At 42.8% G+C, this 278,791-nt stretch overlaps 4 protein-coding genes and 2 pseudogenes across 13 annotated transcripts; 5 read left to right on the forward strand and 1 right to left on the reverse strand.

Annotated features, from left to right (window-relative positions):
• Positions 1-28,563: 28,563 nt before the first annotated feature.
• Positions 28,564-33,244, forward strand: Itpripl1 (ITPRIP like 1). 2 transcript variants are annotated; one of them, XM_021153885.2, is made up of 2 exons: positions 28,564-28,836; positions 29,836-33,244. In XM_021153885.2, exon 2 carries the CDS (start codon positions 29,850-29,852, stop codon positions 31,491-31,493), a length of 1,644 nt encoding a protein of 547 aa, XP_021009544.1. In that variant the 5' UTR covers positions 28,564-28,836; positions 29,836-29,849; the 3' UTR covers positions 31,494-33,244. The 2 variants fall into 2 exon arrangements, with proteins under 2 accessions (XP_021009544.1, XP_021009549.2); XM_021153890.3 differs by lacking the exon at positions 28,564-28,836 and adding an exon at positions 29,050-29,526.
• A 4,449-nt stretch (positions 33,245-37,693) lies between these two features.
• Positions 37,694-70,386, forward strand: Ncaph (non-SMC condensin I complex subunit H). Of its 2 annotated transcripts, none has more exons than XM_021151630.2 (18): positions 37,694-37,756; positions 43,817-44,054; positions 44,328-44,418; positions 45,299-45,391; positions 45,745-45,880; positions 46,478-46,602; positions 47,708-47,897; positions 49,273-49,364; positions 50,073-50,275; positions 55,638-55,786; positions 56,244-56,350; positions 57,253-57,375; positions 60,224-60,334; positions 65,562-65,735; positions 66,774-66,890; positions 68,040-68,131; positions 68,318-68,393; positions 69,973-70,386. In XM_021151630.2, the coding sequence occupies exons 1-18, from the start codon at positions 37,738-37,740 to the stop codon at positions 70,030-70,032; spliced, it is 2,196 nt and encodes a 731-aa protein (XP_021007289.1). In that variant the 5' UTR covers positions 37,694-37,737; the 3' UTR covers positions 70,033-70,386. The 2 variants fall into 2 exon arrangements, with proteins under 2 accessions (XP_021007289.1, XP_021007281.1); XM_021151622.3 differs by lacking the exon at positions 37,694-37,756 and adding an exon at positions 38,020-38,214.
• Positions 70,387-76,815: 6,429 nt separating this feature from the next.
• Ap4e1 (adaptor related protein complex 4 subunit epsilon 1) lies at positions 76,816-162,213 on the reverse strand. Of its 6 annotated transcripts, XM_021156538.2 has the most exons (28): positions 162,033-162,213; positions 159,119-159,190; positions 156,327-156,450; positions 151,195-151,268; positions 142,894-143,015; positions 138,076-138,235; positions 136,579-136,745; positions 133,842-133,915; positions 128,031-128,153; positions 127,818-127,927; positions 125,267-125,406; positions 124,585-124,697; positions 124,382-124,500; positions 121,987-122,289; positions 119,364-119,478; positions 115,499-115,622; positions 110,329-110,587; positions 108,648-109,160; positions 108,051-108,241; positions 106,509-106,666; positions 104,842-104,983; positions 92,923-92,956; positions 90,713-90,825; positions 88,012-88,131; positions 87,193-87,290; positions 82,185-82,292; positions 78,663-78,834; positions 76,816-77,159 (listed from the first exon to the last, which is right to left on the reverse strand). In XM_021156538.2, the coding sequence occupies exons 1-28, from the start codon at positions 162,177-162,179 to the stop codon at positions 76,901-76,903; spliced, it is 4,254 nt and encodes a 1,417-aa protein (XP_021012197.2). In that variant the 5' UTR covers positions 162,180-162,213; the 3' UTR covers positions 76,816-76,900. The 6 variants fall into 6 exon arrangements, with proteins under 6 accessions (XP_021012197.2, XP_029325113.1, XP_085690545.1 ...); XM_029469253.2 differs by lacking the exons at positions 104,842-104,983; positions 106,509-106,666; positions 108,051-108,241; ... (16 more) ...; positions 159,119-159,190; positions 162,033-162,213 and adding exons at positions 96,977-97,123; positions 100,675-100,733 and having other exon boundaries at positions 90,713-90,831; positions 92,923-93,050; XM_085834419.1 differs by lacking the exons at positions 104,842-104,983; positions 106,509-106,666; positions 108,051-108,241; ... (16 more) ...; positions 159,119-159,190; positions 162,033-162,213 and adding exons at positions 96,977-97,123; positions 100,680-100,696 and having other exon boundaries at positions 90,713-90,831; positions 92,923-93,050.
• On the forward strand, positions 80,566-80,943 carry LOC110289382 (large ribosomal subunit protein uL29 pseudogene; annotated as a pseudogene).
• Positions 110,673-112,045, forward strand: LOC110289371 (mitochondrial pyruvate carrier 2 pseudogene; annotated as a pseudogene).
• A 66,571-nt stretch (positions 162,214-228,784) lies between the features above and the next one.
• Positions 228,785-268,805, forward strand: Sppl2a (signal peptide peptidase like 2A). Of its 3 annotated transcripts, XR_003835920.2 has the most exons (17): positions 228,785-229,102; positions 234,404-234,523; positions 235,288-235,470; positions 235,900-235,989; positions 236,393-236,526; positions 238,762-238,913; positions 242,006-242,102; positions 242,688-242,789; positions 244,599-244,680; positions 245,193-245,267; positions 248,898-248,954; positions 249,133-249,186; positions 249,690-249,792; positions 253,776-253,850; positions 257,000-257,160; positions 267,753-267,895; positions 267,934-268,805. XR_003835920.2 is itself a non-coding variant. In XM_021156587.3 (16 exons), the coding sequence occupies exons 1-16, from the start codon at positions 229,037-229,039 to the stop codon at positions 267,825-267,827; spliced, it is 1,626 nt and encodes a 541-aa protein (XP_021012246.1). In that variant the 5' UTR covers positions 228,785-229,036; the 3' UTR covers positions 267,828-268,805. The 3 variants fall into 3 exon arrangements, 2 of the variants coding, with proteins under 2 accessions (XP_021012246.1, XP_021012247.1); XM_021156587.3 differs by having other exon boundaries at positions 267,753-268,805; XM_021156588.3 differs by lacking the exon at positions 249,133-249,186 and having other exon boundaries at positions 228,789-229,102; positions 267,753-268,805.
• Positions 268,806-278,791: the final 9,986 nt, after the last annotated feature.

Here is a 278,791-nt window from a genome sequence, read left to right on the forward strand (position 1 = left end):
AGGCAGGGCTGTTTTATCTTTACTGTAAACATTGCCTGGTTCCTGTCAGTCCTTTGAAGGCATTCCTCTGCTTTATATCAGATACTTCAGTGTACTGCTGTGACACCCTACTCCTTTGTTTTCTGTATTATATAAGACTGGTGTTCGCTTTATGAAAATACATTCAGATACAACACTCCGTTGTGTTCATATTTGTTTGTCATTCATTTCTCGACAACTCTTCGCTCACCTGTAACTGGGAACCCCAAAATTTCCCATGGATTGAGAGACTGACTGGGGCTGGTCCATGGCAGATGGAAATTGTTTAAATTTGGTTTTGTCATAGAGTATCTTCTTTTCTCCATTTATGGTGATTCGGAGCTTTGGCTGCTATCAAGTCTAGGATGACATCGGTGGTCTCTTAGAGTCTGCAAGATAGGACTTTCTGGCTTTTAGAGTATGTGGTGAGAAGTCTGTTGCAGTTTTAAGAGATCCACTTTCATACATTACTTTGTCCTTTTCCCTTTCAGCATTCAATATTTTTCTTTGTTTTATGTATTTAGTGTTTTGAGTATTATGTTGTGGGAGGTCATTCTTTCCTGGTCCAAACTATTTGTTGTTCTGTAAGCTTTTTTTTATACATTTATACATTTATATGTATCTCTTTCTTTAGGTGAGGGAAATTTTCTTCTATAATTTTGTTGAAAATATTTTCTTCTTCTATTCATACCATTCTCAGGTTTGGTCTTTTCATGGTGTCCCAGACACCCTTTTTTTTTGGGGGGGGGGTTGGTTGTTTTTGTTTTGTTTTGTTTTTTGGGGTTTTTTTTTTGTGAGCCACCATGTGGTTGCTGGGATTTGAACTCTGGACCTTCGGAAGAACAGTCGGGTGCTCTTACCCACTGAGCCATCTCACCAGCCCTAATCTGCATAGTAATTCTTAGGACAATAGTCACACCCAAACACAGATATACCCAATGGCTTAGGAAATAGGTGGGTTGTAGTATGAAAAGGATAGTAGAAGGGAATTTCCCTTCTACTAACTGTAGGTTTTTTTCACTAGGCCCAGAGAAATAGCATAATCAGGTATTTACTAAAGGACCCCTGGTGGTGGATTTAACAATAAACTAGCATTGTATCAGAGCATTCACCTGGCTCCTGTGTTTAGCGGATCTTAATTAAGGGTTGTTCCTATTCTCAGTTGAAAACATGGCCTGGCTCCCTCCATCTTTTTACATATGCATCTTCGTTGTTTTGTGTCAATGTAACTTGGTGGATATATTCACCTGGCTTTCTTGTTTTTTCTTCTGTATTAAAAGCCTGATGTTTGCTTGGAAAAAATTACATTCAGATTCAGCACTCCCTTGTGTCTGCATCTGTTTGTCAATTCTCGCAGACTCTTTGCCCATCTGTACAAAACCCTGATTCCACACGGATTGAGAGAGGCCAACTGGGCCGGGTCCGTGGCATTGTCAGGTAAAAGTGAGAGAAAGACCAAGCATTTGGAATCACAAAGCCTCACCCTCAGTATCACACCTCTTCAAACAGGGCAACACCTCACTTAACGTGGCCAAATCTCCTAATAGTGCTACTCCTTGTGAAGCTATCAGGATCATTTTCAGGATCATTTTGATTTGCATTTTCTTGATGACATTTCTTTAAGTGCCTTCATCTTCCATTCGCGATTTCTCTGTTGAGAATTCACTGTTTAGCTCTGTGCCCCATTTTATAATCTGGTTATATGATTTTTTTTTTTGGAGTCTAATTTCTTGAGTTCTTTTTTTTTTTTAATATTTTTATTACATATTTTCCTCAATTACATTTCCAATGCTATCCCAAAAGTCCCCCATAGCACCCCCCACTTCCCTACCCACCCATTCCCATTCTTTTGGCCCTGGCATTCCCCTATATTGGGGCATATAAAGTTTGCAAGTCCAATGGGCCTCTCTTTCCATTGATGGCCGACTAGGTCATCTTTCGATACATATGCAGCTAGAGACAAGAGCTCCGGGGTTCTGGTTAGTACATCATGTTGTTCCAACAATAGGGTTGCAGATCCCTTTAGCTCCTTGGGTACTTTCTCTAGCTTCTCCATTGGGAGCCCTGTGATACATCCAATAGCTGACTGTGAACATCCACTCCTGTGTTTGCTAGGCCCCGGCATCGTCTCACAAGAGACAGCTATATCTGGGTCCTTTCAGCAAAATCTTGCTAGTGTATGCAATGGTGTCAGCGTTTAGAAGCTGATTATGGGATGGATCCCTGGATACGGCAGTCTCTAAATGGTCCATCCTTTCATCACAGCTACGAACTTTGTCTCTGTAACTCCTTCCCTGGGTGTTTTGTTCCCAATTCTAAGAAGGGGCACAGTGTCCACACTTTGGTCTTCATTCTTCTTGAGTTTCATGCGTTTAGCAAATTGTATCTTATATCTTGGGTATCCTAGGTTTTGGGCTAATATCCACTTATCAGTGAATACATATTGTGTGAGTTCTTTTGTGATTGTGTTACTTCACTCAAGATGATGCCCTCCAGGTCCATCCATTTGGCTAGGAATTTCATAAATTCATTCTTTTTAATAGCTGAGTAGTACTCCATTGTGTAAATGTACCATAATTTCTGTATCCATTCCTCTGTTGAGGGACATCTGGGTTCTTTCCAGCTTCTGGCTATTATAAATAGGGCTGCTATGAACATAGTGGAGCATGTGTCCTTTTTACCGGTTGGGACATCTTCTGGATATATGCCCAGGAGAGGTATTGCTGGATCCTCCGGTAGTACTATGTCCAATTTTCTGAGGAACCTCCAGACTGATTTCCAGAGTGGTTGTACAAGCTTGCAATCCCACCAACAATGGAGGAGTGTTCCTCTTTCTCCACATCCTCGCCAGCATCTGCTGTCACCTGAATTTTTGATCTTAGCCATTCTGACTGGTGTGAGGTGGAATCTCAGGGTTGTTTTGATTTGCATTTCCCTGATGATTAAGGATGTTGAACATTTTTTCAGGTGCTTCTCTGCCATTTGGTATTCCTCAGGTGAGAATTCTTTGTTCAGTTCTGAGCCCCATTTTTTAATGGGGTTATTTGACTTTCTGGAGTCCACCTTCTTGAGTTCTTTATATATATTGGATATTAGTCCCTTATCTGATTCTTTATATATTTTGCATAATAGCCCTCTATTGGATGTAGGATTAGTGAAGATCTTTTTCCAACCTGTAGGTTGCCATTTTGCTATACCTTACAGAAGCTTTCCACTTTCATTCAGTCCCACTTGTCAATTGTTGAACTTAGAACCTGAAACACTGGATTCTGTTCAAGAAAATTCTCCCTGTGCTAATGTGTTCAAAGCTATTTCCATATATCTCTTCTATTAGATTCAGTGTGTGTGGTTTTATTTTAAGGTCCTTGATCCACTGGGACTTGAGCTTTGTACAAGATGATAAATTCACATTCTTCTACATGTAGACCACCAGCTAGACCAGCACTATTTGTTGAAGATGTTTTCCTTTTCCATTGTATGGTTTTGGCTTTCTTGTCAAAGATCAAGTGTCCATAGGTGTGTGTGTTTATTTTTTGGTCTTCAATTCTATTCCATTGATCAACCTTTCTGTCTGTATACTAATACCATGCAGTTTTTATCACTTTTGCTCTGTAGTACAGCTTGAGGTCAGGAAATGTGCTTCCCAGAAGATTTTTTATTGTTGAGAACTCTTTTGGCTATCTTGGGTTTTGCTTTTCCATATGAAGTTGAGAATTGCTCTTTCCAGGTCTGTGAATAATTGTGTTTAAAATTTGAGGGGAATTGTACTGAATCTATAGATTGCTTTTGGTAAGATGGCTATTTTTACTATGTTAATCCTACCAATCTGAGGTCTTCTTTGATTACTTGATTGAAGTTACACCAAGATATTTTATTTTATTTCTGGATAGTATAAAGGGTGTTGTTTCACTAATTTCTTTCTCAGATCGTGTGTCATTTGAGTAGAGGAAGGCTATTTATTTGTTTGTGTTAATTTTATAACCCATCACTTTGCAGAAGTTCTTTATGAGCTATTGGAGTTTCTGGTGGAATTTTTGTAGTCACTCATGTATACTATCATATCATCTGTAAATAGTGATATTTTGATTTTTTCCAACCTGTATCCCCTTGATCTCCTTTTGCTGTCTAATTGTTCTAGCTAGAACTTCAAGTACTATATTGAGTATATATATATATATATATATATATATATATATATATATATAGAGAGAGAGAGAGAGAGAGAGAGGAGAGAGAGAGAGAGAGAGAGAGAGAGAGAGAGAGAGAGAGAGAGAGAGAGAGAGAAAATGGGTAGTCATGTCTTGTCCCTAATTTAGTGAGATTGCTTTAAGTTTCCTTCAATTTAAATTGATGTTGGCTGATGGTTTGCTATATATTGTTTTTATTATGTTTAGGTATGTGGCATGATTTCCTGATGCAAGATTCAGGATAAATTCTGCAATTTGATCTTTGAATATTCTGTAATTGTGAATTTGAAGTTCCATGTCACTGAAGCCTATAGGAACACTCCAAGGGTCCACATGTCAATGGGAACCCTTTTCACTCTGTATGCTATTGAACACCTAGGGCAAAGCACATTCTAGGTACACTATGGCACTGTCTTAGTTAGGGTTTTACTGCTGTGAACAGACACCATGACCAAGGCAAGTCTTATAAAAAAAAAAAAAACCATTTAATTGGGGATGGCTTACAGATTCAGAGGTTCGGTCCATTAACATCAAGGTGGGAACATGGCAGCATCCAGGCAGGCATGGTGCAGGAGGAGCTGAGAGTACTACGTCTTCATCCAAAGGCGGCTAGTGGAAGACTGACTTCCAAGCAACTAGAGTGAGGATCTTATGTCCACACCCACAGTGACACACCTACTCCAACCAGGTCACACCTATTCCATCAAGGCTACACCTCCAAATGGTGCCACTCCCTGGTCCAAGAATATACAAACCATCACAGGCACTGTCAGCACACATGCTACTGAAGGTCTGTTTTTCTGCAGGATGGGATGCTGAGGTTTTTGTGTGTATGCTCTCACCCAGGAATCCTCACTCAAAAAGGCACTTGGTGCATCCTAGGAGGATGAGCTTGTGTCTAGGTTCTGAGTGTTTTCAGTGATATCTTAGATTGGCTGCTATTTAAAGTTTGTGAAGATGTGCTTGATGGCAAAAAGTCCTTGGAATTTGTGATGCTATCAGTCTCTCTGCAAGTTGTGCTCTACAGGAATATGGCCACCCTAGTTGTAAGTTTTATATCTGAAGCTCCTTTTGAAGAGGAAAGGATAGGAATATTAGTGATACTGGTACCCCACCCTTTTAGAGACAGAAAAAAGTTGGGAGGTTGTGCAGGAGTGATTGTACCTGCCCTCTCCTGTGGTCAAATTTTCACTGCCAGGTAGACTTATTCATGATTAAGTATGTTGCCATTACATTATAGATTTGTTGCTTTAAAGAATTTTGATATCCTGTTTTTCTTAATCCGTTAAAAATATTTCTGATTAGGGGTGTGGGTTTCTCTTCAAGATTTCCTCTGACAAAATTTTTGATGTGTCTTATACATGGCGCTGCCACAGGTGTGTCATGATTTCCTTGACTACGGGCATCCCATTGGCATCCACTGTCAGTAACTGATTAAGGAAATCTTTAAGTTCTAGGAAGATGTGATCTGGGATGCAAGTTTCACCATGAAATCTGCTGCTTGATATTTTTCAGGGAAGACAGGGTGGAAGGACCTTGTGCCTCCTAGAACCTTTTCCTCCCATGTCCAGGCAGCTCAGGTAGAGTGGGCAACAGGAAGGTGAGAAGGGAAAGGGAACTGGTTTTACTCCTTAGAAGCAAAGAAAGGCAGGGTGGTTCTGAGTGTTCCATTGTACCAGTGGTCAAATTTGCACTAGCAGGTCGGACTTCTTTTTCAGATTAAATAGGTTTTAATTACATGGTGGTAGACTTTTTGCTTTAAAATGACTTTGATAGCCTATATTTCCTACCCTATTAAAATAATTCTAATAATACATTTGGGTAGGTTGCCCCTGGATTTCTTCTGAAGAAACCTTTGATGAGTCTACATCAGGGGGCTTCCACGGGCATGGCATGACACGATAATTGTTAATATCTTTGTTGCACTTGGTGTTACTATTTGATTAAGTAGATCCAGAAAGTACAGCTTGAAAAGGTTTTCTCTCCCATGTGTCACCAGAAAGATGTTTTGTTTTGTTTTGTTTTTCCAGACAGGGTTTCCCTGTGTAGCCCTGGCTGTCCTGGAACTCACTTTGTAGACCAGGTTGACCTCAGAAATCCACCTGCCTCTGCCTCTGCCTCTGCCTCCTGAGTGCTGAGATTAAAGGTGTGTGCCACCACGCCTAGCTCAGAAAGATGTTTTACCCTAAAAGGACCTAGCACAGCTATCATAGAGGCAAGAGAGTAGCTCAAGAAGTTAGTGGATTGTTTGTTTGTTTGTTTAATGATGACATTCTGCCATGGGAAAGAAAAAGAAAGCATTTACACGTAAGCCTTACGCATGGTTCATTGCTGTCTTAGCGTCCTTGTTTGAAACATCTCTATAAGAAAGGACTGCTACATGGTGGAAGGGAGGGGATAGGCTCCCACATTTTGTCCTCTGACCGCCACGAAAGTTCTGTGGCACACGGGTGTCTGCATACATGTACACAATACAGATACAAATGTAACAAAATTGTCTAAAATGAACATTGTGCCTGTTTAGACTGCTCCCAGTTGTGCTGGGTGGAGTTAATTCTTCCGTCTCAGGCAGTCAGAGCTTTCAAGGCTTCAGGGTAAGAGGCGCCTTCCTTTTCCCTCCCACAGCCTGCTAGTCTGTCCTTCTATCCTCTTCTAGGATCCCGATAGTGCAGGAATGTCCTCTCCTTCTAGAATTTTGTTGTGCTTGGAGGTAAAGAAAGAAGGGAAGTCACACCAGAGAAGCACTGCCTGGGGGGGGGGGGGGTGAGACTAATTAAAGGTTTCATCTTTACTTTTCTCTTGATACCTCTAAAGCCTTTTTTGGTTAATTTCCTTTTTGTTTGTTTTTTTTTTTTTTGTTGTTTTGTTTTGTTTTGTTTTGTTTTTTGTCCAGACAGGGTTTCTCTGTGTAGCCCTGGCTGTCCTGGAACTCACTTTGTAGACCAGGCTGGCCTTGAACTCAGAAACCCGCCTGCCTCTGCCTCCCAAGTGCTGGGATTAAAGGCGTGGGCCACCACGCCCAGCTAATTTCCTATTTTTAACATCTTTAATTTTTATAGCTTCCAAATTTTTTATTTTTTAAAATAATTAACATTGTTATTTTGTTTATGAGTTTTCTTCCTGTGTGTATAAATGTGCACTTGTTGGGGGAAGGAGGTGCCTGGTGCCAGCAAGGGTCAGAAGAGGACTTTGGATCTCCTGGAACTGTCATTAAAGAAAACTGTGAGCCGCCCTGTGGGTTTTGGGGACCCAATCCAGGTGAAGAGTAAGAAGCGCTCTTAATCACTGAATCACCTCTCCAACCTCAATCTTTACTTTTTGTAAATTAGAAATTGCATCATTTCTATTCTTAAACATTTTAAAATTCAAGTCAAACTAGGCTTCTATACTCTTTAGATCTATTCTGAGTACTTCTAGTTTATATCATGCAAAAAATAACCAGGTTATTCCACCAGGCCTGCCAGTATGCAGTCAAACAGTCCTCTGAGGGGGGAGTGAGGATGATTATAGGGAAGATGGAAAGAAGACTCAGAGACAAGAGTTAGAATTGGAAGGGCCACAGGTCAGTTCCATGCCAGCCTCCAGTTTACTTTTCTTAGCCTTTTGATACTTTATAGTGACATGGGAAACAAAGTCACAAGTTAGCAGAGACATGGCTGACACACATAGGATATCTGTTCCCATCTGGAGACCTTTCTGTACCTTCCTCAGAGATTGATAGAACATTCAGCCCCTTGCCTTGAGCCTCAAGTGTATGCCTTCTAATTGTTTCATGTGTCAGCAGGACAGTAAATCTGTCAGCAGACCCTGAGCTGCCTTGACTCTGCCTGGTTAAAGCAGACAAAATGGCTCCCAACAAGGTATGAGTTTGGAAAAATAGCTTGATGGTCAAAATCACTTGCTGCTCTTGCAGAGGCCCCAGGTTTGCTCCCTAGCATGCATTATAAGGAGGCTCACAACTGTTTTGAAACTCTAGTTCAAGGGGATCCAATGTCCTTGTCTAGACTCCACAGGCACCTGCACACATATGGGTCATATGCATGCACCTGGGCATACACACACACACACAAAATAGAATAAATAAACCATTTTTTTTTTTTAAAGATCTGTAAAAGTAGCTTTCATTTTCTTAGAAGCACCTGTTGTCTTGGAGGCTCACTGCCTCCATCTGCTAGCCCAGACCTAATCCTGGAACCCAAGCCTCTGAGACTTCTGCTGCCTAAGCTCACCCTTTCTAATTCTTCCCGAACTCTGGCTGGCTCTGGCCCAGCTGTTCTGGCTCAACCTCCTCTCCTACCTGATTAATTCAATTTGGCTTCTCTTTCAGCCTCTGACTTTTTGCTCTGGTTGGCCTCAAACTAACTCTAGCAATCTGTTCTGCTCTTCTGGCTCCTTCTCATTCTCTGGCTCATTTTTTTCACTTGTGTCTAGCTTGTTCTCGCTGCAATCTATCCTGGTACAAACAACTGTCCCAGTAAGACCACCTCCTCCCTCTCTTTCTCTGAACTGCTCTCTCTCAAGAAGCTTCTCTTTGTTCTTGTGAAAGTTGGGCATATTCTACTCTGTCAAATCTTTCTCTGATTCGTCACTTTGTCTGCCACTCAATTAGACATCACTTTCAAGCATGGGTCCTTCCTTCTACAAACTAACTTTACCTTCATGGTTGGGATTAAAGTGTACTAAGACTGAGCCACACCACAGCTTAAAACAGCTTTTTTTTTTTCAGTAAATAACACAATGTCAGGGTTCACAGTATGATTAAATATACTGCAATACAAATCAGACACATCAAATGCTTTCCACAGGGGAAGCTGTAAAACCAAGTTACCTCTAGTTACATTTCCCCCAAAACTTGTGAGTTTATTAACCATAATCATCAAGCAACTTGAATGTACCAAAAGAGAGGATTTCTCCAGACATTCTCTCCTCCATTTTCCCCAGGAACAAACTTCCCTATGCTAATAATGGGATCAGATGTCTGGGCTGCTCATGGATGCTCCTCGGTTCTCATCTGGGGGTTGCTTCCTCCTATTGTGTCCCTGCTTGGTCCTACAGTTACACCTGGGAAGGCTGAGTGACCATTGTGTCTTCTTGGCTGAGTTAGTAAGGTCCCTTCCAACCAAGACATAGTGCACATTTTTTTGGGTTTCCCATGAGAATATTACACTTTCTGTCACACCTCCGTCCTATTAGGGCAGAGGAAACAATGTGTCTTTCAGGTCTTTATGATCATTTCCTCATAGAATTTCTGAACTAAAAGTGATTAAGGTTGCAGTAATCAGGAGAGGTCACAAAAAATTCAAAATTAGATACTGGAGGAGTGGCAGGAAAAAGAAACTGAATGGTGGTAAAGAATTTAGGTTATTTATTTAGAACCAAACCAAATTATCTGAAAACATCCATATAAAATAAGATATTGTCTGAAAACAAACTAGGATTGTCAAACAACCAGCTCAGAAGAATCAGTAGACTTCTATTTTTTATTTTTATTTATTTTTTTTAAATTTTAAAGATTTATTTATTTATTATATGTAAGTACATTGTAGCTGTCTTCAGACACTCCAGAAGAGAGCATCAGATCTTATTACAGATGGTTGTGAGCCACCATGTGGTTGCTGGGAATTGAACTCAGGACCTTCAGAAGAGCAGTCAGTGTTCTTAACCGCTGAGCCATCTCTCCAGCCCATCAGTAGACTTCTAAATGAAGAGAGGTCCCAAGCCCCAGAAAGAACTCACCAACTTCCAAGCAGTAGGGTACCATGAATGGATGGTCACAGAGCATCCCATTGATGGTACCTGATGCTAATCTGGGTGACTTCTCTGATGACAGTGCATCTCCCCTTGGGGCCTAATGTTCATTTGGATGCCCAAACTGTCACAATGCTCTTATCTCAGGGGGATTGATAGATGTTTTTGGTTTGGTTTTGTCTTTTTGTTGTTGTTGTTTTTTCATGACAGGGTTTCTCCATGTAGCCTTGGGTGTCCTAGAACTCTCTGTCGTCCATGTTGGTTTCAAACTCAGAGATCCACCTGCCTTTGCCTCTTGAGTGCTGGGATTAAAGGTGTTCACCACTGTGCCTGGTTGAGATATTTCTTCTTTTTTTTTTTAAATTGATTCTATTTTATATGTGTATGTACATGTGGTGAGAGGCCAAACCTACTCCATCTTGGGACAGGCCTCCATCTTAAAAGATGAGAGAGAGAGAGAGAGAGAGAGAGAGAGAGAGAGAGAGAGAGAGAGAGAGAGAGAGAGAGAGAGAGAAAGAAGGAGAAGGAGAAGAAGAAGAGGAGGAGGAGGAGGAAGAGAGAACTTGGCATGCAGCTAATCCCAAGCTGCACCCAAATACCAGGAAGGACCCCATTGGCTTGTCTTTGGCCGGAGTTACTCCCTAGCTATTCCTAGCAACAGTTAATCAAAGATTAGTCTGATTGTTTCAGATGTACTTTCAGACTGACTGACTGTGATTGTATACAGTCTTGCTTCAGAGCACACACCTATTGGCTTGCAATAGACATTCAGTTAGATGCTTGCCAGGCTGCACCCCTTTCCCCCATTTACTTCCATTTCCTATAAAACCTTGTCCTGATGAGAGTTCAAGGCTGCTTCACCAAACCGTCCTGTGAGCCCATGGAAAAAGCTCAAACTTGAATTTGTAATAAAGACTATATTGGGAACTTCTCCTTGGTGGTCTTTTGGGGTTCATCAAGAATGTTTTTTGGCACAACAGTGTTGCCTGGGAAGGACACCCAAGCACCTAGTGGGAAGACATAAAAGGGTATCAGAATCCCTGGAAGTTGAGTTACAGATGGTTGTAAGCAGCCATGTGAGTGCTGGGACCCCAACCTGGGTCCTTTGTAAGAGCAGTCAGTGCTCTTAACTGCTGAGCAACCTCTCCATCCCCTGAATAAGAGTGATTTTAGTGGGTGAAATATGAGTGAACATGACCTGGGAATATACACTCCAGTTGTCACCAAAGCCATGTCTACTCTCTATCTGGCTATGTGAGATTTTTATTAGCTACAGAGCAAAGAAATTTCGCGATCCACTAAGGTATTTACCAAATACCTTGATGGGAAACCACAGACAGATGGGCTATTGTTAGCTGGGAAAACTGCTACATGTTTCACATGCTGTCTGATGAGTCTTAGCTTTTTCCATTGGCAGAAACTCATGGTCTGCTAAGAATACATCTTAACTGTTTTGATAGTCAAAAGGGTGGTAGGTCAGATACAGGGGTGAGAAATGAATATCATTCAAGGGGTCTAAAAATAGCCTGAAGTGATTAGGCTCTGACTCTCCAATATTTAATTCTCCAATATTTAATCAGTAAACTCAATGCAGTCATTTATCCTTTTAGCATCTTCAGTGCAGGTGTGGTTTATTTTGGGGGGTGGGGCTTCTACTCATTCCTATCATCTAAATTGATTGCAGACATTTATGCTAATGAGATTTTATTTATTTCTTCTTTGAGGAGTGCCTTCATAAGCATAAGTCCTGCCGAAACCGAGACCAATCCTCAAGCACCTGGTTTTCACTGGAAAATTACTTGTATAATTACATTTAATTTTTCCAGGCAGGGTTTCTCTGTGTAGCCCTGGCTGTCCTGGAACTCACTCTGTAGACCAGGCTGGCCTCAAACTCAGAAATCTACCTGCCTCTGCCTCCTGAATGCTGGATTAAAGGCATGCGCCACTACGCCCGGCTCTATAGTGGGTTTTGAGTATGTTATTACTTTGTAGACTAAATGTTCCTAGTTGAAGGTCAGATGGAATCCCCACAACTGCCAAGCAAAGCTTAGAATGAAGACCGTTCTTTTTACCGTAGTGATGTCTGAAGCATCCTGTTGGAGCTGGAGCGTGAAAACATATCTGCTGCAAAGTGACATCAGAGGGAAGAGGCCGTGCTTGTTTACTTTCCACAGTGTGACCAGTGCATTCAGCAGCTTCATATTATTAGTCAAAGTTAGTTTTGAAAACGGCTTCACCATGGAACCCGTGGCCTATAGGAGAGGGTAGAATAGAAGGAGGGACATCTGGGAGGCAGAAAGAATTCTGAAGCCGGGCATGGTGGCGCACGCCTTTAATCCCAGAACTCGGGAGGCAGAGGCAGGCGGATTTCTGAGTTCGAGGCCAGCCTGGTCTACAAAGTGAGCTCCAGGACAGCCAGAGCTATAAAGAGAAACCCTGTCTCGAAAAAAAAAAAAAAAAAAAAAAAAAAAAAAAGAATTCTGAGATAGAGGCAGGGACAGGAGAGTCTCTTGGGAAGATGTGACAAGGTGGATGCATGGTACCTGAGCACAGGTAACCAGTCATGTGGCAGAATGTAGATTAAAATAAATGAGTTGTTATAGTTAATGATTCTAGTTAGAGAAGAGCCTAGCTATATGGCCAAGGTATTTGTAAACTTATTTTGAGTTTTAAGTCTTATTTCTGGGAGCATGAGATGGGAGGAAGAACCAGGCTCAACTTCTGCAAATGGCTCCTAACTTACGGCAACTAGAACCCAAGCTTACAGCCTGAAAAGGCCTTTGGGAAAAGGTGGGAAAAGTCAGGCCTTGGTCTAGTTAAAAAAAAGAATGAAAGCAGACCATAGCCCAAGGGCACAATAGCTGTGACAACTCCCAAGCAAAGCACAGTTAAAAGCCTGCTAGAGAGAGTTCAGCTTAAAGTCATAACCTGAAGCAACACAGAAGCACCTTGGGTTGAAAAGGCTTGGCCAGGACCGGCTTAAGGCAGAGGAGCCCTGAGCTCTCTGAACAGTGAGGCCTGGGCTAGCAATAGCACAAGGTACAAAATAAAAAGGCCCAGGTGTCTGCACTGGTAAGGAGTTAAATTTAAGACTGGTAAATTAAAGTCCTTAGGGAGAAGTTTTGAGATAAAAAAAAAATGTTTTCTATATTTGGGGCGGAGGGAAGCACAAAGACACACTGCACCTGGATTCCATTATGATCCTGCTCCACTTCTCAGCATACAGACGGCTGTCTTTTCAATGATTACAGTTCTGTATGTCCTCTTTGGGAGAGATCAGAATAACACAAACTTGGAGAAAGAAGAGACTAAGAAATTAGATACTAGATTAGAGACCATAAAGCAGAGAAAAAGAAGAAAAAGTTATGGGTTCCTTCTAAAATGATAAAAATTGCCGGGCAGTGGTGGCGCACGCCTGTAATCCCAGCACTTGAGAGGCAGAGGCAGGTGGATTTCTGGGTTCAAGGCCAGCCTGGTCTACAGAGTGAGTTCCAGGACAGCCAGGGCTAAACAGAGAAACCCTGTCTCAAAAAACCAAAACCAAAAAAAAAAAAAAAAGAAAAGAAAACAAAACAAAACAAAAAACAAACTTAAAATGATAAAAATCAGACATGACAGAGGGAGACCTCCTGAAGATCTTGACTGCAGAAAGAAATAAGAAAATGAAAAAAGGGCTGGAGAGAGGGCTCAGCGGTTAAGAACGCTGACTGCTCTTCCGAAGGTCCTGAGTTCAAATCCTAGCAAACACATGGTGGCTCACAGCCATTCATAAAGAAATCTGATGCCCTCTTCTTGTGTGTCTGAAGACAGCTACAGTGTACTTAGATATAATAATAAATAAATCTTTTTGAAAAATGAAAAAAAAACCACAAATGAGCTAGTAATGTATAATGCTAAACCCTCTATTGAAATGACTCTGAAACTGACTGGGATGGGCATATGGTCAATAAAATTTACTGGCTACAGAATTCTCATGACTTATTATTACATTATCATCCTTTCAGATGGCATGAATGGGGACTTACATCACAGTTTGATTACATAATCAAGCTAACTTAAAAAGAAAGACAGATAGATGTCTTTCATCTGCACAGACAGAGATCAGACAGTCTTCTTTGGCGAAACAGTACACCTTGCACATTCCATACATTGTTGGTACAGAACTATGTATTGCTTGTAAGAAATAATGTTTTCAAAAAACGACAACCAAGGAAGCAGCAGTAACAAGATCCACCCTCAAGGATGCTGGGACACCTGATCCTGCCTCAGACTGCTTCAATGTCATTCCTCAGAATTGCTTTCAGAACAGCTTCAGAAAGCTGCTGACCCCAATCCAGCCTTGCAGGCTGATCCAGTCAGGACTTCACTTAAGCCTGAATTTTCTCTTCATACAGAAACTAGAAAACAAGTGATGCAGCTAACTTTTTTTTGACTTAACAGTTTTCCCAATTTCCTTTGCCCCACCCCCAAAGAATTCTTCACCCAAATTCAACAGGAAGCAATTATAAGATGACCATCGTCCTTAAGTTGGAGTGGATGGCTTTGATCATTTATGAATTATAGATATGTTGTCGTTTTAGGGCATGATTACAAATAATTATGGTCTTGAACAGGGAGGAAATGAAATGAGCTTAAACTCAGGGATTTCTGTCTTTTCTTTTCTCTATTCTTCTCTTTCCTAGATAAAGGGATGGAGTTGAGAAGAAAATGGAGGGAATATAGAATTATCATGTAGAAATAATAGAATAAAAGGGTAGGTTATTGAATCTACTCTTCAACTTAGAGCAACTGCTATTCTCAAATAAGGTTATTTTTGTTTACACTGATATGATATGATATGATATGATGTGATGTGATATGATATATTGATATAGATTTACGATTTAAGATTTTCATTGATATAAATCTTTGTGTATAGATACAAACTTTTTTCTTTTTCTTTTTTTTCTGAGACAGGGTTTCTCTGTATAGTCCTGACTGTCCTGGAACTCACTTTGTAGACCAGGCTGGCCTCGAACTCAGAAATTCACCTGCCTCTGCCTCTCAAGTGCTGGGATTAAAAGCATGTGCCACCACCACCTAACCTTAAAACAAAATTTTAAGGTTACTTTTGTTACAACATACTATATATTATGTTCTTAGACATTGTGCCTATACAACTTTTTCAAATATACAAGGTTTAGTTCCTTCAGTTCTATCACAAACGGTTTAAGATAATTAATGCAAGTTAATAATCAATCAAACTCATGGTCTTATCAGATACTAGTCTAGATTATCACAGAAATACATATCCTCAGTTGAACAGATAATAACTAAAAACAAGCAAAGTTTGCTTGCTCAGATATGCTATAAATAAATGGTCTTCAAAAAACTCAGACTCACAGGATATGGCATTTAAACATGTTTTTATTAATTTAGGTGTCTTTTGACCATGCGACATGTCTGCTCCTGACAGTACTTCATTCTACTTCAGAGAAGATGATGAGCATCAATAACCTCCATATGGAGTTGCTTCAATCATGGCAAACTAGCCACTGGGCAAAGAAAATGCCCATGCTTCAATTACAGACAAATCTGTCCAGAAAGGACAAACAGACACAGGGAAGTCAACCGCCAAGCTCTGCCAAGACAGAGTAAGCAAGTCCTTCATAATTCCTGCTTCACAAAGTCTGTCAGATATACTGGGCCAGAAAGTTGAAGATGGTCCAACATTATAGAGACAATTCTGGGTAGCTGTTTGGGCAGCCAACTGTCTGTCATTTCTATAATTTTTAGAAGCTGTGTCCCTGTATTTCCTGCATACTCAGTTAATAGTTATTCTTCTCAGGTCTCTGATGGGAGTGAAGGCTAGATAACCAAAGTCTTACTATAAGCTTATGTTGTTTAGGATTTAGGAGGATGTTATAGGTCTAGGAAGATGTATTTAGGTTGATAATACAAGTTAGGATAGAAATTGATTTAGATACAAAATTTGAACTCACCAGAATAGGGTAGGTAATAGAATCCTTTCTTCAGACTTGCCAAATACAAGCAGACTGGACTTTTGCTTGCAACTCTTACTTTATAGTTCCATAACTGCTATAATTGTATTCAATTCATATTTAAAAGAAAAGAGCCTTCTATTGGACTAAAATGGGAAATTATAGAAAGAATATCCTGTGCATTACATGGATGCATCACCTGTCAGTTTAAAAACCTATAGTCTATAGGAAAGGGTAGAATAGAAGGTGGGACATATCTGGGAAGCAGAAAAAAAATTGGGGGGGGGGGAGTTGGAGAGATGGCTCAGTGGTTAAGAGCACTGACTGCTCTTCCGAAGGTCCTGAGTTCAAATCCCAGCAACCACATGGTGGCTCACAACCATCCGTAATGAGATCTGATGCTCTCTTCTGGGGTGTCTGAAGACAGCTACAGTGTATTTACATATAATAAATAAATAAATCTTAAAAAAAAATGTGTGCCACCACATCTGACTTTTAAAAAAAAATTGGGACAGTGCCAGGCATGGGAGAATCGTCTGGGAAGATATGATGAGATGAGCACAGGAAACCAGGAACATAGCAGAATGTAGGTTAAAATGGGTTATTTTAGTTATGATTCTAGTCAGAGAAGAGCCTAATTATATGGCCAAGGTATTTATTTGTAAATATATTTTGAGTCTGAGTCTTATTTCTGGAAGCATGGGGATGGGAGGAAAATCCAGTGTAAACTTCTATATGGCATCCCAGCCTTTGAGAGGGAGAGGCGGGAGGATCACCTCAAGTTTAAGGCTAGCTTGCTGTACACCAAGAACTCAGAGACAGTCAAGGATACACAGTTTCAAACAAAAATGAAAAAGTATCAAATCTGCAACAAAAGTATTGTCCAAAAGTGTTTGCTTACTGAAAATGTTTAATTTCTTAATTGTAAATTAAAACAAGAGCTATAAAAACACACCATGACTATCATGACACTGGGTGAGTCGCACTGGTGATGCTTGCTTAGCATGTATAAGGTCCTGGATTCAGTCTCCATAATCACATACACAGGCACACAGGCCAAAACTACTTAGCCACTAAAATGTTGTGAGCCAGAGCCAGCCAGCCAGTCAGTGTGGGAGCCATGCCTGGGGAACTAAGGATGGTTATAATAGAGGCAGAAAGACGATGCAAGAGACAGATATGGGTGGGCTGCTGGTCAATACTATGCCAGTAAACAAGTGTATTTTCTCAGTGCCTTTTAAAGGCAAGCAACACAAAGCATGACCAATTCCAGGAAGATAAACAATGACCACAAATACTTACATGGCAAATTTATGGTACACAATATCTATGTTTGACTAAGGCCATTTCCTTCAGGCTAAGACAGTCTCTCAAGGATATATGCATAAGCGGAGGAACTTGGCAGGGTATAACGCATATCTTAATTAAAAGCAAAGACAGATGTCGGCAGACTCATTCATGGCTGATCACAAGCAAGAAGTCAGCCAAAGTTAGCTCTGGAAGTGCTCCCCACCGTTGTATGATGGCAAGTAAGTATATTCAGCTTCCTTATTTAAGATTTGATTGTTTTTCTTTTTATGTATATGAATGTTTTGCCTGGATGGATGGATGTGCACACGTCTCTGGTGCATATATAAGAGTATCTTTTATTCTCCTTTGTAGTCATCATCTCTGAGGCTTTTGCCTTTGTCAGCTCACCTAGGCATAGTCCTGGAAGCTTCTAGCCTTCATACATTGTATCTAGACCTTGAATGTTTTCAACCTCTGAGACTTACTGCTGAATAAGCTCAACCTTTCCTACCTCTTTCTGATCTCTGGCTGGCTGATTCAACTGAGCTGTTTTGGCTCAAACTCCTCTCCAAACTGATTCAATCTGGCTTCTCTGGGCTTCTTCTGAATTGCCCTACTTGGCCTGGCAATCTGTTCTAATCTTCTGGCTCCTTCTCATTCTCTGGCTCATTCTGTCTTTACCTGTGTCTAGCTTGTTCTCTCTGCAACCTGTCTCTCTATCACTGTCCTGGTAAAAATACCTCCTTCCTCTTTCTCTCCCTCCTTTTTTTTTTTTTTTTCCTGTGATGCTCTCTTAAGTAGCCTCTTTTTCCTGTCTGTTCTCATGAAAGTTGGGTATATCCTATCTCTGACTCATTCTGTCAAATCTTTCTCTGATTTGTCACTTTGTCTGCCCCTCATTTACACATCACTTTCAAACATGGCTGCTTCCTTCTACAAACTAACATTATGAACGTCGTTTGAGAGTAAAAGTATGCACTAAGGGCATGTCTGTATTCTAGCCAGATTAAAGGTGTGTGGTAAGGTTGAACCACACCACAACTACAAACAGGGTTTTTCAGTAAATAATATGGTCTCAAGGTTCATAGTGAAATCAAATATCCTGCAATACTCATGGAGTCAGAAGAGATGTCAGACCCCTGCAAATGGAGGCACAAATGATTGTGAACCACAGCATGTGTGCTGGGAATCAAACCCTAGACCTTACCAAGAGCAACAGGTGCCCTTAACTGGTGAGCTATCACCCCAGCCCCCATCAGCTTCCTTTTCTAATGAAATATACAAGACTGATGGTTCTCAACGCCGTAAGAGTTTATGGAGTTCATCACTGACACATGAAGGACTCATACGCTTTCCATATCTGTTGCTAAATATGGCCAATAGCCAAGGTTTTAAACACTGTGTGTTTTCCCCACTTTCTGAACTTTCCTACCTAAACTTTTTTCTTCCTCACATATATTTTTAGTTACAATGTGTTTTTAGCTCATTTCACGGTGTGTCTTTTTTTAAAAATATTTTTATTAGGTATTTTCCTCATTTACATTTCCAATGCTATCCCAAAAGTCCCCCATACCCTCCCCCCGCCAACTTCCCTACCCACCCACTCCCACTTTTTGGCCCTAGCGTTCCCCTGTACTGGGGCATATAAAGTTTGCACAACCAATGGGCCTCTCTTTCCAGTGATGGCCAACTAGGCCACCTTTTGATACATATGCACCTAGAGACAAGAGCTGCGGGGTACTGGTTAGTTCATAAAGTGATTCCACCTATAGGGTTGCAGATCCCTTTAGCTCCTTGGGTACTTTCTCTAGCTCCTCCATTGGTGGCCCTGTGATCCATCCAATAGCTGACTGTGAGCATCCACTTCTGTGTTTGCTAGACCCTGACATAGTCTCACAAGAGACAGCTATATCAGGATCCTTTCAGCAAAATCTTGCTAGTGTATGCAATGGTGTCAGCGTTTGGAGGCGGATTATGGGATGGATCCCTGGATATGGCAGTCTCCAGATGGTCCATCCTTTTGTCTCAGCTCCAAACTGTCTCTGTAACTCCTTCCATGGGTGTTTTGTTCCCAATTCTAAGAAGGGGCAAAGTGTCCACACTTTGGTCTTCATTCTTCTTGAGTTTCATGTGTTTTGCAAATTGTAACTTATATCTTGGGTATTCTAAGTTTCTGGGCTAATATCCACTTATCAGTGAGTATATATCATGTGAGTTCTTTTGTGATTGGGTTACCTCACTCAGGATAATGCCCTCCAGGTCCAACCATTTGCCTAGGAATTTCATAAATTCATTCTTTTTAATAGCTGAGTAGTACTCCATTGTGTAAATGTACCACATTTTTTGTATCCACTCCTCTGTTGAGGGGCATCTGGGTTCTTTCCAGCTTCTGGCTATTATAAATAAGGCTGCTATAAACATAGTGGAGCATGTTTCTTTCTTACTAGTTGGAACATCTTCTGGATATATGCCCAGGAGAGGTATGGTGGGATCCAATGTCCAATTTTCTGAGGAACCACCAGACTGATTTCCAGAGTGGTTGTACAAGCTTGCAATCTCACCAGCAATGGAGGAGTGTTCCTCTTTCTCCACATCCTCGCCAGTATCTGCTGTCACCTGAATTTTTGATCTTAGCCATTCTGACTGGTTTGAGGTGGAATCTCAGGGTTGTTTTGATTTGCATTTCCTTGAAGATTAAGGATGCTGAACATTTTTTCAGGTGTTTCTCAGCCATTTGGTATTCCTCAGGTGAGAATTCTTTGTTTACCTCTGAGCCCCATTTTTAATGGGGTTATTTGATTTTCTGGAGTCTACCTTCTTGAGTTCTTTATATATATATATTGGATATTAGTCCTCTATCTGATTTAGGATAGGTAAAGATCCTTTCCCAATCTGTTGGTGGCCTTTTTGTCTTATTGACAGTGTCTTTTGCTTTACAGAAGCTTTGCAGTTTCATGAGGTCCCATTTGTCAATTCTCGATCTTACAGCACAAGCCATTGCTGTTCTATTCAGGAATTTTTTCCCTGTACCCATATCTTCGAGGCTTTTCCCCACTTTCTCCTCTATAAGTTTCAATGTCTCTGGTTTTATGTGGAGCTCCTTAATCCACTTAGATTTGACCTTAGTACAAGGAGATAGGAATGGATCAATTCACATTCTTCTACATGATAACCACCAGTTGTGCCAGCACCATTTGTTGAAAATGCTGTCTTTTTTCCACTGGATGGTTTTATCTCCCTTGTCGAAGATCAAGTGACCATAGGTGTGTGGGTTCATTTCTGGGTCTTCAATTCTATTCCATTGGTCTACTTTTCTGTCACTATACCAGTACCACAATTATCACAATTGCTCTGTAGTAAAGCTTCACGTCAGGCATGATGATTCCACCAGAGGTTCTTTTATCCTTGAGAAGAGTTTTTGCTATCCTAGGTCTTTTATTATTCCAGATGAATTTGCAGATTGTTCTTTCTAATTCGTTGAAGAATTGAGATGGACTTTTGATGGGGATTGCATTGAATCTGTAGATTGCTTTTGGCAAGATAGCCATTTTTACAATGTTGATCCTGCCAATCCACGAGCATGGGAGATCTTTCCATCTTCTGAGATCTTTTTTAATTTCTTTCTTCAGAGACTTGAAGTTCTTATCATACAGATATTTCACTTCCTTAGTTAGAGTCATGTCAAGGTATTTTATATTATTTGTGACTATTGAGAAGAGTGTTGTTTCCCTAATTTCTTTCTCAGTCTGTTTATTCTTTGTGTAGAGAAAGGCCATTGATTTGTTTGAGTTAATTTTATATCCAGCTACTTCACCGAAGCTGTTTATCAGGTTTAGGAGTTCTCTGGTGGAATTTTTAGGGTCACTTATATATACTATCACATCATCTGCAAAAAGTGATATTTTGACTTCTTCTTTTCCAATTTGTATCCCCTTGATCTCCTTTTGTTGTCAAATTGCTCTGGCTAGGACTTCAAGTACAATGTTGAATAGGTAGGGAGAAAGTGGGCAGCCTTGTCTAGTCCCTGATTTTAGTGGGATGACTTCCAGCTTCTCACCATTTACTTTGATGTTGGCTACTGGTTTGCTGTAGATTGCTTTTATCATGTTTAGGTATGGGCCTTGAATTCCTGATCTTTCCAAGACTTTTATCATGAATGGGTGTTGGATTTTGTCAAATGCTTTCTCTGCATCTAACGAGATGATCATGTGGTTTTTGGATTTGAGTTTGTTTATATAATGGATTACGTTGATGGATTTCTGTATATTAAACCATCCCTGCATCCCTGGAATAAAACCTACTTGGTCAGGATGGATGATTGTTTTAATGGGTCCTTGGATTCGGTTAGCGAGAATTTTATTGAGTATTTTTGCATCGATATTCATAAGGGAATTTGGTCCGAAGTTCTCTATCTTTGTTGGATCTTTCTGTGGTTTAGGTATCAGAGTAATTGTGGCTTCATAGAATGAGTTGGGTAGAGTACCTTCTACTTCTACTTTGTGGAATAGTTTGTGCAGAACTGGAATTAGATCTTCTTTGACGGTCTGATAGAACTCTGCACTAAACCCATCTGGTCCTGGGCTTTTTTTGGTTGGGAGACTATTAATGACTGCTTCTATTTCTTTAGGGGATATGGGACTGTTTAGATCATTAACTTGATCCTGGTTTAACTTTGGTACCTTGTATCTGTCTAGAAACTTGTCCATTTCGTCCAGGTTTTTCAGTTTTATTGAGTATAGCCTTTTGTAGAAGGATCTGATGGTGTTTTGGATTTCTTCAGGATCTGTTGTTATGTCTCCCTTTTCAATTCTGATTTTGTTAATTAGGATGCTGTCCCTGTGCCCTCTAGTGAGTCTGGCTAAGGATTTATCTATCTTGTTGATTTTCTCTAAGAACCAGCTCCTTGTTTGGGTGATTCTTTGAATAATTCTTCTTGTTTTCACTTGGTTGATTTCGACCCTGAGTTTGATTATTTCCTGCCGTCTACTCCTCTTGGGTGAATTTGCTTCCTTTTTTTCTAGAGCTTTTAGGTGTGTTGTCAAGCTGCTAGTGTGTGCTCTCTCTAGTTTCTTTTTGGAGGCACTCAGAGCTATGAGTTTCCCTGTTAGAAATGCTTTCATAGTGTCCCATAAATTTGGGTATGTTGTGGCTTCATTTTAATTAAACTCTAAAAAGTCTTTAATCTCTTTCTTTATTCCTTCCTTGACCAAGGTATCATTGGGAAGAGTGTTATTCATTTTCCACGTGAATGTTGGCTTTCCATTATTTATGTTGTTATTGAAGATCAGCCTTAGTCCATGGTGGTGTGATAGGATGCATGGGACGATTTCAATATTTTTGTATCTGTTGAGGCCTGTTTTGTGACCAATTATATTGTCAATTTTGGAGAAGGTACCATGAGGTGCTGAGAAGAAGGTATATCCTTTTGTTTTAGGATAAAATGTTCTATAGATATCTGTTAAGTCCATTTGTTTCATCACTTCTGCTAGTTTCACTGTGTCTCTGTTTAGTTTCTGTTTCCATGATCTGTCCATTGAAGAAAGTGGTGTGTTGAAGTCTCCCACTATTATTGTGTGAGGTGAAATGTGTGCTTTGAGCTTTACTAAAGTTTCTTTAATGAATGTGGCTGCCCTTGCATTTGGAGCATAGATATTCAGAATTGAGAGTTCCTCTTGGAGGATTTTACCTTTGATGAGTATGAAGTGTCCCTCCTTGTCTTTTTTGATAACTTTGAGTTGGAAGTCGATTTTATTCGATATTAGAATGGCTACTCCAGCTTGTTTCTTCAGAACATTTGCTTGGAAAATTGTTTTCCAGCCTTTCACTCTGAGGTAGTGTCTGTCTTTTTCCCTGAGATTGGTTTCCTGTAAGCAGCAGAATGTTGGGTCCTGTTTGTGTAGCCAGTCTGTTAGTCTATGTCTTTTTATTGGGGAATTGAGTCCATTGATATTAAGAGATATTAAGGAAAAGTAATTGTTGCTTCCTATTATTTTTGTTTTTAAAGTTGGCATTCTGTTCTTGTGGCTGTCTTCTTTTTGGTTTGTTGAGGGATTACTTTCTTGCTTTTTCTAGGGCATGGTTTCTGTCCTTGTATTGGTTTTTTCCTGTTATTATCCTTTGAAGGGCTGGATTCGTGGAGAGATAATGTGTGAATTTGGTTTTGTCGTGGAATACTTTGGTTTCTCCATCTATGTTAATTGAGAGTTTGGCTGGGTATACTAGCCTGGGCTGGCATTTGTGTTCTCTTAGGGTCTGTATAACATCTGTCCAGGATCTTCTGGCTTTCATAATCTCTGGTGAAAAATCTGGTGTAATTCTGATAGGCCTGCCTTTATATGTTACTTGACCTTTTTCCCTTACTGCTTTTAATATTCTATCTTTATTTAGTGCATTTGTTGTTCTGATTATTATGTGTCTGGAGGAATTTCTTTTCTGGTCCAGTCTATTTGGAGTTCTGCAGGCCTCTTGTATGTTTATGGGCATCTCTTTCTTTAGGTTTGGGAAGTTTTCTTCTATAATTTTGTTGAAGATATTTGCTGGCCCTTTAAGTTGAAAATCTTCATTCTCATCTACTCCTATTATCTGTAGGTTTGGTCTTCTCATTGTGTCCTGGATTTCCTGGATGTTTTGAGTTAGGATCTTTTTGCATTTTGTATTTTCTTTGTTGTGCCGATGTTCTCTATGGAATCTTCTGCATCTGAGATTCTCTCTTCCATCTCTTGTATTCTGTTGCTGATGCTCACATCTATGGTTCCAGATTTCTTTCCTAGGTTTTCTATCTCCAGTATTGCCTCACTTTGGGTTTTCTTTATTGTGTCTACTTCCCTTTTTAGGTCTTGGATGGTTTTATTCAATTCCATCACCTGTTTGGTCGTGTTTTCCTGCAATTCTTTAAGGGATTTTTGTGCTTCCTCTTTAAGGTCTTCTACCTGTTTAGCAGTGTTCTCCTGTATTTCTTTAAGTGAGTTATTAAAGTCCTTCTTGATTTCCTCTACCATCATCATGAGATATGCTTTTAAATCAGGGACTATCTTTTCAGGTGTGTTGGGGTGCCCAGGACTGGGTGGGGTGGGAGTACTGCGTTCTGATGATGGTGAGTGGTCTTGGTTTCTGTTAGTAAGATTCTTACGTTTGCCTTTCGCCATCTGGTAATCTCTGGAGTTAGTTGTTGTAGTTGTCTCTGGTTAGATCTTGTTCCTCAGGTGTTTATGTTAGCCTCTATCAGCAGACAGGGAGACTAGTTCTCTCCTGAGTTTCAGTGTTCAGAGTATTCTCTGCAGGCAAGCTCTCCTCTTGCAGGGAAGGTACCCAGATATCTGGTGTTCGAACCTGCCTCATGGCAGAAGTTGTGATCCACTCACAGAGGTCTTAAGATCCTGTGGAGGGTCCTGTGTATACCTTGTGGGTGTCTGCAGACTCCACGCCCAAGGTACCCCCGTGCTGGGGTGGACCAGAAGGGACTTGTGTCCCTGATCAGGCCGGGTTTTCTGCTTCCCTAGTTAATACAATCTCAGGGCCCACGTGATTGAATTGGAGCAGCAGCTGTGTTCCACACACCAGAGGTCTTAAGATCCCATGGAGGGTCTTGTGGGTAGTTTGTGGGTGTCAGCAGACTCTGCACCCAAGCTACCCCGGTGCTGGCGGGGACCGGAAGGGCTCACAGTGTGTCTTCTTGAGTTTGGGTGGGCTTTAAAAAAAAAAAAAAACTCTTTGAAATTTTTTTCTCTAATTCTGCTAGACTATATGTAACATCTAATTTCTCATTAATTATAAAGTCTGAATGGGTTTCATGGATGAAAAGCAACAACCGAAGAATACCAATAATCTTTTGATTGAGAACTGAGTAAAATGAAATAAATTGTCTTTAAAGCAATCATTTCTTGATATTTTTCTCAATGTTGAATCTCTAAGCAACTCACCAAAGGGCAAAAGATTTTAAACAGAATCAAGGCTGTTATGTTGGTCACTACTTCCTGTCTTTTCCCCCTTTTTGGTGCACCAGCATTCCTGGCCAGTTTGCATCTTTCATTTAGTGTGGTGTGCTTGTCTATTTTTGTTTGTGTAGGGGGGTTACTGCAAGAGTGCAGAGGTCAGAGGACAATCTAGAGTGTTAGCGCCTTAGTCTTTACCCTCCACCTTGCTTTGAGACAAGATCTCTGTTATTTGTGTGCTGTGTTCACCAGGCCAGCTTGCCCCTGAGCACCCAGATATTTTTCTGTCTCTATTTCCCACCTCCCTGAACAAGCAATGGGGCTATATACCCCCTCCTAGATGTCCGTCCTTTTAGGAAGGTCCTGGGATTTAAGCTTAGGTTATCATGCTGCACAACTAGCACTTTACCAACTCTCTCTCTCTCTCTCTCTCTCTCTCTCTCTCTCTCTCTCTCTCTCTCTCTGTGTGTGTGTGTGTGTGTATGTGTGTGTGTATGTGTGTGTGTGTGTGTGTGTATGTGTGTTTTGAGAAGCAGTCTTTGCAAACTCACCACCAGCAAAGTAAGGGTCCACATGAGACAAAAAGGAAATCTAGTCCAACACAACTCAGTTGCTGGTGTTAGTTCAAAATTTCTAGAGTCTGACACAAGGTGGTTTATTTCAGGCATATTTAAGTACAGTACAATTTGAAAGACAAGTTTCAGCCGGGCGTGGTGGCCCATGCCTTTAATCCCAGCACTCGGGAGGCAGAGGCAGGCGGGTTTCTGAGTTCGAGGCCAGCCTGGTCTACAAAGTGAGTTCCAGGACAGCCAGGGCTATACAGAGAAACCCTGTCTCAAAAAACCAAAAAAGAAAAACAAGTTTCTGGTATAACACACAATCCAGTGTTCATAAGGAGGCATAATTACATTGAAACTCTTCTCAAAGTACATGTCACTTCTTCCATGCAGATGGGTCCTAAAGATAGGCTGCATGTGTTATCTTAGGGACCTAAGGGGAGGATCAGGTGTGGTCTCAGTCATACAGATAGCACAGAGGTCATCGAGACTGTTAGTCACCTCCATTCCCAGCCTTCTGGGCAGAGATCAGTTGTACATTCATGGAGGAGACAGCCCCATACAGTGTTTAACATTGCTAGTTTCCCTAATGCTGTCTGTGAGCACAAGGACCTCTGTGCTCCTAACACCTGTCCAACCTTTGCAGGGTCTCATGTAGCCCGGACTGGCCTGGACCTTATCCCCTGCCTTAGATCTCCCAACATTCTGGGATTATAGTCCTGTGCTATGATGTCTGCTTTACAATGTTAGTTTTTAGGGGCCACAGCTGAATTTACTTCACAGAAAATCTACCATATTTTTTTGCTTAACATGGGTAAATAAATACCCACAATGTTAGAGTTCACTTGTTAAAATGAGTCACCTGGAGGGTTTCCTATTTATCCCACTATTAAGTTAACAAAATACAGGTTGGAGCGGGCTGGAGGAACAGCTCAGCTGCTAAAAGTGCCTGTTGCTCTAACAGTGGGCCTGAGTTTAGAGCCCAGCACCAGTTTCAGGGGATCTGGTGCCTCTTCTGATCTTCATGGGCACTAGGCACCATATGTAGTACACGTACATACATACAGGCAAACACTCATACACATAAAAAGTAAAAATAGAAATACAACTTGGAGCTGGGCAGTGGTGGTACACACCTATAATCCCAGCACTTGTGAGGCAGAGGTTGTGGATCTCTGTGTTCCAGACCAACCAGGGCTTCAGTGTAGTGAGACCCTGTCTCCAAAACAAAACAAGTTTGGGGAAAAAAGTGGTGGTGGTGGTGGGGAAACAAAAGATGTTCACTGATAATGAGATAATGAGATAAATGAGATAATGAGATATTTGTTAATTCAAGTGTGATCTTTAAGTGAGATAGCTTGGTGGAATTTCTTTCTTTTTTTTTTTTTTTTTTTAAGATTGATTCACTTTGAAAAGTTGTTTTTCTGTGTTTTGCCCACATGAATTCTGTACCTAAGTCCATAGAATAAAAGGAGAGTGTCAGGTTGTCGGATTCTCTGGAACTGGAATTACAGATAGTTGTGAACCACTTAGTAGGTGCTGGGAACCAAATGAGTGTCCTCTAGAAGGGTAAGTTCCCTTAACAGCTGAGCCATCTCTCCAGCCCCCTTGTTAGTTTTTATTTATTTATTTAATGTGTATTGGTGTGTTTGCCTGCATATGTATGTTCACGGTATGCACGAGTCACAGACTGTTGTGAACCACCATGTAAGTGGCTGGGAATCAAACCTGGGTCCCCTCAGAAGAGTAGTCAGTGCTCTCAACCATTAGGCCATCTCTCCAGCCCCTTGTTGGGGTTTCTTAACATGCAGTAAGCCTTGTCGAGCCTTCACACTTTATGAAGTTCTCTTTGCTATGGAGGTAGGATCAGCAGAACTGCCTGAAGACTTAGGAATGTTTGTTTTTTGTTTTTGTTTTAGAGGACCAGGTTTCTCTGTGTAGCTCTGGCTGTCCTGGTACTCTCTCTTTAGGCCATGTTGGTTTTGAACTCAGAGAGGTGCCTGCCTCTACAGCCTGAGTGATTAACATTAAACATATGTGCTACCACTGCCTGGCTAGGTTTAGGGTTCTTACCTCTATGTGACTAGTAAGTGACAAACAATGCTCCAAGGCAGGTCTTTGAGTGACAGATGTCCTTTCCTAAGAGTCACTTTGATTAGGGAAAGATACCTGATTTGGGGAAGTGATTCTATAGTGGGGTATGCATATACCTGTGCATGTGTGTGTGTGGTATTGCATGTGTATGCTCGGACCTGCCTCCTGTGCACCTGGGTGCAAAATCATCGTCTTTAGAGATCTCTACTTTGAGACAAGGTCTCAATAAAACCTTATACCAGTCACTTAAGCTCAGTGAATCTGTCTAGCTCCATTTTTTAAACTTTGGATTAGAGGTGGATGTCTGGGGACCCAAACTCACATCATCGTGCTTGGGCAACAGGCTCTGTACCCAAATGAGTCATCTTCCCATCGAGTGAGGCTTACTAGAGGTGCCTAAAAACATCTCATTTCCGTTTTCACCTTGCATAGAGCCAGAGGGAAGTGAGAATGGCGTTTCCCAGTCCTTAATCTTTTTCATCTTCCCACCCAAATTCTCAGTAAGCATACATTGCCCTGATAAAAGGAACTTGGTGGGAGTGGCAGCAGGCACTTCAGCCTTGTGCCACGGAATGAAGCAGAACAGCTGTGAGCGCGTGGCCACAGATGCTCTGCTGTCCCTTCAAACCCTAGGGGGACCAGAGACGACTAGAAACAAAAAGGTGTGAGGCCTTAGGGAAGGAGGGCCCCATAGGGAGGGAGGGCCCCAGCTCTGGAAGAGTCTCTGCCTTGGGCCCCGCCTCTTGGCTTTGAGCAAGGGGTGGGGTTTGTCGGGGCGGAACCCTTGAGGCGGGAACCGCTGTGGATTGCTGGGGTCCGCCAGGACCAGCACCGCGTGGTAGTCGCTGCAGTCCGCTGCCCGCAGACTTTGGACCGTCGGAGACATGGTCTGTACCCAGAAAGAGCTCGTCAGGTGGACTCTCTCAGTTTGTGTGGAGTATGAACTGGGAGCATCGCGTATGCCCGGAAGAAGGCGAGAGCGGCCAGGTCGGGCTGTCTCTTTAAGAACGCTCTCCTGCTAACTGAGACCGTGAGTAACTGAGCCCCTAGTTCCAGGAGAAACCCTTAAATTTGGGTATTTTATTGGGTCAAGAGAGATGGGTGAGTTTGGGGTAAGTTACTAAGGGTAGAGGGGGCCTTCACTTTGAAGCAGGGCCAGTGGCTCGGGTATTTTGAACATGGAGGGGGCAGTTGGGCTTAATTCCAAAGCGAGGAGAGCCCCTCACCTGAACTCGATGGCCATGGTGCACTGCCTTTCATGACTCAAGAAGCCCCATAGCTGGTGAATTACTGGGGTGAAGGCCGGAAGCTTCAAGTTTCAGTGGTTGGGCAATAGAGCCAGGGAATCTCTGCTGCTGTCTGTCAGTTGGGTCTTGGCCCCTGAATTCTGCAGGCACTTTCCTGGACTGAGAAGTGCAGCTGGACTGATGGCCATATGCTAGCCTGACTCAGAACCTCATCACTGTAATACTAAGGAGTTGGCAGCACAGTGCCAAGTCTGGCACCTGTAGTGCAGAGTGGTGAGGTTAAGTGGTCTAATGACACAAGGTAGGGTTGTGAAGTCACAGAGGAAGTGGGATGCTGCAGCTAGGGACTGAAGCTGACTACCCAAGGATGGGGAAGACATTGCCCAAACAAGATTCTGTGTTTTCTGCCTGTGGAAGGGAGCCTCTGGGACTGGCAGGGCATATCTGGGGCCCGAGGTGGACCGATGAGTCGGGTGAGGCCACCCCACTGTAAGGGTCCCCCTTCCCATCTTATACTGGAATAAAAACAGTCTCATGTCCCCTAAACACCACCCACGGTATGTGGAAGGAAAGAGGTTGACTCAGGGTACATCCTATGGTCTCCACTTCCTTTCCCCAAGGTGGACGGTTCTTGCTAACTCCGACCCTAGCTCTATGCACTTTCTGTTCCTCTTGAGTAGTTGGCATCCAGGATTTGAGGTACCAGGGCTCTGGGGACTATGTGCTGGAGAACAGATGTGCCCCGGAAATCACCACTGATCCCCACCCTCCTACTCCTCCAGATGCAGAGGCCTCCATGGCTGTGATAAGCCTCATGTTCTTGGCAGTGATGTATGTTGTTCACCACCCCCTGATGGTCAGTGACCGAATGGACCTGGACACGCTAGCTAGGAGTCGGCAGCTGGAGAAGAGAATGAGCGAGGAGATGCGGCAGTTAGAGATGGAGTTTGAAGAGAGGAGCCGAGCCGCTGAGCAGAAGCAGAAAGTGGAGAACTTCTGGAGAGGGGACACGTCCAGTGACCAGTTAGTGCTGGGGAAGAAAGACATGGGATGGCCCTTCCAGGCCGGTGGCCAAGATGGGGGGCCTCTGGGCTGGATACTGGGAAACCTGTGGAATGCAGGCCTCTTTTGCCTTTTTCTCATCTTTGAGCTCCTACGACAGAGCATGCAGCATGAGCCAGCCTTTGAGTCCAGCAGCGAGGAGGAAGAGGAAGAGATCCGTGTCGTCCCCATCTCCTCTTACACCCGGCTCTCTGATTTTCCCTCCCAGGAAGCCCTGGAATCCTTTTACAAACATTATATCCAAAATGCCATCCGTGACCTGCCCTGCACCTGTGAGTTTGTGGAGAGCTTTGTGGATGATCTCATTGAGGCCTGCCGGGTGCTCAGCCGCCGGGAGGCTCACCCACAGTTGGAGGACTGCCTGGGCTTTGGGGCTGCCTTTGAGAAGTGGGGGACCCTCCACGAGACCCAGAAGTTTGATGTCCTGGTGCCCATTGTCCCTCCCCAGGGCACTATGTTTATCTTGGAGATGAGAGATCCGGCTCTGGGCCGTCGTTGTGGCTGTGTGAAGGTGGACTCTGAGTGCATGTGCAAGCATGAGAAGCTCTTGGGGGATGTGTTGTGCCTGGTGCACCACAGGGACCACTCAGCCATGTTGAGCAAGTGTACTAGCTCCATCAAGGCAGCTCTCTGCACCAGCTCGCACCTGGACGTGTGTAAGACTGTGCAGTGGTTCCGAAACATGGTGAGCAATGCCTGGGCACTAGTGGCCCACAAATACGACTTTAAGCTCACTTTCCCACCGTCCACCACCTCCTGTAAGCTCAGGTTGGATTACCGCTCGGGCCGCTCTCTGTCCATCAGTTTGGTTCTAGGGGTGCAACGGGAAGATACCTTGGTCTACCTGGTGAGTCGGGCCCCTGAGCAAGAACAGCTCACCAGTGTGGATTGGCCTGAGTCCTTTGCAGCTTGTGAACACTTGTTTCTGAAGCTGGTGGGGCGCTTTGCCCCTGAGAACACCTGCCACCTCAAGTGCCTGCAGATCGTTTTGAGTCTTCAGGACCATCAGATCTTACCCCCGGGAGCATCTCGCCCCATTCTCACCTCCTACCACTTCAAGACAGCCCTCATGCACTTGTTGCTCCGACTGCCTCTGACAGACTGGCAGCACAGCATGCTCTCTCAGCGCCTCCAGGACCTCCTCTGGTTCTTAGGCCGAGGCCTCCAGCAAAGGTCTCTCCATCATTTCCTCATTGGTAACACCTACCTGCCCCTGACCATACCCATTCCTAAGGCATTTCGGAATGCTGAGCCTGTCAATCTTTTCCAGCACCTGGTACTAAACCCAGTGGCACACTCGCAGGCAGTGGAGGAATTCCACAATCTTTTGGCCCAGGTGAAAACTCTACCTTGCTCCCCAGTGGCTGGAGGACTTTAATGGAAAGACCATTAAAATATATATAGGTATTGCTGATTCCTCAGGCTGCAAATGTGACTGACCTTCACCTTGCCCATGGGAAGAAGGCTGCAGCCAGTGGAGCCTGATCTGGGAGGGCTGGGGGTGGCTGAGGGCTTATCTCCTGACTTAATTTTAGTCATGACCTAAAGAAAGTAAAAGTTCGTGAAAACAAATGTTATGGGAGGGGATTGCCGCTGTGGCACTGAGATCCTGTTGAGCTGCGTTTTGTATCAACACTGGAAGCCAAGGCTCCAGCGATCCCTCTGTGCTAGCTCAGTTCTTTCTGTGACTGGCTCCGTGTTCCCTGTGAAACAGCTTGTGTTGCACTGTTAGCGTAATTCCCACCCAAACTGATGCCTCCCACCTTTCTCCCTTAAAGCGACAGCCACAGTTTATACTTCAAGATGTAAGTTTTCATGACTGGTTTGAAAGCACAACCAAGATGTTTCTTTTCTTTTTTGTTTTTTGTGGTTTTGTTTTGTTTTTTCTGAGACAGGATTTCTCTGTGTAGCCCTGTCTGTCCTGGAACTCACTCCATAGACCAGGCTGGCTTTGAACTTATAGAGATCCACTTGCCCCTGCCTCCTAAGTGCTGGGAGTGTGTGCTGCCACTGCCAGACAAAGATGTATTTGTAGTTCATGTGTATGAGTGTTTTGTCTGCATTCTAATCTATGCATCATACTCATGTAATACCTGCAGAAGCCAGAAGAGGGCATTAGTTCCCCTGGACCTGGAGTTAATGATGGTTGTGAGCTGCTGTGTGGGTGCTAGGAATTTAGCTTGGATCCTCTGGAAGAGCAGCCAGTGCTCTTTAACCACTGAGCCAACTTTCCAGCCCCATTCTTTGCTTTTTCTTCATTAGCATACAAATTTATAGCTGTTTTTGTGTGTCTGAGTACTCAAATATTTGTTAGTTTCGATTCATTATGAGTTAGTGGTGACTCATCCTATTTTGAGAGAATGTGTTTCCTATACTTAGTGAAACCAGCGACACCTGACACCCTCCTTGTTCCTGGAAACGCTATTAGAAAGCTCTTCCTGGTGATGATTTTCTGGGGGCTCTAGGATGGACAATCTGTTTCCTAGAGAGTGGCCTGTTTGTTAAATGGAAAGGCTGAGCTGCCGCTGTGCGTTCCTCTGGTGATGGCTTTCCATTCTCTTTTCAAAGATGACACGGAGGTTTCTTGAACTTTGTGGTTTTGAAATGAGGAGTCCCCACAATCCAGGCCAGTTGCCAGGCCTGGGCAGGAAGGCCTGTGAAGTAGATCAGTTCCAAGAGCCCTGATTGTAGTCTGTGACTGTCACGTTTTCCTCTTGTTCCAAAACCTGCATCTTGAGTATTAAAAAAAATAGTTATGGGTGTGGTTGTTTTTGAAGTATCAAAGCTGTTCTGTACCCAACACTGCCAGGAAATCTGCTGGGAAGGAGACCCTGGCCCTTCGTTTGACTTGCCCTCTGCAGTTGGTGAGGAAGGAGGTATCAGATGCTAGCTAGCCTTTGGGGTTTCTGTGGAGGGATCCATACCATAGCCAAAAATAAAAGAATTCTAGAAACGTATGTCAATCTTTGAAATTCTTGCTACACAGAGGTACAGTATTCTCCATGTTATCTGCTTTCCAGGTAAGAGGATGCGGTGATGCCTCTATGCTGGTGGGATTTCTGTTTTTAAGATGTCTGTAGACTTTTTAGAAAACTATCTGCTTCTGTATTAACTCCAATAAAAATGAATGGCAGCTATTCTCTGTATGAACTGGAATCTGTTCACTAACAACACTGGTACATACCTTTCCCAAGAAGTTCTTGTGACTCTGGTGTTTCTCAATGCACCTTGAACCAGTCTGCCCTGTGGTTTCCAGTGGCATGGCCACTGGCCAGGGGGGGAAAAATAACTCATAAAGTTAAGGAGCGTCTAAGTTATTAATTTCCACGGTGCCTAAACCCAGATTTCAGCTAAATTAAAAGCTCTTAGTAACTACAAACAGCACGCTGTAGGATTCTGCTAGGGCAGGAAGACGGTGCTGTGATTGCTACGTCTGCAGGGTTGTTTCTCATCTGACAGACAAGAAAGAAAACGTGAAATTATGAGTTAGGGGGAAGGCTACAAAGGGAATAGTCAGCAAAGCTTGGGTGGGGCAGAAGGTACAGGGTGTGTATGTGTCTTTGTGTGTGTGTGTGTAGGGGGGTGAGTAATGGAAAGAACAGACCTGTAGTGTACTGGGGATATTCTTAACAATCAAATGGAGAACTTCTCCAGATAGGAGGCTAACCTTGATTCTGATACAGAACCTGGCAAGCCCTCAGGATGCAGCAGCACTTCCAGTAATGTGAATAGAGTTCTCTGAGTGGCGCAGGCACTGCAGTTCTCAGTAGGAATTCCCTCCATCCTTATATGATAGCCCACCACATCGCACAGGCTCTGTATTGTGCATGTGAGAGACTGAGATGCAGAGAGGGTGTGCACGTTCCTGTGGTCGCACACCTAGTGAGTGGCACCTGGAATAACGTACCGCCTAGCAACTTTCCACTGTGGGCTTTGGAATGAAACAAGATTAACCGGTACAATAGCTCTGAAAAGCAAACGTATTATATTAGTTTTAAGATCAGGGTGGTATGTTATTGTGTGAAAGTTCTAAAATTAATTACTAGTTCATAGCCCAGGATTTAGGAGATGAGGGATTTCTATTTCATACAAGGGGGTAAGGGGGGGGGGAGAGAAGAATGTAAAGCATTTTCCTTTTTTTTTTTCTTTTTTGTTTCTTTCTCTTTTTCTTTTTAGTTTTTGGATACATGGTTTCTCTGTGTAGCTCTGGCTGTACTAGACCAGGCTGGGTTTGAACCCAAAGATCCACCTGCCTCTGCCTCTGCCTCTGCCTCAGGAATGCTGGGATTATCTATCTATATATTTAAATGATTTATTTATTTTTATTTTATGTGCATTGGCATATTGACTCCTCACACCGGTGAGGAGTGCTTGGACTAAAGGCATGCACCACCATAGATAGGGCCAGGATATTGAAAAGTCATTTTAACAGCAATCCCTTTTGGTCTCAGTAACTTGATGACTTAAATTAGAAACTGTTATGGCAAAAGCCAGCAAATCTGTAGCGAAAGGTTGCTTGTTTGGCCAAATGGTAACTGTTGTTCCTCACCCAAACTAAGGCTGTTTCTTTTGGATTTTCAGGAAGTAGAAGCTGGTGTGCTGTCGGGGTCTGGCAGCCTACAAGTGGGGGAGGGGCCGAGTACTTCACTTCTGTACAAAGAGAGGAACTGAGCTTCATGTGCCTCTGATGCTACTGATAAATCACTTAATCTTTTGGCACCCTTCATAGCCTTAACTCTGAAACAAAGGAGGCATTCAGAGTAGGACGTGAAAGACCTGCCTGAGCATGCTTGGCCGGTTGACACTGGGTATGGAGCTGGCACAGAGCCAAGCAGTCAGTTTAGGAGGCTCATTATTGCTCCTGCATAGCATAGCCTCCAGCTTCAGCCAGTGGGTCACTTAGCATCTTTCCTTTGTCAGAGGTTCCAACCCAGTTCTTCAGGGCCTCTAATTCAGAGCCACCCACTACCCCTCCAGTGCTTGTTGCTCTTAGTTTAAACATCTAAGTCTCCAATAAGGAGCCTTCCATGTTTCCAGGAATGCTTTCCTGGGAAACTGGTAAGAGCCAAAACCTGACTGGAGCTAACTGGAGGAAGATAAAGATGAGAGAGACTTCCCCCGCAGGGTTTCTCTGTGTAGCTCTGACTGTCCTGGAACTCACTCTGTAGACCAAGCTGACCTTGAACTCAGAAATCCGCCTCCCTCTGCCTGGAGAGACTTCTAAGTGGAAGAGAGCATGCATACAGAAAACTGTGCTAGGAGCAGGCAGGATGAAGACAAGTATGAAAAAAGGCCCGGTGGGTGAAGGAGGGAGGTGCCAAGCTCAAAGCAAGGCTGAAGAACCTGTGTGTGTGTGTGTGTGTGTGTGTGTGTGTGTGTGTGAGCGAGAGAGAGAGAGAGAGAGAGAGAGAGAGAGAGAGAGAGAGAGAGAGAGAGAGAGAGAGAGAGAGAACGCACAGGGGTGGGGATGGAATGGGGGGCTGTAAATCATTGTAGGTCCCTTTGGAAGTTCCCAGAACAATGGAATCTTTGAAGGGGTTTTAGATGTCTGGGAGGATGCTGTGGTAAGCAGACAAATGGGAGTGAGGTCAGATTTACACTTGGCAAATGCCACTCTGGGCTTACTGGGAAGGAGATCATCGCTGAGCAAGGTGATGTGGATGAAAAGGTGAGGAACCTGCAGAGATTTTTTTCAGAGGCAAAAAGCTCAGTACCAGATGAGGTGGGGAGTGTCCAGTCCTGGGTGCTGATGTGAAGGTCCTGGGTGGCTGACAGTAGCATTTAGGAAGGTGAGGGGCCTTGTGATCTTTTCTCCCCATAATCCTATTGTTGTGGGGTGTCTGCCAGAGAGGACTGCTTGGAAGTGGGTTTAAGCCAATAGAAAGTCTTTGTTAGCTGGCTGATGCCTATACTGAGTGTTCAAGATTCCAGTGTAGCCCTGAGCCTTTCTCATTGTGATTTTTTTTTCTTTTTTTCTTCTTTTTTTTTTTTTTTGTTTTTCGAGACAGGGTTTCTCTGTATCACCTGGCTGTCCTGGAACTCACTCTGTAGACCAGGCTGGCCTCGAACTCAGAAATCCGCCTGCCTCTGCCTCCCAAGTGCTGGGATTAAAGGCATGCACCACCACGCCCAGCTTCATTGTGAACTTTTAAGAACAAAAACCATGTTCTGGGTTGACATACTTCAGTTAACATGAACAGTTAGCCAGAAGTGGGACTACAGAAGGTAAAAAACAAAGTTAGGACGTTTAGAGACTTTCCCAGAACTGTGGACTTTGATGGAGTAGGTATTTGGCAGGTGCTCCTATCTACATGATAAAGTTTAACAGTCCAAACTGTCATAGAGTCAGTTGTGCTAAGGTCTGGGGCCTTATTCTAAATACTCTGCCTCATTCTAAAGTGGTGCAAAAACTAGCTTTAAAGAGTAGCTTTTGGGGTTAGAGAGGTAGTTTAGAGTATTCGTTGCTCTTGCAGAGGACCTGAGTTTCATTCTCAGCACCCACATGGTGGCTCACAAACATCTGTCATTCCAATCCCAGGGGATCTGACATCCTTTTCTGATCTTCTCAGGTACCAGCCATGCATGTATGGTGAATGTACATACATACACACAGGGAAAACACTCATACACATGAAATGAAAAAAATTTTTTTTAAAGTAGTTTTCAACAAAAGGCAGAGTTTTGGTCGCCATAATGAGGGGTACTGCTGATAGGCAGGCAAATAATGTCAAGGATGCTAAACAGCTACACCCCAACCTCTTTTTAAAAAAAGGATGGTAGGTAGATGATTTCCAAAAAGCTCTTTACAAGAATCTGGACAAAAATTTAGTTTTAAAATGTGTGTGCATGCATGTGTATAGATATATGAACACAATGCTCTGGTGCAGATACACATGCCTGCACAATGTTCTGGTATGTCCATGTATAGGTAAGTGCATACACAATACTCTGGTATGTGTGTGTATAGACATGTACACACACACATAAACTCTTTGGAAATGTACACACATATATAAAAACTATACTGGGGGTGTAAACATAAGTAAACACAATGTTCTAGGGTGTGTGTACACATGCATACACAATGCTCCTGAAAGAGTATACACATGTAAACGCAATGCTCTGGGGCCTGTGTACACATGAGCACACACAATGTCCTTGGTGATGTATACATACACAATACTCTGGATGGAGTCTATACGTGCATACACAATGCTCTGCATTCCTTCTTGCCTGCCTGGAACTTCCAATAAGGGCAGCGTTTTCTACCCACAAAGAACATGTCTTTTAAGGCAAAGAACCTCGATTCCTCAGGAACCTGCCTCCCCATTACAATCCAGATTCTAGGAAAGCACAGCCTTCGCCTGCCCAGATCCACACATCCTACTCCGCGCCCAGCGCTCGGCGCCAGAATGTTTCCAAACGTCTTCAGCTGGGTCACCGCTGCACCTAGTTCACTCGCGTAGACTCCAAACTGCCCACCAAGTTTCCGGGGCCACTCTGATCAGCCGCCTACGCGGCCTGCGCAGGCGCACCAAAGGCCACGCCCAGTGACGTCACGCGGCAGTTACCGCGCTTGGCGCTCGCGATTTAAAACTTACTCGGGAGACGTGGAGAGCAAGATGAGAATTCCGCGCTCAGGTGAGCTCGAGTGGGTCCAGGCGCGGCTGGCAGGATCAGGACCGAAGGGTGCTCGCGTGGGCAGGTCCAGAAGGGACGAATGTGTTCGGCGGGGTTCGGCCGGGGGCTCCGTCGGGGGAGGGGAAGAGAGTGCAAGGGAAAGCGGGGCGCTGGGCCAATCAGGACGCAGCTGCCAGTGGCGGCTGGGCTCTAATGCTCCCCGCGCCCTGGTTCTAACGGAGGATAAAGTGGGTTGTTTTGTTTTGTTTTGTTTTGTTTTTTTCTGGACCGGACGTTGTGTGGGGAGCTGTGGAAACAAAGTGTCGACCACTCTGTGTTGAGCATTCGTGCCTGTGTTTTGGAACTGATTCTAAAGTCTTGAGGGTTTCCTTTGGGACAGACCTTCGGTCAGACGCCGAGATTCGCAACCGAAGAAGCCTGGGCACTTGAGATGGAGACTGGAGGATTAGAAGTTCAAGGTTGTCCTCAACTATAGCGACTTCGAGGCTAGCCTGGATTACAGGAGACCCACTCTGAAAGGGGGCGGGGGGTGGGGAACGAAACAGATAAATACCATTTCCTCTTGGAGCTTGTGTCAAGTTGAGGTAGTATAGCAAATATTTGACAGATAAAACCTAGTGCTATAACTCCTGTCCATTATGGACTCGAGATTTTTAAGCAAACATTGAGAAGAACTTTATGGGCTGAGCATCCTGTACAAGAGAAGAGCTAGGAAGGAACCTGGACTAGTCTAGGAATTAACCTTTGGGTGGCAGCCCCCATGGGGAGGTGTCAAATGACCTTTACGCGAGGTTCGCCTAAGATCGTCAGAAAACACAGATATTTACATTACGGTTCATAACCACTAAATTTACAGTTATGAAGTAGCAATGGAAAATAATTTTATGGTTGGGGGTCACCACAACATGAGGAGCTGTGTCAGAGGGTCACAGCATTGGGAAGGTTGAGAAGTTCTGAGCTAGACCGTCATAACTTAAGCTTAGTGAGACTGACCACAGGCAGGACCTGGTAGACCTAAGTCAGAGTTTTGGAATAATAGTTTCAGTTTGGATTTGTTGCCTGTGACTTCTGGAGAGGCGCTCAGGTGAAGGGGTTTGTATCTACTGGGCGAGTTTGACCGAGGTCCATAGGCTGGGAGGTAGATTTGTTTTTCTCCATCATGCAGATCATATAGCCATGGGTACCGGTGAGAACACTAGACAGACCTTGTGGAGAATACATTCAGGACCTGCAACAGTTGTCCGGGTGAGGGGAGGGCACCACAGGAGTTAGAGCAGCTCAGGAAGAAAACGATGAGTCCCGAAGTGGGCACTTGAGGCTGAGAACCGAAGCAGAGCAGAGGGCGTGGGAGGAAGAAGGAAGGCAGAAGGACGTGCTCTTGACTTCAGTAACAATCTGTTGAACTAGACACGCGTCTGCGGGGGGAGGAGTTAGCCCCTCCGTGCTTCCAGTTTCTCAATTGCTTTTCTTACCCACATTTACAGAGTCACAGATGTCTTGATTTATGCCCATAAAACGTCTCTCATCTCCTCTTTTGACCTTTTTGTTTTGTCTTGGTGTGTCAACTATACTCCTCGACCTGTAGGAAGCATTGTAAAGTTGGACTGCCTTTCCTCCTGCTGCCTGTGGACACGCATTTGTTGTTTATTGTGTCTCTTTGTTTACTTTTGTGGTGAAGCCTTGTGCCATGGTGTGCGTGTGCCAGGCAAGAATTCTACATTGCTCTATACTCCCTGCCTCCTTTTATTTCTCCGTGTCCCTATAAAATGTCATCGTGTATATCGTAATCGCATTGTGCCACCTGTTCCTAAACAGCAAGTTCTGTGCCCGGTTCACTCCCCCCCCCCATCCCTCCTCCCATTTCTCTCCCTCTCTCCTTTTCTCCTTTTTTCCCTCCCTCCCTCCCTCTTCCTTCTTCTCAGCACATGCCCACCTACCAGCCAAGGATGAGTGCTAGGTAAGGACTCCTCACTAGCTGTACCCACAGCCAAGTGATGGTCTTCCATTCAGGGCGCTGGTGAAGCAGAGACAGCATAGAGACAGAGAGCTTGTTTGCTTGCCTAAAGTTTTCTTAGCTAATTCATTATAAAGCTGGGTTTAAAACAGGGCTCTCTGTTTCTTAAATCAGGGTAGGGTTGAGTTGAGCTGGGTTCCTTTTACTCCTTCCAGGAATCTTGTGTCTTACTCTAAAACAGTAGGTCAGCAGTGCCACAGTCACACGTTGAAGATGTCATTGATGGGAGCGGCATCAGCTGTTACCTGTGTGTTCACTATCTCCCCCCACCCCCACCCCCGTGTGTCCAGCTCATTTCCTCTTATTTACAATGAGGTCGGCTTTTGTTTCTGCGGCTTCTCACCATGCAGTGCCACCTTGTGTTCCTTTCCCTCCTTATTTATGTTACTTTCCTGGTCAGCCAATATGATCAGGTGTCTCCCTGTGTCCTCTCGGCAGTGCCGAGAACCTGGTTAATTTAAACACTGCCATTCTGCACACTTGACAGTGGCCAGAGAGACATCCTCAGGGCTGCTGAGTGGCTGGTTCTGGGCCCTTCAGAGCTTCGTCAGCTATGCCATTCTCTCCACTTCATTCATTCCTGATCCTAGATTCCTTAGCTTTCCAGTGCCTTCTCCCTCACTGGCCCCCTAGCTGCTGAGTTCACCTGTGTTCTAGTCATAAAGAGAGTAAAAGCCTCAGAGAGCGTGCAACCTAGTTGGTAGAGCCTCGTTGGCTTTTCCTGATTACGTGTGCTTCTGCAGCCCATTTCCTGTTTGTGTAGGTTTTTGTTTGTTTGTTTGTTTGTTTTTGGTTTTTTGAGACAGGGTTTCTCTGTCTGTCCTGGAACTCACTTTGTAGACCAGGCAGGCTTTGGACTCAGAAATCCACCTGCCTCTGCCTCCCGAGTGCTGGAATTAAAGGCGTGCGCCACCACTGCCCAGCGTGTTGAGTAGTTTTGTAGGTGTCTCGGGATCCCTCTCAGCTGTCACCTCTTCTCCATTCACTTATTTCATGAATAAATGACTACCTGCTGGTGACTCCCAAACTTACCTAGCCGGAAACTGCCCCCTAAGATCTACCATTATGCGTCCAGCTGTGTAGTGCAGTTGGATGGCTAGGAAATGCATGTGGGGTAAAGCTATAGCCTTGCCTCCTCCTGCCCTGCAGCGTTGCTGCTTCTGTAGCTTCCTCAGGTCCGGGCAACTCAGTCAGCTGTTGATGATAACTCGAAGCTAGCCTTAAGCCTTCACAATCCACATTTAAACCATCAGGAAGTCATGCTGACGTCATGGAGACCTATCCAGTATCCATACACATCTAATCATCAGTATTGCCGCCTGTCTGGTCATCTTACTGTTAAGATGGTAATGATGGTTGCTTAACTGTTAAATCCCTACTAATTGGCTCTTACCCGGTCCTCTGTCCTCTAGAAGTTCAGGTTAGCTCATTTTGTTCTTCCTCTCACTGTTACCCAGTGATGTCCTTTCTCACTGCATTTGAGATGCACAGGTAGGGCTGGGGATGAAGCTTGGTTGGTAGAATGCTTGCCTATCGTTGAGTGAACCCCAGGTTAGATCCCAGCACCATGGAAACCAGGCATGGTGACATATGCCTGTCGTGCCAGAATGTAAGAGGTAGAGGCAAGAAGACTAGAGGTTGAAGGCCATCTTCTCAGCTGTTGTGACTTTGAGGCCAGCCTAAGCTACGTGAGACCCTGTCTAAATATTTTCAGGGGTGTGGGGTGAGATGTAAAGTCTGTACAGTGGGCTCCTGCTAGTCTGTCTTACATTGCTCTGACTAGTGTTTTTCCTCCTCGGCCCTGGAGAGCCCAAGGCGTCCATGGACTACTGTATTCAGCCACAGTAACCCTGACACATGCCAGCATGGTCCCACCTTTGGCCTGTGCCCCTGCCTTCCATTTGGGTTTTCCAGACCGTCTTCACGGCTTTGATAATTTCAGGTGTAACCTTTTTGGAAAAGCCTGCCCTGACCACTGTATTTAAAGCCATCTCACTCACAGCTCCTGTCTTCCTTATTCCTTTCCTGCCTCACCCCCTCCCCAAAGCACGCATACCCATCTCGCACACCATCTGATTCCCAACTTGTAATTGAAGTACCAAGAAAGGAAAAACTCCGTGCTCTGACCTGAGTCCAACAGTTGCTCATGTTTTACCACCTTTACTGTGAATGCAAGTTACACTCTTCAGCTCGCTCCACACCGAAGCTGTTTCTCACACATCTTCAAAAAGCAGTGACTTTCCACATCAAAATGTCACTGTGACACCTAAGATAATCAAAATCGATTTCCTAGACTAAGGTCTAGACTTTATTCTAGATTTCCAAAGTCACCCCCAAGTGTTGCTCTTCGCCAGCTTTTTGAGCAGGGATTGGCTGAAGCCTTCTATGTGCTGCTTTTGGTTTATGTTGGCAGTCGCTCTCTTTTCATCCAGAAGAGCTCCCCTGGCTCTGTTGATAATTAGCTTGTTACTGTTTACTTGTTTTGAGACCATATCACCATGTAGCCCCCACCTGCCTGGAGCTTGTACACAGACCAGTGTCCCACTCAGCCCAGCCTTCTCTTCTGTGTTCCCTGGCCCTTGTCTGTGTCTCAGCACTGCTTGTCTGAATCGGTGCCCCTCAAGACAGCTGAGCTTGCTTTTCTCTCCTTAGGCACAAGCAGAGGAGGCTGTGGTGTGATGAGATGCGCCACTAGACTTGGAGTTAGAAGCCTAGGATTTCGGTCTGAGGCTTGGTGGCCCTTGCTAGGTTGTTTTAGGCATGCGTTAATCAGGAAAGTCTTGCTTCCGCCACAGTTCTTATCTTTCATGATACTAAGTTTCCGTTCATTTCCTTTTTGAGACCTGGCTCATTACTTAGCCCAGGTTGGGCTTGAACTCTTTGCAGTTGTTCTCCTGCCTCAGGCTCCTAGATGCTGGGATTACAGGTGTGAACTAGTTTGCACATACAGTGTCTCTCCCCATTCTCAATTTAGGTAAATGCTTAATTTGTCTCCTTTGACTCGTTCCCCGTTCTTATATTTCTTACAGGGTGGTAAGATCTAAAGTGTTAGTAACATTTAGATAAAATATTCCTGGTAAAACCATTTCCAAGGTGATTCTAAGAATTTCCTGTAGTTGGGGCTGGGGCTGGAGAGATGGCCCAATGGTTAAGAGCACTGGCTGCTTTTCCAGAAGACCTAGGTTTAATTATCAGCACCAGCGCATGTGCACACACACACAAACACACACACACACACACACACACACAGCAGCTCACAACTGCCTGTAACTCCAGTTCCAGGGTATCTGGCACCTTCACACAGTCAGATATGCAGGCAAAACACCAGCACACATAAAATAAAAATAAATTATAAAAATTTGGTGTTGAGTTGAGTCACATCAGAGGTGAGGAAACTTTAGTTTCTCATTTTTGTCTGCTTGGTTAATGTAGTCATTGTTGAAGGGTTTTATGTTTGCATGTCATCCGTGGGCAGTTCTTAGGAAGGATGTGTATGTATCTCTGTCTGTCTGTCTGTCTGTCTGTGTTCTACATATTTCCAATGTTTTTTCTCTATCTTACTGCCAAGAGATGGAGGAGCCAGGATCAGACCCCAGCCTCGTCATCACTTCACACCAGTGTCTCCCTGGCCTGGGATTATGAGTGACAGATGTTTGTTCTGCCGGTTTGTGAGCTATCAAAGGCAGCAGCAAATTTTCCTCATCCATCTCTCTGTCCTTGGAAGTGCTGGGGACGGACTAGCCTTGAGCATGCTAGGCAAATGCTCTACCAATCAACTCCACCCCCAGTCCTGCCTTGCCATTCATATACCCTGTGGTTTGCTTGAATATACAGTAGCTGTGAAGTGGATATATGTTCTGTCATCTTTTCTTTGCCCCTCAACTTTGCCCCACTCTACCAAGAAACCCAAATTGTAATGTCTAGCATCATGCATTGTTGGACTTAAATGAGAATGTGCCGGGACACCATGACAGACCGGGTCCCCTTCCATACAGGAAATCACTCTGTGGAAGCCTTCTTGAGCACATACTTTGTTCTGTCACCAGAAACAATGAACAGCTCTTTTCTGAAGGCCCGAGGACAACAGGATGTTCTTTCCTCACCTTTGGAACGGGTGCCTCCAGCATCCCGGCCCGGGAAGGCTCCTCTTGGCACGCCTAAAACCCCAGTCCTCGAAGACTTTCCTCAGAATGACGATGAAAAGGAGCGGATGCAGCGGAGGCGCTCCAGGGTCCTTGACCTGCAGTTCAGTACAGATTCAGTTCATCTGGCCTCCCCTAACAGGTGAGTGCAGCTCTGCATTGATCCTGTCGGGGTGGCGTGGACTGTAAGGGTCCTCCCTCGTGCCTCCAGAGGACTTCAGTGACATTTGTTTCTTATTTTAATATGTTTATTCTCTGTGTGTAAGTCAGAACAGAAGTTACTCCCCCACCTCCTTTGGTTTCAGGGATCAATCTCAGGTCGTCAGGTTGGGCAGCAAGCACCTTTACCTCCTGGGTTTGTGTTTTGAAGTAATTGTATTGTAGATCCTTGCTAGAATTTTTGTTTTTCATTTAGGAATATTGATGTTTCAGCTACCATATCTAAGTTTACAAACACACAGATTACAGAACATTACTCTACCTGTATCAAGCTTTCTACTGAAAATGTGAGTATTTGTTGGTTTGGGGTTTTTTGTCGTTGTTGGCTTGGTTTTTTGTTTGTTTGCTTTTTGTTTTTTCTTGTTTGCTTTTTTGTTTTTGTTTTTGTTTTTTGTTTTGTGACAGGGTTTCTCTGTGTAGCCCTGGCTGTTCTGGAACTCACTTTGTAGACCAGATTGACCCCAAACTCGTAGAGATCCACCTGCCTCTGCCTCCCAATCTCTGGGATCAAAGGTGTACGACACCATGCCTAGCTTCGTTTATATTTATTTAGGCAGGATCTTGCTTTGTAGCTCAGGCTGGCCTTGAACTTGCAATCCTCCTGCCTCCATGCCGAATTATGATTCTGGGCTTTCTTGATTTAGGTAGGAGACGTAGTGGTTTGCTCATTCTCTAGTGTAGCTCTACTGTTTCTGGCAGAGCTTTGATGCTGCTTATGGGTGCTTACTCCTCTCAGTACCTCTCACACAAAAACATGGCTTACAGGCAAATGGTGTGAATGTGGAAGCTAATAATGAGTTCTGGAGTCACCTGCATTAGAACTCTCTCTTTCCCATGTATAAACTGAGTGACTGTGATAAATCTCTGACCCCGCCCCCCGCTGTAAAGGGGAGTGAGGGTGGAGGCTACTTCCTGCCTCACAGGTCCCAACTCGACTGAGTCCTCTGTGCGGAGTTCTCAGAGCAAAGCGTTAGAGCTCTTGGGAGGAGTGGTCCATCCCAGTTAGGCTGTGCTGCTAGTGGCTATGGGAACTGAGGTTAGTGTGGGTATATGTGTGTAAACTGTGGTGGGATTATTTACATGCTAGGTATTTGTATGTAAACTTTATTTACATGCACTTATAAGGCAAGCCTATAAGTAATAAAGTTTTTATTCTCTTTCCCCTAGAAAATCACTACTAAGAATGCTTTCGGCTTGCATTTGATTGATTTCATGTCAGAGATTCTGAAGCAGAAAGACGCAGAACCGACCAACTTTAAAGTAAGGAGAACGCACACACTTCCCGTATAGCTTACCCAGTGCTTATCATCAGTGCTTACTGTAACACACTTGGACTCTGCACACAAGAGCCCCGGTGAGAGAGTTCCATTCTCACACTTGAATTCTGCACACACAAGAGCCCCCTGGTGAGACAGTACCAGGCTCCTTTATATCCTTTCCTCAGAGGGTGAAATGCAGAGAAAGAGATGTTTTTTTATTTCCCATCAATCACTGAATACCTTTCTGTCTCTCTCTTTTTTTTAAGTATTTAATACATCTAGCTGGATTTTACTTGTTCAAAGTGCTGTCCTGTGCATCTTCACAAATGTAATGTAGCTGTGCTTTTGACCTAGGTGGCTGCTGGCACCTTGGATGCCAGCACCAAGATCTATGCTGTCCGTGTGGATGCCGTCCATGCTGATGTATACAGAGTCCTTGGGGGGCTGGGCAAAGACACACCACCTCAAGAAGAGGAGAGCCACGGTGGAGGTACACAGGCTGGGGGCTGGACTTAAAGGGCTGCTTCTAGTATGAACTGGACAATATTTGAGTGCTGTATCAGGATGAAAACAAAAATTTGGAAAGCCTTTTTTTTTTTTTGAAGGCATGGCTATTTCCAGAATGTGGTTTTCCATGAGGAAATATAGGAAAATCTAGTTTATTTGCTTCCGTAGAGAATTCACAATGGATGGTTAATTATTTTATATATCTACTTGTCTCTTGGGATGGGTGGTCTACTGGAAATTGAACCGAGCCTCATCCACTGACAGTCCTTACACTTGTATTCTGTGCTAGGGTTTCTCAGGGTGGTTTTGCTGGTTGTTAAAGGCCTTCTATTCTCCTTAGAGGAGCTTGCTTATGGCCACACTAGTTCCTAAGACTGTATAAAAGCTCTTAGGGTTACTTAGGTAAGTCTGCGTGAACACTCACTAGGGAGCTTCTATGTGGGTTTATTAGAAGTGAAGTGTATTGTCTAGTAAGTTACACCGTCACAGCAGATTAGATCAGCCTGCTGACGTGAGGGGATTTCCTGTTTAAATTATGACTGCCGTAGAGGGTTTTTAAGAACTGGTGTTACTCCTTCAGATGGAAGTACCCTTGAAACAGAAAGGACTAAAAAACCTGCAAAGCCAAAGAAGAAGCAGTCCTGCAAAACCATTGAACAGAATCTCAGCAATATCAATGTCTCTGAAGCCGATGGGAAGTGTGCGGTAAGAAAGTGTGCACCTCGCTCGCGTGGTCTCTGGCAAATTCAGCAGGACGGTCGGTAGGGCCGGTGTTTATGGCTTGGCTGGGCTTTGAAAGAAAGCTGGATGGATTTGGAGCATTAACTGCAGACTCAGGACCTGTAGGTCTGGGCGACACACAGGAGCACAAGACTGAGAGAGGAACTGGCAGTGACAACACTGGTTCTGGGGGGGCCGGGTGCATGAGTGGCCCTGGGGAGGAAGGGTGAATGGATGCTCATGGTGGTTGCTGCCTGCATGGGGACAGCTGAGAAGGTGGAGGTGTCCCTTTCTGGGACTCAGGATGCTGAGATGGGGTTGTGAAGACAGCAAGGTCCCACCCTCCAAGGGAAGCCAAGGAGCCACATCTATGTTATCAGATCCAAGTGTGCTTCTCCTTGGAAGCCACATCCTGAAGCACCTGTTCCTGGGAGATCCCAGGTGATGTCCTTTTTTCCACCTCATATTCATTTGTCTTGACCTGTCCCCATGTGTGAGATGGGATGTACCTTTGGGTTGGTATCACATGACTGTGCCCCTCTTCTCCCTGACCCAGCCTCTGAGCTCCTCACAACCCTTGCCGCCCTTGCTCTGCCACTAGCCCTTCTGACTCTGCCTGTCCTTCACCTCGCCATCCTGGTTGGGTTCTCCCAAATCTTAAAACTTGTGATCAGAGGAACAGTAGTGAGTGAGTGAGCCAGATGTGGTTTCGCACACCTGTAACCCAGCGCTCAGGAGGCTGGGCAGGGGCTTCTGAGTGAGATGCCAGCCTGGGAGTAAGACCCCACCTTCAATAGAAGGCCCCCAGAGCTAATAGGAAGGATAGAGCCTATGACTGCTAAGCAAGCAACGGAATTTGGTGTGATGTCATTTACTGTGCTGGGACTGTTAGATGTAGCCATTTAGGAACTGCCTGCAGCAGGGTGTCTGTCTGTCCATGTGTGTTATAGGTAGAGAGATTGACAGTACACTTCACACTTATCCATCTGAGCATGTGCAGACATTCAGTCTTACAGACAGCTGTGGGTGAGCTTGTGTCTCCTGCTGCTACCCCCGTCATTCTTTGGTTCCCTGTTTTCCTCGAGTGCAGGTGGATCCTATGTTTCAGAAGACAGCAGCCTCCTTTGATGAATGCAGCACGACTGGGGTATTTCTCTCCACGCTGCACTGCCAGGACTACAAAAGTGAGCTGCTCTTTCCTTCTGACGTGCAGACCCTCTCCTCAGGAGAGCCCCTCGAGCTGCCGGATCTGGGTTTCGTAGACATGACAGATTTAGAAGGTGAGTAAAGTCAGCCTTTGTCAGGGCATCTTAGTCACAGAGATGCTTCTCATAGTCCTAGGGGCAATGTTTAAGTTGCTTCTGAACACTGAACGTTACACAGGTGGCTCTTCTGGAAAACCACCTTGGGTGCTCTTTGGCAGTGCCTAGCAGTCCATGCTCCTCTTCCTCCTTCTGTGGTAAGGAGTCTCAGCAGTGAGCCATCACTGTGTCCATGTGCTGTGGACCTTCTGCAGTAAGAGTCTCAGCAGTGAGCCATCACTGTGTCTGTGGGCCATGGGCCTGGTTACAGCACCCAACTCTGCCACTCACAGGCTCACCTGGAGGGTCAGTGACTGAGCTGGGATGCAGGAAAGAGACACTGTTTGGCCAGAGACAGCTTGTTCTTACTTGCTCCCAGTTCACAGGTCTTTTCAGGACCCGTGCGGGTGTTATGACTTTATTCCTGTGGCAGTTCAGGACTGACCTATTCTGTTAGTAGTTAGTAGTTTCCTGATTCTTGGCAGGATTTCAACATCTTCCCCTAGCCCCCAGTTCTCCCTCTTTCCTACTGACCCAGAAATGTTGTAGGGGACATTATGAAGGACATGTGCTGCAGTGTAGTAACTGCAGTGGGCATGCTTGTGGTCCCTTCTGTGTGCTGAACACTATTGATCTTCCCCCTCTGGGCTGACCTTGCAGATACTTTGTTACAAATTCTTGTCATTGTTATTAAAAGAGGTCCTGCTGTTTACCTAAGCTGTCCTAGTACCTCTCTCCTCCTTCCCCCTTCTTCCCTGAGTGCTGGAATTACAGGCTCACACTGGAACTTTCACTTACATTCTTTCTAGTCTTTTGTTTGTTTTGTTTAATGGTATAGCCATTTATTTTTACATATATGACTACACTGAAGCTGTCTTCAGACACACCAGAAGGGGGCATCAAATCCCATTGCAGATGGTTATGAGCCACCATGTGATTGCTGGGATTTGAACTCAGGACCTTTGGAAGAGCAGTCAGTGCTCTTAGCTTCAGAGCCATCTCTCCAGACCCCTTTCTATTCTTTCTATTCTTGCAGAAGTTATGACCTCAGCTAGGGCTCTGATCCTCTGAGATTTGTCATCTGTAACTACTTTAGATTCAGACTGAAAAGGAGTACCATTTTGTCATTTCTGAAGGGCTTAGTATACTTTTAAAGAAAGGCTTTATGCATTTTTGAGCTACACTTCAGAAAGAAATGTCTGTGCTTCTGGTTTCTCCTTTGCATTCAGCCCGACTCCACTGTGGGTGCACTTGTGTCTGTGTCAGGAGGTTGTGAAGTAGTGATGTGACTGCCTCTCCCTCTGTGTCATCCTTGGCCCCCCTGTAATCTATGCCGTGATCTTGATGTCCCCAGCTTCCTTGCAGCAGTGTGTGGAAGACCGCCCGCTCTGCCCATCCCTGGCTGGGTTCCAGTTTACTAAATGGGACAGCGAAACACATAATGAGGTGCGGTCAACTTTGGGGTTTATAGGGCTCGGGGTGTTCCCGGTGGCTGGTGGTTTCAGTTAGCTAGCCCAAGATCAGCTCTGCCCAGTGGGAGCTGAGACATGGACTGTGTTTATTCAGGAGCACAGAGAATATTTCCTGTGGCTCTTGTGTAGAAACTCTCAGCCTGGCTGGGAGGGTGGGACTGTGAACCCCAGCTGGACCATCACACAGTTGTGGGTTCTGGGGTCAGCTCCCTGTCTCTTCATTTGCTTCCCAGGGGTCAGATTTGCTCTGGAGTCCACATATCACAGTAGCCTCTGGCCTCCAGCCACTGTCAGGCTACAGGCATTTCCTTCTTTGGGGGTTAAGTCACTTGGCACACTGTTTCCTGAGAAACTGTCATGTTTAAAGCCTTCCTTTGTGTATTTTTAGCAGGGCCCCCTTTAGCCTACTTACTACAACTTCCAACATAAATTGTCTCCATGGAAAACTGTTCTCCAAACATGCAGCTGACAAATGCAGATTCCTGTTTGGTGTTTTACAAAATGTACCCAACACAATGCAGCCTCAACCTGCACTGCACAATGTACACTTCCTCCTGACAGCTCTGCTTCGGGGTGGGGGTGGGGGGAAGGCAGGGCCAAGAAAAAGAGAGGCTGAAAATGAGGGGGGCTACTTTCCAGGGATGAACGGGGACAGCTGGAGAGCTGTGTCTTCTCCTTGTAGTCTGTGTCGGCCCTGGTGGACAAGTTTAAGAAGAATGATCAAGTATTTGACATCAATGCTGAGGCTGAAGACGATGAAGAGGATGTCCCTGATGGGCCCCTGGTGGAAGATTTTGTTGACAACGATGAGCCAGACCTTTCTGCAGCTGGGGACCATGAAGAGTTCCGGAGCTGGAAGGAGCTGTGTCAGGTCCAGAGCAACCAGTAAGGCTCCCGGGGTCCCCAGAAGGTTTCTAAATAGGCCTCTAGCTCCAGCTAGCCGGGCTGGTATGCCATGTTGAATACACGGCTGAGCTACAGCCTGGCTCACAGGGTCACACCAGGCTTTGCGTCTTGGTGATCCACTTCATTATAGAACTGATGTTGGTCAGGCAGCGCTCACTCCCACTCTGAGAGTAAAGGACTGAAGTGTTCTGCTGGCTGACAGTTGCCTCTGAGCTGGCTGGCAGGAATTGCTAGCATTAGGACAATTAGACTGAAGGGGAGGGTCTCTGCAATGTCAGAAAGATGTGACAGAAGTGAAGGTTGGAAGGAACAGCCTTAAAATGAAGTATAATATAGATTTTGTTAGTTATGTAGAGTTGAGCAAGGGGTATCTGTTCCCCAGAATGTGTTGAAGGATATTTTGGGTGACTGGAGAGTTCTGTAAGCCTACAGGGCCTCTGTATGGTATCAGGCCAGGCTGTGGGGAAGGGAGGCAGGCTCCTCACGCCTTTGCCTGTAAGTGCTTGTCTTAGTCAGGGTTTCTATTCCTGCACAAACATCATGACCAAGAAGCAAGTTGGGGAGTGTCTTAGTTAGGGTTTTACTGCTGTGAACAGACACCAGGACCAAGGCAAGTCTTATAAAAAGCAACATTTAATTGGGGCTGGCTTACAGGTTCAGAGGTTCAGTCCATTATCATCAAGGTGGGAGCATGGCAGTATCCAGGCAGGCATGGTGCAGGAGGAGCTGAGAGTTCTATGTCTTCATCCAAATGCTGCTAGTGGAAGACTGACTTCCAGGCAACTGGGGTGAGGATCTTATACCCACACCCACAGTGACACACCCATTCCAACCAGGTCACACCTATTCCAACAAGGCCACACCTTCAGATGGTGCCACTCCCTGGTCCAGTGATATACAAACCATCACATTCCACTCCCTGGTCCCCATAGACTTGTTCAAAAACATGAGTCTATGGGGGCCATACTTAAACATAGCATAATGCAAAATGCATTTAGTCCAACTTTCAAAGTCCTCATCGTCTATAACAGTTGCAACAATGTTAAAAGTCCAAAGTTCAAGGTCTCTTCTGAGATTCATTCAACTTAATTAACTGTAATCCCCAAAGCAAAGCAGGAAACCAGCTGGGCAAACTCCAAACTCTGCATCTCCATGGCTGATGTCAAAGTGGTCTTCAGATCTCCACTCCTTTTTCATCTTTGTTGACTGCAACAAACTGCTTTCTCCTGGGCTGGTTCTACTCCCTGTTAGCAGCTTTCCTCAGCATGTATCCCATGGCTCTGGCATCTTTAACATCTGTGAGTCTCCAAGGCAATTTCAATGTTACAGCTTCTTGTTTCAGTGTCTGGGATTCCACTTGATCTTTTGGACTCCTCCTAAGGGCTGGCCTCACTTTTCCAGCTCTGCCCTCTGTAGCACTCTAAGCTCAGGTTGATCCACTCCACTACGGCTGCTGTTCTTGGTGATCATCCCATGGTACTGATATCTCCAATACACTGGGGTGTTCCACTCCAACTAGGCTTCACCAATAGCCTCTCATAGGCTCTCTTCAGGGTGCCAAGCCTCAAATCCTTTGCATGACCCCTTCAATCCTGGGCCATCAACTACAGCTGAGGCTTCACCTTCTCCAATGGCCTTCCCTGGCCTCTCACAGTGCTAAGCCTCAGCTTCTCTCCATGATCCCTTCATTCCTTCACAAGCAGTACCACCTGAGTGACTCTTACACATTACCAAGTCCAGCCACAGCATGAGGTACAACCTTGGGTATCTCTGGAACACAGCTTCTTTGTGCTCCCAGAAAACAATTTCCAGAAGATTTCACCTCAGTGATGCTGGTCTCTTCTTAATCACTGCTAATTCCTTAGATCCAGCTAACCACCATCAATTTTCCCAGTAGTTCCTTCCATTCTTAACTCTAGAGCCATAGCCACGTGGCTGAAGCTGCCGAGTTCTGCTGCTTACAGGAACTAGAACGTGATCCCCTTGTACTATTACATTATCATTAGCTTTATGTTTTCTAAATCCTTCACTGCCTAAGCTTGGCTATCCTGGTTCTTGCTCTGTAGATTGACCTTGAATGCAGAGATCAGTATTCGATTAAAGGTGTATACCACCATGCCTGGATCTAATTAAGCTGGGTAGAATCTTGCCCCAAATCTTGTCCCTTAATCTGTTATCTCCTAGAACACAAGATTTTGCTCCATTTCACTTCCTGGTACTCCTTTAATATTCGAACAATTTATTTTATATTTTGCCTTTCTAAGCTTGCTATGCTTGTTCAAACTTCTCTTTGTGAGACTTAACCAGAGAACAAAGTCTCTGCTGGGCTTTTTTGAAACTTCTTTTGTCAATGCAATTAATCCAAGTCTCTTCACCTTAGCCTCAGGCAAACTTTTCAGACAAGGGCAAAAAGTAGCCACACTCTTCACCAAAATACCACAAAACCAGTCTTTATGCCACATTCTGAAATTCTTCTCCTTTGAAATCTCTTGGGCCAGGTCAACGCAGTTCAAATTACTCCCAGCAACTAAGTCTTCCATATTCCTACTAGGATGACCCATTAAGCCCCATTTAAAGCATTCCACTGCTTTCCAAATACAAAGTCCCCAAATCCACATTCTTTCGAATAAAAACATGGTCAGGCCTATCACAGCAATACCCCACTCCCAATACCAATTTGTGTCTTAGTTAGGGTTTTACTGCTGTGAACAGACACCAGGACCAAGGCAAGTCTTATAAAAAGCAACATTTAATTGGGGCTGGCTTACAGGTTCAGAGGTTCAGTCCATTATCATCAAGGTGGGAGCATGGCAGTATCCAGGCAGGCATGGTGCAGGAGGAGCTGAGAGTTCTATGTCTTCATCCAAATGCTGCTAGTGGAAGACTGACTTCCAGGCAACTGGGGTGAGGATCTTATACCCACACCCACAGTGACACACCCATTCCAACCAGGTCACACCTATTCCAACAAGGCCACACCTTCAGATGGTGCCACTCCCTGGTCCAGTGATATACAAACCATCACAGGGAGGAAAGGGTTTATTCGGCTTACACTTCCATGCTGCTGTTCATCACCAAGGAAGTCAGGACTGGAACTCAAGCAGGTAAGGGAGCAGGAACTGATGCAGAGGCCATGGAGGGGTGTTACTTACTGGCTTGCTTCCCCTGGCTTGCTCAGCCTGCTCTCTTATAGATCTAAGACCACCAGCCCAGAGATGGTCCCACCCACAAGGGGCCTTCCCCCCTTGATCACTAATTGAGAAAATGCCTTACAGTTGTATCTCATGGAGGCATTTCCTCAACTGAAACTCCTTTCTCTGTGATAACTCCAGCTGTGTCAAGTTGACACAAAACTAGCCAGTACAATTGACCCCTTGTCAACTTGACACATCACTAGTAAGCCTCAACGTTTACATTCTTATTCATCCCCAAGATCTAAATAACTTTAAAAGCCCACAGTCTTTACATATTCTTAAAATTTCAATCTCTTTAAAATATCCATCTCTTTTAAAATCCAAAGTCTTTTTACAATGAAAAGTCTCTTAAATGTGGGCTCCACTGAAATAGTTTCTTCCTTCAAGAGGGAAAATACCAGGGCACAGTCACAATCAAAAGCAAAAATCAATCTCCAACCATCCAATGTCTTCTGGGCTCCTCTAAGGGCTTGGGTCACTTCTCCAGCCATGCCCTTTGTAGCACACACGTCGTCCTCTAGGCTCCAGATGCCTGTACTCCACTGCTGCTGCTCTTGGTGATCATCTCATGGTACTGACGTCTCCAAAACACTGCATGACCCCTTCAGTCCTGGGCCGTCAATTGCAACTGAGGCTGCACCTTCACCAATGGCCTTCTGTGGCCTCTCACAGTGCCAAGCCTCAGCTGTTCTGCATGACCCCTTCATGCCTTCAAAACCAGTACCACCTGGGTGACCCTTACAGTGCTTAACCACTAAGAGCTGACCACAGAGTGCAGGTGGGGACCCATGAGGGGAGGCTCTGACGCAGTCTAGTTCCATCTGTAGTTCTGTGGGACTACACACGTTAGTCTGTGACATGCTCTAGGTCCTTGACAGCACTGATCCAGTGAGCCGGAAATGTGGGGCTTTTGTTAATTTAATTTTAAAAATTATGTTTGAAATATGTAGTTACTTGGGCTTTTGATTTGTTTGGTTATGTTTTTGTTTATATTTGTTATTTTTGAGATTTTATAGAGAAAACCAGTCTGCTTTTTATGGCTTTTTTTTTTCTTGCCCTGTAGAGTGTGCCATAAGGATTCATTCTCAGCTCAATACCAGTACAGAGCCACTCTCAAAGACCTCATTCATCACCTTTATCCTCACAGGCCGGCAGAGGAGAGGGTTCCCTCACACACCAAAGCTGCCGAGCTGAACAGGCTCCGTGTATCACAGAGAGCAAATGAAGCTGGATGACATAGCAGATTGTTTTTTTTTAAAGGGGGGAGGGGGTCCAAAAGTGTTTGGAGCTACATATGTAAAGTGGAACATCTTTTTCACTTTTAGGAAGAACTAAGGCAGTGTCTAAGGGTCATAATCAGTGAGCAAATGGAAACTAAGATTGTCTGGGATTCAGACAGTTGCATCCTTTGCTTGTTTTTTTTAGAGTAAATATCATTGTGTAGCCTAGGCTAACTTCAAACTCAAGATCCTCCTGCCTCATCCTCCTCCCTATGTACACCACCACACCCAGCCCAGCACTGCCATTTCCCTAGTATGTGTAGTGAGTTTCAGGTTCTCCAGAGCTATGTAGAGACCTGCCTAAAAACACAAACAGCCCTTGACTTTTCTACCTGTTTTCTTGTCCCTCAGATGGGCTACCACTGGAACTACTCAACAAGTAGAAACTTGGTGGTTTCTTTGGTTTGTTTGCTTGTTTGTTTCTCTAGATAGGGTCTTACTGTGTAGCCCTGGCTGTTCTGGAATTCACTCTATAGACCAATCTGACCTCAAACTCACAGAGATCTGCCTCTGTCTGCCTCCCAAGTGCTGGGATTAAAGGCATGTGGCACCACCACCCAGCTAACTTGCTGGTTTCTTAATGAAGTATTTGCTTGGACTGGTTGCTCACAACAATCTGTAATTCCAGTTCCAGGGAATCCATGCCCTCTTCTGGCCTGGAGAGTACCAGGCACGTAATTCATGTAGGCAAAACATCCATACATATAAAAAAAAAATGAAAATGAAATGAAAAATGAAAAAAGAAAGAAGTGCTCTTTTGTGGTAGAAGAGGTGGCTAGCATTTCCGGCCTCATCAGTTTCTTACATGTAACTATATGGTTTATATTCCATGCCGTGTACATGAACATGATTTCATATATGTTACAGGGAAGAAGTTATTTCCCTCGGAGACAGAGACATCCAAGTCATGTGCTCCTTTTTATCCATGAAACCTGGGGAATATTCCTATTTCAGTCCCCGGACCATGAAGATGTGGGCTGGCCCAGATCACTGGCGCTTCAGGCCTCGACCCAAACGTAAGTCCTGTGGGTGGGACTTGAAGACAGGGCATTGCAGCGGCACATGCTGCCTGTGGTCTGCAGTAAGCAGAGACAAGAGATGCTTCTGATCTCTGTCCTTTGCATCTCCTGAGGAGGAGCTGAAGCCAGAGAGCTGAGCCAGCCTCTGGCTGCGGTCAGTGTCAACCTCGAGGGAGTCAGCAGGAGGGGCAAGAGGGAGATTTAGTTGGGAAAACAGGGCTCATGGCCTTACCCTGCTTCCACGGACTAGCACGACTTAAACTGTAGGAGCCTCCCTTAAATTGGAGGGGCTGGAAGAAGCCTTCTACAGACATTAAGTTAGGTGGGCATGAGGTGTAGTGATGTGTAGCTGCCATAAATTGCACCTTAAGCTTGACAAGGCCATTGGTAGATGTGAGATGAGAATAATGTTGACACAGAGACAAACGGTGCTATAAACTGTTTATTTCTGCAGAAGATGCTACCTCCTGCACAGAGCACAAAAAGAAGAGTGCAAAGAAAGACTTTGAAATTAATTTTGATGATGATATTGATTTTGATGCATATTTTCAGAAAACAAAGGTTTGTGCTGGATCTCTGTGCCCTTTTTAGATGACTGCCCTCCTCTTGCCCTTTCAGACAGGCTTTTCAGAAGTCTCTTAACAAGCTGGGTGGTGGCGGCGCACACCTTTAATTACAGCACTCAGGAGTCAGAGGCAGGCAGATCTCTGAGTTCAAGGCCAGCCTGGTCTACAGAGTGAGTTTCAGGACAGCCAGGGCCACACAGAGAAACCTTGTCTCAAAAAACCACCACCACAACAACAAAATCATTGTACAGTCTGGTGTAGTGGTGTATGCCTTTAATCTCTGCACTCAAAGGCAGAGGCTGTGGCTCTCTGAGTTCCAGACTAGCCCAGGTTTCATAGAGAGACCCACTAACAAAAGAAGCAAGCAGAAAGTTATTGTATATTTCATTTATTATTTATATTATATTTATTATTATATTTATTGAAATATTGTATATTTCAGTTTTTGTTTTTTAGAAATAGGGTCTTGTGTAGCAGGCTATCCTCACCTCAGACTTGCTATATAGATGCGGCTGGCCTTAAATTTCTGTTCCTGACCATAGTCCCCAATGTGCCACCGTGCCTGGCTATAACTTTAATTGATAAGCAAATAGTTTGTTCTCTCCCTCAGTCCCTGAGGGGCCATTGAGAAACAAACTCAGTGGCAGGGTCAAGGAAGTTTAGGGTTTTAGATAGGGTAACACCATGTAGCCCAGTCTCCTGCCCTCCACAGGGCTGGCCTTGAACTCATGCCAATGTGCCTGCCTCAGCCCTCTGAGTACTTTGGTTAAGTGCATCTGCTCTCGTGCCTAGTACAATCACTTCATCACTTCATCAGACAGACCCGAGAGTTGCAAGTAGTAGAGCAATGTCCAAACCCATTTATCAGTTATTAAGAATTTTTCTTTAAACAAATAGGCTGCTACCATTCTGACCAAGTCCACTTTGGAGAACCAGAATTGGAAAGCCACCACTCTTCCCACAGATTTCCACTATGAAACTGATAATCTGGTCCAGCTTCACCTCAAACCAGGAAAAAGGGTAAGATGGTGCCTCCCTTCCGTTAAGCTATTGTGGCTGCCAGGCCTGTCGATGGCCTGTGTGGATCAGGTGGCTTGTCCTGTTGCTGATGTGCAGTACCTCAGAGGAAAGGAGGGAGGCCAGGAGGGATCACAGAGAGCAGGTGGTGAGGTAGAGCTGAGGACAGAGACTGCAGAGCCCTCACTCAGAGATCTCTGCCTGCTTACAGCCCATCGCAGGGGGCTCGGAGTGTTCCTCCTGGTTATAGCCCATCACCTGGGTTACACCCCATCGCAGAGAGTGCTCCGCCCGGGTTACAGCCAGCTCTGTAGTTCTGCTCTTGCACTGGTTTGTAGTCTCCTCCTTATCTTGTCTGTTCTTTTACATGAGCTTGTGTTCTTTTCCTCTAGGGCTTGAGCATGTTCTAACTTTTGTTTTCTTTTGTAGCTCAGGCTGGCCTTGAACTCGCTACATATTCCCAACTTGCCTCAGTCTCTGGCTCCTCATGCTTCCGCATTTTTTAAAATTTTTTAAAGATTTATTTTTATTTTTATGAGTACACTGTAGCTGTCTTCAGACACACCAGAAGAGGACATCAGATCCCATTACAGATGGCTGTGAGCCACCATGTGGTTGCTGGGAATTGAACTCAGGACCTTTGGAAGAGCAGTCAGTGCTCTTAACCGCTGAGCCATCTCTCCAACCCCGTGCTTCAGCACTTTGAAGGACCAGGATTCCAGTTGTGCACCACTATGTTTAATCACTGTGCAGTTTTAATGATATGCAAATATTTTCCTGAGTTCACCAAGATGCTACACTCTACTTAAACAGACTGGCATGTTTTCTTTCTGATCAATGTTGTTCACTTAGCAGAAATGCTTTGGTAAACACAGGAATCGGCAGCTGCACAGCACTGAGTTGCAGCTGTGACGCCAGCAGGGACAGTCTGGTGCAGGATGGCAGAGCAAGGCTGAGCTACAGCCTCACAGCAGAGCCTCATGGATGGCTCTCCTCCCTGTGGCTGTGATTGTAGACCTTTCCGTAGGCTAGCCAAGATGGTAATTTGCATATTGAGAGGAAAAAGTGATGGAGAAAAGCTGTCCTATTGTAGAGCCTGGCTTTTACTCTTTGATTTCCCCAACCCCTGTCAGTAAGTAGCTGATTTTCTGCAAATTGCTTTTGTTTCTTGTTCCTGACCCCCACCCCCACTCTCTCCCAGAAGCTTATCCTGTAGCTCAAGCTAGCCTGAAACTGTGTAGTCCAGGTTTCTGTCTCCACCTCACAAATGCTAGGACGAGCCCCCATACCTAGCTTGTCAGTATTTCTTTGAAAGAAAGAACTTGAGGTCTTTATTATACTCAGAATCACATGAGAGGCAGGCAGGCAGGCAGCAGGAGTTGGAGGTCCTTTGTTCTTCCACGGAGCTACACTAGACTCTAGAAGTTTGGCAAGGGGCAAGCTCGCACATGCACAGAGAAGGGCTTCCCAATGGAGAAGAGCTCCATGTGTCATGAGAAACAGTGGAAGGACGTTGGGCGTCTCTCTTTCCTTTTTTTCTTTTTGGTTTTTCTAGTCAGTGTTTCTCTGCATAGTAGCCCTGGCTGTCCTAGGATTAGCTTTGTAGACCAGGCTGGCAACTCACAGAGATCTGCCTGCCTCTGCCTCACAAGGTCTTTGATTAAGAGCATGTGCCAGCATTGCTCGGCTAGTGGACCATTCCTTAACTCACTCAATGTTTGATATTATCTTTGAATTTGTATTATAAAAATATTGTTTTAAACAGTTGATTTTAGATTGTATTAGAATCATCAAGATAGTGTTGCAAGTTAAATCCATGTCCAGCTACATTCTCCTTAACTCAAAGACGTATTCCAAGAATAGCCAACAGGGTAAGAGCCGCAGATGCTTGTGGGCTGTGGCCCCAGCCCTCCCATAGGGAGGCACGGTTCTGTGGGCTGTGGAAGGCGGAATGAGAACTCAGGGATAAGTAGGGGAAAGAGCTTCTTTCTTTGCTGTGTGCTTGCCCCAGTAAGGGGCAGCTGCCTTTATTATTTTGTTTGTGTGTGCACGCGTGTGCTCATGCATGTGTATGTGCTGGGACAGATGTAGATTTTGGGTGTCTTCCTTGTATATCCTGTGTGGGAGCATGCACATTGGTATTGTAGTGTGTGTGTAGAGGTCAGGGGATAACTTGGAGGAGTCCGTTTTCTTCTTCTACCATATTGAACCATGGGATTGATCTTATTAAGTTGTCAGGCTTAGTGGCAAGCAGCTGCACCCACTGAGCATCCTCCCAGCTCCTCCTGAGACAGTGTCTCACGTCACCCTGTAGTCACCAGTTAGCTAAACTGGCTGGTCAGCACAGTTCTAGGGACCCATCTCTTGGCTTTCCTGAACATCTGCTTTTTTACATGGGTGTTGGAGAGCCAGACATAGGCCTCATGCTTGCAAGGCCAGCACTGTACTGAGTCCTCTCCCCAGACCCCAGTGGGCTACCTTTAAGATAAGGAGTTCTTAGCAGGGTTGTTCAAGTACAAGTTGAGTTTCTTTTAGAAAGCTGTAGATGGGTGGCCAGCCTTTGGTTTTAAGTAAAACTGCAGAAGATGCAGTTTGCAAAGCAGAAAAGGAAGTGTTTTGGTTTGGGGGTTGAGTAGTGGCTCGGAGTCCTGTATCTTGTGTTGTTCTGTGCCGTAGAGACTTGGTTAGACTATGTAGCTTTTTAGCCATCCCCACACACACACTCACACACTCCAGGGTCACGTCATTCTAAAATGAGACTGAAATAGGAAACGAGATTGATATCCCCAGCTTTGCCCAGTAGCTGCTCTTTTTAGAGATTTCTTTTTGCACACCCCCTCCTCTATTCTAGTCACTTAAGATGGACCAGGACCAGAAGGCTAAGACTGAGCACTATGAGGAAATTGAAGACTATGATTACAACAACCCTAACGACACCTCCAACTATTGTCCTGGACTGCAGGTAAGGGGAGAAGAGTTCTTGCCTCTTCCAAATGGTGGGTGGTCTCTTCCCTGGTTTCTGATGCCCTCTGTCTCAGTGCATAGCAGTGAACAGTGCTGAGGAATGAGCTGGTATGGCCACTTTCCTCATACTCCAGGGGCAGGAAGCAGTGGGCAGGATCTGTGGGGTGGTTTGCATATGCTTGGCTCAGGGAGTGTCAAGTAGGTGTGCCCTTGTTGGAGTGGGTGTGTCACTGTGGGTGTGAGCTTTAAGACCCTTCTCCCAACTGCCTGGAAGCCAGTCTTCTAGTAGTCTTCAGATGAAGATTTAGGACTCTCAGCTCCTCCTGCATCATTGTCTGGACGCTGCCATGCTCCCACCTTGATGATAATGGACTGAACCTCTGAACCTGTAAGCCAACCCCCATTAAATGTTGTCCTTTGTAAGAGTTGCCTTGGTCATGGTGTCTGTCACAGCAGTAAAACCCTAACTAAGACACTCTGCTAATAAATAGACAAGTGGATAGGCTCTGGCCTGTACAACACAGCACTAATCTTGGCTATTGTGGAATTTCAAAGGAATAGAACTACACTTCCTATTCATAGGAGCTAATATTGTGGCTATGAGTTGAAACAAGGCATATGGAAGTGGTGTGGTCTAGTAGGGCCGAGAACTCTCTGGAGGTGCCTACTTATCAGGAGGACTTGTCCAAGCCTTTCCTCATTCTCAGACCTTGCTGGGCATTGGTAAGTTGTTTCTCATTGTGAGTCTCCTAAAGAAACCGCAAATAGAAGCTATGGAGAGGAGGACAGAGCCGCCTCTGACCCTTCATGCACGGAGGACAGAATTGGACAGTCATTTATTCTGTTTCTTTCCCTACTGTAGGGAGAGATTGTTTTGTTTTAATGAGGATCTAGTCTGACCTCTTGGCCGATGCTTCTGCAACTTTAGCGCCTGTAACGACCAGCCCGGGAACCTGTTCAGAGCTCTGCCTTACTGCCTGTCTCACAGTTCTGATCTGTTCACTCTGGGCTTGGTTCTGAGAATGGCTTTCTGTGAGTGGAGACTGTAGACCAGCATGAATGAAGCAGGGGTTTGCTCCCCAGCACCTTATAAACCAGGTGTCTTAGAGTTCTGTTGCTGTGAAGACTGTGGCAACCCTTATAAGGAAAATGTTTAATTAGGGCTGGCGCGCAGAGGCTTAGTCCATTATTAGCATCGTGGAAACATGGTGACATTCAGGCAGATGTGGTGCTAAGAAAGGTAACTGAGAGGTCCATATCTAGATGGTGAAAGACCCACAACGTGAGGACTCCCCTACGTTCTGACTCAGGAGAGGCGATACCCCAAATCACTCACTAGAAACAATCTTGATGCAAACCACAAGAGGACTTTTATTCCAGGCGCGCTCTGGGACCCACAGCCGAACACCATGCAGGACCGTGGGCCCTGAGTAGCTGAGACAGGGGGTATTTAAAGGAAGAAACCACAACTCAAGGGGGTGGGGAGGGCATTGTTGGAAAATACTAAAAATACCAGTTAAGAGTCATGAGGGAGTGGGAGTCAAGACAGTTTCTATGAGTCTCTAACAATAGCACATTTGCATAGTGGGTTCCAGGAGCGGTCCAGGTGGGTCAGGATGACTTTCTTTGAATGAACACTCCCCGAACCCAGGAAGCAAACCCAGAAAGTGGGTAGGTGGAGGAATGTCACTATCTGTTTTATGATTGGCATGCCTTGGAGCATTGAGTCACAAAGGTCACATTCTCAAGCCTGGGCCTAAAGGCCTAGAATTTTTTCTTTTTTATGTTTCACTTTTTCATTCCCCACTTCTACTTGCTAATCTTAGAACTAGACACTATCTTCTCCCTGATGCACTTGATCCTTTAGGGCATGGTACTGTTGTCTCAAAACTAAAAGCTGCACTGTACTAAGTCTTGCTCTAATAAAGGCGACTAGCCTATCTAACACACATGGACCTATAATTAAAAGTAGAAGCAAAATCAGAAGGGGTCCCATAAGGGTAGAAAGTAGGGTGGTCAAGAGTACAAGATCAGGGCCTTTTCACCGTGTCTCAAGGTTTTCTGCACAGTGGCATCTACTGTAGACTGAATCTCTAACTTGGAAGCGATGTGGGGCTTGCAGGTCTCCTCTTGAATAGGCCTTCTGGAGCTGCTTCTTCGCTCGCTGTCTCACTCACTGGAGCACCTTGAGCCTGGAGAACAAAGGCTGGGAAAGCAGCATGTCAGCACTATGTACAGAGGCTATTTTTACCAGTGGAGGGGGCCCCTCGTAGAGTGATTCATAGGGGGGTCAGTCTAAATTGTCCAGGGGTGTTTCTAACCCTGAAGAGTACAAAGGGTAGGAGAGCTATCCGATCATTAGCACCAGTCTCTGCTGTCAATTTGGTAAGGGTCTCTTTAATGGTTCTATTCACCCTCTCTACCTGTCCTGAACTTCGGGGCCTGTATGCACAATGTAACTTCTAATCAATCCCCAATATCTTGGCCAGTCCCTGACTTACCTAGGCAACAAAGGCAGGTTTGTTATCGGACCTGATTACCTTGGGTATCCCAAACCTTGGGAAGATTTCTTCTAAGATCTTCTTGGCCATCACATTGGCCGTCTTAGTCCTGGTAGGAAAAGCTTCTACCCAGCTTGAAAAGGTGTCTATAAACACTAATAAGTACTTGTTGCCATATCTAGCTAGCTTAATTTCTGTAAAGTCTACCTTCCAATAGGCCCCCGGCCAGTTGCCCCTGAGCCTCTTCCCAGGAGTATACATGGAGTGTCCTGCATTAGTCATAGCACAGGCCTTGCGGCTTTTGACTATTTCTCCTGCCAAGTCAGAGAGTCCTGTAACATAGTAGTCGGAGGACCTAACCACACCTTTTAATTTCTTGGCTCCCAAGTGGGTCAAGTAAAGTAAGTTGGTAACATACTTGTGTCCTCCTTCCCGTGGGAGGACTCTGTTGCAGCCTGCCCGCAGTCCACAACACGAACGGTTCAACTGAGAATGGCAGTTCGAACTGAAAAGAGAGGAATCTAGACGGGGCGGAAGAAACAATGGAGCCAAGACAACAAACATTCTGATCAAGGCTCAATTTTACTATTTTCAGACACTCAGTTATAAAGGAAGGGGGAGGGAACCCAATATCCCGCCAAGTAACTCAGGGTCCAGTAGCAGGACGAACACGTGTGTGCCTCCAGGCAGCAAAGGCAGGTTCCAGCAGTAGGCGTGGCAGGACGAATGAGCCGGTAGCTCCACCCTTGAGCAAGCAGGTTCCAGGCTGGGGGAAGGGAGGCCACAGGACTCGTTTTCCTTTTTCTGTTTCTACTACCCTATACAGGGTTTCCTTTGCCAGTCCTAATTTGTCCATAACTTGATAGTCCTCAGGGGTGTATCTAAAGCTGGTCTCTGACATCATAATAATCTTTAGGCTCCTTGACTGCCAGGATCATTGCTCCTTGGGCCACCTGTTTGGCGGTTAGATCTGCCATCTGATTCCCTTTAGCCACAGCATCTTAGGTCTTTCTCTGCAGGTGTCAACAGCCCTCTTTGTCTGTATATTGCTCCGTGCAGTGGCAGAAGCATATCTGCTGTCAGTGTAAATGTTGATAGACTTCCCCTTTGCCATTCGTAGAGCTTGTATCAAAGCCACAAGTTCGGCTTTCTGGGCCGAAGTCCCTTCAGGGAGGCTGCTGGCCCAGATCACTTGCTTTCTGTCCACCACTGCTGCCCCCGCCTTCCGCTTACCTTCAACCACGAAGCTACTGCCATCCGTGTACCAGCTCAGACTCCCAGGCCAAGGCTGATCCTTCAGATCATTTCAAGTACCAGTTTCTTCTGCCAGAATGTCAGCGCAGTGATGAGTAGGTGAAGCGTCATCAGTCTCGGGCAGTAGGGTATCGGTATTGAAGACAGCAGGGGGAGCGAAGGTCACTCATTCAGTCAACAAAGGGCTCTGATAATGTGTCATAGGAGGTCATTCATTGGTCAGGGGGCTGTTGGTTGCTTTCAAGAGTGTGGGGTGCCACTACAGTTATTTGCTGTCCCAGAGTGAGCTTATCAGCATCCTTGACAAGTAATGCTACTGCAGCAATAGCTTTTAAGCAAGAAGGCCACCCCCTGGCAACAGGGTCTAACTTCTTGGATAGGTAAGCCACTGGCCTTTTCCAAGGTCCCAAAGTCTGGGTAAAGACTCCTCTGGCAACCCCTGCTCTCTCATCCACATAAAGAGTGAAGGCTTGGTTAGGTCAGGCAAGGCCAAGGCTGGCTGTCAGTAGGGCCTTTTTAATTTCTTTAAAGGCTTTCTGGTGATCTGGGGTCCACATATACACCTCCCCTTCCTTGGCTCGGGGGTACAACGGGGCAGCTAAGGTCGCAAACCCAGGTATCCAGAGCCTGCAGAAGCCAGCAGTGCCCAAGAATTCTCTTACTTGCCTTGGTGTAGTTGGGGTGGGGATCTGAGTTACAGTCTTTTTTTCTGGCTTCCTTTAGGCACCGCTTCCTGTCTCGAAGGTTGTATTTCAAATAAATAACTTCAGTCTGACACAGCTGAGCCTTTTTAGCTGAGGCTCGGTCCCCCAACTCACCTAATTCTGTTAAGCACATTGGTCTTCTAACAGTCCCTTTGAGTCTATGTGTGGGGCATTTTTATTCTAACCATCACACTGGGTGTGGTGGGACACACCTTCCAGTCTTGAGGTGGAGGAAGGTGAATGGAAAATCATCCTTAGCTACAAGGCAAGTTTAAGGTCACCTTGGCATTCATGAGACTCTGTATCCATCTAAAATATAAAAGGGCGTTGCTCCTGCTACCAAATTAGATAGCACCTGGGATTTCCTGTACTGTTTTTAGGTGGTAAGGATGGAACCTAGAACTCATATGAAATGTGTGTGTACTCTGTACTTAGCTACATGCCCAGCCCCTGTTCTGTGCTCTCGTTGGGCAAGGAATGCAGGCTGTGCTCCAGCGTTTTGGGAATGTTTTCTCTAAGATGAAATATTTATCTAGTTACTAAGCAAAGGGGACACTGGTCTCTGTGGTCATTCATTGCACTCTTTAAACTCATGCTTCCAAGGTCTCAGGCTGATAAGAGACCCCTCTCTCTGTAGTAGGGCTTATGTGAAGCAGGAAGAAGTGAGCGAGCAGGCCACGTTGGTGGGACTCTGCTTGCTTTGTGTACATGGAGTCTCTCCCATTGATAGCATCCACCAAACTTGAAGGGTTGTTTCCTTGCCCAGGCTGCTGACAGTGACTATGAAGAGGCAGACGATTTATTTGCGGATCCAGTTGGGACCCTTGACCTTGAGTCTGATCCAAAGACAACACAAGAGAATGGTCACGGTTCTCCTGAAAACCAAGGAGTAGATATCACAACTTACCAAGAGTTGAACTTGGTGGCTGAGCCTCAAAAGGTAAGGAAGAGACAGCAAGGAATTGTGTGGATTCCTGGCTGTTAAACTCCTCTCAGATGTGAGTCCCATCAGCCTGCGCTCCACTTGTTTTCCGGTTCCATCTTACCCTGTTATCTGAGTTTTGACACAGGGTTGTGCTGTCTAAACTGCTTACCAGTTACTGGCATTGACTACTTAGGTTATATGGTAGTGATATTTTTCCAAAGACCTTATTTTATCTTATTAACTTTTATTTACTGCTGTAGTGTTGAGAGTCAAACCCAAGCCATAAGTAGGAGTGGATTGGCCACACCAATAAAACACATGTAGGAAGGCTGCAGTGAGAGCCTTGCTGTGGGGCTCTGAATACCTTGGCCATTTTCAGTTCCTGTCATATGTTCAATACCTGATGCCTTATCCCAAGAGCCAGGCTGGGTGCTATCTGTTTCATATACTCATCTCTTACACTGCAATTCTCGGTCTTAATCTAAATTTCTTCTGATTAAAAGGAGTTAGGGTTGGTAGAGTGTTTACCTAGCACATACAAAGCCCTAGATTCAGTCCCATGCACTGGCTCATTCAGTTCTGGCTCATGAAAATTGGGCGTGGTGGGTCATACTTGTAATGCCAGCACTTGCTTGGAGGCAAGAGGTTGACAAGTTTAGGATCTAACAGTAAGCCCAGGCCAGACTCGGCTACACGAGACTCTTAAAAAGCAAAACAGCAAAATCCGAAAGGTGAAAACAGAAAGAAGTAAGATCTTTTTGCAGGGAACTCTGTATATGAGGTGGCTTTCTTTTTTTCTTTTGTTTTCGAGACAGGGTTTCACTTTGTAGCTCTGGCTGTCCTGGAACTCACTCTATAGACCAGACTGGTGTCTAACTCACAGAGATTCAGTTGCCTCTGTCTCAGAGGGCTGGCATCAAAGGTGTGTGCCATTATGCCTGGCTGGGATTCCTCCTTGATTTCCAACTTTTTCATTTGAGACTTCTATTTTACAGGAAATTGATAGTGAATGTTTTTCTTCTGCCTGATTTTGCTTTGTTACACCTATTCCAGGTGAATAAAATAGAAATTCATTACGCCAAGACTGCCAAAAAGATGGACATGAAGAAGCTGAAGCAGAGTATGTGGAGTCTGCTGACGAAGTTTTCTAGAAAGGAGGCTGACACAGAGGTAACATCACTCATGCTCCTTAGGTCCCCAGTGTGTAGGAAGGGAGAGCTGATGTCTACAGCTCACGATCCCTCAGTGTGGTCCACGGCCCAAAGCAGAGAGATGCAGTCACAGTTTAAAACAGATATCACCATAGCTTGGAAGAAGAGACTGTCCCAGCAGAGGAGCGGGCAGGTCACACAGCAAGCTCTATCTCACCTTACTGGTGATGAAAACGTGCAGATGCGAGCTTTCCCGTGCTGCCCTAGCAGCTGCGTGCTTTACAATCCTGACGGGCATTCGGAGTACTTACCCAGTAGCAACCGGACTTAAAATAGGACTTTTTGCAAAGTATTGTGACTACCTTACAAGTGTCAGAAAGTATGTATGCTTTGAAGTGGTGTTCTGACTTAGGAGGTCCATTCTCAGCAGGAACACTGGAGACATAATCACGCTGCCAGACCCCTTCTCCTGAGAGTGAAGCAGACTAAGTGTGCAGACCTAGAACCCTGATTCAGACCCATTGAGCTCTACAAACTCCATTCTTGCTTACACATTCTGCTGGCTGTGCAATGAAATGCATGATTATTGAGGACCCTAAGCCGTGTGGTCTTGGGTTTGTCAGAGACAGCCTCAGTCACAGTGTTAGTGTGTGTACAACAAACAGCAGAGGCTCTCACCTCAGAGAAAAGCCAATCCATTGACTCAGCTTTAGAGGTTTCAGTCTGCAGTGCGTTGGCACCATTGCTTTGGTCTTGTAGTAGTACTTTACAGAAGCACAAAGTAGGGTCTGATCATTCGTGTCATGGTTAGACTGTGAAGGAACAAGGAGGGCATATGGTCCACTATCCACAGTCACACCTTGGTGAATTCCAGTGACTCAGCCAGGCATGCTGGCTCATAACAGAAGCAGATGGACAGACCTCTGTAAGTTCAAGGCCAGCCTAGTTCACATAGTGAGTTTCAGGACTGCTAGGACTACATAGAAACCCTAGAACAAAACAAAAATTCTATCACCTCTTAAGAGTGCCAGTGTGGGGATCAAACCAAGCCCCATCCTGAAGGTCTCCAGAGAGTTAACCTTGCTTCCTCCAGTGCACTTTTCTTTATGGGATTGACAGTTTTGTAAGTTTCTGTTGTTTCAACCCATAAATATGCTTTTTTCCTTAGGAAAACCACACTGAAAATGGACAGGAAGGGGCCCCCGAGGAAGTGGCTGATGAGAAGAAACTCAGTGGGCTCACAAAAGACCTGCAGACGAGGTGTGTGCTGATCAACAGAGGGCTAGGGTGCGCTGTCCCCTCTGAGCCCTGGGCAACTTTCTTGGTGGGACTTTTAGCATGAAGGGCCGGCCCATTGTCCACCTCTTACGTTCTATAAAGACTTAAAGGAGCTGCATTGTCCTCTGGGTTGCATGACCTACTCAGTGCTTGCCCCTTTCTTCCCAGGCTGCCCCCGCTCATGGCTCAGAACCTCTCCATACCCCTGGCTTTTGCCTGTCTTCTGCACTTAGCAAATGAAAAGGTAGGTCATCCAAGTAAGTATGGGGGCGTTCGAATCCACCTCTGCCAGCTCACTAGAGCTTTTACAGCAGATCTTCCGAGCGTTGCCACATTAGTGGGTAAGAGCACACACTCCTCTTCAGTCCCCAGCATCCATATCGAGCAACACACAACTCTTCTAGCTGCAGCTCAAGGAGATCCGACACCCTTGGCCTTTAACACAAACACACACTGAGAGACATGGACACACACATGAATAAAATAAAAAGTTGTTTTTCTAGATAGGGTTTCTCTGTGTAGCCCTGGCTATCTTGGAACTTGCTCTGTAGACCAGACTGGCCTCAAATGCAGAGATCTGCTGCCTCTGCCTACTGAGTGCTGGGATTGAGGTGTGTACCACCACCATCACCTAGCTCAGTAAAAATAAAAATCTTTTTATAAAAAAAAAAAAAAAAAAAACAAGCCCATGGGGGCTAGAGAGACAGGCACACAGCACCTGTCTGTGCTTATGGTAGTCGAAGCGTCTCTGTGTGGTTCCTGACAGAAGCTGAAGTACCTGTCATGCCAGCAACCCAAAGAAAGGCTAAGAAAAGCTGACTAACTGACTGGGGTGTACTGTTACCACCCTGACAAGAGTGTGCACAGCGGCCATTGAGACTCAATTGACGCAGGAGCATGGCTCACTGAGGCCCCTGCTCTGCAGCTCTGCCCCATTCCCTAGTGATGGCGAAGGTTTTAGCAGCCTGGCTCCCTCCTGCTGCAGTCAAGTCTACCCCGTAGAGGTTTGGATATCTGAAGAATGCAAGATGGCCACAGCCCATGTGCTGTCAGGCTGACACAGGATTGGACATTTCCTAAGAGTTCTATGATGATTTAGAGCTCAGCACCTCCATGGAAGACATTCCCCGAACACTCATCCCAGACGTTCCTTTAGTCACTCCCATGTGGACCCTAGTCATCCTCTGCTGTGTGGTGGGGCTTAGGGACGGATGGGCCCTGCTGCTCCTCCCTCTGCCTCCGTATGGAGCAGCATACAATTGATCAGCATACAACTGAACTGGAACCACCCCCACCCCACGCTAGAGAGCAAACTTAGGCCTTACATGTTAGGCAAGGGTTCTACCACTGAACTCTCCCCCATCTCAACAGCTTCTAGAACCTGAGCTACAACATACCAAGAAGACAAGTTAGGGGAGGGTGTGGGGCGGGTGTGAGTGCCAGCAGGTCCCACCACTGCACCTTTGAGGGAAAAAGACAGTCTTCTCTCGGTAGTCAGCTAGCCCTAAGGGAAAAGCTGCCTGAAGTTAAGATGAGAGAGGTGTAGCAGCCGGGAATGGGGTAATGGCCTGGGGGCCTATGTTGGTCTTCTGTGGGAGTCCTGTCAGCTGCAGCAGAGACGGAGAAGGATCTCTGCTTTTCCCTGCACTTTGGCAAGGCCTGAGAAGCAACTTTGTGAAACTGTATTTGCCACGAGATGATTCTCCTTGTGATGATGAAACAGCTCGTTCTCCGTGGTCACCTTGTCTCCTCAACTAAAATGTGTCTCAGGATTCTGTTCTCAAGTCTATCAAAGCCTGTGTTTCTTTCTTCTCTTCCCTCAGAATCTGAAGCTAGAAGGCACAGAGGATCTTTCTGATGTTCTGGTGATGCAAGGGGACTGAGTCCACTTTGAGACGTCTGCAGCAGGATGCCCATGACTTCCTGGTGGCCGTGGAGAGGTTCTGGGTCTGTAGTGTGGCTATAGCCAACCACCACAGTGCTGGTTCTCGGGATGCCACCACGCTAGGAAGCTCCATGCTGTTGGAAGGTCTCACGTGGGTAATGTCCACCTAGGAGAGGGGAGCCCTTTAGTCTGGAGTATACAGACAGTCTGATCTTTATATCCATGTGCTTCTGGTCACTTTCTGTGACCGTCCCACTTTCTATTCTGTACTGTCGAGAATAGTTTCTCCATAGCCTCTTTCTGTCCTTAAAGAATTCCCAGGTCTATGTACATAAAATTTATCATTTTTAAACTTGTAAGTGTATTTAATACCCCAAAATAAAACTATTCTGGCAAGTGTCTGAGTGCCCAGTAAACAGTATCAGTGTCACACACACACACCCACTCCCCTCACCCCTGTCTGTTATCCCCTTAGGAGGCCACACCCATCGGGCCAGGGTACATAAAAGGCAAGAGGAAACAGAACAGCTGTTTGTAGGTCAGATCTGTATTTAAGCACCTATGGACTCTGGGGGAGGGGTGGCAGTAGCAAAGGTGATAGAAGTGTTCTCTTGTCCTCCTGTGACTTCACTTAGCCTGGACCCCACTTGGGGAGTACACCAAGTTAAAGAGGACAGAACACAGAAGGGGGAAGGTTGTTTCAGGGACAGGCCTTGAGCTTATGCATCCTGAATCTCTGGCAGCCACCTTGCTGCTGTGCTGTTGTAGTCATGGGCTACACGATGACTCCCCAGTGTCCTCACACACACCTTGATCTTTCCATTCCCAGTCACCAGCAAGTTCAGACGCCTTCTGTCTTCTAGCTCCACACTGCAGGGCTGGGACCACTCATCCAGCTCTACAGAATTCATGCTCCCAGATATAAAATGTCTTCTCATACCTTGGGGAAATGAGCGTCAAGGTGGCTTGCAGTGTGCCTTGGGTCCCTGTCACTCATTGTCCTGGTCAGCATCTGGGATGATGGACAAGAAGCAAGAGTGCAATTGGTAATTCTTTTTGTTTTTTGTTTTTCAAAACAGGATTTCTCTGTGTAGCCCTTGCTGTCCTGGAACTCACTTTGTAGACCAGGCTGGCCTCGAACTCAGAAATCCGCCTGCCTCTGTCTCCCGAGTGCTGGGATTAAAGGCGTGCACCACCATGCCTGGTGCAATTGGTAATTCTTACTTATAAATTGCTGTAAGCCCAAACAAAGGGCAGTCCCTTCCTCTGTGGCTTCCTGGGGAGAGGCGAACTGTTCATCAGATTAGGCACCAATGCTAGACAAAGAAATAGTGTCCAGCTTGGTGAGGCAGTGAGTGTCCGCTGATGGGAGCATGAGTGACAAAGGCAGCTACCTCCTGAGCCTGCCTGAGCATGGAGGAGCACTTACAGGGCCTCCCTGCTGCTCCTGCTCGCTTCAGGCAGCTCCAGCAGTCTCTAGCAGTTGTCCTGTTTATGGGTGGCAGGGCCTTGTGAGTCAGGTACCATGACCTCCCTCCTCTCAGTACAAGGGAATGTTTCAACATGGAGGAAAGAACCACACCCCCCCAAACATGCTTTCTAAATCATGTTCAAAGTAGTATCTGCTTTCCTCTGCTCCATCACAAGGTTTCGGAGATTATGAATATAATTTAGTAGGAGCAGTCCGGCCCTGTGCTGTGGGCGAGTGGTTCCCACACCAGGAGGTACCAGTCCTGGCTCAGCTTTTAGTCTCTCACTTTGACTGGCCAAGCCTCCTTCTCCTCAGCTATCACTTTTCTGTAGCAGGACATCTTATTTCTCCCATTTATGGTACCTTTTTGTCCAAGACATTTTTACAATCGGTATATAGGATATCACACACAAGTCAATCACTCACTTATAATACATCTAAAACAACTCAAAAGACAAGGACGCTTCTTAAATCTAAGTGTGCAGGTAGAGCTGCATATCTTAATGACCAGAAGGCAGTTTTAGATGAAGTTGGCATTTGGATGCCTTCTCCCCATGTGGCCCTCTCCCACTTGATGAATTCTACACTGGGAGGATCCCAGCACTCCTGTATCTCTCACCCTGGAGCTGCCTTGGGATGGTCCAGCATTCACGCAGGACCTAAACTACTTCCCAGTGTCACTCCTGACTACTGCTCTTGCCATTGTCCACACACTTTAATCTCTCCATTCACAGTCACCACCAGCTATCCTTCCTGACTTCCATATTATACTCCAGTTACAGCCACCATCTTAAAACACAACTCTAGCCATGTCTAAAGTATCTGTGTCCTCAGTTTGAAGAAGAAACGCCTACACTACTACACTGGGTTGAGAAGGTCCTAGGAGGCTGGGCCCCATGTGTCCAACCCCAGCTTCCTGTGGGTGCAGAACAAGTACCAGCCACAGGCTCCCATCTCTGGGTTATAACACCTTAGAACCTCTGTACTGCCTGTCAGGATGCCCTCCCAACATCATTTCTCCATGGTCACTGTCTTAGTGTTTACTGCTGTGAACAGACACCATGACCAAGGCAAGTCTTATAAAAAACAAACAAACAAACATTTACTTGGGGCTGGCTTACAGGCTCAGAGGTTCAGTCCATTATCACCAAGGTGGGAGCATGGCAGTATCCAGGCAGGCATGGCACAGGCAGAGAGAGCTGAGAGTTCTATGTCTTCATCCAAAGGCTGCTAGTGGAAGACTGACTTCCAGGCTACTAGGGTGAGGATCTTAAGCCTACACCCACAGTGACACACCTACTCCAACCAGGTCACACCTATTCCAACAAGGCCACACCTCCAAATGGTGCCACTCCCTGGCCCAAAAATATACAAACCATCACAGTCACTGTCTTAGTTACTATTCTATTGCTATGAAGACACCATGACCAAGGCAACTTGTATCTTTTTGGGTCTCTACTCTAGCTGTTTTGGAATTCTTTAGATCAGGCTGGCCTTAAACTCAGAACTCTGCCAACCTAGCATTGGGTCTAAAAGTATGCAACAATTGGAGACAGACTGGATCTGGGGTGGATCCATTCCTTGTCCCCAGTGGGCTTGTAGCCATATCATAACGCAAAATGCATTCAGTCTAACTTCAAAAGTCTCCATAGTCTATCAAACCTCAAATCCCACACCCAGTGACAATGTGGGGATGTAAGAGCCAGCCCTAACCTGATAGCGCGGTATTATTGCCTACCTAAAAATGAACTGCTCTATCCTAGACATTAGCTGAGTAATGTGGTGGCTAAAGAAACAATATGGGCCGGGTGGTGGTGGCGCACACCTTTAATCCCAGCACTTGGGAGGCAAAGGGAGGTGGATTTCTGAGTTCGAGGCCAGCCTGGTCTACAGAGTGAGTTCCAGGACAGCCAGGGCTATACAGAGAAACCCTGTCTTGAAAAACAAACAAACGAAAAGAAACGTAATATGGAGCTAGGCATTCTTTAAGGGCTATTGGCCGGTTGCTCTGGGAGGGCTGGGAGATCCTAGTGGCTCTTATCTTAAATAGGGCAAGGGGCTGAGAGGTCCTGAGAGTTGCCTTCACTTCGGTAAAGCTTGCTTACCACTGTGGGGAGAGAGTGAAATAGACTTTTTATTACTATGTATTGGAAGAAAGCAACAACTGAGGGAAGTTAAGCAGTTTTCCTGTCCAGCTATGATTCTGTGGATAATTGTAACACGCGCCTTTCTGATTTCCACTTTTAAAACCCCATCTTACCCTTCTACACAGCATGCTCTTTGGCTCTAAGACTGTTGTCCTGCTTTTAGCAGCAAGAATAAATTCATTAATCTATATTTGAATTGAGTATAATCTTTGGTCTTTCCCAGTAGATTTGAATGCTACAAGAAGACACAAGGCCACACTTCCTTATCTTTCCCAAAAGTTTGGCCAACCATGGTCCAAGCATTCAAGACATGAGCGTATAGGGGTCACTTTTACTTAAACCATCACCTTCCATTCCTTGGGTCCCATGGGCTTGAGCCATATCATAATATAAAATGCATTCAATCTAACTTAAAAGTCCCTATATTCTATCATAGGCCTCAACATTGCTTAAAAATCTGAAAGTCTCCTCTGAGACTCAAGGCAATGTCTTAATTTTAACCCCTGTAAAATAAAAAAAAAAGGAAATTACATAATTCCAGCATATAATGGCACAGAATATGCATTACTATACCAAAAGGTAGGAAAGGGAGCATAGGAGGAAACAGTGGAGCAAAGCAAGCCAGACCCAGCAGGACGAACTCCAAACTCTGCATCACCACATCTGATGTCAGGATGCTCTTGAGTTCTTCTGTTCCTTTCATCCTTACAACACACTTCTCTCTCTTGAGCTGGTTCTACTTGGGCTGTAGCTCTCCTTGGCAAGTATTGTGAGATCCATAAAACAAAAATGCCTCTCACCTGTAAGTCCCTTGCCCAAGGACAGACACTTCCTGAGACGCTGGGGGCTGTTGTTCATATGAGATAAGTCATACATTTTCACTTCCCTAACAAGTTTGGCTGACCCAGGTGCAGTGGACATACGTGATCACACTTAGGCTGGAAATACATCAGGAAATATGCTTGTCCCCTATTGGATGAAGCCAGTGAGGGGCGGTGTATATAGCCTTATAAGTTGCCAGTATAACTCCTGGCCATTTTCTAGGAACCCCAAAATGGATCTAACCAGAGTCCATCAGCCAATATTTAATTAAAGCTTGCTTCAAATTTGGCTCAAAGCTGTGGTAGTGGTCTTATTCTCACCCCGTGGGATTGACAGTATCCCACAGCTCTGGCATCTCCAAGATCTTAGGGTCTCCAACACAATCCAGGCTTCATTTTCAGTTTCATGTGATGGCTTCTCCAGTCCTCCATGCAGGAACTCCCTGGCCACAGCCTGGCGTCACCAGCTTTCCTTTATAGTGGAGGAAGAAATCACAGCCCGTTTGCTCACTGCTGCATCCTTCTTGACTGAAGCAGGTCCAAGTTGCTGAAGCTGCCAAATCCTGCTTCCTGCTTGGGATGGAGCTGCCACCTTCCTTACATTTGTATAAGCTTTGATTCCTGGATGCGCTCCTTTGTTGAATAAGCTTTCCTTTGCTGTAGGAGGCCCTTTTACTGGTTGCAAGTTTAGCTGGGTGGGGTCTTCTAGGAGACACCATTCTCTATTCCATTTCTCATCAGGCCTTTCTTTAAACTTGGGCTCTCTGAGCCCAAGACTTAACTCCGACATTATAATTCCTGGTGTTCTTTTTCTCTTCAAATTGTACATTTTGTTTTGTTTTGTATACATACAAGACATGAAGGTAAGAGGACTGACTACCCTGGGGACAGAAGAGGATTGTAGGAAAGGGTAGAGCAGTGGCTCTCAGCCTTCCTAATGCTGCAACCCTCTAATACAGTTCTTCATGTTGTGGTGACTCCCAACCATAAGTTATTTCATTGCTACTTCATAACTGTAATTTTTAGTTATGAATTATAATGCAAATATCTGATATGCAACCTCTAGGAGGGTTGAGACCTACAGGTTGAGAACCACTTGGGTAGTAGCCAATGTCAGATTAATTTGAAGGTGAAAAAGGTGAGCAGGGCTGGAGAGATGACGCTGCTCTTCCACAGGTCCTGGGTTCAATTCCCAGCAACCACATGGTGACTCATAACTATTTGTAATGGGATCTGATGCCCTCTTCTGGTGTGTCTGAAGACAGCGACAATATACTCATAAAATAAATGAATCTTTAAAAAAAAGAAAAAGTGAGCAGAGTTTATGATCCACGTGTATGAAAACATTATAATGAAACCTGTTCATTTTAAAAAGCAGTAAGCGGCTAGTGAGATGACTCGGGTTAAGAATACCAGCTGCTCCCCTAGAGGTCCCCAGTTCAATTCATAGCAACCACAAGGTGGCTCTCAATCATTTATAAAGGGTTCTTATGCCCTCTTCTGACATGTAGGTGTGCATGCAGATAAGGCACGCACTCCTACATTAAAAAAAAAAAAAAAAGGCTGTAAGAAATAAAATCAGCTATGGAGAAAATGCAAGAGATGCAGGTCCCAGACTCTGCTCAACCCAAGGCAGCAGAGGCGCATCCCTATGGGCTGCTGCCAGGACACTCTCTTGGCAAACTGTCAGCTCTTTCTGGTGGACTTCTGAGTGTTCAGCCTGAGCTAAAGAACTCATCAAGCTGTTCTTTTAAATAATAATCTCGGGAGCGCAGTGCTGCCCGATACCATCTCCTATATCTGGATTATATTTCACACCAAGTCATTTCTCTCCCCAGGACTCTCTCCTGTAGGCCCAGCTGCCACACCACACTATTGCCAGGGCTTGCTCTAGACCACTTCATTGTCTTTTTATCCCACATTTACTTCCCACAAACTCAAGTGACTCTCCCAGCAGTGCACAGGGGTAGCCGTGTTCTTCATATTCTTGTCATTTTTTATCATTTGCACCCTTCCACCAAAGCCCCTCCCCTCCACTAACATACAAGTTACCCACTGGTTAGTAAGACAGGATTACCAGCAACTAGTAGTGACTATGAGGGACAGACACATTTCCTACAGGATGGATTGCAGCTCAAGGTAAGTGGTTTGGATATGGGTAGACCTTTAAATCTTTTTTCTTTTCTTTTATTTTTTTTCTGCCTGGATGACTTCAAGCTGTTCCATAAGAATGAAAATAGCATTGGCTATATCCTCCTCGTAAGGTTTTCCTTATTCCTACAGGATGGCCCCAGCACCAAGTATCACCCCCGACACAGTCATTAACACTATTCTTGTTCTGTTTATCCAGAGTATTTTATTGTAAGAGCTAAACTGTTGATAAGACCGAACCCTGGCCCCGTTTCAGAGGTATCTGAAGCTTCCTCCTCACTGCTTCCGGTGGCACAGCCTCTGGATGTCGCTGGCCAGCCCCAGGCAATGCATGATGCGCTTCTTCTCAGCGGCCAGGTCTTCTGCAGAGACCTGGCCCAAGAGCTTCTGGATAAATATATCCTGATCTTTCAGGAAAATGTTCTTATTGACTCCTACATTTGGCACTTCCTCCAAGGACCCAGATTTGAAGTGGAAGCTTATCTGTCTGTTCCTTTTTAAGCCAGGCCCCTTCTCTTCAATCCATGACAATGGACTGCAATGACAAAAAGAAAAAAAAGATTCCTCCTATTAAAAATGACACTGGACAGAGCTGGAGGGGGTAAGTGCATGTAGTGCCTGTTGTGCAAGCAGAGGGCAAGAGCTGGGATCCCATACAAAAGCGGTACTTGCTGGCAGCCCACTTAATTCCAGAACTTAGGACTCTAGGAAGGCTGCTATCCAGACTCATGGAACTTGCAAGGTCTGGACTCAGTGAAAGACCCTGGCTCAGTAAATAGAGACTGGTCAAGGAGGACGATAGCATCCAACATCAACTTCCAGCTTCCACATGTATGTGCACACGTGCAAGCACACACATATGAACACATGTAGGTACTCACACCTGACTTCATGTGATTTCACCTTCCCTGGAAAGCTGCCTCTCGGTGGTGGCTCAGTACCACCACACCACTCAAAGGCTACAGTGACTATTTTCTAATCTTACTATAGCCGAGTTTTTATTTCGTCGTGTCATCTCATGTCATCCATTTGCCACTAGGATAGCAATATTCTCCTGTTGATAGCAAAGCACCTCTGTATCTATTTCACTTCCTTGACCTGACTCACAGTTTTCCCCAAAATACTCCTTTACCTATGTTTCCTTATCTATCTATCTATCTATCTATCTATCTATCTATCTATCTATCTATCTATCAGAGCTATGATATCTGGCCATAGAAAACACCAAACTGCCTAGTTGATTGTGATTTCAAGCAAATACGTCACTGAATATAACAAAAGATAACAAAAGCTGACCATACTCTATCCAAAAAGCAGACCCCATGCCTGTTTTGCAAAGTTCACAGAACAAGCTGAGTGTATTGGTAAGTCTAGCTAAAGTATGAAATTCTTGAGTCTGAGGTGTGTTGCACAATCTATACAGTAAACTGAAGGCCAGCCTGGGCTTCATATTCACTGATTTTACTTTAATTCTGGATAAAATAAATTTGATTTATTCCAGTTTTGTCTATTTAAGACAACTTCATATATCCTTCCAAATAACAGAGTGTTGCAGTCTGAGACAATATAGATAACCAATGTGTTTCTTGCACCTCAGTTTTCTCCTAACTAAAAACTTTCAATGGTAGTAACGGCAGATGCTTGTGTGTTTGCTACTACTTGGGCTGAGACAGAAAGACTGCTTGAGCCTAGGAGTTTGGGATTAGCTTGGACAAGTCAGTGACATCCTATCTCTTTGATAAATAGAAAAATAAGTAAATAATAAAGCTTAAACTAATAACTTACATAACTTAATTACTTGCAACTTGGCTTGTTTCTGTAAGCCATTATTTATGTAATGGCAACTGGACTTACCTTGCTCTTTCATACCTGAGAGGGTACAAAGAATGAAAGGCAACGTGAACAGTAGTTCTCCTGACAGGAGCAGGCACCCGTCTTGGGTCTGAATGCCTGGCAATGGTCTTTCAGGTCCTCGTCAGAGTTTCCTTACGAATACCTGAGGATGTTACGAAATCTCTTACTGCTCCTCACTACTCACCGTTTGTTCTGGGTCTCGAGCTGCACGGTCATTTTCATATATTGATCTTCTTTTCGGTCTTCCATGGTGGCAGAAATAAAAGAAAGCTCCCCAAAGAGGGAGACCAGCCAGGTCAGGCGAGAAATGCCACTGAACGCAGGGAAGCCAAATTTCTCTTCTTCCAGTGGGCTGGCTGCAAGACAACACAAATGCTAAGAGAGGTGGGAAAAGGGGGAAAAGGAACTGTCTCACAAACATCACACCCAGGGAAGCTGGGAAGGGGCCCAGCAGAGTGATCTGAGAAAAGGACATCCCGCCTCAGGGTGCATGCGTGTACAGTGATCAATAAAGGATGGAAAGTGAGGTGAGTAAGTGGAAAAAAAAAAGTATTTTATTTAAATTTTTGAAAAATTTCTTTTTTTTATTCAATATTGTTAGTAAAATAAGGCAAACAAGCAACAGGAGTCAATACAGCCAGAGAGAATTAAAAAGTTTGTTATTGGGCTGGATAGATGGATGGCTCAGCAGTTAAGAGCACTGACTGAGCCGGGCAGTGGTGGCCACACCTTTGATTCTAGCACTTGGGAGGCAGAGGCAGGCAATTTATGAGTTTGAGGCCAGCCTGGTCTACAGAGTGAGTTCCAGGACAGCCAGGGCTACACAGAGAAACCTTGTCTCGAAAAACAAAACAAAACAAAACAAAACAGCACTGACTACTCTTTCAGAGGTCCTGAGTTCAAATCTCAGCAACTAAATGGTGGCTCACAACCATCTGTAATGCCCTCTTCTGATGTGTCTGAAGACAGCTTCAGTGTACTTACATATAATAAATAAAATCTAAAAGGAAAAAAAAAGTTTGTTGTTTTGTCTTTGTTTTCGAGAGGGGGAGGGAGAGGAAGAGGGAGTTGGGTAGACTTGGTGGGAGGAACTGGGAGAAGTTAGGGGAAAAACATGATCAAAATACACTGCACAATTTTTTTTCTAAGGAAAAAAAAAACATTTTGCCAGGCGTGGTGGCACATGCCTTTAATCCTAGCACTCGGGAGGCAGAGGCAGGCAGATTTCTGAGTTCAAGGCCAGCCTGGTCTACAGAGTGAGTTCCAGGACAGCCAGGGCTACACAGAGAAACCCTGTCTCAAAAAACCAACATTTTAACATAGGAGTGCTGTCTGCTTGTACACCCAAGTGCCAGATCTCTTTATAAATGGTCGTAAGCCACCATGTAATTGCTGAGAATTCATCTCAAGACCTTTGGAAGAGTAGCCAGTGTCCTTAAAGGCTCAGCCATCCGTCCAGATCAAAAAATGTTTTAAAAATATTTTAGATTTCTATTTCTAATATACTGAATCCAATTATTTATGCATGTGAGTATATATATATATATATATATATACATATATACATATATACATATATATTCATATGCATATATAGATTCTTGTAAGTCTTGCCTGTGCAGACAGCAGGCTGGCCTCAAACTCAGATATCTACCTGCCTCTGCCTTCCAAGTGCTGGGATTAAAGGCATGCGCCACCTCTGCCCCGCTTAATCACATTTTTTATTTATTTACATTCCACAAATGTTGCACCCCTTCCCGTGCCCCTCTCTCCAAGTTCTTCACCCCATCCTCCATCCCCTTTGCTTCTGAAAGGGTCACCTTTTAAGTCAGGTTATAGCAAATGATTCAATCTCATTAAGGAAAAATGAAAACAGAGAGATGGTTGATCTTCCCTGTCAGCCTGGTTAGATTTGGGATCACCTAGGGTCACACTTTTGGGTGTGACTTTAAGGGAGTTAAGAGAGTTTTTCCCTGAGGAAGAATCATTATGAATGTAGTTCTGCCCACAATGGGCTGAAGTCCTGGCTGAATAAAAAATAGAAAAGGCTCTCAAACCAGGCGGCCTCAGCCGTGAACAAAGCCGAAATGGCCAAGATTAAGGCTCGGGACCTGGGCAGCAAAAAGGAGGAGCTATTGAAACAACTGGACGATTTGAAGGTCGAATTGTCCCAGCTTGGCATTGCCGAAGTGACAGGCGGTGCCGCGTCCAAGCTCTCCAAGATACGAGTCATTCGCAAATCCATTGTCCGAGTCCTACTGTCATTAAGCAGACTCAAAAAGAAAACCTCAGGAAATTCTACAAGGGCAAGAAATACAAGCCCCTGGACCTGTGACCCAAGACTATGGCCACCGGCTCACCAAACAGAGACCAAGAAGACCAAGAAGCAGCAGTGGAAGGAGTGGCTATACCCACTGCGCAAGTCAAGGCCTGAGACGACAACCACAATAAAGTGCAAGACTTAACTGGAAAAAACAAAAAACTTGAAAGGACGGTTGGAGAGATGGCTCAGCAGTTAAGAGCACTGACTGCTCTTCCAGAGGTCCTGAGTTCAAATCCCAGCAAGGTTGTGGTGGCTCATAACCTTCTCTAATGAGGATCCGATGCCCTCTTCTGGTGTGTCTGAAGACAGCGACAGTGTACTCACATATATAAAATAAATAAATCTTTAAAAAACTTTAAAAACTTTAAAAAAAAGTTTTTTAAAACAGTGGAAAAGAAAAACGTGAGCTAAGTAGCAGCACTCGGCTTCTTGACTGAGGAGACGATGTTAATCTCCTGCCACAGAGTCCTCTCTGTCGGTGGTGGACTGTATTATCCCCTTCAACAGTACAAAACAGACACTTCCTGAAGCCGCTGTGGCAGGTGTTTTGTCCTAACTATAAAAGTTATAATATAGATGTTTTTATTGTTCTTGTATGAAATTCTTTAAAGATAATTAAAAAATAATACTTATTAAAAATAGACAGTGAACTATGCCGCCGGGCGTGGTGGCGCACGCCTTTAATCCCAGCACTCGGGAGGCAGAGGCAGGCGGATTTCTGAGTTCGAGGCCAGCCTGGTCTACAAAGTGAGTGCCAGGACAGCCAGGGCTACACAGAGAAACCCTGTCTCGAAAAACCAAAAAAAAAAAAAAAAATAGACAGTGAACTATGCCTCAAATCTAACCTCTTATTAAAAATGTTCCCTTCATTTTTATTTTATGTATATGGGTGTTTCGCCTGCAGGTATGTCTGTGCACCACATAAAGACAGTGTCAGGTCATCTGGGACTAGAGTTCTATCTATGCAGTTGCAATCCCCTATGTGGATGCTGGGAATTAAACCTGAGCCAGGGAGTGGTGCTTTTAACCTTGGAGCCATCTCTCCAGCCCTTGAATCTAGTCTCTCTGTGGCATAAACTATGTGTATAGTTATGCTGAGGCACTTCAGTCTATGCGCCTTTCCTCCTCTGCCCGTGACTCTCTTCAACGGCTTCTGTTTTTTTCCCTTCAAGAGCTTACTGACGTCTCCCATTTTAACAACCTGAAATGTTAACTATAGAAGCAGTGTGTGTGAGGTCAAGGACCCAGCTCACCTCAGCAGAGGCCGGCTGAGACTGACCAGGTAGCAGCTCTAATCTGGACGGTTTCTGCTGCCAATGTTGTTAGTCCTGGGGCCTTTCCCCACCCCCTCCCCCGTGGCCAACAGCCCTGCCTCGCACTGACCTGTGAAGCAAAGAGATCCTTCCAGCAGTTCCTTCCCCGCCACTTCTCTTCTCAGGAATTCAAACTCTTCCATCAAGAGTTCGATGTGCTCCTCATGCAGGACTCTCCCTGTTGTGACAATGTAGAATAAAAGGCAGCCATTACCCAGTGTACAGCTAGCTCTGTGCTTGCAGGTTATGCCATTCTTCCTCCTGAACAAGATACAGTATGCCCACAACAGTATCCTGAGCACATGCGAGGACACCACCACTCTACCCTCACACACCACATAGCTTCCTAACATTTCCAAATCCTTGTGAATACTTATTTTTCTAGCTAATGGTGGATGTCCGTGGGACGCATGGAGGTTCTTGTGATCATAGATAAGGGGGACCAGGAATGTTACCTGCCCAGAATACTGGGAGCAGACATGGTTAACAACCTGGTGATCTTGTGTCTAGACGCGTATCATGAATTTGTCAATCTATAACACCTCTCTTTATGGAAAGTGTCGCATGTACTCAATCTATAGAACCTTCTTTATGGAAGATGTCACATGTGCTTTACAAGTTTTGATATCGTCCCATTTTAAGCTTTATTTTACACATGGAATTGAGTTAATTATTTTTCACTAAATTTTCCTTGTTTAGATGTGCCTAAAATATACTACTCATTCAGGGTCAGACTCCTGAAGTCTGAACCAAAACCAGCTACTCAGTTATGTGGGGTTGAACCACCTTCTCGTCTTCTGTGAATTATTACGCTGCTGGCCATGGTGGTCACAGAGATCCCTGCAGATATCATGGTGAATGTGGTTTCTTTTGGAGTTTTTATTAGCATTTCTTCAGGGACTGGTGACGTTTTACTCATTTGTCACTTTGGAAAATGAGAATTTCTACAAAGAGCCCTTTTTTAGTTATTTGGTTTGTTTTCAGTTGTGGAATCCAGTAGATATTCTGAATGTTAAACTTTTCTCAACGCTTTCATGTGCACACACCTTCCCGTTAACACTATTCAACCTTCCCTTTGAAGCATCACAAGTCTTTTACATTTATCAGGTGTACCCTTTGACTTTTTTTTTTTTTTTTTTTTTTTGAGACAGGATTTCTCTGTGTAGCCCTGGCTGTCCTGGAACTCACTCTGTAGACCAGGCTGGCCTCGAACTCAGAAATCCACCTGCCTCTGCCTCCCGAGTGCTGGGATTAAAGACGTGCGCCACCATGCCCGGCCCTTTTACTTTTCTTGTGCTTTTAGTATCACATGAAAGAATTGCAGCCATATAAAATGAAAGAGTAATTTTTTCATTAAATGATATTTGGAGATGTAGATAATCACATGCAAAATACTATACTACACACTTATCAAAATCGACTCACAATATATTATTAAATACTTAATTATAAGCTCAAAAGTTAGGGAACAATAATGAAAACATATGGTAAGTGCTTGAGAACAGTGGTTCTGTTGCTGTGAAAAAATAAAATCACCAAAAATAACTTTGCAAGAGTTTAAGATTCCATCACAGTAGGAGGCATGGCGGTAGGCAGCAATCATAGCAGCAGGCACAGCAGCAGGCACCATGCACAGCAGCAGGCAGTGGGCACAGCAGCAGGCAGTGGGCACAGCAGCAGGTACGGTAGTAGTCTACAGGCATCAGGCATGGCAGCAAAGCAGGAAGCCGAGTAAGCACATTTTAACCAAACACACACACACACACACACACCAGGAAAAGTGGTAATGATAATAAAAATTTAAAATAGGCAATATGCATAGAAATTTCTCTAAAGAAGACAAACAAATGGCCAGCAGCTACAGGAAAAATATGTTCAACATTTATCATTAAGGAAATAGAAATATAACCCACAAATGAAATATCACCTCATTCCATTTAGAATGGCTACTGTAAAAATAAGGCCTAAAAGATGCTGGCAAGGATGTGAGCTGAAGGAAAGGCTTACTGTCATGGAAAACAGGCGGAAGATCCTCACAGGGTTCAGAAGAGACCTAACGTGACCTACCAATTCCACTACTACTTCTGTAAACCACAGAAAACAGATTGTCAAAGGGACATCTGCACGGCCTTGTTTGTCTCAGCACTATTTCAGAGTGTTAGCTATAGACTCAGAACACATAGACTGCAGCACCTGCCCACAACAGAACACTGTTCTTCCACAGTGAGGCTGAGGCCCTGCCGAGGCCTAGAGAGTATTGTGTTAAGCAAAATTGAAATGAGCCGGTGCAGAATGGAAGAAGCCGATCTTACAGGAGATGGGGGAGGGAGACGGGAGAAGCCAGGCACTGAGTACAGATTTAAAAGGGATATCTGGTGCACCAGTCCAATCTGATGAGTCCCTGCTTAGCCTCGGTCCCACATCCTGTCCACCAATCCAGTTTGGTTAGCCCAACAGACCCTATCCTGTCCATTCCATATCTAAACTGGCCTAGCCTAGTCTGGTCTGGAAAGTTCCCTGGACCCTAGCCTGCCTGCCTGCCTGCCTGCCTGCCTGCCTGCCTGCCTGCTCTCTCCCTAATCCCCAGTTCTAAACCAGGCCACACAACTGTGCACCAACTCAACCTAACCCACAGGCCTAACTTTGGTGGCATAGACTATCTATCTGCCAGCCTTGTTACCCTGCTCAGTGGTCAAGAATCTTTCCGGACCCTGCTCTCCTCACTCCCAGGCATAGCTTGGGTAATACATCTTGCATGCCAGGCCAAACAGATGCAGCCAATATATACTGTTTGATTGCTTTCTTGTCGCTGCTTTCTTGCTTACCACTGAGTCGGAATGCTCCCATTCCTCCCATCCAAAACCAACCCAACTCCTGTACCTGATACAAACATACTTTCATTCAACAGAGGCAGCCTTGAATCTCATACTAGACACACAGTCAAGGAAGGGAAATCCACATGCCCAGGTCTCCCTGGAAAATCCAGAATATGGAAGACTAAGACAGCCCTCCCCTGAAAAGCCACCAGTTCTACAGAAGTTTTCTCTGGTGAGAATTACTTAAATGAATCCCAGGATGCTGAGTTAGAATTTTTTTTTATCTTTATTTTTGTTTAATGTGTATGGGTGTTTTGAGTGCATGTATGTTATATCTATGTACCACATGTGTGGAGGTCAGAAGAGGATATCAAAAGCCCTGTGATTGGATTTACAGAGGGTTGTACAGGTGCTCAGAATCAAACCTAAGTCCTGGGGAAGAGCAACCATTTCTCATGACTGCTAAGCATCTCTCCAGTTACAGGACATAAATTAAAAGAATAATCAAACTTACACAACTGATAGAGTTTTAAAAAGACATAATGCCGGGCGTGGTGGCGCACGCCTTTAATCCCAGCACTCGGGAGGCAGAGGCAGGTGGATTTCTGAGTTCGAGGCCAGCCTGGTCTACAAAGTGAGTTCCAGGACAGCCAAGGCTACACGGAGAAACCCTGTCTCGAAAAACCAAAAAAAATTAAAAAATAAAAAAAAATAAAAATAAAAAATAAAAAGACATAAGCAGGGGTTGGAGAGATGGCTCAGCGGTTAAGAGCACTGGCTTCTCTTCTAGAGGACCTGGGTTCAATTCCCACCCACAAGGCAGCTTGCAACTGTCTAGACATAACTTTAGTTCTAGGGAATCCGACACCCTCACACAGACATACATGCAGGCAAACACCAATGCACATAAATAAAAATAAATAAAAACAGGAAGAGTTAAGCAAACAGCTCAATGAACTTGAAGAGACCAGTAATAAACACTGGAGCGATACACAAGAAAACACAAACTAAGGCTGAACAAAATAACAAGAATAATTAGGAACTTGAAAATGGGATTCAGTAAAGAGTCAGAAATACTGAAGAAAACTCAGGCTAAAATGAAGATAGAATTGAAAAACGTAAAACCCAATTAGAAAACTCAGGGGAAAGCCGTAAAGTGGAATGGGTAAAATAGAGGATAGACTGTCAGGACTTTGGGCCTCTCCAAACTGTTCTTAGTCCTGCTACCTGGAGAACAAGAAACTCTCAGACACCAAATGAATACAGCTGCTCAACTCTGGACTTCTAACATCCAGCAGTCTGAGCTATGAGCTACATAAACCTCTTTTTTTCATAGATTACTAATCTTAGCAAACAAAGATCTCTAATCCCCAAACTTTTTATAAGAACTAAACATATGGTATGTTTAAGTTTCCTAGCATACAGTGAACCTTTAATAAATACTTATTAAATTAGTATAACAAGGAAACTATATAGTATACATATAAGACAACCACTTACATTGATTTGGGAATTTTTCCATTATTAAGTTGTTGCAGGATATTTGATCACACTGAGAACCCTGACATTGTGCTATTTACTGGAAAAACCCATTTCTAGTTGTGGTGTGGCTCAGCCTTAACACATACCTTTAATCCAGTAGTTTTCTGCTTGAGTATTGTCAACAGGATTAAATAAAGTCAACCATAGGTCAAGAGGAGGAACAAGCAACCAGTGGACAGGAAGTGAACATAGGATTATTAAGAAAAAAGCACAGAGAGTAAAAGAGAGTCAGAAGGATGGGTAGAGAGAGACACACAGGAAGTAGAAGGGAGGGTCATTCAGTTTGAAGGAGCTTTTTGGAGATAGGGGATTCATTCTGGGATGTCAGCTGAGAAGGAATGACAGCTGGGTGCTTCCTCTACCTCTCTGAGCTAGTAGGCTTTCAACCCAGCACCTGGCTTCAATGGTAAAATCCAATGATTAAGATTTTGTTAAAAAAACCAAAACCCGACAGTAAGTATCTGAGGTACAAGTACAATATCAACATCATGCCACTGTGACATGTGGCAACCAATCTACTGTTTCATTAGAACAAAGCTAAGAGTCCACAGACTCCTCTGCATTTTTCTCATCCACACACCTCCCTATGCATCCGCAGCCTGGGGCAGGAGGGAGATGGGAACTCAGTAGCAAAGCTGATGCACATGAGGCAGCTTGCTGGAAAGGCAGTGACATCACCCTAGAAACTCAGGAGGCAGACAGAGTCAGAGAAAACATCACCTTTCTGTGCAGCCAGCTCCCACAGCTCCTGCGCTGCCGCAAATGACAATGCCATGGGGTATTCCACGAGGACATGCTTGCCAGCCTGAAGAAACTGCCTTTGAAAACAAAAACACAGGGAAATGACACTTCAAATAAACACGTAAATGCCCTGTAGAAACACAAGTCTGCAAATGCACGAGAGCCTGTGTACCAGTGTCACAAACAGCCAAGACCCAGTGCCCTTGCAAAGTAAAGAATGATCTATACCAAACTTGTCCAGTTGTAAGATCATTTCACTATTCATCAATATTCAAACTCTAGTTTACTTTCCATTACTGGGATAAACGCTGTGCTCAAAAGCAGCTTTGGGAGGAAAGGGTTTATTTCACGGGATCTCACTATGTAGCTCTGGCTGTCTTGGAATTCACTAGGCTGTCCTGAAACTGACAGCTCTGCTTGCTTCTGCCTTGTGATTGCTGGGGTTAAAGGCGTGCATAACCACATCCTGTTCCTGACAGTATTTTTTTAAGTACAGTATAGTTCCTGCAGTAATTTTTTTTGTGACTACACTGTCACTATCTTCAGACACACCAGAAGAGGGCATCAGATCCCATTACAGATGGTTGTGAGCCACATGTGGTTTCTCAGAATTGAACTCAGGACCTCTGGAAGAGAGGTCAGTGCTCTTAACAGCTAAGCCATCTCTCTAGCCCTCCTGACAGTAATTTTTAAAGGTCACAGGACAATGAGAATTTTCTGTGTTGACCATTAAGTCCCACTTGCATAGTTTTTAGCTTGCACATGTAAGGCAAAGCCTATCTGCATCAAGAAACCTACCTTATATAGTCTTCGTGGCTGGAACTCTCACTGCAAATATAGGCGACATCAACCTCTTGGCTGCGGAGAGCATCTTCCAAAGAAATCTGCCGGACATTATCAAGGCTCCCAAGTTCTCGTCTGTTTCAGAAATAACAAGCAGTCTTAAAAGTAGACAGAACTTGGGGCTGGTGAGATGGCTCAGTGGTTAAGAATACTGAGTTCAAATCCCAGCAACCACATGGTGGCTCACAGCCATCTGTAATGGGATCTGATGCCCTCTTCTGGTGTGTCTGAAGACAGCGCCAGTGTACTTCGATAGAATAAATAAATAACTCTTTAAGAAAGGCAGACAGAGCCAAGGCTTATATTAGATGAGCAGTACTCTCCTCCTCCCTCCCAACAATGCCCAGGGATGAGCTTTTGGAAAGTAAGAAACTCGTTTTCTCCTTCCTATTTCCTGGGTGTTTTCCACTGTAGAGGAAGGAAAGCAAGCAGCATTCGGGCTGAATTCAGGAGACCTGGAATAGAAGCCAACATGGCTACCAATGCTCTACAGAAACCACAAGTCTTCCAAGTTACTGCTCTAAAATAAAAAGAACCAGATCCTTGTAGTTCACACAAAAGGATCTTTGTGGTCATTTCTACTAAGCTCCTGATGAAATGTTGTGACTACCACAGCAAGCCAAACCTCACACTCACACCACCCTGGTACAAACCATCATATACTGCAAGCTCCTTCATGTACTTCAAGGCTTGCTGACCATCAGGAGAAAAAGCACACATCCCTGTCTCTGTTACAACTAAGCCGAGAGAGGCCATAATACCACAGCTGAGCAGTGGAGCCAGGGTGGAAAGCCAGGGGACTATCACTATGACAGAGAACACAGTAAAAGAGCCAGAGACAGGCTATTCTGTACTGGGCCCCAGTGCAAAAGCTGTAAGAGGAAGGATGCTGCCTCGGAGACACGGACAACCAACAGCAGCTTCAGCCAAGCGGGAATCTGCAAGCTACCCAATGCACATTGCTAGATTTGACTGGCACTTATTGTTTGCCTACTGTGTGCTGCACTGTGGGAGAAAACATGAAGAATGAGCTCATGGGGCTGGAGAGATGACTCAGTGGTTAAGAGCACTGACTGTTTTTCCAGAAGTCCTGAGTTCAACTTCCAGCAACCACATGGTGGCTCATAATGAAATCGGATGCCCTCTAAAATAAAATAAAGAATGAGCTCACATTCTGACAGAGGCATGGACACACACACACACATATATACAGTACCAACAACAGCAACAAAAAGACTAAGTGGGAATTATATAGGGGTGCCTGGAAATAGGGGGCCACCTCAAGTCAGTCAGACGGGAAGGACGTGTTCCTGTGTACTAAATATGAACCACCACAGTGGTTATTTATGACTTGTGAAAGTATTTATATGGCTGGGCACAGTGGCACACACCTTTACTCCCAGCACTTGAGAGGCAGAGGCAGGTGGATCTCTGTGAGTTCAAGGCCAGACTGACCTACACAGTGAGTTCCAGGAGAGCCAGGACTACAAAGAGAAATGCTGTCCCCCCCCCTAAAAAAAATCTGATTATCTGATGCTCTTCTGGAGCAACTGGACACAGAGATCTGCCTGAACTGTCACTGCCACCCCATCATACTCCCCCAGTACCTGTGTCTACTTCATAATTAATCTGCATTGCAGATGCTTGGCTGGGGAATAGGGTAGGAGCAGACCTGACCGTGAAGCAAAAATGAAGGCGAGGATTACATTTAGTTTCTATTCAGCTATAGTGAAAAGAATCCATACAGAAAAGTGCCATGAGGAGAGGCCCTTGTACCTGAGGGCATTTGATGCCCACTATAGGGGAATGCCAGTGCAGGAAGATGGGAGTGGGTGTGTGGGTGGGGAGCACCCTCATAGAGGCAGGGGGAGGGGGATGGGATGGGGGGTTTACGAAGGGGAGACCTGGAAAGGGGAAGATATTTGAAATATAAATATAGAAAATATCCAATCAAGAAAGAAAGAAAGAAAGAAAATGAAAAGTGCCATAAAAGCCAAAAGGGACTTGGAGCAGGGGTACAGGGAGATGGGAAGCCAAGGGGGAAAAAGTAAGTAAAACAAATTTTGCTTAAAAAATATCAGTGAGACTTAATAATTTCCATATTAACTTTAAATTTTTAATTAAAAAAAGAAAAAAAGTTAAGTTCAGGTTGATCACCAACCTGAAAAGAACATACAGTGTTAGAATCAAACACTAGTTTTTAAATGCAATTCTTGGGTTTTCCAGTTGTTAAGATTACTCAATCTTTCTATGTCTCTGATTTCTTATCTTAACCTGGAGTTGGTAATAGTGCTGAGAATGATATTATAATGTATGAAGCCCCGGGGTGACAGTTTTGAATGACAGAATGGCTAAATGACACACCTAGACTTCCTTCAGGCCAAACATACCATTCCCTCACTGTGTGCATTCTGTAGTAAAACATACTCATTGAATGCTCCTCTGTGTGAGGTCTGTACTGGGCATCACTCCCTGGACACGCAGCAATAGGCCCCTGACTTCAGCCCCCAGGCCTCTCCAAATTATAGAGTTTCTAGGGACCACTACTCTGCATGGTTCTCTGGGGACACTGGCTTTCCCTTACTCTGGGTCTAGGATGTCCATGCCCTCATTGTGATTTCCATGAATCACAGAGCACAAACCAAGTGGACCTTACCTGGACACAAATCCAATCAGGTTTAGGAATGCTGAAGAGTCTGGATCCTTCAAGTCCCTTATCCTCACAGAGCCAGCTCTGCCAACACCAACCACTACCACACCAAATTTCCTCTTTGGCTGAAATATCAAAGACCGATGTGGGGTTTAAAAACAGCCCAGCTATGCAATGAAGTGCATCAAAACCGAAGACCAGGTCAGGTTCTGGCAAGCAAGGGAAGCTGGCAACCCCAGACATACGAGAGTTAGGATAAGACTACCCTAGAAACCAAGTCTCAGACACCAGCGAACTAGACCCAAAGCTATTGGGAAAGGGCTCTGCCCATCTCTCTGTGTTGAAGACCTACTGCCCATTTGGATCTATCTACAACCACTTTTCCATAGACTTAGGAATTTTCTGCTATAAGTCACACCCAACCTGGCATGGTACCTCTACCCTACCTGACTCCAGGTTCTAGGGACAAGGGCTCTAATCAGCTGGGAGTCATAAGAGGCTGACAGACCAGGATACATAGGAAGACATCTCTTTATTCAACCTCAAGATCAGGTTGTTTTAAGTTCTTACCGTGGCTGAGTTCCTCTCTTCCTGTACCTTATATAGTATCTTTGTATCTTTAAATATACTGCTAGAGGACAGGTGTTAATAAATTATAGTGGAGAAAAGTCCATTTTAAAAGCTATATAGGGCTGGAGAGATGGCTCAGTGGTTAAGGGCACTGACTGCTTTACCAGAGGTCCTGAGTTCAATTCCCAGCAACCATATGGTGGCTCACAACCTTCTGTAATGGGATCTGATGCCCTCTTCTGGTGTGTCTGAAGACAGCAACAATGTACTCACATATATAAAAATAAATAAATCTTTTTTTAAAAAAGCTATATGACTGCTGGGCAGTGGTGGCACATGTCTTTAATCCCAGCACTTGGGAGGCAGAGGCAAGCGGATTTCTGAGTTCGAGGCCATCCTGCTTTACAGAGTGAGTTCCAGGACAGCCAGGTCTATACAGAAAAACCCTGTCTTGAAAAACCAAAAACAAAACAAAAATAAAACTATATAACTATAATACATTATAACCCCAAAACAGAAGTTACTGCCATGTTCATTAAACCCAGTTCCATTTATGTGCATATATATATATATATATATATATATATATATATATAACAATTGTAATTAATGAAAAAGAGACCATGAATTCGAGAGGCAATAATGGAGGGATGTGGGAGGGGTTGGAGGGGGAAATGATGCAATTATATTTTAATTAAAAAATTAAATTGCAAAACAAGTAAAATAAAAATAATTTGGATGAGAAAAAAAAAAAAAACCTGAATTTACTGTTAAAGTCACAAGCCAAGTCTGGAAGCCCATTCGCTATGTGGTCTAAATCTTAACAACTAAGTCAAGGAAGTAGATGATGGACCTCCAGCACGTAAGCCCATCTTAGGCTCCAATGAGTTTGGAGCCCAACTAAGACTTCCAACTAGGGTAAGCAACGGGATAATTATTGCATGGTCTGCAGTAGAGAAGAAAGGCCTGCTCCAAAAGATCCACCTGATCACCACAGCTGTGGGGGCAGATGAGCTCCTGGTTGGTGGCTAGAGTGAGTGACCCAGGAAGTTTCAGAAAAACATCCAAGAAGTGACCAGAGCAGAATGCTGTATCGTGGAGAAACTTCCAGAAGAATATGCCCAGTAGTAATTTAGCTTTTTGTGATTATAGGAAACATTTGAAATCATCAACATATCCGAACCCTGCTCATTCTACATGGACTGACTTAAGGGAGGTAGACATAGATAAGAGCCCAGGCGGTCCTAGCACCTCCCCTATCTCCCAGAGCCATGTGCTCATCAGTAGCCTAGAGGGGAAAAGCTTACTTGTTTGGGCTAAAGTTTCTAAACTCTTTGGGGTGTGTCGGGCGAGGGCAGAGGCTATTTTAAGTGGGTGAAATCACTGATTAGTAGGCCTTGTTGTATGGGCCTGGAAGGCAAAGCCCACTATGCCAGGAGCACACAGCACAGGAAGATTCCTCACTTCATGGCTAGGAACTGAAAGGGGCGGGGGAGGCGGCCTAGTGACCCACAGCAGGAACAGATAAAACTCAAGGGAGATAATTCTCCCTCTATCACCCACAGCCATGAGCAAGTGGGTAGCTTAGGGGACAGGTTTGGAAATGGCAGCAAAGGCATCCCTTACAGCCCCTGAGGGCAGCTCACCTCAGTATTCATCTTGGCCTCTTCAGTCAGTGTCCGTGAAGAGAGAGAGGGTCAGGATCTTGGGGTGCCAACTCTCTATGGATACTGTTTTCACGCCTGGCTTTAGATGTCAACACTGTAAGGGGGAGCTAAGAAGAGGAAACCGTTGTGTGCTAGGCTGAAAAGTGACACACAGACATCTACACCCCCAAAGGGAGCCCTGGGCACACCAAAGTACAACTGTACCAAAGTCAATTCGGTGACGCAGCAAGTATTTAACTGAACCACTTAAAACTCACCAACAGAAGTATGACGAGGTGTTAACTACAAGGAGCAGAAGTAATCAACAACACAGGTGCAGCCTCCAGACACACACAGCTTGCAGTGGACCGTGAGTTAATAATTTCTTTTCGCAGTATGGTTGATTACAAACTATTTTCCCCTTTTTTTCCACTGCCCTCAAGAATATTTCAAAGTTCCTGTTTTCTCCCACATTGTTAACATTTTATTTGCCTTGTGACCCTTTTTCTTCCCTCTTGGAGGAAATGTTGCAATTTGGAGAACATGCCTCAGAACAGGAACATCAGCTGAGGTCCCCAGATCAGATTTGCCTTGGCCATGTCGCAGGGCGTTTTCTTCATTGCTAATTGCTACAGTCCATCCACTGTGGGCAGTGTCATTCCTATGCAGGTAGACATAGGCTGTCCAAGAAAGCTAACTGCTAGGTGGTATGGTGCATGCCTTTAATCCCAGCACTTGGGAGGCAGAGGCAGAAAATCTCTGAGTTCTAGGCCAGCCTGCTCTATAGAGAAGCCAGGACTACACAGAGAACCCTGTTTGAAAAAGCAAAACAAAAGAGAAAGAGGTGGGGGGGGGGGCGGCCGGGAAGGAAAGAAAAGCAACTGAATGAGCCAGAGGAAGCAAGCTAGGAAACTGCCTTCCTCCAGTCTCTCCTAGAGTTCCTGGCTCCAGGCTTCTGCCTCAGCGTTCCTGACCTTACTTCCTGTCTTAGTCAGGGTTTCTATTCCTGTACAAACATCATGACCAAGAAGCAGTTGGGGAGGAAAGGGTTTATTTAGCTTACATTTTCCACATTGCTGTTCATCACCAAAGGATGTCAGGACTGGAACTCAAGCAGGTCAGAAATCAGAAACTGAAGCAGAAGCCATGGAGGGATGTTCTTTACTGGCTTGCTCTCCCTGGCTTGCTCAGAGACGGTCCCACCCACAAGGGGCCTTTCCCCCTTGATCACTAATTGAGAAAATGCCTTACAGCTGGATCTCGTGGAGGCATTGCCCCAACTGAAGCTCCTTTCTCTGTGATAGCTCCAGCTTGTGTCAAGTTGACACAAAACCAGCCAGCACACTTCCTTTAATAGACTGTGAAGGGCCTCTAGCCAGCCCATGCATAGCAAACACAGCTCTGACAAACCTTGCCCTTCTACCCCATTCCCTCTGCCTTGCTAAAAACCATTAGATTACATTCCTGATGCTAGCCCACACAGTCTATTTCCTTATATGGCCACTTCCTCCTCCTGAGACTGACTACCAAGATCCAACAAAGTATTGAAGACCAGCAATCAGAAGCCCCCTTTGGCTCACCTAATTAACATGCCCAGTTAAAATTAAACACCTCTTTTTGGCGGTGCTAGCACATGCCTTTAATCTCAGCACTTGGGAGGCAGAGGCAGGCAGATATCTCTGAGTTAGAAACCAACCTGATCTACAGAGTTCCAGGACAGCCAAAGCTACAGAGAAATGCTGTTGCAAAAAAAAAAAAAAAAAAAAAAAAGAAAGAAAAAGAAAAAAGAAACAATCAAACAAAAACAAAGCAAAACAACAACAAACATTTAACACCTCATCCTAACACAGGGTCCCCCTTTACCTTTATAAACTACCATTTTTCTGAGTCACATCTGTCCATCTGTCTCTATCCAGACCTCCCTAGTACTCCATCTCTTGTCTGTTTGTCTGTCTCTGTCTCTCCCTCTCTCTCTGTTTCTAGCTCTCTAAAATGTATATGAGTATACTGTTGCTCTCTTCAGACACACCAGAAGAAGGCATCAGATCCCATTACAGAAGGTTGTGAGCCACCATGTGGTTGCTGGGAATTGAACTCAGGACCTCTGGAAGAGCAGTCAGTGCTCTCTTTTTTTTTTTTTTATTGAATATTTTCTTTAATTACAATTCCAATGTTGTCCCCTTTCCTGGTTTCCCCTCTGAAAAACACCCTCCTCCTAGCCCCTCTTCCCTTCCCCTGCTCAGCAACCCACCCACTCTTGCTTCCTGTCCCTGGCATTCCCCCACACTGAGGCATAGAGCCTTCATAGGATACAGGGCCTCTCCCCACCATTGATGTCCGACTAAGCCATCCTTTGTTACATATGCAGCTGAAGCCATGAGTCCCACCATGTGTGTTCAACATCCTTAGTCATCAGGGAAATGCAAATCAAAACAATCCTGAGATTCCACCTCACACCAGTCAGAATGGCTAAGATCAAAAATTCAGGTGACAGCAGATGCTGGTGAGGATGTGGAGAAAGAGGAACACTCCTCCATTGTTGGTGGAATTGCAAGCTTGTACAACCACTCTAGAAATCAGTCTGGTGGTTCCTCAGAAAATTGGACATAGTACTACTGGAGGATCCCGCAATACCTCTCCTGGGCATATATCCAGAAGATGTTCCAACTGGTAAGAAGGACACATGCTCCACTATGTTCATAGCCTCCTTATTTATAATAGCCAGAAGCTGGAAAGAACCCAGATGTCCCTCAACAGAGGAATGGATACAGAAAATGTGGTACATTTACACAATGGAGTACTACTCAGCTATTAAAAAGAATGAATTTATGAAATTCCTAGGCAAATGGATGGACCTGGAGGGTATCATCCTGAGTGCGGTAAGCCAATCACAAAAGAACTCACATGATATGTACTCACTGATAAGTGGATATTAGCCCAGAAACTTAGAATACCCAAGATACAAGATACAATTTGCAAAACACATGAAACTCCGTTCTAAGAAGAATGAAGACCAAAGTGTGGACACTTTGTCCCTTCTTAGAATTGGGAACAAAACACCCATGGAAGGAGTTACACAGACACAGTTTGGAGCGGAGACAAAAGGATGGACCATCTAGAGACTGCCACACCCAGGGATCCATCCCATAATCAGCCTCCAAACACTGACACCATTGCATATGTCAGCAAGATTTTGCTGAAAGGACCCTGATATAGCTGTCTCTTGTGAGGCTATGCCGGTGCCTGGCAAACACAGAAGTGGATGCTCACAATCAGCTATTGGATGGAACACAGGGCCCTCAATGGAAGAGCTAGAGAAAATACCCAAGGAGCTAAAGAGATCTGCAACCCTATAGGTGGAACAACAATATGAACTAACCAGTACCCCTGGAGCTCATGTCTCTAGCTGCATATGTATCAGAAGATGGCCTAGTCGGCCATCATTGGGAAGAGAGGCCCCTTGGTCTTGCAAGCTTTATATGCCTCAGTACAGGGGACACTAGGGCCAAGAAGTGGGAGTGGGTGGGTAGGGGAGTGGGAGGGGGGGACTTTTGGGGATAGCATTGGAAATGTAAATGAAGAAAACACTTAATTAAAAAAAATTCTATGTTCACTTCCTGTCACTTGGTTGCTTGTGCTACCTTTTGACCTATAGCTGATTTTATTTAATCTTGTTTACAATATTTATGAAGAAAGCTCTTGGACTAAAGGTGTGTGTTAAGGCTGAACTACAACACAACTAGAAACAGGTTTTTGCAGTAAATAACACACTCTCTCTGGGTTTACAGTGTGATCAAATATCCTGCAGCAGGACAGATACTCTGTTTAGATGGCTCCTCTAGAGTTGACATGCTGTTTTGTAATTCTCTTGACTCGATTACAAGTGTTTGGCTTGGTCTGGTTAACTGAGAGTTCTTAGCATCTCTTCTGTTCCTAGGAGGACAGATAGGTACATGCAAACTCGGCTGAGGCTCAACTAGTCAAAGCCAAGAAACTACTTGCCTCTGGGGCCTAAGTGCGAAATACAAAACAGACATAATGCCTTCGCTCTTACCTCAGCCATCCAACTCGCCAGCAATAGCTACCACTCCCCAGTCTTCCATACCAGCTCCTCTCACCTCCCCAGTCTTCCATACCAGCCTCTCTCATCTGATTCAGGGCTCATTTGTTCTTTCCATCTTCGTTTCAAAGGGTCTACCTTCTACAGTGGAGTTGAAGGATGGAATCGTGTCATTTCCAGGTAAGTGGATGGAAAAAAAGATCCTCATGTTACATGAGAAATAAGACTTAAATCTTTCACCTTTTCTCTTCTATGTATAATTTAGATTTATCTATTTGTACATCTACTAAATGAGGTGATATGCATCAAGTTACTCAGTGGAGAGCTCTTGGTGCAGCCTCAAGAAATTTGGCAGGAATGTGACATTGGGCGAGGTCAAGGAAGTAGGCTAAAGATCTTGACCATCTTGATAAGTCCCTGAATATCACAGACAGGGAAAAAAATAAACCCACTTCAGCCTCAGCACTGACTCGAGTCATGTTACGGTGTTGTCTAACTGTCTTTTTCTTCTCAATCCTCATTCCTTCCCTGGTAACCCCACTGACTGACTGAGCTGGCTTGGTCATTACCCTTACCGAATAATGGATATCTCAATATATATTTAAAATGTATTTATCATACCTTAAAATAGAAGAGTATATCCATATTTAACTAAATTTTTTTTCATGCAACTCAATTTTAAAGCTGATTTGAATGAAATCCAGACATTCTGGGGTCCCATTCATGTTCTTATTTTATTTTATTGTATTTGTTTTGTGAGACAGGATTTCTCTGTGTAGCCCTGACTATCCTGGAACTTGCTTTGTAGTTCAGGCTGGCCCCAATCTGCCTACCTCTCCCCCTCGAGTGCTGGGATTCAAGGTGTGCCCCACTGTGCCTGGCCCCCCCATCCAAGTTCTTAGGCTTGTTCCAGGTCATGATCCCACTTCCCTATGCTACAACTACTTGGTCTGGTAATGACAGGAAACCATGAGCCATTTGAACCAATCAGAACCTGCTGATCATACCAAGCAATTTTTCAAAAACAAGAGACCAAAAGAATCAAAACTTTTTTTTTTTTTTTTAAAGATTTATTTATTTATTATATGTAAGTTCACTGTAGCTATCTTCAGACACTCCAGAAGAGGGCGCCAGATCTCGTTACGGATGGTTGTGAGCCACCATGTGGTTGCTGGGATTTGAACTCTGGACCTTCGGAAGAACAGTCGGGTGCTCTTACCCACTGAGCCATCTCACCAGCCCGAATCAAAACTTTTAAACAAGCAAAATATCTTTGGGTCTAACTTTTGCTTCTAACATTAAAAATCGTAATTATTGCATTTTTATAGAGATCTTCAGTTAAGACCTGGGGAGATTGCTCAGCAGTTAAAGGATATGCTAACATCCAAAACTCTACACATTTTCATTAATAACAGCAGCCACACAACATGGTTCTGGACAGATGGCTCATCAGTTAAGAGCATTTTCTGTTCTTGCATAGGATCAGAATTCAGTTCCCAGCTCCCATGTAAGGTGATTCACAGATGTCTGTAACTCCAACTACAGGGGATTTGTCACCTTATATTGTTACCCTCAGGCATGTACATACATAAACACACACACACGTGCACAAATAATGTTTTTTAAAATTTTTATTTACATTGGTATTCTGCCTCCATGTATATCTGTGTGAGGGTGTCATGTCCCCTGGAACTGGAATTACAGACAGTTGTGAACTGACATGTGAGTGCTGAGATTTGAACCTGGGTCCTTTGGAAAAGCAGACAGTTCTCTTAACTGCTCAGCCATCTCTCCAGCCTTAATATTATACTCTTTACAAAGCAAACAGATATCAAATGCTTAGCCTATCTTTGAGAACCTCCAGACTGCAGGGACACAGAGACAATGGCTCCTTTGGTAATGGTGTTTGGCCAATTAAGAGTCACTGAACAGTGAAGAAAGGAAGACAGGATTACTTATGCCTCACCTGCACAGTTCATCAACAAAGCTGCATTTGGCCACAGTTGCTACAGCCCTGAAAGAGGCATGGGAGGGCTCAGGCTCCTCTGCCATACCCCAGCCTTGTACTGAGACCCCCTACACCTTCCAAGCACTGTCCACACACCATGGAGACAGCAGTCTGCTGACGTTCACTCTTGGCTGCCACCCTTCTCTCATGGATCTCCTCAACTATGCCCGTTTTTCTACAATGCAGGCCAACAACAGTCCTTTCCTTTTATTCCATTTTTCAGGATTTGTGTGTGAATTTTGTTTCTGAGGAAGGATTTCACTTTGTAGCCCAGGGAGGCATGAAACACACTCTGTGGCCTAGGCTGACCTCACACTCTCAGCAACTCTCCTGCCTCAACCTTGATTTATAACAAAACCTATGAAGTAAAACATAATAGCTATTCAGATGTATATAATTTATATACATCAAAATAGCAACAATACTTGTCTCTGAATCCTAAGTTTCAGTAAAATTTGTTCCTTAGTTCTAAAAGTTCAAGTATAGTTAGCCACACAGATTTCTTAGTTTTCTAGCCATCAAGAAGCCACTTGACAATACTTTGTCTACCATGTGACTTCAATATGTGCTACTCTGCAATGCAGAATGGAAGAAAGGGATCTGTATATTTATTAATACAACCTATTACAATAAAAATGAACTCTAGTTCAGTAAGAACTCAAATTATTCAGTAAGAACAATTTAAGAAATTCTTGGAAGTAATATAGAAACTTCATTAATTATGGGGGGAACTTTCCAGTACTACAGTGTTTGCTTTGTGCACTGTGAGTGCTAATATTTATAAAATCTTAGGTTGAACATTCTGTGGCCTTACATAGCTATGGCTATCCTACCAAGCAAGCATACTCTTTACCCCCACTTATACAAATGAGGACACTGATACACCAAGAGGTTAGCTAATATACCCCAAACCCATAACAGCTGTAAGATGCAAAACTGGAATTATGTAATGTTAAATAGAAAAATATCTGGATCCAAAACTGCACATAATGGGTTTCTCTGTATAGCTCTGGCTGTCCTGGAACTCACTCTGTAGATCAGGTTGGCCTTAACTCAGAGATCTGCCTGCCTCTGCCTCCCAAGTGCTAAAGACTAAAGGTGTGCGCCACCACCGCTGGCCTTTTAATTTCTGTTTTTAGAAGGACCTAAACTCAGCCTTATCTCTGAGTTCTTCAGATAAGCATGCGACTTAAAATTCAACCCTCACAGGGTCTTCCAACATTCTTTCTTTCAGCTTTCAAAGAATAAAGTACAGCTAGGAGAGATTATAAAAGACACTTCTGGCGCAAACTCTCAACCTCCAGAGTTCAAAGTCCTCATTCTGGATATGACACTGTCAAACCGGGGGTGGGGGTCTCGGTCCCCCAATCAGTGCACGATACACCTACCAGCCTCATCTAGGTAAGGCCGGAAGCCATCAGCACTTTTAAACGAGATGGACATTTAATTTCTTTACAATCTTTACTCGGGTACGCCTGCTTCCTGAGAGGAGCCCCCACGCTGCCCGGCCTGCAAAGGGCTCCGCAAAGAGAAGCTGGCGGCCAGGGCGCTCCGGGGTCTCGAAAGAGCGGCGGGCACGCGGGCCCTGTCGGCGTTGGCCTCCCGCCTCAGGACCTCAGGGTCACGCGCCCAGGCCCGTGCCCCTCCCGGCCGGAGCCCCGTGCCCCTCCCGGCCGGAGCTCACCTTACCAGCGGCTCACGAGCTTCCGCGTCAGCGCGCCCAAATTGCAGCGTCCCAGCAGCTACGGGCAGAGCGCTGCTAGGATTCGATTGGCTGTCCAGCTGGTGGGCGGGGCCTTGACCAAGCAATTCTGTGAAATTCCCGCAGCCCGTGCTGCTGAATGGGGAAAATTACCAGCTGCTGTGTTTTTGCACTTGCTTGGTGTGGTGTCGCTACTTTGTCAGCTCCCTTCGCGCCATATGCAACTGGGGCTTTTTTTCTGGGTATATTCGGGACCTTGTTTAGTTTTGCGGCTCAAACATAATTGATCTGACTCAGAAACTTGTTCCTGTAAGGAGCGAAGATTCCAGAAAACCAGTGTTTGTAATTCCCTGTCTTCAGGGCTAGGAAACAGCATTTTCCCAGGAACAGCCTGGTCTCTCCCTGGAAATGGCGAAGGAGTAGACACACTGAGGGGAGAATCAGAGTGCTGTGCGAGGAAAGTGTACCAAGGGTAAGGGAGAAGAGGGAGGCATCTGAAGGACGCTTTGACCTCTAGGGCTGGCGTCTGTTCCAAGCCGACTGACATTTACCCCTTTTTATCCCTTGACAAAACTGATGAAACTAACAGGGTTGGTGGCGACGAAAAATCATCTTTGTTTCTCGTGAGATAAATGTCCTCACTCCAGAGAGGGAACGGAGCACAATTACAAGCCTAACTTGGAGTCAGACCACTTCTTAACGTTTCCATCATCTGCCATCTGAGAAGTCAGAACTGGCCCCTTTCTGATCACCCTGTAATCTTCCACCCATACAGCTGCCAGAGTGACCTTAAACATAATAGTAATTAGTTGGGTATGGTAGTGCAAACCTGTATTCCCAGCAGTTGGGAGTCAAAGATCAAGGCTCGCTCGCCTGTGCCTAAAACCCTGACTCAAAGGCTAGGAATGAGGCAGAAGGATGAGTAGATTCCCTGTGGGCTGGGCAGCTCAAGTCAGTGAGTTCTACGAGACTAGGGGCTGAAGAAATAGCTCAGTGGTTAAGAGCTCTTGTTGCGCTGTAGAACCTGCAGAGCACCTGGGTTCAATTTCCTGCACTCACACAGCAGCTCACAACCATTTGCTCTTTAACTCCAGTTCCAGGGGAACCGATGGCTCTTCTGACCTCTGCTAGCACCAAGCACATATGTATGAATAAGTCATATTTTTAAAAGTTAAAAACTAATAAGATAGCGAAGAAGAAACCTGATGTTGATCTCTGGCCTCTGAAACATGAACATTTACATGATTATATGTACACACACAAACATGTGCATATAACACACATGCAAAAACATACATACCGGTAACATACAGATTGAGTAAGTTGTATTTATATATTTAGAAGCTTATCTATATACTGATTAAATAATTTTCATCTACTTAAATTATAAAGAACATACAGACCCCAAAAAGCACAGATGTTTTATTATACATTCAATTAAAAAATTTCAATTTTACACAGTCCAGTGCCAAAACAAAGTAAAAAAAAAAATGCATCATTTATTACGTTGCTATTCACTTGCATTGTTCTCTCCTAAAGTTTTGACATAAGAAAACAGCTCAAAGACACATGAATAGGGTCAGTGCACTTCTCATGGCTTACCATGTGACAACAATCATGTTTAGCCATAGAAAATAAAAGAACCTACAGTTAAATGAAAATAAAATACTGTACTTTTATAAGTCAATTTGGAAGAGCTTAGCACGTCAGCTAACACTCCCTGCAGAGCACATGCTGCGCTGGGCACACCTGTACACTGGCTCTCAGACTGCTCAGCTCCTCCCACAGCTTCTCTGTAGGGAAGGGTAAGACAGGCTCCTCTCATACCCCGAGTGGCCGCTCTTCTGCTGAGCGCCTGGGTGACTTCTAGGAGCCTGGCCACCTCCTTTCCGCTGCTCTCATGGTCTTCCTGTCCTCCTTTATCTGTCCCCAGCCTGGCTCTGCTGCCCTCCATCCTTGGTAATGCTGCCCAGCACACAGCACACAGCCATTCTTCCCCCAAGCGCTACCCTCATTGGCTGATTATAAAGTAAAAAGACTAGATGTTGTGGATGGCCCCACGCAAGAACTAGACCTAAAATTCTCCCTATTTTGTGATCAAAAAGGTTGACGATGCCTGATTCAGAATATAATGCAGTGAGTTTAGATAGAATATGTACTGGGCCAAAGTTTTAAAATATCTACTCTTTTCTATTATTATTAGTTTATTAAAATCATAAACATTGTAAACATTGTATTAAACATTTCTGTAGAAACCCTGTTACTCTACATTTTATCTAATTAGTGAGTTCAGAAAGAACAAAAATGACACTATGTTCTCTTTGGCAGATCTGAAGTCATGCCTCAACCCCAAACCTACTGTTTACACGTGTGCTGTTAGACAGGCCAGTCGAGTCCTCTCATAACCATCCCTTATAACAAAGCAGCAGAAAGCTACAACCATGGTCCTTGGGACGGCTGTCTGTGATTCTACATACCTTACTCTCCCTGCTCCACAACTGACCAACCTCAGTGACCACAGAAACGCCTGGAAAAATACACAAAGGAGCCCATCCTACACCACGAGGCTGCACTGCTTGATAAAGTCAGGGCAAGTCTGGGTGAGGAGCAGGGAAGGCTGGGAATGGCAACGTAAAGAGGAAGAGGAAGCTAATGGAGCAGCTGCTTCCAAACCCTCTATCCCGACAGTGCCGAGGCTCTGATGCATCCAGTCTTCCTTCTTCTGAAGGGAGAAACCCAAAGTGCAGGACATTCCAGTCACCCTCCTCTTTCAGCAAGGCTTAACTGCATGTATTTAAGAGTGACGTTAACAAAATGCTACATTTATGAATGAATATCCTAAAAGTTAACTTAAGAAATACAAAAAATATGACTTTTTGTCTTGTTCTAACTATGGATGACAGCTCTGTAGAGTCTTTTTTTTTTTTTTTTTTTTTTTTTCCGAGACAGGATTTCTCTGTATAGCCCTGGCTGTCCTGGAACTCACTCTGTAAACCAGGCTGGCCTTGAACTCAGAAATCCGCCTGCCTCTGCCTCCCAAGTGCTGGGATTAAAGGCGTGCATCCTCACCACCACCACTACCTGGCCTCCTCCTCAGCATCTTTACAGCAAGTATTGGTGAGATAATGTAAAACCAGAGTGCCTGACCACTAAGAATAACTTAAGTTGTATTACCTGAATAGTTTCAATGGTGAAGTACCAAAAAGGGTAAAATTAATATTTCCCACAGCACCATTAGTTTTTATAAAATACTATTTCAGTTAATATACAATCTCAAGATTTTGGCCCATCACACATACAAGGCATAATCTCTTCTTTTACTAACAGAGGGCCTATAAGCATAAATATAACATTTAAATGATATATTTTGCCGAAGTATTTGTAGGATATATTTACATAGTCACCACTCAGTAACATCCACTTAATACTAGTAGATTTAAGGACCAGAAAAAAAAATCAATTGGCCATTTATACTATGTTCACAAATTTTAACTGCAAAAAGGATCTAATAGCAAACAGATATACTTTATGGTCAAATTACTGAAAATGAAGTGTAACAAGTTAAAAAGTAAAAACCAGAGATTGTGTTTGCCTAACAGCCAGCATGCCATGGTCTTGTACAATGGTTAGTGTATGTTAGGCCACCTCAGCTTAACCCTGACCTGTGCAAAGCAGAGCCGAGAGCACAGATTTTCCTTACAGCAAATTCTGCACTCCAAAGCCAAGTGTGATTCAGGTGATGATCAGTCTCTGTGTTCCCTGCACCAAAGCAGAGAACTGAGTCTCAGCCTTATTAGAAATCAGTTAATGCTAGAATAAACCTGCTATAAAACATTTATAACAAAATAAATATTTTCAGTCCCTCCACATTAAGTGACATAAAATCATTAACATTTTATAATATTAGCTTAGGTCATTGGTGGGGGGGGGGGGCAAATATACTGTACAATCCTGAGTAAAAAATGACACAGTTTCTTGGGGATCATTCTTAGCAGGACTCAAGAAGAAACCACATAAACCAAAACTTACAGCCCCCACCTCCATCACAAGTACCACAAGTGCTTTTTACTTTGGTAAGGTTATAGATGTAAACCATTTATGTGGAAAAGGTAAAATTTAACACAACTTTGCTAGGATGTCTGCATCACTTTTTGACAGTGACATGATAAATAGTCTGAAAGAACAGAGCTAGAGGATCGGAACCACAGAGCTACCGCGTCAGCATGTACTCGGCAGTGCAGGACACAGGGGGTGGATGGGAGCAGCTTACAGGCCAACAGTCCTTCATTGCCTGCAACACAACAAAAAGGAGAAATTACTTTTAAAAATGGACTTCAACAGACAATCCTCCACAGACATCTACAAACGGGCCACAAGCCCGGGAAAAGATGTTTGTCATCAGTCACCAGACAAGCACCTTCGAGAGAGCACTTCACTCTTAGTTGGAAGACTATTCTATATATTCAACAAACAACAACAAACAACAAACACTTGAAAAGGTACTGGAGTGGTGGTGAATGCCTTTAATCTAAGATGAGAGCAAGAATATCAATAGGTATTCCCACACTCACGTACACAGCAGCACTGTCCATATCAGACAAAAAGTAGAAGTGTCTCAAGTACTTAGTTAATAGGCTAACAGTATACTACAGTAATAATATGATGTATAATAATAATGTCATACAGTAGTATACTAACAGCATAACATATACTAAAAGCATAATAACTGGTCAGAAGTAATAAGAATCTCTTCATATCCATTAAGGGAACAACCCATCAAGAGGACATCACAATCCTAAACATATATTCACCAAACACAGGTACATTCCATTTCATAAAAGAACTACTAAATCTAAAACCATAGATTAACCCCAACAAAGAGACTTGAGCACTCCACTCTCACCAACAGCATGCCATATAAACAGACACAGCCATAAAATAGAATTGAGGACCCAGAAATAAGCCCATTCTCCAACAGTTCCCTGAGTTTTGATAAAGAAGCCAAAAGTACACACTGGAAAAACTACAGCATGTTTAAAAGGTGGTGCTAGTGAAGCACACCTTGACCAGCTACAAGTAAAAGAATAAAACTAGATCCTCACCACAAACCTTGCACAAAACTCAATTCCAATGCATCAGGGATTTTGGCACAAGACCTGGTACCCTAAATCTGACAGAGAAGAAAATAGGAAATACACTTGAACAAATAAACTTGAATTTATGAGGACTATATTTAGTTCTCATAAATGCAAATTATTTAATATGCATATTAAATTACTTTAATATGCAAACTAAAACAACTTTACAATTTTATTCTATTCCAGTCAGAATGGTTAAGGTCAACCAAAATTCAGGTTACAAGAAAAAAGCCATATAGAAATCTATTGCTTTATAGGCAAACTAAGAGATATGATTAATTTTCTTAAAAATCTGAAACAGAGGTGCCTTGCAAAGATAGAGAATATTGTTCTTAAATGCCATCATTTTTTTAAGCCAAATTCTCAGGTATAAAATATTAGTACAGTGTCTTTTGATGCACCAGAGATATGACAATTTTGAGAATAATCAATCACTTTGTGATTGAATTTGAAGCCTACTCTACACAAATGGAGAAATGTTTAAAGCGTTAAAGAGAAAAAGAAAGGCTAAATGATAGTTAATTATATACTGTGAACTTTTCAATCAAATACTCCTTTATACAGTCTGGAAACACACCTATTTTAAAGATACTCATGATAAGAATCTCTAAGAAGTATGACACTCAGGAAAAAAAAATTTATATTCACATGGGGCTGCCTTTTCCTTATTCTACACACCTATGACGTCAATCACACGAAATCTCAGGTTGTGCTGCAGCTCTGTTAGGACAGAAGCCAGAGCAACTCCAGGCTCTGATATTTTTATAGTTTGCTTCACATCATTTGCAAAGGACAACCAGAGTTTGCCAAAGTCTTCAGTTGAGATCTTTAATGGTCTGAAAAAGTTTTAAAAATTAGTCTATGTTGTTAAGAGTACAATGATACTGAACAAAAACATTTCACATGACTCATGGAAACGAATATATATTACATATATAATACATATATATTATACATTGTAAGCCTGGGTCGCAAGAGATTTATGCTTCTAAAACAGATATGCTTAGAATGGCGAGTGTTATCTTCCAACCTGATGATGTTACTGACAACAAAAGATTTACACTGCACTTTCCCTTTTAATAACCCATCCAATTTTGCTTATTTTTTTGTTTATTACAATTTTAGTATTTTTTAATGAATCTTTTTTTTTTAAATGAGTACATTGTAGCTATCTTCACACACACCAGAAGAAGGCATCAGATCCAACTACAGATGGTTGCGAGCCACCGTGTGGTTGCTGGGAATTGAACTCAGGACCTCTAGAAGAGCAGTCAATGCTCTTAACCACTGAGCCATCTCGCCAACACCCCCCCCCCCAATTTTTTTTTTTTTTTTTAGGTATTAATTGCTCCAGCAGGATTTTACCAAATAACTGCATAAATTCTCAAATATAAACTATTCTATCATGTGTACTTTGGATTTGGGGAATAATGAAATTTCTGTCAAAGCAATGTACAAGAGAATGAATATAAAGAATTTTTTAAAAATTAACCAAAGAACTTATGACTATGTTGACAATACACACACACACATACACACACATACACACACACATACACACACACATAAATAGTTTTATGTTGTATAATGTCAGGACTACCTAGGGGTGGATTATAGGCAACTTTCATATTCTAGTTTCATTTTTATAACATTTGAATTTCTGATAAGTATGCATTGATTGAATAGTTTTTAAAAACTCTACATTTAAAGATACAAAAGAATTGATTACAATGCACAAAATTATGTTGCATATATATTGTGCATCTTCAAATTATGAAATAAGAGTGGAAGAGAGTTAAGATTTACATTGTAGCAAAGGCTTAGCTAGAACTCACTCTGTAGGCTAGTAATGTTTGAACAGATGGCAATCTGAGCCTGACTCAGGCTCCTGACTACTGGGATTAAAAGCATGAGCTAGCATGCTTGGCTTGTAAGAATACAAGGTTTTAAAAATACTTATGTGTAATTGTGTGTGTGTGTGACTATGTGCATGTGCACACAAGTACCCCACAGAGGCCAGAGTGGTACTGAGTCCTCCAGAGCTGGAGTTACAAGCAGTTGTGAGCCACCAGATACAGGTGCTAGGAACCAAACTCTAGTCCTCTGAAAGCCTTCTCAGCCAATAAGTCATCTCTCCAGCCCAAACTATTATGTAATTTTTATACTCCCTAATAGCCAGCATGGTGTCTCTAGCTAGAAAAAAAGTTAGAAAATATTTACCTAATAAAATCTAATAATGGTAAGTTCATGGAAAACTCCAGTTGAACAGAATGCATATCCATCATTTGATACTTTATAATACCAGAGAGAGTCCCCTCTATACAAGGGCTTTCCATCTGCACACCGTATTGAAAGGATTTGGTGCGTTCTGTTTCTATCACAGGAGAAGAGCATTCAGGTTGCTCAATGATCTGTAAATGAAAGTGACAAACATATTGAAGAAAGCATCAATAAACTGTTATGTGGACAGTGATCTTCTCCTGAGGAGAAGCACTAAAGCACATGAATGTGGGAGTTAACAAACCTCATTATGAAAACCACTAGCAAAAATTTACTAAAACAGATAACTAGGAGTGCCTGTGTGGCACCTACAACCTTTATTATACACTATAGACACTCATTTTACATAGTATCTATGGCCTTTGCAAATACGATATTATTGGGCTTCCTTTGTTTCTCTAGAGTAATGTATCCTGAGTCCTGTTTTTAAGGAAGACAGGAGGATATGGAACAAAATCACAAGGCACTGGAGACAAAAGCAGAAACACTACGTAAGCATTATTTAATTAAAACATGATCTCTTATATGTTGTCTTACCTTGAAATTTTCCACAGGAAAAATTTCTAACTGAGCATCTGTGAGCTCTGAGTCAGCTTTACTAGTGACTGCCCAGATCACCAATAAACAATCATCCCTCCAGACTTTGTAAGAAGACACAGACACGGCTTCATTACTACAGATTTCCACGAGACCTGAATGCCTGCACTCAGGAGTTTCTTCCTTGACAGTTGAAGTTGCAGAGGATGAAGGGGGATTAAAGACTTCCATGTTGTTATCAGCAAACAAAGAAGGCACAGGCAAGCTGACACTCAGGAGCTTCTCAGCTGAGGGCGGCTCCGAGAGAGACCCAGAATGCAAAAGCTCTGAACTGAGTTCCCCGTCCCGTCTATGCACAGCACTCAGACGGTCCTCATCCCCACCAGCCACGTCTGAGCCAGGGCTGAGGGCGGAGCAGGGAGCAGGAGGAGCGCCGGGTGTCTTGTCGCTTTGGGCTACCTTGAGTTTTGATTTCCTCCTGAACTTGTGAGACACAACATCTGCTTTTCCCAACTGCAAAAACAAAATATAATAATAATTTTAAATGAATACTATAGTAACAGTAAGAATCTGCAAATCAAAATTAGTAAATCTCAGATGAAAAGGTGTAAACCCTACAATTCTGACAGCCATGTAACTTAAAGCTATCAGCTAAATCTTACTTTTGATTTACAAACCTAAAAAAAAGGTCAAAACTCAACTGCAATAGTTCTGAAAAATGTTTGGTTTCTAAATAGTACATCGCAGGATTAGACAAGCCAGCTATGGTTTTGTTTCCCGAGCTGTATTTTATAGAATCCCAAGTTACCCTTGACTTCAAAGACGTTTTAATAATTTTTTAAAGATTTATTTATTATATATAAGTATATTATAGCTGCCTTCACACAAATCAGAAGAGGGCATCAGATCTTATTACAAATGGTTGTGATCCACCATATGGTTGCTGGGATTTGAACTCAGGACCTCTGGAAGAGCAGTCAATACTCTTAACCACTGAGCCATCTCCAGCCCGTTTTTTTTTTTTTGGTTTTTCGAGACAAGGTTTCTCTGTGTAGCCCTGGCTGTCCTGGAACTCACTCTGTAGACCAGGCTGGCCTCGAACTCAGAAATCTGCCTGCCTCTGCCTCCCGAGTGCTGGGATTAAAGGCGTGTGCCACCACGCCTGGCCAGCCCAGTTTTAATAATCTAAAAATTGTGATTTCGAGGTCTATGCTAGTAAGCAGAGAAGAAAAATTGGTTTAACTTCAAAAACTAAATGCTGACCATTAAATATGATGGGAAGAATTCCGTAGCTAGTGATGCCTGCCCAATTTGCCACCACTGATGTTACTAAAGAACAGTCGGGGAGACTATGCAAACAAAGCACACAGATAAGCTACTATTACTGACAACCTTCAATCAAGCCCCTTGCCCTCAGAGAACTCCCCCATCCACCCTGATCATTCTTGTTCATTTATGTGGGTCCTGTGCCTTCCGCTAGCAGATTGGACTTTTGAGAAAAAACTTACTTACAGGACATGTCCCCTTGGTGGTACATTACCACGTTAGCAACAGTCCTACAGCTGGAAGATGCTGCTGTGAGAGCTAGAGGAGGCATTTCCCACCATGCACAGATGAACTTCAGTTCTTGGTACCAGCGGATGGGACAGGCATTCTTTCAGGAATGTAATAGGTAACTTACCAAATCGACTGTATTTTCTGGTCCTAGTCCAACAAACAGCGATGATGCCAACAGCTGCTTTTCTTTCTCCTCTGTAGAAGGGGTATGGCCTTGAGCTTGGTCCTTTCTGGTCGTGGCTTGGTCTACATTCTCCATTGTTGCACCCTCTGCAGGAACATGTGAGGCTTCCGGTTTATCACCAGTTCCACTCTCCTTCTTGGGGAGATAGCCCTCTTTACCCCATAATTTCTTTATACCTTCCATCTTCAAACTGCTTGTCCTAAGGAGATTAAGAAAAGCAGCCCAGTTTGGATGATGCTGAAGAGTTAGATCCTTGATGCATTTTTTTTTCTTCAAAACACATTATGCCTTTCAGTTTGTATTTTTAAAGGTTTATTTATGTGCATTGCTGTTTTGCCTGTGTGTGTGTCTGTGAATGTATCAGATCCTCTGGAACTGGAGCCACAGACAGTTGTGAGCTCCTATATTGAGTGTGGGGAATTGAACCCAGGGCTTCTGGAAGAGCAACCAGTGTTCTTAACTGCTAAGCCATCCTCCAGCTCTCACATTATGCCTTTCAAACACCAGCTTTCATGCTGGGCCGCAGCCGTGCGCACTTTTGATCCCAGCACTCCAAGTTCGAGGCCAGCCTGGTCTACAGAGTGAGCTCCAGGACAGCCAGGGCTACATAGAGAAACCATCTGTTCAAACAAAAAGACTAGCTTTCATGTTCATTTTATAGGCCAGAAGGAAACCTAGATTTTTAAAATTTATTTTAAAATTTATGAGCCGACTTCCTCTTTCTCCCTGGTAAAATAAAGCACCAAGATTCCAGATTTGGTTAAAATTTGTAGATCATTTAATTTCATGTAATTATTTGAGTTAAGTTAAAAAAGATGAGAATGGCTCTAAACTAAAAACTCTCTTTCTGACTCCTGAGGCACCAAGGACACTACCTACATGTCTACTTACATCAAAAGATTTCTTTTAAAATGTACAAAAATTTAAGATTCAACTTTAGTTTAGGGTGTTTTATTCTTTAAAGGCAAGCACGTAGAGCCAGGGAAGGGCGCCCTAGGGCAGAGGCGGACGCCCCAGCTGCCCTCGTTGTCAGCCAGGAATGCGGACACAGCAACACAGCGGTGCTCCCACCCTGCTGCTGTCGATCCCTAGGCTGCAGGGATGGCAGCTGCCGGCGAGGCCTGCGGGCCACTTACCACCGACTCATGGATAAAGTGGAGTTGTTGCTGCCAATGAAATTGAGGCCAACCACCTGGCAGGCCCCAGAACAGTTTTTTTCTGGGCTCCAATAATGAAATGGGGATTGGTGTGTGCTGGACTAGCTGACATGGCCAGACCTGCAGAGAAATTCAGCACAGCTCAGTCCACTGTGCTGATGGCTACAGGTTTTATTTGGTCCAGATACTCACTTGTAATTATACCAAAAAATTGGAGTTTGTTCGCTGTTAATTTCTTTGTGGGGTCAGCAGGAGCCTCTCAGCTGTTTCGGATTTGGAGATATAACCAAGAACTCAAATCTAAAGGAATCCAGTAAGAGAGTTCCTGGTCACCTGAACATTCTAGAGGTGGACAGAAACATTGGAACCTAGTGTATTTGATTACCGATAAGGTGATGCTAACTATTCTGATAACATTCGAAAAGAAGGAAAGCAAAATCTAACTGTACTTAAAAGCTAGCACTTGACTTCACAAAAAATAAAGCAAACTTTTATTACCAGTCTGTCTTAAAAAAAAAAAAAAAAAAGGAAGCACGTGCTAGGCTGCCCCATCTAGACTAAGTTGTGGGAAACCTTAGCCAGGCAGAGCTCATCTCAGAACTCACCAAGAATCAAGCTGCTTACAGTGCAGCCCACTCAGTGACTGAGAACCAGGACAAGGCCTGGGCTGGGGAGAGGGCTCAGCAGATGGTGTTTGCAGTGCAAGCACGAGGACTCTCAGAGCCCACACAAACAGCAAAGTAGGTGCTGAGATACCAGATAGGAAAGGCAGAGTCAGAGAAACCCTGGATAGAGAAGGCTATGGAACCTGGCCAACTGAACTTGAGGTAAGAAAATACAGACAAAGGCAATCTAGAAGGACACCCAAAGTCAGACTCAGGTCTCCACAGTGCACCTGCACACATGTGCACCCGTAGACATGCATACACACACATTCACGTATACCATCCATGTGCACACACACAGTATAAAGTCCTGGCCACTCCTTTTAGCCCAGTTTATGTAACTCTCAAGGTCACTGACATGACTTTATCTCTTCTTCATTTTCCCAGATGTGTTCTTTGATACTTCTTCCCACAGGTATGGCTGCAAAGGGTACTCCTAAAAATTCTGCATACTCTGTGCCATTGCAGAATGTATTTCACAGGCAAATGGGAAGAGGCCACAGGAGTCTACAGATTTTTTCTCAATTATTTCATTTAATTACACACCTATTATCAGTGTAAGTTTGTCATGTTTCAGTCAACAGCCTAAAAAAAAAAATAGCACACAGCAGCAACATTAGGCCACCTCACATATATGGAAAAAGTCGGTAAACGTTGCTTTCTATATAAGTCATCTTTGTCTGGATTTGGAAGGCATTGCAATAATCCATAATTTTCTAAACTGTGCTTTTGTATTACTGTAAGTCAGACCATGAAGACACACGCGTAAATCCTAGGCAAGAAATCTTCACAAGATTAATGGTGTACTCGTAAAGTAATGTTTAACGATGAACTTGTAAGAAAGAAATTCTAAATTGGGCTTGACTTTATTGTCAGCTTACCAGGGGCTGTAGAAGAGGAGCAGCAGTCTTATCTGGAAAGCTATTCACTATAAAAATAAATCATTATGGTCCATTTGCAGTACCACATGCACTCAGCACTAAGTTACAGGTCAGCAGGAGGACTAGCACTCTCTCTCCTCTAGCTAGCGGCTGTCCCTGCTTGGATCAGAACTCTAGAGGTGGAAAGTTCCAAGCTATGTGACTGAGCCCACTGTAGGCTTAGTGCCCTAAAACAATGAGATGGAGAATTCGAGAAGGGGGCAAATTCCAGCCTATGGAAATATAGGGATTTCTCTCATTTGGGACTTTTTCTTTAAATTAAAAAAAGTATTTTATGTATATCAATGTTTTGTTTGAATGTATATCTGAACACCAGAAGAGGGCAGTGGATCCCATAGATGGTTATGAACTGCTATGTGGATGCTGGGAATTGATCAGGACCTCTGGAAGAGCAGCCGGTGCTCTTAACTGCTGAGCCATCTCTCCAGGCCCTCTCTATCAGGAAGTTTAAAATCACTGTCTCGTATCAAATTAGTGCACCAGCCATTTTTGCCCTTTCCCTATGCTGGTACCCCTTTCTGCAGAACTGTGTATTTAAAAGTGCAACACCTCAACTAGTCTCTCATGTTCTGTTTCTAAATAATAAAACACATACAACAGACACAAAACAACACAAAATCTATAAGGTCAGCCCCTCACATCACCCTGAACACTGCCCACTGGACAGCCTTCTCCCTGGGTCTGGACAGTCTTTGCGTCTGTTTGTTGCTTTGTTCTGTGTAAGCTCCTTAATGGCCGTCTCCTCTACCATCACAAACCCACCAACCACACCTGGAATGCCAAAATTAAATGTCTAGGAAAGAAATTAAGGATGTTAGACCAGGGAGGGAAATGGATTTAAAAAACAAAACAAAACAAAACAAAAAAACAGAATTATAACTCCTGCCATTTTATACACCATATCATTCATCATATCTATATCATTTCTGGGAAATTTTATTGCCACCTTAAATTGAAAGATTAACAAATTTTAAACATAAACCCTGTGCTTCCTAAGTTGTTTTTTGGTCATGGTCTTTCATGAAAGCAATAAGAAACCCTAATTAGTCTGGAGGCAGAGGCAGGCGGATTTCTGAGTTTGAGGCCAGCCTGGTCTACAAAGTGAGTTCCAGGACAGCCAGGGCTACACAGAGGAACCCTGTCTCGAAAAACAAAACAAAACAAAAAAACCAAACCAAACCAAAACAAAACCCCTAATTAGGACTGCTGGTTAACCAGCAAGCTCCCAGAATCTGTCTTCACCACCCAATACTGGGATTACAGCCATTTCATATGGGTGCTGGAATTTGAACCAAGGTTCTCATGCTTGCAATAGCAAGTGTTAAGTTCTCTCCCCAGAGCCTCTGAAAATATTCTGAACAAAGAACAGAGCTTCCTCAGACAATGTCAGGCCATGACCAAAAAACAACTTGGGAAGCACAGGTTTATGTGGCTTACACTTCCACATTGCTATTCATCATCAAAGGAAATCAGGGCAGGAACTGATGCAGAGGTCATGGAGAGTACTGCTTACTGTCTTGCTCAGTCTGCTTCCTTAAAGAACTCAGGACCACCAGCCCAGGGAACGCACCACCCACCATGAGTTAGGCCTTCCCACATTGATCACTGATTAAAAAAAATGTCTTAAAGCTGGACATGACCTTATTTCATGTTCATCTCTGTATCTGTCACAGCTCTACTAAGATGACTAGAAGTTATTTGCCAGAAAAATTGCACAAATAATAAGGAATGATGAATATGCTCAAAACTTATCTGGTAACAAAAGTTCCAATGTGCTTCTTAAAATTTTATCATATGTGGCAGTAACATGCATTATGCGCAAATCTTTTTTTTTTTTTAAATTAATGTGTATGTGTGTCTTCATGTATGAGCACATGCATGTGGGTGCTTACAGAGGCCAGAAGAGGGCATCTGAGCTAGAGTTACAGGCAGTTGTGAACTTGCTGTGACAACTTATTTTCTGTAAGAACAATGCAGGCTTTTAACTGCTGGGCCATCTCTCCTGATCTATGTGCAAATCTTACCCATGGCTTATTTTGTCTTGGAAGGCAGATAAGGTCTTTAAGCTTAAGGACATAGTATATAGTATCAGAAACTTGAAACCAATAACTAGGAGCAAGTAAAAAAAAATCTCATATAGAATATAGTTCTTAGAAACCTTTCAATAATATTAAGCACATAGTCACAAATATGGCTTTACTTTTGCATTATTTGAAAATGAAACTTCTCCGAGGAATTCCTAAAACGAGCAAATAATAATTATGAGGACACACACAGAGGCAGGAAGCAGGCAGGATGCTGGAGGGAGGTAAGCATGCCAAGTTCTCAACTTTACGAAGAAACTTACTCTTTCAACCCTGTCTCGGCACTGTTTCCAGATATATCAGAGCCCAGGGAAATGCCAGCCGGAGACTGTCGTCCAGTGAAGCCAGATGAAGAAAACGATAGTCCATATGGTTCAAAATTGAGAACTATAATTTTAAAACAGCAACAGTGGTTCATATTAGAACAAAGCATAAAAATAAAATGTGAGATTCCATTCACTACTGAAATAATTAAAAGGCTGACAGCTTTCCAGAAGAGAGCTTTATATCTGATCTAACCAGTCCTGTGCAGCACGAGCACAGTGGCCACCACTGACTTAGGTCTGCACAGAGACAAGCGAGCCTTCACTTTATCCTTTTATCCCCTACAGAGCTAAAAAGAAATCAGTTAGAAAAGGCAAACTATAAAAGTAAACCAGGTACACAGAGAAGTTGCTGCTATTACAAGAATAAAAGAGCAGTGGGCTAAAGTGCAGTGGTGGCCACGTCCCGGGCAAATGTTTACCACAAATAAGTGGGTGGCACTCTCAATGGGAGTCTTCCCTACTTAAAAACAGTGCTTACTCATTCACATGCTAAATCTTTGGAATATGTATATAACCTAAATCAATTCAATCAGAACCATGAAATTCCTATTATTATTGTGGCAGAGGAGATGCCAAACATCCATTCCCCTTTCTTTAAGAAGCAGACTCTTCCAGGCAGCCAGAGGAGACATTTTCAGATTCTGCTGCCATATGGCTTACATGTTCTGGTCAATTAAATTATTCACATGTTCTGCGTGCAACATCTGGGAGAAGTACCTGTAAAGAAACTCTTTTCTCCCATTTCCTTTTGCCTACTGGTTATACTGCAGGTTGGTTGCTGACATGCAAACAGCCCTCTTGAATCATGAAGTGAAACAGCAAAGATGTCAGAACACAACGAGAGATGGAATCTGGAGTTCTCATAATTACACAGATAAAGCCAAACTACTTGATTGTCTAGACAGGAACGAACAATAACCATATGTTTTGCATAAGACCTCATTTTTAAAAACCAATTAGCTAAACCTAACTGTAACTGGCAAACCTATCAGTTCAGACACAGGACAATGCATCAAATGTCACTCCAGTATGCAAAGCTGTGACCATCAGTAAACTAAAACAAGTAACAGAGTGAGAAAGGATTGAAGGGTTAAGAATAGAAAGTTCGTCATGTAAACAGTAGCTCAGGGGTTAAGATCATTTGCTGCAGCTGGGAGGGGGAGGGGCCGCAGGCCTTTTATTTACTCGGGAGGCAGAGGCAGGTGCAGTTCTGAGCCAGCTAGAACTACAAGAGAAACCCTGCCTTGAAAAAAAAAAAAAAAACAAACGGAAGGAAGGGAGGAAGGAAGGGAGGGAGGGAGGGAGGAAGGAAGGAAGGAAGGAAGGAAGGAAGGAAGGAAGGAAGGAAGGAAGGAAGGAAGGAAGGAAGGAAGGAAGGAAGGAAGGAAGGAAGGAAGGAAGGAAGGAAAGATAGAACACGGGGGAAAAAAAAGAAGCATTTTCTGCTCTTGGGAATTCCCAGGTTCAACTCCCAGCACGGTGGCTCACAACTGTCTGTAACTCCAATTCCAGGGAATCCAATGCCCTCTTTTGTTCTCTAAAGGTACTAAGCATATACAATTCACATATATACACACAGAAAAATAAAATAAATAGAATAAATCTTTTTAAAAATTAAAAAAATTAAGATGGCAGGCACTATATTACAAAAAACCAAAAACAAACAAAACCCAAACAAACAAACAATAGAACCCAAAGAAAAAACTAGAGAGACTCAACTACCATCAAACTTTCAATGACATTCTTCACAAAACCAGAACAATACAAAAAGTCATATAGAAGCACAAAAGCCACGAATATACAACACTATCTCAGGCAGAAAGAACACCACTGGTGGTCTTCATAGCTGACTCAAATGTCACTAGGAAGTCAGAGTGACAATGGGAGCAGACCCTGGAACAAAGATGCATGCAGGCCAGTGGAAAGAACAGAGACTCAGACAAAACCACACATACCACATACGCCCATGGAATTTCTGACAAGGGTTTTAAAAACATACATTAAGAAACTCAATACCCTCATCAACAATGGTGCTGGCAAAACTGGGTACCACCTGCAGATCCCTAAGAGAATATGCTTAGAGATAAGAAGTTTCGGAACAAGACCCAGAAAGCACAGGAAGTAGCACCAAGAATTTACAAGGGATTATATAAAATAAGCAAGTTTCATCATAGCAAATAAAACTATCAGCTTAGTGAACAGACAGCCTACAAGATGGAGGGAAATATTTGGAAGCTATACTTCAGAGAGGGAGTTAAGATCTGGAGTACATAGAGCTGAAAAAAAATTAACAAAACACCAGCCACAAAAAAAAAACAAAAACAAAACCCTGCCAATCAATAAATGGGCTAATCAAATGAGCAGTGGATAGTTCTCAGAAGAAAACACAAACGGCCCGGAAGTATTTCTTCAAAGTGCCCAACATCCTGCCTGGATATGATGGCCCATACCTTTAATCCCAGCACTCAGGAAGCAGAGAGGTAAGCTTATCTCCAAATCTGAGGCCAGCTTGGTCTACACAGGAATTCCATACAGGCAGGGCTACATAGAAAGTTTATGTCTCAAAAAAGTGTTCAATATTCCCTAACCTTCAAGGAAATGTAAATTAAAAACACCTTGAGCCTCCATCTCACGCTGGTCAGAACACTAGACAGAGGATGGAGAGGATGAGGATGCTGAGGACGAGGTAAGAGAAGAGGCCTGATCCCTACAGGTGGCATAGAGGTCATGCACCACTATGAAAGCCAGGGGCAGTGGGGGGGGGGGGGGGTCTCCCAAAAAGTAAAACACACAACCACCAGATGACCTAGCTGTACTACTCCTGGGCATACACTCAGAGGACTTTGTATTCCACTACAGAGACACTGTACATCCACACTTATTGCTACTCTATTCCCAATACCAAGAACCAGCCTGAATGCCCATCAACAGACCCACAGATAATGAAAATGTAGTGCATATCCACAATGGATTTTACTCAGCTATAAAACAAGTGTAATTAGGACACTTGCAGGAAAATGGGTAGATTTTTAAAGTGACCCAGACTCAGAGAGCCAGATGTCTGTATGTTCCTCACACATTGTCTTCAGTGTTATGTGTGTTAAAATGCCATAATAATACTTCGTATACTCGTATACTAATTGAAAATTACTTTAAATAAACTTAATAAAAATTTTAATCAAAAGCTCTGTAAAAGCTAACAATATGCTTAGCAACTCTTTGACCACCACCATTTGTAACAACGTGTTCTGGCATAGCATAGGAAATGTGCGCTCAGCCAAACAACAAACTCCTGAGGTCTTTCAGCCTGGAACTGTCATGAGTGTCGCTGGCCTGAAACCATAATTGACAGTCCACACTCCTCTCTATTTTACAGAAGCAACTTCCAGGCACCATGCAAACGACTCCGGGGTCTCCCCTCCACCAAGGTCACTGTAAAGACTCTCACAGGCTGTGCTGTTCAAAAAGCTCTTGCCCTTGTGAGTTCATGACATAACTAATTAGAAAATCTTGTTAGAAAATCCAATATAGAGACTGTTCACAGTGAAAATGAGTCACTAGCCTACAGTGACTAGGGCTGCTTCTGGAACCTTTCTAGACATGCTCACATTATTCAGTGTCAGCCCTCCCCAGGTGTGGTGGCACATGACCTTAATCCCAGCATTCTGGAGACAGAGACAGGTGGATTCTTTATCTCAAATTCTTGACCAGCCTGCACTACACGGTAAGCACACCCTGTCTCGGTAACAACAAAAACTAAAAACAAAACAAACCAATTCATGATAAAGAGATGGAAATATACCTTTTGCCTGAGAGAGCTGTTCCTCTTGGCGCTGGTGATGGGGCTTATAAGGTGCTGCTCCCTGACTGAGTCCTTCAGCCACAAAACCATCCAGAAAAGATAAAGATGCATCTGCCTGCATTAAAATTAAGCAAGTCAGGAGTTAACAAACAATCAAACATGCATTGGGAAACTAGATTGTACATTCATGTAACTTTGGCACAATTATCTTTTAAACTTTGTAAAGAGAGACCCTCCCTAGGGTCTAGTTGGGTAAGTCAGCCTGATTGTGCCCTCCAGATCTACTGTAAATCCCACACCCAGTGCCAGGCCCAGTCTGGCCACCCTTCCCTATGCTACTAGTAAGCTCTACACGTCTGCCAAGACCTGCCCTACCTGTTCACAACCTTCAGCCCCCCACCTCCTATGCCACAACCAAATTCTTCACCCAACCATATCTTGCACTTCCTTTTCCAGTGTCTAGCCAGGTGAATCCACCCAATCTTCCTTTTGTCTCATCCACCCTGGTCCCCAGATCTATCCCCAAAGTTCCAGGCTTGGACCAAGACCCACATCCTGCACACCAACCCAGTACTCTGTGGCTACCTGATCTTATCTCATCCTACCTACTCTGTCTGTATCAGACACAGAACTAAAAGAAGTCTGTGTATAAATACACATATCTTTACACATTTGGGCTGACACTGTTACCCTAAGAGGCATAGACTATCTGACCAAAAATTTCACACTAAACACAAGGAGCCCTCTTTTGAGCTGTTGGTCAGGGCTGTCCAAGAAACTCCCCAAACACATAAGCTGCTGCTATTGTCCTTGGTGCTTCTCAGGAGTGGACGGTAAGTAGAAGACACCATGTGTTTTGGGCACAGGATCCAGAGAACTCAAGTTGTATTTGACCTTGTGTTGTACAGTTTTATGTCAACTTGACACAAGATAATGCCATTTGAGAGGAAGGAGCCTCAATTAAGAAAATGCTTCTAAGCCGGGCAGTAGTGGTGCACGCCTTTAATCCCAGCACTTGAGAGGCAGAAGCAGGAGGATTTCTGAATTCCAGGCCAGCCAGGTCTACAGAGTGAGTTCCAGGACAGCTGAGACTATACAGAGAAACCCTGCCTCAAAAAACTAAAAAAAAAAGAAAAAAAGAAAGAAAGAAAGAAAGAAAATGCTTCTATTAGATAGAACTGTAGGCAAGCCTGTAAGGAATTTTCCTTAAATAGTCATTGATTGGAGGGCCCAGTCCCCTGTGGTTGGTGCCATTTCTGGGCTGGTGGTCCAGGGTTCTATAAGAAAGCAGGCTGAGCAACCATAGAGAATAAGCCAGTAAGCCCTAGGCCTCCATTGCCTCTGCATCAGCTCCCTCTAGGTTCAAGCTCCATTTGCATTCCTGTCCTGACTTCTCTCAATGATGAACAGAGATTTGAAAGTGTAAGCCAAATAAACCCTTTCCTCCCCAAGTTGCTTTGGTCATAGTGTTTCACCACAACAAATAATAATCCTAGCTGAGATAGACCTGAAAGCTGACTCTCTGAGGACTAGATTTCTTTATGTCACACAGTGCCATGCAAGCTTCCACGGGAGTACTCAATAACGACCCCTGTGAACCACAACAATCAGCAATGCACAATAGCCTTATGGGTGTGGAAGTGGTGTGTGTATTTGGAGGTACAAACCCTGTCTGGTACTGGAAACCTAGCCAATTATCCAGGGCTGGTGAACTTATGGGTCTTGTAGTAAAACCTACAACCATTACTTTACTAAACCAGCACAGACTCTAACTACATTCTATATGTTTGTCCTTAAACACACAGAGAAGCATCGTTCTCACTCATCAAGGAAACTTCTCTTTGCAACCCATGGAAATCACTACAGAAAACCACAACCAATCAAAATGCAAAATTGTAGAGCCTGTTCCTAATGGATACATCTACAGAACACTCCCACACCTAAGGATCAAGGAAAACTGGGGAAGACAGGGCAGAAAGACTGTAAAAGTCAGAGATCATGAATCTTACTCTTCTACGGTCCATGAATTTCATTGTTCAAATTTCAAAAACAGCCGGGCAGTGGCGGCACACGCCTTTAATCCCAGCACTTGAGAGGCAGAAGCAGGCAGATTTCTGAGTTCGAGGCCAGCCTGGTCTACAGAGTGAGTTCCAGGACAGCCAGGGCTACACAGAGAAACCCAGTCTTGAAAAACAAAACAACAAAAAACTAATTTCAAAATCAAAGCCTTGGCAGTCACTGATTTGGTGGAAGCGTGTGACCTTGGCCTCCCAGAACCCCACCTTCTATGTTAAGCCCACACAAGGCTAGAGAGCCTGTTACACTCAAAGGACACCATCCCCACCCCACATAGCTTTCCCCAGCCTTTCCCTCATCTTAAGACCGTCACCGGCTGAAACATCCACACTGCAGTTCTCAGGAAGAGACACTCACCTGCTCCTACTTAGAACCAGTATTACATAGAACCACTCCGACTCCTTCCTTACCAACATGAGCAAAACTACAAAGTTCATCATACAGGCAACAGAAACTGTATTTTGATATATATTCCTTATATATCACATATGCAAAGACTGCTGTTTAGGCAACAGGATTCTGACAACAGGCAGCACAGGGTTCTTACCACTATGTCTTCACAATTCTGAGCACCCTGAAGCAGGCTCTTCATAAGCTCTGTATTTTCATGCAGATGTTTCAATTCAAATGCATGCTGTCTCAGACAAGTATTCAAGGATACAGTGAATTCTTGGATTAATTTCTCAACTAAGGGAGAAGAACGAGCTTGAGGTGTCAACTTGGTTACCGCAGCAAACAACCATGCTTTCGTTTCTGAAGAAATGGAGTCACTCATAAGTGACTTGTAGAGCCTGGTTATAACTTCCTCTGGACTTTCTTTATCTAAGAGGTAGGAGTACTCTCCTAACACCTAGAGTAAAACAAAATTAGTATATATGTAAATACCAAGTCAGATAGTATGCCAATTCAGACTTACAGCTAGAATGAGCTTTTATCTGTATTATACATATTTTATGATGGATATTATTAAGGAAGCATAAATCATACCAAGACTGTACCCTCAATGCAAAAGAACTGGAACTCATCAGTCACAATATATAAAGTAAAATAAGTTTATATGCTATCATTCCTCTGAGTTTCCAGATAGACGCTGGTTTATTTTCCAGTAAAAATGTAAACAGGTGGATCTCCAATGTTAGGAAGACTAAGAGTTTACAAAATGACGATTTCTAGCCTGCCTGCCTTCTTTCCTTCCTTGAAACAGGGTTTCTCTGTGTAACCCTGGCTGTCCTACAACTCCCTCTGTAGACCAGACTGACCTCGAACTCTGAGATCCACCTGCCTCTGTCTCCCAAGTGCTGAGATTAAAGGCGTGTGTCACCACCACCACCCAGTGGTCTCTCATAAAACACAGATTTCTAGTTTCTCTCCTCAAGAAGTGTAATTTCGTATTACTGTGGAGAGGAACCAGAGTACACATCTGGACAAGCCTCAGCTGACACAGATGAAGACAATCCACAGTCCTGACGTCACGAGGGCTGATCACTGTACATAGCCTTTTTTTTCCCACATCTAACTTACTCAAGGGACATACCATTTGACTGGCCTAACAATCATTTTATAAATGTTAAAGTTAACATTCAAGGAATATAAGATCTTTCCTAAATGGCATTTACTGCATATCTTCTTGTCATTAGCACAATAATAGTAACAACAAAAACAAAACAAAACAACCCAGAACTCAGGAGGCAGAGGCAGGTGGATCTCTGTGAGTTCCAGCCAGCCTGGCCTACACAGAGAACTCCAGGCCAGCCAGGGCTACACAGAGAAACCCTGTCTCAACAACAAGAAGAAGTAGGATAAGGAGAAGGGAACCCTGGCTCGTGCCTATAATCCTAGCACCTTCGAGGCTGAGACAGCAGCTGCATGAGTTTCAGGCTCACTAGTGATCTACAGTGAGTGTCAGGCTTGCCTGGGCTACAGTGAAAACCTATCTTTAAAAGCCAAAAAGAAGAGAATCTAAACAACATAGTGAGACACCAATTTAAAAACAAAAAAAAATTCTGGATATAACAGTGCTAGTCTGTAGTCAGTCTTACTACTTGAAGGGCTGAAGCACAGGAGTCATGAGTTCAAGGCCAGCCTAGGCTATAAAGTAAGAGCCTGTTGCTCTCAAAACAAACAATAACAAAACAGTAATGTTAAAGGAAGTTTTAATACATAAAAGATGGAAAGTTACAGAAGAGCAGATAATCTGAGTTATATCTCAGAAATTAATTTTTTTAAAGATTTATTTATTTATTATATGTAAGTACACTGTAGCTGTCTTCAGACACTCCAGAAGAGTGCATCAGATCCCATTACAGATAGTCATGAGCCACCATGTGGTTGCTGGGATTTGAACTCAGGACCTTCAGAATGCAGTCAGTGTTGCTCTTAACTGCTGAGCTATCTCTCCAGTCCCAGAAATTGTTAATGGATTTCTATTTGCGAGATCAATTATTTCTTCCTATTATTCCCATTAAGTACACTCAAATGCCACTGGTGTTATGTGTAAAAATATACACTGAGGGTCTGGGAATGCAGCTCAGTATTTGCCTCAAATACATGAAGGCCTGGGTTTGATGCCCAACAAGCCTAAAACTAAGCATAGTGGTGCATACCCACCCAGGAACAGGAAGTAACCCTATTCTTAACTCTAGGAGGTGGAGGCCAAAGAGTTGGAAGTTCAAGGCTTCCCATGGCTACACAGCAAGTTTGAGGCTAGTCTGGGATTCACAAGACTGTCTGAAAAAAAAAAAAAACCCATAACAAACAACAACAAGAACAACAAAAACCCAACTTTACTAAAGACCAGACCAGTGAGACAGTACAAAGAAAAGATAAGTCAGCAGTTACAGGATAAAAGTAAACATTGGGGAAGAAAACTGATGAGAAGAGCCGAATGATTTCCAGCGGAAATACATTGGTATAATAATCTGTATGCAATACATTTTGCTCACCCAACTCATAACTTGAAGAAATCTCTGAGGATAGAAAGTATTTTCCATATCTAGTAAAGTAAGATAAGACTGAACTGCGTAGAGTCTTAATTGTTGATCTTCTGTTTCGTCATCAAAACCTATAAAGAAATTGCAACACCAGTTTAGTTTCCATTCATTTGCCAATGACTGTAATAAAAAACAATTGCAATTTCTTTACCAACCTTCTGCTAGCAGTCTCAGGAAGTTGCTGAGAATATCCGGATGCATTACATCTCCTCCCACTGAAAACACAGCATTCATTGTCTGAATAAACCACACGTTGTCAGGAGCATATGTGTCCAGTGTTAAGAACAAGTCACGTCCTCATGTCGTGCACTGAAATCATCCTCTCTACAACACAATTCACGCCAGAGTGGTAGCGTGGCTCTAACTATCGAGGATGCTCTACAGCCCAGTCTTCATAACTGTGTGCTCAATAAGTGAAAAAACTTAACTTACATGACCTTATCAAGCAAGCAGTAGGCTTACACATAGCAAATAGTCAATAAACAAACATGAATAATTTGAAGAAATGAACAAATAATGGAAGATTCCTTTCTGGGTGACAAAAGCTGTGGTGTGTCCACATGAGTGAGTTTTTTTAAACCTCTTTCTAATACCTTTGTTATCAGTTCTAAAGCTGACCATCCTAATAGGTCAAAGCCACAGCACTGCCAATGGCAGAGTCCATTAAACCAAGACCCAAGTTCCAAGAGACATCTTTAAAAAAAAAAAAAGCCAACCCCCAAGAGACATAAGAATCAGGAATTAAAAGTTACTTAATTGTTTGGTCCCTGAACTCAAGTGGCTGCATCTATACCACCATTTTCAAGTCGGTGAAGTCACAACTGAAGCAAAGGATATTTCTCAGCCAACTCAGCTATTTTGCCAACTAAATTGATGATGATATACTCTTCTTTGCTCTGATGTAAATATTCAAGCATTTTCTGTACAATAACTACCACATTCTGTGCATTTGTAATTCTGTAAAGAAGTTCCAGAGTCTATTAAGAGAAATAAAAACAGTATTATAAAACCCGATGTGCGAACACCAATAAATACAGTAACGCATTTACAAGAAGTTAAGTGTTCTGCTTTTGTGTGGACTTTCAGGACGCTCTGCAAGGACGCAGGTGATGGGAAATGCGGACTCTGCTGATGACAAAGCTCAGGGGCAGAGCCTTTGCTTGCCTAGAAGATGAGAGGTGCTAGGTCCTATTCTCTAGTGCCAAAAAATAAAAGAAGGAAAAAGTCTGGGAGGGAGAGGGGACTTGCAAGATGTAATATGCAGGGGAAATGAGGAAACTGGGGAGGGACCTCGACCGGAGGCTGGTGAAAGACAGCTTTGTTTCTACAGCTGAGAGGAGAGGGGCATATGTAATAGAGATGCCCTTAGCATCTACACTGAGACCAGAGGGCACGGGAGGAGACTGCTGCCTGTGGAAAGACTGATGTGTGGGCCACATATTAGTGCTGTGGCATGTGTGTTTTATTAAAAAGAAACCTAAAGTTGAAAAGAAAAAGAAATAAATGACATAAGAAGTTAATAATGATAAGGAAACTATGTGTTAAACTGTGTTCAGCTAACTCTGTAACACAAAAATGCATGCTGTATATCTGAAAACACAAATGAGCTGTATAATTTTTTTTTACTATCCTTGGAGTCTTTTTAATTTTAAACTGTTTTAAAATATTAAATACATGTGTATATGTAAATGTACATATGCAAATCATTTATGTTTAAAATTCATCATCTTTTAAAAACAATGTTAGACATAATCAGTCAAGCTCCATTTTTACCTGATTGGAAGTTATAAGGCATTTTAATATCCCTTTTTAAAGAAGTAGAGCTTATTTTTGTTTTACATATGTGTTTTTCCTACATGTATGTCTGTGCATCATGTGTGCCTGGTGCCAAAACCACAAAAGGGCACTGGGTGCTTTGAGACTGGAGTTAGCAATATGAACTGCCATGTGAGTACTGGGAACCAAACCTGGGTCCTCTGTCAGAGCAGCAGATGCTCTTAACTAAGCGTCACTCAGCTCTACGTTCTCTCTTCAGACTCCTCATTATAATAGCTGGGTATGGTGGCCCATGCCTGGAATCCCAGCACTCAGAAGGCAGAGGCAGGCCTCTGTGAGTTTGAGGCCAGCCTGGTTTACAAAGCAAGTTTTAGGACAGCCAGGGATGTTACACAAAGAAACCCTGTCTCAAACAAAGCAAAACAAAACAAATCCTCATGTTTTAAATTTGAAATAAACTTCTCCCATTTCTTTAACCATACACCAATTAAAATGAAGATACAGTGATTTCCCTACAAAAGAATGAACAAACTCTTTATGCAGATACCCAGGTGGACACTGGATCAATTTAATAAAAGAAGACGCCAGAACAGTATTAGGCACATGAGCACAACTTCTCTTCCAGGAAGATAAATGATCTTATAGTTCTACAGAATTCTATCAGTTTTCCTATTTAACAGTGAGTTCATTTAATAGCCAACATAAATTATGTATTATACATAACTGGGGTATGTTTTATTTTCTACTAATACAAGGACCCAGGACTAGAAAGTAGTTCCCATTATAGTACATACACTAATAAAATAAATAAATAAATAAATGGCTTCATGTACATAACTGGACCTAAACTTCCCAGTTCATAAGTTAAGAACGTTCCTGTGAGCTGGCTATGGTGACACACCTATAATCCTGGCATTTGTTGGCAGAGGCAGGGGCATCACAAGTTTGAGTCTAGCCTGTGCAAGACCCTGTCTTATAAAACACAAAACCCAGGTTAGCAGTACTTTTTTAGAAAACAAATTACCTTCCATGAGGGACTACCTGACAGTTTACAGAAGCTGAAGAAGGGGCACCAGCTTTCTTCAGTGATTAGCTACCCATGTTCATGCAAGCAATTCTATCTAATTAAACTCACACACACAGACATGGTGGGAAGGAGAAATGGGAATAAGAGAGGGTAACAGGAGGCTAAAATGACTAATATTCATCATATACACCAGACAGTCAAAGAATAAAAATGAGATTTTAAAAGTAGTAAGAATGAAATAGATGCAAATGTTAAAATATACTTGCATACATACACATCCACTGTATATCATTTGACTCTCTCAAGAATATCAAAAAAAGTTTTAAAAACTTACCACTTTAAATACACTATTTAAAATATTTTACCTCTCTTCTTTTAAAAAAGAGATTTGATCTTTATTTATGTGGGTCTGTATCTGTGTCTGTGTGAATACATGCCACATGTGTGCAGGTGGCTGGAGGCCAGGAGAAGGCAGGGCGTTGGACTCCCCTGCAGTTGGTGGGTATTGGAAACTGAGCTCGGGTCCTCTAGAAGGGCAGCAAGCACTCTTAACTGCTGAGTCATCTCTCTTCAGCCCTAATTTACCTCTCTTTTAATAATGGGATCAGGGTGGTCTAGGCATTCAATTATGGTTATCTGGTGTTGAAGAGCCAGAGAAGGATCCTGCTGGATAACATAGGTAAGAGCCTTCAGTCCTAGAAATAAAGATCACATTATAGTTCAACGACCTGAAATACGTACCCAACACATTTCAAAAGCTCTCTCTCCAGTTTCCATCATAAGAACCAATTACCTTACCTAAATATTTGAGGTTTATTTTAGGTGACAGAACAAATTTTCCAATGCACTTGGCAGCCTTCTCAAGTAATTCTGACTTAGGATAAATAGAATAGATTGTGTGTACACATTCAAACAGAATAGCTAAAGAAAGAAAATACAAAAATGACAGATATAGTTAAGTACAATAGAAGAACAAGTTTGTGTAGAATTTGCAATAAAATTAACTGGATATATGTTTTAGTCTAAAATCTTATTTATAAAAAACTTATAAAGGAAAAAAAAATCCTTATTTTCATGCTTATATAGTTATTTGGGTTAACAAAGTATAATCTAAAGAAAATTTTATCACCATCAAAAACAGAATTATGTATTCATTCATACAAGTATGTACTGACCACCTTTGTGTGCCAGAAATGGTGTTGGCACTAAGGATACGGCAGTGAATAAAACAGATAAACCCTGCCCTAAGAAGTCCATAATCAAATGTATACATTAAACATCATTACTTCTGCATAAACAGATCTTCCCAACACTCCCTGAATACTTTAAAATGATCTATGTCCAACCACTTACACAGCAATCACTCTAGTGTGCACAGCCACTTATTTCAAAGGTGCGGAGTCACTAGTACTAAGAATCTTCTGGCCTCTTCTTTAAATATAATCTTTAATATAAAGAGCAGGCTATTGCATGTCTTGAAAATGTTTAAATTTGAATTTCTGATAAAATCAAACAGTAACTGCAACAATTAAAGAGGATAGAAATCCCTCCAATTCACTTAAAAACCATGAGCTGACATGGTTTGCCATGTAAGAAGGATCACTGAGGCTGAGGTGTGACTCAGTGACAAAGGGCTTGTTGGGTTCAAGCCCCGATGCCCACAGAAAGGCTGAACATGGTCATGCAGATCTGTAATTCCAGGAAAGAGATGGAGACAAGAGGAGGCTCACTGAGCAGCCACTCTAACTGAAATGTGAGTTCCAGGTCAGTGAAGAGACCTGGTTTCAAAAAACGAAGATAAAGGGAGGGCTGGGAAGATGGCTTGGAGGTTAAGAATGCTTGCTACTCTTGCTGAGAGCCAGAGTTCAGTTCCCAGCACCCACAATGGGTGGGTCCCAGCTCCAGCGGAGTATGATGCTTGATTCTGGCCTCTGAGAAGACCTGCGCTCATATGTACAGCACCCCCCCTATATATATATATATATATATATTTAAAATATATATAAGGTGGGGGCTGGAGAGATGGCTTGGGGGGTTAAGAGCGCTGGCTATTGTTCCTAAGGACTCAGGTTCAATTCCCAACACCCACATGGCAGCTCACAACCATCTGTAACTCCAACTCCAAGAGATCTTACACTCTCCCTGCAGATATATGAAAGAAAACACCAATTAACATAAAAATAAGAATAAACAAACAAGCTAATAAAAATAAATAAAATAAGGTAAAGAGTGACAAAATGATATGAAGTCAACCTCTGACCTCCACATCTGCACACAAGAAAGAACACACACAAGTGCACATGCACGACTATGCAGCACGCACGAACGCAGGACAACTATTAAGACACCACTAAGTAGTATATATAAGCTCCTTGCAATAACGGCATCTGAAGGGAGACATAAAGCCAAAATGTGGTGGTGGAGCATGCCTGTAATACCAGCGTCCCCGCATGAATGAACTACACAGGGAGCTCAGGCCAACCAGAAAGATACAGTAAGGCTCTAATACAAAACAAAAATAAATAGAGAAAAGAAAAAGGAAAGTGTGAAACACTGTATGGCACCGAATCAGCAGATGTAAAACAGCTACAAGTGAAGTGCACTGAGTGCCAACAGAATCACTCCATCCCTGTCGCTCAGACCACAGCAACCAAACATTTCCATTATACAAACTTGTAAGACGATCAACACCCAACCAGCAGAATTTCACACCGGATGCCAACATCAATTAATGCACAGATATTCTGAAGGGAAAGAGTTCATATAACATCTTCCATAGCTGAGGGAATAAATCAGACTCTGAATCGCTACTGAAGAAGGGAGCTGCAGTATTTTAACACTAAATACTACACAGATGGGACCTAAAGACACCGACTGTAGACACAGATGGAACCTAAAGACACTGACTGTAGACACAGATGGAACCTAAAGACACCGACTGTAGACACAGATGGGACCTAAAGACACCGACTGTAGACACAGATGGAACCTAAAGACACTGACTGTAGACACAGATGGAACCTAAAGACACCGACTGTAGACACAGATGGAACCTAAAGACACTGAGTGTAGACATAGATGGAACCTAATGACACTGAGTGTAGACATAGATGGAACCTAAAGACACTGACTGTAGACACAGATGGGACCTAAAGACACTGAGTGTAGACATAGATGGAACCTAAAGACACTGACTGTAGACACAGATGGGACCTAAAGACACTGACTGTAGACACAGATGGAACCTAAAGACACTGACTGTAGACACAGATGGAACCTAAAGACACTGACTGTAGACACAGATGGAACCTAAAGACACTGACTGTAGACACAGATGGAACCTAAAGACACTGACTGTAAACACAGATGGAACCTAAAGACACTGAGTGTAGACATAGATGGAACCTAATGACACTGAGTGTAGACATAGATGGAACCTAAAGACACTGACTGTAGACACAGATGGGACCTAAAGACACTGACTGTAGACACAGATGGAACCTAAAGACACTGACTGTAGACACAGATGGAACCTAAAGACACTGACTGTAGACACAGATGGGACCTAAAGACACTGACTGTAGACACAGATGGAACCTAAAGACACTGACTGTAGACACAGATGGGACCTAAAGACACTGAGTGTAGACACAGATGGAACCTAAAGACACTGAGTGTAGACACAGATGGAACCTAAAGACACTGACTGTAGACACAGATGGGACCTAAAGACACTGAGTGTAGACATAGATGGTGCCCTTAGATGGGGAACCACCACAACCCATACCCAGACTACTTTTGTAAGCCTATGAACTAAAAATGACTTTTATATTTTACAAAGGTTTAGAACAAAAAGGGAGAGGAAGGGGGCAAGATGGCTCAGTGGGTAAACCACTTGCCATACAAGCTTAGTGACCTGAATTTGGTCCCCAGGGCCCAGGCAGTGGGAGAGAAGATCAAACGCTACTAAGCTGTCCTCTGACTTCCAAAGGCAAGATACGGAATGTAAGCATTTTTTATGGGTATACACACATACACAACAGGAAGAAACTAAGCTTTTTTTTTTTTTAAAGGAGACTATGCAATAGAACCTATGTGAAAACCATGATAGTGCATGCTTATAATCCCAGCATTGAAAAGGGAACCAGGAGCATCAAGAGTTCAAGGACATCTTCAGCTATGTAGGGATCTGAGGCAAGCATAGGCTCTGTGAGATTCTGTTTCAGGAGGAAAGAAGGAAGGAAGGAAGGAAGGAAGGAAGGAAGGAAGGAAGGAAGGAAGGAAGGAAAGAGAGAGGGAGGGAGGAAGGGAGGAAGGGAGGAAAAAAATCTATGTGATTTGAAAAATCTAAAATATTTAATATTATGCTCACTATTTGAAAAAAAAAAAACTTGCTGAACCCTGAACTATTACAACAGTCCTAAGATTTAAAATGATATTGTTTTTTTCTGTTATAGTTGGTTTGGTTTTTTTTTTGCCATTCAGAACTCTCCCAGAATCAAATTTGTTTTACAAACAAAAAAACTTGTCATCATCCATATAAACTCTAAATTTTATACTTAGACATTCATGAGATTACTGGGATATAAGTATAGAAAATATTTGCTGGGCAGTGGTGGCACATGCCTTTAATCCCAGCACTTGGGAGGCAGAGGCAGGCAGATTTCTGAGTTCGAGGCCAGCCTGGTCTACAGAATGAGTTCCAGAACAGCCAGGGCTACACAGAGAAACCCTGTCTTGGAAAAAAAAACAACCAAAGGAAAAAAAGAAAGAAAGAAAAAAGAAAATATTAATACTTTGACATCTGTACTTAAGCATAATTAAGTTGGAAATTAATTTGATAGATTTTTTCTTTTCTTTTTTGGGGGGGGGTAGGGAATGGGTGCTGACACAGGGTCTTATATACCCCCAAGCTGACCTTGAACTATGTAGTGAAGGATTGATTACCTTGAACCTCAAGGGTTCTCTCGTCAACTCCCATGCCCCACTGCCCACGTGCTGGGATTATAGCAGCGCCTTCACCTTACCCCAGAATTTCACGCCTGCTAGACAGGCACCCTAGCAACTTTAGATTTTATTTCCCACCCTGAGCTCTCCAACACTACAGAAGTCTGAGTACACACTCACAACCGAAAGAGCAGCCATCACACTCTCCTGTCCCTGTCCTTCTCTGCAGGGATTAAAAGTGCTTCTGCAGGTTTCTAAGCTGAAAAATGCACCAGGACCACAGAGATGGCTAGTGGGTAAAGACACCTGCCACAAAATCCTGGCAACCTGAGTTCGAGTACTGGAACCAATCTACTGACATGTAGATGGGGAGAACCACACAAAGTTGTGCTCCAATTCTACATGCAAAGCTACACATATAATCATGCATACAAACAAATACCTTAACAATAATAAAACTTTATACTCTGTTTACTCTTCAGTAACAATCCAAACCCTAATCCAAATACCAACTATAAATTACTAAATTAAAAAGGGCAGCACTCCAACATTCACGACACTGGTTTGTTTTTTTCTTTCTCTCTTTCTCTCTTTCTTTCTAAGATTTATTTATTTATTTTATGTTTGTGAGTCCACTGTAGCTGTAAAGATGGGTGTGAGCCTTCATGTGTTTGTTGGGAATTGAATTTTTAGGACCTCCTCTGCTCGCTCTGGTCAACTCCACTCGCTCAGTCCCTGCTTGCTCCGGCCCAAAGATTTATTTATTATTATACAAAAGTACACTGTAGCTGTCTTCAGTCACACCAGAAGAGGGCATCAGATCTCATTACGGATGGTTGTGAGCCACCATGTGGTTGCTGGGATTTGAACTCAGGACCTCTGGAAGAGCAGTCAGTGCTCTTACCCGCTGAGCCATCTCGCCAGCCCATGACACTAGTTTTAACTTTGATATTTTAAGTTAGATTATGCTCAAGCAAAATTCAGAGCTCTTTAGACTAGATTTTACTTTCACCTTATCTCTAACAGATCAAAGAAATTTAATAAATACTTGGCAACTGGTTAACTGGTTTAAGAACTTCAAATATTTTTACAAAATATGTCACAGACTTAATGAGTTATTCCTAAAATTAGATGTTTTGCTGGGTGTTTTCAACAAAGACAATTATAATAAGGAATCTAAGTACGTATTTAGAAAACGTCACAGTTCCATAACTAGAAAGACAGCTCAGTTGGTAAACTACTTGTCAAACAAGCATGAGGAACAAACATGAAGACCTTAGTTCCCTCAAACCCACAGGAAAGCCAGACACAGTGGCGCATGCTTGCAGTTCATGAGTGAGCGGGGCAAAGGCGACGGCACCCAGTGGTCAGCCAACCACATCTAATCAGCAAGGCCCCAGGCCCAGCGAAAGACCTGTCTCAGAGCAGAATATACACACACATGCATGTGTACCTACACACATACTTGCATATCTATACTCATGCACACAAAGTCACAATTTCAAATTACTGCTATTTTCAGTGCTTACATTAACCCAAAGCTCCATCTTAAAATTAATGCACAAAAATTTCTTTGGAATTTATGGTATTTTAACACATACTTAGCTTCAACACTGAAAAGCACCATTCGTCATTAAGAAAACATGGTCATATTTTACCTACCATAAGTGACATTGTGATTTAACTCGGCTCTTCGTAAGGATTCATCAAGAACATCATACATTAATTCACTTGTCCTGTTTAAGAGATATTTTATTTGCGGGAGAATTACAGTATTCTAACCCAACAAAACAGTTTTTCAAACTTCTCTCTCTTTAAAACTGAGGATCTACAGAAGACAAGTGAAAAAAATTCATTTTACAGTAAAGTTATACAAATTTTCACATCAAAAGAAAGATGGTCTTTTCATGAGATAAACTTCCTACTTCACCAAAGGGACAGTGAGGAGACACCAAGGTCACGTAGCACTGCCCGGCCTGGCCCTGGTGTACAAACCAGATTGTTATGTAGTGCCCATGCCCTCTTAAATTTTATTTGCAACAAAGTATTTCTGGGTTGTTTTTGTTTTTGTTTTTGTTGTTATTATTGGTTTTTCGAGACAGGGTTTCTCGGTGTAGTGAACTCAGAAATCCGCCTGCCTCTGCCTCCCAAGTGCTGGGATTAAAGGCGTGTGCCACCACATCTGGCAGTATTTCTGTTTTAAGTTACAAAATTAATATTTCACATATCTAGATTTCAGATAGAATATTAATTTATCAACTAGCTTGTTATAAAAATATTCCAATTCTAGTCTTTTCCTGAAGAACAAATAAGTTCTTTACTAAGAAAAATTTAGGGGGCTGGAAAGGATGGCTCAGCGGTTAAGAGCACTGACTGCTCTTCCAGAGGTTCTGAGTTCAATTCCCAGCAAGCACATAGTGGCTCACAACCATCCATAATGAGATCTGATGCCCTCTTCTGGTGTGTCTGAAGACAGCTACGGTGTACTTATATAATATAAATAAATCTTAAAAAAAAAAAAGAAAAATTTAATTTCCATTTATATTAAAAAATAAACAAACCACTCATGTTTTATGGTCCCTGATTATAGTGACAGTGATAGTTGACATAGATACTTTTAAAAATTAAAAATCAAAGCCCCAGCCGGGCGTGGTGGCGCACGCCTTTAATCCCAGAACTCGGGAGGCAGAGGCAGGCGGATTTCTGAGTTCGAGGCCAGCCTGGTCTACAAGGTGAGTGCCAGGACAGCCAAGGCTACACAGAGAAACCCTGTCTCGAAAAACCAAAAAAAAAAAACAAAAAAACAAAAAACAAAAAACAAAAAAAAAAAAAAAAATCAAAGCCCCGTGGTGATGGTGCACGCTTTTAACCCCAACACTCAAGAAGTAGATGCAGGTAGTCTCTGTGAGTTCAAGGCCAGCTTGGCCTACAGTACAAGTTCCAGAACAGCTGGGGATACAGAGAGAAACCCTGTCTCAAAAAAAAATCAATTTTTTTTTAAAAAGAAAAAGTCAGTTTGAATTAGGTGTACTTTGATTTTCTCTAGACAGAAGTATAAATATATAATGATAATACAGGATAACTAAATTTGTCATTTTATTATATCTTCTACTACAGCAAACACAACCAATCCTTCTACAAAATTCAATAATACCACACCTAGATTAGAGTGAGGTTTTTCAATTTTACAAACAGGAAGAAATCTCATGAAATATGGAACCATTTATGGACATGGTTGAGCTAAATATTTATAACATAAGATGCACAGTGCTAGAAAACACAAGAGAATATTTAAATAATAGATATAAAACACTTTCCTAAGATATTTTCAATTACTTTATAATCATGTTAAGAAGTAAATGTTTTTACTTCGCCACATTAAGCTCTTACTAGTGTTGTGTGAATTATAATTATTTAAAAATACTTCTAAAATCATTTTATGTTTATGTATATAGATGTTTTCTTTTCTTGTGCGTCTGTATACCACATGTGTTCCTGGTGCCTATGGAGGCAAGAAGAGGGATTTGGAGTTACAGATAGCTGTGAGCTGCCACAAGGGTGCTGAGAATCAAGTCTGGGTCTTCTGTAAAAGCAACAAGGGCTCTTACCCTGTAAGCATTCTCTCCAGTACCATCAATTATTAACATAAAGACTTACTAACATAGACTGTCATAGTTAGTTCAGCAAAGGAGAAAACATTCTACTTGTCTGTACTCTAGGAGTTTGACTCTACCTATCTGTTCAATTGCTTCTATTTACCATTTGACTGAGCTGGGTGAGGGTAAACAGTAGCTTCCTCATCTTTGTATCTTTGGATATATTCTCTAAGCTTATCCACCAAGGTAACAACAACAAAATTAGTAAATAAACTTACTAAAAATCCTTGAAGTTATTTCCTGACAACACTTGATGATGTTTTATAGACCAGGAAGGTATAATACAATAACATAAAATTACTAATTTTCAGGCAGAATTCCAATAACCTTGCATCAGAACTCCATGGTATAACAGGCTATATGTTAAGAAAATAGTAATATCTAGTGAAAAGTGCAGATATCTGAAACTCAAGCTTTAATGCTTATACACAGCGATCTTCATTAAACTATGTGCTCTCTATGGTTGTTTTCAAACTATAACAACAGAGCTCAACAGCTACAGCAGACAGCTTGTGACCCACACAGGGGAAATGTTTCTTTCTGGCTTATGCTTTCTTCCAATGACGAAGCAAGTACATCTTACAAGTGGAGAATATGGATAAGCTTGGAATGCACAGTAAACTGTGTTTTTACATTAGCTTATTTACTACCAGTAAGGCAGTAAGTGCTGGAAACTTGTGGGTGACCGACCAAGCAAAGCTATGACAAGGTGTGTCACTGTCACTCTGACCTGGGAGGTTTACCTTTCATCGTCTTTCCCCAGCAGTCCCAGTATTCTCAGGAGCTGAATCTGTAACCATGGCGCTGGCACACTGTGGTAACTGAATTCTACCGGGAGCTTCCCTCCCACCACTTGCTTTAAAATTGTTACAAAACTCTCCGTCAAGTCTTTATATCCAGAAGCATTTTCCTGCATTAAAAAAAATTCTGTTAATAATAATGTCTTTTTTTTCTTTATTTATTTTTGAGATAAAGTCTCATATAACCCAGGGCTGTCCTCAAATTTGCTATGTAGCCAAGTTATTCTTTTATATCCATCCATCCATGTGTGTGTGTGTGATATATATATATATATATATATATATATATGCACTTTAAAACTTTATATGTAAGTACTACATTTCCCCTCATTTCCATCCCCTACCCATTACCCTGCCATCTCCTCCTGTGTCCCTCTCCTCCTCCCTCCCAAATCCATGATTTCTTTTTAATTATTATCATAAATGCACACATACACACAAACATACACATACATATAAAAATCTGCTGAGTCCATTTAGAGTTGCTCACATGTACGCATGCCTAAGCTGACCACCTGGTATCAGATAGCTTATCAGAGGCTTATCCCTGGAGAAGACTGATTCTCCCTCTCCTGGCAGCCATTAGGTACCTGTAGCTCTTCATGAGGGGAGCGGGGAGTGGGGGTGGGGCTTGTGAGATTTCTCCTGTCCATAATGGGATGCTACCTGGTATCACTATTCAGGGTTCTAGGAGACCACATTGTTGAGCTGTCATGAGTGCAGCTCCCTGTCTCACTGCAGAAGACACTGTCTCACAGCAGATGCCCTAGTCCTCTGGCTCCTATAATCCTCCCACCCCTCCTCAGGATGTTCCCGGAGTCTGAGGCATACATAGGAGGTGTGTTGTAGATGTATCTACTGTGGTTGGGCACCCCACAGTCAGTGTCCTCTAAATCTTAACCAGTTGTGGATTTGAACTCCTGATCTGTCTTCCATACAACTCATATAAGCAACTTACAAGTTACATTTATAAGTAAATAATAGTATAAAATATATTTATGTGTGTGTGAGTGTGGTAAATATGTGTGGCATATGTACACATGTGTGCATGAGGGTGGGCCTATGCACATGCAGAGTCCAGAGGAGGATTCTAGATCCTGCTCTATCACACTGCTTTATTTCCTTGAGTCAGGGTCTCTTGCTGAACTTAGAGCAAGACTGTCAGGCAAGAAGACCTAGAATCCCTTGTCTCTGCCTCCCTCAGCACTAGGGTGCAGGCATACATGGATGGCAACACCCATCTTTCTACATGGATGCTGGGATTTGATCTCAGATCTTCCTGCTTGTGTACCAAGCATTGTCACCCACGGGGCCATCTCTCTAGCCTATTAGTGGTATAAAATATTAATCATTTTATTAAAATACCTGAGTTTTCTTCTAATTCATAGGGATATTGTTGCAATGGTAACTACTGAGCACATGCTGAAATTGCCAACTTACCTTAATCATCCTAAGGTATATGTGCAAAGAGGCAGCCATGACCCCAACATCTCTGTCACAAAGTGCTTTCCGAAATTTAGTATGGATATGCTGTACTTGATTGGGGGCAATGAGGTAAAATTTGTATAATGCCAGAACTGCTTTTCTTCGTATAATCTCCCTAAGGATAAAAAATGAAGTTTAAACAAGGCAACCTGGGCCATCAAGTATCTATTACTAAATATTTTATTCGACTACAACAAAGTATAAAAAAGATAAAGATCCTATTTCTGGCTATGTATGAATTCAACTGTCTTCTGTAGTCGGGGAGGCTGCTGTGCACAGATCTACATTTGTGTGTGTGGAGGCCATGAACAGGTGCATGTTTGTGTGTGTGGAGGCTAGGATGATGTCAGTATCTCCCTCTGTCACCCTCTACCTTCTTTTCTGAGACAGGGTCACATACTTAATCTGGAGCTTACTGGTTCACTTTACTAGCCTGGCTGGGCAGAAAGCCCGGGACCTCCCCGCGCCATCTCAGCCCTGGCTTTCCAGGGGCATGCTGACACATGAAGCCCTGGCTTTCCAGGGGCATGCTGACACATGAAGGTTCTAGGGGGCCACACTCACTTCCAAACTTCACAACCACACCCCAAGCACACTGGCAACTGAGCCGTCTCTTCAGCCCCTTTTAAGTACTGTTGTTTTATGAGACAGGGTCTCACTGTATAGCCCAGGCTGGTCTCCAACTCATGATCTTCCTACCTCAGGCTCCAAAGTACTGCAAATACAGGTGTGGAGCACTGTGCCCAAAAAAACCCTAGCTGCCTGTCAGTTATAAATTTCTCTAATTATAGAACTTTAAGTAACATGCACAGATTACTTTTGTAATCAATTAAAATAAGATAAACACATTTTTTAATTCCTTGATTCCATTCTTGTCTCTTCGTTAGGATAAAAACTGTTCTCTATACAAGGTAAATATCTTCCAAGTACTGCTGGGATAGGGAAGCCAAAGATGCGTCTTTTCTTACTGGGATTTGTCTTTAAATCCTTGTGATAATAAAGAGCTAACGTGGAAGACGGTCTCACATGTCATCTCTAGCAGATTATGTTTCACCAACATGCAGCAACCATGAGAAGATGATATCATACATCCTAGTTTTTATTTCTTTGGTTGGTTTTGATTTCATGTTTTGTTGTTGTGTTTCAGTGCAGGGGAAATCCTTAGAGAAGCATACATACCAAAGAAACAAAAGACCCAAGTTCAAATTCCAGCACCCAAGGTTGGTGGCTCACAACCACCTGTAACTCTAGCACCAGGGGCATCTAATGGACACTGCACTGAGACAGAAGCTTTTGACCAGATTTATGGTTCTAGGCAGGAATTCCCTATTCAAGACTATTCAAGAAAGCCCCTTTTCAAGACTATGGAAACCTACAACTCTGTTAACTAATTAAAACATACAGTTTAAAAGGAAGGGCTTGAACTGAGTTTCCCTGCAGCAGTGGGCAACACTTTCCCAGAAAACATTGGTAATTAGGTAACTTATTAGTCAGGAAGGCCCGAAAGCTCCCAGAGCAACCCAGGTCACTGCCGCTGCTCCTGTAAGTACATGACAAAACCCTGCTGATGGAGGCAGCACGCATTTTGGTTATAGGACTCTGTGCTTGCCTCTGTGCTGGCTTTTACCTGAGGGCTGGGGTCTGAGCTCAGCCCAGGCCTACACAGCCTGCTGTCCACTCAACTCTCAACCCACACATGCTTGAGAAATCAGGTTTACATACAGGATTGTTGGAGAATTGAGGGGTTTTCTCTTATACATCATTTATTTCATGGTTTTTAAAAGTATTAACATTCTAAATAATAACACATTATGTTGTAGGATACACAAATAGTCAACTATTAATAAAGCTCAAAGCGACCTGGAAACGGTCCCCGTGCTGGTCGGCTTCCACTGTTGTTATAGGTGTGCTTGATGTCCACTTGCCACACATCATACTCACCACAGTAAGGGACTGCTTCTGAGGAAGTGTCCTGAGAGCCCTGACTGGTGTGACTCTGGGCTACACCTTCTGGGATCCCAGATCAAAAGGGTACAGCCAAAGGACAATCAGCCTGCCTTTTGCTGGCTTGGCTTCCCTCTTGCCACAGATTTGATTTGCTCTGTCACCACTGTTGATTCCTTTGCTGACAGCAGAACCAGCATTTCTGAACTTTCATAGTAAACTAAGGACCAGGGGTAATCCAGGAAACTTCTGGGCTTACAGCGCCAGACTGGGACTGCTGAGGCACTTGGCCTTTTGCCACGTATATTTTCACTATCATGTCCTACCTTTATCCTTTCCTATGACAGAGCCTGGGTGGTACTACGCTGAGTGATGAAGTGCCCAGCTGCAAGGACTGAGGAATTATGAGGTTCTCCTCTCGGGTGTGATTCTTATTGTTACTACTTTAAAGCTGAGTTATTAAATTCTTTAATAAAAATAATTTTCTAATTATGCATGTTGTGTAGATGTGTGTGTGTGTGTGTGTGGCTGGAGAGATGCCTCAGTGGTTAAGAGCACATGCTGCTCTTCACATCTTCCTGAGGACTCGAGTTCGATTCTCAGCACCATGTCAGGCAGTTCCTAACTGCCTATGATTCCAGCTCCAGGACATCTAGCCCTTTGACCTCTATGAGCACCTGTACTGATGTGCACACACCCACACAGATACACATAATAAAAAGAATAAAAAATATTTAAAAGACAGGCACACCTCCTTGGAGATAGACCCTTTATGAAACACAACTGACCTGTCACTCAAGATGTGCCAGTGCAATAGTGACATGACTATTATAGGGGTGACCAACCACTTTCTAACTGGATGTGAGGCCTGCTCCACAGGAGGGAATTTATGCCTGGTACTGGGAACCTGGTCTGAAGTTTAGGGCTCATGGGCCCTATGCAAGAACCTACTACTATTATTTTGCTAAATAGACACATTGCCAAGCTGTCTTCTAAATATTTATGTTTATAACCATAAATTAGTGCTTTCTCGACCAGAGAAATACCTGTCAGAAGCCACCTAGGAAAGGCTATGGCAAGCAAGCGAGTTTTCTGGAGAAGGCCCACCGCTATGCATGGCTGTGATGGCCATGATTATATAACCTAATGATTCCTGGGCATCAGACTACCCTATTGGGCAAATTCCCTATAGATCAGCAGGAAGATGAACTTTCATTAATTAATGCTAGATGAATTAATTATAGAATTCCTGATTTGATTCAAATAATTTTAAGAGGAAAGTTTGAGGACATGGTTTTGTTTTGCCAGAAAGATGTAATAAAGTTAGATCAAGAATAGAATGCTTCCATTCCTCATAGAATAGTACCTATAGGCTGCATAATAAGGAATACAGTGGGGTTTTATAAACTGCACTAAGGAGAGAATGAAGCTTAGGACAAATATGTGATCAAGTTAAAACATTCATTCTAGGTCAGATCCGAGGATGAAGCCACAAGTGTGTACTATGATAAAGCAAGGCCATGTGAAACTGTGGCTTTGAACTTATACTGAGCTTACAGAATGAAACACTGCTTTGAAGTTACTACTGACATCCTTCTGTAACTCCTCTTTTGTGTAACATTTATCTGTGAGGTAATTTTATAAAGAACTTTTGTCTAAAATAGTAAATTGCCGAAGAGAAAAAATAAAGTGAGGCTTTTGGGGCTCTACTCCAGCCACCAAATGTCTATATGTCTATATGTCTGTCTGTCTATATATATGTGCATATATACATATGTAGGTATATGTGTATGTAAATAACTATTCATGTGCACTTGTGAAACTGATGAAATAGGTGATCAGTCCAGACAGTGTGTGTGTGCGTGTGTGTACATGTGTTACTTTTCTCAGCACTTTGACCAGTCTCTGCTTTAACCATTGTGTACAGACGTGTATACACACACACACACACACACACACACACACACACACACACACGAGATTCTTCTTTTCTTCCTTTTCTTTTCTCTTTGGCTCACAAAGAACTCCGAGCCTTTTGCCTGCCCATCTAGGGGTCCTTGAGCTCAAGAGGAAAGTGCCCAGGAAAGGCCTCAGAATAACAAAGAGTTAAAGAAAGAGATACGTTACCAAAGTAAACAACTTCTGCCCAGCAATCACAGACACCACCCTCCTGCCTTCCTAAGAGAACTGGATACAGAACTAGACCTCAGCAAAACATCCTTTTTGCGGTGGGGCAGAGAGGCAATGGTTAAAGCAGAGACTTACAATTGGTCCAAGAGCTGAGAAAAGTAACTGTGAGTGCTCAGCCCTAAACAGGGCATCCATATTACAAACACCTTCCCTCGAAGCTCAGGGGACATCTTGAAAAAGGGGAGGAAAACATGTAAGAGCTAGAAGATGAGGAGGAGTACCAGGAGAGACTGTCTCGTGACATGACATGGTCATGGCCTTATGAACTCACTGCAGCTGTGGTTACCTACACAAAACCTGCACAAAATGAAGTCAGTTAATATCCCAGCACGAGTAGTAGGGAGACCCAAAAGCGTGTAATCTTTCTCTGACTACTCATGTTTGGTAGATGGGTCAACACCCATGCATACGTGGGCAACACTAACTGGACTCAGTGGGTTGTTGTTATTAAGACAGAAGGAAAAAAGACACGAAGGTGAAGAGGTTATGTTGGGAACGGTCTAAGGAGTCAGGTGTGGATATGATCAAGTACAATGCACAGACGTATGGAATCATGAAAGAGTAAATGAAATAGACAAATGAATCTGTTTTGAAATATATAGTATAGACATCTAATCTATGTCAAAATAATTTACTTACTTAGAATGTTGAAGTTTATCTTCTATTAGTGGAAGAACAGCTGGAATCATTTCTCGAGGGAAAATCTGGCTGACAACAGTTAGTGCCATACATACTTCGACCAGATTAGTGCTCTGCAAGTCCTGCCATACGCAAGCAAAGAAGACAGAGAGAGTCAAAGCAAGAAAAGACAGACTTAACATGATAGCAATCCTGCTTCTTAATGATTCCCCTAGCTTTATATATTCACACCTGCCTGTGAACCTACAAAATATCCCCACTGGTTTTATTTGCTTTGAGCTACAGGCCAAAGAAAGCATTCAGAAGTGGGCAACAGCCCTCTCTAGTTTAACAGCAAAGTAAAATAGAAACTTTGCAAAACAGATCAAGGAAAAGTCCAGACTCTGTCCTGAAAGACTGGTGGTTCTGGGAGCTCTTCCTACCCAATGGATGACAGTGATCAGAACTAGAGGACAGAGAGTCTCAGAAAATTCAAACTACTCTCCCAGTAACATACATGTTAGAGCAGGGCAGGGTAGAGAGGATGAGGCAGGAGAGAAAAGGTTTATGGGGCAGAGGTGGAGGGAGGAGAGGTGCTGGAAACCCACACTACTGATGAACTCAGAGCAAGTGTTACAGTAGATGCTAAATCTGGCCAACAGAATAAATACCTCTACACTACAGAGTTAAACTTTGAATCATACTTGAACAGTGTTCAGCCAAATAGAAAGCTGATCAGAACTAAAGTCCACAGAGGAACTTAAACACAGGTTTCAAGAGGTGACCTGGACATTGGGAAAGACAGCCTAGGGGTATGGCTAACAATCAAAACTGGACTTTTTTTGACTCTTTTTTAGACTTGTGTGTGTGTTGTGTCCTGTGGGGAGTACACGTGTGCCACAGCTGTATGTAGAGGGCAGAGGACAACTTCGTGGAGTCCATTCTCTCCCTCTGCCCTATGTGGGCTCCAGGAATAGAACACAGATTATCAGCCATCTCACAGTGGTCCCAAATGGACTCTTGAAATACTGCCCATAGGTGTGACACGCATCTGGGAGCCCAAGAAGAACATGGAAAGAGATGAAACTGGAATCAGCAAGCTAGGAGAGTTGCATCCAGGTTCTGTCTCAACCAGCTTTCTTCATCTGCATTCATTCCACTTTAATACCCAGGGTCAATTCAGGTGGGCCAAGTCTGCCTCTACTCTCACTCTGTCCTTTCTTTCCTTTCCCTAGGCTTCCTTAAAGAATGAAAGCTGACACATGCTTTGTGCTATCTCTGTCTCAGACTCTCAAAAGCTTGGCTGCCCTCTTTTACCTTTGTCTTCTCTTTCAACATTTAGTCAACACTGCCCATGCCCACTCTAATCTTGTTTCTACTGCTTCCCACTTCATTTATTTCTCCCTCCCTTACTTATGTCTATAACCAATACTACTCGATAACCGTACTGCTTTTCTTTTCCATTCAGTCACAGCAACTACTATGGTAGTCTATATAGCACTCTATGTGATTTTCAACGACTGTGTACTCATGCTGGGCCTACCACTGGTTTAAAAGCAGACACAGATAATGACTGTTTTTTGCACATGGACTTCTCCAAGGTAAGAGCTGAGAACTGACTGTCGCACAGAGGAAAAATGATATTTCAGCCCTGCTATGTAGTCTAGTCTCTCTAGAACATGGTGAACATTTCAATTTAAAGAGAGTTTTAAGAACACAAATCCCATCACCACTTCGATACTGCAAAACTCCAGAAACATGAGAAACCAAAATAACAGAACTCCTCCAAAAACTGCAAAGCCCACAGCAGTGTCCTAAAAATACGGTGGATTAGATGAAACGCCAAGCAAGGAATTCTAAAGAATGCTTGAAGAGGACAAACATAAACTCTTACTGAATCTCAAGAGAACACAAGGTACAAAAGCAGAATTCTGAAAAACCACTCAACTGAAACACTGCAAATGCAAAATGCAGTAAGTCAAATAAAGTTTCCCGGTGAGCTTCACTGAACAGATGGATGGGGACTGGGGAAGGGAGGGCAGAATACCAGGGCCTGAAGGCCTGAAGAATGACAGGGTAGAGGAGTTAGGACATTCTTATTACAACAAATATAAAACAGTAAGTTCAATCAACATTCATTATCTATTGAATTCTATGAGAAGATAAACTCTATAAACTATGGTCATTAAAAGGAGAATTCTATGTCAACGGCATAGAAATATATTCAATACAATTATAGCAGAAAGTTTCCCAACTCTAAGGAAAAGGATTGCCCATCCAAGTATAGGAGGCATTTAGGATTCCCAAATGGATTAGAGCACCAATTTCAGCTGACACCTCAAACACCAAACATGCAGAAGGTGCATTGAATGCTCTGCGGTGGTTTGGATAAGAATGGCCCCCATGGGCTGGAGAGATAGCTCAGCAGTTAAGCACTGACTCCTCTTTCCAGAGGTCCTGAGTTCAATTCCCAGCAACCACAACTCACAACCATCTGTAATGGGATCTGATGTTCTCTTCTGGTGTGTCTGAAGATAGCCATAGTGTACTCATACACATAAAATAAATAAATAAATCTAAAAAAAAAAAACAAAAACAAAAACAACCATACACACACACACACACACACTCACACACACACATACACACACACACACACACATACACACACACACACACACACACACACACACACACACACACACACTCACACTCACACACACACACAGAATGGCCCCCACAAGCTCAGATATTTGAATGGTTAGTTTCTACTTGGTGAAACTGTTGGGGAAGGATTAGAAGGTGTGGACTTGCTGGAAGAGGAGTATCACTGGGAACGAGCTTTGAGGTTTCAAGAGCCCATACCATTCCCAGTGCACTTTCTGCCTCCTGGTAGTGGGTCAAGATGTGAACTCTCAGCTGTTCCTGCCACCTGCCCTGTCATCATGGACTCTAATCCTCTGAAACTATAAACCCAGTTAAATGCTTTCTTTACAAGTTGCCTTGGTCATGTTTTATCACAGCAATAGGATAGTAACAAACACTAAGTCATAAGTAAGGGCAGGTTTGCCACACCAACTCCAGTAGAATCTGTGTGACAAGTTCCACAGACTGAGGCAGTAGACTTCAAAAGAAGGAGATCTCCTGGAACTGTTTTTGGAACTCCTGATCAGAGCAAAATATTGAGCCGAAGTTCTCATGGCAATCTATCTGCTTTTTTTCCCCTTATTCCTTTTCTTATTTACATGTTCCTGGTAGCCTAGGCCAAGATCTTAAGCGAGAATAATGGGTAAGAAACCATCCCTTGAGATGGGGTCACTAACATGACCTTATCTCTGGGGAAACCAACGCTTTACTTTATAAATCATTTACAAATTTATATAATAGTATTATGATAAATAAAAACTTTCACAACAATAAAATTTCATATGGCTGCATGTGTGTTATCAGAGGTGGGCTTTGGTATATGGTAAAGGAAGCCTTAAATAAAAAGAATTAAAATAGCTTAAATTTATGCATTGAAGATTTATAAAAAATCAGGCATTAGATGTTAAACAATAATTGACCGTAAAGATTTATTAACCTGCTCTTAGAAATATGCCACTAGCCTTGGATGACTGCTCCACCGAATACATCCTTTCAAAATTGTTATACTTGGATGATTTCTATTAATCATGATGTTATCTGTTCTGCTTGTGATTCACTGAATACATCTTCTAAGAGTTGTAATATTTGTTCTTTTAATGTATAAAAACCCCTGCTTGAGAGCTGCAAAATACACTCAGATTCAAACTGCCTCTGTTTGTCACCACCGAATCCTTACCCACCTGGCTTCGAGGACCCTCATTCCAGGGACCCCATACCCGACTGGGGTGGTCTGTGGCACAGGCTCATTAAGATAACGTTAGATTTTCAACAGAAACTTTTTAAGTTAATAGGTCTCGGAGCTGTATCTCAAGCTCTGAAAGGCAAGTGCCAGGTGACCAAATGCAGCCAGTGTGTCTGTAAACTGAAGGGGGTTAAAAAAAAAAGTTCCTCAACAGAAACAGGCTAATGCCAAGCCATATATAGAACATTACATCACCCTCCAAGGCTCAGAAAACATCATGAAGAAGAGGCAGAAAGAATGCAAGAACCAAGGAGAAGTTGGGAAGGAGTTTGGAATGTTAATTCCAGCCACAACATGGCTATGCATGCCTGAGCTCCTAGCAGTTGTAATTTCCTGCACAAAATCTGCACAAGATTGAGCCATCAACCCGGGCGTGGTGGCGCACGCCTTTAATCCCAGCACTTGGGAGGCAGAGGCAGGCAGATTTCTGAGTTCGAGGCCAGCCTGGTCTACAGAGTGAGTTCCAGGACAGCCAGGGCTATACAGAGAAACCCTGTCTCGAAAAAAAAAAAAAAGAAGAAGAAGAAGATTGGACCATCAACAATCTGTCCTAAAGAGAAAAGATCCATGGGCCATGAGCCCTCCCTGAGGATGTATGTGCAGTCGCCTGATGGAGGCAGGGTAGATGTGTTCTTCTGCAGTGTAGCATCACTAAGTGGCCCATGCCCCTGTCAAGATGCCTTTACCTACTCTCCTGCAAACAGCACTAGTGAAACTCACTGGGTCATACAAGAGAAAGACATGAACACAGTAAGGGGAAAGCTGGGAAAGCAAGAGGCCTCCAGGAGTCAGAGGGGCAAGAGAGGATCAGAGTGAGCATGTCCAAACTGCATTGTATACAGGAATAAAGACGCCACAATGAAACCCACTTTATCTACAAATAACACACAAAGTACACAAAGCTTTGAAAAAAGGCGGAAGAAACTAAAACCCACTATCTGACGCCTCAAACACCAAAGTCCATTCTACAGCAGAAAATACTTGAAGAAATGCTTCAGACTGAAAACTGAACGTACTCACCAAGTCCAGGGATCATAAACTACACAAAAACACTAGCTAAGTAAATGAAGATCAAGAAAACACCCAACACTACAAAATCAACAAAATGGCAAGAATTAATAGACACCTTACAATAATAACTCTGCATTACCAATTGCCTCAATTCACCAATCAAAAGACACAGAATGCCAGAGTGTATTAAAACCCAACATGCATCTACCTGTTGCCTCTATAGCATGCGCCTCACACTCCCAGACAGACTCTGCCTTAGGGAGAAAGGAAGGGAAGGGAAGCCAAGGAAAAGGAATTAGGAACAAGCTGGGGTTAACTAACTGACAAACTAGACTTTAAACCAAAATCAGTGAGAAGGGTTGAAGAAGGAACAGCCTGGCTCAGCTGTAAAGGTACACGCTTCGCAAGCAGGATGGCCTTAGCTCGGTCCCTGGAACCCACAGTGGAAGGAAGAACCAACTCCTCAAAGTTGTCCTCCAGCCTTCACATGGCACAGAACAAATTCAATGTAAGTTTTAAAATCCGAGATAATGCACATAAATAATGTAAAGATATACCTTAGGGCCTCGGTAAACAAGAACAGTCAAATCTAAAACCAGTAAGTAGAAAAAAATTAGATCAGAACAGAAATTAATAAAAACAAAAAATGAAATCTGTTTTTTTTGAAACGATAAATGAGATCAACCATTAGCCAAAACAACCAAAGAGAAAGTGGACCCAAATTAATAAAATTAGAGATGAAAAGAGAAACATTTCAACAGATACCAACAAAATTCAGAAAACCATTAGAATGTTTTAAAAACTTGTATTACAGTCTGGAGAGATGGCTCAGTGGTTAAGAGTACTGACTGCTCTTCCAAAGGTCCTGAGTTCAATCCCAGCAACCACATGGTGGCTCACAGCCATCTGTAATGAGATCTGATGCCCTCTTCTGGTGTGTCTGAAGACAACTACAGTATACTTACATATGATAATAAGTAAATCTTAAAAAAAAAAAAAAAGCCAGGCTTGGTGGCGCACGCCTTTAATCCCAGCACTCGGGAGGCAGAGGCAGGCGGATTTCTGAGTTCGAGGCCAGCCTGGTCTACAAAGTGAGTGCCAGGACAGCCAGGGCTATACAGAGAAACCCTGTCTCGAAAAACCTAAAAAAAAAAAAAAAAAAAAACTCTACTAGAAAACTTTTAGGGAGGGCATTGGTGGCACAAGCTTTTAAACCCAGCACTTGGGAGACAGAGGCAGGCAAATTTCTGAGTTCAAGGCTAGCCTGGTCTACAGAGTGAGTTCCAGGACAGCCAGGGCTACACAGAGAAGCCCTGTCTCGAAAAACAACAACAAAAAAACCAAACAAACCAACCAACCAAACAAACAAACAAACATGAAAATGTTAATATTTTTTTTAAAGAAAGAAAACTCTTAGATTTATAAACATTTTCATGCTCAGCACACAATATATACTTGTATGAAAATGTCATAAGCCAGGCAGCCCATGCCTATATTCCTAGCACTGGGGAGATACAGGCAGGAGGATCAGGAGTTCAATGCCATCTTTGGCTACATATTGAGTTTGAGGCTAGTCTGAGATACGTGAGATCCTGTTTCAGAAAGAAAATTAAGAGGGGAGAGGATAGGAAAGGTCCTACATCACACACACATGGACACGGACACACACAGACATATAAAAAAATAAAAGAGAGCTGAGGATGTAGTTGGTAGAGTACTTGTCTAGCATACATGAAGTCCTAGTTTATGACACACAAGGTCATAACCCAACTGTAACAGTCCACACGGCTCCACTCTGGAGGGAGGGGTGGAGCCAGGAGGATCAGAAGTTCAAGGACAACCTTTGTATACAAGAGACCTTATCTCAAAAAATAAGCAGCCAGGCCTTTAAAACCAGTCCTCAATAGGCAGATTTCTGTGAGTCTGATGCCAGTTTGGTCCACATACTTGCTCCAAACAAATTAGAGTCTTAAAAACAAAAACAAAAACCCTTCCAGAGGTTAGAGAGGAGCTCAGTGGTGCAGCTCCTGCAGAGGACTGAGGTTGGCATCCCAGTGCCAAGCAGCCACAGCTGCTGCAATGCCAGCACCAAAGGAACCGATGCCATCTTCTGACCTCCATAGGCATCTGCACTCACATTTACACATAGAACTAAAGCATGAGCCTTTGAAAGTAAAATTTTCTTTTTTTTTTTTTTTTTTTGGCTAATATCCACCACAGAATTCAAAAGGCTCAACAAGCTGAAGTGCCCAAGTGAGGACACTTCAGTCCCACTTGGGAGAGAGAAGAAAGCATCATAAGTGGGGAGGGAGAGAAGGACCTGGGAGGGAAAGTGGATGGGGAGGGGGGAACCTGATCTGGTGGTACTGGGTGAGGGAAAAGGACTGAAGCCCTGAGGGCCAGCAGAAAGAATGGAAACAGGCAACCTCAGAAGATTGTATGTAGGGGGGACCCCCCAGAGTATACCAGAGACCTGGGAGGTGAAAGACTCCCAGGATTCACAGGGAGGGACTTTAGATGAGATGCCCGACAGTAGGGAGAGGAAACTTATAGAGCCCAACTCCAGCAGGAAGACAGGGCATCAAGTGAGGGATGGGGTTGCCATCCACAGTCACAACTCTGACCCATAATTGTTCCTGTCTGAAAGAATTACAGGGATGGAAATGGAGAGTCGTCTGCAGAAAAGAAGGTTCAGCAACAGGCCCAAAGTGGGATGCAGCTCAAGGGGAGGTCCCAAGGCCTGACACTATTACTCAGGCTATGGAGTGCTCACAAGAAGGGACCTAGCATGACTGCCCTCCGAAAGACCCAACAAAGAAGCTGAAAGAGTCAGATGCAGATATTTGCTCCCAACAAATGGACAGAAGCAGCTGATCCCTGTTGTTGAATTAGGGAAGGCTGAAAGAAGCTAAGGAGAAGGGCGATCATGTAGGAGAACCAGCAGTCTCAATTAATGTGGACCCCAGAGATCTCTCAAACACTGGACCACCAAACAGACAGCATACACCAGCTGATATGAGGCCCCCAACACACATACAATAGATGACTTCCAGGTCTGTATTCATTCAGAGATGATGCACCTAACCCTCAAGAGACTGGAGGCCCCAGGGAGTTTAGAGGTCAGATGGGGTGGAGTGTGGGGGCATCAATGTGGAGATGGGGTGTGGTGGGGAGGAGGTATGGGATGTGGAACAGTTGGAGGGTGGGAGGGGAAGGGTGGGGAATGGAATATGGAGTGTAAAAAATGAATTACAAATAAAATTAAATTTAAAAAATTAAAAATAAAAATAAATAAAAATTTCTTTTTAAGGCAATTTTGTTAAGTAAACCTATACTTTTAAGTTTAAGTAACTATGGCTAAAGAGAAATGTCCTGAGACAGCAGAAATAAGACTTCATAATAAGCAGTATAAAATACGGTACCTTTACCACTGTATTCACAAGGAGAAGCAAAAGTTCATGACTTTCATGTAGAAATAAAGAAACAGCCAAATAACCTATTAAAAAACGAAGGAAAAGTTTTCATTACTACCTAACTCCCCAAAAATTCTTTCGTAATAAATTAAAGCCATATTTCAAGTTTTAAGTGTGAAACATATCGGTTACCAGGTAACATTAAAAACAAAGTGTAAAATACAAAGTTAACAAACGTCACTGAAGAGTTCAGGTGTCCTTCATCCTGCGTATTCAGAACAGCAGATTCTACAACATATACCAAACTAAAGCCCTGCAGATGACAGAGCTCTCGTGCAAACCTGCAGCATCCATCAAAATAATCTGTCCCTTAGAGCTAACATACAATTATCAAGAAGTAGTTATTGCCTCAGCATCGAGCCACTGAGGGGCATCTGTCCCTGTTGTATGAGCTATCTAAGCCAGCCTGATACGGTCAAGCTACTCAGATTTTTTTTTTTTTTTCAACTAAAGACAGTGTTGAGGAAGTAACAGTTATTGAGGAAAGACAGACTGTCTACCACATTAAATGTACTCACCAGCTTAATGAAGCATTTCTATTTCAAAAGTTATGCGTTAGGATTGAGGAATGAATATATTGATATTACGACAAATGCCATAGTCACATGTGCCAGTGCCACATGCTTTATGGCATTTCTGGCCCCTTTTCACATTGCCAATGATATTTATTAGTTACTATGTGTCAATAGCTATAACCCTTGCCTCACTGAATTCTCCAAACAACCCTATACCCTATTAAGTGTGATTACTATGCCAGTGCAGTGATGACGGCAAAAGAGAGGCTAACACCCAAAGTCTACTGCTGTTACAACCCAGAGTCAGTCCCCACGGACTCTGTGCCTGACCACCCAGTTCTCACCTCATTCTCTCTTCTCACCCCTTCTAGCCCTTTCAACATGGACACTGTTAGTTATCCTTAGCATTACTCAGGAACCATGCATCATGTCTCATGCACACCCTGGGAAACCCCTTAGAAACATCTAGTCTCACAGACATGGGAGCAGCACAGCTGATTGAGAACAAAGACAGAGAACAAATGACAGAGAACAAAGCTGTTACTCCTGCAAGGGTGGAAAAGCTGAGGAGGCCAGGGAGCACTTTCAGCAGAGCCACGTCTTCTAGCTGAGGTCTCACGTGTCCCACACCCAAGTCAATAAACAAGTTCAAAGGATATATTAAAGAAACCTTAATTCTGTTACAACAAACACTTGTTTTGACAGAGAATAAAGAAAAGGATAGCCGGGAGTGGTGGCCCACGCCTTTGATCCCAGCACTTGGGAGGCAGAGGCAGGCAGATCTCTGAGTTTGAGGCCAGCCTGGTCTATAGAGTGAGTTCCAGGACAGCCAGGGCTACACAGAGAAACCCTGTCTTGAATGAATGAATGAATGAATGAATGAGTGAAAGAAAGAAACAAAGAAACAAAGAAAAGGATACTATGTAATTTAACAAATAGCTGTAACATGGAGCAATCAAGTATGACTGCAGAGTGTATCTGACATGACTAAGAATGAGGAACTGGGCTAGGGATACAGCTGAGTTGGCAGAGTGTACACAAAGCCCTCACCTGTACTAGCACCAGACATGCACACAGCGCACACACATACATGCAAACAAAATTTACACATAACACAAACATTTAAAAAAAAAAAAAAGTTACTTGAAGGGCTGGAGAGATGGCTCAGCGGTTAAGAACACTGACTGCTCTTCCAGAGGTCCTGAGTTCAATTCCCAGCAACCACATGGTGGCTCACAACCACCTATAATGGGATCAGAAGTCCTCTTCTGATGTGTCTAAAGATAGCCACAGTGCACTCACATACATAAAAATAAATAACTAAATCTTAAAAATAAAAAGTTACTTAAAGCTTGGGACAAAGCATCTAATAAAGCAAGTTAAAGCCGGCAGTGATAGCGCACGCCTTTAATCCCAGCACTCAGGAGGCAGAGTCAGGTGGATATCTGTGAGTTCAAAGCCAGCCTGGCCTATACAGCAAGTTCTAGGCCAGCCAGGTCTACATAGTGAGACCATGTCTCACAAAACAAACAAAAAACCAAAGTAAGGAAAAAGAGCTTGTTTGAGCTCATGATCTGAGGGCATGTCATCATGGTAGAGAGAAGATATGGTGGCAGAAGCTGGGGAGGTCCTAGTGTATCCTTACGCAAGAAGCAGGGAACAATAAATGACACAAAAATAAAATTGAAAATGAAAAAAAATGTTAAGTCTAAAAATCTAAACGTAGCAACAGCTATTCTAAGTAATCCTACCACCTACCCTGGTTAGTCTTTCTGTCAACTTGACAAAATCTAGAGTCTGGGAAGAGGGACACTAACTGAGAATGCCTCCATCAGACGGTCTTTAAGCAAGCCTGTTGGTGCATTTTCTTAATTAACAATTAATGTGGAGGACCCAGCCCACTGGGACAGGTGGTACTGAATGCTGTAAGAAAGCGGGGTGAGCAAGCCAGTAAGCCGCACTCCTGCATGTTCTCTGCTTCACTTCCTGGCCCTACGGTCCTGGGTGAGAGACTGTGGCCTGGGAGTGGTAAGCTAAAAGAAACCCTTTTCTCCCCAGGTTGCCTTTGATTAGTACAATGGCTAGTCTTTGTTGTCAACCTGACTGGATCTGTAACCAACTAAAACCCAAGTAGCTGGACATACCTGTGAAGGGTTTTCTTGATTGGAGCATTGGAGATGAGAAGACCCACCCTAAATCTGGGTCAGACCTCTCAGCAGCAGCCTATACAAAAGGAAGCTGAAGAAGGAAGCTTTGGCATTTTGCCTGCTTGCCCTCACTTTCACTGGCAGGCTCCTCAATCCTGTTGCTAAGGCATTCCGTGGATGGTATGAGAACCCATCTCTGTGGATTCCAACACAGACTGAAGACTGGCTTAAGATGAGGTTGCTTTTTACTTCTCCTATCAAGTTCAACAATAATGTAAAAACAATTTTTTTTTTCAGACAGGCATGTTGGCACAGGCCTTTAATCCTGGAACTGTGGGAGGCAGAAGCAGATGGATTTCTGTGAGCTCAAGGACAACTGGGGCTACATAGTGAGGCCCTGTCCCAAAAAAGAAAAGAAAACAAACTACAGCCTCAAAACCTTAAGAAACCAAACCAAACCAAACAAGGACACTCCAAATACAACCACCTGGAAGCTAAGTGAGGACGATCATTAGAAATGTTACAGACAAATGAAAACACTAGCAGGGTGGGCACCAGAAGGCACGAAAGCCCACCGTCACAGAAGCCAGGAGTGGTGGTGTGATCCCAGCATCTGGGAAGTGAAAGCAGGAAAATCACCCATGGATAAATAACAGAGGCCAGCCTGGACGACACGAGGCTACCTGCAAGAAGAAAACAACAACAACAACAGAAAGGAGCCACCTTGCTGAAGGGAATCTAAGGAACAGTCTGACAACACAGCACAGTGGCTGTGAAATAAATGAAATAAAATGCCTGCAGAGCCAGTCTGAGAGCCACAGGAAAGTCCTGTCTGAAAACAAGGAAAGCCTACTGGAATTAAATCCCAGTGATATATAAGCTTTAAAAGAAATCAATTTTAATGATTTCTTTAATAACACAAAAAGCTCAGGACTATAAAAAGCTTGAATTAGTCTGAAAGCCAAAACATTAATATATGAAGAAAATTAATATACTGTTAAGAAAAGACACATACTACCACAAGGTACCAGATGGAGGGAGTCACAGAATGATCTTAGAAGAGTTCAAGTTTACTGTGGAATACAGACAGGAAGACGCCACAGAACACTCTGCTTGGAAAAAGGCCACACTAACGTAGGAGCTAACGAGGCTCTGTGGTGGAGTGGCGCTCAGTGCGTGGAAGGCTCTACTCTATTTTCTTCCCTCCTCCCTCGCCTGAGTCAGTCAATCCATGAAGACTGCTCATTCCTAGGAGACTGACATTATCGCTCTCACGGGGTGAAGACCATGTTCCATCCCAACACTGCCCCAGCGACGCTTTGGGGGATTTTCATACAACCTGAAACCACTGGAAACAAATTCATGTCTTAAAAGAATTTTTCCAAACACTCTAAAGGATTACTGCAGAAAAAAACAAAAAACCAAAAATCTTAATACTTCTAACAGCTATAGGTAGCCTTGGGAACATGAGAACAGCATTGTTTAAATTATTCTAGCTTGTTTCAATTTTTATTTTACAAAGAATAATTTCTTAGCCAAGCAAGTCAATAACCCAGCACTTGAGAGGCAGAGGCAGGACACTAGCAAGTTTAAAGACTTCTTTTTTTTTTTTGTTTTGTTTTGTTTTCTTTTCTTTTTCAAGACAGGGTTTCTCTGTGTAGCCCTGGCTGTCCTGGAACTCACTCTGTCGACCAGGCTGGCCTCGAACTCAGAAATCCGCCTGCCTCGGCCTCCCGAGTGCTGGGATTAAAGGCGTGCACCACCACGCCCAACTGTAAAACCTCTTTTTAAAAAGCAAATTAAGGGCTGGTAAGATGGCTCCGTGGGTAAGAGCACAAACTGCTCTTCCGAAGGTCCAGAGTTCAAATCCCAGCAACCACTTGGTGGCTCACAACCATCCGTAACGAAATCTGACTCCCTCTTCTGGAGTGTCTGAAGACAGCGACAGTGTACTTACATATAATAAATAAATAAATAATTTAAAAAAAAAAAAAGGCAAATTAACCAATTAATGAGTAGTCCTCTCTCAGCATGAAAGTAATGGGATTAGCTAGGCTTCTTGAAGCAAGCGTTTACAATTTACACACCAGGAACTCAGCTGTATGCCCAGCTCGTGGGTTTGGCAGGAGCGTGTGGCATTTTGCCCTCACACAATCAAGCACTTCTGAATAGTCTCTGTGACTCCAAAATGCACACTTTACCTACAGGCTTTGTGTGCTAGCTTTGGAAATTTGGGCTGGAATGTAGCTAAGTGGGAGAGAAGCTGACTTAGCATACAGGGTCCACATTTAGTCCCCAAGACTACTATAAAGTCTGTAACGCAAAACTCTAAAAACATACTATATACCAGCCATCATTTTATATATGGTTAAAACCTTAAAAATGACAGTCAGTACAGAAGTCTTAAACATATACATACCCACTCTTTTTTCTAAGAGGTTTCCTTGTTGGGCCAACTTGATTGCATGTATATAACCAAAAGAAGCATCGTATCCAAGCATCTCACAGTATATAAGTCTCACCATACATTCCTTCATCATTTTCTGAAAAGTGAAATACCAATCACTATGTAAACAAACAGAATGCTTTCGTTTTCTGTATGTCACACGCGGTTAACAAGGGAGCCATCTATCCTGGTTATGAAGAACTAATAACTAATGTAGCTATTTCAAAGCAATTGCCCAATACCAGAATATAAAAATAAAAGCTGCTTCTAACAATTACCAACACTATTTATGTCAAAAAACTAGTTCAAATATTTGATTGATAACGACAATATAAACTACCCAGCACGACTTCCGATTCTATGTGCACAGACAGGTTTGATTAGAGGGGGGTCCTCAGACAAAATGCCATCCACGATGATCATATTTGTCATTTAAAATCAATCTGAATATGTTTCATCAAATGAAAACAGATGGAAAAATTGCCATAAGTCAGTAATATATTTGTATCTGCAAGCCACAGTATTCCTGCCTTTCCAGCACTCAGGAGCTGGGCCAGGGGCTGATGCAGAGGACTGTGTGAGCCCAGGATTGGAGACTAGTGTAAAGAACACATCGCAAACTAAACATAGGCTTTTTCTTCAGCATTATCATATCACAGATATGTAATCGTCTGCTATGTAAGTACGCTTTTCCTCTTTTTAAATAACTCACAATATTGTGAACTGAGGGACAGAATTTCATGAACACAGTAGCCATTATATACTAAAATTCTTTGAGAGATACTATGAATATGTTTTATCAGAATGACATTTGCATTATCAATATTTACAGCAAAATTTTATTAGTAATAAAAGCATAATATGTTTCAAAACAGAAAAGTTCAGACTATTTAATATCTAAGATTAAAATATGGCAGTGATAGTACACATCCAGTTCTGTGTTCAATCCTGGGAACAGAAAACAGAAAAAAAAATACATATATAATTGAATGTTCTATAAACAACTATCTGTAATCTCAGCATGAGGACGTGGAGACAGGAGAGTAAGTACAGGGTCATCTTCAGTTACATAGTAGCAAGTTCCAGACTACCCGAGCATAAATCGGACCTGTCTCAAAAGAAAAAAAATCTTAAAAATATAGTTGGGCATGGTGTACATTCATTTAACCCTAGCACTCAGCTGACAGAGGCTTCCCTTCCCTTCCCTTCCCTTCTACAAAGGCTTTTATATAAATTAGGAATAAAATTGTTAATTCATGCCAATAAATTTCAACCCAGGATTTGTATCATGAGCTCAGAGTTTTACCTAAGTAAAATCACTACATAAATTGTTATTCCTTATCTAGAGGAGAAAGCCCGTCCGTGATGAGGGTCTGCTTTACAGCGTCCTTCCAATTGCCTCAGCTCTGTAATTCCTTAGAAACACAGAGCATGAGGTGTGCCCAGACCTGCCTGCGGGGCCACAGTTATATAATGCTCCTGCTAAACTCTGAGTATCCAGTGACCAGTTTTACCCAACACCAGATTTATGCCTTATAGCAACAAAAATTGTATTCAATGATACTCATTATAGAAAATAAAAACCTAACAGAGTAAAAAGAGAAAAACTATTTTTGCTTAACATTTCTATTATCACAAAGTCTGCACAAAGACATATATATATATGTCACACATACAAAGACACAGACTAATGTCTTAAGTTTTATTCCCATGAATATTATAACTACAAAAAGAAATATTTACCTTCTCTTGGACTTTGTACATTCATGTTTATGACAAAGTTATTTATGCAAAATTATCGCCCTGAATTCACTAGGGGAGAAACATAATGACTCACACATAAAAGGACTCATTCGGCTGAGTGCAGTGCTGCGCACCTTTGATCCCAGCCTTTGATCCAGAAGCAGAGGAAGGCGGATCCCTGTGACTTCAAAACCCACCTGACCTACACAGCACATTCTCAGCCAGCCAGGGCTATACAACAAGACCCTGCCTCAAAAATAAATGAGTAAGACTAAATGGATACCATGTTTTTAAAACCACACACTAAATAGTTGATAAACAAATGTTAGTTGGAGTTGGTTAGCTAAAAGTGTCAGGTCAGCAAGATGGCTCAGTCAGTCAAAGGATATAGAACAAAGGCATCAGGCCACCAAGTCTGATGACACAATTCAATCTTACAGGTAGTGGAGAGAACAAACTCCCACACACATGCTATGGCACGCACACAGGAGTGCAGGCTTACACACATACATGCACCAAAAGGTTTAAAAGCTTAAAAGTTTTAAATAGAATAAATGTTAAATATCTATACACATTGTACATTTGTGTTGAATTGTTACAATGTACCACATAAAGATATAGTTAGTATAAATTAAAAAACTACAAGAGGGGCTGGAGAGATGGCTCAGAGGTTAAGAGCACTGACTGCTCTTCCAGAGGTCCAGAGTTCAATTCCCAACAACCACATGGTGGCTCACGACCATCTGTAATGGGATCTGATGCCATCCTTTGGTATCTGATGACAGCTACAGTGTACTCTTATAAATAAATAAATCTTTAAAAGGAAATAAAGAAAGGAAGGAAGAAGAGAAGAGAAGAGAAGAGAGAAGAGCCGAGCCACAACAGAAACCTGGGTCCTAATCTGAAGACTTGCAAATAGCCTCACAGTGGCCAGCAGAGAGCAGCTGAGTGAATGCTGTTTGAAGAACCACACTATAAAAGCCAGGCTTCAAATGCACGTGTGTTGGACTCTGCGCACGTACCAGCGTCGTGGTCGGAGCGGAAACAGTTGCCTTCAGGCTACTCAGTTCCTGCTGGATTAATTTCTCTTCTTCCTGGAAAATACAGTTAGGACAATTTCAATTATACTCATTCTTAAAGCTACATTCCCTGACCCACAGAACCCTCCCTGGAAAGAATAACTATTTCCACGTTAACCTAGGGATCCCTCTTCATTTCACTTGCTTGGCTAGTGAAGACTGGCAGACATTTGTTTTTTAAACTTCAAAATGAGGGGTTGGAGAGGTGGCTCAGCAGTTAAGAGCGCTAGCTGTTCTTCCAAAGGATGAAGGTTCAATTCCCAGCACAACTGTCCCTCATTCCAGCTCCAGGGGATCTGACACCCTCACAGAGACATACATGTAGGAAGAAAACCAATGTACATAAAATAAAAAATAAATTAATTTAAAAACAAAAACTTCAAGATGGGCCCAGCAGTGGTGGTGCTCACCTTTTTAATCCCAGTGCTTTGGCAGAAGAAGCAAGTGGATCTCTGTGAGTTTCAGGCCAGCCAGGGCTACAGAGAAAAACCCTGGGTTTTTTGGTTTTTTGTTTAAAAAAAAAAAAAAACCAAACAAACATAAATAACAACCAAAAAGGAAAAGATTCAAAATCGGGGCAGTGAGATGATGCCTCAGTGGGTGGAGGCTCACCCTGCCAAGCCTGATGACCACATAACCCCACCACACAGCCCTCACTAGCAGGTCTTTAGCCAGTTAACGCCAGGGACTCGGGGTGTGATTTAAAGATCACATTGTATTACCAGTGGTTGGCCAGGCCCTAAATGTGATGGGGATGGTACACGTATAAATACGTGTAGGTTTTAACAACTCAAAACAGCCAGGCACGGTGGTGTGCATCGTTAGTCCCAGCAGTCTGAAGGCAAAGGCGGTGGATTTCTGTGAGTTCAAGGCCAGCCAGGTCTGTACAGGAAGCCCCAGGACAACCACGGCTACATGGTAAGACCTTGACTCAAAAAACAAAAACAAAGAGTCTAAGTGAAAAGAGAGTAAAAAGAAAAGTGTGGATCTGAGAAGATGAAGTTACATCTTCCCAGAAGCAAAAAAGTGTTGATGGAATAAAATAAAAAGTGTTCATGGAACACAGACAACAGACAGACAGACAGACTGACAGACAGAGTCTTCCTAACCTCTACTCTTTCGCATCCTCCTCAGCCCATCTTCCCTCTCACTGTCTACTGCACACACCAGTGTGGTCACCTCTGACGCTTGCCTGTGCTGGACCTCAGGAAGCACTTAGGGCCTGGCCCACCACTAACTCATACAATGTTGTGTTCAAGTCACACACTGAGTCACTGACGTTAAGTGGCTAGTTACAAACTGCTGGTGGGGGCTGCAGAGATGCCACAGGTGAGAATACACACCGCTCTTGCAAAGGACAGAATTTGGTTCCTCACACCCACTCTGGTGGCTCACAATTGCCTAAAAGTCTAGCTCCAAGGGATCACATACACTCTCCTGGACTCTGAAGGCATCTGCACTCATGTACACATACCACAAACACACACACAACTTTGAAACAAATCTAAAAACAAAACAAAACGTAGAAGTAATACCACATCTGTGCAGTTTCAAACTAAGCCAAAAAACTATATTCTCTAAATGTTCAGAGCGGTGGCAGAGGCAGACGGCTCAATGTGTAAAAAGCACAAAGCCAGGTGTGATGAGGTGTACCTGTGATCCCTGCACTCCTACGGTGAGACAGAACACTCAAAGCTCCCTAGCCAGCCTGCCTCACAGAAACAAGCGTCAAGAGAGATCTCACCTACTAGGTGGAAGGTAAGGACTAAGACCCAAAGCTGTTCTCGGAAGCCTATACATGCGCCGTCGGTCCGTGCATCCTCACATACCAGCACATACACATTCTCTCAGTATATACATGTACACACAAAATACTTACTTCCCCTCTCATACAAATTAGCAACAGAAAAGCAGGAAGAGATGTTAAGTACACGAATAATGATTAAGGGATGTTCAGCAAGCCCTGCCACACACCAGCTTCCAGTGAGAACACAAGCCCGTTTTAAACCTTTAAAGGCATCTTGTTTTACTTCTCCTTGCTGCAGGCATTTACACTGCACTGTAGTTACTTATTTATGTTAAGTCTAAAATGGACAGAAAATAGACAGAAAAGTGTTTTGCTGTTTTCATTACTTAACATATAGTTGTGCTTGATAAATACTTGCTGAAGAAAGTATGACACAATATTATGTTTTTAAGACAAACACTCCTTGAGGCTTTGAGTCAGTAAAATACATAGTACGTGGGAACTTAATAACTTCTATAGTAACTACTAGTTTTCGTCTTTGCCCAACCCGTTGGTCTAGACTAAACCTCAAGCTCTGCAAAGATTAACAGCCCTGTCTGGGGTGGGAATGAGGGTTGTCTGTCCGAGTACGTGATGCTTCCAAATAGAAAATTTTAAACTCAAGAGGGAGTCGGGCAGTGGTGGCGCACGTCTTTAATCCCAGCACTTGGGAGGCAGAGGCAGGCGGATTTCTGAGTTCGAGGCCAGCCTGGTGTACAGAATGAGTTCCAGGACAGCCAGGGCTACACAGAGAAATCCTGTCTCGAAAAATCAAAACAAACAAAACAAAACAAAAACCTCAATAGGGAGGAGAAACTTGGTAGGAGCCTATAGCTCAGGCTTTAGGTCGTACTGGCTTTTTTCACTCGATTGACAGCTCGTGTAATCCTCAAAGCACCCCATGAGAAAACACATGGAGGGTCTTCGGGCCTCCAAATCAGAAAGCCGGCCTCCCTGAGGTCGGTCGGTGCAGGCAGCTTGAGGCGGACGCCGGACTGCGTCCATCCAGCGGACCGATGTCTCTGGCCCCGCCGCCCCACCCCATCCCGTCCAGCCAACCCCGCCGCATACGTGCTTGGATGAGAGCGCAGTGACGCCACGGATGAGGCCGCCCAGCCTGGAGAAGAAGGGTGCTCTGGAGGCCGCAGGTCCTCCCAGCTGGTTCTGCAGGAAGAGCCCCGGCAGTGCGGTCAGCGTCCTCTCCACCATGTCGCTCATCGCTGCCTCCCTACGAGGCTACTTCACGCTGACTCTCCCGGCCTCTGTAGTCACTTCCGGCGTTTTGAATAAGAAATCTTTATTCGCGCCGGAGCAGGACGAGCAGGATGAAGTTCCGGGAGACACCGCCTAGGGGCGCACGAGTCTAGGAGGAGAGCAGAGTTCTCTGGAGACATGAAGATCATTCTATTAGCGGTGAAATGTGTGTGCATGATCTTGTATTTTCTAGAACTTCCCAAGGTTGATGAATTCCTGCCATTTCCCTGCCCCAGCCTCCAAGTGCTGGGATTACAGACCTGACCCACCATCTTCTTTATAGTGTTCTTAACACCTGTAGGAGCTCTTATCTCTGAAACTTTGTCTGTGATAAGTGAAAATTTTTTCTTAAATCTTGAAGTTGCTCTTGTACCTATACCTCAACAAAAGAAAAAGTTTGCCTGACAGAATAGTTATGCAAAGATAAAGTTTAGGGCTGGTGAGATGGCTCAGCAGGTAAGAGCACTGACTGCTTTTCCAAAGGTCTTGAGTTCAAATTCCAGCAACCACATGGTGGCTCACAACCATCCATAATGAGATCTGACGCCCTTTTCTGGCGTATCTGAAGACAGCAACAGTGTACTTATTTATAATAATAAATAAGTCTTTTTAAAAAAAGTTTAATTTATTAAAAAATCTCAATATTTAAATTATTTAAAACAGATTTTCTTTAGAATTTAATATTTTATGCCTACGTAAAATTTTGTTTACTGTGTTTTTTTTTTTTTAACTTTAGGCTCTTTCATTAGTTTAAATTAGAAAACTTACTTTCCAGCCATGTAGTGGTTGTGGCCTGTAATCCCAGCCCTTGAGGATGGAAGGAGGGGCAAGAAAATTCAAGGGCATCACCTGCTCCATATCAAGTTCAAAGCAAACCCGGGTTATATGAAACCCTGTCTTAACTTTCCCCATCCCCCAATTTTTTTCTTCCACCTAAAAAAACTGCTGGGGAAAGCTGATACGTTTCTGACTCGGGGGGAAAGGAACGCGGCTACACTGCCAAAAAGTAAAGTGAAGCTTTCCTTACCCTGGCCTGGGTGATGATCACTATCCCCCTTAGTCTATCTTATCCAATAGAACATTTTCAAATTGTGCTGTGGTGCCAGTAAAACGGGGTCATTGTTTGGACCAAAGTTTAAAGGAAGAAAAATTACACATTTGGAACAGAGACATGGTAAGCTATATAAAAAGCAAAACTCTATTGCGCCTGCTTTTCAAGCAGCACTAAAACTTCTTACACAGCTTTCATTAGCATACTGAATTGGGTAGAAAATGATGCAGCCGCTTAAAAGGCTCAAAAACACGAAACCTGTAGGTCGTGGCCATAGAACAGCTTTAGAAACGACAAGGAGATGGTCAGTGACCTGAGAGGGAGCCAATAGGCAAGGTGATTCCTTGGTACTGCAAAAGCAGGGTCTAGACAACTTAAAAGAATTCAATTCAGAGCTGTATGAGGTGGCACACACTTTAATCCCGGCACTCGAAAGGCAGAAGCGGGTGGATCTCTGAGTTCTAAGCCAGCCAGGGCTATACAGAGAAACGCTGTCTCCAAAAGCCAAAAGCCAAAAGCCAAAAATAAATAAATAAATAATTCAGCCTAGGACTTCGGCCAGGCATAGTGGCACAAACAGGCCTTTAATCACAGTGCTGAGAGGCAGAAGCAGGTGGATCTCTGTGAGTTCGAGGGCATCTAGGTCTACATAGTCAGTTAAGAGCCGCCCAAGGCTATGTCTGGAGATTTTTGTCCCAAAACAAAAAACCACCGCAAAAAGTTCCATGGTTATACACAATCGGGCGCCAGAGGAACGGCCATTGGCCCTAACTCAGACTTTTCCCAGCTCTTGGCTCTATAACTCATGTACATTGAATTTCAGGCCCAGGTTCTTTAACAACAAAGAGAAAAACCAAAACAACAACAACAACAAAACAGAAATCTCAAGTAAGTCCCTTTTGTTTTTCTTTTCTTTCTTGAGAGGAGGAAATTTACTTGGAGGAATATCAGCTTGCTCTGAAATCTGAAAGTGTATCAGGGAGAGCCAAGTTGGGCTCTTCAGGGGAGAGGCAGCGGTTGCAGCCAAAAGAAACGGCTTTTAGGCGTTAGATGGCTCAGAGTTAGGAGCGGGTGCAGCTGTGGCAGAGGACCGGGGTTCAATTCTCAGCAAAGGCAACTCACACCACCTGTAACTTCAGTTTTAGGGCATTCAACAACCTCTTCTGTCTCTGAAGACATCTGCACACATGGGGTGAACATGCATACACATAGGCACACACATAAAAACATAAAAATAAAATAAATAAATCGTTTACAGAGAAGAAAGGGAGAACTGAAAGAAGTGGTTCCTTCCCGCCGGCCCCAGGGTGAGACAGGCTGTTCATTCCTCTCCTGCTGTGAGCAATTCACAGGTCACACAGAACTTTGCCTGTATTTTGTTTTCTCTGCTTTGACTCCTAACCAGGAGGCTATGTCCACAGTGTTTCCCCACTCCCCGTGCAACCCGAATCAGCCTGGCACTCGCTAGAAGAGTTCTGTGTTCACTGGATAAATCCCTCTACAGCAGATTTTTGTGGTGAAAGTCACTATTTAGCTATAAGTCTTACATGTCTCAGCTTATATTGTCTAACCTAATTTAAACCACGGTCTGTGAAACGGAACGACGTTCTGTTCCACGCTGAGTATTTAGACAGTCCAGTTGAACTACCTGTAAAGAGAATTAATCTACAATTGTTTTTGCTTTTCCCCAAGTAGCTTAAGAAAAAAACAGAGTTTTTAAAAAACGAAACAAAACAACAACCAAAAAACCTAGGGCACTCTATGCTCTTTGAGCATTTTCTTATGCGCACCCATCTTACCAGCTCAGCGCCCAGAATGTCTTTGTAAAGACTTTTCCTAACCGTCTACAAGATCCAGGATGACGAAAAGAAAGATGCTCCATTTAGAATGCCCAGTGTGGAGTGGGACAGAAAGAGGCAATGGCTCAGCCGGAAATCAAGCTAAGCTAACAGAAGTAAAGTAACATTCCACGGGAGGGGATCATGCGGCTGCCATTGGAGGCTGTGTTGACTAATGAGAATCGAGAGCTTTAAAAACTGCTTGGCCTCGGGCTGGGGAGATGGCTCCATGGGTTAAAGGCACTCCCCAGAATCCACACGGTGGAAGGGGAGGACTCCCACAAGCTGTCCTCAGACTCCCACATGGGCAAGAAAGCACACACACACACACACACACACACACACGAAGTAACCCTGATACAAATTTTAAAATCAGTAACTCACAAATTATTACATCAGGAAACAAAACGCTGCAAGTCCTGGATGAAAGGTTACACTCTTCAGAAAAGGAAAAAACAAAAAAACAAAACAAACAAACAAACAAAGCCAAAAAGAAGCGCCTCTTCCAGAAAAGAATGCAGAGGCATCTGCAAGATCCTGAGAGGCAAGGAGCCTGGAGCAGGGGGGGTAGAGCTGGGGAAGACTGAGAAACTTCCAGAAACTTCCAGGATCTCTCATGTTCAAAGTATGAAGTGATAAAAAAGCCCCAAACTAGGACCAGAAAACTTGTGGTGAAGACGTCACTCTTACAAAATGCTTGACCTTTACCGATCTGAGTCTGAGTAAATGAATTAAGCCTTATTTCTACTCTTTAGGGTTACTCTGAGAATCATATAATGAAATATATGTATGCTTTGGTACTAAACTTTAAGATTTAAATAAAACCATAGAATGAAAAAAAAAAGGTGAGATTTTTCTTCTTTTTCGGTTGTAATAAACACCCAGAAAAAGTTTAAAGAAGAAAGTTATTCTGGCTCACAGTTCCAGACACATGTAGCTCATGGTGGGAAAGCCTTGGCAGCAGGCAGAGAAGGCGTGGCGGCGAGAGCAATGAGGCTGGGTGGTCACATTGCATCCACACCCAGGAAGCAGAGCCTGAACCTGATTGAGACTTGGCTAGGAAGCCTCAAGGTCCGCTTGCAATCACCTGCTTCCTACAGCAAGGCTGCCGACCACTGGGTTCAAAACTGCAAGCCTGGGCTCCGTGAAACGGGCACACATTTCCTGTTCAAACCAGACCAGAAGAGGCTGGGTATCTGGAGGTGGGAATGCTGAGCACCTTTGAATCCAGCTCCACCCAACAGAGGCTGAATTGCACACAATAGAGGTGGCCCTGGTGGAAGGGCCAGCCCCTGAGGGGAGAGCAGGGATGGGGTTCTCCCTCTCACCCTCTGCAGCACCTGCAGTAGCTGGGAGAACTAGCCCTGCCCCCTCTACAGCCCCTGGCTGTAGCACTGAGGAGAGCTGGCCCTGATGGCAAAGGCTCAGTGAGCCAGCCCGAGGGTGTGAGAGCAGGAGAGCTGACCTTGCCTCCTCCCAGCGGCAGCACAGCAGCACTGGATGCAACTCAGAGCAGTGCTGGAGAGCTAGTGATTCACATAAAGGAGAGCCTGTGGGCTGAATAGCTCAGCTACCACCCAGGCCCAGATTTGGTCTCTGAGTTGGCCCACCCCAAAATCTATATCATCTGTGAATGGTTGAGATGTGTGAAAGGGCCGGTCCTTCTGTTCCAAAGCTGCGGGATCTCCATGACACAGGGCAACAACAGGACAACCCAGAGGAGTTCCTATGAGGACCCAATAGTGATGGTGTTGTAGAAGCCAAAGATCTCAAACCAGACCAGTGATAACTCATTACAATGAACATTTGCAAGTGAAGATGTGTGGAAAGAGAGATACACTATGGGACCCGCTGCGACACACTACAGCTCCCATGGTAAGACATTTTCTATGCTTTGTTTTTGTTTGTTTGTGTGTGTGTTTTATTTTGGGGGGGGAGGTTGTAAGGGCAAAGAGCATATATGAGGGGGCAGGGAGATGAGCAGTCCTGGGGTGCATAATATGAAACTCACAAAGAGTAAATTCCTTCAAAAAGAAAGACATTCCATAAGTTCTGTGACTCTAAAGAGCCCTAACTAATATGAAGTTAAAATTAAAGTCATTGTTCCCTAATACTGTAAGACCCCAACTCAATGTGGTTCTTAGACCCCTAGAAACAAAGCCCAGCATGGAGTTCTTTATTCTTTTACCTTCAGCATGAGAGATGAGCTATAATTCACCATCCCCATTTTTACGATGTTTACTCAGTTTCCCCATTCTTTGTGGTCCTATCCTCCCCTCATTTTGCGGTTTATTCTTTAAAAACCCTAGACTGCAACTGCTGGGAGTTGATCTCCTCTGCCCCTGTGCGGGTTACAAGCTCGGCCTCAGCATGCCGATTTCCGAATAAACCTCACACGATATTGCATCAAGAACAGTTTCTCTCGAGTTATTGGGGCGTTGTCTCATCCTGGGACTTGAGTGAGGGTCTCCCGGAAACTGGGGTCTTTCAATACCTTCTGCCATTTAAAATAGATTTGCATTTTAATTTAAAACTTTAAGTTACATTTTAATTTTATATTCAAATGCATTTAGATACAGTGTCACATTTTTGTTATGCAATTATAGGTTTAATTTTATGAGTGTGTGGCATAAAATAACTTCATTAAATCTATAGTTTTGAGCATTTTTTTTTTTTTTTTTTGGTTTTTCCAGACAGGTTTTCTCTGTGTAGCCCTGGCTGCCCTGGAACTCACTTTGTAGACCAGGCTGGCCTCAAACTCAGAAATCTGCCTGCCTCTGCCTGTGCTGGGATTAAAGGCGTGAGCCACCACGCCTGGCTTTTTTTTTTTTTTTTTAACTTTTTAAGGAAAGAAGTCAGGAATGAGTGAGGGATGCTCACTCTCCTCACGCATCTCCTATATAGTCCTCGCCTTGAAGGACTGGCTAGAGCAATAAAACAAGAGAAGGAAATTAAAGGGACACAAAGAACAAGAGAAAAAGTAAAAAAATCACTGTAGTGGCTATCCCTGGCTGTCAACTTGACTATATCTGGAATGAACTACAATCCAGAATTGGACGGCACACCTGTGATCCAGATCTTGAGGCTGGAAAACACACGTTTCTAACCTGGATCTGGGCATGGAAATCTTGAGGCATAGTGGCCATGAAAAGCTTAGGCCCAGCCAAGGTAGCACATGTCTTTAATCCCAGGAGAATGAGGCAAGCAGATCTCTGAGTTCAAGGACAGGCCAGGACAGAGCAAGTCCCAGATCCAGGTGTGGTGGTACACACCTTTAATCTGGGCCACACCTTCTGCTGGAGGCCTATATGAGAACCTTGGAAGAAGGAAGATTTGTTCTACTCCTGCATACATTTACTTGCCAGCACATCTATTGGAACCTACTTCTACAGAAGACCAGCTGAAACAACTAACCTAGTGGGACTGAGCAACTACTAGACCCTGGGACCTTGCATTCACAGCTGCCCATTGTTGGGTTAGTTAGACTATAGACTGTAAGTCCTCACAATAAATGCCCTCAATATAGAGAGACATCCATAAGTCCTGTGACTCTAGAGAACCCTGACTAATGCAATCCCTATTTGTATACATTAAACATAAGAGAAGCAAAACGTCACTTAGAAAACTAAAAATGATCAACACTTGGTGCAAAACAGTGGGATTCAAAATCAGTTTACCAAAATTAGTAGCTTTCCTCCATGCCAATAACACGCACGCTGAGAAAGAGAGCATGGGAGCACACCCATTCACACCCAATCACACCCATTCACAGTCGCTTCAACTCAAATCAAATACCAAGGGACAAGCCTAACCCAGGAAGTGAAAGACCTTCACAATAAAGACTTTACATCACTGAAGGAAGAGATTGGGGAAGATATAATAGTAAATAAAAGACCGGCCGTGCTCATGGACTATCAGAACTAATACTGTGAAAATGACCATTTTACCAAGAGCTATTTACAGCTTCAATACAATACCAATCAAAATCCCTATGGCATTCATCACAGAAATAGAAAAAAAATTATCCTAGAAGTCATATGGAAACATCAAAGACTCCAGATAACCAAATCGATCCTGAGCAAAAAGAATAGTCCCGGAGAGCCGGGTGTGGTGGTGCATGCCTTTAATCCCAGCACTGGGGAGGCAGAGGCAGGCGGATTTCTGAGTTCGAGGCCAGCCTGGTCTACAAAGTGAGTGCCAGGACAGCCAGAGCTACACAGAGAAACCCTGTCTCGAAAAACCAAAAAAAAAAAAAAAAAAAAAAATAGTCCCGGAGAGATATTATGATACCAAATTTCAAGACATATTATGGAGCCGTAGAGGCAGAAAGGCCTGGTAACGATTCAAAAGCAGAGGTAAAGATCAGTGGAATAAATCAGAAGACTCAAATATGAGTGCCTGAAATCCAGCTGTCTCATACTTGGCAAAGACGCCAAAAGTACACACTGGAGGAAGAAAAGCACCTTTGACCAATGGGGTAGAAACAGTAGATGCCCACACACAGGAGAATGAACTTAGAGCCATATCTATCACCTTGCACAAAATCAACTCCAAATGGATCAAAACCTCAACGTGAAACACGAAATACTGAAATTGCTGAAGAAAGCCTAAACAGTGCCGTACAAGATACAGGTGCAGAAAGGGACATCCTGGGTGTGACTCCATTTGCCAAGAATTAAGGTCAACAGTTGACAAACTGGACCTCATGGAACTGAAAAGTTGTACAGTGCAGAAAACAATTAACCAGTGAAAAGAAGACCTACAAATCGGGAGAAAGTACTGAAAGGAAAAAATCAAGAGGGCTGAAGAAGTGGCTCAGTGATTAAGAGCACTGACTGTTCTTCCAGAGGTCCTGAGTTCAATTCCCAGCAACTCCCAACATGGTGACTTACAACCATCTGTAACAGGATATGATGACCTCCTCTGGTGTGTCTAAAGACAGCTATAGTGTACTTATATACAATAAATAAATAATAAAAGGAAAGAAATGGCTGAGAAATGTCTCAAAAAGTGTTCATCTTCCTCAGCAATTAGAAAAATGCAAATTAAAACAAAACTACTCTGAGATTTTCATCTCACCCCAGTCAGAAGGACTAAGATCAACAAACAGTTGATGGGCTGGAGAGATGGCTCAGAGGTTATGAGCAGTGACTGCTCTTCCAGAGGTCCTGAGTTCAATTCCCAGCAACCACGTGGTGGCTCACAACCATCTCTAATGGGATCCTAGGCCTCTTCTGGTGTGTCTGAAGACAGCTACAGTGTACTCGTATAAATAAAATAAATCTTTAGAAGAGAGAAAGAAAAAGAAGAAAGAAAAAGCTGACAAATTCTACCCAGGATTCAAGGGGAGGAATCCCCCATTCACTGTTGGTGAGACTGGAAACAGATGCCTCCACTCTGGAAATCAGTGTGCAGAGTTCTCACAATGATGAAAGGAGATCACCAGTACGACCCAGCTATGCTACTCGGTGCGCACCTGAAGGACTGACCACCCTACTCCACAGATACAAGCTCAGCCATGTTTATCGCTGCTCTGTTCGCAATCACCGGGAAATGTAAACAACCTAAAGACAGTGTGGTACATGTGCACTGTGGAATTCTATTCAGCTGAAAAAATGAAATTGGGTCTAGGTGTGGTGCTGCACGCCTGCGCCTGAGAGACTGAGGCAGGCGATCTCTGAGTTTGAGGCCAGCCTGGTTTGCACAGTGAGTTCTAGGACAGCCAGAGAGCTACATAGTGAGACCCCATCTCAAGAAAGAAGAAAGGAAGGGAGGGAGGGAGGGAGAGAGAGAGAAATTTACAGGAAAATGAATGGAACTAGGAAATATACTGAGTGAGATAATCCAGACCCAGAAAGACAAGCGCCATATGTTCTTCCTTGTGGATTAGTCGTGGCCGTTAGTTCCAGATATTTCGTATTTGAGTTCATCACCTGTATTCAAAGAAGCCAGGAAAGTTAAAAGAGACCATAGGGAGACAGGGGAGGGGTGGGAAGATGGGGGGGGGGACATGAGGAAGGGGTGGGAGGAGGAGATCTGGAGAGGGCCAGTAGAAGACAAGTGCTACAAAAGGAGTAATGGAAAAATTGTGGGGACTTTAACTGGGGAGGGGGAAGGAGTATTTTACAGGGGGAAGAGAAAGAGCAGAGACAAAACAACTCTAAAGCTTTTTGAAAAGCCTGTAGAGAAACAAATTATTTTATAAGCTTATTTAAAAACATGCATACACATGTGCACATATGCATATATGAGGTGTTCATTCTTTTCAGAAATACACTCAAATTTGTAATAAGTCAAGTGATAAGCCATAATTTGAACCTACTTGTCATATATTATATAGAAAACACAATTCAGGATTTATATTCTGTTATTAAAATATATAGACACATAGTTCTCATTTAAAACATTTTATCAATACATTATCAAGCTTAATAAGCTCTTATCAAAACACTTTATCTGGGCTGGTGAGATGGCTCAGTGGGTAAGAGCACTGACTGCTCTTCCAAAGGTCCTGAGTTCAAATCCCAGCAACCACATGGTGGCTCACAACCATCTGTAATGAGATCTGACGCCCTCTTCTGGTGTGTCTGAAGACAGCTACAGTGTACTTACATATAATAAATAAATCTTTAAAAAACACTTTATCATTGAATATGAATCATACATATTATTAAACACCTAAGGTGCCATGCAGTGGTGATGTACGTGGGTGCTGCGAATTGAACCTGGATCCTCCGGAAGAACAAACTGCTCTGAATCACTGAGCCATCTCTTGAGCCCTAAGGTAACATTTTTAAAAGTTGAGGTGTTCTGTAAGTCTTTCTTGTTAAATACACAATTTAACATTCAGGGCATATATAAATGCTCACTAAAGTCTGATTCAGCTTTCTGAAGGCATGCTATGTGAGTGAGCAAACACAGTTATTTATTTAAATGGACTTACTGTACCCAAGGTGATGATGCTCCCCACAAAAGGCTCAGTACCACGCCCACCAACCTCCCACAAAAACCAAAAACCAATATGGACCATTGCCACTGCCCTCGGTTGACTTCCAGAACTTGAAGGCAAGACCTTATTGCTGAAGACACCACACACTTCAGACACAGACTTGGAGAAACTGAACTGGAGCTGAGATGGGCGCCTCCTGCAGAGGACTAGCTCCAACACGCGAAGGTGCTAAACAAGCTGTCCAGTGAGAGGAGCAATCTATAGGCCTATCCAGCTGTGAAACCCAAGGACCATAGGCATAACAAAGCAAGATAGCTCCGATGGTCAATAGTCACTTTTATCTTGTAACCATGGCTGTCTAATTGGATTGAAGGTCCATTCAATGGGCAGAAGTCCACTTTTGGTACTGTAATCCTAGCCAACCGGTTACCCGTGGCCAGAGAGCTCAGAGACCCGAGTGGAGACCCTAATCCTGCCTTTTTCCTAAACCGATGCAATTTCTAACTTTATCCTAAACTCTTCCTTGAACCTACAGATAAGAGTCGCTCTCACACCCCATCAAAGAAGCTCTCTTATGTAACAGATGGAGACTATTACAGAGACCCACCCTGGTCAAAACGCAGAGATTACAGATCTGTGGGGTGCCCAACCCCAACTGACACATATTCAAAACAAGCCCTACACCCAAGGCTCAAAGAAAATCATAGAAGGGGCAGAAAGACTGTAAGAGTCATGGTCCAGGACATTTGTTACTAGGTAGTATCCCCTAAGCATGACAGGGCAAATGCACCCATTAATGATTGTGTGAAGAAGACTGGCTAAAGACAACATCAGCTGACATGCCAATGTCGACACAGGGTGTTCCATATGGACCCACCCCTAGAAGAAGAGCTACAATGACCAATAGTTGCTGAAAGAGAGAATGACTTTCCTCCAGGAGAGCCAGCTCCTGCATAGGATGTGCAACCCCAAGTGGTCAGCTTGGGATAATTGTACATATAAGCAATGCTGAATGCCCTTAGAGGATGCATACATGTATGTATTTCTGAGTTCGAGGCCAGCCTGGTCTACAGAGTGAGTTCCAGGACAGCCAGGGCTATACAGAGAAACCCTGTCTCGAAAAAACAAACAAACAAACAAACAAACAAGGTGGTCTCTGTTGTGGTGAATAATGCCAACCTAACTCCTTCCATTGCAGATCCAACAAGCTTCCTCAATAGCTGGAGGGTAGCTGCAGTTCTCTCTGCTGTCACTAGATGACTGTCTATGCCCAGAGGAGAAAGAAAAGAAAACCAACTGGATCCCAGGACCAAGATCATTCCAAAGAGGAAGTAAACCAAAATAGACCATTTGTAATTGTGGTACTCAATAATAAACAGTAGGAAGGCCTTGTTTTTCTCCAGAATATGTGGGGCCTGCCTTCAAAGACTCTGTCTCTGGATAAGTTAATGACTATTATCTTCTATCCTCTATTTTGTGGCTTCTTTCTTTTTTATTTTGGCGTTTGTTGTTAGTTCCTGTTTTGTTTGAATCAGGCTCTCACTGGCTTTCCTAGAACTCACAGTGTAGACCAGGCTGGCCTCAAATCCATGGCTTTATCCTCCTGCCTCTACCTCCTCTTAGGTGCTAGGACTAGATTTCAGGCACCCCAATCCCTGGCTATGACTTGTTGATCCTATTCTCTCTTATTGCCTTCTCTCTCTCAGACTAAAATTCACAGGAGAAGCACAAAGCAATTTTTTGATAAGTCAATACTTGAAATACCTTTCTCCAGATAGAATTTCTTTAAAAAAAAAAAGAAATTATTATAAATAAGTACACTGTTGCTGTCTTCAGACACACTAGAAGAGAGTGTCAAATCTCATTACAGGTAGTTGTGAGCCACCTTGTGATTTCTGGAATTTGAACTCAGGACCTTCAAAAGAGCAGTCAGTGCTCTTGCCCAATGAGCCATTCACTAGCCCCAGATAGAGTTTCTTCTGCTCTCACGCATACTTCCGTAACATTTGGAAATACCTAGATTAGATCAGATCAAGATCCACACAGCTACAAATCCTCTTGGTAACTTATGCTGGCTCTCTAGTATTGGTACATTGGTAGTATGCATGTCTGTGGAAATTTCTTGTAAGAGTGTATTAGGATTTTTAAGTGACCTTTAAAACATTACTGATGAAACGAAGTTACCTCAGTATAACCCCCACTCCGCATCTTCCCTTCCTTTGCCTGTCCACGAGTTTTGGTAAAGTCTCCTTAGGTCTATTTCCAAATCTGTAACATTACTGGTCTATTACACAGAGATTACTCACTTCATATGAAAATAGAAAGCTGCAGAAAGAATAGCTTGTGAGGAATTCTCAAAGTCTGGAACTGACTTCAGGTGGGAAGTGCATGGGCATACCTTTTTTTTTTTTTTTAAAGATTTATTTATTTATTATATATAAGTACACTGTAGCTGTCTTCAGACACACCAGAAGAGGGAGTCAGATCTTGTTACGGATGGTTGTGAGCCACCATGTGGTTGCTGGGATTTGAACTCTGGACCTTCAGAAGAGCAGTCGGGTGCTCTTACCTGCTGAGCCATCTCACCAGCCCCGGGCATACCTTTTTTTTTGCCTTTTATCTGTGTATCTGTCTGCCATGCTCATGTGTGCTCTATCGTGAGAGAATCCAGACATTTGCGTGCCATTGTGTGTGAGGAGGCTACGTATCATTCCTTACTTTCTCTTACGTGTGTTACTGCATCTTTTCCTCTTTGGCTTTTGTCTTTATGCGACACTTGCTTTATACGACACCTGACTGGCCCAGCAGCTTCCAAGGATTCTCTCATCTCTGCTTCCCATCTCCTCATAAGAGTGCTGGGATTTCAGACACGCACTACCATCATGTCTGGCTCACATGGGCTCTGGGGATTGAATTCTGGTCCTCACACTTGAGTGATGGGCACTTTACCCACTGAGGCATTTTTCTAGTCCTAGCACGATTTATTACACTGGCGAAAGGCTCGCCAGAGTTTACTTACAAGTTTGTTGCTACTGTTTAGGACTCTTCACACATTAGTAAAAAGTAATGAGAGAAAGGATTTTTACATTGACCCAGAGATTCTGAAAGCTATCTAGGCAGAAATCAATGTGAGCTCTTGAAAGCAGCTGGAGTGGCAAAAAAGAAAAAAAAAAAAAAATCAGCCAGTGTGATGTGGCTTTTCAATTACCTTAGCTATAAAGTGTGGCTATTAACTGAATACTTAATTGGCTCCACCCGAAATGGAACCATAAAAGCATTTGGTCCCACAGGCTAAAGAACATGTTGTACCTGTTGAAAACTGTTAAAAGGCACCTTTAAAAGTCTGGCCATAACTGAGCAATGACTAAATGTAACCTTATTAGGCCAGACATTTTAGATGGTAGAAATGGTGACTACCTACACAGACCTGTGCCCAGACAGCCAAGTCTGAATCCTACCTCTGCCATTTACAGTCTGTACAACTCTAATTACATATTTTACATTCACGAGCCTTTCTAGCTCCATCTCTATAATGAGCCCAACAGTAACTATCCTTCTGACCTGTAGAATCTGAATAATTAAGTTAGATCACACACAGAAAAGAACTTTGAAGACGCGACACAACACAAATATTAGTTACAGCACCTAAGCCAGGCAGTCATATTTTACAGCTGGTGAAGCTGACTGACTTGGCTAAGGACGAGTTGTGGCTGAGTTAGGTTGAGGACAGATCTCCATGGCTTCTTTCCAGAACATCAATTCGTACTTCTTTGACAGGTAATATAAACTAAGTCTCCGCCCATGTCTCATTTACATACAGTTTATTACCCAGCCATAAAAAGTCATTAAAATTTAACTTTAAGTTTGTTAGAAGCTGGATTTAATTACCATGTATGTGTACATATATTATTAACCTTCCAGCTGCCCCTGAAGGAAAACAGGTTTTTGTTTTGTATTTTTTATTGTGTATATCAATGCTTGGCTAAGACTTCAAGTTTTATGAGAGTCACATGAGATAATTTGAATGCTAAATCCAACTACTGGGAGGAATGTACAACAACAAATCAGACCTTGTATAAAAGCTAAAGCTTTCACTGTACTTTCAGGATTCTTTAAAAAATTCTTTACCTTCATTCTAACCTTTCATTTTGCTACTGACAAAGAAAGCGCCATTTGTGGCTTCCAGAAAAGTTCTGTTGTTTCTCTTTTCTTTTTAATGTGTATTTGTGTATGCCTGCTTACCTATATATGCAGCACATGCATACTGGTACCCACAGAGGCCAGAAGGCATTAGATCCCTTGGTGCTGGAGTTGCAGGCAGCTGTGTACTGCCTATGTGGGTGCTGGGAACCCAATTCTAGTCCTCTGCAAGGACAGCAAGTTCATTTAACCACCGAGTCATCCTCCAGGCCCCCAAAAGTTCTCAGCACTAAGGAGGCAGAGTTCAAGGCCAGCCTGGTCTACATAATGAGTTCCACTATAGACAGAGCTTCATAGAGTGAGGCTCCAACACAAATAAATAAATGGATGGATGGATGGATGATAGATACTCATTCTAATGCTTTCTTTGCTTTAATAGTCATGTATCAATAATGTCCCTATGATTACAGCATTCAAAAAATATTTTTATTGTAAAGAAAGCTATTTTTACTTATAATTTATGGTTGATTAGTACTATTTAAAATTTGCTTCTGGGAGCTGGAGAAATGGCTCAGAGGTTGGGAGAACTGGCAGCTCTTCCAAAGGATCCAGGTTCAATTCCCAGCACCCAAATGGCAGCTTATACTGTCTGTGATTCCAGTTCCAGGGGATCTGACACCCTCACACAGACATACATGCAGGCAAAACACCAGTGCACACATGAAATAAAAATAAATTAATAAAAAAAAGTCAAATTTGCTTCTGACTCAAGTTCTAAGAACTAGGATTCAGAATTTATGGGAGGAAGGAGATGAGGTCTGGCAGGTGTCTCCATTTGGGTTCTTTTCCAGCTGCTTGGAGATTCAAGGCCAGTTTCTTTTTCACAGGAAGGAAAATCCACAGAAGCTCATCTAACACTGAGGCCTTATTAAGGCGAGTGTTTCAAAGTCTTTGTGCATTTATAGTAGTTTAATTTTCAGTGTTGCACTGAAGAAGTAACTTGTGAAGGGTTAGCTCTTGCTCTACCTAATGAGAGGCTTCTCCAAGCCCCTGTTCTGACCTTTTAAATGTGGTTTATTTAACAAGCTCCTGCAGGCAGAGTGCCAGGATTAAAGAAGCAAGCCAAAGTAGATTTATTAGAACATTCTTGTCAGAAAGCTACAGTTTTCCAGTCTAGAAAGAGGTAAAAACTTCCCGTTGTCGTCAGCCTTCGTTCTGAGGTAATGGCCTGACTTGAGTTCCTTACGGAATACTGAGCCTCACAGCCTGCAAAGGTCATGAGGAGCACGTCAAGAAACCCGTGTGCAGACACATCTGCCGTGGAGGAGCCTGCGGGTAATCTCGGTGACAGGGCAGTGTGAGCTCTACCTCACCGCTGTCTGCTTTGCCAGTTCTGAGGTGGAGATGATGTCTCTTCTCTCTCTACTGATTGGAGGAGACTGGGTTACCCCTATTGCTTTTGCTTGAGGGTGTGCATTCTTGTTGTCAATGGTGGTATCCAGAAATCGATGCTGTGGCCCAGGAGAAGGCAAACACACAGATCTTAGCCTTAGGAAAGGAGGACAACCTGGCCCCAGCCTGGGCTGCTTGCTCTGCTCACACTTGCTGCTTCAAGGATGCACAAGCTTCAGGCCTTAGTTGTCTCTTTGTAAGTTCCAATGCAAAAAGACAAGAAGGAAAAAAGGAAAAGTCCGCTCACAGCCAGAACTTACTTATGCTAATAATTCTTCCACTGTGAGTTAGTCGAGAATTTGAATATATTTCAACATCAATGAAGGTCGTATTTTGCCATCCAGTCTTAATACGAGGGGAGGTGTCTAGTCTTGCTGCAACTTGATATGTCATGTTTGGTTGATATCCATGGAAAACCTCCCCTTTTCTGAAGAGAAATGGGGGAGTAGATGGACAGACAGACATATGATGGGACAGGGTACTGGGAGGAGAGGAGGGAAGGAAACTGTGGTCGAAATGTAATATATGAGAGAAAAATAAATTTAAAAAATTTAAAACAACAACAACAACAAAACTAAACCCCTCTCTGAACTAAGGGGGTTAAAAAGTCACATTTACATACTCAAATTCTACCAAGCATTGTCTTTCTTTCTTTTTTCCTTCTTTCTTTCTTTCTTTCTTTCTTTCTTTCTTTCTTTCTTTCTTTCTTTCTTTCTTTCTTTCTTCCTTCCTTCCTTCCTTCCTTCCTTCCTTCCTTCCTTCCTTCCTTTCTTTTTCTTTTTCTTTCTTCTTCTTCTTCTTTTTTTTTTTTTTTTTTTTTTTCCGAGACAGGGTTTCTCTGTGTAGCCCTGGCTGTCCTGGAACTCACTCTGTAGACCAGGTTAAACTTGAACTCAGAAATCTACCTGCCTCTGCCTCCCAAGTGCTGGGATTAAAGATGTGTGCCATCACTGCCCAGCAAGCATTGTATTTCAATGTATTTCAATCCAATTGCTTTTCTTCATTCTGGATAATGCTCTGAAAGAAGAGAATAAATATTTTAGTGTAGGAGAGTGAATATTCAACAGATGTTATCAGCTACTGGTCTAGGTTAGATTCATTTTCTCCACCAATTAAAGGATTTAAAGGTAGGAAAAGAAAAGCCTCAGACACAGCAGGCAGCAACAAATAAAAAACTTAAAAGTGTGAGCGCACACACAGAGGAAGATTTCCTGAAGAGCAGAAAGGAGACTTAGACACTGAGGTCCATTTTTCCTCTGAGGGACTGGAGAGGCGAAGCAGTTTTTGGTGGTCTGGGATGAATTCTTTCTTTAGCTTCCGGTTAGTCAGCTAAGGAGGTCCACAGCTTCAGGCAAACATACTCAAAACAGCCCTTGCACCTACCTTACCTGTGTGCACCATTCCTCTGGCAAGACTAAAAACCTACTCGGCCTTTTTCTCAGGTCTGGAGGTGGCGAAAAAGCCATTTTTAATATTTATCTGTGGTCTCTTCTCCTATGCTTGTTGTCTGTATAGGATCTGTCCAGTTCCCGCCACTCAGAATTACAGCTTTCTAGATGGGAGTGAAGAGAGAGGCGAGAGGCGATATTGCATAATCTGGGTCAGGATCTGACTGGGGGTTGCCGGATTCTGTTAGCCACCTCCATTTCGGTTACAAGACCCTCATGGAATCTGCTGGACCCCTGATTTCCTTCTTATCCTAGATCAAGCTGCTGTGAGGATGTCATTGACCAGGGCTAGTGAACCATGAGCCCTCTGATCTTAAGTGTGCTGTGTCTGTTGCAGCCCTCTGAGGTGAACCTGGAGCTTTGGACACACTAGACAGTGCTCTACCACAAAGATACACCTCCAGTCCCACAACCCTTTGTTGTTGATAACCTTGGAGACTAGAAAGTTCAAGAGCAAGGGTCTGGAAGCTTGGGTATATCTGGTGGGTGCACAGATTCATGGTTATCTTCTCTATTATCTTCACGTGCTCGGAAGAAAGCTGGAAAACTCCGAGCTCTGTCTTTTTGCGCGTGCTTGTTTTTGTTCTTTAAGATAGGCCTCACATAGCTCAGACTGGCCTCGAACTTGCAGCAATCCTCCTGCCTTTGCCTCCTGCGTGGTGGGATTAAAGGTACGAACCACAGTGCCCTGGGAACCTTTGCTTGGGATTTTTGTCTTGTGTTTTGTTCAGATGGAGACATAATTGTGAACAGTGCTAAGAAAAGGGTGCTGGCTTTGCAGTGAACACCTTGGGTTTATGCATGGTTCTTGTCTTTTACTAGCAGCAAGGCTCCAGCATGTTCCAGAATCCAAGACTTAGGTTTTCCCACCTATAAAGCAAGGATAGCAACTTTCACGTTGAAATGCAGTCATGAGAACTAAGTGAGCTAATACTCATTTACATAAAGTTTTATATAGACACCTGGCACATAAACAGCACCTATTATTTATATGCCGATATATTTCTCCTAAGATCTACCATGTCCTCTTTCACCATAAACCTTCAGAGTGGGTGTCAAAAAAGCAGAGCCACGTTCACTGGCACTGGCAGTTCCGCACAGGTGCTGACTTGTGTGGCCCCACCCAATCCCTGGGGCGTGCACCTGCAAACCTTGGGCAGGGCTCTATGTGGTTGCTGAACAGATTAAAAGATGTGAAAACCAAAAGCAGTCTATGATACACAGCATCCTGTTAGGCTGGCCCAGTGAGGATCACAGAAATCCAGATGTGAGGACTGGAGAAAGCAGACCTGAGGTTTCAAACAAAAGAGCTAGAGCCACACAGTTACAGAGGAGAGCACCCCCAAGGAGCATACCCAGGGCGGTGCTGCCTTGTTTCACTGAGACAAAATGACAACAAAAACACAATCCTATAATCTAATCACTTCTCTCTTTTTAAAAAGGTGCAAGGGCCATTTCTTCATGACCTTCCCACTTCACCTTCCTTACCCATACTCAGCTTTCTGTAATGAGTTCATTACTCAGAATGTCGATGCAGAGCAATGCTCTGTTGCTGTGAGATGTGAGGGAGGGGTGTTGGAGGCACGGGTGAGGGGGAGAGGGTATGGGCAGGAGTGGACGTGGCAGGCAGGGTGCTAGGAGACATCTGCTAATGGAAAGGAAATGGTGTGATGTAGCTCACCTTGGTTTTGAACTAGCAATCCTCCTGCCTCAGCCTCCTGGATGCTGTTATAGGTATGTGCCACCAGGGTTATCTTGGTGTTCTCTAGTCGACCAGTGACTATGCTGCTTCTGACAAACAGGACAAATACAATAGGACTATAATGACAGTGGGTGTCACTTTCACCACCCTAGTGCTATGAACACTGTAGTTCTGGCAAAGGGAGGGAGGGTATCTAGGGTTGTTTGTTTGACGGGTTCTCATGTGTTCTGTAATGGCCTCAAACTCACTGTGTAGCTAAGGATGATCTGAGCTTCTGACCCTCCTGTTTCTTTCTGGGATCACCAGCATGTGGTTGTCAGCCCACTCAGTTGTCCTAATTCACGAGTTTAATGGAGTCCTAACTCACAGACTTTCTTACATCCATGAACTGTCCATGAAGACGAAGTATAACTAAGGTGACAGAGTGGACTCGGCTGCCTGGGACCTAAAGCTTTCCCTAGACAAAGGACATTTGATGCTAGAATCAGGTCAATCCTAAGAAAACATAGATTGTGCTTACCCTGGCTATAATACCTCTTAATATAGAGTTTATCCCTAGGATAGCATTTAAGAATCCCTGATTACAAGCTGGGCGTGGTGGCGCAGGCCTTTAATCCCAGCATTTGGGAGGCAGAGGCAGGCAGATTTCTGAGTTCGAGGCCAGCCTGGTCTACAAAGTGAGTTCCAGGACAGCCAGGGCTACACAGAGAAACCCTGTCTCGGGGGAAAAAAAAGAAAAAAGAATCCCTGATTACAAACACTCACGTCCTTTATTAAACTTCTTCTTTAGTTACTTCCTATCTATCCATCTTCATTTCATCTCAAGAGCTTTGGTTTCCATCAGATTTTCTCCCCTGTTTGTATTCTATGACTGTTTCTAGATGCTTTGAGACATCCTATCTTGGTAGGATCTTGTATCCAGTGTGGGAAGAAACCATACAGTGACTATGTGGAGATTAAAAACTGCATCCTGGGGCTGGAGGGATGGCTCAGTTGTTAAGAGCGCCAACTGCTCTTCCAAAGGTCCTGAGTTCAAATCCCAGCAACCACATGGTGGTTCACAACCATCCGTAAGGAAATCTGATGCCCTCTTCTGGAGTATCAGAGGACAGCTACAGTGCACTTACATATAATAAATAAATAAATAAATAAATAAATAAATAAATAAATAAATCTTAAAAAAAAGAAAAAAACAGAAATGATTAAAAAAAAAAAACTGCATCCTAACCCTGTTTTGAAAAACCAAAAACAAAAACAAAAACAAAAAACAAAAAAACCCTGCATCTCAGTCTTAGCGTGTCTGCTTAGTTTATAATGTTTATGGAAATAAATTTGAAAACTGAATGTGGTGATGCATGCTGTCTTAGTCAGGGTTTCTATTCCTGCACAAACATCATGACCAAGAAGCAAGTTGGGGAGGAAAGGGTTTATTCAGCTTACACTTCCACACTGCTGTTCATCATCAAAGGAAGTCAGGACTGGAACTCAAGCAGGTCAGGAAGCAGGAGCTGATGCAGAGGCCATGGAGGGATGTTATGTACTGTCTTGCTTCTCCTGGCTTGCTCAGCTACTTTCTTATAGAACCAAGACTACCAGCCCAGGGATGGCACCACCCACAAGAGGCCCTCCCGCCTTGATCACTAATTGAGAAAATCCTTACAGTTGAATCTCATGGAGGCATTTCCTCACCTGAGGCTCCTTTCTCTGTGATAACTCCAGTTTGTGTCAAGTTGACACACAAAACCAGCCAGTACATGTGCCTAGAGTCCCTGCTCATTGGGAGGTAGTTCAGGACAAGCCTGGGAAACATAGTGTGACTGCTTCTTTAAAAAGAAACTGGAGAAAGCTAGGCTACTTTCTTACAACTGTTTTTCTTGAAGCTTGAGTAACCTTTTCTCTAGAGTGATTGGACTTTAAAAACAACAACACAATAACAACACACCGAAAAACAACTCAATTATTTCTGATAAAGATAAAAAGAACACAAAACTTGAAGGGATCTAGCAGGCCTGAGCATGGCAAACCTGGCACTGGTAGACCTTGCCTCCCTCCTACCCTCTCCAACCTAACCATTAGACTACATTCCCAAAGCTAGCCACCAAGGTCTATTCCCTTATTTGGCCACTTCCTCCTCCTCAGGATGACACCAAGATCCAGCTATCAAAGTATTGAAGTCAAGTAATCAAAAGCCCCCCTTTTGGCTACCTAATTATCATGCCAATCAAAACAAACCAACTCTTCTTAACAAGGGGTTTCCCCTTTCCCTTTATAAACTGCCATTTGCCTATGAGCCACATCTCTCTCCTCTGTATCCTTTGTCCTCTGGGACAAATACATCTTTGTGCTGAGAACCTGGTCTTGGTGTGTCCTGTGCCAAGGACACCAGTCTTTTCAAAACTTGTGTTGAGGGTTGTCGTAAGAGATGACCTCAGCCCAACCATCATGTGCCCTCCTCCGTGTTGGCTCTGATTTAAAAGAGAACACTCCCTAAGTAGATATTATGTATCCCAGAAGATCTTCTGCAGGTTAGAGTATGGTTTGGGTCTTAGAGCCTAAAACCCCAATGCCACAGCCAAAGCTCTGCTGAAACGAATCAGTCCGATTTAACCCTGAAAAAGATGTCTCAGGCTGAAGAGACTTAATAGTGCCCCAGGGTGACAAGTGTCTCCTTACTTAGGGAGATGACACAGCTCTCTCCCTGACTGATACCAAGGGTGGCTGCCTGCTCAGGAGATTGTCTATAGAATTTGATTTCCTACTCTCAGGGACTTTCTTATAATAATTTTCCCTGAATCTCAAACAGAGGCTTTTTGTTTCTTGTCTGTTCCTTGTTTGCCAACTGCTGAACCTTCTACTGCCAGGACAGTTGCTGCGTAAATATCTATGTGTGGTGCTGTGCACGGTGGGAGAATGTCTAAATGTTCAAGGAGCCAGGGGTTATTGTGATGGGCCAGTCTCGTGGGTAAGAGGGGAAAAGTTTCTTCCTAAGAATTTAAAAAAAGGTTGATTCCACTCAAAATCCGGGTTGTGGTCTCACTCTGCTCTTAACTCTGGCTGCTTATTAGAGTCAGGCAAGAACTTTCCACTCCTGGATTTGAGGATCCAGGGTGGTTATTTTTTTTAAAGCTCTTGAAGTGATTCTAATGATCATACTGGGTTAAGAACGCCTGCCTTACATTTAAGGATACACTGTATCTGCATATTATGACTGACTCCACAGTGTAAGCAGAAATCACTCATCTACCTGGAGATGAACAAGCCATCCTGAAGCCATCAATGGAGCCGGGGGTGATGAGACAAAAAAAAAAAAAAATTAGGTTTATGTAAGGAAGAACTTCTTGACCATAGTTGTCTAAGACTGGAGTTGGGAAGGTAGGGAATTGGTCTATCAAATGTCCCTGCAAATACAAAAGTTAATCAATACTAACAGGGAACCAATCACAGACCCTGAGCACTAAGAGTGTAAAGACTGTGTTAGATAATATAAGACATAAAGTTTGTTTTCATCATAAGTCCTGGACAGATCCTTGGGGAGTCAGGGAATGCAGAGACATGAATGAAAGAGAGTCAAGGCCGACTTGGCATTTCCCAAAGTCAGGAAGTGACTATGATGGCCCTGGTCTGGGTAAAGGAAACAAAGCTGGGGCCGGATTATGGGGGAACTTGGAAGTAGGAAGGAAACTTACACTTTGTGCAACAGAGCAAGAGTCAGTGGCCTTGGTAAGCCGGAAGCTTGTAAGCATCAGGAGCTACTCCCAACAAATCTCAGTGGAAGAAAGTATGGGAAAGATATGAGGAGCTTCCAGAGTCAATAGGAAGGCTAAAGAAGCAGGCCCAGAAAGGGCCAAATAGTGGGAGTACGGTGTGGTCTCAAAGCAAGGTGAATAAGTACCTAGCTGTGTTTGGTCTCCTTAACAGGCTTCTAAAGAAATCAAAAGTAGAAAACATTAACGAATCACCTGCTCAAGTTTCTAGACTGTATCAAGTGGGAAAGGAGAGTTCCCTAAAAGAGAACAGAAGTAGGGAAGGAAGCAGCCCTGGACAGCCGAGGGACAGCAAGTGTTCACAGACAACATGACTGAAGGTGTTTCCTCTCCCCTCAGTCCTTAGTGAGCTGGGACTCCTTGTGAACACCGCTACTGGGAGGCTTTGAACAAGGAAACAATGTGAACAATGTTTCAGAAAGCTCTGTCCAAGCCAACAGTGGTGGCCCAGGCCTTCAATCCCTGTACTTGGGAGGCAGAGACAGGTGGGTTTCTGAGTTCGAGGTCAGCCAGCTCTACAGAGTGAGTTCCAGGACAGCCAGGGCTAGAAACCCTGTCTTGAAAAAAAAAAAAAAAAAAAACCAGAAACAAGAACAACAACAACAAAAAAAAAAAAACAAGAAAGAAAAGAAAGAAAGGAAGGAAGGAAGGAAGGAAGGAAGGAAGGAAGGAAGGAAGGAAGGAAGGAAGGAAGAAAGAAAGAAAGAAAGAAAGAAAGAAAGAAAGAAAGAAAGAAAGAAAGAAAGAAAGAAAGAAAGAAAGAAAGGAAGAAAGGAAGAAAGAAAGAAAGGTCTGTTGGAGATAAAGAGATGGCTTAGTGGTTAAGAGCACTGACTACTCTTCGGAAAGGTCCTTATGTGGTGGCTCACAACCATCTGTAGTGGCCCCCTTCTGGTGTGTGTCTGAAGAGACTTAGGAGGGCGGAAGGAAGGAAGGAAGGAAGGAAGGAAGGAAAACAAAAAACAAAACAACAACAACAACAAAAAGGATTGTATGCTGTGGAGCTAAGAAAAAAGAGTGACTTTTTTTTTTTTTTTTTTTTGGTTTTTTTTTTGCGAGACAGGGTTTCTCTGTATAGCCCTGGCTGTCCTGGAACTCACTTTGTAGACCAGGCTGGCCTCGAACTCAGAAATCCACCTGCCTCTGCCTCCCGAGTGCTGGGATTAAAGGCGTGCGCCACCACACCCAGCTATTTTTTTTTTTTTAAAGAATAAAACAAAAAATAAGAAAAGAAGGGGGCTGGTGAGATGGCTCAGCAAGTAAGAGCACCCGACTGCTCTTCTGAAGGTCCTGAGTTCAAATCCCAGCAACCACATGATGGCTCACAACCATCTGTAACGGGATCTGACTCCCTCTTCTGGGGTGTCTGAAGATAGCTACAGTGTACTTAAATATAATAAATAAATAAATCTTTTTAAAAAAATAAGAAAAGAAAAGCAAGCCGGGTGTGGTGGTGCACGCCTTTAATCCCAGCACTCGGGAGGCAAAGGCAGGCAGATTTCTGTCTCAGGAATGTCAAGGCCAGCCTGGTCTACAGAGTGAGTTCCAGGACAGCCCAGGCTATACAGAGAAACCCTGTCTCAAACAACCAAAATGAAAAAAGAAGAGAAGAGAAACGAAAAGAAAAGAAAAGAAAAGAAAAGAAAAGAAAAGAAAAGAAAAGCAGATTTTAGCCAAAAGGAAAATGAGGGGCAAAAGTATTCTGCTTTATGAACTTCAATAGCTGTGCTATTTTTTAGTTATGTTTTAGATAGTTAAGTGTTAAAATATTTATTTTCTGTATATAGACATTCTGCCTGCATGTATGTGCACGATGTGCATGTAGTGCCCACAGAGGTCAGAGGAGGGCGCTAGATCTCCTGAAACTGGAGTTACAGCCGATTGTGAGCTTCCATTTAGGTACAGGGAATACAACCCAGGTCTTTGAATGAGCAGCCCGCGCTCCTAACCGCTGGGTTGTCTCTTCAGTCCCTGAAAAGAAAAATAACCCTGATGTGGATGATAGAGAACCGGCAGAAATAGAAAGGTTTTATTATAGTTTCACCTGTATTTGGTTAATCACTACCTTACTGTGGAAAGAGAACGAATCTCCTTTCCTTACCAGCCCAAGCTAAACTACCCAATTCTGTCAGTACAGAACCCCACCAATTGGCCCCACCTAGTTTCCCATGTCTCATAATCCCCACGAGCTATAGGTGCCCCAGAGAAAAGCACCCTTGTTTACATTTACGCCTTCTTTTTAACATTTTGGGCGGTCTTGCGGTTAAATCATCAGCCTCAGGCAAGCAGTAAGTTTCTTAAGTAACGTTTCCTAAAGTTGAATAGCTACTTTCTATGTCCGTAGCCTGACATAGCTAAAATTCAAGTGAGCGTCCGTGCTCACCTTGAAATAACTCACTTGACTTCATACAAAAAATAAAAAATAAATAAATAACGCTAATGACTGGAGCAAATATAAAATAACACATTCAAACTGAGATAGCAAATGATACAGTGTTTAGAAGCTGAGGTCAGCCCCAGGCCCCGCTAATACGCCCGTTACAACCACAGAAGTATAGGCTTGTCTTGGTAAGTATTACAATCTTCTTCAAACCCTTTAATTCAAGAAAGCAGTTGAGAGGTTACAGAGAGTCAAAGGTGATGAGACCAGCTCACCTCAGGCTTAAACTCAGGATGCTTTGAGCCTGATGTCATTTCTTCCGGATTCATACTGGGAATTCCTTTTCACTTTAAGCATTAGCAGTTACTGGAATTTCAAACAGCTAATTATAAATTAAGACTGACCCTTTCCAGTTGGCTCCCAACTTTAGGTTTAATTATGGCCGTGTAGATGTATAATTTTCTTTCTTTCTTTTCTTTCTTTTTTTTTTTTTCTTTTAGCGTTTATGAGGCTTTGAGTACAAGTCTGGGCACTTCATTAAGAACGTCAAGTGTTTCCCATCTATCTCATGACTGTTATAACTTCAATGGCTACTGGAAATTTTTTGCAGATGAACGAATTTGTCTCTCAAGATCATTTTTTTGACACTGAATATAAAGTGTATTTCCCGAGGCAGAAGTAAAAATTGCACTTTTCATATTTCAGCTGTGGTTTATCTCACCACCAATTCAATACTCCTTTCCTCCCCTCTTTCCCGCTTGTTCACCTTTGTGTTAAAATTTGTTCTTTGTTGTTCTCCCAGGTTATCTATGAACAATAAGCTCACAGTATCTGTAAGCTAAAAGGCTTTTTGTTTTTTTGTTTTGTTTGTTGTTATTTGTTTGTGTTTTGTTTTTGTTGATGTTGGTTTGTGGTGTTTTTGTTTTTGTTTTGTTTTGTTTATTTTTTTCAAGCCATGTTTTATCTGTTTAGCACCAGCCATCCTAGAGCTCACTCTGGAGACCAGGCTGGTCTCCAACTCACAGCTTTTTAAATTCTACTGGAACAAAAATTTAGTCTTTACATATTGTCTCCTTCTTGGCTTGACAGTTTCTCTTCGGCTAAGATTGTAACTACTGTTGCTGTAAAAACCTGGATAATCGAAGTTTCCTCTCTAAGGGATAGTTTCCTGGAGGCATGCCGGGCCCTGCAGTTCCTACCATGTGAGTCCCAGGAGCTGTACTTGGGTCACGGGGCTTCACAGCGATGACCTCTGACCTATCTCTTTGCTTGCCCTCATTTATACTTTGATTTTTATCCTGTAGTTTTATGAATCTCATAAGGTTTTGTTCTTGCTTTTCATGGGTATCTTTGTTTTTTATTTCAAACACCAGGGGAACAGTTCCCTGCACTCTGTGTGATTGGCTGCCCTCCTTTACTTTTCAGAAATGAACAAGGAACACAGAGCCTTCAGCTTGCTCTACAGAGCTGAAGGAGCTGCTTATATCAACTGTGTGGAGATCAGCAGCTTCACTTCTCTGATAACAGGTCTGCAGACACATCCAACCAATGCTTTCTTCTTTTCAGGGCTGAGCTAGAACTCCTTGTCATTAGTCTAAGACAAACCCTCCCTTTTATAACCATACTACCTCAGCCACGCAGGCAAGGAGGACCGTCCTGAATGGCTATTTTGTTTGTTTAGGTCTTAATCAATTCCAGACCCTCGCTCATTTTGACCCAAACCTCCCACCACGCCCTCTTAACCCAATAGACAGGGATTTCATTGAAATTTATCCCAACAATTATTTGAGGGGGAGAAGGTTAAACAATATAATAGTTCAAAACTTTGGTGCTCAGCCCAGGTGACCCATCTGCTGAGATGTCATAGGGCAAAGGTTGCTGCCTTCACCCCACCCCCGTTCCTCACACCTGAGACATTTTCTCACTCTTAGCCTCCAAGCAGGAAGGGTAGGAGCCACAGCCCAGGACCCAGGTGGACAGTCTGCTGAACCCCAAACAGCATCCCACACAACATCCTTCATCTTGGCTACCAGCAAGCTTGCTGGTGACAGACAAGTGAGGACCTTCAATGGGGAAGGTCCTGTGGGGTGGGGGTGTCAGCAGTTACCTGGATATGGCATTTCCCTGTTCTTCATCTTGGTTCTGACCACGATCTAGTCTCTTGAGTAAACATATCTTTCCTTTTCTAGAGTCTCTCATGAGAAAGCAGCACCTCCAGTCTTCTCTGCTAGGCTCAGGTACCTGGTCTACAGCTTTGCCTCCCTTGCTCTCTCAGGGAAGAGAGCTTCTCTTTGCCGAGTGTCTCTCTGCACAGATCTCCTCTGCATGCTTCTCCTCTTGTTTCTGGAACACTCCACTAGACTGTGGAGTCCAGGGGCCTCAGAAATCAACTGGACAGGGGGTGAGAAGGGCAAACAAAGATAGACTAACTGGATACTGCTTTGGTTCCTACTGATTATGCCATAATTTTTATCTCTTGACTTTGGGCAGTTCAAGATCAAAACAATCCTGTCAGGAAGTCTCTGAGGTCTCTATCATTTCTAGATCATTCTCTTTCTATCCTAGTTGACTCACATTTGCAGCCATTCAGGGTCGCTGGTATTTCCAGATTACTCTGCTTGGGTGATGTTGGTGGTACCGCTGCCTCCTCCTCCTCTCCCTCCTCTTCCTCCTCTCCCTCCTCTTTCCTCTTCTTTTTCTTCTGAAACAGACTTCACTGTGTAACCTGACTGACTTGGATCTCACTATGTAGAGCAGTCTGGCCTGGAACTCCCAGAGATCTGCCTTACTCTGCCTCCTGGGTGCTGGAATTAAAGCTATGTGCCACCATGTCCTCTTTAGAACATGGTTTTATGTATTCCAGGCTGCCTGAAAACTAACTAGGTAGCCTAGGATGACCCTGAACATCTGATCCTGCCCCCTCATCTGCCAAGTGCTGGGATTACCCATTTGTGTCCTCATGCCTGGTTCCAGGTTACGTTCTTAGAGCCGTAATTTTGCAACTCCAAGAAGGCCCAAGGTACGGCCTAGCTTGGTGGCACACACCTTTAATCCCAGCACTTGGGAGGCAGAGGCAGGCGGATTTCTGAGTTCGAGGCCAGCCTGGTCTACAGAGTGAGTTCCAGGACAGCCAGGGATATACAGAGAAACCCTGTCTTGAAAAACCAAAAAACCAAAAAACAAAAACAAAAACAAAAACAAAAAAAGAGGAAGGCAACAAGGTTTAGGGCAGCAGCCTCAGCTCCCAGCCTAAAAAAGTCAGACTAGTTCTCATCTGAGCAGCCAAGCTTTGATTTCTCCTTGCTCTGATTTACTTAGATCTCTTTTTCTTGCTCTGTGCATTTCTTTATGTTTCAGTCCAAAATGTCTACGTATGCAACGGGACAAAAGGCTTCCGTTCAGTTCACCGTCTTGACAAGAGGCTTCCGTGTTATGTTGGTGCATAGATCTTAAACAAAAAGAAAAACAGAAACATAACAGAGCCAGCAAGGTGGTTCAGAGAGTAGAGGCTCCTGCTGACAACGCTGATGACCCGAGCGTGGTCCCCAGGTCGCACAGGTCAGAGGAGAGAAGCAGTTCCCTCGGGTGTCCTCTGACCTTTGCCAATGCCCCTTGGTGCATGCCTGCTGATACGCACACACACCCCAAAGTGAGTAAATTCATGCTAGACACAGAAGCGGGGGGGGGGAGGCAGGAAAGGAGAAGCAGAGTGTAGATCCAAGAAAAAGCTGCTACTTGGAGCTTATTGTCTGACTGTTTCAGAGAGTTAAAAGAGAAATAAGTAAACAAAATGATTTTAGATAAATACATAGCTATAGTTATATTGTGAGAAGAGTTTTCTACCCATGGAGTAGAAAAGATTGAGATAGTTAAAACTGAGAAGATTAGATAGAGAACCCTGCCTCCCTCCCCAAAAAATTGAGTAACAGAAGGTCATGCTATGGTGGGAGAGACAGCTCTCTGGCTAAGAGTACTTGTGGCTCTTGCAGAAGGCCCGGGTTTGGTTTCTAGCACCGACATAGCCACTCACAACTATCTATAGCTACAATTCCAGAGAATCTAATGCTTCCTTCTGGCTTCTGAGAGCACTGCACACACATACATATACATTAAAAATAAATCTATTTTTTAAGGCAGTATTTAGCTAATCTTACAGCCTGTTCCAGGAAGGGACTGTGTGAGATCCAGAACTCCAAAGAGGGTGTACAAGTAGGTGGAGTGCTTTGGATCTGTAATTACAGCACTTGGGAGAGCTGCTTGGAGTTCAAGGCTCACCTGGGCTACATAGTGAATTCCAGACCCTATCAAAAAAGGGATAAAAGTGGGCCGGGCGTGGTGGCGCACACCTTTAATCCCAGCACTTGGGAGGCAGAGGCAGGCGGATTTCTGAGTTCGAGGCCAGCCTGGTCTACAAAGTGAAATAAGTAATAGGATAGCCAGGGCTACACAGAGAAACACTGTCTCGAAAAACCAAAAAAAAAAAAAAAAAAAAAAAAAAAAAGGAAAAAAAGAAAGAAGATTGGAAGAGCTGCAATCTTTGAGTAGGTGATGAAAATGTTTCCTGAAGTGTTAAACAAGGCTCTGGCTGTAATGACTTACAGCTGACAGTGCTGATACAAGATCAAGCCAACTTCACCAGAGTAAAGAAGCTTGGGTACCAAGGCAAGTAAGCAAGAAACACATAAGCAAGAGGAAGTCCCTCTATCTGTTGTGCACCTAACAGAAAGCAATGGGCAAAGCAGAAAGACAGTTTCCACAAAGCCCATTTGACATCATCAAACCAGAAAGATGGAAGGATAAGCGGATGTGGAGCCAAAAGATGATATTTAGTAGTTGGCACAAAGGCCAAACCATATCATTACAGAATTGATGTACTTGAAACGGGAAAAAAAAACCATATCTACGAAGAGAGTTGAGGTTTATTTTATTTAGTACTGGGTATGCAGTGCCTACTAGAGTGTCTGGGACATAACAGGCATCCCATAAATACAGGAAGAAGAGGATCGAGGAGAGAGGGAGGATTGGGGTTAAGGTTGGGTAACTATCACACAAACGACCAGATAGTCTTTGTCACGGCACAACTGATTTTGACATTAAGTCACTTGAAGTTCTTTTTAGCTGTTCTCTTCAACAGTACACCTCCTGTCGTGCTGTAGATATAATGGCCTGTAAAATAGTCATCAGTTATAGCGTAGTCCTGAATGGATAAACCATATTACAGACATCTTGCGCATTAACGGAGACAATAAAGTCTAGTCTTCAGTGAGAACCAGGAAGTGCTCACCTATGTCCCAAATGTCACATCCAACCCATGAGTGTGTTTCAAGGTTGTGTAATGTTCTTTGTCGTCATGCTGACAACCTATGTGTCCTATTATTCATGACTATCTAAATAGCATCCCTACTCTCTGTGCAACATTAGTGTCTTCAGACGAGATGCCAAGCAGCTGACGTTATCTCTCGGAGAGTCTCTGTACAAGTTGTTAAGCCCTGAGAGTCCCTGGCGTCATCCCCTGTGCTCAAGTTAAATCAAGTTTTGAGTACATAATGCATTATGACTGAGGAAGTGTCTACTTGTTCAACTACAGTCTTTCCAGTGCTAAGTTAGTGAGGGGAAAATTTGATTTCTTATCTGTTTAGGAAAAAAAAATAAGGAAAACGCATGGTTTTCATGTTTGCTTGTTTTTTAACCAATAAAATCTGAATGTTTCTTCTGTAGTTCATACTCTCTGGGCACTTGAGAGAAACAAAAGAAAATCAGTCTTACTAACTTATATCTACTTATATTTAAAGTTCTTCTATATCAGCGTTTTATGGGTATTTTGTTTAGTAGTTTGTTTTTTCTCTTTTATTTTCCTTGTATGGGGTACGATGTCACATAACCTTTTGAGGGTTGAATGATGGCTTGGTGGTTAGTAGTATTTGCTGCTCTTGCATAGGACCCGAGTCCAGTGTCCGACACACAGGTCAGGTGGTTCACAACCTCCTCAGGTCCAGATCCAGGAGACTGATGCTTTCTTCAGCCCTCTAAGGGCACCTACATGCATGTGCCATGTATGTTTGTCTTAAGCACCCAAGCCGACACTCTCCTACTGACTCCAGGTACATATTTTCTAAGAGTGTACACAGGAGACTTGATGGTCCAGTTCATAGGGTATCCAAACTAAGATGCGAGTAAACTAACATTTCTATGTTAGAATTCTACCTCTTACCTCAGATTACTCAAGGATTATCCAATCTTGTCTAAATTCAGGTAACCCAAAATTGTCTGTGAACGTAAACAGTTGTGTCAAATGTGAGTTAAGTAATGGCTTCTGATAAATAATTCAGAGTCTGCAGACTTCTGGGCCAGACTTCATTACTACTGGATCAAAACTCTGGCCTGCACATGGAGGATGGTAACTGAATATCCTAACACAAATGAGGGGTTTGGGAGAAATGGATTCTTTAATTGTGTGCCTTATCTACTCTGTGGCTTCTTAAATATAACCCACTAACTATAGAGTTCTTAGTCTACTTAAACATGCAATTTAAAATCCATTATACAGCAGTATAATTCGCAGACTGTATAAAGAGTAGTTATGCAATGGCAGCATTGGGAAGACAGGCATGGCCTCAGACAGGACACTTGGTCTCCTTTGCAGTCTGTATGACAATATTTAGCTTTCTGAACCCTCCCTAGAAAGAAATGTTGCTGATAAATGCTGAACAAAAATGGAGTCTCTTGATTTTTTTTTTTTTCCCTCCTTGCAAAACATCAGGTCTTATCAAATCTCTTCCTGGCACAGTTTACGAACTGGTGCTTGTGAGCTAGTCACACCTTCATCTCAGGCTCACGTCCTTACTCAGCAGCTATGTGACCTCAGGAAAATCGCTTACTGTCTGTGAATTTTAGTTTACTCATCAGTAAAATGAAACCTTTACTCAATGGATTAAGAAAGGATTAAATTAGGTAATGGGTGAGAACTGATTACCCCAGCGCCAGATCCACATGGGGTAAATGATTAAGTATTAGCTGCTGCTTCAAATGAGCCACCAGCCTCCTGTTGCGTTTTTTTGTTCTTGTCTGAGTTGGAAGCAGTTGAGAGAAACCAACGACCTTCTGGTTAGTCATCCATTTCCCACTCTTCTTAGGAAGCACAGAGACTCAAACTGAGTCCTCTAGCAAGGGAGAAGAGCGGTTATCTCCTCTCTATAATCTAAAAGACGACGGAATCTCCCTCATTGCCATTGCAGCCTATCGGCTCTAAAAGGAACTTTGCATTGATATCTCAGTGTCCTATACTTGGGGGTGTTGCGCTGCTTGGCGGGCAGTTTTGCTGGTGGCACTGGTTTTGCTGGGCTGGAGATCAAACCTGGTTCCTCCCTAAAGCCAAACAGGTGTTCAACCACTCAGCTAGATCTTCCAAATGTTTTAGTTCTTCTTTTTCTCTTTTCTTTTCTTTTCTTTTCTTTTCTTTTCTTTTCTTTTCTTTTCTTTTCTTTTCTTTTCTCTTCTCTTCTCTTCTCTTCTCTTCTCTTCTCTTCTCTTCTCTTCTCTTCTCTTCTCTTCTCTTCTCTTCTCTTCTCTTCTCTTCTTTCCTCTCCTCTCCTCTCCTCTCCTCTCCTCTCCTCTCCTCTCCTCTCCTCTCCTCTCCTCTCCTCTTCTCTTCTCTTCTCTTCTCTTCTCTTCTCTTCTTTTTTGGTTTGGTTTGGTTTGGTTTGGTTTTGGTTTTTCGAGACAGGGTTTCTCTGTGTAGCCCTGGCTGTCCTGGAACTCACTTTTGTAGACCAGGCTGGCCTTGAACTCAGAAATCTGCCTGCCTCTGCCTCCCAAGTGCTGGGATTAAAGGCAGGCACCACCACTGCCCAGCTCTTCTTTTTCTTAATAAAGTATAAATGTGAATGGCATAAATGCTACTTCACAGAAGAGTTTGTGACTTGTTATTCACCCTGTCTCGCTCGAGTCTCTGAAATGCAGGTGTTGAACTTTACATTGAAAAATGCTACAGAGCCAAAAAAAAACTCCCAATGCATTCTGCACTTCCGTGATTGTCGCACTGTTTGGGGACCTGTCCCCAGCTTTCAGGCCTAATGTGCTTGTCTCTGGCACAGGTGCTTCTGTTAGATTTTATTTTTTTAATGACGTCCATGCATGGGCTTGATCTGGTCTTATTCATTATCCACATTGTAAGTCTCTAAAAAACAGTGTTAACCCAAGGGTGCTGTTTCTCTTCTCAAAACTTGATAGTCTAAGTACAGGTTCTGGAGTTGAGCAAACTTGTTCCACATTTGTGAATTTCAGAGGATAAGCTGCTTATGATAAAAACTACCTTAATCTGATCAGTGTTTGCCTTCCCCACAATGCTGGTGTTGGGGCATATGTTTAGATTGTCTAAACGTGTTTTTAAATTGTGTAGGAGGGCATGTTCTTGCCAGCCAAACTCCTCTGGGATCTGGGAATTTCTAAAGCTACTCTAAGAGTTCAATCCCCTAAGAGTCTTCCTCCTCCACACCTGGTTTCCGTCACTGACCAGAATTAGATCCATAGAAGCACAAAGTAGAGAGTAGATTGAACACAAGAATAGGTTCCTCTACTCCCACACAGTTGTTGGATCAATGCTCTGATGTTAGTAACAGACTTAATAGATAAACAAAGGAGGGTGGGACTAGAGAGATAGCTCAGTGGTTATGAGTACTTATTGATCTTGTAGAGAACCAGGGGTTCAATTCCCAGCATCCATGTGGCAGTTCACGACTGTCTATAAGGTCAGCTTCAGGTGGTCCAACACACTTTCTGGTTTCTAAGGGCATCAGGCACACACATGTTATACAGACATGAATGCAGGCAATACTTATACACATAAAATAATAATAATTAAATCCCTAAAAAAAAAGATATGCAAGTGATTGGGTACTAAACTTCCTTTTTTTTTTTTTTTTTTTTTTTTTTTGTGAACTCCATGGCCCAATATTTGCCCAGAAATAGAGGAGCTTCCCACCACAGAGCAGTGTGGCTTTTAGAAACAGTCTATCTGTAGACACAGGAGAGACAACGTCTCTGAGAGTCCTGCTCTTGTCCTTCATGGACGATGCTCTTCTTTGAAATATCTACCTTGGAGCCTACAGGCAAGTTACTAGTTCCTATTTCACATAACCAAGACCCCCAGATAATCTGCCCAGATGTCCAGAGTGGCTTCTGATCTTGAGCCAGCCTCTCTCCACTTCTTCTCTTCCTGAAGACAGCTATAACTAAGGTTATATCACTGGACTGATCCCTGACATTACGAGTAGCCTCTTGTTTTCTCAACTATGAAGCTTGCTTACAAAAATTAAAGCCTGGATGCCGACAGCCATATGTTCCCAGCTACTGACCATCTAATTTTTCTATGCTACCAGTTGCTGTGAGTGGGGTGGGTGGGTGAGTGCGGTGGGGTCTTCTAGACCATCTGGTATCTGGTCTGAATGCCATATTGACAATATAGAGGGTCCTTAAAGTCATGATATTCTCACCATTAAGATACAAAGGCAAGGATGGACCATCTAGAGACTGCCATATCCAGGGATCCATCCCATAATTAGCCTCCAAACGATGACACCATTGCATACACTAGCAAGCGTTTGCTGAAAGGACCCTGATATAGCTGTCTCTTGTGAGACTATGCCGGGGCCTAGCAAACACAGAAGTGGATGCTCACAGTCAGCTATTGGATGGATCACAGGGCCCCCAATGGAGGAGCTAGAGAAAGTACCCAAGGAGCTAAAGGGATCTGCAACCCTATAGGTGGAACAACATTATGAACTAACCAGTACCCCGGAACTCTTGACTCTAGCTGCATATGTATCAAAAGATGGCCTAGTCAGCCATCGCTGGAAAGAGAGGCCCATTGGACTGCAAACTTTATATGCCCCAGTACAGGGGAACACCAGGGCCAAAAAGTGGGAATGGGTGGGTAGGGAAGTTGGGGGGAGGGTATGGGGGACTTTTGGGATAGCATTGGAAATGTAATTGAGGAAAATACGTAATAAAAAACAAAAAAGATACAATGACACCCAGAATGACAACTCCATGTCCAAATTAGAGAAGACAAGGTTCTTAGAAACAGATCCCCCCCTTCTTTGTGAAGAGCTTATATACCACCCCTTCTCACAGTGACCTTCTTTGTGAAGAGCTTATATGCCACCCCTTCTCACAGTGAAGGCCTGTTGAAAGCGGATCCAGATCCCAGACCCCACTCCCTCTCATAACTGATTTTTTTTGAGACAGAATTTCTCATCACTGAATTCTAATGGAAACCAGTCCACAGACCACAGATCCTCTTCTAGCTGAATCCCAGTAAAAGCCAGACCCTACCCCACATGGCTGCCTTTGTTTCCTTGCTATGCCTGGCTGTTATACAAATGGAACTACAAGTATACTTTTGGGGTCTTTTAAGTAAGCCCACCAGAGGGATACCTCAACTGCCACATCCACACCCCTGTCCAGCCAGAAAAAAAAAAAAAAAAAAAAAAGCAATGGTCATTGACCCAATTCCACAACATCACTAGGATTAGCTCTTTGGGGGATGGGCAGACATACAAATAAGAGGTTAAAACTAGCTAAACATGCTAGGTTGTAGCAGCTGCTGTGGCATACACTTTTAACCCCAGCAGAGGCAGACAGACCTCTGAGTTCAAGGTCAGCCTGGTCTACAGAGTGAGTTCCAGGACAGCCAAGGCCACACAGAGAAACCCTGACTCAACAATGACAAAATATTGGCTTGGCAGTTTATGGTGAGAAGAGCCCCCACCAAAAGTAACCAGTTTCTCAGCTAAATGCCAAAAATGTAGTTGGGCCTCTTGGCAGCTTCATCCTTGGTGAAGGCCAGAGATACCAGAAATGGTTTGAGGGCTCTGATCTCTAATCTTGTTCCTAACTGGGTCTATGGTTACCTCTACAGTGTGGGGAATGTTGGAGAGGCAGTAAAGGCCTGTTAAAAGGAACTTCTGGTTAAAAACAAAAAACAAAAAACAAAAAAACCCAAAAAAAACAGGTCTTCTGGCCGATGCTGAAACCTAACATTGCAGCAGGGCTGGGTCAATCTGCTTGGCCCAAGGCCACCCCTGGGAACCTGGGATCACCTTGAGACGTGTTAGAGATAGATGAAGTAATTAGCTCCTAGGTTAGGGGTCTCCTCCCAAGCCTCATCAAGACTGCTTTAAGCAGGGGCTGGAGAGATGAATCAGAGGTTAAGAGTGCTGACTGCTCTTCTGAAGATCCTGAGTTCAAATCCCACTAACCACATGGTGGCTCACAACCATCTGTAATGAGACCTAGAATCCTCTTCTGGGGTGTCTGAAAACAGCTACAGTGTACTTACATATAATAAATAAATAAATAATTTTTAAAAAACTGCTTTAAGCAAACAATCCCCAGTCATTTATCATGACAATAATCTACTATTACTAGAGATTACAGAAAGTCAGAATTTGCTGTCAGAGTTTGAAAAAATGAAAATGCATAGTGAAGAGGGTGGGGGTGGGGGGATGCGGGAAATGGATTTGTTGTCTCCTATCAAAGGTGGCTATCCAGTAAACCTTCCCACCCTGTGAAACTGTTGAGAACCAATCTGTTTGCCCAACCCCTGGGAATTCTTGAGAACTGACCCTCTAGCATTTCCATCCCTTTCCCATGAGTTAGCGAATTGCACCAGATAGCAAGGTGGAGTTCTCACCATTGGAGTGACACAGTCACCATGTGAATTAGTTCAACTAGGTGAACTTCCTGGTCTGTGTGTTTATTCAGCTTGCCTGGCTATTTAGCTATGTTCATGAGATACCAAGAATATTCATTTCCAACCCTGGCCAGCCAGTCTAATTGAAAGAGCAAATGGTCCACCTCAGTGAAAATCATGTCCCCCACCCACCTCACCTCCTCACCTCTGGGTGTGTGTGTGTGTTTTCTGCCCTCATCTGCTCTTTTCCAACATAGTCTCGCATAAGGGGATCAGTAGTAACCAAGCCACAGACTCAGTATCACTCAGGAAATAAGACACATAACCTGAAACATGGAGGAAGAACCTACAAATCTACATCTCCCTTTTGTATCTTCCATGCCTCCAAAGCCAGCTCTATGTGGACACAACAGCCAAGGTCAGCTGTCAGCTTGGGGTGGACCCTGGCCTCCTTAGACCACATTAGCAGCAGTTTTGTGAGCGGCTGCTTTCTAGGAGCAGAGAACTCCTTAGACCTTTTACCTTTTACAAGTTTGAAGCTCTTGGGGGAGGGCTCTGGCCCTGAGGACATCTTCTCAATTGTCCCAGTTCACAGAAATTCTCACCTAGCCTGTGCTCATTTTCTTAACAATTACAGTTTATCTTCCAGCATATGCCCTGGCTGTAGCATTAGGCAACCTGGTGCTTTTATTTTTTTATTTTTCCTCCAAACTACATTAGTATTTCTTCTGCCCCACTTGCTCTTTTCCAGTGTAGAACTACATAAAGAGAATCTGTAGTAACATGTTTCTGACTCAGTTTTTTTTTTTTTTTTGGTTTTTTGTTTTGTTTTGCTTTGTTTTTTGTTTTGGTTTGTTTTTTTTTCAAGACAGGGTTTCTCTGTATAGCCCTGGCTGTCCTGAAACTTACTTTGTAGAACAGGCTGGCCTCAAATTCAGAAATCTGCCTGCCTCTGCCTTCCAAGTCCTGGGATTAAAGGCGTGTGCCACAATGCCTTTGACTCAGTATTGTTAAGTTTCAAACCGGGGACGAGCGGCTGAGGTGCCAATATAACATATCAAAGAGGACCTGGCCTCCAGGTTTTCCCAACATCCCTAGTCCCTACCGGTTACAGGGTATGGTTGGCATACCACACCTTCTACTGGGAACCTTCCAGTCTAGGGGCTGGGCTGCCCTTCCCCCAGAGGCCCTCCCATATATAACACAGACATTTTGGCTACCTGTCCCTTTTGCCTTTGGCCTCCTGGCTGCTGTATGGGGTTTCCCCTTCTATACCCCCCACATGGTTCACAGACATGACCACTCTGGATTCTCCCAGATATGTCAGCTTTTCATTATGTTCTCCCACATATCTATAATAAACTTTCTCCTGCACTATACTTAGAACTCATTGTGCCTTTTCTTTTCCTTTCCTTTTTATTTCATTTTTTCATTCAAGTATCACTAGTGAAATTTCCTCCAGCAAAGAAATTAGTCCATTAGCTTTTAGTTTAGCCCCAGACAAGTTCTTAGCACAAGGGAAAAGAACTGCCAGATTTTTTTTTTTTTTTTTGTCACTATATCAGAGGAATGGTCTCTAACTCATTCTGTTGACATTCTTTCTTCCCTTTGAAACCTTGTGAAGTGGGACTCTACCTTCCACATTTCTCTCAACACTACTGTCTTCAAGGCTCCTACTTCAGTTTAACGTACATCATTCAACCTCTTTTCTAGTTCAACGTTCCAAAGTCTCCCACATTCCTCAAAACAAGTCAACAGACCAACAGATGAAAACACACACAAAAAAAAAACCTTTGTGGTGGTTCTTTAGATACCCACCACAGCAACTCAAGGGTAAAGAGGGTATTCTCCTCACTCACAGTTCAAGAACATAGTCTACCATGAAGGGAAGTCAACATGGGATCCCTTAAGGCCTGGTCTACAGAGTGAATTCCAGGACAGCCAGAGCCACATAGTGAGAACCTGTTTCCAAAAAAAAAAAACAGCAGAGAGATTGATGGACTAGCCAGCAAGAGTGAAGGCAAGACAGCAAATGCCTCATTCTTTTTCTTGCATATCCTTTTATCTAAGCTGCAGCAGAAGGCTCTGTCACATTTAGAAATCTTCTCACCTCAAATAGTTTAATCAAGGAAACCCCTCACAGGCCTGCCCAGAAGCTTGCACCCACTGTTTCCAGATGCTGTGCAGTTTACAATCAAGATTAACGGCCACATTCCCACCTCTCCATTTAACCACAGAGGCTACCAATGAGCAGCCAGATGGGAAGGTATGTAAGCCAGGCTGTGGGACTTGGCACAGTTTCCACATATTCTCTGGAGCACGGCCTTCCAAGAACTGTCATATACTCAGCTCTAGGGAGCTCTTCTGTGAAGGCTTCATTCCATAGGCATGATTGAATCCTTGGCCATCGGTGATTAACCCACAAAAAGGTTTCCAAGTAGGACTTCAAGTCCCAACCAACCCTCTAGTAGTTGCTTTGGTCCTTCTGGTGACCAGTACCATCCTGATACTATTTAGAGGTCCACCAGCCAGCCAGTAGCATAAAAAGACACTCATAGCTTGGGATATTCCGAAGGTTTTAAGGGTCTTATACTAGAAAACAAGATGAGTACTAAATATACACATATAAATCCTAAGAAATCATTCATAATGCCACGATTTGTCAAATAAAATTCACTACATACTCAGAAAGTTGTTCTCAAAACCTTTTATTTATCACATAAAGCAATTGATAAGTCAATGAGTGGGTATATTGATTATAACTTGTCTTTCCCCATAATTAAGCTAAATTGTAAAAAGTGAAACTCTTAATGTAGTGCCTATGACCCCCACTTCATTCTCCCCACTGTCAATCTTTTCTTCTCACAGATTTGTTGACCTTTGTTGCCTCTTAGATTTTTGGTTGTGAGCCCAGCCTTTAACAGAGAAGCCTTCTCTCCACCTGAACTTTGCTCTCTCCTTCTTAGCATACCTATGGGAAACAACTGTTGCCCTTCATCCAGGAAAGGCCTCTGGACTAGTTCCCAGCAAAGGAACGTAGGAAGGAATGACAAAGCTATCTCCAGGTCTAGCCATAAATCACTTAAGATCTATCAGCCCTCCCTGCACACGCACACCCAACTTATTGCCGCGTTACTCACAATTGCCCAGATAAGGAACTAGCCTTGATGTCTATCAGCAGATGAACAGAGAAAGGAAACCTAGTGCTCACACATATTAGAATTTTGTGCAGCTACAAAGATAAAAGTGGTAGACAGCAGCTGGATACTCAGGAAAGAATTTCATGCCTTACTTTACCCCTCTATACAGGGAGTGAAGGGTAGGGTGCATTAGGTGTCTTAGGCTTTTGTTGCTGTGAAGAGAAACCACGAACAAGACAACTCTTATATGGAAAACATTTCATTGGGGCTGGCTTACAGTTTCAGAGGTTTAGTACATTATCATCACGGTGGGAAGCATGGCAGAGTCCAGGCAAATGTGATCCTGGAGAAGGAGCTGAGAGTTCTACATCTTGATCCGAAAGACAGCAGAAGGGGTCAGTGTGCCACATTGGGCGTAACTTGAATATAGGAGACATCAAAGCCCGCTCCCACAGTGACACACTTCCTCCAACAAGGCCACATCTCCTAATAGTGCCATTTTTTATGGGCCAAGCACTCAAACACGAGTCTATAGGGGTCATTTCTATTCAAACCACCACAGTGGGGATATGAACCAACAAGCCCAGCTGGGATGATCTTTTGAAAGGAGGACACAGCTGAATGTCCCAAATTGCTTGGCTCAGTGGAAAGTACCTTACAGGAAATGCATATTTCACTTTATGAATAGGAACTGTCAGGCATGGTGATACAAACCTGTAATCTTAGCCTGAAATGTCTTGGGAGGCTGAGACAGGAGGTCCATGAGTACAAGGCCTACCTGAGTCACAAAGCAAAACTCTTGAAAATAAAAAGGAAGGGACGAGACAGGGAGGGAAGGAGAGGGGGAGAGGAGGATAGGGTAGAGGAGGGGAGAGGAGGGGAAGGAAAGAGAGGAGGAGAGCCCAGTCATTACCTCTAATCTACAAGGGCTAATCTAGAAGGAGCGGGTCCTTGGGTGTGTGCTGATCATTGGGCTCCTGCAGTTCACACTTCCTCCTGACATTGGCCCAACCTGGGGCTTGCTCAGTGCTATCCATGAGAAGAGTATGGAATCAAAGCTTCTTCTTCTTTTTTTTTTTTTTTTTGGTTTTTACGAGACAGGGTTTCTCTGTATAGCCCTGGCTGTCCTGGAGCTCACTTTGTAGACCAGGCTGGCCTCGAACTCAGAAATCCGCCTGCCTCTGCCTCCCGAGTGCTGGGATTAAAGGCGTGCGCCACCACGCCCGGCGGAATCAAAGCTTCTTATGCCCTTGAGATGTCTTGTCCTAGTAAGTGGCACTTCTTCCCACGTCAGGTCCATTCCCATGCACACAGATGAGGCCTGATCTTATAGAGTTTAGTTTGAACCTACCTACACTTTCTAGGAGTAAGAATTTGCTTTGCTTTCCTAAATAGTTCAATGGTTTTCAGATCTTGCATTTTATCTTAGATATGGCTGTATATTCTACTGCATCTGGTTTGCATGTGCACATTATTCTATCGTGCTAAATCAAGACTTCAAATATCTTAACGTTCTGATGACTCAGTGTTCCCCTAGTGTAAAGGGGCTCTGTTCACATTTCTTCTAGACTCTGCCCAACAGTTACCTAGCAACAGCCAGGTATGAGCCTGGGTCATGGCTCATGTTTAAGAAGGACTCTCTCTCTCTCTCTCTCTCTCTCTCTCTCTCTCTCTCTCTCTCTCTGTATGCATGTGTTTATGTCTCTGTCTCTCCATCTTTCCCCTCTCTCTCTCCAACTACTCTCTCTTTCTCTTCCCCACATGTCTCTGGCTGGTCTCTTCCCTTCTTTCTTCTCTCTCTTTCTGTCCTTCTCTGTCCTCTTCCCTCCTCTACCTCTATCCCTCCTTCAGGTCCCAAATAAACTTCCTTTTATATTTGGCCTGTCACATGGCTTGATTGTCCAGGAAGACACCCTGGTAGGGCCCACCAATGTACCCCCTCATGCAGCAGTTTAATAAAACACAACAATCCCTGTGATCAAGTTGTAAATGTTTTCTTCAGCAGGGGATGTGGGTACATGGTTTTTATCCCAGTACTTGGGAAGCAGAGAAAAGAGGATCTCTGTAAGCTTGAGGCCAACTTGGTTTACAAAGTGAGTTCCAGGACAGCCAGAACTATGTGGGGAGATCTTTTCTCAAACAAACAAACAAACAAACAAACAAACAAACTTACTGAGTTTAAGGAAGTTAGAAACTAGAATCAAAGGAAGGATGCCTGCACTGTCCAGTAAAGCTAGTTAACACAGAGAGTTCAGTACACAGCAGGCACTGTGGTGTATACATTTTATATACTTACTTAAGCATTAAAGCTTTTCTCTCTCTCTCTTTTTTTCTACAGAGTAGGAAACTGAGACTTACATGCTTTTAGGAATCTGGCCCATGGCAGGTCAGTTAGGATGGATCCAATGACAAGAAATAAAAACTTACAGTGAGAGGCTAATGCGAAAAATTCTAAAAAGTTAATGAAAAAAAAAAAAAAGAAGCAAATCCAAACAAACTTGGAGCTATTGAATCCACAGATTCTAAGTCACCAGGGGAAGAGGGGAAAGGTTCTGCATTATAAGCAACAACAAAATAATGTCCATGTGTGTCTGCAGACCATCCTTTGAGAAGCATTCTTTGAAAGCTCCCTGCTCTCCTGATGTCAGGCTTGAGAGCAGGTGGTTCCAGGATGGATTCGGCAGCCCCACAATTTCCTCTAGATGAGGATGCTTTTCGTCTTTCTAATGTGCATCACAAGAAGCTTATTCCGTGAACTTGGGCTGTTTCTTCAGGCACAAGATGGCCACTGTGCTCCAAGCCATTATATACGCACTTGTTCACAAACACAATTCATTGTGAGACTGGACACATCCCCAACTGACAAAAGCAATGAGCCAGAGAGAGTTCTGCTCTACCACATCCCTCTTTTCTCCTTTGAGACAGGACCTCTCACTACTGGTTACAGATGCCCATGAAGCAGCCACCTCCAGCTTTTTACCGGGTGCTAGGATCTGACCACAGGTTCTCATGCTTCTGCAGCACATGCTCCTTGGTTGTGAGACAGAGTCTCACTGTGTAGATAAGGCTGTTCTTCTGCTTCCTGAATGCTGGGATTCAACCATGGGTCACCAAACCCAACCTTCAATATACTTTTATTTCATCCCTCCTCTAGTACCTACCTCCAACCTCACCCACACCCAGGACCTACTAACTCATCTCTCACTTCATGCCCTCTTTTAAAAATTGTTATAAATAGCTTCCTGAGTCAGATTAGTGCTGACCATATGCACACTCTGATTATAGCAAAGCTATCAGTGGCCACACTCTCAAAGAAAAGTGACTCTCTCTGCGGTGGTTTGAATGATAAATGTCTCCCATAGTCTTGAGCATCGGATTCCTTGGTTCCCAGCTGGAGATGCTGGGACCCACAGTCATGTCTCCTGGCTGTGGCTGTCCTTTCTGACCAGGCTGGCCCTGAACTCACAGAGATCTGCAAGCCTCTGCCTCCCCAATGCTGGGATTAAAGGTGTGTGCTATCACCACCCATCTACTGATTCTGGTTTTTTTAAGCAGGGCTCTCACTAAACCTGGAACTTTCTGATTAGCTAGCCTGGCTGGCTGCTGAATGCTGGCAATTTGCCTCTCTTCACTCTCCCGCTTTAGTCACTTTGCATTAGAGTTATAGGTATATATGAACATGCCTTTAAAAAAAAACTCAGGGTTCTAACGATCCAAACTGAAGTCCTCATGTTTTGTGACAAGCACATGTTTTGAGACATCTCCCTAGCCCTCCACATTTAAAAATACATTGTGAGAATACAAGGCCCTCTGCACTCACACTCAGTAGCTCACCGCTCTACATAGCCCTGGCTGCCATGGAGCTCACTGTGTGCTCCAGGCTGGCCTCCAACTCCCAGAGATCCAAAAGCCTCTGCCTCCTGAGTGCTGGGATTAACAGTGTGTGCATTGCACACAGCATACATTTTAATATTGTTATTTTTCTATTGTAGATACTTTTCTTTACTAATGTAGACTTTTTACTATAAGTAGATAGCCTTTGAGTGCATGTGTTTTAGAAAGAACCTTTATGTGTCAAAATCCTGTCTCAAAAAAAAAAACAAAAACAAAAACAAACAAACAAACAAAAAACAAAAAAATCCAAAAGGCCAAACCAAAGCCAAACAAACAAAAACCCTCACTAGGGGGCTGCAGAGATAGCTCAGAGGTTAAGAGCACTGACTGCTTTTCCAGAGGTCCTGAGTTCAATTCCCAGCAACCACATGGTGGCTCATAACCATCTGTAATGGGGATCCAATGCCCTCTTCTGGTGTGTCTGAAGACAGCGACAGTGTACCCATATACATGAAATAAATAAATATATATTTTTTGAGACAGGGTTTCTCTGCATAGCCCTGGCTGTCCTGGAACTCGCTTTGTAGACCAGGCTGGCCTCGAACTCAGAAATCCGCCTGCCTCTGCCTCCCGAGTGCTGGGATTAAAGGCATGTGCCACCACCGCCCCACATAAATAAATCTTTAAAAAACAAAAAAACAAAACCCTCACTAGATCACTGACTTATAAATAGCTATTTCAAATGAAATAAAAAATGAGAGTGTGCCCATAAATGGAAAAGAACATTTGCACAGTAGGATACTACTATTTTGACAGTAACCTTCATGCTAGTATTTAACCTTTTTTCTCCAGGTACATTAAACAGGTTAGTTTCTAACCATCTTGAATCTGTTAATAGAAGCAAAGTTATGAAATCTTTAAGTTAGCTTGAATTTGAAATTTCTACAATTTAAAGTGCTGAGCAAATCCTTCAGCTATGGCTCTTCATAGAGGTCAGTTGGAAGACGTGCAGCGAATACACTTACAAGGGCGGCAGCAACTGAGGAGACACACTGACATATCTACCTGATAGGAACCCAAGGGGATATACATATGTTTCACAGTACCAACAGGGAGCTTAGAGCAGTCCAAAAATGTATCTAAATTATGTGCTTTTTATAGCAGCAATCAAGCTCTGGAAGAATGTTAGGACTTTGTATTTTTATGGTTTCTTCCTCTTTAAATGCCGTTTATATGCACACAGGTGTTGGCTGTCCTGAGATATTGGCGGTCTGTTTTGCCGCTGGGCTAGACTAACAAGGGAATGAACTTGCAGGTTCCTGGTACTCAACCTTATCTGCAGTAAGATCTGGCCCCTGAGGGTCACACTGGAACCAGCTCCACTTGCCGGACACAGACAGGGACCCGAGAGCAAGCGCTGTAGTGTAGACAATGCGATCGGTCCAAGCAAATAAACCAATAAAAGAAGCTTTCCTCAACAACTAGAGTGAGGACGCACTTAAAATCAAGAGTCCTAAATCCATCAGGAGTGGCCGGGGGAAGACAGGCTCTTTGGGTTTTGTCTAAGGATCAAAACTTAGTTTAACTAATGGCTAGGGAAAATTTTTCTAGGTACTTTGATTTGTAATTTGGTCGTTTCCAGATTGGGGATGAAATTTTCAAAAGGAGAGAAAAAACATAGAGACTGTTACAAAACAGAACTGCAGAAGGCAGTTTTGAGAAGTTTTTATCTGCACTTATTATCTAAGCTATAGGCAGAGAAAGGCCTATAAAATATGGAGAATCTTAAATATACTTTGAGAGTAAGAGGAAATCTGTTGGTAACTGTATAAGGAGAACTGATATATAAATAAGGACTGCCTCTGGCAACAAAGATGAAGAACTCCCTCACCTCAGCTTCCACATCATTTGTATTTTAGCATGAAAGATTTCCTAGTCTTCTCAGACACCAAGGTTGGGGGAATCGTAGTCAGTAAAACTGTGGTTTTTACTGAGGAGACAAGGACAAGAGCTTCGAGCTAGGAAAGCTGAAAAGATCTGAAGATACCAACACAAATATCCATATACAGCCATGCTAAGTTTTCTCAACCCAAGGGATCTATGCTCATCTACACCCGGGGTACAAAATGCTCCCCTAAAATTCCACTTATTGCCTGGCCACCTGGCAAAAAAGACACAAATAACCCATTTTCACTCTTTAGCACAACCTCAGTCGCAGAAATTCAGGTCACCACAGCTGCTTGCCAAGTATTGTCACCTCCTTCTGCCCCCCACCCCCACACTGAGCCCCACCCCTACCGCCCAGGGTTCACCAGATAACAGAGTCTTCCCCTCCAGTGACTCTCTAGCTAACTTGGATGGCATTGAGATATAAATGTATTGTTAAAGGTAGCTATTTTTTTCTTTATCCTGGCTAGCTCTCAAGTAAGTGAGACTGGGACTATACAATCTATTTAATTAGCTTTACAAACAATAATCAGACAGTCATTGATCTATTCTAATCCTCTAAACTAATCTGACTACCTCCCAGTCAAAATCCCCAAGATACATGCATCTTAATATTGGTCTGGCTTTCTGGGCTTCAGGTGTTTTCCCATGGTGCCTCTGTACCCCTTCCTTGGGGGCATGTCCCTCCACCCCTCTCTTCCCTTCCCCTGGCTGGTGGAAGCAAGCCCAACCCTATTCTCTTTCTTATCATACATTGGCTGGCCAGGTTTTATTGACAAGTCAGAGAGTAAATGAGGAGCAATGTTTACACAAACTTGAAGCAGGAGATATTTAGAATAAGCATTACAACAGCATATCCAGATCGCAACAAGATATGGGTGCAGAGAAATCAGCATTTGAGTAATACAAGGATAATCTTTTACACAGACCACAAAACCATTATGCCTACATTGAGATACACATAACATACCAGCCCTCCCTGGCACAGTCTTCCTGGTTCTGATGGCCTATGACTGCTTGCACCGGATGCAGGATGCATCAGGTCCAGCCTGGGCTACACAAGCCATGCTTCTACATAGCTTGTTGAGTCTGCCTCACCCTACTCTCCCTGCACCCCACCACAACTCCAGACCTACCCCAGCCCCCACAACTATGGAAATCAGTTTGGAGAACTCTCAAAAAACTAAAATTAAATCTCCCGTTTATTTTTCCACCACTCCTTGACATAGTCCCAGAGGATTCAACATCCTATTTTATAGATATCTGCTCAGCTGTGTTCAGTTCATCAATGCTCTATTCACAATAGCTAGCAAAAGGAAACAACTCAGTGCCGTTGAAATTATGAATGGATGATGAGAATGTGGCACCCATACACAATCAAATATTATTCAGCTTCCAAAGAATGGAATCATACAATTGTAGCTAATTGGATAGAACTAGAAAATATTCTATTGAGTGAAGTAATCCAGACTCAGTAAGACACATTCTTGTTCATTTGTGGTTCCTAGCTCCCATCTTCATGTGTGAGTATATAATCTGAAATAACTGTATAAACCAGGAAAATTAAAGGGGGCAATGGGTAGTGGGAGCTCCGGAGCAGGGAATAGCAGGAAAAATGGGAGGGGCTTAGTTAGGAATGGGGAGGGCAGAAAGTTTAGAAGGAGAGGGAGAGTGGTAAATAACAGGAATGACATTTGAAATACCCATAGGCAGTCATATTATTTTGTATTTATCTAAAATTGCAGGTGATACATATTTTTAAAATATAATTATGCCACTAGGGATGATAGTGCCTCCTCCAAAAACTGTAGACTAAGAAAGAAAAAACAAAGCGGTGCCTATCACGAGACACTTCTTTAGACTTGTTCTGGGGAATCAAAGAAACTCCCCTCCAAAATATAGACAATTGCTCTCATCCTTGGTGACCTACTAGAAGTTGATTCTTTATGGCTGAAAAGACCCCAGAGTTTGGACTCAGGATTTGGAGAGTCCAAGCTGGATCCGCAAGTCCTCCCTGAGGACAACCTCTCATGGAACCGGAAGTTGATATGCAAGCTGCCAAGGGTGGCAAGGAATCAATAGTCCTACGCAGCTGTGATGCCTGTGTACCACAACAGCGACCAGAATGGCAAAACAGACTAAAGATACCACAGTGGCACTTCTACCTTGGCAGTAACCGACAGCTGTGTAAACTGTATTTAATGTCTGCTCAAAAGGAGGGAGATAAATCTTGTGTGATACTGTAAAGCTGGCCAGCTACCTGTGGCTAATGAGGCTGTGTACCTTAGAGGAAAACGTAGCACTGACACTTTCCTAAACCAATATACCTCTTTTCTTTTCTTTTTTTTGTTTTTTTGTTTTTTGTTTTTTTTTTTTTTCGAGACAGGATTCCTCTGTGTAGCCCTGGCTGACCTGGAACTCACTTTGTAGACCAGGCTGGCCTCGAACTCAGAAATCTGCCTGCCTCTGCCTCCCGAGTGCTGGGATTAAAGGTGTGCACCACCACGCCCGGCACCTCTTAACATCATCTAAATACTTATCCTTATGCCCGCAGATAAGAGTAGGTCTTCCTACCCATCAAAGAAACTTCTGTCTACAACGTATGGAGAGCATTAGACAGAGTCACAACTGGTCAAAACACAGCAAACAAACTGACTGCAAGTCCCCAGTCCCAATTGATACAGTTACAACATAACCCCTGCACCTAGGGCTCAGTGAACACTGAAGAAGAGAGGGTGGAAAGACTGAAAGAGCCATAGACTCTGGATGCCTGCCCTGAGTTAATAATCTTCCATATGTGACAGGGAAGCTGTAGCCATGGAATCTCAACAATGTGGTTGCTTCAGTAAGACCTGTACAACACCAGGTGACATGCTAAAGCAGATGGGGAAATCTCATGGGGTCCCACCCCAAGATGAAGATCTACAGGCAATTAATGGCTATCAAGAGAGGGATAGTTACTCTTCACCAGGGATTACCCGGAGTTCCACATGGTTAGTTAGAAAAGCATAGACATTAGGGGCTGGAGAGATGGCTCAGTGGTTAAGAGCATTGACTGCTCTTTCAGAGCTCCTGAGTTCAATTCTTAGCAACCACATAGTGGCTCATAACCATCTGTAATGGGATACAATGCCCTCTTCTGGTGTGTCTGAAGACAGTTACAGTGTACTCATATATATAAAATAAATAATTCCTTAAAAAAGAAAAGCATATATATGCATTTATCTTTACTAGAATATATATGTCACAATAATAATTAAAGAAAATAAATAATGAATTTGGAGGCATGTGGAAGGGTTCAGAAGGAAAGGAGGGAGGGGAGAAATGATGTAATTATATCTTAGGTTTTTTTTTTTAAGATTTATTTATTTATTATATGTAAGCACACTATAGCTGTCTTCAGGCACTCCAGTAGAGGGCGCCAGATCTCGTTACGGATGGTTGTGAGCCACCGTGTGGTTTCTGGGATTTGAACTCTGGACCTTCAGAAGAGCAGTCGGGTGCTCTTACCCACTGAGCCATCTCTCCAGCCCGATGTAATTATATCTTAATTAAATAAAAAATAAAAGTAACATGTCCAAACCATCCCCCATGGAGACAGAGCTGTTAGCTGATCCTAAGTTATCCTTCTCCAAAAGAGCAAGCGCAGCGGCTCAAGGATAGGTAGCCGGGCGCGTGGCCTCGTGCCTGAAACTCCAGAGCTCTGGAGGGAGAGGTAAGAGCATCCAGAGGTCAAGGTCATCACTGACACTGACAGGACAACTGCTTGCATAACAGTTTAGCCACTGATTTTCTTGCCCTCCCAGCACCAGCCGAAGAGTCTGTTAGATCACTGGACTTTAACAGCCTCACACTCCACTCTCTGTGGTACCATTGGGCACACGGGAAATTTTAGATGAAAAACCCATAGTCAACTCTGCAAAGTATACTATTGTACATGAATAATTAGGAGACCATGCTGCAGAAAACGGAGCCCTGTCCACGATACAAGACTGGCATGTGAGTTTTCAAAATGGGAGGCTGGGTACCCAGTGAACATGTGTGAGGCTCTAAGCATCCAGAGTGTCTTCAGTGGCTGAGAGTTTTTTTTTGTTGTTTTTTTGTTTTTCCAGACAGGGTTTCTCTGTGTAGCCCTGGCTGTCCTGGAACTCACTCTGTAGACCAGGCTGGCCTGGAACTTAGAAATCCACCTGCCTCTGCCTCCCAAATGCTGGGATTAAAGGCGTGCACCACCACGCCCGGCTCAGTGGCTGAGTTTTTTATGGGGCAATTGCGTGCAAAGACACCATACAGGCCCTAAACTATGTTTACGAGGAATAGAAGGTTCTACGTAATAGATCATCAGGCAGAACAAAGATGAGGAAGTATGAATAGAAAAGTATTCGGATTGTAACAGGGCTTTCCACCTTAAGAAACAGCACGTGGCAGCTTCCTGAGACAGAAACAGCTGCTGTACAGATCATTTTCCTGTGTCCTTAGTGTGCCAAGGGTCAGAGTGTTTTTAGATGTAGAATATCTGGTTTTTTTTTCCAGACAAGTATGCTGGGAAGAAGCCTTAAAACATTTTTTTTTTTTTACTCTGAGCAAATACAGCTCAGGTTTAATGTGAAATGTATTAAAGTGTATCAAAACCACAGAGTAAATAAATGAACCACTTCTGTACCTGAGCCCACTTTTGTTTGACCAACCCCATGCTTGCTTCCTGTCAGTGCCTCGAATGAGGGGACCATCCATGTCTGCTCACATTTTAGGAGTGAATCTAAACCATGACCCTAGAGAAGATTACAGGTTCTATGTACAGCTGCTTTCAAAAATAAGGTACAGAACAGAACCTTGCAATCTGAGCAGAAATCAGAGGCTCCAGGAGTCCTGCTCAAGGTGTCCTTGCTCAGAGTTCTGCTCCACAGAGAGAGAGAGAGAGTCGGCTTACAGCCAGCCCCAGCAGGGCATTCTGTGCATCACAGGGAGTGCTGGCTGTCCACACTATCCAACACAGAAGCTCCTCTCTCTCCAAGCTTTTGAATGCTTGGAATCTGACCAGCACAGCAGAGGAACCAAATTTTAAATTTTAACTTCAGTTAGCTTAAATTCAAAGACTACTTGATTGGACAGTATGAAAAATGCTAAGGCAACAGAAGAAAAAACAATCAAAAGGCATGCTTGATTCAGTAAGGAACCTGGCAACATTTGATGTGTGTGTGTTTGTGTTTATATGTGTGTATAGGAACTCTCACATGCTAAGCAGGTGCTAATCATTGAATTTTTAATCCCTTTTAAATTTTCTAGTATAAATTTTGAGACAGAGTCTGCCAAGGCCTTTTTGGCCCTGGTAGGGACAGAGGGACATGGTTTCTGCTCCTGGGACAGGGCCCCAGTGTGAGCCTACATGAGTGGGGATGGCTGCTGAGGGGAGAAGCTTGTTTGTGTAATCATGTGCGTATTTTCACACCCCTCCGGGGAATGTCCTCACTGTTAACATTAATGACTCCATGATAATCTGACCGCACAAGTCTAGGAGATAAAGATGTGGCTAATGTCTCAGCTAAATGGTAAAGTCTGGGACCTTCAGGACAACCCTTAAGTCTATGGGAAAAAGCTCTAGATACGTGAATTTGAAGATATATACTTTCTCAACTATGCAAAAATAAGGATATAATATGAATTATGAGGGGCTTCATGAATCTAAAGGAACAAAGGCAACTGCATGAATGAGCCTGCTTGTCAGAACGATACAAGGCAGGCAGATTCTTGAGTTCAAGGTCAGCCTAGGACAGAGCAAAGTTAGGCCCAGGTGTGGTAGAGATGGTAATTTCAGGGCAGGGTTCCACCAAACTAGCTTATCATTTGTGCTTAACAAAGGCAGACAGATCTCTGACTTCTCCTGCAACTTTAAGAAAAAAAAAAATGTATGCTTTCTGTCTCAAACAACTAATGGGCTGGGGTCCTGGGACGCTGATTCACAAGATAACCAAAAGGAAACCAGGAGTAAAGGACTGGATTGATAGGTAAAATAAAAGACCCGACCTGTGTTTGACAAGAGATGAACTATCCAGAGACTTTTTTAGGATAAAAAGAAAGAATTGCTTGGAGAACTGACATACACAGAGACTTGGAAGCATACAGAGACAAACACACAAGACAGACAGACAGACAGACAGACAGACAGACACACACACACAGAGAGAGAGAGAGAGAGAGAGAGAGAGAGAGATTTCTTAGAATAGCAAGCAAACAGAATAGAGACAGAGAAGTCTCCAGGGCGAAAGCAGAGCACAGAGAGAAGCAGACTGGAAAAGCTGTATCAAGCAGACCACAAATTGTTAGTTTGGATCCACATTTGACTTGAAATCGTCCTTTTCTCTGCTCCCAGACACCCCTTCTCTCAGAACCCCTCTCCATGCTGTGACTGGTCCTTGGTAAGAGTCTTGTCCAGGCTGACCCTGAACTTACTCTGTAGCCCAGACAGGTCTTGAATTTGACAGTTCTCTGCCTTTTCCTCCTGAGCAGCTGAGAATAGAAACCTAAGAGTGACTTCCAGTGTTCACAGGGGCCTTTCAGACCCTTCCTGAGCTGCCTTTCTTTTCTGCCTGTGAGCATCTGCTCTAAGACCTTAGCTCCTTCAACTCTCTTCTTCCTCACTCAGTCCCAGTAAAGAGATCTTTCTGGATTTTTAAAAATTGTCTCCAACCCCAAGCCCTAAATTTCTAGTGATTATATTTTGTTGAGAAGAAAAGGGCAGGTGTGTGTGTGTTGGGGGGAGGGGGTTACTAGGTTAAGACTTTATCCTTTGCTGTCCTGATCGCAGCCCAATGACTTAACAGACTTTAAGTCAATGAGTAACCAGCAATGAATGACATGGTGTCCAAACATCCTCAAATATGGTGACTTTTCAGTACATTCTTCTACTGTATTTTTAACCACATCAATTTCCAAGAATGAAAAACCTAAATGCTTTTATTGTACCAATTACATGTTTGGACATTGCTCCCTAAGAGAAGATGTATGCAGTTTATTCGGTCTGTCTGGTTTCCCTTTTTCTCACCCCAGGAACTGAGCCGAGGCCCTTGCACAGGCTAGACCACAGAGGGCTTGCACAGGCTAGACCACAGAGGGTCTGACGTGGGCATGGGAAGATGCTTATTCTTTGTTTCATTAAGATCCTAAGTAATAGTCGGGCGTGGTGGCGCACGCCTTTAATCTCAGCACTCGGGAGGCAGAGGCAGGCGGATTTCTGAGTTCGAGGCCAGCCTGGTCTACAGAGTGAGTTCCAGGACAGCCAAGGCTACACAGAGAAACCCTGTCTCGAAAAACCAAAAAAAAAAAGATCCTAAGTAATTATTGCCATCAGTAGAGCTCCATCCCAGCCCACCCACTCCATCTGATCCCCTTTCCTCCTCTTCCCTCTAAACCTGAAGCGCATCTGTGGGTCAGAGAAAAGAAAGATATCGACCTATTAGGCAAATGAAGGCAAAGAAATTTTCTTAGGAGAAAAACCAAGGACCCTTCTATCCATCGGTCTCTATCTCTTCCCAAATAACAAAGCACTATGTCCTCCCGTGCTGCTGTGAGCCTGTTTTAGTGTGTGTGTGTTGTTTTGCTCTTTCCTGATGACGATGGTGAGGAGGAGGAGGAGGAGGATGAAAAGGAGGGAGATGATAGGTCTCAGAGCTTCCCATGTGTTTCTGAAGAGCTTAACACTAAATCTACAGGTCAGCACTAAGTGAAGTCCTGCATTTATTTATTTATTTTTAATTTAATTTTTTAAAAAACTTATTCACTTTACATCCCGGCTCACTGTCCCCCTCCTGGTCACTTCCTCCCTCAATTCTCCCCCATACCCCCTCCCTTCTTCTCTGAGCAGGTGCCCCCCACCAGGTATCCCCCACCCTGACACTTCAAGTCTCTTCGAGGCTAAGCACTTCCTCTCCCACAGAGGCCAGGCAAGGCAGCCCAGTTTGTAGAATATGTCTCACAGGCAACAGCTTTTGGGATAGCCCTGGCTCCAGTTGTTTGGGACCCACATGAAAACCAAGCTGTACACCTGCTACATATGTGAGGGGAAGCTTAGGTCCAGTCTGAGTATGTTCTTTGATTGATGGTTCAGATGCTGAGAGCCCCAAGGGTCCAGGTTAGTTGACTCTGTTGGTCTTCCAGTGGAGTGCCCATCACCCTGCAATCCTTCCTCCTATCCTTCCAAGCGCCACCATCCACTGTTTGGCTGTGGGTGTCTGTATTTGGAAGACCTGTATTTAATATGGCTTAACAATAGTATCAATGTTTTAATCCAATACATATAAAAATAACCTTTTTGGGTTTTTTTTTTGGGGGGGGTTGTTTTGTTTTTTTCGGGACAAGGTTTCTTTGTGTAGCCCTGGCTGTCCTGGAACTCACTTTGTAGACCAGGCTGGCCTCGAACTCAGAAATCCACCTGCCTCTGCCTCCTGAGTGCTGGGATTAAAGACATGCACCACCACCACCAGGCCATATAAAAATAACCTTAAAATAACAGACTACATAGCAGAGTATATAAAAGCGTATTAATGTATAACTATGCCTACACTGCACTAAGTACTGAGGATAATATAAACAGCGAGGGAGACACATCCTCTCCTGCCGTCTCCTGAGAACTCTGAGGCAGTGGATACCAGTGCTTCCCAGAGGAGGAGCTGCTACTGAGTGTCCAGAGGAGCACTGAGAATTATCTAGATTAAGAAATAGATGATGGGGCTGGTGAGATGGCTCAGCGGTTAAGAGCGCCGACTGCTCTTCCAAAGGTCCTGAGTTCAAATCCCAGCAACCACATGGTGGCTCACAACCATCCGTAAGGAGATCTGACTCCCTCTTCTGGAGTGTCTGAAGCTACAGTGTACTTACATATAATAAATAAATAAATCTTAAAAAGAAATAAAGAAATAGATGATGGTTTCAGGTATAGTCGTGTGCAGCTTACTCTTAGCAGTCAGAGGCAGAGGCAGGCAGATCTCTGTGAATTCTGAAGCAGCCTGATCCACACAAGGGGTTACAGACCACCCAAAGCTAAGTCCCAGTACCAGGCACAGGAAACCTCATTTGAGTCATTGGTCAGAGGAGTTCAAGAGACTTCCAAAATAGTGTAAGCATTGCTATTGCCCTTGGTGTTGTGTTTTATAAAAAAGAAAAAGAAGCCAGAGATATGCTTGGTGGAGGCATGGTATGGTGTGTATGTGTGTGTGGGCTGCCTCTGTGGGCCCATGCTGAGGCATCCCTTCCCCCTGAAGTAGCCATGCAATGGTACAGTATAGAATAGAGGTTATTTAGGGGATGGGGAGAGGAGTTGAAGGGGTAGTAGAGACAGAAACAGGCGGGGGAGGAGGGATGGGGGGGGAAAGGAGAGAGTAGTAGAGGCTGGCCATGAACGCGTGGAGAGAGGGGGGAGGGGGATTCAGGAGAGGGGACAGAGGGGTAACAGTGGAAGAGAGCAAGAGAAGAGCAAGAGAAGGGGGAGGTGCAGCAGCCTCTTTTATAGTGAGTCAGGCACACCTGACTGTTGCCAGGAAACTGTGGGGCTGAGCCTAGATGAAATGCCAATGCTTGGTGCCTTCTAGAGAGTGAAAGAAAGTAAGGCCCTGTAGTTGAAGACACCACACACTTCAGCCACAAGACTTGGAATTGAGCTGCCTCTGATCTCGAAGCCACTTCCCCGGGGACTAACTCTCATGGTATCAGAAGGAGCTATGCAAGCAGCCAGGAGAAAAAAGGCATCAATAGTTTTAATTAGTTGTGAAGCCTACCAACCACAGCATAGCAAGATATCCTGAAAGGTGTAGGGGTAACCAACAGCTTCCTAACCGGACTCAAGGCCTGCCCAGTAAGAGGGAATTCATTCTCGGTACTGAAAACCTAGCTAGCTACCCACAGCTGATGATGTCATAAACCCTACTGCCACTTCCCTACACCAGTACAATTTATAACTGCATTCTATTTTTTTAAACATTTATTTATAAGCTGGCCATGGTGGCTCACGCCTTTAATCTCAACACTCAGGAGGCAGAGGCAGGCAAATTTCTGAGTTCGAGGCCAGCCTGGTCTAAAACAACAACAACAACAAAAAATATTTATTTATTTATTTTATGTATATGAGCATACTGTGGCTGACACACCAGAAGAGAGCATTAGATCCAATTACAGATGGTTGTGAGCCCTCATGGGATTGCTGGGAATTGAACTCATGAACTTCAAAGGTCTTAAGTTTGATTCCTAGAGCCTATATGGAAGCTCACAATTGTTTCTTAACTCCAATTCCAGTGCCTTCTTATACATATAGACATGCAGGTAAAACACCCATCCCAGATAATTAATTTTTAAAAAAATTAAAAGAGATGGAGAGATGGCTCAGCAGTTAAGAACACTGACTGCTCTTCCAGAAGACCTGAGTTCAATTCCCAGCAACCACATGGTGGCTCACAGCCATCTGTAATGGGGTGTGATGTAATGGGGTCTTCTGGTGTGTCTGAAGACAGCTACAGTGGACGCATATAAATAAAAATAAATAAATCTTTAAAAAATTTAAAAATTAAAAAAAGAAAAATAGATAGTGGAAACAGAGGTAGCTGCTGGTTCAACAATAAAGCTTTATAATTTGTTTTAGATGCTTTTGGAACTGAGCAAGGTGACACATGTCTTTAATCTCAGTACTCAGGAGAGAGAGGCAGGCAGTTGTTGGTCAATCTGGTCTACATCCCTAGTGCCAAGCCAACCAGTATTACATAGTAAGATCCTGAACAGTAACAATAAAAAAACATGCTTTTAGGCCAGGCAATGGTAGCTCACACCTTTATACACCAGCACTTAGGAGGCAGAGGCAGGTAGATCTCTGAATTGGAGGCCAGCCTGGTCTACAGAGTGAGTCCCAGGACAGCCAGGGTCCAGGGATACACAAAGAAACCCTGTCTGGAAAAACAAAACAGAAAGCCAAAAAACAAAAAAACCCCAAACAAACGAAAAACAACAACAACAAAAAACCCCCAAGGCCTTTCATTTTAAATAAATAAAGGCAACAAATTATAGTATATTAATAAATGTAGTATATTTATAAAATGGGATAATGAAGATTGGCGGTCTAGAGCCCTGTGCAACCATGTGGATGAATTTCACAGGTGCATTGAGAGAGAGCAAGCGACAGCTTGGATGGTCAGACAATTTTGGAGTGTCAGAGACAAAACTGGTGCTGAGGGAAGTCAGGAAATTGCTCTGGGAGGCAAATAGTGGCGAGGAATTCAGGTTCTTTCTCTCTTCTTCCTTTCATTTGATCCCCCCTTTTATTGTTTGTAGATGGGGAGTGAGGCCAGGCCCTCACTCCGATCTGCTAATTATTTTGTGACAGTCGGCTCTGTTTCTAAACACTCACCATTACACTACATAGACCCTCCTGTCTTTAATACGTAAATACTGTGGATTAGTGGCCAGATGTATCTCCCACCCCCTACTTTTTTATTTTTAATTTATTATATGTAAGTACACTGTAGCTGTCTTCAGACACACCAGAAGAGGGCGTCAGATCTCATTACGGATGGTTGTGAGCCACCATGTGGTTGCTGGGATTTGAACTCAGGACCTTTGGAAGAGCAGTCAGTGCTCTTACCCACTGAGCCATCTAGCCAGCCCCCACCCCCTACTTCTTGAGATTTACTCGTTCACTACTCATTTACTTTTCCATATTTTAATTAATGAAATCTATCTTTCCATAATTTCATACATGAAGTCATGATGCTTACTCTCACGCCCCACTGTCCCTTACCTCCCTCCCGTGCCTGTTACACTCCCCATTCCCTACAAACACCTTTCTCACATTTATGCTCTATTGTACTGTGACCCACTGACTTCAACCACGGCCTGTGTGACCATGGGTTTGGAACTACCCATTGTAAACCTTAAGTCTACATCTCATGACAACACTGAGTCACCTCAAAACAAAACAAAACAAAAAATCTACCCTTTTTCATTTATATTGATAGTCCTGTCTTAGTTGACGACCAGCTGTACTCACTGACCCAGTAGCTCAGCCATGCCTGGACTAGGCAGTTACATTATGTAGCCCTATCATGTCATGACCTCTGGAATGTCCACCTGACACAGAATGGCAGATGTAAGTTAATGATAAATAAGAAAAAGGAGGGGCTGGCTGGTAATGTCAAGACTTGTTAATGAGAAAATATAGTTATATGCTTTATATTTTCAACAAAGAAGTCCAGGAAGGGGGCCAGTCTATACATTGTTATGAAGGTCATAGTCTTGCCAGCTTAGACAATTTAATTGATCTCAAACCTTGGGAGGCTGGAAGAGGAGAATTGTTAGTTACAGGCCAGGGTTACAGAGTGAATTCTTGGCTGAGCTGTAAAGCAAGACCTTAATCAACCACAAAATAATGTTACTTATTTTTATGAGCTGGTGATAAGATAGATTCGAGTTAAAGGAACACTGAAGACCTCTCATCCACTTCATGTGTAATTGGGGCTGTTATGTGAACTGCACTGGAAGTCAATCCTGAGACTACCCTGAGCTAACAGCAGGTCACTGAGTGTTAGTAAAATAGAGCAGAAGTGTCACGGGTTGGTAAATTACTGTACAACAATTACACTCAAAAGTATCTTCAACTCATCATGGTGGCACACGCCTTTAATCCCAACACTCAGGAGGCAGATGCAGAGAGATCTTTGTGAGTTCAAGCCAGCTTGGTCTACAGAGTGAGTTCCAGGGCAGCCAGGGCCATGCTGAGAAACCTTGTCTTGAAAACAAAATTAAAAAAAAAAAAGTATCTTCATTCTTCAAAAGGCACTTGACTGCTTTTACTCACTTTGAGTGATAGCTCATTAATTTGGAAGTTCCTATCAATATGAAATGAGGTTTAGAAGCCTGGAGTAGTCCTTCCTTCATACAACCAAGAGACAGGACTGCAGTGCCCACACAGAAAATGATGTAAATTCACTTGGAGACAGAGAGAGATCTGGGTAACACACAACTCAATTGCTATGCCTGAGAAGTTCAGGGTTTTCATTTCTATACTAAAGCCAACCAATGCATCAGTGGCCATGCTGACTCATGCAGACAGTAAGCAACTCTGGTTATGCTTTGACGATAAGATTAACAGAACTTCAGCTTGAAATCTATCATTCCCATTTTAAAGTAATTAAATCAAGAGCTGGAAAGCTCAGAAATAGAAAACCAAGCTTTTATTAGGACTTACTTGGTGACTTAAAACTCTTTGAAAGCTATCTAACTTGTCTTGAGGATTGAAAAATCATCTTAACATTGAACCAGAAAATTGTAGGTTTTTCCTTGTTATCAACAAAGAGGTGTGTGCATGTGTGTGTGTGTGTGTGTGTGTGTGTGTGTGTGTGTGTGCTGGGGATGGAATACAGGACCTTGTGCTTGCTACACAAGTTGAACTTCATCTCCAGCTCAACTCTTGGACTTTCAAAGTCCAAACTGGAGGGTGAATAAAGAGCAAGAAAGAAATATTTGAGGGCTGGAGAGATGGCTCAGCGGTTAAGAGCACTGACTGCTCTTCCAGAGGTCCTGAGTTCAATTCCCAGCAACCACATGGTAGCTCACAACCATTTATAATGGGATCCGATGCCCTCTTCTGGTGTGTCTGAAGACAGCTACAATGTATTCATAATAAATTATATATATATATATATATATATATATATATATATATATATATATGTGTGTGTGTGTATATATATATGCATATATATATATATTCAAACTAATTTTGTTTGAAATTAAACCCAGCTATTCCAGAGAAGGTTACACTATGCTTTAGAAGATACTTCAGAGGTAATTTTGTCAAATTCAAAAGTTTTGAGATCTACAGTACTTATTAGTCAAATCTTTTAACTTGCTAAACATTCATTGAAAATCTATAGTAACATACATAAGAATAGAAATGACTATAATTTTAGTTCCTTCTACATGTCTTGTTGTGAGACTTCATATGCATAATTTCCCACACAATTTTCTCATCTGACAAAAAAAAAAAAAAAAAAAAGGAGTAGATGCTGAAGAGATGAATCGATGATTAAGAGTGCTGGCTGCTCTCCTGCAGGATCCCAGCTGAACTCCAACATGGTGGTTCACTGTAATCAAAGTGGTTCTGAAAGAACCTAGTGGGGAAATCCCCACTCAATTCCCGTTCAGCGTGCACCCAAGAATCACGAACAGACAACCATCTTGATGTAAAAGCATGAGGTAGTTTAATGACAGAGCTCCGGGCCGACATGTATCTCCGGCAGGAGACAGAGGTGTCGACCACATGGTGGAGCTATAATGGCGGAGCTCCGGTTCAAAACGTATCTCACACAGGAGACAGCGGTTTTGACCCCGAGGCTTGGAAGCTAGGGCCTTTTATAGAAAAGGGGTGGGGCTGGGGGAGGAATTGGCTCGGTTTCACATGATTGGTCCATTTAAACATTAACAGACTGTCAGAAGGGCGGGAGATAGGGAGGCACCAGGCCAGTCAGGGCATGTAATGATGGGCCTGCCCGGGCATGTCCTGGCCTGTTCTGCTATGTTCTCAGCCCCAGGTTTCAAAGCTCACAAACAACTCTTTGGGCTACTTGACATAAATTACATGAATCACATGTCTTAAGTTTTATTTCCTTTCAGTTCATCTGTAACTTTGGAATCTCCGGGGATTCAACAACCTCTTCTGATCTTCATGGGCACCAGTCATGCATGTGATGCACAGACAAAATACCCATACTGCTTCAAACTCCACAGTTTTCAGATTGACCTGACTGGGGCAACAAGGAACCAAGAACCAACAGATAGAAGATACACAGCTGGAAAATCTGGGGTTGGGTGGGCGGTATGCTCTGATGGAGATAAGCCAGCCACCGAAAACTCGGGTGTTTATTCTGTACAGCTGAAGTAGATGCGGGTTGCCTAACCTCCTTAGTGGGTCTCTGTAGGGGAGCAGTCTCAAGCTACAGTCACCTCCTGGGAGGAGGCTTTGGTTGCTACTTCCTACACATCCTGTCAACATCTGTGCTAGCAGATATTTAATTATTGTAGATAGAAAACCTAATTGTTAACAAAACATGAAAGCCTAGATACTGTGGTTATCAGATGCAGTTAGGTGTGTCCTGAAGAGATAGATGTTCAGGTGTGGCTCTAAAAGCCTCCATAGATAAGAATGCTGAAGAATGGAAAGTTACTGCCTATTTTAAGGCAAGTTGCTTGGGAGGAGAGGTCTTGTAGTCTTTGCTCTCTGAGGCCAGGCAAAGTCAGCTGGATGGCTTGAACTCCGTGAAATGGTTTAGCTCCTACAGAGTTGTCTTGGACAAGCCCCCCCCCCCCCCTGCTCCCTGGCCCCTTGGCGGTTACAGGGTTCAGCCTGCCAAGGGTGTAAGGGAGGAGCTAGGGACATCTTAGACATTTGAGAGCGCTCTCTTTTGATTTGGAAGAACTTTTTGGAAGGAGATCTTATCTCCAGATAAGAGATGGGGATCCCCTCTTTAGGCTTGCAGGAACAACAGAGCTGCAGCTGGCAGGACACAGGAAAACAAGATTCTAGGAAAGAGAGCTAAGAAGCTCTCCTGGGCTCTTTTAGGAAGCTCAAGAGAAATGTAGACTAGCTCCGTAGATGACACAGAAAGAAAGAGATTTCTAAGGACCTAGCAGTTTACTGGCAGAATTAGTCTTGTGAATAGATATTTTGTATATAGCTAAGAAAATAAAATTACATCACTGAGCTAGCAGGTTTTTACTTCATCTCCTGCCTGTCATGTCTCTATTGCTATACATATTAGTTAAAAGGATAAATATTACACATCTGTGCTCACATCAAGGAGGGCCTTGCAATTCCCTTGACTCTGAGGCACTGGAAACTGTAACATGGCTGTGCTCATGTCAACTCTACACACTGACACAGGACTTCCTTCAGGCTCCACACCCATATGCGTAATATAAATGAAAAATTATCTTAAAATAAGAGTAATGAGTTACCTCATGAAGTTGGTTTAAATGTATTAAACCAGCTAATATATAAAGATTCTTAACCAAAAAAAGCAGTGAACACAAGCTTAAATTTAAACAAAACAAAACAAACAAACAACCCAGCCAGGCATGGGGCTTGTGGCTACAATCCTCTTCAGGAAGCCAAACAGGAGAATGGCTCTAAGTGCCACCCTAGCCCAGGCTACAGAGTGAGTCCCTGACTCAAAAACCAAATAAAACAAAAACCTGCTGGTAAGACTTTGTTAAGCATCTCATGGCTTTGCATTCATTAGGTGGCCTCATTGATCTGCTGGGAATGTATTTCAATTGGTGAGTTCTTGCCTAGCATGAATGAAACCCCGGGTTGGATCCCAAGGAGGATATAAAACCTGGTGACAGGGCTCCTGCTATCCAGAAATCTCAGTACTCAAGAGACAGGGGAGAGCCGGGCGTGGTGGCGCACGCCTTTAATCCCAGCACTCGGGAGGCAGAGGCAGGCGGATTTCTGAGTTCCAGGCCAGCCTGGTCTACAAAGTGAGTTCCAGGACAGCCAAGGCTACACAGAGAAACCCTGTCTCGAAAAACCAAAAAAAAAAAAAAAAAAAGAGACAGGGGAGGATCTTAAGTTCAAGGTTATTCCTGGCTTCATGACAAGTTGGAAAACAGCTTGATATATATATATATTCCTATGCTTTAAAGCGGGCAGAGAGGGGGGTTCTTTTGTTAAGAGTGTAAAGATTCCTAAGCAAAGACTGGAAAGATGGCTCAGTGGTTAAGAGTTAAATTCCTGTTCGGGGACACCCACAACTAAGTGTTTGTAACTCCAGCCCTAGGGGATGGGACACCTTTTTCTGGTGTCCCTGGACGCCCACACAAATGGCATGCAATGATAGACTCATATACATATGCATAAATTAAAAAGCTTAAACAAACAACAAACCCAACCAACTAAGGTTCCTAGGCAGGGGTGAATGAATCCCGAACCTGTCCTGCCACCTTGGGTACCCTGCTACTTTTACCCATGAGGCACGAGAAGCATCTTGCTCCTTCCTGTCTATTGAATGCTTCTTTTTAGGATTCTTTGTGACTATTTCATTGATATAATTCCCAAGGGAAGAAGATAGCTCTGTCCACGGAGCAATGAATCTGTGTGAGCAAGAAAACTGAGCTCACAGGGACAAAAGCACCGTTGGCAGCTTGTCGTCATGTCTGGTCATGCCTGTGAACTACGAAGCATCCCAGTCATGTGCTCAACTCAGGGAGAATTGATGCCTCACAGACAAGTGTCAGAGAGGAAAGTACTTGACCAAAGCCAGACAAGCTCTGCCACAAAGGAGTGCTGGGAAGCTCTGTGTTGTTATTTCACCAGGCAGCAAGATAATGACTGGGTCTGAGTACTAAGTAATCCCTGAAACCATTGATGCTTTGCTTTGTTTCATGAAAGTTGTATTCAGCGATGAAGACACGCACGCACACATGCATATACAACCCCAACAACACACGATGAAGACACGCTCGCACACATGCATATACAACCCTAACAACACAGTCACCAGAGTGCAACTGGGGAGATTCAGCAATCCCATGTCTGGGCATATAGCCAAGTTGAAATCAGTGTATCAAAGAGATGTTTGGACTCCCATTTTCACTGAAGCATCATTGTCAATAGCCAAGATCTGGAAACAACCAAAATATCTGTAACAGCATAGGCATGAATTTTCTGGATAGGACTCTGTAACACAGGATATAATCTGAAGAATTGACTAAAGGGATTACAGGAATTTAAGAAACAGCCACTAGTGAGTAGTCAGCCTATACTATAGACCCAATAGACTGGGGGAAAAATCTTTGCCAACTATACATCACACAGAGAATTAATATCCAGGATATATAAAGAACTGTAAAAATTAAATACTAAGAAGACAGATTATACAATGAATGGCTAGACTAAAGAAGCAAACAGTGCACCTGATACTTGAAAGTGCTGAACATCCCCAAACTTCTTTGAGATTCTTTCAACCAGGTGTAGAGGCACATGCCTTTAATCCCAGCACTCAGGAGGCAGAGGCAGGTAGAGCTTTGTGAGTTCAAACTAGTCTGGTCTACAAAGTGAGTTCCAGGACAGCCAGAGTCACAGAATAAGACTCAGAGGCTCTGTTTCACCCCAGTCAGATGGCTGCCATCAAGAAAACAAACAATAACACATTCTGGGGGTGGGGACAGAGGATTCAGTATTTATTATGGGTAGGAATGTAAATTTGTATAACCACCATTAAAGTCAGGGATGATGTCACTCAAAAACTGAAAGTAGGTCTATCATACCATCTAGGTGTCCCACACTGGGGTATATGCCCAAGGGAGTCTAAGTTAACATACCACTAACAGCCAGGAAATGTTCACCAAAGGAAAAACAGATAAAGAATGTATACTGCATATACACGATGGAAATTTATTGCATTATAAAATCATCTGTTTACTGGCAAATGGATGCAATTGGAAATCATTATATTAAGTGAAATAAGCCAGATGCAGAAAGATATATTTGGAACCTGGATTTAAAATTATTCATATGTATACATATTATACACACTTATGTATCGTGTATATAGATGAACAAAGAGAAACAATGGATTTTGAAATATGATACACACAATGGAATTGATTCAGTCTTTACAAAAGAGGGAATCTGGCCAATGACCTCATGGATGAGCATAGCAGACATTACAGGTGCCTCCTCTTGCAGATATTGTCATCTCAACCCTAGCCATTGAGGACCAAGCCTTCAAGCACATAAACCTTGCAGGGACAAATTACATCTAACCCACAGCAGGTTGCTTATAGTTTGGGATCATCACAGGGCCACTTAGACCTTCGTGGACCCGTCTTCACAAACATTTGCTTTCATTTCCCTTGGGTCCATCACTAGAAAAGGAATGGTCATGTTGTACAGTAGGGTATGGTTAACTAGACAAGAAAAGCCCGTTTGTGAAGCTGGTTACTTTACATCCTCACCAGAATTCTGGCTCCTCCACATTGTAACCGATGTTTGGCGGCATAACTTTCATTCCATCCATTCTTGTAGGTCCATGGAACTTGTGCACTCCTTTTCCAGTTTTTGGTCTTTTTATTGAATAATAAGAGTTCTTTATATATCTGTATATATATGAACATATAAATACATATATGTTTATATATGTGTGTGTGTTCATGTATAGATGCTTTATGATTGTCTTCTCCCAATCTACAGTGGTCTTTACTCCTTTAAGAATATCTTCCAGGGGATGGAGAGATGTCTCAGTGGTTAAGAGCACTGGCTGCTCTTCAGGAGATGGACCTGGGGTCAATTTCCACATGGCTACTTTAAGAATATCTTCCAGGGGATGGAGAGATGGCTCAGTGGTTAAGAGCACTGGCTGCTCTTCAGGAGATGGACCTGGGGTCAATTTCCACATGGCTACTTATAATCAATAATCACCTAGAACTCCAGTTCTGGGATCTGGTGTCCTCTTCTGATCTCTGTAGACACCTGCACACACATAGTAGACATAAGCTCATGTAGGTGTCTATGAAAGTACACACACAAATATTTAAAAAAATATCTTCCAAAGAATAGAGGTTTTTATTTTGGTGAGGTCAATTTATTGATTTTATTGTTGTATAGTTTTCCCTTTTTTTGTGTCCTATCTTAGGAATCTTCATCCAACAAGAAGCTCTTAAGAGACTTTATAAATGTTTCCCTGAGACAACTTAGAAGGTCAGGAGTAAGATTTATTTGAGCTAAACTGAGGTAGCAGTATGAGGTCTCTGGAATGCTCATTCTCTGATTCTCGGATTCAATAGGTTTGGATGGTGATGCTGAAACTGCTGAGTCAGGAGCCGTGGTCCAGGCCGGCACTCTGAAACACTAAATAATAAAAGGGTTTTAAGCTTGGCTGCATATTAAACCTGGAAATGTTTTTAAAATCCAGATATATTGCTCTCATCAGATGAGCAAGTATCTAGGATCCCAGTGGAAAGAAGAGACTAGCTTAAACATCAGTGTCCTAGAAGGATTCTAAAAGTGGCTGAGAGTAAATGCAACAATGCCTTGACAGGCAGTTTCTGTCTAGGGGGCTCTTATGGCTGGAAGGGTTACAAATAGATTGAAACTGAACCAGAAGGGGAAGCCAGGGGACAGACAACTACAGAAAAAACTCACGCAGAACTGTAGGAGAGCTTCCTTTAGGAATTCCCCCACAAAGATGCTAATGAGGAAGTCTCAAGTTCCAAGCTGTGCAACCATTTCACCCTCTGCCTCTTCTTACTCTCCCCTCTCCTAACTTCAGCCAAGGTCCAGTTCTGTAATTCTGTAGTCCTGTAGTTGCCTCCCTTGGTTTTCAGACTAATGCTTCCTTCCTCTTTGCCTAGCTGAAATTAACTTGCACAGAAGGTAATAGTCAGTTATACTCAGCTAGGGATGGTGTTTTTTTTTTTCTTCCTGGTGCCCTATTTTTACCTCCCTTGGATCCTTGTGGAGTTCCTTGTGAAGGGTTGCTTTGTAACAGTGTTTGCTCACACATCTGTAGTCCTTACTGTGTCCCTCCCTTAGGATAACAGGAACACTGTCCCATTCAGTGTTTGGTATTAAATAGTCGTCCAACAAATATTTGACAACCTAGTATACACTGGATATTTTATGTGTAAGGACACAGCAGTCAACAGAGCAAAGAGGGATCCTTCCATTAACTGGATAGCAGCATGGGAGATACATAGATGAGTATAAGAAAATGGGGGGGGACCCCAAAACCTCAGGCATGGTGACTTATGCCTATGATACAGGCAGATCTCTGAGTTCTAGGCCATGATCTTCAGAGTGAGTTCAGTACTAGTCGAGGATATGTTTCTAAAAAAAGCAAGAACAACAACAGCAATAAATAAATAACAAAAAGAAAAAAAAAGCTATGAAGGTTACAAATAAATAAATCATAGTATGGAAGTGAATTAAGGGGTACTTAAGATGAAGTGTACTAGGAAACTCTAAAGGAGGAAGTGTTAAGTAAGCAATAAGGGAACACCAAGAGTGTATTCCCCAGAGACTGCCCGCATAGAGGGTCTGTGGATCTTAACGGGTGGGAAAGTAGAGAAACCAAAGACAGAGAAAATAGGGTGAGATGACGTAAACTTAGCAGCAGAGGAAGAGTTTTGATTTGTGCTGCCAAGTGTGGAGAGGAGCCTCGTCTGGTTTCCGTCTTTACGAAGATCGCCCCGAGGCTACGTGGCAGAGGCCAGAAAGGAAACTGAAACCCGAAGCTCCAGTGGCTTGGAATGGGCGGCGGCCGCAGTTAGGGGGAACCGAACGAGAATCCAGGATTTACGCAGCTAAAACGGCTCTGCCAGGAGCTGACAGTCCCCACAGAGTCCCGGCCTAGCGTTTCGCGGGAGGGACCGGAAGAGGAAGTCGGGGCTGCACCCTAGAGGTCCGGGTGCCGCCAGCGCAGCCTGAGCCTAGCTGCCCGCCCGTGGGATGGGGCTGCTGCACTCGCTGCACGCTCCCGCGGCTGCCCTGCTCTGGAGCTGCCTGCTCGGACTGGTGAGAGCCGCACTCCCCTCCCCTCCCCTCCGCTTTTCCCTCCCCTTCCTCTCGCTTCCTCCCCCTCCCCCTCCCCCTCCATCCCTTCCTTTCCCTCTAACCCTCTCCGGATTTCCCTCATCCCTCCTCCTTCCCTTCCTCCCCCTTCCTCTCCTTCTACGCTGGCTTCCCATTCTCCCACTGCCCGGGCCCGGTTAACTGCCTTCATCCTTGAGTCCCAGCATTCCTCACCCGCCCCCAGCCCCCCGAAATCCTGCGAAATGCCCAACCCCTGGGAGAAACCCGCGGGGCGGGGGTAAGAGTGGGTGGGGAGCTTCCTCCTCCTTGGTCCTGGAGCCCTCTCTATAATTTTTCACCGTGCAGGCATCTTTTCTTCTTAATTCAAAGAATTCACTTCTGTGCTTATCTGTGTAGCCCAATCTTACTGCTGCCTTTTGCCCAGAAAAAGGCGGAGGGAGGGGCCGGTGTGAACAGGGTTCCAGGTGTTAGCGTTCTGGCCTGCTCTTTAGTTGACTGCGCTCACATACATTTCTCTCTATAGCCTTATGAATATCTATATACTTTCCTTTCGCACCCAGATAGTGCCTTCTATGTAAGGTACATGTGACTATACTGTGGTATTTGTATTATGCTTTTGCTTTCATATAGGTATACTTTAAAATACCTTCAGAGGGGAAATGAGAGATTTGAATAGTTTGACGTCTAAAAGGGTCAAAGTCTGGTTGAGAAAAAATAACAAATATGCGCTCACATACCCGTATTTGCTGAAATAATGTTTTAAAATTCGGGATCAAAGTAATTTGAGCTCCAGTGTGTGACCAAGAAGCTAGCTCTCAGTGTTTTAGATTTTGTTTCTGTTCGCTTTCTTTTCTGACATTTGATGTTGGGAAATTTTTATCGGTGTTGTTTGCACACTGTTGTGTAAACTGTGTATGTAGTTATTACTTAGAAACCATCACTTCTCTGAAAGACTGCTTTGTCACTCTGGGCTTGAAAAGGTCATGGAGAAGGTCTAAGCCCCAAACAGTTTTTTTTTAAAAAAGGTAGCCTTTGGCGTTCTAGGAACTTTGATGGACAGCATTCGGAGAGAATTCATTCAAAAGTATTCAAAAGTATTTTGAGGAGAGAATGACAACACAGTAGCTTTACTTTGTATCTTTAAAGCAGGAACTGAATAACCAGACAAGTGTCATTTAGTTCCAAAGAAAACTCAGAGGGTATGTAAATGTCCCGACCCTCTAACTTAGCTGTCAAGCTTAACATTCATGTCAGTGAACTTAAGATGATTAATACAAAATCATGTTTACATACTTATACCATAGCTTCACTAATTTTTCTCAAGGTAAATCAATAGTTAGCACAGTAATATATCTACTCTTGATAAACCCATATTTTTGGGGCACTCAGGAAGCTGAGGTCTGTGGATCTCTTGAGTTCGGAGCTGGTTTGGTCTACAGAGAGTTCCAGGACAGCCTACAGAGAGAAATCTTGTCTCAAGAAAACAAAACAAAACATACAAAGCCTTAAGTCCACACTGTGGTTGCTATTAAAGAGCTCAGAAGATACCTGGGTAACGATGGATGTCATGGATACAGGGGTAATGACAGCTACGTATGTAGCATGCTATTTTTGTTGTTGTCTTTTTTCAGACATTTTTTTTTTTTTCTCTGTAGCCCTGGCTGTCCTGGGACTCACTCTGTAGACCAGGCTGACTTCAAACACACAGAGATTCCCCCTGCCTCTGCCTCCTCTAAGTGCCGAGCTTAAAGGCTTGTGCTATCACTGACCTATTTAGCAAGCTTTTTTTAGGTATGGTCCCTGTGAAGTACTTGGCCTCCCTCCTGCTCCCCTCAACCCCAAACAGGGTCTGAAACTGGCTGACCTTGAGCTCCCCAAGAATGACAGTGAATTTCTGTCCTTAGTGTGGGGATTGTAGGCATGAACCACCATGCTCAAACGGTTTCATAAATGGTAGGCAAGTGCTCAACTGAGCTAAATCCCTAGCCAGCTGAGGAATAAGAGTTTTGTTGTTGTTTGTTTGTTTTGTTTTAAGGTTTGGGAAGTTGGTAATAGGTTCCCTTGGTTGCGACTTTAAAACATGTCCCTTTTCTGAACAAACTATAAGATTTCCAAATATTTTTGTAGTGGCTTTGCTTTTGATTCTTAGCATAAATCTTAACTAAAAATACCCATTAATATCTGTGTGAGATAATCTGAACACTGTGCTACCCCGGACATTGCCTCTTTCAGGTTAGTCCTTTAAACTCAGCTTCCCACAGGGTCAGAGTTTGGACAAAATGAAGACAAGTTCTTTACCAGTATGGTACAGCATGGTGCATTTAGCCTAATTCCAGATAGAGTCATCATTCTGTTTGTAAATTCACGAGCCTGCCTTTTTACTGTCTGCATTGAGGGCAGCATCCCGCTATTCTGTTCTCTCACCAGAATGGCCTTGATAAGCTCTTTTTATAGCATGGTAGGCTTTCTCTAGACTGCTCCTCCAAACCTCCAGACTTCTCCTACACACTAATGTCAAAGGCTTATGAACCATATCATCAGCTATAATCTGTCATAAGCAACAACCTACCACTGTGGTACCATATTTCTCAGCATTCTATTAGTTGTGGCCGCTTGTGTTTTCACTGCTGACCCATTTCCCTGGATCTCATGTTCTTTTTTTTTTTTTTTTTAAACTGGAAATATTTGGTTCCTTTTAATCAGCTATTGGTGGTATAATACAACAATTTCAGGTGATACTAATTTAAACATTTACTAGTTCAGGGAAGGACAATCTCAGCACAATGTAAAGCCAAGTGTCACGTGACTCCGCTGCTTTCTCAAGAAAGCGGGTATAAAGGCATGGTCGGAATGGTGGCTGACAACTTGGACTCCTGTGGGTTGCTTATGGGTCATTTTGTAGGTATACTGGCAGGCGAGATGTTGGAAGCAAACCCACTGTTCTTAGAAACAACCGTATGCTTAAAAACGAAAAAGAAAAAGAAAAAAAGATGTACATTTGAGCTCATATCTGAAAACAAAGAAAAATATCCACCAAATAGCACAACAGATTTTTTTTTTAATAATTATTTTCTAACATTAAGATTGTTATTGTAGGGGTCTGGAGAGATGGCTCAGTGATTAAGAGCACTGACTGAGCCGGGCGGTGGTGGCCCACGCCTTTAATCCCAGCACTTGGGAGGCAGAGGCAGGTGGATTTCTGAGTTCGAGGCCAGCCTGGTCTACAGAGTGAGTTACAGGACAGCCAAAATACACAGAGAAACCCTGTCTTGAAAAACAAAAACAAAAAAAAACCAACCAAACAAAGAGCACTGACTGCTCTTCCGAAGGTCCTGAGTTCAAATCCCAGCAACCACATGGTGGCTCACAACGATCCATAATGAGATCTGACGCCCTCTTCTGAGGTGTCTGAGGACAGGTACATTGTACTTATATATAATAAATAAATAAATCTTTAAAAAAAAGATTGTTATTGTAGGGAAACATCTCTTCTTTTTGAATACCCAATTTAATGTTCACTGTATTAAATTGCAAAGAGAACTAAGTTCTGTGTTCTATACAAATTAAAAGTCCCATGAACATACTCCCCCCACCCTACCAAAGCTCAGGTTTGCAATGGACATGTTCTTCTTTGTTTATTTAGAGATAGGTTTGTACACAGAGAAGATGGGAAGAACCACGATTGAAGGAGGGAGCAGTATTCTGAACGATTGAGGATGTCTGCATGTCTTCCACCTCTCCCTTTTGTGTATCTTTCTCTGTCACCTTTTACTGTTTCCTTATCTTTCTAGACAATAGGAAGGAAGACAAGAAAAATATTTTAGTTAAAATACTTATAAAAGTTATTAAGGTTATTTTTATTATTTATTTATTGCGGGGGGCATACATTTGTGTTGTGATCTGAGGACAACTTGTGAGGAGTATTTCTCTTCCTCCCAATATGGGTCTGTGGTACTTACTTCGAGATGCCCCCAAGTAAGACACTGAGATGCAGATTGATGCAAAAGCAAGAGGTTTATTTCTGGCGTGTTAGGATAGACCTTCAGTCAGTCCCTTGAGGAGAGTGATGAGAAGGTGACTCCGAATGGCTATTACAAGCAGTTTTTATACTTTGTAGGTTACATCAGCAAGGTTACAGTTCAAGCTTATTGGCTAACCATATTGAATTTCAAATCTTTGGCTAGCAAGCATGACAAACATTTGAACTCTACCTGGGACTTTCCAGAGGGTCAGTGACTATCAGTACATTCTGAAAATTTTTAACTCAAGAATGTTCCTGTGGGTGGAGAATGGAACTTGGTCTAGCCTTGACCCAAGTTAGGTGGGTGTAAGGCTGGAGAAAGCCCCTAAGGCCCTTCAGGTCCTGAGACCCTCAGCCTTGATAAACAAGTGCTGTTATCAATTGAGCTATGTCCTTTATTCACGTACTTATTTGTGATCATTTAGAGACAGGGTCTCTCTATGTAACCCTGGCAGTCCTAGAACTCACAAAGATCCACTTGCCTCTGATTCCCTGACCGCTGGGATTGAAGGCATGTGGACCATACTTGGCAATTTTTTGTTTGTTATTTTGTTTTGAGACAGGGTTTCTTTGTGTAGCCCAGAATGTCCTAGAATTCGATCTGTAAACCAGGCTAGCCTTAAACTCGTGCCTCAGCCTCCTAAGTGCTGACATCAAAGGCGAGCACCACTCCCCACCCCTGCCTGTTTTTCTCTTAAACTCTGCTTTGGTGTATTTGGACAGGCAGTTGAAGCTCTTGAAGACTTGAGTGAAAATGCTTTTAAATTCCAGGTGGTTATCTTATACAGATACCACTTGGGAGTAATCTCAGATCTCTTTAATCCTAGGTAAAAGAACTAGTCAAGAATTGACAGCGGGAAGAAAAAAATAGAATTGACAGCGGGACAAGCAGAGAGGTTTTGAGTACCTCTTGCTGAATGAATGTGCACAGTGAAGTCATAACTCATAAAAGAGGAGGAAAGTGTCCAACTGAGAGGGCAGACAGGCATTGTTACATCACAGCAAGAATCCTCTCAGGGATGTGGCCCTTAAAAACTGTGGCCATGTTTAATCCTGCAGGAAAGGGACTCATTTTCCCCAAAGAATGAGTTTAGACAAGTGTGTATAGTTTCACTATTCCTCATTGAATTAAATAAACGCATTGAAGGACTTGCTCTCCTTAGGAAGAGTGATCAACTCTGAATATAAATAGTTTTATTAAAATCTTTAGTTGCCTGCAAGCCTAAATATGACTACTACCATGAAAGTTGTTTGTATCTTAGGCAGCTGCTCAGGAAGCCATTCTGCATGCGTCTGCAAATGGCGCGTCTTCACTTTCCAAGGACTACTGCATGTATTATAACAACAACTGGACACGGCTTCCAAGTTCCCTAGAAAATGCAGTAAGTAAATAACAGATCATAATTATTCATAATAATAACTGTTGAATATGGGTAATAACTTTTAGGATATGGATCAATTATGATATTTGGTGATTAATAAATACTTCATTGACTTTGGTCAAGTCTTTTTTTTTCTGTAAAAGAGATGAAAGAAATGACTTGGGGAATTTTGTTTGTTTGTTTTAGTGAGACAAGTCTCACTAGACTTGACTACCCTGGAACTCACAATGTCAGCCAGGCTGGCCGCAGAGTCTTAGAGGTCTGCTTAGAGGTCTCTGCTTCTAGAGTGCTAGCATTAAAGGTGTGTGCCACTGTCCTGAGCTCAATTGAGGGAAGTTTTTTTATTTTTTTTTTTCTTTATGTGTGTAGGTGTTTTATCTGCATGTGTGTCTCCATACCACATGCATTCCTGGTGCCTGCAGAGACCATAAGAGGATGCCAGATGCCTGGAGTTTCCGATGGTTGGGAGCTGACATGTGGGAGCTGGGAATTGAACCTAGGTCTCTAGAAGGGCAACCAGTATTCTAAACTGCTGAGTCATCTCTGCAGCCCAGACTGAGGGAATTTTAGAATTTGCACCTCTAGTCCTTGTTGCTTGTCATAAAGTTGTTTTTGTTATCTCAGGCATAAGTACATGCTGTTCCCCTGAGCTACACGCCCAGCCCCTCAAAAGCAGTGTACCAAAGCACTGTCGGGGTCTCATCGCTGAGTGCTGTTGGGTAAAATGAGGTATCTGTCTTATCAAAAACACTTCCTATTTTCAGACTTCTCTGAGCTTGATGAATTTGACGGGCACACCACTGTGCCACCTTTCTGATATTCCTCCTGATGGCATAAGGAACAAGGCAGTGGTGGTGCACTGGGGACCCTGCCATTTTCTTGAAAAAGCCAGAATTGCACAGGAAGGTGGTGCTGCAGCATTGCTGATTGCCAACAACAGTGTCCTAGTAAGTCCCAAAGCAGAGTAACTTCTATTGCACCTATAACGTCAGTCTCCCCGGAATCAGTTAACTCTCCTAGGAGCTGAAGTTTTAATAACCTTGTAGATTAATTTTTATTAATATACATTCTAGATTTATTAATAAAACATTCTAATTGTAAAGTTGTATAGTTTTTGCTGTATTTGTAGAGTTGAGATGACTTGGTTGGAAACAAATATGTATATATGTTTATATAGTGTTTATACTGTACAATGTCATATGTAGTATGTATCAGTTGAAATTCATGTTAAAAGTATTTTGTTTTGAGAACTTATATATTATTAAGAAAGAATAATGAAGCTTTGTTTTTATAGTTTAATAATATTTGCACTTAGTATAGTAGTATATATGTTTTTTATTCTGTAAATAATCATACTTCATATTTTTTTCTTTTAGATTCCTTCCTCAAGGAACAAATCTACATTTCAAAATGTGACTATACTAATTGCAGTTATAACCCAAAAAGACTTCAAAGATATGAAAGAGGTAAGTTAATCATTGCATATTATATGTTTATAATGTTACATTTAATCACTATGCTTTTTTGTTTGTTTTGAGACGAGGTTTCTCTGTGTAACCCTGACTGACCTGGAACTTGCTCTGTAGGCCAGGCTGGCCTTAAACTCAGAGATCCTCCTGCCTTTGTCTTCCAAGTGCTGGGATTAAAAGTGTGCGCCACCTCCAGGCTCCAATTACTGTATTTGGTTTTGACTACTATTCATTCTCCATTTGCTAACAGGAAGCTTGAGGAGAGCCGCATATGGCTTCAGTTGTACTGTCTTCTTAGCTATGTGATGAAGTGTTCGCCCTAGCATGAAATGTCAATGCTGCTGCTGTACTCCAGTAGAGGAGATCCATTCCTGTGTTTAACTGTCCCTTTGCCCTTCAGACTCTTGGAGATGACATTACCGTGAAAATGTATTCCCCATCCTGGCCTAACTTTGACTATACTCTGGTGGTTATTTTTGTAATTGCTGTGTTCACTGTGGCCTTAGGAGGATACTGGAGTGGACTTATTGAATTGTAAGTTTAATTAAACTTTTTATGGCTTCCTGATAAATGGTTTTAAATAATGTTTCATGATAATCCTAATAACAAAAATATTTACTTTTTTTCTGACCTCGGCATATAGTGACTGCCATTGGGATTGTCTTTTTTAAAAAAATAGGAAAGTTGTAGGCACCTGAATTATTTGTTGATAGGGAAACACTTATCAGATGCTCATGGAGGCTGGTGAGGTGTCTCAGTGGATAAAGTGTTCACCCAACAAGTGTGAGGACCTGAGTGCAAAGCCCTAGAGCCCATTTAGAGCTGGACACAGCTGTGTCTGTCTGGCGTCCCTGTGCTCCTGCAGCACTGTGGGAGTCAGAGGCAGGAGTCTGCGGAAGCTGAAGGACAGGTGGACCTGTCTACAGTAGAAGCCAAGGTTCAAGGGTGACGCCAGAGGCTGTCTCCATCCATCCATGCATCCATGCATCCATCCATGTGTTCTGGCAGACACACACAGAGAAAGAGAGAGAGAGAGAGAGAGGAGAGGGGAGAGAGGAGAGGGGAGAGAGAAGTTTCATAGCAGGAGCTGGGAATACAGCTCAGTGGTGGAGCGTTCATCTAGTATTTTGAACAACTTTTGCCTTGTTGTTTGAACCACTGCACTCCCAAAAGAATACAATTAATGGTAGTATTTAGTGCATAAACCTGGTAGTTGGTTCTCTTTCAAGAAACTGTTTATGAAGGCTACATGTGATTCATACCTGTAATCACAGCACTTGAAAGGTGGAGGTCACCCTTCACTACGTATGGAGTTCTAGGCCACCCTGGGCTACTTATGACCCTGCCTAATGCAGTCCCCTTTGCCCCGTGAAGTGCTTTATGTGGTATACACACCTGCAACCCATACACAGGAGGACCACGAGTTTGAAAGTGCCCTGGGTTACATATTAAGTTTAGGTCTAGCTTCTGCTACATCACAAGGCTCTGTCTCAGAAGGGGGTGTGTGCCTTGTGCTTCATAATACATGGAATATGAATATATGGGTTATTATGACTTTAATGTGTATTACTGTACATTTTAAAAATTTATTTTCAATGGCAGATACCAATGGTTGGCACCTTTTCCCACTTAGGTACCACATTAGTAACACTTGTGTTAAGGCCTTGGCATCCTGATCTAGAGTTCTAGTGAGGGTGTCGGTGTCTCTGAACAGTTTCAAATATGCAGATGCTTTATTTAGTCCAGACTTAATGATCCGGGCCAGAAAATGCATGACAGGAATGCATGACAGAGAGAAGAATTAGGGCAGGGAGCACAGAGTGGGTTCCATGTAACTGGGAAGAGGCAATGAGGCTGACAGCAGAGACTACTCAATGAGGTGACTCTTGCTGGGAGAATTCATGGGAAGTGAGAAAGATAGGACAGGACTGTATCTGATAATTAAAAAAAATTCTTCTAAATACATTAATGAGCACAGAGTAGACATATAGTAAATACTGAGTTTGCTCGTAAGAGAATTTCATGTTTATATTTGAAAGAAACTAATTTTAGAAATGCTTTATTGTATGAAGATGGATAATGTTGTTTGTAAGTTTATATCTTTTTTTTTTTTTTTTTTTTGGTTTTTCGAGACAGGGTTTCTCTGTGTAGCCCTGGCTGTCCTGGCACTCACTTTGTAGACCAGGCTGGCCTCGAACTCAGAAATCTGCCTGCCTCTGCCTCCCAAGTACTGGGATTAAAGGCGTGCGCCACCACGCCCGGCGTAAGTTTATATCTTAAAACTTAACTATGGCATGCCTTTAATCCCAGCACTTCGGAGGCAGAGGTAGGTGGATTTCTGAGTTCAAGGCCAGCCTGGTCTACAGAGTGAGTTCCAGGGCAGCCAGGGCTATACAGAGAAGCCCTGTCTCAAAAAAAACAAAAAACCAAAAAACTTAATTATGTCAACATAAATAGTTCTCCTAACTTGGTTGTATGAACATCCGTAAACATTAAATTGTTAATATGATAAATGTCATCTCTTCTAGCAGTTTTGTTTTCATTAAAAAATTCTTGTCCCAAAGTCGTGTAATAGCAGATTATCTCTGGAGAGTAGCAATAGAGGATGTTTCAGTTTCCAGATTAAATATTTCTCTCTGGTCCTTATTACATTACATTATTACTGCATTACCTTTGTGATTAACCTTCAATTGGTGTTAGAAAGGGATTTTTAAAAATAACTGTACTTGGTAAAAGCTTGCTGATGTATTCCTGTGTGTGTTTATACAGGGAAAACATGAAGTCAGTGGAAGACGCAGAAGAGAGAGAGACAAGAAAAAAGAAGGACGATTACTTAACGTTCAGTCCTCTCACGGTTGTCGCCTTCGTGGCCATCTGCTGCGTAATGATTGTCTTACTGTATTTCTTCTACAGGTGGCTCGGTAAGAAACTGGATTTTATGTGTGCTGCCTTGAGTATATAGCTGTGTATATCTTCTCAAGAGGCTGAGGCCAGCCTAGGACACATAGTAATCTCTAGATCAGCCTAGGGCCACACAATAAGACCCTCTCTCAAAAACTAAACTTTTGGGACCGGAGAGATGGCTCAGCTGTTAAGAGCAAGTACTGCTCTTGTGAAGGATTCCAGTTTGGTTCCTAGCGCCATGCCAAGTGGCTCACAAGCACCTGTAATTCCAGCTCCATCAAGATCCAACGCCTCTGGCTTCCTTAGGCACTTATATACATGTACATACTCACATATATGTTCATATATGCACATACTTAAAATACAAATAATTTTAAAAAGATAGCTATTCTACCCTAAAGCATATTTCAATTTTTAGTGAGAATTACAAATTAATTTTTTTTCCAAGACAGGGTTTTTTATGGATGCCCTGACTGTCCTGAAACTTGCTTTGTAGACCAGGCTGGTCCTGAACTCAGATGTTGATCTGCCTCTGCCTCCCAAGTGCTGGAACTAAAGGTGTGCATCACTCTGCCCAGCTTACAAGGGAAATTTTTGATGTGGGAAGAAAATCATTCAACCTCATAATTATCCCAGAACATAGAATTAAATTATGATTGGCCAATGTTTTGTGTGGTATTGTAAGATTTTGTTTACCCTAAATGAGTTTTCATGACTAAGATGGCTGCTATTTCTTAGTATATTATAACTTGACAGAATTTTATTAAATTGTTAAGGCTTTCTTTATCTTTTGGTTTGTTTGGAAATAGGCTTTCTCTGTGTAGCCTTGAGTGTCCTGGAAGTTTCCTTGCCATTTTGCCATTAAGATATACTTAAAGATTTAAGATCTACTTAAAGTAACTGAGGATGATCTTGAGAACGCTTTCTGGTAAACTCCTTACATTTAAAACAAAACTAGCTGGAACTAAGTGACGATAAAGTTATTCCTCATGTGGAATCCTTTCCGAAGTGGCAGCACACTGTTGGACAAGGCACTAAAGCTGCAGAATGGCCTCAGGAAGTATAATCTCTGCCAGGCGGTGACAACCTGAGTTAGGCAGCTTGGCAAAAGATAGACTAAAATCCAGTTGACGGGCCATGGGGTGTCTGTCCACTGCTCCTCTTAGCACACATAGCCAGTGATCACAGGGACTGGTGCAGTGTCCATGACTACATACACTAGCTTATCCAGTCCTTACAACAATCCGGTATGCACCTCATGAACCTGCCCTGTTAGAATCAAGCACCCAGACTCAGACCACCCCAAATTTGCTGTGTTTAGATCAGCCTGTTTCTCACCCCTCATCCCTGTGTACACAGCTGAAACCAAATAGGCCTTGAAAATGGAGGAACAGCTTGTCTGTCTGCCTGCCTGCCTGCCTTCCTTCCTTCCTTTCTTCCTTCCTTCCTTCCTTCCTTCCTTCCTTCCTTCCTTCCTTCCTTTCTTTTTTTCTTTTTCTTTTTCTTTTTCTTTTTCTTTTTCTTTTTTCTTTTCTTTTCTTTTTTTGTTTTTCAAGACAGGGTTTCTCTGTATAGCCCTGGCTGTCCTGGAACTCACTTTGTAAACCAGGCTGGCCTCGAACTCAGAAATCCACCTGCCTCTGCCTCCCAAGTACTAAGATTAAAGGCATGCGCCACCACTGCCTGGCTACAGCTTATATTTCTATCACAATATTTTCTTGAACATCCATAAAAAGAATATTGTAAGGTATAATAACCCCTCCCTCTTTATAACAACACAGTAGTAAATGTCTTTAAATAATTTTCAAATAAATCTGGACAGTATATAATGCCCATCAAATTTTACTACCTTGGTATCTCATTGCAACAAGGAAGTTTCTTTGAATGGATTTGAGTGTTTTTCGTTTGTGCTCTTTTTTTTATTTTTTCATTGAGCCAGCATTATTCTGTGGTGCTCTGGCTAGAGTGGTAACTTTCTGTACAACCAAAGCTAGTCTTGAGCTGGTGGCTACTATGCCTGGCTGGATTTGGTTTGAACATAGGTTAAATTGTTATAGATAAATTCTCCATAGGAAAGCATGGGGAAGATGCTTGGTTGATACCCAGGGCAGATATTTGTCTTCATCCCTAAATTACATTTCTAAAAAATCTTATTAATAGTTTATTAATCCAAAGCCAGACCCAGTGGCACATGCTTTTAATCATAGCACTGGGGAGGCAGAGATAGACAGATCTCTACAAATTTAAGCCTGATCTACACAGCAAGCTCTAGACCAGCCAAAGCTACCAAAAATTGTTTCTTAATCACTCAGAGAATATAAGTCAGTTGGTAGAGTACTTGCCTAATATACACAAAGTCCTGGTTCAATCCCAGGGGTCAGAGTGACCGATGTGGTGGTGCACACCTGTGATGCCAGAACTCCGGAGGTTGAGAGAAGGATCAGAAGTTGAAGGTTTTCAAGGTTATTCTTGGCCGTACAGCAAGTTTTAAGTACTCGAGGCACCAGAAGAGGAATAGGACGAGTGGCTCAGTTGGTGAAGTGCTTACTGTGCAAAGGAGACTAGAGTTCAGTCTGAGGACCCATGCAGGATGCCCCACCCCACCCTGCCTCCAGTTTTTTCATTCTAGCACTGGGTAGAAGCAGGTTGATCCCTAGAACTTGCCAGTCAGGGTGGTCTGCTTGGCAAACTTCCAGGCCAGTGACTCATTCTGTTTCAAACAATTAAAACAAAAGAAAAAGAAGACATCTGAGGAATAATGCCATGTTTGTCTTCTGGTCTGCACACATACCTGCCTACATGTGTACACCTACATACACACAAACATACACATGTGACAGAGGCTCATCAGTCCTCTGTTCTTGCAGTTAAATTAAGTATTTATACATATTTGTAATGAACTGTTACTTTCAACATAAAACCATCTTCAGCCACATCAAGCAACCCTGGTAGTGTTTAACAGAAAGAAAGCCACAAGTGCCACACATTCTCTTTTAAGACTCTTGGTTGCGCCTTAGCAACTGCTTCACAAAGCAATATAGTTACTACATTGAAAATATGATCTAATAAAGAGAACTAAGGAATTAACATCTGTCTTGTTCTTTTCTAGTTTATGTTATGATAGCAATTTTCTGCATAGCATCGTCAATGAGCCTGTACAACTGTCTTTCTGCATTGATTCATAGGATGCCATGTGGACAGTGCACGTACGTATCTGTTAGCCTATGATGTAATTAGTATTTCAGCTTAGTACAGGAAAAGCGAGGTGTTGCTTTAAGCTTGTATATTCAAGATACATTGTATTTATGCCTGTCTGAGTTTAAAGTTAATAATGTGTTTGGGATTTTTTGTTTGTTTGTTTTGTTTTATGAGACAGGGTTTCTGGGGAGCCTTGTTGTCCTGGAACTGTCTCTGTAGACCTGCTGGCCTCGAACTCACAAAGATCTGTCTGCCTGCCTCTGCCTCCTAAGTGCAGGAACAAGGTGTGCACTACCTCAGTGCTAGGACTTAAAGGTGTGTGCCACCATGCCCAGATGTGTTTGGGATCTTTACACTGAATTTCTGAGACATGTCTAGTGTTCAGTAGCCATCTGTGGCTGGTGGCCATCAGTCTTGGAAAGCACCGGCAACACAGGGTTTTGTTGAAGCAGTTATTATGCCTCATTGGTTTTATGTAAAAATCATGATAAGATTAATATTACAACCACTTTTTGTTAATGTTTGGCACTTTTTTGTATCAAGTGAACATTTTTTATCTATAGCACAAATTAACTTTTTTTTTTTTCTTTCAGGATTTTGTGTTGTGGCAAAAACATTAAAGTGAGCCTGATTTTCCTTTCCGGGCTGTGCATCTCAGTTGCTGTTGTGTGGGCTGTATTTCGAAATGAGGATAGGTATGACAACTCTAACTTACTTTAAATTTAAGGATGCATAGTGTTATATCTTTTCCTGAATCATATTCATTATGATTATTGTGGATTTTTTTGTTTTTATTCAAGAACATATTTTAAAACAAGGTAATTTGTTTTTTCATGAATAAGTTATTTAACAGGATCTCTGTATGAGCCCCATTGCTAACTTATAACTCTAGCCTTAAATTTGCAGTGACTCTGTCTCCTGTATGCAGAGGTTACAGGCATAGGCCACCAAACCCAGCAAATGAACAGATCTTAGGCTAAGAGTTTGAGCTCATTCAGGGAAGGAAATCAGGTTCTGCCTTAGACACCTAGACTTAAAACACGCTCAGTGATGGTGTGTAGCAGTGTTGTGTCTTATAACTTCAACAGATGGTGTCCCCACTGATTTCCACAATGGGCTTTTAAATGAAAAAAGCTGTCACGTTTTCATTTCTGTTACTGCAATCTGATACCCTGCCAAAAAGCAATGGAGAGGTGAAAGGGTTCATTTTAGCTCACAGTTCCGGGTGCTAGTCTTTTATAGCTGAAAAGGCGAGGCGGCAGGAGCTTGAAGCCACTAGGCACATCACATCCACAGCCGAGAGCAGAGAGAAGTGCGTGCACAGGTGCTTTCTTGTCTCAGCCTCATCTCTGCCTCTATCCAGTTCAGAAACCAACCAAGGATCGGCGCTGCCCGCATCCAGGGTATTTCCACCTTGGTTAACCCAGTTACAAAAATGCCTCACAGATACACCCAGAAGTCAATATAACCCAGCCAGCTCCTCTTTGAGATTCTCTTCCTAGATGATTATGATGATGTCAGATTGACAAAACCAACCACCATCAAAGCAAAATGTAAAAGAATATGTGGAATATTTTGCCTTACATATTAGAAAAAGGGCTTTATGCAAGATATCTGTCCATTTACTGAGAGCAACAGTTATGGGCATTTCTCTCTTTAAAAAAAATTATTCCGCAGGGCAATGGTGGCACATGCCTTTAATCCCATCACTTAGGAGACAGAGGCAGATGGATTTCTGGATTTGAGACTAGCCTGGTCTACAAAGTGATTTCCAGGACATCCAGGGCTACACAGAGAAACCCTGCCTCGAAAACCCCAAAAAATAAAAAAAAAATTATTTCAAACACTGTGTGTGTGTGTGTGTGTGTGTGTGTGAGACGTGTGTACATGCCACAGCATAACTGGACAGTACTCTACAGTTCTGGACACTTGAGGCAGTTCTCTCCATCCAGCCAGAGGGCCTAAGGAATCTAGCTCAGGGCATCAGTCTGATCACAGGTGTCTTTACTGCCGAGCCGTTAGGCCGACCCAGGTTTAACTACAGCAGGAAGGGAAACCTGGAAAAATACATAACATGCTTAATGATTTATTAAGAAAGTCGTTTACCTAGAAATCTTATTATAATTACCAAAGTTATTGGGTTTATCATTGGTTGCTAGTTCTGCATGTTAGTTTCTAATAAGTAAATTGTGTAGTTTTTGCTTGTGTTCGACAAGACTAGATATGAACACGAGGATTTTATTGGCAGCTGTCTGTGTAGAGGGAGACTGCAATGTAAAACTGCAAAGATTAAGGTGAATGCGTGCTTGTATCTGACATTCCTCTGAGGGAGCCTGGGCGTCATTATTCTGCCAGGACAGTAACTGGCCGAGCAGAGAGGATATGAGGAGATAATTCATAGCCACAACCATAATGACATAACCATAATGACCTATTTATTTAACTTTCATCTGACGATAATGGAATGAAATAATAGGTTGATCTCTCTCTCTCTCTCTTTTTAGGTGGGCTTGGATTTTACAGGATATCTTAGGAATTGCTTTCTGTCTCAACTTAATTAAAACAATGAAGTTACCCAATTTCATGGTAAAATATTTTATAGAGCTGTAATAATTTTTTTCTTTTTAAAACAATACGATTGAGGTATAATTTGCATATAGTAAGACAAGCTCATTTCAATGACACTCTTGAAATGTTGCAGATATACGTATGACTTTTGTAACTTCCATCCACTTGAGCTACAGACCATTCTGCAGGCTGCAGAAAGCTTGTTCTGCCTGTTTGCGCTCAGTTCTAACCCAGGCCAGGCCAGCTGAGCGTTTCTGTCAGTCATGCTCATTCCTTAAAACCTTGTGAGATGAAATATCGGGGAAGAACATTCTTTGAATCAGAGATGATCCTATGCAAATGGGATGCAGGAAGTAAAGATTTTTTAAATGGCATATGCAATAAAATTATACATAGTGATAACCACAAAACACCTTTTAAAATAACATTCAAATGTATATTTCCATGTTCACTTGTATTTGCAAAGTCAGGTATTTCACTAGTTTAGATGTGGGAAGTTTGATCTTTTAAATTCCTTTTTTCTCTGACAGTCATGTGTGATACTGCTAGGCCTTCTTCTCATCTACGATGTGTTCTTTGTCTTCATCACACCCTTCATCACAAAGGTATGACCATTTAAAATTTACGACGAAGCCTTCAAAACGATGGAACTCTTTTTCTTAAATCTGTTTGTTTGCCTTGAGACAGGGTCTCCTCAGCATAGCCCTGGCAGGAAGAGAACTCTCTATGTATAGCAGGCTAGCCTTGAACTCACAGAGATCTGCCTGCCTCTAGATTAAAGCCGTATGTCACCATTCCCTGCACATGCAGCTCCTGACATATTTTCTTAAATATTTATTTTCCTTTCATGTGTATAAGTGAATACCTGCATGTGTGCATGTGCACCTCATGCATGCCTGGTGCTCACAGAGGCCCACAGAGGGCATTCTTTCCCCTGGCACTATTGTTCCAGACCTTCAGATGCCACCCATTGTGGGTATTGGAATCCAGGTCCCCTGCCAGAGCAGTGGGTGCTCTTAATGCTGAGCCATCTTGCCAGCCTCAAGAAGGGAACCCTAACTCTCTTCATAGACTGTTGATTTTGCAGATTTGTATTTCAGAGTGAACTCTAATTTCTTCAGGAAATTACCTTTGAAATTGGTCTTTCAGTAGAGGGTAAATTAATCGCAAGCTTTCAGTTGCTTATTAGAGGACATAAGGAGCTTCTGATTAGTATAAAGGGAGAATGTCTGCAATTTTTCTTTCCTTTTAAAAGTAAAACTTTCTTACAATCAGTGTCTACTGTGGACAGTTCAGAGAGGGAGGGAGAGCGGGAGGGGAATGTGTCATTGATACCTTCATTTCTGAGAACTAATATGAGAATAGCAAACGTCAGCATGCCAGCTCTGCAGGCCTGGAATGTACTGTATACCCTGGCAGCCCCTCCTGGGCTTTAGGTCCCAGTCTACTTCGAGAAGCAATGCCAGTTTTGACGTCATTAGAATTCCTTTGGCTGAAGAACTCAACTTCATCTTTGTTTTTTGTTGTTTTGTTTTGTTTTTGTTTTTTAAAAACCAAACTATTATTACTATTATTGTTTTTTTTAAATGAGTTTTCTCTGTACAGTCCTGGCTGTCTTGGAACTCACTCTGTAGACCAAGCTGGCTTTGAACTCACACAGATCCACCTGTCTCTGCCCCCTGAGTGCTGGGATTAAAGTGGTGTACCACCACTGACAGGCCCAACTTGATCTTTCTATACCAACAAGGTCTCCTGTATCCAGGACGCTCCTTGAAGCTAGGGTGAGGCTAACCTCAGTAAATGCTTGCTTAGTCCAGGGCTTCTCATTCTCACTTTCAGTTCTGTCCATTCTGTCTGTCCTATGGGTGTGTGACTGGAAGCTCCTAAGTCATGCAGTCCCCATTTTACCACCATTTTACCATTCCTCTAACAAAGTGAGGAAAAGTGCCAAGTGAGCAAGCGAGTGGGCCAGGGAGTTAGCGAGCCAGCCAGTTGCCATTCATTATTTGTTCAGTTTCCCGTCTTGGCCTTTTTCATATCAGGAACATATTATTCATTATTCTCTAGTTCTCCTGTTTTCTCTACCATTTTATTTTGCACCTTGTCTTATAACTTTACATTGGCCCTTTATTCTTTGTGTCTCTTAGCTATTTCATATTTGATGACAACTATTTTTCTTCCCATTAGCTTTTGTTATCGTTAGTGCTGTACTCAGGGTAGAACCCAGGACCTTTGTATTTTAGCCAAGCACTACCACAAAACCACATCCTTAGCCCCCTCCACTGGGCTTTTATCCTTTCTTTAGACAATATATCATCTATTAAAATACTGCAAAAGCAGACAGTTGCTGCCATCCATAAAGACAAACATATAACCTGTGGAGGAGCTAAAATTGCAACTAGGAAATAAAGATTTGAAACTACCCCAAAGTATTCATAGCAGACTGTTTCACAAGCCCTTGCCCATGTCTTAAGGTGCGCTCTTTCACAGCAGTGCTACAAAAGGGAAAAGGGAAAAGCATGAAGCCAGCAAGTGTGAGCTGTAATGGACACTGGGGGTTAAAGCATATTCTCAAGCCAGGCAAGACAGAACACGCCTGTAATTGTAGTATTCAGGGGCAGAGGCAGGAGGATTGCCACAGTTTTCAGCCAACCTAGTTTACAAATGGAGTTCTAGGCAGCCAGCGAGGGGTACATAGTGAGATCCTGAGGCAAAAACAAGGCTGTCCAAGCTAGTGGTAATTTATTTGGTGCAAAACAAAACAGCCCTGTAGAATGCTCCAGAGGCAGTTAATAAAAGGAAAACACTGTTGATCTTAAACTTGCCTCGAATCCCAGCACTTGGGAGGCAGAGTTCAGGGCAAGTCTAGTCTACAGAGTGAGTTCCAGGATAGCCAGGGCTATAGAGAAACCCTGTTTCAAAAACAAAAACAAAAAAAGAAAATCAAAATCCTTATCATTGTCTTCACACAGCAGATAGTTCTCAGCATGCACTGGAAGTACAGCAGGAAATGATAGCCAGGTTTCGAAGTGCTTCTTTTTCATCTTAAACCTGGTATCAGTTAAATGTTAGATGACGTTTTAAAGGTATAGGCCTTTTAAAGGATAAAGGCCTTTGAGTCTTCTTTCTTGTGTGATCAGTACATTTTTCATTATTTATTTTTCTTAGGCCTGTGCTTTCTAACAAATCTGTTGTAGTGATGGAGTTGGAGGTGCTCTTTGGCACTCGTTGTTATAAATGTTCATTTACTACTATCTCAGTTTGGCCCCTTTGTTTTCCTCATACCTGTATGTTTTATCTTGTTAGGTAACTAAAAATGTATGTCAGATTCTGCTCATTCCTGGTTTTTATGATTTTCAAAATCCAGTTTGTATGCCTTCTCCCTGGTCTGCCGATGCATTCCTATCCTCTGAAGCTTAAGAGCAGACACCTCACACAGAGTGAGGTGTATACCAGCGCTTGGCTGCAGAGACAGGCAGATCAGGAGGCCAGGGTCACCCTTGGCTACATGAAAACAACAGAAAGGGCGCTGTGAGTATTTTTAGCCTCAAAGTGTCACCTCAGGCAGACAAGGTTACAGGAGAAAATGAGTTGGTGAACACCTTGTCTGGCCTAGAGAAAAGACTTCAGCAGACACAGGGAGGGAGCTACCTCTCAGGAGACTGCTGATTGGAACAAAGGAAGGAGGCAGGGTTGACCCTGAATGGGAATAAGGCTGAAGAAAGTTGTGATATTCTATGACGTTGGATCTTTTCAAATTTGGCTCTATAGTTGTGGGAAATATCAAAAGGTCAAATGCATTTTTATTCAAATAAGGTTACTTATATTTGATAGAGAGCTAAATTTAAAGGATTTTAGTATCTTCTTTTTTTTTTTTTTTTCGGATGCTGAAAATGTCTAAGAACCATATAGATAGTAAAAAAAATAAATAAATAAATAAAATACTGAAAGTTCATAACTTATTACCATGTTGGCTGTTAGTATAACCCAGATCTCCAGGTATACTTGAATAGTCTGTGTATATGCCAACTTGATAATTACTGAACTCTAGTGAAGTGGAGTGGTGTGCTATCTGGATTTTGTTTCAGATTCAATACCTGCTGTTTATAGAGTCTGAGGAAGAAGCAGTTGATAGCCCATGTTCAGTTGGCAGTAGGCCGTGGGCTGTCAGTCATCCTTGCATTGTGGCAGGTTATTTCTTTAGATGACTGAACGACATCTCTTCCTCCCTTTAGAATGGTGAGAGCATCATGGTGGAACTTGCTGCTGGGCCTTTCGAGAATGCTGAAAAGGTGGGGATGGTGTGAACGGCAGCGCTCACCCGGTTACTGCCTGCCTGTCTGTTTCCTACTGTAACTCATTGGTCATGGGTGCATGCTAAGGTGTTACCAAACTCCTTTCTCACAAATATAGCCATTTTCTTAGTTATTCTAAATTATTAAATACCTATTGACTTGGGTTTCATCCTAGAATGATGGAAACTTTGTGGAAGCCACTGCTCTGCACACAGCTCCCCATGAGAAAGTAAGGATTGTATTTCAGATAAGTTCATTGGACTTTAAATCATACCTCTATGAGGAGGCTCTTCCTTGGGTGGGAAAAAATGTAGACTGACCAAAACAAAACAACACAACAAAACTTGTCAAGGTCCGAGTCCTGTTCTTGGTAAAAAGAAAATAAAAATGTAAAGGTTAGCTGTGGGGGGAAGTATAGCCATACCGTTCACCCTCCATGTGTCAGATATAATTTCCTAAAACTACATGTCTGATTCCTTCAAATTGTTTGTACAATCAGAGTCTATGTATGTATTATGTATGTGTATGTTTGTTTATGTCATCTTAAGTTCAATTTTTTTCAAATAGTTTAAAAAACATCAAAATGATTACTACAGTGTCAGTGTTTCTCTTCCTAAAAGAGAGATTGAGAAGAGACTTACTGGTTCATTCTCTCTCTCTCTCTCTCTCTCCCCCCCCCTCTTTCCTTCTCCCTCCTGCCCTCCCCCTCGTCTCTGTTTTTCTTTCTTACAGTTGCCAGTAGTTATCAGGGTGCCAAAACTGATGGGTTACTCAGTCATGAGTGTATGCTCCGTGCCTGTTTCAGTATTGGGTTTCGGAGATATCATTGTACCAGGTGAGTGAATATAATAATTTTAGCAAAACTATACTTTTAAGGATGATATTCACAATATCTGATAAAAGTTACAAGGCTCCATATTTTTGGCTGTCATTAGAACTAGGAACAATGACAAAGATTTAAAAAACAATGCATTGTGAAGGGTAAAAGAGAAATCAGCCTTCAGGACAGCCAAGGTAAGATGTCTGCTGCAACAACAAGGATCCATTTATCCTCATCTAGAAGAACATGTTTGTTTTATTTTAGGGAGTGCTTTAGGGATGTCATCAAGATAGGGTTGAAGGAGCAAAGGAAGAGAACCTCAGCTTACATGGCTTTATAATAAAAGACAATCCAGTGGGAAGCCAGTCACAGTGGTCTGTAGGGTGGGGGCAGACAGGCACCTGTTGGAGGCCTAGAGGTTTTGAGAAGCACAGTCAGGGGGACCAGCCTAGGCTATGACACTGGATGTGAGACCCAGGCTAGATATGGAGGAATTGTGGAAGGGAGGATCAAAGGGAGTTACCTGGCTAAACACTGGAGATACACATCTAGAAATACTTAATACATACAACATGAGATTTCTTCTTTGGTGATGTTCAACAAATTACTTCTAAAAATAGATATTGAGAATTTTTTTTTGCTTGTATATTTGCATATATCAGTGAGAGTTTGTATTTCATTTTAAAATTCTTACTATTGGGGCTGGAGAGATGGCTCAGCAGACTTGCTCTCGCAGAGGTCTCAGGTTCTATTCCTGGCAATCACCCAGTGACCCAAACTCTGCAAATTCAATTCTAGAGGATTTGATGCCTCTTTTGACAGGCACCAGGCACACCATGGTGCACATACATACATGGACATACATACAGGCACAATCAATGTTCAAACTTGTGAAATAAATAAATGTGGTTTTTTTGTTTGTTTTTTTAAGATTTATTTATTTATTTATTTATTTATTTATTTATTTATTTATTATATGTAAGTACACTGTAGCTGTCCTCAGACACTCCAGAAGAGGGAGTCAGATCTTGTTACAGATGGTTGTGAGCCACCATGTGGTTGTTGGGATTTGAACTCCTGACCTTCGGAAGAGCAGTCGGGTGCTCTTACCCACTGAGCCATCTCACCAGCCCCCATAAATGTTTTAAAAATACAATTCTTTGTATTAAAACTTCAGTCATTCTGAACATCATTTAAAGTTACTTTTCTTGATGTATTATCAATGTATTTTTAAATTCTCATGTATTTGCTTGTTTATATAAATTGAAAAACTGGGTATTTTTCTATACAACATATTTTTGGAGTATGTATAGAGCATGAAATAACAAGCTGATTGACAGAGGCTACCTCACCTTTTTTTGTCAAGAGCACTTGAAATCCACTCAGCAGGTCTCCAGACTAATACATTGCTCATAACTGCCATTCATGTGCTATTTATTGAGTCTCTGGAACTTATTTCTGTCTGAGTGAACTTTGTGTCCTTTGATCAGTATTTCCTTCCCTAAATATTCCCCAGTCCCACTGTTTCACTCTGCTTCCATGAGTTAAGTCTTTGAAGTTTTATTTACAAGTGAGATAATACAATGTTTGCTTTTCTATGGCTGCTTCTTGCTTAACAGAGTGTCCTCTAGATTGATCACAATGCTGTCACCACAGATGACAGGATTTCCATCCTGTATGCTCTTCTCTCTCCCCGCTACTCTGTCACTCCTTCATGTCCCCCAATCTCTCTCCCCTCCCCTCCCCTCCCCCCTCCCCTCCCCTTCCCCCCTCCCCTCCCCTCCCCCCTCCCCTCCCCTTCCCCCTACCCCCTCCCCTCCCCTCCCCCTCTCCCCTCCTTCTCTCTCTCTCTCTCTCTCTCTCTCTCTCTCTCTCTCTCTCTCGCTCTCGCTCTCGCTCTCGCTCTCGCTCTCGCTCTCGCTCTCGCTCTTGCTCTCTCTCTCACTCTCGCTCTCTTTCTCTCTCCCCCCCCCCACTCCGTGTACGTGTGCATGTGTTGGTGTGCATGGAGACTGATGTCCCTCTCTGTCTACCTTATTATTCTTTGTTTGTTTGTTTGTTTCTTCCTTCTCTTCTTTCTCTCCTTTTCTTTTCTTTTCTTTTCTTTTCTTTTCTTTTCTTTTCTTTTCCTTTCCTTTTCCTTTCTTTCTTTCTTTCTTTCTTTCTTTCTTTCTTTCTTTCTTTCTTTCTTTCTTTCTTTCTTTCTTTCTTTCTTTCTTTCTTTTTTTGAGACAGGGTCTTTCTACATAGCCCTAGGTATTGGGGGAACGTGCTATGTAGGGCCAGGCTGGCTTTGAACTCACAGAGATTCTTCTGCCTCAATCTCCTGAGTGCTGAGATTAGAGTTGTGTACCACACCATATCTGGCTCTATAAAATATTATTCATTTATTTTATTTCTTTATTGGGTTTATGGATGTCTTGCCTACCTGTGTCTCTGTATACCAAGTGCATGCTGTGCTTTTGGAAGCCAGGAGAGAACACCGGACCCTTGGAATTGGAGTTACAGATGGTTGTGAGCCACCAAGTGGGTGCTGGTAAACTGGGTCCCCTTGCGGGGCGTGGTGGCGCACGCCTTTAATCCCAGCACTCGGGAGGCAGAGGCAGGTGGATTTCTGAGTTCGAGGCCAGCCTGGTCTACAGAGTGAGTTCCAGGATCAGCCAGGACTACACAGAGAAACCCTGTCTCAAAAAACCAAAAAAAAAACAAAAAAAAACTGGGTCCCCTAGAAAAGTAGCCAGTGCTCTTAACTACTGAGCCATCTGCCCAATGTCCAGCTCAACATTATTTTTTGAGATAGGATCCTCACTGAATATGGAGCTTGCTGATTCAAGTAGGTTGGGCAGCCGTTAAAGTCCACCTGTCTCCTTCCCCTTAGCACTGAGATCATAAACAGATGCTATCACATGTGGGTGCTGGGAATCCAAACTCAGGACAATACCTATGGCAATTCATCCCTGTAACCCACTTTCCTTTTTAGGTTTTTTGGTTTTTTTTTTTTTGGTTTTTTTTTTTTTTTTGGTTTTTTTCAAGACAGGGTTTCTCTGTGTAGCCCTGGCTGTCCTGGAACTCTGTAGACCAGGCTGGCCTCGAACTCAGAAATTCGCCTGCCTCTGCCTCCCAAGTGCTGGGATTAAAGGCCTGTGCCACCACGCCCGGCTCCAGATGAATATTATTTGGTTTTGCATACATACTACATTTTGTTTATCCATTCATTCATTAGTAAGTACTGAGATTGGTTTTATATCTTGGCTGTTCTGAATATCAAACATGTTTCTTTACCATATTAATTTAATTTCCTTTGGATATATGCTCAGTACTGGAACTGCTGATCATATCTTAGGTTTGTTTGTTTGTTTGTTTAAGGCTTCCTTGATATGTAGCCCAGGCTGTCTCAGTCTCCAGAATCCTTGAATTACAAGCTAATGTCACTGGGCCTGGTTTGTTTTTAATTTTTTGTTTGTTCTCAATCACTTAGGCAGACCCAAGAACTGCTGATGAGTCCTTTGCCCATTTTCTCGTTGGGTTATGTTTTTCTTACTGTTGGCTTGTTTGGGATCCTTGCATGTGTTAGGTGCCAGCCTTTATTAGATGTGTTGTGCAGATACTCTCATTGTATAGGCTGTCTCTTATACTGATTGCTTCTTTTGCTGCGTGAGAGGGTTCATGTAATTCCATTTGTCTATTCAATATATATATATATATATATATTTTAATGAAACATAAAGATATTTTCTCTTTAACATGGAACCCTGAGCAGCTAATAAAGTGCACGTTCTTCAGCTGCTGGTGCTTGGCCTGTGGGAAATGTGTCAAGTATCACATCTTTAAAAATTGACACATGAAAGTTCATTTTAAATTTAAGATACTTAAATGCTCTCATAATGAAAAAAAAATAACGTGAAATTCAACAACCTGTATTGTTGCCCATTCTAACAGTAGAATCTGTACTGTTGTTATTATTTTATTTTAAGAAAATAATGTGGGTTTTCTTTTAGGCCTGTTGATTGCATATTGTAGAAGATTCGACGTTCAGACTGGTTCTTCTATATACTATATTTCATCCACAATTGGTAAAGTTTGTTTCTTTTTATTATGTTGTGTTATATTGTCTGGAGAAAAAGCCAAAGGGCTAAAAGTAGTACTCTGTTTCATTTGCAGGACTTCCACATGAAGTGTTATAGAAGATCCTGTGCTTAGCCCTAGGCATAAAGCTATAAGAAGTATTTAAATGTGACCTTATGTCAGCCTGGCTCATAGCTTGGTTAGTGGGGTGCTTGCCCAGCATACATAGCATCTAAGGCTTGATGCCTAGATCCACATACACTAGTGTGATGACGTGTACCTGTGATCCCAACATGTGGGAGACAGGGGCAGGAGGACTAGGAGTTAAAGACTCCTCAGCTGGGGCTGGAGAGATGGCTCAGCGATTAAGAGCACTAACAGCTCTTCCAGAGGTCCTGAGTTCAAATCCCAGCAACCACATGGTGGCTTACAACCATCTGTAATGGCATCCAATATCCTCTTAAGGTTTGTCTTAAGACAGATACAGTGTACCCATTTAAGAAAAAAAAAAGACTCCTCAACTACAGGAGTCTGAGACCATCCTTGAGTACATGAGACCCTGACTAAATAAATAAATACGTAAATACAGATAGAAAATAAATAGTAAATGTCAAAGGTTCACACAAATGTCTCCCAAAATAGAGTTACTGACAGTGCAAGCATTGGTTTTAAGAGCTCAGTTTTGGTGAGGGGGTAAAAAGCATTCTTTTTAAACATATGGAGATAAACTAAACAGCAAATCAGTAAACGTTAGTAGACTACTTTTTTATGTAAAGCAAAGCTCATTCAAATAACTTGTAAGGGATAGTCAAATTATTAAATAACCTGTGAGGGATAGTCAAATTATTAAATAACTTGTAAGGGATAGTCAAATTATTAAATAACCTGTGAGGGATAGTCAAATTATTAAATAACCTGTGAGGGATAGTCAAATTACTTTGGTTTGTTCGCTTTTCAAGTCAGGTTTCTTTGTATCGTTTTGGCTGTAGACCAGGCTGTGCTCAAACTCATGGAGCTCCACCTGCCTCTGACTCTCAAGTGCTCTGATTAAAGGTGTGGGCCACCACACCTGACCTAAAACCATCTTTGAGGTCTTTTGTTTGGTTGGTTTTTGTTTTTTAGAGACAGGGTTTCTCTGTGTAGTCCCAGCATCCTGGAACTCTGTCTAGACAAGGCTGACCTCAACCCCGGAGATCTGCCTGCCTCTGCCTCCGAGTGCCAGGATTAGAGACATTCGTTACCACCACCCAACTATTTTCTGATTTTAAATAGTGAAATGTTAGGCTGGAGAGTTGGCACTGCAGTTAAGAGGGTATATTTTTCTTGTAGAGAATCCAGGTTCAAATCCCAGTTTCTATATGGCGGCTCAAAACTGTAACTTTAGTCCCAGGGGATTTAACAACCTTTTCTGATCTCTTAGGGTCCCAGGCATGCACTTGGTGCACAGACCTACATGTAAGCAAAACGCTCATACACATAAAATAATAAAATACATCTAAGCATGGCACACACCTTTAAGCCCAGCACTCAGAAGCAGAGCAAAGTAGATCTGCGAGTTTGAGACCATCAGATCTACAGAGTTCCAGGACAGCCAGGGCTACACGGAGAAACACTGTCTTAGACACACATCCCAACCCACTGGCCTCACCCCATGGTACTGCAAGAAAAAGAGATAATTAGAATCAGGATTGATGGGTGTGCACTTGTAATTCCAGGACTCTGGAAGATCAGAAGTTCAAGGTTTTTCTTGGCTGTGTATCAAGTTCAAGGCCTTGCATTTCATGAAACCTCGACTCAGAAACAAAAATAAATAAATGGGATAACCATACTTTATATCACAAGATTTTAGAGGCTTTAAATTAAAAGTTGAGGTTTTATTGGATGTGTTGAAGCTCATCTTTAATTCTAGCATTCAGAGGCAAGCAGATCTCTCTGAGTTTGAGGTCAGCCTGGTCTACATAGCTAGCCTAGTCTACATAGCAAGTTCTAGGATAGCCTGTGCTACATAGTGATTCAAAAAACAAGTTGAGGTTTTTATATATAGTTTTATAATTTTATTAAATGCCCAGAACACAAGTAGTAAATGTTTATTACTTGATTTTTTAGCATTGTGTATAGATAACCATGAATTTATGTAAATGAATTAATGTTTTGTTACTTATCTGGTATAGCAGGCAGTCATTACTTCTGTTTCTGTTATTGAAGTGTTAATAATAGGAAATTTAAAAGAAAACGCTCTGATACCTCTGAATATTTCTGGGTAGATATTTCAATATCCAAAGCTCTGAGTGCTTAGACAAATGGCCTGCACCACAGCCACAGATCTTCCTGAAGGCTTTCTAGTCCATATAGTTAAATATCTGTGTTGTGGTGTCAGGGAACAATATCACTAGAAATGTCCTCCCTGACAGCATGAAAGAAACCTAAGAGAGGGAAGAGGAGGGTGTGCAGAGAGCATGAGAGAAGTAAGGGGAGAAAGAGAAGAGGAGGGAGAGAAGGGAGGGGAAACAGACTCCATACAGAGAAGAGAAAGAAGCTTGAGTCGTTGAGTACAGCATCCTCTAAGGCAGTAACACCCAGTACCAGCCAGCAAGAACACTCAGTCCAAAGGCAGTGCTGAGGTGCTTGTCAGTTCTGCTGTGTAACTTTGGGAAGCTCACTCAGCCTCCCTGCTCTTTCACCACCTCATTTTTATGTAGCTAGACTAAATTGCCTGAGATCCTACATTCATACAATATTCCAGATCAGTAGGAAACATTCAAATGATATTTGATATGTAATAGTTAAGGATGTCTGTATTATGTATTAGGATAAACTTAAGATTTGGTTTATTTTTCGTTATGATCTGTGTGTGCCTCTGTGTGGGTTTGCACATTCAGGTAAGCACAGGTTCCTGAAGAGGTCAGGGGCATCAGACCGCATTGGAGCTGAAGTCCCAGGCAATCATAAAAGCCCAGCCCCCAGGGCATCTGACACCTCTAACCTCAGGAGCCTGCACCCACAGTCACAAATCCACACACATACAAACACATAATTTTAAAACTAAGTCTTATATAAAGATGTCTTCAGAAATACTTGAAAACGAGTATTTTAGTGGGGAAGGAAACTCCATTCCTGGAAGCATGTAAAACTGACCTGCGCTTCTGTTTCCCTACAGCCTATGCCGTTGGCATGATCATTACCTTTGTTGTCCTGATGGTGATGAAGACAGGGCAGCCTGCTCTCCTCTACTTGGTACCTTGTACACTTATTGCTGTCTCAGTCGTTGCTTGGAGTCGTAAGGAAATGAAAAAGTTCTGGAAAGGCAGCAGCTATCAGGTATGTGTTTGTTCTTTACAATTCATCTGCTGTTATGTCCCAGCAACTCTCTGTGTCAGGAACTTAGCATTACCCCAGAATGCCCTGAGTTCACAGAAACCCTGTCTAGAAAAAACAAAAACCAAACCAAACTAAATCAAAAGTTTATAAGTTTGTAGTAACATACATGTTCGATCCAGCATTTGAATGTACCAAACTAACTTCAATATCAAGGTTGCGCTTTAAAATTCATATAACAAAGAAATTCATAATTACAGAATATGTTGTTTGAGTTATTTTTAACAGAGGTAAAAACTCCTCTCTCTCTCTCTCTCTCTCTCTCTCTCTCTCTCTCTCTCTCTCTCTCTCTCTCTCTCTCTCTCTCTCTCGTTGTTTTGCATTGAAAGAGAGTTGAGAAACCCTTACCTGCTCAGTTCAGGCCGCTACACTGACCCCGTCCTTCCCAGAGGCAGTTTGTCAAGCATTATTTCTGATTTGTGCTAGTAGAATGACCCACCCCCTCCATCTGCCCCCACACATGTCAGTAGTTACCTCAACAGTCATCAGCTTGGAGGAAGTGGCTGCAGACGTTCTTACCAGAGAAGCAGTTCAGATGGCTCACAGCATCTTCTGTAGTGTTTAAGAAGAGACAGCCAACATTATGTCACAGGCTTTTATAACTGGAATTCTTTCTGGTAAATATTATAATTTCCTTTTGTGACTTAAATAAAATAATAGTAATACCTACTTTGACTACTTATCAGTGCTATTGCATGAGCCCACATTAATGTATACAAAAGGTAGCCACAAGGTCCTTCACTAAACTATTAATGTTAAAATAGCTGATAATTTTTCTATGGAGATGACACCTACTTTGGTTTTTCCCCCTAATGCTGGAGGTCAAACCTAAAGCTCCCATATGGTAGGCAAGTTTAGATTTTTATTTTTTTATTTTTTGTTTTCTGAGACATGGTTTCTCTGTGTATCTCTGGCTATCTTGGAACTCACTCTGTAGACCAGACTAGCTTTGAACTCAGAAATCCACCTTCCTCTGCCTTTCAAATGCTAGGATTAAAGGTGTGTGCTCTAGCCACAACCACTTGGCTTAGATTTTTCCTTTTTCTTTTCTTTTCTTTTTTTTTTTTAAAGATTTATTTATTTTTTATTTATATGAGTACACTGCAGCTGTCTTCAGACACTCCAGAAGAGAGCATCAGATCCCATTACAGATGGTTGTGAGCCACCATGTGGTTGCTGGGAATTGAACTCAGGACCCTCTGAAGAGCAGTCGGTGCTCTTAACCACTGAGCCATCTCTCCAGCCCTCTAGATTTTTCTTTTTAATTTAAATAAAAGGGTATCATAGTGTCCCACATCTCCAGTCACAACTCTTGGGAGGTGGGGGCTGGAGGATGGGAGTTCAAAGCTAACCTCAAACATAGCAAATTAGAGACCCTATTTCAATCAACTAATGAGATGAAAATGTATCCTAAACTACTACTAACTTTTGAGTATCTTATCTGAAAAGTGGCCTTTTATCCTCTTTAATAATTTTATATTTCTGCATTTAATGGCTACTTATTGAACATGAGGTAAGTTTGACTTCAGATATTGACTCTATAGGATGAACAAGTTATAAGCAAAACTCCTCCTGCAACTTTGTGACAGTTGCTAGGAAATGCAGACAGAGTCATAACAATAAAGTGTACTGATGGTTGTGAGCCATCATGTGGTTGCTTGGAATGAAGGTTGCTCACTCAGGCTCACTCCGGCCTAAAGATTTACTTATTATCATATGTAAGTACACTGTAGCTGTCTTCAAACACACCAGAAGAGAGTGTCAGATCTCATTATGAATGGTTGTGAGCCACCATGTGTTTGCTGAGATTGAACTCAGGACCTTTGGAAGAGCAGTCAGTGCTTTTAGCCACTGAGCCATTTCTCCAGCCCCATGCTGCCATTCTTTATCATTTATTTTTACCCAGACATTTATTCTTACAGGATTTTCTGGGAAATGGTAAAACTATCAGAAGAGATGTTCACTATGACACATCTGGCCTTTCTTCTACTTAGTGAATATGTTAATGTTATTGGCAATTAATGTTCTAAACATCTGCTGACTGTTTTTACTGCAGTCATTTTTTTATGTTTGTTTTAATTATATAGTAGTATATTTTTGTTTCTTGGTTGGTTTGTGTCTAGGTTTTGACTCTTTTGAGACAGGGCCTCTCTCTCCCTGTAGTGTGGGCTGTATTGAGCTCAGATGTAGTCCCTGGTAGCCTTGGGCTTTCAGCAGTCCTCCTGCCTTACCCTACTGCATGCTGGGATTATCAGAGTCTGGCACCATTCCTCAGTTCAGCTCCCGTTTGTGTTTTTAATGAAAGCATTTTAAAATGTATTTATGCTCAGTGGGGAGTTGCCTGGAGAAACTAGCGTGTTCCTTGAAGGGGAGTTACAGGTGCATAGGAACCCGACTCTGAAGCTCTGTGAGTGCCGCAAGCGCTCGCCACTGAGCGTCTCGCCAGTCTTCATATTTGTACTTGTTAAACAAGAAGCACAAAAGTGAGGCTGGGGAGAGGGTTTGCAGTGTGCATTGCTCTTCTAAAGGACCACAGTTCAGTTCCCAGCACTGACATCCAAGCAGCTCACATCTGCCAGGAACTCTAGTGCCAGGGGTTCCTATATACTGTGGAGGCTTCCTGCACTCCACGCACATCTTCACAGAGAGATACATTATTAGATAGAATAGAATAAATGGTAAAACAGTAATAATAATAATAATAATAATACAGGGGCTAGAGAGATGGCTTGTGGTTGGGAACACTTGCTGTTTTTACAGAGGACCTGAATTCTGTTCCCAGCACCCACAAGGGGTCTTACAATCCAGTTCCAGAGATCAGCATAAAGACAGATGTGCAGGTAAAACACTCATGCACATGGAAAGAAATAAATATTTTTAAAAAGAGAAATGAGTGTCTCAGGTGGAAGTGAAGGTCCCTTTTAACTGCCCTACCTTTCTGCCACTCTTTCGGGAGGGACGGCCACCTTGAGCCCTTTATGTGTAGCTTCCAAGTCTTTCTTTGCTTCCCCACACTGGCAATAGTTGATTATTTGAGAGTTACTATATACCTAAAAGCATTCATTTCTTTAGAGGTCTACTCTTTTTAATGTTTCTCTCGTTATTCTAGCATTTTCTTCATTTTCCTTTCTGTGTTTATTGAGAGAGGGGTTGGGGGAGGATATGGGAGGAATTCCACCAGTGAGTATTCATATTTGTCATGAGCATATATTGTTCTACCCTGGGACACCCAAGTGGCCAGAATAATCATTTGTTTGTTTGTTTGTTTGGTTGGTTGGTTGGTTGTTTTTCGAGACAGGGTTTCTCTGTGTAGCCCTGGATGTCCTGGAACTCACTTTGTAGACCAGGCTGGCCTCGAACTCAGAAATCCACCTGCCTCTGCCTCCCAAGTGCTGGAATTAAAGGCGTGGGCCACCACCTCCCGGCATAATCTTTTTTTTTAATTTTATTTTATTTTAATTCATTTTTTACACTCCATATTTCATTCTCTGCCCCTCCCCATCCACCCTCCAACTGCTCTACATCTCATACCTCCTTTCCACCCCACCCTGTCTCCATGTGGATGCTCCCATCCCCTACCCCGCTTGACCTCTAAACTCCCTGGGGCCTTCAGTCTCTTGAGGGTTAGGTGCATCATCTCTGAATGAACATAGACCTGGAAGTCCTCTACTGTATGTGTGTTGGGGGCCTCATAGCATCTGGTGTATGCTGTCTGTTTGGTGGTCCAGTGTTTGAGAGATCTCAGGGGTCCACATTAATTGAGACTGCTGGTCCTCCTACATGTTCGCCCTTCTCAGCTTCTTTCAGCCTTCCCTAATTCAACAACAGGGGTCAGCTGCTTCTGTCCTTTGGTTGGGTGCAAATAATGGCATCCAACTCTTTCAGCTGCTTGTTGTGTCTTTTGGAGGGCAGTCATGATAGATCCTTTTTTGTGAGCTCTCCATAGCCTCAGTAATAGTGTCACGCCTTGGGACCTCCCCTTGAGCTGGATCCCACTTTGGGCCTGTCACTGGACCTTATCCTCAGGCTTCCCTCCATTTCCATTCCTGTAATTCTTTCAGACAGAAACAATTATGGGTCAGAGGTGTGACTGTGGGATGGCAACCCCATCCCTCAGTTGATGTCCCATCTTCCTGCTGGAGGTGGGCTCTATAAGTTCCCTCTCCCTACTGTTGGGCATTTCATCAAAGGTCCCTCCCTTTGAGTCCAGAGAGAGTCTCTTACCTCCAAGTTTCATTCTTAATAATTAAGGTATTTAAAAATATATGTTTCTGGGTTCAGCGGTTAAGAGCACGGACTGCTCTTCCAGAGGTCCTGAGTTCAATTCCCAGCAACCACATTGTTGCTCTTAACCATCGGTAATGAGATCTGATGCCCTCTTCTGGTGTGTTTGAAGCCAGCTACAGTGTACTCACATAGATAAATAAATCTTTAAAAAAAAATGTATATATATGTATTTGTTTCACAGCAGCTAGACACAGAACACAGAACAGAAATAGTCCCAACGGCAGGCGTCAGGGGTTCAGTTTTGTTTCCTATTGGTATAATAAAATACCCAGACAAAAATTAGCTTAGGAGAAAAATGGCCTATTTTGGCTCACAATTCCAGGTTATAGCCCATCATGCAGGGAGTCAAGGCAGCAGAAACTTGAAGCAGTTAGTCACCTTGACAGTCACGAACAAAAGAGAAAATGAATACACACATGAGCAAGTGCTCAATTGGCATTCTCCATTCATTCAGTGTAGGGTCTCCTGCCTAGGGAATGGTGACACCCAAAGTGGGTGGGTCTTCTTTCTAGTCAAGATCACCCTTTACAGATATGATCACTGGACAACCTGTTCTAGATAATCTCTCATGAGGCCCCTTTCCTGGCTTATTGTAGATTGTGTCAAAGTACTCATTAAAACCATTGTAAGGGGTTTTCCTAAGTGGCACAGCAGCTAAATAGAACAATTAATTGTAGGAAAATCCATTTTAATGTATCTGAAAACAAAGGCTACTTCTTGTTTGTGTAAGGTGGCATCACTATTTTATTCCACAAAGCCTTTCAGAATACAGAATAACACCTAGTAAGGACCAGGAGTCTGGGGGCAGGGTAAACCTAAAAACTGATTTAGTCATTCTAGCTCTGACCTTGGAAAGTTTACCTTGCTCTTGGTGCCTCAGTTTCTTCCAGTATGAAATAGGGTAATAACTTATTTCCGAGGACTGCATTTAATCTGTTAACCCTTGAATATGTTAGTGTATGCCAGTTTCTTAAAACAGTGTCAGCATACCATTAACTTCAAATACGTTTGTTACTATTTGAAGGAGCTGGGAGCTTTAAAACTTTGTTTTGTTGGTTTCTATTTTTCAGTTCACTATCTAGATTTTCTTTCTTTCTTTCTTTTTTTCCTGATTTTCATTTTAAAACTTTGAGTTTTGTGAGAGTGTGTGTGTGTAACTCTCATACATTATTAACTTTTGTTTGCTTTGGTTTTTGAGACAGGGTTTTTCTGTATAGCTCTGACTGTCCTGGAACTCAAGAGCACTACCTGCCTCTGCCTCCCAAGTGCTGGGATCAAAGGCGTGTGCCACCACCACCCTATCACTATTAACTTTTAAAACACAAAATAGACCTCCTTTCTCTATAAACTTTATACATAGTCATTTATCTATATTTCAACATTTTTTAGTCATTTTGAAATAAACATAAAGGAAGTAAAATAAAACAGAATCTATTAATAATACTAATAATTTGGTTCATTGTAATGTCAGATATCTGTTTTGAGTACAAGGATAGTGATAGACGTTAAAACATCTCTAATCCAAAATTCAAAATGCTCTAAGATCTGAGATTCAGAGGTATGGTGATTTGAATGAGAATGGCCCTCATAGGACAGCATGCTTAAATGCTTGCCTGACATTGGTTGAACTGTTTGGGAAGGACTAGGAGGTGTGGCTTTGCTGGGGTGTGTTTGTGTGTGTGTCAGTGGTGGCAGGCTCTGGTGGGGGCCATTCCCAGTTAGCTCTTCCTCTTCCTCCTTCCTGTGGCTCAGCTGTAAGCGATCGGGTGCCCCTGCTGCCGTGCTTTCCTCTGACATCATGAACTTTCTGGGTATGAGCTGTATGTGAAATATAAGTTAATTTCATGTTTGGATCCATTCTATCCTCAAAATATCTCTTTATGAATAGGCAAACATACCAAAAAATTCAAAATCTGAAACACTTACATTCCCAAGTATTTTGGATAAGAGAATCTTAACTTGTAGTTTAATGAATGGAGGAGGTGTAGAACTGTCCACTGGAGACTTGTTCCAGGGGGTGGTGGGAGCAGGTGTCCCTGGATTGAACCTGGGGCCTCACACATGCCAAGCAGGCTCTGTACATTCAGCTGTGTCCCATTTTAATGGCAGTGGTGGTCATGATTGCATTAGGTTCAGACGTCATCACGTAAGTGCTATAATACTTGACTTGGAATCTTTCACCCCCTCTGTAAATTTCTCATGGGTAGAAAATGGATTTTTCTACAATTTCATTAAAATAATATCATTTTAGAAAAATTAGTTACGAATTCTTTTGTGTAGCTTCAAGGCCAGCCAGTTTCCTTTGACGTTTTCTAAAGCTACAGTACTCAGTTCCACTTATTTGACTTTACCTGAAGCCAGAGTTCTAATTAATATAGAGTTAATAAATGACTTTTTTCCCCTAGAGAGCATAACGGTTTGGGGAGAGTGGTATTTTGTGTTTCTACTAGTAAATCAAATGCAGTGAGGTTCATGCAGTAGCTTGAACGGGCTGTTTACTCTAATGGGTAACAGGCGCTCAGCTTGTTGGCATCCAGTGAACAGTGTGTGCTAATGTCACTAGTACTTGTAATTATTTTTAGAAGTCACAAGCTTTGAGTCACGAGTTGGGGTTCAAAGCTACTTAAACTGACTGAGGACTGAGAACTTGTTACTCGGGTTGGTTTATTAGACAGCTTTCGGCAATCAGCTCCAAGCAAGTGGAGCTTCGGATGCCTGGTTAGCTGATCCCTTCAAAGGACAGCTTACAAATGTGAAATACCAATTCTGCCAGTGAATTTTTGGGGGCTGTGTTGATGTATTGAGTTTTACGTTCTTGACCCTCACGTCTGCTCTGTGCACCGCTGTGGTGTGTTTACTGAAAGCTTGGAGACTAGGGAGTAGCAATGCTAACTTTTCAGTTAGTAGACCTTGAAATTGTCTTGTTGTTGTTCGCTTTGGTTTTGTTTTGCTTTGTTTTGGGGACGCAGGTGAGTGTCTCACTGCATAGTCCAGGCTGGCTGAGATTCAGATTCCCCCTGCCTCAACTTCCTGCATGCCAGGATTATAGCCTGGTACTACCAGGACTGGTTAATTAATATATCTATATTTAGAGCTGGGATTATAGTGCCCAGTGTGATACCTAAGAATTAGGAAAACCGAAGCCTGTTATAACGCTGGGCACATAGCTCTTACTGTTCAGGACGGTTGCCAGGGTACAAAGATCACAGAGAAGGAAAGCAGTGTGTCTACCCCACCCGCTACGGTCCCTTCCATGCTACCATGGGTCTCCTCACACCTCTGGCCTTTTGTCAGAAAAAGGGGCCCTAACTCTATCTATATGTGCATGTCTATAACTTTAAGTGTGACTAAAATATTCCACAGCTTCACCCTATGTCTCATGTTGTAGAATGCTTAATACTACCTGTTGTGATCAGCTTTTGTCTGTTTTTAAGTGCGTTGAAGTTTATTGTGTATTTTTATGTTGTCAGAAAAGGAATTCAGGGCTCCCACATGCTAAGTATTCCTTTAAATTTTTTTCTCCTATAACTGTCATGAACAGTTTATTAACTGCTTTAACCTAGGTGTTATCTGTGGCAGATAAAGGACCAAATAAATGACCAGGGCCTGTGGTTGCTGACAGGTGGGCTTTACTGAAAGTGTCCCCATTGGTTGAGGTGCCTGTTACCTGAAAGCCTCAACTCAGAGGCACCCCTGTCTGGCAAGTCCAGAAATCCATATGGAACAATCTCTTCTTAAAAAACAAAACCCGCCGGGCGTGGTGGCGCACGCCTTTAATCCCAGCACTCGGGAGGCAGAGGCAGGCGGATTTCTGAGTTCGAGGCCAGCCTTGTCTACAAAGTGAGCTCCAGGACAGCCAGGGCTATACAGAGAAACCCTGTCTCGTAAAACCAAAAAAAAAAAAAAAAAAAAAAAAAAAAAAAAAAAACCAAAACCCAAACATATTTAGAAAAAAAAAATAGGGACATTTGTATTACTGGACTTTCCATCTTCTGATTCACAATAACAAAAAAAGGAGAAAATATATATTGATACTGAAATCTAATCATGTATTGGTCTGAAAGTCTTTGACAACCTTTACAAAGATATTTCATTTTTCTATTTTAACACAGTTTTATCTGAAGACCAGGATAAAAATATTTTAAATATTTAAGCACTTCCTTTTTCCTTCATTCCCAATTATATTTTGAAAAAAAAATATAGAATATGGGTAGAATTGAAGTGAGGAAAAAATTCACTTATAATGCGTTTTAAAAACTCTGTTAACAAATGCATTTTGATTTGTTTTCAGGGGTTTTAAGTGTTCTGTGGCTTACATTTTTATTAGGATTTTTTTGTTATGTAATATTTCCAAACTTTTATGTATCATATTTTGACTTGCTTAAGTGGTGGGGTTTTCGTTGTTTTGTTGTTCTTGTTTGCTTCTTTTGAGAGGAATGTGAGTGTATGCATGTGTGTGTGTGTGTGTGTGTGTGTGTGTGTGTGTGCGCGCGCACATGCGTGTGCATGCATGTCTGCCTATGTGAGTGTGTGTTTGTGTGAGTGCTTGTGTGTGTCTTGAGATAGATTCACTCTGTAGCCCTGGCTTGCCTTGAACTTGCTGTATAGTCCGGGCCAGTCTGGAACTCATAGAAAGCTGTCTTTTCTGTCTCTTAGAGACAGAGGAATTAAAGGGGGCTTCACGTGTTATTCTTACATTGTCTTCATAAGGTTACAATGTTGCTGAGCCAGCATGTGTTTTCACACTAACTTCTGGAACCATTTTTAGCTTTCCACCAACATAAGTGTACACTGCCTCATACAGTCTTCTTTTGAAATGGAATTCCAACTGCTACAAAGGACAATATTCCTACCAGGAAGTAGAAATTAATGGGAGAACTGGAAAATGCATTCATATGGGCCATAAGTCCCTTCTGAAAAGTTAAAGATGATGTTGACCTACGCAGTGTTGTAAAAGAAATGCTTGGTTCTTTAAGATCATTCTTTTTTTAAGGTTTATTTATATTTTTTATTATTTTTTAAGTATTACTTTTTAAAGATTTATTTATTTAATGTACATGAGTACACTATGTCTTCAGACACACCTGAAGAGAGCATCAGATCCTGTTACAGATGGTTGTGAGCCACCATGTGAGTTCTGGAATTTGAACTCAGGACCTCTGGAAGAGCAGTCAGTGCTCTTAACCTCTGAGCCATCTCTCCAGCCCCTATTTTTATTATTTTTAAATCATGTGTATGTATGTGGATATGTGCATATTAGTACAGGTTTGGTGGCATAAGGCAAGCGATCCCCTCCTAGGACTAGAGTTACAGGCAGCTGTGATCTCACCAAAGCCAATGTTGGGGACCAAACTGAGAGCAAGTGCTCTTCAAACTCTGAACCATCATCTCTAGTCCCAAGGTTGCTCTCATTTTAGTTTTGAGATAAGGTCTCTCTGTGTAACTCTGGCTGTCCTGCCCCAAACCATGTAGATAAGGCTGGCTTTGAACTCAGAGGGACTTGCCTGCCTCTGTGTCTGGAGTGTTAGAGTTAAAAATAGGGGTGGTGGTGGCAGCTGAGGAGTAGCTCAGTTGGATCCTGAGGTGTGGGGAGGAACTGGAAAATGTAAAGGGAGAGAAAACTGTAATCAGGATATATTGTATGAAAAAAGAATCTATTTTCAATAAAAAGGAAAAGGGGGATGAGGTGGGGAGGGGAGATAGCTCAGTTGGTATGGTGCTTCCTGAACAAGCATTAGGTGTGAGCTCAGATGTCCAGTGTTCACTTAAAAGCCATGTGGAAGGGCTCAGGCTTGACTCGATTTTCATCCCAGTACTCTGGAGGCAGAAGCATGTAGATCTCTGTTAGTCTCAGGCTACCTAGGGCAACATAAATCAGACTGTCTTAATACAATAAAAGTAAAAGAAGAAAGAAAGCTAGGTTCAGTGGTGTAGATCTGTGACCCCAGTTTGGGAAAGGGTAGGTTGCAGAGATAGGAGGATCCCTTCGACACTCTCTTTGGTTAGCAAGCTCCAGGTAAGCTCCTGTCTCAGCAACAGCATGTCTCAAAAACTAGGGTGGAAGATAGCCAAGGAAGATAGCCATACATATGCGCATACAAGTGCCTGAGAACCTAGATGCAAACGTACATCCACATATGCAAAACACACACAAACATCATACAAAAACAGAATACTTTTGCTAAATTAATGAAGACTGGGAGGCCAGTTTACAGTTTGCGTTTTCTGATATCTTTTCTTTTGCCTAGGTGATGGACCACCTGGACTATTCAACAAATGAAGAAAATCCAGTGATGACTGATGAGCAGATTGTACAACAGTAATTACGTGGACTTACAATGATGTGTTATTGATTTCCTACAAATAGATTTTGGCCTTTTTTTCTTTTTTGCTCTTGGAGACAGAGGCAGGACTGAACTCTAGTCCTGCCTCTGTCTCCCAAAGGTTTGGGACTATAGCTGGACAACACTATGCCCAACAAGTTTTAAATCAAAGTTTGAGTTGAAAATTGGGAACATTTACAGTGATGTTTGCAAATCTGTATATTTTTATGAGTTGGTAAAAATCCCATCATACATAGTGAAAATGCATTTTCTTTTAATTATGTTAAAGTTGTGCCTTCACAATCAGCTTAAAAACATAGGGTTTGTGTAGTTTCCAAACGTATTATATACATTATATTTTTCTAAAAAAGAAAAAAAAAGCTTCCCTGACCTTCCTTTGTACTTTTCTTAATGAAATATTTCTCCAAATTCTAAGGTTAGATCATGTGTAAGTGTCAAAGCAAGTTTCTGAGTATATGTTTTTGTTAAAGATTTATGTAACTCTTAACCCCTCTACAGAAATAAATACTTAAGACTGCAAGAAGACAGTTCATGTATATGGGTGTTTTGCCTGTATGCATCTATCTGTACACCACATTTGTGCCTGGTGCCAATGGAGACCAGAGGAGGGTGTTGGATTCCCTGGGACTGGAGTTACAGATGGTTGTCAGCTGCCCTTTGGGTTCTGGGAATCAAACCCAGGTCCTTAGAAAGAGCAGCAAGTGCTCCTAACTGCTGAACCATCTCTTCATCCTTGTCATTTAAGCTTTTAAAACCTTGTAACCCTTTTTAAACCTGAGAACCTACATTCTTTCATCTCTATACACATGCTATCAGACTGTTTTTTAGGTAGAAGGAGACATAGAGGTAGTTATTAGAAGGACACCAGGACTGAATCCCGTTCGTATCTCATTCCTATGGTTTGCTTGAAGACACAGATTCAACTTCTGTATTAAACTTCAGTTTGGTTTTTTCTGATCTTTGAAATTTGATTCCATTGATTAAGTAAGATTTCTTCTTTTAAATGTTTTTCTTATCTGACTAGATATTATATGTTTAACTTATTGTTTGTCTTGACTATCCTGACAATCCCTATTTCATCTTCACCCTGCTTTCCAGTCCTTCTTGTGTAAGTGAGGTCTGGTAATCACAAGTATACTGAATTCCATCTCTTTTCTCACCTCTAAAATGAGTGAGTGGTGCACTCATTTAACCACTTTGCTAGCTTGCAACCTGAAAAAAAAAATTTCCCTTCTGCCAGGCGTGGTGGTGCACGCCTTTAATCCCAGCACTCGGGAGGCAGAGGCAGGCGGATTTCTGAGTTCAAGGCCAGCCTGGTCTACAGAGTGAGTTCCAGGACAGCCAGGGCTATACAGAGAAACCCTGCCTCAAAAACAAAACAAAACAAAACAAACAAACAAATACACACAGATACATTTCCGTCTGATTCTTTGCAAAATCTCAGGTGTTTTTCTAGAAATTAGAGGTGAAATTATCTTCCAGTTTTGTTTTGTTTTTTAAAATTTTTCTAAGAAAGTACCGGGTGACAAGTCATAGCAAAAGCTCAGGCTTTTGTGTTTCTGTATCAACACTGCACAGGAGATGTGAGCAGTCCAGTCTTTCATGTTAAGGCAAATTCAGCTTATTCAAAGTAAAACAAGCATATTGAAAAATGGGTTAGACCTTTGATATTTGAACTAAAGTTCACATTAAATGCTTTTTTGTTTAATTGTTAACTTTTGCTGAGTAAATGACAAAGAAGCGGGACTGCTTCATTCTTCTAGGTACCAGATGGGGTCTTTTGTTTACAGTAGAGCTATCTGGCAAGAGATAAGTGCCATTTACAATTCTAACTGTACTTTCACATCAACTGTCAATAAAATGCCTGCCAAAATACAGCTGTTTTACTAACATCTGCATTCCCATTCAAGTCGTGATATTCAAAAGCAACAGTTACAATTTTATGGAGACTATTAAAGAAAATTATTCTTTCTAAAACCACGTTGAAATAAGATGATTTCTCAAAATAATTTGGTTTTATTAACTTGTAGCTAATATTTTAATTTCCTAATCTAAACTTTTGCTCCAGGAAACCATCAACACATCTACAAATCTGAATTCCAACTTATTGGAAACATTTTCTATTTTACCCAACCATCATATTGTCTTCTATATGGTCTGGAGTGTATCAGTGTTAGAGTACTTGCCTACCATGTTCAAAGTGCCTTCCCCAGCACTGCCAATGAAACAACTTACTAAGTAGCTATAAATAACAAAAGAATTTCCTAGAGTCTCTCTACCCTCACTGCCAATTTCATGTGTACTTAAACAGCCCTCCTAGCAACATAGTTGAAAATACCTCCATAGAGAAAATAAAAGACAGAAATACTTTGTCTTGGAAATAGACTAATAGACTAATAGATACCAGAGTTGAAAATTTGTCTCTGAAAATTTGTCATCTCTTCCTCTCTTGCTAACCTAACACCAAGTTGGATTTCTTTCCCCTTAAACATGCTTTTAAAACAAAATATATTGTATTTATTAGTATTTACTGCAAAATAAAATACTTGCTAGAAAGTTCCACACTTGTGGCTTATCAAATAGAAATCACTGATTTTTTTGTTTGTTAGTTTGTTTTCAAGACAGAGGTCTCTCTGTGTAGCCCTGGCTGTCCTGGAACTCACTCTATAGACCAGATGGGCTTCTAATGCAGAGATCTGCCTGCCTCTGCCTCCCAAGAGCTGGGAAAACATTAATCATAAATGCATTTTTATTTTCTTCTAGCTTGTGGCTGACTTTAATTCGCAATTATACTTTATACTAGAATGTGATTCAATGCCCTTTTGAAGGAAATCTGTCCTTCCATATGCTGCTAGCATTCATGTATTTTAGTTACTGTGCATATAGGTTTGGGTAGAGTGGCATTTTATAATAACTCCAGTGAGCTTTCTAAGTTCCTTTGCTCTGTCAATGTCCACATTTCTAAAGCGATTTTTCTGTCGTGGGGCACTTATCCAGGGCTGTGCACACACTGAGCAAGTGCTGTGCCCGCCTCTGAGCGGTATGTCCAGCTCCTCCGTCTCGGCTCTAGGTCAAAGCAGAATTATTTTATATTGGATGAAAATATATCTAGTCCATTAAACTGATTCGCTAGAACTCCGGTTTGATTCCTGTCAGTGAACTTTCAGAGCTGGCAGTTGGACTCCCGATGGGTAGACTACACTAGTTAAAGCAGCCTTTGTAGTTCTCCCTAAATAAGAAAAATAGACTGGATCAACTCAAGAATGTAGTGGTTGATCAGTTCAGCACGTCACGTGGTGGGTTTGACTAGGCATTACAAATACTATAAACAGCGTTCCTATTCCTTTGAAATATACATAAAAAATACCTACCATATATCTGGTTGTCCTGCAACTTTCCCCATAGGACAAGTGATGTAAATTCAGTAGCTTTTGTCCACTTCCCTCCCTAATACATTGTACTCAAATTAGTAACTTTTTAAGAATGCATAATTGGATTTTTACTTCTTAGATGATTGGTTTGAATATGAGATTCTTTTTCTAACACTTTTATATGTAAGTTAGTGTAAATTAATATTTTTATAACACTATTAGACTTTTTATGGAACATGATTTAAGACTTAAATTTTTGGAGTATTAATTTAGCAGTAAGTTAAGCTCTCTTCATCATGTGCCAATTCTGACAAGAAAAACAACAACAAACAAACCTTTCAGTGTGTTGAATTTACTGCGTGCTCAATAAATTCTATTTTAAAATAAAAAATGAATTTGTTTTCTTTTGTATGGGAAAAAGTCATTGAAAATGAACAGATGACACACTAGATCATATCTGTGTATTGTGCCCACCTAAAGCAGAAAAGCATGGGATTTTCCTGTTATTCACCATTGACAAGTTTACCTTTGAAAACCCAGATTCTGAATGCAATACTTACTAGAAAGCTCTATTGATACCTAATGGCACTTGACTCCTTTTGAGACAGGAGCTTGCTATGGAACCTGGGCTGGTTTGTAACTCTAGATCCTCCGGTCTCAGCCCCTGAACTGCTGAGGTGACAGGCTTGCACTACCACACCCAGCAAGATTTTTTAGTAGTTACTGTTCTGAGTGTCTCATTCTGTAGCCCAGTGTGTCCTAAAACTGGCTCTGTTGCTGGGGCTGGCTTTGAACTCTGGATCTTACAGCCCTTCGCCTTCCAAGTACTGAGATTACAGATGTATGCCATCATGTTGGGCAGCCGTGGGCACTTTTGGTTGGTTGGTTGGTTGGTTGGTTTGATTTGATGTTTTTAGAAAGTATCTCAGCTCAGGGCTGAAGGGATGCCTGTAGCCTTGAGATAATGAAAGGATAATTTTCTTTCATGAATGCCCTGGTGGGGAGGAACCTCAACCCACTGGTCCAGCTATCTGGAAGGATATAAGTACTTTAGAGAGAAGAGATGACTGGGGCACAGGAGGAGGAAGAATTTTGCCCCTCAACCTAGATCCTTATGGCTGTTTTTGTTTTTTTGATTTTATTTTCTGCTTCAATTAAGTATTCAAAATACAAATCGTAAAAGTCCCTGCTATTCTCCCCCCACCCCCCAGCCTCTTTCCCAAAGACAGGGTTTCTCTGTGCAGCCCTGGCTATCTTGGAATTTCCTCAGTAAACGCCTCCAACTCAGAGATCTACCTGCCTCTGCCCTCCAAGTGCTGGGATTACACGCCTGTGCCAGCACTGTCCAGTCCCATTGTTACTCTCTTAATTAAGGTACTCATATTAGACTCGGGGTGTAGCTTAGTTTATATAGTGCTGTTCCGTGGGTTTCGTCCTTAGCACTGTATTAAAAAGTATTCATACCAATAACTGGTATATTCATATCATCTAAAGGTTAAAAAGATACGTGACAGAAAACAAATGCATGTGGTGTGAGTTAAGAGAGAAATAATCAACTGTGAGGCTGTTATATGTTAGATTTAAATAAAATTAATTTACGCTCTCTTAAAATTATATCAGTTTGAAATTCATGTTGTTATACTAGAAAATGGGAAACAATTAAATTGAGGTCATTTCCATTTTTATAGTCCTGTGAGGTCTAGAGTCTTTAGGTTTCATAGTCTTTGGTTGTCCCAAGTCACGCAGGTCAAATGAAATTGAAAGTCGGGGCTGTGGGTGTAGCCTAGTGAAACAGTTAGCCCTGATCTGCTTCCTAACACTAAAATCAATCAACCAAAAGTAACAATACTTTTGATTTACCCCCAGGACCACCAAAGTAGAATGCATCAGAAAAGCATGAGTTCTGGTGTGGTAGTCTGAGAATGGTCCCCAGTTAGTGAAACTATTTGGGATGAGTCAGGGGTGTGGCCTTGTTGGAGGAGCTGTGTCACTGGGATGGGCTTTGAGGTTTCAGAAGCCCCCTCCCTCCCGCACTAGAGTCTTTCTCTGCCTCCTGTTTGTGGGTCAGGGTGTGAACTCTGGCCCAGCGCCAGGCATGCATGCCATGCTGTCTGCCATGCTGAGCATGGACTGACCTCTGAAACACTAGGTAAGTCCTCAGTTAAATGCTTGCTTCTAGCTCTGTGCTGCCATCTGTTCTGCAGTGTTTCTGTCCACACCTCTTCTCCATGAACACATCTGGATCAGCTCTGGTCTGTTAAACACATTTATCCCTGGGCCTTGGGCTTATCATTCTCACTACATTAATGAATGTTATTTCTGGGGCTTCATATTGAGTGTGTAATGAATTGTTTTGGCTTATTTAGAGGGGTTAGAGATATCATGCTATAGTAAGCTGATTTCACTGATTTTGATTAAACTAATTTTAATGATGTAGCTATCTAAATCATCTAACTTATTTCTCAAGAATTAGAAAACAGTCCAATACCGTTTGTGTAAAATTGTAATCTGTATTTAAAATACCCAATTTCAGTCCAAGGCAGAGACTTCTTAAAAATGAGGGATGCACAATGGTGTAGTTTTGAGACATTACGAGTCATTAAATTGGTTTTAAATTTTCACTGTCTTTTTTTTTTTTTTTTTTTTTTGGTTTTTCAAGACAGGGTTTTTCTGTGTAGCCCTGGCTGTCCTGGAACTCACTCTGTAGACGAGGCTGGTCTTGAACTCAGAAATCCGCCTGCCTCTGCCTCCCAAGTGCTGGGATTAAAGGTGTGCGCCACCATGCCCAGCTTACTGTCTATTTTTGAATTGTTAATTGGTAGTTCTAATAATTAACTGTGATTTGTTCACATTAACAAATCCATGTTTTTGAGAAAACTCAGGTAAACTCATGTAGACATGTAAAGATGTAAGTCTGTTTAAACTTGATTATCTGCCTTTACATACACTTAATGCTATTTATTCTGATATTATTCTGGGTTCCTTTAAAACAAGTTTTCAGAGTCTGGGGGTGGGTGGGTAGTACTCACCTGTATCCTTAGCACTCAGGCAAAGGCTGGTGGAAGGGTGAGAATGACTCCCTCTGAGAAAAAATGGGGTTCTCAAAGAGCTCTTAAAAGGAATTACCTAGTTGTGCTTTCTGGACCATTTTTGTGATGTATTTGACTAGAGTTTATCTTGAAGTAGTAAACACCAAGTGTCCTGAGACTGGCCATCTGGGATGCAGCCCCCCAGGGACCATTGAACTGTTTACATAAGACATCTCCAGGCATCAAGTCAGCTTCCCACAGTTAGCGTCCAGCCGCAGGAGATGGGGGGGGGGTTGCTTTTACTTTTGGCCTTTTACCTTTTTGTCTCTACAGTTAACATGGAAGCCGTGCTAAATTTGACGAGAAATTTCTCAGTATGGCTACTGATAATTTTATGTTTGTTTATTGAGACAGGGCTTTCCCGTGTGGCACTGGCTAGCCTGGAACTCACAGATATCTGCCTGTCTTTGCCTCCAGAGTGCTGGGAAAGCTGTGCCACCACTTTCAGCTGTGTTAATTTGTTTTAGATTTTCTCTAAAATCTTGTCACTGAAAGAAACCTTTTAAAACTTTATGGAGAAGGCCAAGGGAGTAAGTTGGTGGGAGAGAGCATGTTTAATACATGTAGTCCCAGAAGGAGATCAGCAACACCAAACCAAAAAGGCACAACCTCCCCCTGCCCCATCCCCCACCCCCACCCACCAAAACAAAAGTACTTAAGGAAGACACTTTTCAACCTTTAAAATTAATCTGAGGGAGGGTCAGGAAGTAGCTCAGTGAATAAAGGCAGTCAAGATCTAACAACACAAGCCCAGAATCAGTCTCTAGAAGCCATGTGCAGATAGAACCCAACTCTCCAATGTTGTCCTCTGACATACACACAGCCAATACACACAGCAGCGTGTGCATCCCTGGCACCACATACATACACACACACATATACATACATACATCGTGGCATGTGCATGCATATCTCTCTCTCTCTCTCTCACACACACACACAGGAGTGTGTACTTGCATGCACATGCACTAATAATTTTAAGAGGAAAACTGAGAGTTCTGAGGTGCAGTTCAGTGATAAAGCACTTGTATAATATTCCTAAAACCCTGGGTTTATCCACAGCCTCTCATCATAAATATATATATATATATATATATAAAATCAAAGTTTATAAAATGTTTTAGTTGCATAATTAGCATATTCACATATGGTCGCAGAAGACCTGTTTTCATCTTCAGTCACTCAGGAAATAGATATTGACTACGTATGAGATGCCAGACTCTGTGCTGTAAATGAGACTTCCTGGACAGAAGCTGTCTGCAAAGGCTGACTGATTAGAACTTCATGGATGTGAAGAGAGTAGAAGTTGCAGGTCCAGAGCCTAATTACAAGTTATCTCAAAGCTATCTTTAGCCCCCAAGTACCATTCCTCACCTACTTCTGCTTGGACATAATAGCCTGTGACCTCACATTCTGTGACTAGCAGATAAAAGCTCTAGGAATGCATTAACTCAATAAAACCCTACTCCAACAATCAAAGGGCTAAGAATAGTATCTAAATAGTAATATCTATCTAAATAGTAATAATAATAGTATCTGCGATAGTATCTAAAGCTTGTAGCAGGGGTTTCTCTCCCCCATTATGACAACCCACCTACACGATGTGCCCAGTAAAGTATTTGAAAAGTGTTTTGATTTATGACTTTCTTTGTTTCTGTTACTATAAAAAAATTCATGAAACTGATTCCATGTGAGAACATGGATTTTGAGGTCAAGTGAATCTGTTTCTGACCATGGCCACTCTTATTGAGCTCCAGAATAAACCATCTTCTATCCACTTTGAGGTGAGAGCTGGTTTTTTGTATCAACAGCATCAAGGTACTGGCATTAAAGATTAATTCAAAACATTCCAAGTATTTATAGTTGGCATTTATTAAGTTTTCTGTTTGTGAGTAAGGGTAATACTTTTGAAACAGTATCTTTTAAAAAAATCCACCAATCTATCCAAAGTAGAGCAAAACTGGTTTAATCACCTTCTGTTTGTATAAAAGATTCTGTGCTGACTGCCAAACACTCCAAACTATCAAACTTTAAGGATCAGAGAATGTTACATTAATTAAACATTCCATACACTGGTTTTCTTTCTGTTTGATTTGATTTGATTTGAATTACTTAATGTCAGCATTATTTCTATTTCATGTTTTGCCTGAATTTATGCCTATAAGGGTGTTGGGTCCCCTGGAGTTACATACAGATATTTGTGAGCTGCCATGTGAGTGCTGGGAATTGAACTCAGGTCTTCTGGAAGATTAGCGGGTACTCTTAACCACTGAGTCATCTCTCCAGCCTGTAAGTCAAAAGTGTCCACTTTCTCTTTTCTTTTTCTTTCTTTCTCTCCTTTCTTTCTCTCCTTTCTTTCTTTCTTTCTTTCTTTCTTTCTTTCTTTCTTTCTTTCTTTCTTTCTTTCTTTCTTTCTTTCTTCCTTCCTTCCTTCCTTCCTTCCTTCCTTCCTTCCTTCCTCCCTCCCATCTGTCTGTCTTTCTTTCTTTCTTTCTTTCTTTCTTTCTTTCTTTCTTTCTTTCTTTCTTTCTTTCTTCCTTTCTTCCTTTCTTCCTTCCTTCCTTCCTTCCTTCCTTCCTTCCTTCCTTCCTTCCTTCCTTCCTTCCTTCCTTTCGACAGGGTTTCTCTGTGTATCCTTGGCTGTCCTGGAATTCATTCTGTAGACCAGACTGGCCTTGGACTCAAGAGATCTGCTTGCCTCTGCCTCCCAAGTGCTGGGATCAAAGGCGTGTGCCACACTGCCCCTAATGTCAGCATTTTAAGTCAGTTCTTTTCAGTTTTGAGATACAGTGTCCTCTCTGACTAGAAGTATACTGCTGACAAGCTCGTCTGAAGAGAAAGATCTGAGGGATGATTAGTGTGGAAACAATCACACAGTCAACAATTTGACTGATTAAACAGAATAAGGAAACACGTGGAAGATGGAATGTATAATCTTTTTTGTGCTATTCTGGACGTTTCTGAGTTTGGTCTCTTTGTCACAAAAGGGAGCACAGCACACAGCTTGAGGACAGACTCTGGAAGGGGTAATATAGTACCCGTCTGCACTCTATACAATTCCTCTGTGTTCAATAAGGTTAGTGATAGCACCAGGTTCATAGATGCATGGGGACTTACTGAGCTAATGTTGAGTAATCAGAACAACAGAGGACCAGGAGAAACCATATAATGAATGCTAGATATGCCACACAAAGACAGGAGTCTCTTGTCTTTAAATCTTTTTTACCTTCTTGCTTTTACTAGCACTGAAAGTAAGCCTCTCAAAGTTGAGTAGATAGCTCAATGAATATAGTGCTTGCTGATCCAGCTTGAGGACCTGAGTTTAGATGCCACTCCAAGACGACAGGCAAGGACAGTCACCTCAGTTTATAGCTGTGAAAGCTTCAGGGTAGGCAAGACTCTCAGCTCAATAAAAGATCATTGAAAGAGCGTGTGTTTTCACCATTAAATTTCAAATAATCTTGCATTCCACTTGCAATTTGTTTGCTAATTCTATGAAGCCAAAATTTATTATCAGGAGGGCCTCATGGCCAGAAACCTCTCTCTACCTTGAAGTTCTTTTTTCTTATAGTTCACCCCAGTCCATTGTTACTACACCTTGGGTATTAATGAAACTCACCTGAGGTCTCCCAACTACTGCCAGGTCTCCTCCTTGGGGGTGGGGTAAGCTTGTGTCTTATTTATTTTATTTTATTCTCAGAGCCACCTTCTGACTCACAGGAAGAGACAAGAATGCTCCCACCACAGTAGCACAGAATTCTGCTCACTGCACATCATCATTTCTAGTTATTTCCTTTTTATATTCATTTTTGCTCATCTACCCTCCTTTTTTACAGTTTAGTAATTTTTCTCTATCTCTAAAAATTTATTCTGCACTTTGATTGCTACATTATGACAAATTGTTTAATATATACCTTGCAAATAAATAGACCTTGTTGCATAGTTTTTTTTAATTAGATATTTTCTTTATTTACATTTCAAATGTTATCCCCTTTCCTAGTTTCCCCTCCAAAAATCCCTATCCTCGTCCCTCCCCCCCCCCACTGCTCCCCAACCTACCCACTTCTGCTTCCCGGCCAGGCATTCCCCTACACTGGGCATAGGACCTTCACAAGACCTCTCCTCCCATTGATGACCGACTAGGCCATCCTCTGCTGCATATGCAGCTAGAGCCACGGGTCCCTCCATGTGTTTTCTTTGATTGGTGGTTTAGTTCCAGGGAGCTCTGGAGGTACTGGTTAGTTCATATTGATGTTCCTCCTATGGGGCTTCAGTCCCCTTCAGCTCCCTGGGTATTACTCTAGCTCCTTCATTGGGGACCTTGTGTTCCATTCAATGGATGACTGTGAGCATCCACTTTTGTATTTGCCAGGCACTGGCAGAGCCTCGCAGGAGACAGCTATATCAGGCTCCTGTCAGCAGACTCTTGTTGGCATCTGCCTAGTGTCTGGGTTTGGTAGTTGTTTATGGGGTGGATCCCCAA

The sequence above is a fragment of the Mus caroli genome, unplaced genomic scaffold, assembly GCF_978045245.1.
Source record: "Mus caroli unplaced genomic scaffold, Mus_caroli_1 scaffold_2, whole genome shotgun sequence".
Classification (NCBI taxonomy): Eukaryota; Metazoa; Chordata; class Mammalia; order Rodentia; family Muridae; genus Mus; species Mus caroli.

Bases quoted from the DNA above. Each gene is read 5' to 3' on its own strand.
- Itpripl1 (XM_021153890.3), top strand. From the start codon at position 29,385: ATGCTGCAGCTAGGGACTGAAGCTGACTACCCAAGGATGGGGAAGACA. The intron at 29,527-29,835 runs GTGAGGCCACCC...CTACTCCTCCAG, and splicing joins GAGGTGGACCGATGAGTCGG to ATGCAGAGGCCTCCATGGCT.
- Ncaph (XM_021151622.3), top strand. From the start codon at position 38,187: ATGGAGACTGGAGGATTAGAAGTTCAAG. The intron at 68,132-68,317 runs GTGTGTGCTGAT...CTTTCTTCCCAG, and splicing joins ACAAAAGACCTGCAGACGAG to GCTGCCCCCGCTCATGGCTC. The intron at 68,394-69,972 runs GTAGGTCATCCA...CTCTTCCCTCAG, and splicing joins TGCACTTAGCAAATGAAAAG to AATCTGAAGCTAGAAGGCAC.
- Ap4e1 (XM_021156538.2), bottom strand. From the start codon at position 162,179: ATGAGCGACATGGTGGAGAGGACGCTGACCGCACTGCCGGGGCTCTTC. The intron at 122,290-124,381 runs GTGAGCAAAATG...GTTTTACTCTAG, and splicing joins TTCTTCAAGTTATGAGTTGG to GTGTTAGGAGAGTACTCCTA. The intron at 90,826-92,922 runs GTGAGCTGCCCT...TTTCAGCCAAAG, and splicing joins AGGCCAAGATGAATACTGAG to AGGAAATTTGGTGTGGTAGT.
- Sppl2a (XM_021156587.3), top strand. From the start codon at position 229,037: ATGGGGCTGCTGCACTCGCTGCACGCTCCCGCGGCTGCCCTGCTCTGG. The intron at 235,471-235,899 runs GTAAGTCCCAAA...TTTTTCTTTTAG, and splicing joins TTGCCAACAACAGTGTCCTA to ATTCCTTCCTCAAGGAACAA. The intron at 236,527-238,761 runs GTAAGTTTAATT...GTGTTTATACAG, and splicing joins TGGAGTGGACTTATTGAATT to GGAAAACATGAAGTCAGTGG.